This window comes from Musca autumnalis, unplaced genomic scaffold, assembly GCF_047663935.1.
Source record: "Musca autumnalis isolate F117 unplaced genomic scaffold, ASM4766393v1 scaffold_5, whole genome shotgun sequence".
In the NCBI taxonomy this organism is placed as follows: Eukaryota; Metazoa; Arthropoda; class Insecta; order Diptera; family Muscidae; genus Musca; species Musca autumnalis.
Window position 1 is genome coordinate 83,384,434 of NW_027412088.1, and position 288,358 is coordinate 83,672,791.

Consider the following 288,358-nt stretch of genomic DNA (forward strand, 5'->3'; position numbering starts at 1 on the left):
GAAAATTTGTGCGCACGATAACTCTTGAAGGGAGTAACCGATTTGGTCCATAATTTGCCCATCGTGAAATGTGTACCAGACTTAGATAAGGTTTCCATATGGACTCAATCGGTCCACTCCTTCGGGTACCTTCCACACAACATTTCGGAAAATTTCAGTTTAGGGTCATCTCTCGAATCGCTTTGATTTTTGTTTTATCGACATGTATTCACTGCCCTCCATACGACGGTACAAGTTTCATCAGGGGCAAGTCCATACTTCCTGAGAAAATAGCCTGAAAGTTGCAAAAAACCCCTATGACACCGTGTGAGGTGGTTGGAGCGCAAGATAACTCTCGAACGGATCTGCCGATTCGGTCCAAAATTTGGCCTTAGTAATATTTTGTCCAAACATAGTTTAAGTTTGAAGATAAGCCATATCGGTCCGCTCCTTCAGGTACCTCCCCCATAAAAGTTCAAAAATGTTCGTACGATAACTCTTGAAGGGAGTGGCAGAATTGGTCTATACTTTACACATCCTAATGTATCTACCAGATATAGATCAGGTTGAAATATAGACATTCAGCCTTATCATGGATTTTCACTAGTGAAAAGTTTCGCAAGTGAAACAATTTTCCCTTTCACTTTTTCGCCTTATCGCGGTCCATGCGGGAGATGGAAAAAAGGCGAAAAAGAGATAAACAAAAAAGATAAAACCTTAGATAACTTTTAGTGTTGCCATGCTGTAGTTTTCTGTGGGCTGTTTGGGGATGTTCGTGGGACATACATATTTTTTGCTTTCCCATAAAAAAATTAAGCGATAACAACAAATTTGGCAACTCTACACAGTAAATCTGTGGTGGTGCTTTCATGCAATAAATGACTGTGTGTGCGCATTTTTTGTTTACTTTGCATTCGAGCCTATTTATGTGGAAATAAAAATTGAGTTTTATAGAAAAATACCTATTTTATCAATAATTAAATGAATTAAAATTTTAGCATTGTATCTTAGAAACGTGTTTAAGGGGTCGATCATCGATAACAATTATCGTTGAGTGGCGTTGCCAGTTGTCAAAATTGATCCACGTATGGCAACTCTCAACTGAAGTTGCGAATCTCAGTTGACGAAGCGGCTGTTTTTCAGCAACCACCAATTTTCAGTTGCAGTGAACATTTTCGAAGAAACAAGAAGCAAAATAGAAGGAAAAATAAACATTTTGTTAACAATTATTGATTCTTTGCATCATTAATTAATTTTGTGTATCAATATGGTGAAAATAGCGACAAAGCAGCAGTTCGAAATATTAATTTATAAACTGAGTGAAAATCCAAACTTAGCCCGAGTAGTTCGGGAGTTTTGGTGAAACCAAAGCCACAGCGGATGAAGCGTGGAGGTCCATTTCGGACAGTTTAAACAGCCATGAGCCTCCAACACGAACACCTGAAGAGTGGCAGAGTCTGGATTCACTTTAAAGCAAAGTTGAAAAAGAAAATGCCTCAAAACAGTAGGTTCAGTTTTACAGATCTTTCCACATGATAATCAGCTTACAGTGCAGATGGCAATTCCAATGGATTCGACTTGTCCCTCAAACTTTTTCTAATAGATGCAATATCCTGTACATTTTCTTCATCATCAAAAAATAATTTCACCGAACTTATCATTTTTTGGGACAGCAAATAAAACTTGACGATCCGAAAATTCAATGGGCAGATTATATATTTCAATCTTGGGTTGTTTTCCAAATTTGCTCGAAAACTCAGCCAAAATATTAAAATAAATTGTCCAGAATACACAAAAGAGTTATCCAAAGCGCAATTATTTTTAAAATGTTTTTTTTTTTTTTGCGAATAGAGGTCACAAGTTTGAAAAAACACTGATCGATAACATGTTTATCGACCACCCAATTGAGTTGACATTAATGGTACAACATTTCGTCTCAGTCGCGCAGACAACTGACAACGCAACTCAAGTTTAGTGGCAATACAAGATAGACCCATAAAGTCATTTTTGTTTAAATATTGCAAAATATAATGTTTTTATTAATATTTTTGCCCAATTCCCCATCAATTTATTTGCGAATTTTTTCACAAACATTTTTCCCTTTAGATTGTGATAGCTATTTTTCACACTTGGCGGATTTTTTCCCCTTCCGACCTTCTTCAAGATAAGCCGAAGGGGGAAAGGGAAAAAATTCACGGGGAATTGCTGTTCATGATAAGGCTGAATATTTGTCCACTCCATCCGGTACCTCCTACACAAAATTTCGGATAAGTTCACTTTAAGACCTGATATCGAATCACTTTGATGAAGCAACATGTATTCGCTGCCTCAATTACGATGGTAAAAGTTTTTTTAGGGGCAAGTCCATACTTCTTGAGCAAACAGCCCGAAGAGTGTAAAAACCCCCTATGGCACCTTACGTTGTGGCTGAAGATCCAGTTCCATAACGGTCAAAGTCTATACATTCCTTTTAGTATCTCCTCCGCAAAACTGTTGATATTTAATCCTAATCAACATTTTTGTCGTTTTTAAAATCCCCTAAATACATACGTATTTTGGGCAAAAATTCTTTCAATATGTACAGTAGGGTTATGACTTTTTTACAACCCTGTACCCTTTTTTATCCCTGTATCATAGCGTGATGATTTTTGGCATAAGATTACATAAAATCTTAATTATAAGGTGATTCGGTGAAAAAACCTCACACACAAAATGATTTTAAAATTTGAATTTATCAAAATTATAGACAATTTTTTGAAGTCACTGAAAACAGATATATAATTGAAAATAAAATTTAGAGCCACATGATATAATTAAAATGACATAAAATTTATTTCTCACTATTTTTCTTCAATTCTGAGAATCGTAAAAATGTCGTAAACGCTTTTATTCAAAAATATAATTTTTTAACAAAAAATTGAAAAATTTTTCAAAGTGACTTTTTTGCGACTTTTTTAATATTTGAATGAAATAAACGTTATTATAGTTATTAGTATGCTTATATTTATTCATTCGTGCATCAAAAAATATTTTGTGAATTTTTTTTTTCATTTCATATATTTTTTCAAAAAATTATTTTTTTAAAATCGATTTGTGCGTGAACTTTTTTATATTTCAATGGAATAAACGATAGCATAATGATTATTAGGCAAAAGTTCATTCATCCCTGCTACAGGAAATTATGAGGCTGAGGGTATATCTCTGTCGGCAAAGCCGACTGATACTTTTTTACTTGTTATTATTTAGTTTCTCTATAAAAAATGATATGAATATTTTACTCTCGTGCGGTCTCTCTTATTTCGTGCGTTCTACTTTATTCTTTGCCATTGATCTTCTGAATTATCGGGGCAATGTGTAAATTGGCCGAAATGCGCTTCTGATATCTGTACCCAGAAAAAATTGCAAGTAGTGCAATGTAGACTAGTTCTTTCACGGCATGTTTCGATGCAGTTCAAACGGAGTCGTGAAAGAGGCACTCCTTTCCTTACATTTTAACCGTATTTGGATGCGATCCAATGAATGACATCCTTTCTTCACATTTTAACAGCATCTGGATATCTGGATGCAGTTCAATCGGAGTCGTGAAAAAGGCACTCCAATTCTTTACATTTTAACAGCATTTGGATGCAATCCAACGATTTGCATCCATTTCTCACATTTAAATTGCATCCGGATGCAGTTCAAGGGAGTCGTGAAAAAGGCACTCCGTTCGATACATTTTACAACCAGTTGCTTAGTGATCCCTAGCAAGCAAGCCAACTTGAAGACACCTACAACTACAGAATTTTTTCAAAGATAGAAAAAGTGTGCAACAATTTCTAAATCTGGTCCATTACAGAACATTTGTTCCATAGACCGAACTAAGAAAAGGGGCCTAATTACGTGATTCGATTCGAGCGAGTATTTGCTCGTGAAAAAGATTTCGACACGATAAAAAAGCGGCATGACGAGATTCGATCGAAATCGTTGATCGAATGTTTCGAGAGTAACCGGTAATCGAACTATGAAAACCTATGTGTACTATAGGGAATATTACGAAGGTAGATGTAAAAAAGGTGTTTTTTGAAAGCAAGAACAAAAAAAAAACAAAATTATGAATGAACAAGTAAGAACAGACTATAGTCGGACGGGGCCGACCATGTGATACCCTATACCACTATCCCTGTGCACTAGCTTTCCGGGCTAGCTGTTATAAGATGTGCATTAGAAATTTTACCAATTTTCACACAAAAGTTTTGATCAATTTAACCCGCTAAATATTATCCGATCATACCGTTGACTTGCACGCTACTTCTTCATCTCAAACCAAAACTACGTTTAAAATTTCGCGCCGATCGGACTATTATTGCGACCTACAGAGCGGCTACAAAATCGAGCAAAAATTTTGTTTTTGGTCCATTTCATCCCTTTAACATTTCACGATCATCGCCAAAAACTAATCAGTTCTATTCTGGTCCAAACCCGACCTCCATACTAAATTTCGTGACAATCGGTCCATAATTGCGGCCTCTAGCTTGATTACAATTTTTAATGGACGGACAGACGGACGGACGGACACACATCGCTAAATCGCTTTATCTCGTCGAGATATGAAGTTTGGTATACCACATGAGGGGTCTACGACGAATATTTCGCGGCGTTACATGAATTTTTGGGAAAACAAACTTATTATACCCTTTTCCACATTGTGGTATAGGGTATAAAAATGTAAATATTTGTGGAATTTGTTGAACAATACATTCAATAATAATTTCGGAATGAAGTTGTGCTATGAAAATAAGAAAATTATTAATTCTTGCAAAATCTTTTTGACATTGTTGTAACGGATTGCTGATACATCTACCTTAATAATCCTCTCTCAAAATAAATGAGAGAGAGTTTGGTGGATGTTTTGCATTAGCCTCTCTGAGAGAATATTTACTTTGGTAAACAACGGGGGATGAAATGTTTAAAATGTACTTCCCTTATACAATAAAGGCTATTAATATTAAATTTTTTTTTCTTTTTTCCAGAAATGCTTATTTTTCAACTTATTTTTTAACGACTGCAAAAGTAATTTTTGGTTAATGATTGCTTGCATTTTAATTCTAAATTTATCACAATTTCTCAAAACGACTGCAAAGGACTTTTCCCAATTTCTCTTGTTATATTGTCTAAAAAATGCTGCCAATTATTTACTAACATCGTTTTTTCTTCTATAAAACGACAACAAACAACAATTTTTACATTTTAAACAAAAAGACAATAAGGAAATCTTTCATTTTATTTGTTTACGATAGGTAATTTGGCCTCGAGAAATTACTCGCAAATTTATGCTCAATTACTCGATAACGAGTGTTGTCATCCCAACTTTGAGTACTCAGGTCGAAACAACTCGATATCGAATCACATAATTAGGTCCAAGATCTCCAATTCTCTCTGTTTTTCGCTTTGCTTTCTGGAATACCGCGCCTTGCCATCTCTTCATCCACTTGTTTGTGCCATCTATTCTTTGGCCTGCCAATTCTGCGTGCACCGCCATGTGGCAGTATTCATACGCCTTTTTAGCGAGTTCATCATCGCTCATTCTTATGATATGGCCTAGCCAACGCAATCGTTGCATCTCCATACGTTTAACTATATTCATGTCTTTGTATAGCTGATATAGCTCGTGGTACATACGACGTCGATATGCACCGTCAACGCAAATCGGCCCGTACATCTTTCGAAGAATTTTCCTCTCAAACACACAAAGCACTGCCTCATCTGCTTGCGCAAGTACCCATGCTTCGGAGCCATACATTAGCACGGTAAAATTTTAATATAAAATAAAAACAAGTGAGCAAAGGCTATAGTCGGGACGGGACCGACCATGTGATACCCTACACCACTACCCCTGTGCATAAGCTTTTCACTGGTAAACATTTCTTTTAGGGACCCTCATAAGCACCCAAAATTTCGTGACCATCCGATCAAAATTACGACCTGTAGCTTGATTGCAAAAAATGGAAGAATTGGATGCATTACCGATTATTGTGGTATCTCCCTTGTTTGACCACCTTCGCTAACCTGCTTCACACCAATGTAAAGGTAATATTTTCTTCTTCCATTGACATGCTTTGCCGTTGGAATACCCCTAGAAGCCGATATATTCCCAAATAATAAAATTTTGAATTTGTCTCCAAATGAGTTTTTCGCCATTCCGACCCCTAAATATTATCCGACCATCACCAAAATCAATAGGCTTCTTCCCCTCCGGGACTCCCATCAACATCCAAAATATCGTGACGATCCGATCAAAATTGCGGCCTGCAGCGTGATTACAAGGTTTAGATGGACAGACGGACGGACACACATAGCCAGATCGACTCAGCTCGTCGAGACATTCATTTTGGTATATATAAGTATGGGTCTACGGCCATTATTTCGATGCGTTACAAACTTTTTGGCCAAAACCAACTTATAATACCCTCCCCACATAGTGGTGTAGGGTATAAATACAAGCAAAAGTTGGGAACACTTTTACGGTAACTCACGTGAAGAAAATTTCGTAAGGAAATGCTGTTGGAGTACTTGTCGAAATCTCAACTGGTGATGGGAAGACAATATAAGAACCCCTTTAGCATATGAAACAAATGGGCCGATTCCGTACAGCGAGGCGAGTCATGTCGCGTCGTCTATCGTCTCTGTGACAAAATTTAAAAAATGCACTACGTACAGCGATAGAAAATAATCGTCGATAACAAGTTATTTTTATTTTTTTTTATTTTATTTTTATTCGTTAGTAAAAATGAACGGCGACAGCTAATTTGTTGTCGCCGGAAAATGAACATTACGGCGACAAAATTTGACGTCGTCGAGCGACTTTTGCCATACGTAATGGAAAAATTGCAACTGGCAACGCGACACGACTCGCCTCGCTGTACGGAATCGGCCCAAAAAACATTTCAGCTTGGATTAACTGGAGAGCGGACGAAACAAACTCAGTTGCGATTGAATTTAATGAAGAAATTCCATAATCTGTGTTAATGTAATAAAGTTCTTATTATTCTTGTTTTACACAAACAATAAATTCTTTTTATCATTTTGGGAAAGCTTGGAATGGCTTGCATTTTTATTGCATCTTTGAACTGCATCAAAACACGTGCTTTGGATGCAAATTGTATGCATCATATTCTACCTTAAAGGATTAGTTAAAATGCAGTGCTAATGGAGTGCATCTTTCAGTAGTCACGCTCTTGTAAAAATCATGATGCACTTCCAGATTTAACTGCATCTTTGGAGGCAAACATTTTGCTGGGTAGTCTTTGCAGCCTTTCAATGTCCCGATATTGATCAAGTTTGAAGATATTTTATATTGGTCCACTCCTTCGTGTAGGTCAATCAATTTTAGTTCACAAATTATACCTAAGTACTAGAATTAGGACATTGTCAACAATTTTAGAAATTTGTCTACCAGCTTCGATGGAGCTTTGTGATTTTGTTCCTCCACCATAATTAATTTCTCTCAACATAAATTTCCCGTGAGTTTTTCTCTCTGTCGTTTCAACGTAAAGGGGAAAGTGTAAAAAGTCACCTGGAGTTTACGTTCGGGATTAGGCTGATTGTTAAATTAAAGTTGATTCCACAAATATTGGGGGTTATCATGAACGGCAATTCCCCGTGAATTTTTTCACTTTCTCCCTTAAGTTACAACGGCGGAAAAACAAAACTCACGGGGGAAGTTTCATTCATGATAACCCCCATTATTGTGTATATTCTTCATGTAATCGCCATTATACAAGTCACTATTACATTTGAAAGCTTAGCAAGCTAAGGCTCATCCAAAATTCGACCATTATTGTCAGATAGTGGGAAGTCAATAGTTCCATTTACTTTCTATTTTCGCATTACAATTTAGTTGATAATACATATTATTTTTTTTTTTTTGTTTGTGAATTATTTTAAAATGAGAAATAAAAACAAACAAAAAAGAACAAACTCGCGAATGAATCTTAACCACAATAATAAACAATATTTTAAATTATTAAAAATAAATTATATGAATACCGTATATAAAAATACAGACCCCAGGATTATGTGGTTGCAAAATAATATTAATAACGAAAGTAATAATTATAAAAAATGTATATTCCTTTTTTATTAAAAATGTAAAGTAAGTTTTGTGGAAATTCATTGCAAAAAATAAAAAAAGAAACTAATGTGTATTTATATAATTATTACTAATACGGCTACTTTATATAAAATTCAAATCATCCTTAATGGTTTTCTTTACAAACGAATTTATCGCCATCAATCATTTCGATATAATACAACATCCGCATATATATATACATCCGTATAAAAAAATCCATAGACTACAACATGACAATTTTCCAATGCAACTAAATTTCTTCATAATAACAAAAATACATACATATTTGGGGTTATTCTGAACGAAAATTCCCCGTGAGTTTTTTTTCACTTTCTCCCTTAAATTGAAACGGCGGAAACACAAAAGCTCACGGGGAATTTTCGTTCAGAATAACCGCCATTCATAAATAAAAACAAACATCATTTCATCTAGAATATAAAAAGAGATAATTGAAAAACTATAATGTGAAGAAAAAAAAAAATTAATTTTGTTATACTCAATAAAACTGAAAATATCTAAATATACCCAGCAAAATTTATTTGAAGTTGTTCCTTGTGAAGTAGTGATTGAATAGCTTTTTTTGAAGCAGTCCACGCAGAGTCATGAAAAATGCAGTCCGTTCTTCACATTTTGACAATGTCCGATTTGAATCCATTTCATAAATTTTTCACATTTTAGAAATTTCAAAATTTTGCAAAAAAAAACTTAAAAAGACAAAGAACTTAATTTGTTTCTTGTTAATTATAATAACAGCAATATGTTTGCATCCATAAAAAGTAATTTGTATACAAAAAATAATGAAAGTGATTTCGAACTACATCTTTGTTTGTAGCAAAAGAAGTAGTTGAATCATATGTTGTTGTGATTTATTCACTACAAAGAACTAATGCAAAATGTGTGCTTAAGAAGTAAATTAGACAGTATCCTTACTGCACCATGCCCTTGTAAAAATCATGACTTCTTTCACGTAAAAAGATGTAGTCCGGAATCACTTGCCCTCATGATGTAACTACTTCTTTGGCTACAAACATTTTGCTGGGTATGAACATATGGTTTTAATTTATTCTAATATGATTGTTTTTAAGTCTCTTAACTTCATCATTACTTTCTGTTACAGAGAGTAATGTTTTTCAAAGCGAACTGACAGCGTTGCAAAATTTTACTGATCGCTACCAATATCATGATTTCATCCCGGCGAAGGGAATTATCAATTGGCTTTTGAGCTTTTTGAAATTATGCCTTTTTTAGCGAAACCCCGAATGCTTTAAGTGTTTAGTATTCTCAAATAAATGAGAATCACAATCACTTTTTATCTTTCCCAAAAAAACATCAGAACAAAATTTTGCAAACAACTATCATTCTTATATTTTATATCGGAACAGGTTCCAGTCGCAAATCGTGTTGAGCGGCTTAAACGCCGTGTTAACCGTCTTTATAATCTATGGCACAATAACGAGGTGCTGCATCAAAAGCAACTGATCATCATTCCAGTTGTCAAGATCCAACATACAAAAGGTGAACAAACAATACACGGTAATGCATTATTGAGACAAAATTTGTGCCATGTTCTAATCGATATGTTTAGAAATTTTTGTGTATAATGCTTGGTTTACATTTACGAAATCCACCCGATTTCAACTGTATATATATGTATACATACACATAGCCCAGAAAGTCTGCGTTCACCTTACTACTTTTCAAAAACGATGCTAAAACTTTAATAAATAGGTAAATGAGATCAGTTTTTCTTTCATAAATATGTTATTGGCACTCTTTTCTACCAGAATAAAAAGAAAAATTCCAGAAAATATATTATTATTACGAAGATAACGGTAAAAAAGTGTAACAACTGCTAAATTAGAGCCCCAAAAAGTCTGCGTTCACTTTGTATGTTGCAATAGTACCGTTAGTTTTTTTGAATTTTTTTGAAGTTTTCTGCCATTTTTAATCAATATTGTCACAACTGGTCATTCTTTGAGGTCGTTTGCACACTTAACTTGAAGAAGTAAAGTATTTCAAGAATGGAAAACAAGGGCAAAGAAATTGGATTCGATAAAACTAAAATTCTAGGTAAATAATGGAAAAAGCTATCGAAATATTGGCGAAACTGTAAGTAGAACATATTAGTCTATACATAGAGTGATAATTAACTATAAACAAATCGGAATTTTGAAGTCAAAGCCCAGATCTGGACGGTCAAAGCTCAGTTTTGGACGGTCAAAAATATTATCAGAACGGGAGGAGCGTAACATAACTAATATAGTTAAAAGAAACAGTCAGGTAATTACTTCGAAAATTGTTGAAAATGTGAAAATGGCATCCAAAAAAAGTATTTGTGCACAAACCGCCAGAAAAATACTGCATAAAGCTGGATATCACGGTATAGTCGCACGGCGAAAGCCGTACATATCACTAGTGAAGAGGCAGAAGCATATTGAATTTGCTAATGAATACATAAACAAGCCTCCAGTGTTCTGGAATCAAGTCATATTTTCGGACGAAAGCATGTTCTATATGTTTGCAATGAAAGGACTTCAAACTGTTTGGAGAAAGCTCGAACAGCGCTTGAAAAACAAAATCTTGCTTTACACTGTAAAAAATGCCGAGGGTGCTGTTTTTGTTTGGGGGTGTGTAGCAGCTTCTGGAGTGGACCAACTTGTATTTATTGAATCGACAATGGTTACCTAAACATCATGAAGCTCAATTTGAACCAAAAATGCAGAAGAACTTGGTTTAGGTACGAAATTTTGGTTGCAACAACGTAACGTTTCAAAGCATACTGCTGAGATTGTAAGGTTTTGGCTCCTATATAATGCCCAGATCAAGGTTTTGACGTAAAAATTCCGGTTTGTTTATAGTTAATTATCACTCTATGTATAGACTAATATGTTCTACCTACAGTTTCGCCAATATTTCGATAGCTTTTTCCATAATTTACTTAGAATTTTCCTTTTATCGATGCCAATTTCATTGCACTTGTTTTCCATTCTTAAAATACTTTACTTTTTTAAGTTAAGTGTGCAAACGACCTCACAGAATGACCAGCTGTGACAATATTGATTAAAAATGGGAGAAAACTTCAAAAAATTCAAAAAAACTAGCAGTATTTTTGCAACATTCAAAATGAACGCAGACTTTTTGGGGCTCTAATTTAGCAGTTGTAACACTTTTTTACCGTTATCTTCGCAAAAATAATGTATTTTCTGGAATTTTTCTTTTTATTCTGGTACTAAAGAGTGCCAATAACATATTTATGAAAGAACAACTGATCTCATTTACCTATTTATTAAAGTTTTAGCATCATTTTTGAAAAGTAGTAAGGTGAACGCAGACTTTCTGGGCTATGTGTATACACTCCGGTTCATCGGAATTGTAAATTATTGGTATGTTCCTTTACTTTTGAAAATGGTAAAACCGGCAAAAGTAGTAAAAGTTGTAAACTGCTCACATATGAATTGTATGGTGTCAGAAGTAAAGGAACGCTTTTCGAGTAAAAAGTGGCAAAACTTGAAGATTCTTGCACGTAAAGGAACAGAGCTTATGTATATTTTTGTGGGCATGTAGTAGAGCAGGCAAAAAATCGATGGCACTATCGATAATATCGATTATTATTTAAAAATTCAATATCGATAGATAGTTTTGCCTATCGATATTATCGGAATAAAAACCCCTAACCTGAAATCCACTGAAATAAATAGAAATTTCGCTGCTGCTCGGTTATGTGTGTGTCAAGGCCTGCGTACATAAGCTGCTCTGCCTGATTGCCTTGCTTACCTGCTTCATTTCTGACGTAATAAAAATAATAGAATAAAGACGAAATTTCGAACTGGGTTGCCATCAGTTGGAAATTGGGTCGGCCTTCTTTGTTCTTTTATTTTTTATTGAAGCAGCAAAGCAAGGCAATCAGGCAAAGCAGCTTATGTACGCAGGCCTTAAGAAAGTAAGTCCGTAGTCACACGTACACATTTTTCGGTAAAATAAAATGTATTTTTTAAATTTTTTACAATAAAAGCAGTTGTTTATTCTCCTTTACATTTTTGTGAACTACTTTTGCATAATTTCAAGAAAATTATTGACATTTCTGCCATTTTCATTTCCAAATTAAAGGCGATGACAACTTAACGATAACAATTAAAGCGTTATATCGAAAATATCTAATGTTGGGAATATCGATGGTTTGCCAGCTCTAGCATGTAGAGTATATAGTAGCCGATATTTCCAATACCTAACATGTTTCACATATGCGTTATAACGGTATATTTACCCGCTCTATCACCAGATAGAACCACCCTAATGGGTACTTTACACGATATATTTTTTACATATGGTTTGTCACTTTTTAAATACAATCTGTATATGCAAAGTGACAGCACATATGTAAAATAACATATCGTGTAAAGTACCCATAAAGGCCTGGGTACATAAGCTACTTTACCTGGTTGCCTTGCTTTCCTGCTTAATTTTTGACATAATAAAAATAAAAGAATAAAGGAGGCCGAGCAAATATCTAACTGGGTTGCCCTTTTCATTTTTATTCTTTTATCAGAAGCCAGCAAGGCAACCAGGCGAGGCAGCTTATGTACGTAGGCCTTAAAGGCCTGCGTACATAAGCAGCTCTGCCTGATTGCCTTGCTTTCCTGCTTCATTTTTGACATAATAAAAATAAAAGAATAAAGAAGGCCGAGGAAATTTCGAACTGGGTTGCCCTTTTCTTTTTTATTCTTTTATCAGAAGTAAGCAAGGTAAGCAGGCAAGGCAGCTTATGTACGCAGGCCTTAAGAATTTACACAAATCCTTTGTCAGAAGTGGTAAACTTTAACAAAAAATTATTTATAATTATAAATAAAGGCCGTAAGTGTTAACTGCCAACAAATATTGTGCAAAATATTTGTATTAGGGTCTTGGAATTTGATGAAAATCGATGCTTAGTGATACAAAAATATTCATATGAAGAATCGGTAGAAACAATTAACAAAGTCAAAATGTTATACTGAATTATGTTCAAAATTTTCAAGACTACAATAAACTTACAAAAAAGTCACATTTGATAGGTTTGTGAGTCCGAAACAATTTGTACAAATTTTGAGTAAACGAACACACATTAGGTGTGTTTTTTTACGTGATATTTTGTAATAATTATTACGAAATGTTACTAAATGCTGTCTTTTTACACAAAAGTTCAGTAAAAGAGAGCGAAGTGAGAGAACAAGTTTGACAGTTGTTTGCTGAGAAATTGCTAAAAGTTGCTGAAAGAATTTTTCCCAGCAACCTTTATCAAGTTCGATCAGCTGTTTTTTAATCATCTGTAAATGGTCAGCTGCTCAATGTTTATCTTATTTTTTGTGGAAAAATACTATAAATATTACGACTCAGGTTTATTTATTGATTATTTTATTAATATATTAATTATTTTCTATTTATTTTGCTTAAAAATGAAGAAAGCAATGTAAAGCTTTGGAGTTATTTTTTCGTTCATGCATTGGCGCCAATGTTTTTGTTTTGGTTATCAACTGTTATCTTGCTAAAGTTTACTAAATGCCGTCTTTTTACTTTTTTCTCTATTTTCCTATCAAAGATTAAAATCTCTCTTGCTCTCTGAAAAGAAGTTACTGAATAATTATTACTGAAAAAGTAAAAAGACACAACTATTATGATTTAATACTACCAACCCTGGATTGACGTTTTTTTCCGCCGCTCACATTTAGTTGAACAGCACTCAAACAATCAGCTGATGAACTGAAGGAACGCTTTTTAATTCATTCGGTTAGCACTTCAACAGCTGATCAATTTTTTTGATGGGGCGAGGAAAAAGTGGAAAAGCGGAAAAACAAAACAAAAACACCTGAAGACTGTATGGAGGAGCAACTAAAAGATTGCAACATAAAGAAAATATTAAGGAAAAATAAAGAAGAAAAGAGATGTCAACAAATTAAAGTCTGTTTTAGATAAAGTCAAAAGTGGCAGCATTTTTCAAGTGATAACCAATAGAAAACCCCACTATTATATGTTTTTGAATGCATTAATTAAATTAATAAGAAAATGCGACATCGCAGTGGTTATAGCTCCGACGAATTTAGTAGCAGTGGCAGTGATGAAGATACCCAGTTGAAGAAAGTCCAAGCCCGTATGTGTGGCGTTGGACATCAAAGAAACACGGATATAGTACCGAGGTAAGGATATGTCTTAAAAACTACAGTTGAACTTTGACATTTAAGGATTTTATTTTTCCTTATTATATCCCAATACGACGTGTCTCATTTCTATAAGCTCATAGATCGGAACAAATACAAGTTGTTTCCTGGAAATAATTGGTATTGATAAACTGATAAGAGATAGCGTGAAACGACGAGTCATATATTGTCATATATTTGAACAAAGTTCATTAGAGGCGGGTATTTTTAAAATCTTTATATAGTTAATATACGTAATGCTCTTTAATTGGTGTGATAAGGGACCTATAGCAAACAACTGTGTGAATAAAATGATTGGTATTTTATGATAATGTTTAAAACATAATATAATCGTTGGACAAACATTATATTAACGAAATCTCCAGTTTATGCCCAAATGCCTATGAATCTTTGTTGTTCCTTAAAATACCAATACCAAGTTCTCCTATGAAAACGATAAATGTCATGAGTTAAGGCGTTGAGTTAATAACACACCTATGTTAATTATACTTCTACTACTACACACCTAATGTTGTCAATCCTCGCTATAATTTCAATGTCCATTATCTGCGACCCTGCATCTTGAATGTCCCAAGGGCAATTTTAATGTCAAGTTGACGCCAACTGTCGGATAACTTAAGCCTTCACAGTGAAATATCCCACTACGGAATGAGGTCCACAAAAACATGGACGTCAGCAGCAGGAACATACGCATTGAATAGAAAAAGTACCTATGTGTGAAAAAAAATCAAGGAGTACAAAAGTCAGATTCAATGTCGGAAATTCCACAAAATACTGAAAAAGGCAAATCCTACTGTAGATGTTATCTGGTCTGGTCAGGAAATGGACAACTCCTTTTCTAGTTCTTGGTATCCAGCAGTGGCGATGAAGTTGAAGTTGTTGCACCATTCCTTGAAGATAGTTTTGAATATGTACCGTCGAGCCAAAACGAGTTCAATATAGCAAAAAGTCGGACAAAGAATAAAAATGCAGAAGAAGCCGATGAGTCTCGATGAGTCTTAGGTTGCCACAAGCATCCACGAAGGGTCAAGGGAGACATCTCTCATATCAATGAGTGCACCCGTCTCAAATCAGCTCAATGATGTGGGCCAACATTTTATAGCCAAGTCCAGTCCATGTTATCGTTCACAAACATCCACCCGTATCTTAAATATTATTATTATTTATTATTATTATTATTTAGTATCTTAAATATATTAAATTTATGATTTCTTTAATATGACGTAATATTTTTACACAATTAAGCCACTTCCCCTCTCTTTTCCAGACCCGGTGCCTCACCTGGCTATTGGTTGTGCTGTCTACTACCCCTATCATTGGTTGTCACTTATTGGAAAGATTTACATGAACCACAAAGATGCTCCGACGTGCCACAACAATATAAACTAATCACATTAACCGCTCTAACAATTTGTATACAAAATATAAGTTTTTTCCTTTATCTTTTACTACAAGCCAAACTTTATAAATGGCTTATCATGTTTATACCCTTTGTGGGTGGAACATGCCTATTCCGATTTGGTCTCGGTATGAATTGGTGGTTGGCATTCGTATGGACTTTATTCATCGATGTCATCTTTCAGAGATGCTACATACAAGTGATGCGTGATTTACCAAAAAGTTTTACCTACGGTGAGGCATCAATTTTGACACAGGGTATATTTTTGTTTGTTATGAATACCCTAATAATGGGCTATCAATTGGTGGTGGAGAATACAGCTAAAGAAAACTTGAACGAAATGCAAACTTTGGCAACAATTATGATGGTAAGTTAGGAAGAGGGTAGTGTGGCGTCAAGAGATTAATTGTTGATATATGAATTTACTTATTTTACAGTTTGCCTTACTTTGGCTTTTGCTGGTGTGTACCTCCCTGTTGGCCTGTCAATTTCTGCGCAAACCTTTTACATTTTATCCCATTATGATGACATTTGTGGCTGCAGCCACTTTGGCGCCAGTCACAAAACCCCTACCTGTTATTGCTGTTTTTGAATTTATTTTCAAAGATAAACTGAGGGTAAATTTCAGAACTTATTTTCCATGTACATAATGTTACTAATTTGCTATTCCTATCCTTTGTAGCTCTATATTATTTTGTTTTATGTGGCCCTTGTTGTTGCCACCGTAGCAGTAGTTTGTTGGCAGTTGCGTAATGCCCAACATGCAACGACCAGCGTTCGAAAACTTTTCCACATTTTTATGGTACTTGTCTATATACCTGGTTTATTATATGAATGCGCATTTTTATACATTGCTTCGGGAGTAGCATTGGCATTGATAACCATATTTGATTTATTACGCATACTGCGTATGCCTCCATTGGGAGAAATTTTGGAAAAGGCATTCCACTCGTTTGCCGATGAAAAGGATGCTGGTATTATAGCCTTTACACCAATGTGTCTATTAATTGGCTGCTCTCTACCCATATGGATTATGCCTTGTCCTTGCCATACAAATGAGCAGGGCTTGAATGTAAAACTCTTACCTTTACTGTCGGGCGTTTTGACAATTGGTTTTGGTGATACAGCAGCCAGTGTTATTGGTTCGAAATATGGACGTAATAAATGGAATAGTAAGTACAATTTTTATAGCAAAAAATTACTTGTTTTTAAAGAGAATTTTTCTTCCAGATAGCTCCCGTTCGATAGAGGGTTCAGTAGCCTTTGTCTTTTATGTATTATTACCCATTATTATTTTCAATTTAATGGAATTTGTACACTTGGATACACTGCAGTGGCTTGTCATTGTTACGGCCACATTTATTTCGGCTCTTGTAGAAGCCCGTACTGATCAAATAGATAATTTAGTATTACCCTTAGTCTTCTATATAATTATTAGTCTGCGTTAATGTTTAATTAAGTTTTGTTTTCTAAGAAGAAGATGAAATTGTAACATTCCTTCCAAGAGGCGACAAATATGTATGTAGCTACTAGCTCTTTTAGAATAAGTTATTGCTTAAGCACCTATTTTATTGACATTATTAAAATACATATTGTTTTATGTAAAATCGATCTTACATACACATATATGTACGATCTTACATATACATTTGTAAAATGAAGTATTTTGTTTATTAATAGTGGGGGATAGGAAATATCAAAGGTATGGTTCTGATTAAACCATTACAAAGTGCATGTTTCTTCATTCACACATGTGCCGCGCAACAAGCTCAACTCATTATGTTACCTAACTACTAACTATTGAGTTGTTGGACGCTTATTATTTACACACCAATTCAGAGTCCACTATATTGAGTAATCTTCTCTAGGATGTGTTGTTTATTTGGCATGGAACGTTATCGGTCTTTGTTCCATCATCAGTGTCTAGGTCTATTGGCTTCGGCCGATGGACGGTCGTTCTGTGTGACCACTTAGGCCCCTACAGTTAAGCGCCATGCTTCCTTACAAAATGACCCGAACGCTCTAAAATATCTATGTATATACAGTTAGCCAACTTAATTGACTTTTAGAGTATATGGAGATGTAATCTCTTGACGTGCCATTTTTTGATTGTCCTTCTTGAAACAAAGGAAAAAGATAATATTTTCCAGAGAGTAGTGTCAACATGCATAAATGTAATATAATTTAATTCTTTTCTTTTGTCCCGATGGCTTGAATTAATGTAAAGCTGTTTATGAAATAAATAAAATAAAATAAATAGTTCCCTCCCTCTGGAGTACTGGAATGACGTTATAAAATGATGTAACCAACAGCGTCAAGACCTAAAAAACAAATTGCAATATATGTAAATACTACCAAGAAAACGACCCTAAATATATACATAGCTTATTTATGTAGGACTTTGTTGTTATACAACTGCACCAGAGTCATCGACAACACAGCCCAAAGTCCAGATATTAACCCCACCGAAAATGTATGGGTACACCGGTAGTGCGATTCTCTAACTCATGTTTTGAATTACCGACAATAATCGGTAAAATTAAAACGCAAAATTATGAATGAAAAATTCAAATAAAAGTTGGCAACACTCTTGCTATCGGTAGAACTTTACGACTCCTTTTTATTTGTCGCTAACTTACTGAAAAACATCGTTAATTACCGAAATTATAAGCATTTTAATGTTTATTTTATTTATTTACTCAAAAAATGAGTTAGAGAATCGCACTACTGAAGACAAAAGTCGGGAATAGATCGGCCAACAATAGAAACGGCTTAATAACCATTAATAATAAAGAAGCATAACAACTGGAATATGACACTCCGAAAATTATTTATTCAAATCCGAGAGGTTTACAAGCTGTTTACCTATTCCAGAACCTGCAAGAAGCTACTATTTTTTGGTCTGTTACAGAACTGCAATAATCTACTAATTTTTACAATTTTTTTCGATAACAAAGGAAAAAATGTTATCGTAGTATAAAAAATAGTAGCTTCTTGCAGGTTCTGTAGTGCGATTCTCTAATGTCATGTTCACACGAGCGTTTCAATTACGTTGTTCGCCTGTCGAACTACGTACACGAATTAACCCGTTTCCACGACACCATTCGTAATTAACAGAAACATAAACAAAATTTCCTTCATTTTTGTTTCCTCGTTTTCACGAAAATTTGAACCGAAAACACATAAAATATACAATAAATGAATAGGAAAAGCAATAGACTTTCCTTCAAAAGTATCTTTTATATTTAACTACACACATTTCATTCATTTTTTCCATAAATTCTGAATAATTTTGTATCTTCAATATATTTTTATATGTTTCTATTTTCAAAATTAAAGAGAGAGAGACATGTCAAAACAATGTTTGTGTATACAGACTTTCAGTTATTTGTTTCCTTTTTGTTTCTTAATTCTTACACGATTTTGAACTGGTGGACAAGAAATGTGTGTGAAATTAAGAAGGACACACAACCATCTTCCTTCTGCATCTATATAAAATGTTTAGTTCATTAATTTTCATTCATCTTTTTCCTTTTTTCTAAAAATTTTTGTGTTTTCAACAAATTTTTCAATTTTGAATTTAGACATGTTATAATTAATTTTTTCGATAAATTCTCTCATTTGTTAGGGATGGGACTTTTTTATTCGTCGTTCAGAGAGTATTTCTAATCGAACAACGTAGAAAAATCGTCGTTCGTCCATAGAATTTTGTGTGGGGAAATAAGTAATTTATTCGTAGTTATGGGTCAAACAACGAATAGAGAACGAACGACGTACCGTGGAAACGGGCTATTACGCATTTTTGGAGTTACCGACAAAAATCGGTAAAATTAAAATGCTCATAATTTCGGTAATTAACGATATTATTCGGTAAGTTAGCGACAAATAGAAAGTAGTCGCAAAGTTCTACCGATAGCAAGAGTGCTGTCAACTTTTATTTGAACATTTCATTCATAATTTTGCGTTTTAATGTTAGCGTTTTTTGTCGGTAACTCAAAAAATGAGTTAGAGAATCGCACTACTGGAACAGAGCATTTACTACGATAACAATTGTTCCTTTATGATATCGAACAAAATAGTACATTATTGCAGTACTGGAACAGATCATGTATGTCAGCGACTTTTAAAGGACGACTTCAAAAGAACTACATTTTGTATTTTCCAGAACCTGAAAGAAGCTACGATTTTTACTACGATAACATTTTTTCCATTATGTTATCGGAAAACATAGTAAAAATTAGTACATTCTTGCAGTTCTGGAACAGACTAATTATTTTAATGTAAAAGAAATCACAGAGCAAAACTCGTGAAAAAGAACTTTGTACTAATGTTACGTACGTGTCCACTAATTATCAAGTAAGAAGAAAAGATGATGCCAAATTTTAAATTAAATACAGCCAAGTATTGCCAGCGATTCGTTATGAAATTCAAAAATGATTCAGAGAAATTTGAAAACAATTCAAGAAAAACTGGAGAAATAAATGTTTTTAAAAGTTCTGCTCTGAACGAAAATCTACGTCCCATTAACTACAAGGGACGATCATTTTGAACGGTTTTGAACCACAACAAATTAGTCGAAAATTTTACGTTTGGATATAGCTTTATTCAAATGTAGGCGATGGTGATTTGGTGTTCGTAGGTAATTGGATTTCGGTGCTCGCGTTGTAGACGATTGGGTTCCCAGTAAAATGTTCGATGACAAATCATGAGTTGAATCATTTAGGTGAATCGCCGATGACATTTACAAGGGAATGACACACGCTTTCATCGGAATCAGGAATAACATTTGCAGTCCGATTATGTAATTTTTTAACTAAGTCCAGGTCCACACTAGAGTGATTTCGTTAAAAAAATTCATGAAATTATGCGTTTCAAGATCGACTTGCATAGTAGAGTAAAATCATGAAATTATTGATCTAAGAACGCCTAATTTCATGAATTCTTTTTTAATGAAATTCACTCTAGTGTGGACCGGGACTAATATAAATACATTGCACAGATGATTTCTATCACCAGATATTAGGTGTGTCTTTTTACGGGACAATTTGTAACAATTATTACTAAATGCTGTCTATCATCAGATGCAAGGCACATTTATAGAAGGTAGAAGTGACAATATATGGTCTGTTTCAGTACTGCAAGAATCTACTATATTTTACTGTTTTTTCCGATAACATAAAGGAAAAAATGTTATCGTAGTAATAAATAGTAGCTTCTTGCAGGTTCTGGAACAGAGCAATATTTATATTTTAATTCAAATTTTTTCTCTTTTAGATGATTTTCAAAATGTATTTATGTTTTTCCTGAAAAACATTTTGGAATGACCCTAATATTCAATATTTATCTTTGAAATTAATTTTCAATAACAACAATGTTGTTTTTGTAAATTTGTTAGTTGTTATAATTCATGCGTATACTTTATATGAATTTGCTTGATCAGTAGTGGGATTCTGAAACTCATTTTTGCTGTTATCGACAAAAATCGATAAAATTAAATCGCAAAATTATGACTAAAAACATAAAGAGAAGTTGGCGTCACTGTTTGTGTCGGTAGAGCCTAGCGACTACTTTTTATTCATCGTTAACTTACCGAAAAATTTCGTTAATTTGTTGCAGGCCACACATACCAACGGCGGACAACAACAACAACAATAATGGGCCGGCCTCATGCTTGGCAGCGCTAATGGGGGTGGGGGTGAAATTTTTGTGAGAATATTGTTTAATTTCCACTGCTTTCCGTCCTTCTCGTATAGCTTATAATTTGTTCAGTCAAATTATAATAAAAAATGGAATGAGGATGTCAACAAAACCCGAAGATTTCGAGTTTTGCAATATTGCTGTCAATTATTGTGTGAGTTCTAGTTGGTGGTGGGTTTGGAAATGAGGGATCGCTACGTTGAAAAATGACCACTAGCAGGGTTGTATAAAAGGTAGTAGGAAGCATGATAAATTTACTATGCAGTAGGAATGATAAGCGTTCCACTTGATTAAGGGTGGTGTAAATGCACTATGACAGTAGGAAAAATCAAATGCCCGTGTAAATGGTTGAAAATATTCTTCCAGATACGATAAAATGTGTAGAAACAAGTAAATAAAATAAAAGTAGCCAGGGTAGGTGATGAAGAGTAGTGCGATGTAATATTCACATGAGTTTGAGAGCAAAATTCTCCGTATTGGGGTATAATATTTGAATGTTGGACAGCTAGTTGAGTTGTCGTTACATATTAATATTGAATTGGTTACCAGCTGATAATACAGTCACAATAGGGAGTCATCAACTCCGAGTGAATAGATGGAAAATTGACGGATAATTACAACAAAAGAAGAAAATAGAAAATGGTCAAGAAAAATGGTGTTTCATGGAAAATTAGCATCTGGCGGGATTTGCTGAGTGGAGGGCTATATAAGGCCGTGCGCCAAGGAAAACCCATAGTTTGGTTAAAGACGTTACCGTGGTGATTTTAAAGCCCAGAGAGCAGTTAAAAAAAAAAAGTTATAATCTTGAGTTCGTTACTTTTATTGTGAACTATTGTGAGTAGAAGTAGTGGTGATGTAGTGACAAATATGGTAAATTGGTATATGTCTGTGTTTAATAGATATTTTCCGGCTGTATATTGGTTGTCCAAGAAGTGACTGCAGGCTGGACGTATTTGTTATACACAACGGCAAGAAGTCAACTTTTCCTCGGTGTGCGATTGGCAGAAGATAAAGCGGCGGTGCTGGTACAAGAATTCCTGTAGTTGTGGAAATAATTTGGTGGATGAAACGGCTACTTTCCTTGGACGTGAGGTCAAATACATTACTGGTTATAGAGCCGGACTGGGCTGGTCATCATCCATAATCTGGTACGTCTCCGTTTCATCCCAAACCGCTGCTGTTGCTCTTAATTCAAGACACCCATCTTTATGATAATTGTGGCGTTTAAAATTTCGCCTGTTAAACACGTATGGTGTGATCTGTAAGAAACAAGATAATAAGCCAATCAATTGTTTGAACGTAAAATACCAGGTAAAAGGTGTCTTACCGTTGTGTTGTCTTTATGTGTTTTGTATGCATTTTTGTATGTGCCTTATTTTGAGCATTTGGTTAAGTTTCAACGTAACGTCTGCAAAAGAAGTTAACACGCAGTAGAGGCTACTGAGATCTGAAAAGAAAGTGAAGAGGAACTTAGTTAATCAGAGAGTCCTAAAATCATAAAATTCGATATAGTTTTTATATAAATTACATTTTTTCTCTATCTATATAAATTTGCCTAGCTTTGCAAGTAAATTGTCACATTGTAAGGGAAAAATACCCGGAGTTTTTGACAAAAGGCTAAGTGTTTTCAATAGGATTATCTAGTGTCCTTGTTAATTTGGTTTTTGGTGCCCACAGGTTTTGGCGGTAAAATACCCAGTTAAGAGAGCTCTTTTAGGTGGTTGAGTAAAGGTCAAAAGGGCGCGACATTGAGCGCGAAAAGACAAGGTAAATAGATTAATGCTGTTGTCCACTGACGATTGAAGCCATTAATGTTAGTAAGTGAACCCAGGTATTATTCTTGAATTTCAATTATTGTCATTTTTATAATTGTATAAGTTGTCAAGTTTTAAGGGATTCATCCGTATAAATAATTAATTATAATTCAATAAATTAACATGTTTTAATGTTCGTGTGATCATAATTAATATGTTGTGTTGATTTTTGTAACCTGGGGGGAATTTGCAATGAAGTAAGTGTGTGAGACAAATGTGTGGTGCACGGGGGTCCAGAGAAAAGTAAGTTATGGAGGTACTGGATCCAGGAAGGGTGGGCAAGTACGGGATCCTTTCACCAAGATCCCTGTATGACGTTTCCCTTTGCTGTGTTGTTGAAATATAGTGAAATTAGGCAATAGAATACACCCTCAATTCAATGTTAGTGTGTTGGGTTCGATTGGCGGGTTGAGTACCCTAGCCCTGGGAGTCTCTATGGTCGGGAGGACAGCCTAATCGAAAACCGAGGTCGCACACATAACAGAGATGGCGCCCAAACGAAAATAAAGCGTAATTTTTCCGAGTACCGCTTAACAAAATGGCGATTTTATATGGCCTTTGTAAAATGTGATATTCGGATAGTAACTCTGTGCAATAAGATCGACGCACATAGCCATAGAATGCTAGTAGTTTAAAATAGAGCAAAGAAAATGATTTTAATCTTTAAATATCAGTGATATGGCATTGCATCTGAACTTAGCGATTAGGTTATAAAGTGCAGTAATATATCTAAAAAATTAAAGTAATTATTTTCTACATTTTCAAGCATGATTAAATCAGTAGCTCGTAATTCCGTGCTGGAATAAAACGATTTTGTATTGAAAATCTTTTTAGAATTCAGAAAATTTTAATAATAGTTCGAAAGCGAGGGCGTGCATATGCCAGTATAACTTCCAGGTAAAGCCAGTAGCGACGTCAGATAATTAGAGTCAGTAGAAATCAGAATATTGGAAATATGCCATGAGCTTTTAACCATAAAAAAATGGATAAACATGTCATGGACACGGAAGTAGTATGCGCTATCGTGAAATGTAAGAATAAATATGTTTTGGGAAACTTTCATACATCTCATTAGGGAGTACTATATAATGAAAATAAATATAAAATACCACACACACGCTGCTTCTGAAAAAGCAATATCCCCCAAAATTTTATGTTGTAATTGTCTAATTTAGATATTTGTGTTTAGAAGTCGTATAAATTGGTACATTAAAATCGTATTTAAATCTTTAACCCTGATTGATAAAGCGAATTTCAATATATATCTTTTGGGAAATACAATCTGTTCTGGTTTATTCGCCTGGTAACGAAATAGGCTACGATTCACTGTACATGTCATGAGTTACTACAACACACGCCATAGTAAAAATAAGAAAAGAAGTAGACCCGAAAATTTTGATTTGAACCAATCGACTTATTTTCCTGGGTATCATAAACAGAGAAGAATGGCTGAAAATAATAATATGAATTCATTTCAATTTACTGATCTATCCGATTCGATAACGAGAAGAGATAACTTTAGTCAAATACATGCAAATGGAGTTAATCAAAATAATAACGAACCAACAGGTTCAATAACATCTGATTTGCATGGACTGGTTCAAGATGAAGCCGCCTCTGTCCAAAAGTCTTTAGAAGATAAAGTTAGGAAAATGGTCGAAACTGAAATATCTGATGTTAAAAAAATGATCGAGTCGTTGGCAAAGGGAATGAAAGAACTATCCACTGTAGTTCATGCCTCAACGGCAGCGCAACAGTCCAAAAATAATACTTCAAATTGTAATTCCAACAATGTTGTTAATGATATATCCGCTAACAACGATAATTTGATGCGAAATGTAAACACACAGCCCTATAGACAAATTCCTAGTGCCGATCAAACACCACCATATAGCCATGGAAATTTCCCAATGCCAACTGCCAATTATGAACCATTAAGAATACGCGTTGATAAGTTAGGTTTAAACTTTAGCGGTGACCCAAGGGAACTGAGAGTCAACGATTTCATCAAACGATTGGAGATAATGCGAGCCCAGTATAATATTCCGTGGGCTGAGGTTTTGAGAGATTTCTCTTTTCTTGTGTCAGGTCCGGCTAGAGAATGGTACTGGCTGTATAGACAAAATGCAATATATACTGATTGGGAAGGGTTAAAGGACGCCCAGTATCAGTATCAGTATCAGCCAGTATCAGTCCCCTCAGTCTAAGTTCGATATACTTAGGGATTTGTTGGAACGAAAACAGCGGTATAATGAGAGTGTTAATGCCTATTTTCTTGAGATGGGGATCTTGCGCTCTAGATTGTTACAACCGATTTATGAGCATGAGATGGTAAAGATCTTGAGAGGGAATATTCGTGAAGACATCAAAAGGCATGTGTATCAAATGTCGATTTCGACAGTTGAACAATTGCGTATTGAATGTATAGAAGCGGAGCGTAATTTTCCCAGGCGTGAAAATAGGCCGATGCCCGTTCCACAAAGACCCATAAGACAAGTAAATGAGATCTACGAGGAACTGTATGAAGATCCTACCGAGGTAACAGAGGGAGATGTCGAAGAAAATGTGTCGGCTGTTAGAATGCAGAACCAGTCAAGAAATCCAATAATCTGTTGGAACTGCCGTGAAAAGGGACATGTATTCATGGACTGTCCGGCCGAATTTAGGAAACTATTCTGCTATAGGTGTGGCAAAGCAGACACCGTAACTCCAAAATGTCCTGTATGTCAGCAGGGAAACTCGAGGAGGGGTGTGGAAAAGACAGGGGAGACACGCCCTGCGGAAAACCCTGTGAATCAGAAATTTTAAATCCCAAGAGAGTTCAAATTAAGAGTAGCAGCAAAGAGAAATTAGTTAAGGATAGTGTTAAGGTTGATATTCAAAATTTTACAGCAGCTCAGAGGCACCATGTTCCACTGGAGCAAAGGCAACTTAACTATGAAAAAGTAAAGGAAAGAATCTTCAATTCAGAGATTGGCGTAATACCCCAGAAAATTATGAAGTTAAGACAGAAAACGAAATTATGGCGTCAAGAAAAACGATATTTGATAGATTCTATTTCGAAGGTAACTAAAGCTACAACCGATCCGAGAGTTTTCGCGGAAGTCAGTATTCAGGGGAAGGCCTTACATGGACTCCTAGACACCGGTGCATCAGTAAGTATGTTGGGTAAAAATGGTAGAGAGTTTGTTGAAGAACTAGGTATTCCAGTAATGTCCATGTACAGCAGGGTTACCACCGCAGGAGGTACACGATACTGTGTTCTGGGTAAAATAAAGACCTCCATAAAGTACCAGGACCAGGAAAAGGAGATAACCTTGTTTCTATGTCCCCAATTGGAACAGGAACTTTATCTGGGGATAGATTTTTGGAGACTATTCCAACTGGCACCTGAAGTACTAGGTGTGGCCGAAATTGATATGGAAAAAGTTGTAAAGGACATGACTGATTCCGTTTCAGATTACAAACTTAACCCCCATATATTATCAGCGAATGAGGAATAGCGATTGAAAGAAGTCGTAGATAAGTTCATGACCTTCGAAAGTCATGGTTTAGGTTGTACTAGCGTGGAAAAACATTCAATAAAACTCATCGAAGGGGCTGTACCAGTCAAAGATCGACATTACCCCATGTCTCCAGCTGTTCAAGCTATTACCTACCAGGAAGTTGACCACATGTTAGCTCTTAATGTCATAGAAGAGAGTGAGAGCCCGTGGAGCAATAGGACCACGATTGTGAGGAAGCCCGGGAAAAACCGCTTCTGCTTGGATGCCCGAAAGTTAAATAAGCTCACGGTAAAGGACGCGTACCCGCTGCAAAATATTGAAGGAATACTAAGTCGCATAGACGAAACCTTTTATATTAGCAGCGTGGATCTTAAGTACGCGTTCTGGCAGATCGAGTTAGATGAGGATAGCAAGTCGTATACAGCTTTTACAATCCCAGGCCGTCCGTTGTATCAATTCCGCGTGATGCCGTTTGGATTGTGCAATGCTGCACAAAGATTATGCCGACTGATGGACAAAGTCATTCCCCAACGACTAAAGGAGAATGTCTTTGTGTACCTGGACGACCTGTTGATTGTATCAAGCGACTTCGACGAGCATCTTCGTTTACTAACCGAGGTAGCCGAATGCCTTAAGCGAGCGAATTTAACTATCGGGTTGACAAAGTCGAAGTTCTGTTTCCAACAGTTAAAATACTTGGGGTTTATCATAGGTGGAGGCGTACTGCGCACCGACCCCGAGAAGGTCGAAGCAATTAAAAAGATTAAAGTTCCTAAAAATGCCAGAGAAGTCAGGAGTTTTCTTGGTACGGTAGGGTGGTACCGAAGATTTATTAAGGACTTCGCGTCTCTGTCGGCTCCACTCACCGACACGCTAAAGAAATCGCCAAAGTTTCAAATTTCGGAAAAAGCGAAGGAGGCTTTTGAAGACCTGAAGAAAGCCTTGACCTCCGCCCCAGTTTTACGTCACGCTGATTTCTCTAAACCCTTTTATATCCAATGTGATGCATCGGAGTATGGCGTCGGAGCGGTTCTGTTCCAGCTCAATAGCGAAGGACATGAACACCCGATTGCGTTCTATTCCAAGAAATTGAATAAGTGTCAGAGAAATTACAGCGTGACGGAGAAGGAGTGTCTCGCCGCGGTGATGGCTATCCAAAGGTTCCGCCCCTATGTGGAACTCATGCAATTTACGGTGATCACTGATCACGCGAGTTTGCAATGGCTAATGAACCTAAAGGACCTTAGTGGTCGTTTAGCTCGTTGGTCATTGCAACTCCAGGGATACAATTTCACTATTGAGCACCGCAAGGGGAAGGACAACGTGGTTGCCGATATGCTATCCCGCCTACCCACGGTCGATGAAATCGATGTGGATCAGGTCCTAGAGTTTGAAACTACCGAATTTGATAGCGATTCTTACAATGAACTTAGAGATACAGTGGCCAAAAATATCGAGAATCTCCCTGACTTGAAGATTATCGACAACATGGTGTTTAAAAAGTGCCACACATCGTATGACCCGGACACCCAGGAGTTCCAGTGGAAATTGTGGGTCCCGGAGACATTAACCCATGTTTTGATTGAACAAGCTCACGATAGGACCACGTCAGCTCATGGTGGTATTTCTAAAACCCTACACCGGCTAAGGGAAAAGTATTACTGGCCACAGATGGCATCACAGGTCAGAAAATATGTTTCTAATTGCACCGTGTGCAAAGAAACAAAGCCTACCAATGAGCAGACTCAACCCACGATAGGAAGTGAAGTGGTGACACTACTCCCCTTCCAAAAACTCTACATTGATTTCCTGGGAAAATATCCACGCTCGAAAAGTGGCAACTCATTCATTTTCATAGTTGTTGACCACTTCAGCAAATTTACCTTCTTGAAGGCAATGCGCGAGGCAACCGCTTCAAATGTGGTTAAATTTATGGTTGAGGATATTTTCCGGAAGTTTGGTGTACCCGAGACGATACATTCTGACAACGGGGCACAATTCATATCGAAGACCTTCAAAGATATGATTAAAACATATGGGATAAATCATATCCAAACCGCTCCATATGCCCCTCAGTCAAATGCATCCGAACGGGTCAACCAGTCCGTGCTGTCAGCCATTAGGGCATATCTAGAGAATGACCACAGGGACTGGGATCTATATCTAACAGATATTGAATGTGCATTGCGAACATCCATACACAGTGCGACTGGAGTAACTCCATTTTTCGCCTTATTTGGTCACAGTATGTATACCCATGGGGCAGATTATAAGTTAGCCAGGAAACTGCTGTCCATGACAGACCATGAAATTAGGCAGGTGGAGCGAAACGACAGAATGGAACTGATTCGTAACAAAATCCGGCAGAATATGCACCAGGCATATGAACAAAGCGCAAAAAGATATAACGCTCGAGCCCGCATGATTACATTCTCTCCCGGTCAAGAGGTATACAAAAGGAACCATGTCCTCAGTGACTTTGGGAAGAATTTTAATGCAAAATTCGCTCGCAAATTTACAAAATGCCGTATCTTGAAGCCAGTAGGAAATAATATGTACTCCCTTGAAGATTTAAATGGAAAGCCAATGGGGGTATGCCATGCCAAAGACCTCAAAAGATGAAAGCTCGTCGCGAGGAAACTAGACCGTTGCGAGGGAGTAAAACTTTCTACGTTTGTGTAAAACCACCATGTCGTAAGAATCAAGAATAACTATTTCCCATCATACCGCGACTATGTTCATTCAAAGGATATATTCATGAAGTGACGCAACTATTCATTAAGTGATCGTCAAATATTTCATGGGGCGAAAGGATATTATTCATCCCTCTTTGGTTCAAAATGATTTCAGTCAGCTAAGAGTTTTGATAGGGCAAATTGAAACATTTTCGTAAAATCCTTTTTATAATGCATTTAACAGAATTAATGATAAGTGAATAGTATTATCAGTGGTTTTTTGAAATAAACGTTTTGGCGAAGACGGCCACATTATCAAGGGGACATCGAATTAGCACACCCTACGATTTTTAATTTAACTAAATCCCTTCGAAGATTTTCGTAAAAAAATGCAAATTTTTTCACTTTATCCTGCTTTTAAGATAAGAATTGGAACCCGAATTTACTTTACTGTCATTTTTCTTCCAAAAGGTAAAATAACCCAAGTGGTTCCATATGGAACCACCGCAGTGATGGGGCTGATTCAATTAATTTGCAACAATTAATTTATATTAAAGTTAATTCATATTCAAAACGTATTGAACAAACCATTTTTTTTGAAAGAAAAAAAAAAAAAATTTATCAATTCGGAATCTCTAAATATATCCCAATAGCGGACCATTTTTCGTAATGTACACTTAAACCTCAGAAAGTCGCCAAAATTTCAAAAACGAATGTACAATTGGATCTGAAATTATTGGAATTGTTAACTGATTACCGAAATTTAAATATAAAGTGCAAAGACTTTTCAAAAAGTGTTTACGGTCGATGATTCATTCAAGAAAATATTCGACTTGGAAGGGGTTTATAGAAAGAAGATCAATACAATGCACCTTATTTGAGGAAGATAAACTTATAATACTATTTGTTATTCAAAATTATACGTCTGAATAACACCAAAGACCTACCAGTACAAAACTGTCAACAAAGCATTAGGTGAACACGTAGCACATGAGTATGGTTAAAAGTATAACCCCTTTCTAACAATAAAGGTTTTTGAGGTTTGCTGAAATTGGTTAATATCCATGAAAGTAGGCATATACTATTCAAGATAAATGTTTTCTGGATTATTGAGTTTAAATTTAATCGTTTTTAAGCTCCGGGAAACATATTATCTTGCGGTTTCACTAGACTATCTCCCATTTGCCATATGTTTAGAAAATTATTGAAGTTGGCGTAGGTCCCATAGAGATGAACATAGGTTTATCGTTGCATACTTCACGACTTATCGGTAAAATTCAGTCCAGATGGATAAAATTTTATAAAATCAATAGCTCAACGCATCATATTACAGTTTGTAATGAAAATGTTTGTGGCAAACGGACTTTACAGAGGCACACTGCTGGTGGGTACATCCCACTATTCGCAAATTTACAAAGATGAACAAGAATATGATGTTTCTATGAACTACTTGCCTCCATGAATTTGTGTACATAAAAAAAAAAAAAAATCGATAAAAACTAGAATTCCCATCAGTCCTTGGGACCCATGGTGTACCCCATATAATACCCTTCTGACACTGAAATTTCGGGACTTGTGGAGAGTATAACTAGCAGACTGGAACTTATTCCCAAACGAAAGGGATTTAAAACTGAATATGGACGAAAATATTGAAACTATTCACAATATTAGGATTCTTTTAAGGTGTGCTAATTATGTGACCAACACTGTACATCAGCAACCATTAGGTCAGTAGATTGTTTCCCTTTAATCCAAAAACCATTTAAATCAGTGGATGTTGAAACCAATGCGCATTTATTTAAACTTGGTTTTCGAAATGTAATAGGGTCTAATCATAAAATGTGAAACTTCGAAATTTGCTATCACAAAATACTTCTTTTCATCCTGAACGTGTAATAAAAATGACCTACGACAGTTCTGAATGTTTTATAATTACACTTGGATTCAAATTTGTTATATTTTAAAGGAGTTCCAAAAATGTTTTTAGGTTTTCCTGAGGACATTGTAGAACGACACATATTATTCGATATTTTCTTGACATTTAAATTTTGATAACAATTATGTTGTCTTTGTAAATTTGTTAGGGGTTGCAATAATGCATCTACCTTATATAAATATGCATGGGTTGAGACCGACCGCAAGGGTTGACCTGCCTTGAATGAAATCTTATTTTCATATGGCACAATGCCATAAATATCAAGAGACAATAAGAGTCTTTTTACACATGCAATGTTCTCCACACATTCCTTTAATGTCATATTTTGCACTGTCAGGATGGGCCATTAAGAGTGATTACTAATGCGAACAATTCATGAGCAATATAGAATTCACATTCACGAGAGTCGCTGACGCCTATAGTGATTACATTTGCCCTAAAGAAGGTGCAACACCAATCATAATCACAATTTCCATTTGTTTATGTCGTCACTGATAACATACGCCAATGTAAACACACACACACATATTTAATACTGACACCACGGCTACTGATTGTGTGTACCTGTCCATAATACCGACATATGCTGCATACAGCACGTCTGCTTTTGTCATCACAACTCCATAAAAAGGGGTAGTTAAATGGACCATAAATAACACTTATGATTCTATATCAGGCCATCCAAAGCATCACGACAGCAATCCGATCAGAAATATATGTACACCCCACCTGCGAAAAAGAAGATTTAATCAGGCAATATAAAAAAGGAACGAAAACATTATGCTTACCCTACCATTTTCCGCAAATACATACCATATGCCCGGCATGAGACAATCAGGGAGTGGGAGTTCCCCACGTGCAAAGACCTACACGGCCATGCACATCAACTTCGTCTCGTTTTCCTTGCCGAATTTGAAGTTTTGTTGCAGGCCACACATACCAACGGCGGACAACAACAACAACAATAATGGGCCGGCCTCATGCTTGGCAGCGCTAATGGGGGTGGGGGTGAAATTTTTGTGAGAATATTGTTTAATTTCCACTGCTTTCCGTCCTTCTCGTATAGCTTATAATTTGTTCAGTCAAATTATAATAAAAAATGGAATGAGGATGTCAACAAAACCCGAAGATTTCGAGTTTTGCAATATTGCTGTCAATTATTGTGTGAGTTCTAGTTGGTGGTGGGTTTGGAAATGTGGATATGGTGAAATAGGGATCGCTACGTTGAAAAATGACCACTAGCAGGGTTGTATAAAAGGTAGTAGGAAGCATGATAAATTTACTATGCAGTAGGAATGATAAGCGTTCCACTTGATTAAGGGTGGTGTAAATGCACTATGACAGTAGGAAAAATCAAATGCCCGTGTAAATGGTTGAAAATATTCTTCCAGATACGATAAAATGTGTAGAAACAAGTAAATAAAATAAAAGTAGCCAGGGTAGGTGATGAAGAGTAGTGCGATGTAATATTCACATGAGTTTGAGAGCAAAATTCTCCGTATTGGGGTATAATATTTGAATGTTGGACAGCTAGTTGAGTTGTCGTTACATATTAATATTGAATTGGTTACCAGCTGATAATACAGTCACAATAGGGAGTCATCAACTCCGAGTGAATAGATGGAAAATTGACGGATAATTACAACAAAAGAAGAAAATAGAAAATGGTCAAGAAAAATGGTGTTTCATGGAAAATTAGCATCTGGCGGGATTTGCTGAGTGGAGGGCTATATAAGGCCGTGCGCCAAGGAAAACCCATAGTTTGGTTAAAGACGTTACCGTGGTGATTTTAAAGCCCAGAGAGCAGTTAAAAAAAAAAAAGTTATAATCTTGAGTTCGTTACTTTTATTGTGAACTATTGTGAGTAGAAGTAGTGGTGATGTAGTGACAAATATGGTAAATTGGTATATGTCTGTGTTTAATAGATATTTTCCGGCTGTATATTGGTTGTCCAAGAAGTGACTGCAGGCTGGACGTATTTGTTATACACAACGGCAAGAAGTCAACTTTTCCTCGGTGTGCGATTGGCAGAAGATAAAGCGGCGGTGCTGGTACAAGAATTCCTGTAGTTGTGGAAATAATTTGGTGGATGAAACGGCTACTTTCCTTGGACGTGAGGTCAAATACATTACTGGTTATAGAGCCGGACTGGGCTGGTCATCATCCATAATCTGGTACGTCTCCGTTTCATCCCAAACCGCTGCTGTTGCTCTTAATTCAAGACACCCATCTTTATGATAATTGTGGCGTTTAAAATTTCGCCTGTTAAACACGTATGGTGTGATCTGTAAGAAACAAGATAATAACCCAGCAAAATGTTCGATGACAGATCATGAGTTGAATCATAGGTGCAAGTGACTTGTCATAGGTGCAAATTTAGGTGAATCACCGATGAAATTTACAAGGGAGTGACACCTGATTTCACCTGTTCATTGTCATGGCATTTTGCACCAGTTCATTGTCATGACATTTTGCACCAGTTCATTGTCATGACATTTTGCACCAGTTCATTGTCATGGCATTTTGCACCAGTTCATTGTCACGGCATCTTGCACCAGTTCATTGTCATAGCATCTTGCACCGGTTCATTGTCATGGCTTCTTGCACCAGTTCATTGTCATGGCTTCTTGCACCAGTTCATCGTCATGGCTTCTTGCACCAATGCTTTGGATCCGGATTTTTGCCAATCAGAAATAAAATTCGCAATACAATTATGTAATTTGTTGAATTAATAAGAATACAATGCGCAGATGATTTGTATCGCCAGATGTTATTTTTCTTTATTTTGTATGTAATTTTCAAAATTATATATTATATTAATCTGCAATATCATATTTATCTCTTCCGATGGCTGCAAGATACTTCTTTCAACTTGGGGGTTCCGTTTTTCCAATATTCGATAAATTATGTGTCAATCTCTGAACCAAGCTCATCGTTTGGGAAATCTAGTATAAATTTGAATTCTGTTATTTTATTTCAAAAGAAAAAGCTTATCCTGTAATAGTTACCACGTTATGGTCTCTTTTATACTTATTTTACCGATCTCCTACTTTGCTTCTCTCACTTTGCATGCCATGCTTGTGATATCGTGATCTTTCCATTGGAGTTTTGTTCCCTCGGGTCGCATAACGTCAAATGGCTCGTATTCATATGCCGGTGGCATCTTTATCCATCCTGTTAACATGGCCCAACCAACTCAATAATTGCAGCTCGATATGTTTTACTATATCGGTGTTGGTCGGCTGGGGAAGCTCGTGGTTTATAGACCGGGTCTTTTTCATACTTCTTTTTAATATCCACAAAACGAAACAGGTTTCAAAATACAAAATATATTTTTCTTTTGTTTTATATCAATTTACATTGTATTTTTAATTAAAATATATAAATTTTGCCACTATCGACCACTTTCATCTGACTTTTATTTTCATTTTAACAATTACTTTTGCAAGTACACAATTATTCGGGTATATGAGTATTTGATAATTTATTGTGCGGTTACTTAGCAATTTATTTGAACTCATGATAATATTGTGACAAAGATCGGATCTTTCACGACTTCAATTGCACTCATGAAAATTCGATGAAAAAGATCGGATCTTTCATGACTTCGATTGCACTCATGAAAATTCGATGAAAAAGATCGGACCTTTCACGACTTCAATTGCACTCATGAAAATTCGATGAAAAAGATGGGATCTTTCACGACTCCTTTCGCACTGATGCAAAAGAACCAGTGAAATCATGATTTCACATGGAATCACTTCCATTTAATTTTGCTGGGAAGCCAATCAATTGTTTGAACGTAAAATACCAGGTAAAAGGTGTCTTACCGTTGTGTTGTCTTTATGTGTTTTGTATGCATTTTTGTATGTGCCTTATTTTGAGCATTTGGTTAAGTTTCAACGTAACGTCTGCAAAAGAAGTTAACACGCAGTAGAGGCTACTGAGATCTGAAAAGAAAGTGAAGAGGAACTTAGTTAATCAGAGAGTCCTAAAATCATAAAATTCGATATAGTTTTTATATAAATTACATTTTTTCTCTATCTATATAAATTTGCCTAGCTTTGCAAGTAAATTGTCACATTGTAAGGGAAAAATACCCGGAGTTTTTGACAAAAGGCTAAGTGTTTTCAATAGGATTATCTAGTGTCCTTGTTAATTTGGTTTTTGGTGCCCACAGGTTTTGGCGGTAAAATACCCAGTTAAGAGAGCTCTTTTAGGTGGTTGAGTAAAGGTCAAAAGGGCGCGACATTGAGCGCGAAAAGACAAGGTAAATAGATTAATGCTGTTGTCCACTGACGATTGAAGCCATTAATGTTAGTAAGTGAACCCAGGTATTATTCTTGAATTTCAATTATTGTCATTTTTATAATTGTATAAGTTGTCAAGTTTTAAGGGATTCATCCGTATAAATAATTAATTATAATTCAATAAATTAACATGTTTTAATGTTCGTGTGATCATAATTAATATGTTGTGTTGATTTTTGTAACCTGGGGGGAATTTGCAATGAAGTAAGTGTGTGAGACAAATGTGTGGTGCACGGGGGTCCAGAGAAAAGTAAGTTATGGAGGTACTGGATCCAGGAAGGGTGGGCAAGTACGGGATCCTTTCACCAAGATCCCTGTATGACGTTTCCCTTTGCTGTGTTGTTGAAATATAGTGAAATTAGGCAATAGAATACACCCTCAATTCAATGTTAGTGTGTTGGGTTCGATTGGCGGGTTGAGTACCCTAGCCCTGGGAGTCTCTATGGTCGGGAGGACAGCCTAATCGAAAACCGAGGTCGCACACATAACAAATTATCGAAATTATAAGCATTTTAATTTTACCGACAATTATCGATAACAGCAAAAATGAGTTACAGAATCCCACTACAGATGTTATTATACCCTCAGCATTTATGCTAACGAGGGTATATTCACTTTCATACGGGCAAAATGTGCCTCATCGAAATAATGGTTTTAGACCCCAAGTATGTTTGGACGAAATGTGTTTTAGAAAATTTGAAGTCGATTGAGCAATGTCCGTCCGTCTGTCTTTCTGTCTGGCTGGAGCGCACCATAACTCTCGAACGGATAAACCGATTCGGTTTAAATTTTGGTTTTCGTAATATTTTACCCAAACTTAGTTTAAGTTCGAAGATGGGCTACCGGAGGGAGTGGACCGACTCCCTCCGGTAGGGAGTGGACCGACTCCCTCCGGTAGGGAGTGGACCGACTCCCTCCGGTACGTCCGCCACAAAAGTACGAAAATGTTCGGAAAATTTGTGCGCACGATAACTCTTGAAGGGAGTAACCGATTTAGTCCATACTTTGTCCATCGTTAAAATTTGTACCAGACTTAGATAAGGTTTCAATATGGACTCAATCGGTCCACTCCTTCGGTGCAAACTTAGTTTAAGCACGAAGATTAGCCATATCGGTCCACTCCTTTAGGTATTTCCCCCACAAAAGTTCAAAAATGTTCGGAAAAATTGTGCGCACGATAACTCTTGATGGGAGTAACCGATTTGGTCCATACTTTGCACATCGTGAAATTTCTACAATATATAGATCAGGTTCGAATATGGACTATATTTGCCCACTCCTTCGGGTACCTCCCACACAAAATTTTGGATAAATTCACTTTAAGACCTGCTCTCGAATCACTTTGATTTTTGTTGAAGCAACTTGCATTCGCTGCCTCAATTACGACAGTAAAAGTTTCTGCACGGGCAAGTACATACTTCTTGAGAAAACAGCCCGAAAGTTGTAAAAAACCCCTATGTCACCATATGTAGCGGCTGGAGAGCTCGAACCGAATACTGCGTTCGTCTACACTTGGATATTGTAATATTTCTTCGAATATTAGTTGAAATTCGAAGGTGGTGCTTATAGGTCCACTCCTTTCGGTACCTCCCCCGCAAAAGTTCGAAAATATTCGCTAAAATGGTCTCTGCGATTTCTTATAGACGTATCAACCGATTTGGTCCAAGCTTTGGATCTCTAAATATTGTCGAAACTTAGTTTATGTTAAAGTTTTGGCCCTATTTGTCCAATCCTTGTGGTACCACCCACACAAACATTTCAACATTTTTGTGTGGTTAAGGGTCTGTTTCAGGATCGTTTGGACATTTTTACCGAATGTTTTCTTAGTAGCCCTGTTTACAGCGATATTATGTTTTTCGTAGGCTTTTGTGATAAAAAAAGGCTGAGGGTATATCTCTGTCGGCAAAGTCGACTGATACTTTTTTACTTGTTTTTCTTTATTTTTTAAGCAATTTTCATAATTATCCATCCTGTTGACCCACCCAATGAAATCGTTGCAGCTCGATAGGTTTTACAATATGGGTTACGGTCGGCTGGTACAGCTCGTGGTTTAAAGACCGGTTCTCTTTCATACTTCTCTTTAATTAATATCCACAAAACAAAACAGGTTTCCAAACACAAAATATATTTTTTTTATTACAGTGTTTTTATTATTATTACAGTGTTTTATTTAACTTGCCTTGGTGTGTGTTTAGTTCAAATCTGGTAACTCATTTTAAACACGGTTGCAGTTTCCCAATCGAACTAAAACTTTGCACACTTCTCAGATTTGGATGACAATACACGAATATGAAATCAAAACCAATATTGGTCCATTTTTACACTGTTTTACAGTGTTTTACCTAATTTGCTTTTCAAATCTGGTAACTCATTTTTCACATAGTTGCAGTTTACCAATCGAACTTAAAATTTGCACACTTTTTAGATTTGGATGACAATACATGAATATGAAATCAAAACTAATATTGGTCCATTCTTACAGTGTTTTTACGGTGTCTAACTTGACCCCCTTTTCAAATCTGGTAACTGATTTTTAACACGGTTGCAGTTGACCAATCGAACTAAAACTTTGCACACTTTTCAGATTTAGATGACAATACATGAATATGAAACCAAAACAAATATGGGTCTATTGTTTCCTATAGCCCCCATATAACGGTACCACCCGATTTCCGGTATTTTGCTTTTCAAATCTGGTAACTCGTTTTTCACGCAGTTGCAGGTGACCAATCGTACTTAAACTTTGCACACTTTTCAGATTTGGATGACAATACATGAATATGAAATCAAAACTAATATTGTTCCATTCTTACAGTGTTTTTACGGTGTCTAACTTGACCCCGTTTTAAAATCTGGTAACTGATTTTTAGCACGGTTGCAGTTGACCAATCGAACTAAAACTTTGCACACTTTTCAGATTTAGATGACAATACATGAATATGAAACCAAAACCAATATGGGTCCATTTTTCCTATAGCCTCCATATGACGGTACCACCCGACTTCTGGTATTTTGAGGATTTTGTCTTCATTTTTAGCCCGAATTTGCTGTAACTTGGCATTTGGAGTTCTCAATATTCCAGGAATTTCCCCACTAAAAATTGTGGACGTAGGTCAAGGTTTAATATAGCATCCATATAACTGTACCACCCAATTTCAAGCATTTTAATCTACATTTTCTGCTCAAATGGACTGTAATTCGGCATTTGGGGATCTCAGTGTTCAAAAAATGTATTTACTAAAAGGTTTAAAATAAAAAATAATTTAAAAAAATTAAGTTTCAGTGTTTTATTTAGAAATGCACTTAAAACTAAAAAATAATTTGTCGCTTAGCCTCAATATATATATTCTTTCTCATGATAGAATCTCTCAAATAAAACGCTTGCCGTTTAATTTTGCCACCATTCATAATTTAAATGCAAGCGTTTTATTTGAGAGATTCTATCATGAGAAAGAATATATATATTGAGGCTAAGCGACAAATTATTTTTTAGTTTTAAGTGCATTTCTAAATAAAACACTGAAACTTAATTTTTTTAAATTATTTTTTATTCTTTTTTATAACAATTTACAATAGTCTTTTTAACTAAAAAAGTCAATTTTGCCAATATCGATCACTTTCATCTGACTTTTTTTAAAAAATAACTTTTGAAAGTAAACAATCGGGTACATGATTATTTGATCATTTATTACGTGTATGGGTACTTATCAATTTATTTGAACTCATGACAATATTTTGACAAAGATCGGATCTTTCACCACTTTAATTGCACTCATGATATGTCAATGAAAAAGATGGAATCTTTCACGATTCCATTCGAACTCTTGCAAAAGAACCAGTGAAATCTTTATTTCATTTGGAACCACTACTATTTAATTTTGCTGGGTTACGGCGATGTTAGTGCTAATGCTACAAAATAGTCTGTAACATAAGCTCCTGGCAACAACACCCGAAATAGGAGTGTAAATTTATAAGCCACCACAACTCAGTCTATGGACAGATCAAATACCGACCATGGTTCAATTATTACAACAAAAACCATAGTGACACAACAGTGACATTTTGTAGATGCATGGCTGTATAGTAGGCCATTATATGTTACTTTACGTTATAAGTCTCCATAAAAGGGTATGCCAGAGTTTGTGTTCGGACGGCTCAAAGCACAGACATAAAATACTATAGAATTCACGCCGAAGGGCTTAAAACAAATTGACAAAATGGCGGTATTAAGTTTTCGCTTGGCATCCCACGTGTTTTAAATATCAAGGATTTATTCCTAAATATACGATTTCTTCGCAGCTCCAATTGCTATAAAGCCGACCTTTTAATTAAAGTTTTTATAAATTTACTAAACGCAGCAATCGCGAAATTTCTGAAATATCGTTTTTTGGAAAATACGTAGACTAAGTCTACATACTTATGACCTCAAGGCAGTTTCCAATTTAGTTGCCTTGAAAGAGCGCTTTACGAGATTCCGGACGGAAATACGTGAGTCATTAATTCTTAAATTGGAAAAAAGGGTATGCCAGCTGTAGTAGCCCAACGACCCAACGTGCTTAGAAGTCTACTCTTCGCTCTTCATTCTGTTTCAATTAATGGTGATATGCCCTTTTGTCGCTGAGCGCCTCAAATATGGTGTAATTAAATAAAAAATTGTTTTATTTTATTTGTTTTTCTTTACCATATCCATTAAAGATTTCACAATTTTAAACAATGTGGGCTTTATAAATGCTCTTTATTTTATTTAGTTACTTATAAACTTATTTAATAATTAAATGCATTTAAATGATATTGAACTTATATAAGTAAACAAATGCCTTTTATGAGTATGTGTAACACACATAAGTATGAAGAAATATGCATGTATATATAAAATATATGTATTTTCTGTATTGTTTTCTTTTTTATATGAAAACTTAAAACAAATAAATGCTGGGTATATATTTTTGCTTTACATCTATAATGAGGGGTGACGACTTATAAACAAATTATCCAATAAATATACATATACATACATAGGTTAGGACAATACAATTGTTACATAGTAAATTATACATAAATATTAAGAGTTACATTTCTAATTAATTGTATATAAATAAATATTTAGGTACTATTATGAAGAAAACTATGTGGTTTCTGCATATCCAGATATTTGTTGCTGTAAAGAAAAGCTTTTATGAAAATTTCCATTAAATATTGGAAACCGGAGGTTTTGTTAATCAAACCATAAAGAAAATATTTTATGAAAACTTCCACTAAATGTGGGAAAAGGGTCTTTGTTAACCAAATTATTATTCCATTGCCGATAGTCAAAGTTATCATTGGAGTCAGGCACATAGAATGTCCTTGTTTTTAAGCACTCTTTCCTAAAATACGTGTTTTTATTTATACAAAACTTTTCCAAATTTAACTAAAAAATATTGTTACATTAGACAAAAATATTTTGCTATTTATTTCTTTTTTTTCTTGGTAAATATGATTTAACCAAATAATTTCCACAAGACTTTGACTATCAACAATAACTTGTTGATCTTAATATTATCAGCTAAACATTACACAAAAACAAATTACATAAATACGTACATACATAAAGAAATTATATAGTATTTTTTAAAAAATGAACACTTTTTGTTTTATTTTTAGTTTTTGTTACATATAACAAAATTTGAAATGCATTAAGGAATTGTATTGTTAGATGGTAGTGTTTCGCTTACATTGTGTACCACATTCATTCATTTTCTACTCTCTAAGGCAGCATAATTCTAAAACTAGATTATTAAATAATATTTGAACTTAATTAAAACAAAATCATAAGATAAACAAATAAGGGGGAAAAAAGATAAACAAAAATAATGAATAAATACATTTTACAGAGGCTCCTGCTGGAAATATTCATGCTCTAGACAGGCCAATGCTGAGGGTCGTAAACGTAAATCATACGACAGCATTTGCTGAAATTAGAAAAAAAGCGGAAAAATAAATTATTATAAAGAAAACAAAATATATACATGGAAAACAAATTAGAAAGCATCAGTCAGGTTTGCCGACAGAGATATACTCTCAGCCGCACGATCCGAAAAGTGGAAACTGGATTAAAGTGCAACAGTGTGCCTTAAACGCCAGTTAGACTATACACGTATAACATGTTTAAGTGCATTATCTCGATTTATTTGACATATACTGCATGAAAGTGAGAACTTAAATCGACTGGATTTGCTAAATCCACCATAGTCAAAACGTACTATTATTTTCGAAACGTCAGTTGCTATGTTGTCATGCAACAAATCTCATGAAATTAGGGGTTCTTAAATCAAGTTCTATACTAGAGCAATTTTATGAAATTGCAGTAGTGGGGAACTTGATTGAAGAACGCCTAGTTTCATGATAACAAAGCAACTGACGTTTCGGAAGTCAGCCTATTGTAATTTTGCGGATGAGGTACCTGCAGGAATGTACCAACATAGTCCATCTTGGAATTGGATATAATTTTGGGCATCATTTCGATAGTTATCGTGCCAACCAGTTATTTTAGTTGGTCACAGTGGGATTTTTTGAGGGACTTGCCGTTGTAATCAGAATCACAAGGACTACATTCAAAGGAATCCTCGAAAAGCCCTTTAACAACACTTAAGCGAATGTTTGTAATTTTTGTCAGGGAGGTACTCAAGGGGTGTTGCCCGATGTTAAAGTTTCCTCCAAATGATTGTTCTTGTAACAGCATTATATGTTTGTAATTTCATTTTTCTGCTTAATCTGGCTCTGGGTCTATTCCCAGTTCTAGGAATGTGTCTGCGTAGTTGAGCTAGAACTAACTATCCGTGTGAATGCTATTTAAATCTGTTTGATAGGCTTGTTGATCTAGGAGTTCTCTCTTGTTACGTGGGTTTTCTCTTTCTACATCATGATGATCCCTCTTGACATGTAATTAGGATGGCAACGAAAGGATGTCATTGTATTGCTGTACTGAAAGAATCTTTGGCCCCTCATGTAAATGGTCCACAGAAGACATGATGAGACACCATGTTGCAGTTTTCAGGGCGGCATTTTGACAGGTTTGAATATTTTTTCATTGCGTTGCAGCAAAACGGCACCGCATAGCTTACCACAGACCGACCTATGACGTTATATGTGGCTGATGGCTAGGATCATTAGGAACTTGTTCCTATATCTCAGCTTGTCACTGATAGCTGTGGCATGTGCGGACGACGTGAATATACTGTCGAATGTGACCCCAAGAATAATGGAATAGTTAGTGGTCGGAATTCTGCTAGAATCAACATATGACATTCAACTCATTTCTCACCTGTGTCGACCATGTAGTGAACAGAGTGGCCGTAGATTTAGTGGCGGATATTTGCATATTCCTCGCTCCGAAAAAGGTGGTAATATTGGTCAAATAGGAGTTCAGCCTTCAAAATGACATCAGGGAAGGTACCTGACACCAAGATAGTAAAATCGGTCGCATACTTTTCGATCACAATGCCGTCTGGAGGGGGCGGAATACAGGAGAGGTAGAGATTAACGAGTTCCGAAGATATCACCTCACCTTGGAGAACTCTCTACGGGGTTGGACCTAACCTAACCAATATAGTAAAATCGTCCGCATACTTTTCGAGCACAATGCCGTCTGGAGGGGGCGGAGTACAGGAGAGGTAGAGATTAACGAGTTCTGAAGATATCACCTCACCTTGGGGAACTCTCTATGGGGTTTGACCTAACCTAACCAAGATAAACTAACCATTCATCAAGGGTTGTCTGCTCGAAGTCCTTAAATAGCATCCACCACCGTCAACACTCTTCTATCGCACGGCATAGGCATACTCTGGTTGATAATAATAGCATGACCACACTGCCCATTTTCCAGACTTCGGGAACCATTTGGGTGGCTAGCGACAGGTTGAGAACATTGGTGAGATACACGACTCCCGGATCATCCAGCTGTTTTAGCATTACCACGGAGAATCCATCAGGGCCCAAGGCTATGGATTATTTAGCGTTCCTGATGGCATCTGAAACATTAGTAGTACTCTTCTATTCGTCCTGTGCTTGAACAACTGTCAATTAAAATAACCTGCGGACCTCTTCGGATCATTCAGCGTAACGTCGCCAAACGTGACCGAGGTCCTATCTTCCTTTTCCCGTCTTCTTTCTAGTGCTCGAGAGTCACTTAACCACTTATTATATACCAGCAGGTATATGGCGAGCGGCTGCAGCAGTGATGATGCCTGGGAACGTTCTTTCTGCTACCCGAACATCAGAAGGGTTCGGTAGATCTCTGCAACGTTGATTAGTGAACTTTCTAAAACTAGCCCAATTAGCTTTCCCATGATTGATGAAAGTGCGTCGTTCAGTGATGATGAAATCGGACAGTCTATTGATTGAGACACCTTCTGACCTCCCAAAAGCGTGCTAATGTTTGGCCTATAACCTGGAGTACAGCAACTATTTATCACCGGCATGTGTATGTTAAACAATGTACGGGTCATTAGTGCCATGCTCTAGCGAGACAGTTCTGTATTGTACAGACTGGTGCAATAGGAACGCTAATCCCCCAACTCCACTTCTGCTGCGATCCTTCCTCAGTACGTTATAACCATCACAACGCTGTAAGTTGCAGTTGCTGTTGAGCTTGGTTTCCTAGACCACCGCGACCTTGATATTCTTCCTACTTATAAAATCCACAATTTCCTCGATCTTACCGGGGAGTCCATTGCAATTAAATTGCAAAACGGATGCATTTTTGGAGTTACCGACAATAATCGGTAAAATTAAAATTCTTATAATTTCGGTAATTAACGATATTATTCTGTAAGTTAACGACCATTAAAAAGTAGTCGTAAAGTTCTACCGATAGCAACAGTGTTGTCAATCGCTGTGAACTTTTCATTCATAATTTTGCGTTTGTCGGTAACTCAAAAAACCAGATAGAGAATCGCACTACTGGTGTTCTTGCCATTTGTTTCTTTTATGATCGTCTACCAACCTATTGATCTCGAGCGTCCGTTCTATGGTTCTTGGATCACCTGGGTTGGTACAGCGGAGATCATCTCGATCCAAGGCGATTTCTGCAGCCTCTGCTGGAAGTTAAATCTAACCTCGGGTATTATACCAGCTGCAGGGTTGATATTGTTTCTGATGTTGTTTTTAGCGAATCGGGCATAACCGGAGATAAACAGTTCCCTAAGCGATTAGCAATCTTAAAAATTATGAAAGTGTCGGTTTCAAAGGATATTAAGTCAACTTTAATCTAGCGGCTGCCAGAAGGTAATCGTTTTTGTGATAATATTTAAGAAATACTTACTGCCAGCAGATCATTTGCATATTCACACAGGTTTGGACACAAATCCCTTGGTTGTTTAGGATGCCGCGCGGGAAAATGTTCTCGGGATAATGAAATGGTTCTGGGCCACTGTTGTGCGGTTGGGCGACCAGTTAATCTGAAAATATAAAAAAATGATATCTCAAACCATGTTATTCAAAATTGGAGAGAAAAAGCAAATAAACGATGAGTTTGGAAATCTACTCTTGGTTCAGCTTATGGAACAAACGTTTCGTATAAAGACATTTTAGTAAGTAAAATATATTAAGAAAAAGATAAATGGGCTATACCCTTCGCATAGTGATTCAATAGTAAACATTATGAAACTAAGATCAAAAAATTGTATCAAAATGTCTGTACTCCTTCAAATGTTACAGACTTTGGACCATTAGAAACGACAGCGGGTTCTTTTTTTACCGGGTTGACCTGGCAACCAACATAGCATTAAACCTATACAACAACAACATTGTATCACTGCGTCCCATAAATGAAAGCTCCATAAATAGAATATCTGCTTACTCCATGGAAGGACATTCAAGGTACATGTACGATTATATATCTTCTATAAGAAGTACGTAAACCAGGGTCAGGCACCATACTTTTCTATTGCATACTTTACGGGGCTTCCTTGTGTGAGGGCATGCTTTTTCAATGGGTTGAATTGTGTGTGTGGAGAGAGCAACGTTAAATGAGCGCACACGGGCGCCTAATTGCCTGACCTGGACGTAAACCATTCCTATGCGTTTCCAATAGTTTACGTACTTCCTATAGAATATAGATAATCGGGCATATGCCTTGAATGTCCTTCTATGGAGGAAAAATATATACTTTTTATAGAGCTTCCCACCTCATTTGGTTATTTTTACTCACTCAAATATCCGATCCAATTGATTTGCTTCTGATGTGCCTGGGAATAGAGCTTTACGTGAAAACATTTCCGCTATAATGCATGCAGAACTCCATATATCAACGGAGCTGTTATATGTTTGGGCCAATAGAACTTCGGGGGCGCGATACCACAGTGTAACAACAACAGATGTTAATTTCATTTCAAAATCATAAGTTTTTGCTAAACCAAAATCGGCAATTTTCAAATGTCCCTGTGAGGAAATTAGAAGATTTTGTGGTTTTAAATCACGATGGATGATGCGATGTGAATGGAGGAAATCAACACCGGTTAAAAGTTCGCGGGAAAGGCGCTGAAAGGAAAAAAAAACAGATGTGAATGACAAATTCTCCAATTTTGTAATAATCAAATTGTTTATTTACCTGTATTGTTGTGGGTGGCATACCAGATTTAGGTAAACGTTCTATTAAATCGGAAAGATCTTGTTCCAAATGTTCAAATACCAGCAGAACCATTAGTTGACCTTCGCGTTCAAGAAACTGACATACTTCAAAGAGCCTGAAAAGAGAATATAAGAAATTTAGTGTAAGTGTAGTTGGTTGAGGTATGCGAAGCGTGACCCAGAGATGGGAGAAAATGGGAATATATGCGTTTTTGGTCCACAAGGAATGAATGAGCCTTAATTGGACTACAATTTTAGTTATTTGGTTCTCTGTATCCAATCTAAACAGAAACTTGCATCCTGAAGTTGTTATGTCCATAATGGATCTATTATGGACGGAAAAAGTGGGTTTAGATAGACGGTAAAAAAATAAAGAGTATCGTGCTATTAATTAGTAGCCATTACGAACTGATTCGTTGGCCTACTTGGGGATACTTTTGACATGATTATTATCATTACCATTAAGACCCTCGTTACAACGAAATATATGCTTCGTTGCGGAAATCCATACTTCCCAAGATACGGGTCTTCAAAGTTAAAACGCATTTCTTTAAATGGCAGGACATTATGTGAGTTCTGGGACTTTGGTCGGATATTTACGACTTTCACCTATAGATTGAGGCCAACACGGGATATCCGATCTACTGTTTTAAGATGTTGGCCTTGGGCGGGATTTTATGACATTCACCTATGGACATGTTCCAACACCGGATTCTCCTTTTACTACCCCTGAGAAAGATATGGTTTTTATCAGAACTTCAAAATTTTTAAAATGATAACACTTTATCTTGGATGCCATTCAAAATAATGATATAAAATCAGAAGTATCTACGTAACTTTGGCCTATATCTCCGGGAAGTTTGGACTTCAGCAACAACAAATGTATACAGTTGAAAAACAGGGTCCTAAGAAATGCTTCTAATAAACCTCTCAAACATATTGGCAAGGGAGGTCCCAAAGTGCAATTTATCCCATACGAGTTGCTGTTTGATATGTTTATCAAATTCATTGAAATAAGCCCTGTTCCTTTACGTTCAAGAATCTTCAAGTTTTACAACTTTTTACTCGAAAAGCGTTCCTTTACTTCAGACACAATACAATTCATATGGGAGCAGTTTTCAACTTTTACTACTTTTGCCGGTTTTACCATTTTCAGAAGTAAAGGAACAGACCAATAATAAATTTTAATTCAACAAATACCAAACGAAAAAAATGTTGCCAAATCTCAGTTTTTTGGCTAGCGCCATTTTTGCCAATGTGTCAAATTGCAACACTACATATTAAAGAGACACGTTGATTGAGTGCAAACAAAATAAATACTCAAATATTAATGATCAGAGAAAACAAAGATCCAGAGAACAACGACCAAGAGAGTATGCTTTAAAATATATTAAGAGAATGACATAAAGGGGCAAACTTGGTTTCGCTCAGAGAGAAATTGTTTCCATGGCCTTCATTTTTACGATGGGTGGGGAAAAATAAAAAAGTAAACAACACAATGAATCTCTTGGCATGACATTGTGTGCTGTGTGAGGGAGAGTGTGCAAGAATAAACAATATTCGTCTTGTTATGTGTATGTGGCCAATCAATTGTTTTGTTTTATAGGCGACGAAGCGTCACAAGAAGGGGCAACAAGTGTTGGAGGAGCAAATATTATAAATTACCAACCAATACATAAACCAATCTAGACAAGAACAAAAACAGCTGATTGTTTTCATATGATTTGCACTAAGCAGTAAGCAGACAGATAGACATTCATTTACTTGTTGCTGCCCAGCAAGCATTTTTTATCGCCCATTACCCGAAGCAGTCACTCCCAGGCGATAGAAATGCACATCCGCGATCTCGCATTCTTATTTAAGTAGACACACCGTTCGGGAAGAAATGAACCACGTCCACGACACCACTTGTAAATGCCGCTTTCGAGACTTCCTAGAAGTACTTTTAGCGATAAAATTGGTTGTGACGAAAAAAAAAATTATTTATTTTGTTTTTTATATTACTTTTTTTTCTTTTTACTTTTTTATTATCCGAATTATTTTTCCAAAGTACCCAAGGTTTTAAAGAACTATTCTTAGTTGAAATTGTCGTCTACATAAATGTTGTAATTTTAAAAATGTGATATTGCCTGGCCTGGGAATCAAACCCATGACGTTAAGAATGCAAAGCAAACATCCTAACCACTGCACCACCGCACCATATAAACATCGGATAGACTAACTTCTAATATTAATTCAAGGTTGTACACGCCTCAAATGAACGTAAACAATCAAAGTGTCTGCATTGGCCAGAAAATGTGTCTGCCCACGCGATAGTCGTAAGTAGTGGCATTGTTAGTGTAAAAAAGCAATAATAGAATTTCGATCTCCTTTTTTGACACTAGGTAGTTATTCAAAAAGTTCAAAAAGGGACAGCAATGCAATTGTTATTGTAAAATGATATAGGATCGCTATTTTCTAGAATAGAAGTTCAGAATGCGATTATTTCTGATAGAGGAAGTGAGAAACTCACTTCCAAATGCTGGCAGGGTGCTGTCATTGGATGAGGATGGGTATGCTTGCTTGTGTGGAGATTATATTTTTTTTAGTTGTTAAATAATAAACAACATACATTGTTGCTGATTTTGTTTACTACAAAGTATTATTTGCAAATACGCGTTTTTGCTGATAACAAACTGTTGTGGCCAAGACGAGTTATAACATCATGGGGTAAGAGGAGTAGTTTACCTAGTACATACAAAATGGGGATAGGTACATTGAGTTTGTTTCCGCATAAATGCCAACTTTATAGTAACAGGTTAAATTACAACATAACCCATGGACAAAAGTAGCTATGATATAATTGTAAAAAAATTGTCAATATTCTCTATAATTATAAAGAAATTATAAAACTTATTTTTGTTTGTCCTAGGTCAAAACAAAACAGAAATTGTCCCACCATTGCATCTTTCACCACCAATCCAATCAATCTCAAAGGTCGGTTGGTGTTGAGTATGGTTAGTGGAGGTGTGCCTTAAAATCAAATGTTTATTTTTCTTTAATTTACAGGTGAAGATAGATTTATGTACCTCCTTTGGGGTTTTTTTCTCGTCTTATACACCACTGCCAACAAATTTGGACAATTCTCCTATCGAAAATTGAAAAGCATTTTACACTAATCCCCACACCTCACACACAGACAATATACATAGTTCGCAAAAGCACTCTTTTTCAAGAGGCAAAATAAAAATCAGCAAACCCCCCAAAAAACGAGGAACTTCTAATTGCAAAATCACAGTACCGACAACGATTGCTGCCTAAGAACATGATTTTGTGAATTGTTCTGAGTTGCTCTCGTCACTCTCTACGAGTGGGTTTTTTTGCTTTGCAAATTCTATTCCCCCCCAATTCAGCCGCGACGTTAGCAAATCGATGCATTCTTTGGCTCCACACAAAAGTACAGGGAGGGAGCTGCTCCAACAGTAGCGACTGCTTGTGAACACACAGCAGTATGTGAGTGAAGGAAGACGACAAAGAAAAACCGCTGCAGCGTGACTTATCAGCATTTACGGCGCCGTTGTGCCGTCTACTTTGGATTTGTAGACACAAGGGTTATAAGCAAACAAATATAAGAAAAAGAACAGCTAGCAATAACTTGGGAAATGCCTATGTGGGAGCAGCCAGTAACAATTTAACATCTCCAACAACAACATGTGCCGGCTAAACTAAATTCTCGTTCGTGTAAACATGAAGAAAAAACAGAAGTTACATTGCTCAAGCCTTCTTCCAGCACTGCATTTTTAACGGTTGTTGATGACGCATGGCCATACTGCGTCATCAACAGCCGTTAAAGTTGCAATTGAAACGAAAACTTCATAGTCATCATTACCCACATGCAACAACAACAATATCAGTTACATACTTGTGGTAATACAAGGGACTTGCAAATGTTATCCATTCGGTAGCTGGCCGGTCTGCTTGGCTCTCTTGTGCGAATGACGAATCAACAGTACTTGCGAAGTTTTCTTAGAATGCCTTCCATAATTACGGAACTCTCTTTTTCCATTATTCTTGGCCCCACCACATCTGTTGTTTACCTCATTCTCACAGAGTTTATACCTACTTATGTTCATGAGTATGAGTGTCAGTAATGCAACACCGCTAATTGCAATGATTTGCAGTTTAAAACAAAAGGGGACCTGCAGCATGAATTGAAAAATTGTGCGCATGCGTTTTTTCACATTTTGTTTTGATGCTATAATTTAGTAATATGTATAAACCGAGTAGATATAATAAACTTCAATTTTCATTATTGTTTTAATTACATGTTTATAAGAAAGAACGAAAAATAATTGCGTTTATTTAGAGAGGAGAAAGTGTTCTCCAAGGGAGGAGTACAATGACTCTTTAACACAGTTTTTGTGTTTTATATGAAAACAAAATGGAGGATGGGACATTAGGGTAAAAAACTCTTCCGCAGGTTAGACGGTTTTTAATAACTTCTGCCCCACTTTGATGCGGTAAAAATGTGTCCTATCGAAATAATGGTTTTAAACCCCAAATACACACGTATGTAGGATAAAATCCGTTTCAGATAATCAATGGGTAGGTTCCTCCCCAAATTTAAAAACAATCGATTAAATGTAGTTAAAGATCTGTTCGAGGATCGTTTCTAAATTTGTACCCCGAAGTTCTTGTGGCCCTAATTACAAAGGTATTTTTATTTTATTGTGAAAGTTCATATTTTCTGAAATAATGGCCCAAAATCTCTAAACAACATGCAATAAAAGTGAGTAACGCGAGAACACGAGCGGAGTAACCAGTTTGGTCGAAACTATGTACACCGTAATATTGATTCTAAACGACAACCTCCCCTTTAAAATGTTTAAAAATGTTCGCATAATTGCTGTTTTTATGGCTGACCGAGGATTACTACGAAATTTTTAATGAATGTTCTTGTGAGCCGAATTACCCGAGAATTTGAAGGAATGGGTAGTTCTCTAAAGCGCGATTGGTAAATTCTATGAACCATTTTCAATCACCTTTTCCATGGTTCAAAAAAGTACGGTTGTCAGAGGTTATGAAGTAGGGTGGTGTGCTAACGGAGACAATTATAGAAAGGGGGTCTACGCCCAGCTAAATTATATGACTATAATGGTGATCTCTGGCAAACTGTTGCAATCCGTATGGGTCTTGTATGGAATTGAAGGCTTCCGTAGGGGTATTCTATGGAATTTAAGGCCTCCGTAGGGGTCTTCTATGGAATACCTTTGTAGGGGTCTTCTATAAAATAGACGACCTCCGTAGGAGTCTTTCAAAGAAGACCTGCGTAGATGTCTTATATAGAATAGAAACGCTCCATAGGAGTTTTCTATCGAATATAAGGAAGACTTAGGGATTTTCTCTAGAATAGAAGACGTCCGTAGGAAACTTCTATTGAATAGAAGATCTCCGTGGGGATCTTCACTAGAATAGAAGACCTCCGTAGTGGTCTTCTCTAGAACAAAAGACCACCGTAGCGGTCTTCCATAGAATATAACACTCCGTGGATGTCTTCTATAGAATAGAACACCTTAGTAGGGGTCTTCTATAGAATTGAAAACTTACGTAGGAGTCTTCATTAGAATCGAGGACCTTTGTAAGGGTCTTCTATAGAAGGGTATTATCTAGAATAGAAGACCTACCTAGAATGCTTCTTTAGAATAACAGACCGGCGTAGGGGTCTTCAATAGAATAGAAGACTTCTGTAGCCGCCCAAGAACTCTAACGAGGAAGGCGTTCTTTTCTAAAAAGACCCCTACCGAGGCCTACTTTTATATAGATCTCCGTAGGTGTCTTATATAAAATACTAGCAAAGTGCCCGCTACTTCGTATGCGTTAAATATACAAAACAAATAAACAATATATAATATAGAATGGTGGAAACATTTTGTGTACTAATACGTACCAATTTAGTTCGATTTTCATCACGCCTACACATCAAGAGCAATCCACATTTTTGAGCAATCCACATTTTAATTCCAAACTTCAAGATTCCAGCTCTAGCCGTTCGCAAAAATCCAAATTATACCAAATTTAGCACTTTTCGTACTCATAAGTACGAATTTCAAAAACTACTTCCATATCTCAATCCTACACTCCAACAGTAATCTTAATTCCAAATTTCTTGATTCCAACTCTATCCGTTCGCTCAAATCCAAATTGTACCAAATTTAGTACTTTTTAGTGCATTTCCTACCCATAACTAAAAATTTCCAAAATTTTATCAATCCTACAATTCAACAGGGATTTTAATTCCAAACTTGAGGATGGCAGCTATATCAGATCACCGAAATTCAAATTGTACCATATTTAGTACTTTTCGTACACATAAGTACAAATTTTCAAAACTACCTCAGTGCTATGTTCAAACAATAAGCTTAATTCCGAATTTCAGGATTCCAGATATATCCGATAACTCAAATCCAAATTTGGTACCATTTAGGACTATTCGTATCCAAAGTACGAATTTCCCAACCTACCTCTATCAACACTCCAACAGCAATTTTAATTCCGAATTTCACGATTCCAAATGTATCCCATCATTGAAATCTAAATAGTACCAAATTAAGTACTATTTAGTACTTTTCCTACCCATAACTAAAAATTGCCAAAACTTTATCAATCCTACACTCCAACAGTACTCCTTATTCTAAATCTCGGAATTTCAGCTATATCCATTCACCCAAATCCAAATTGTACCAAATTTGGTACTATTTAGTACTATTCCTACCCAAAAGTACGAATATCCACAACTACCTCAATCCTACACGCCAACAGTAATCTTAATTCCAAATTTCAGAATTACAGCTGCATCAGATTACCGTATTCCAAATTGTACCAAATTTAGTACCATTTAGTACTTTTTGTTCCCATAGGTCCGAATTTCCAAACCTACCTCTATCCAGCACTCCAAAATTAATCTTAATTTCGAATTTCAGGATTCCAAATGTATCTGATCACCCAAATCCAAATTGTACCAAATTTGGTACCATTTAGTACTTTTCGTTGCCATAAGTACGAATTTCCAAAAGTATCCCAATCTTACACTCCAATAGTAATCTTAATTCCAAATTTCACTATTCCAGTTCTATCCGATCACTTAAATTCATATTGTACCAAATTTGGTACCATTTAGTACTTTTCGTACCCAACAGTACGAATTTCCAAAATACTTCTTTCCTACACCCCGACTGTAATCCTAATTCTTAATTTCAGGATTCCAGCTCCAACCGTTCCCCCAAATCCAAATTGTACCTTATTTGGTACTATTTAGTACCTTTCGTACCCATATGTACGAATTTCGAAAACTACCACCATATCTCAAACCCACGCTCCAACAGTAATAGTAATTCCAAATTTTAGAATTCCAACTTTATCGGTTCGCCCAAATTCAAATTGTACCAAATTTAGTACCATTAAGTACTATTCGTACACATGAGTACACATTTTCAAAACCACCTCCTTATATCAACTCATCTTCTAAACCTTGATTTTCATTCCAAATTTCAAGATTTTAGCTCTATCCGTTCACGTAATACCAAATAGTACTAAATTTAGTAACTTTTAGTACTTTTCGTACACTTATAGTTCGAATTTTCAAAAACCAATTGGTACACCTTTCTAACTCTCCATCAATGAACCTAATTCCAAATTTCAGAATTCTAGCTCTTCGCGTTTGCCTAATACAAAGGGTACCATATTTAGTACCTTTTAGTACTTTTAGTACAGTTCTAGTTCGAATTTCCAAAAATCCAGCCTTATCTGACACCTTCGGACCAAGAGTGACCCTCACCCAAAATTTCAAGATTCTAGCTTTAGCCGTTTTGTCTGGGCGTTGATTATCAGTCAGTCAGTCAGTGAATCAGTGAGTCATCATTACTGAACTCTTTTATAAGTATAGATAAAATCTCCGTAGGGGTCTTCTATAGAATAAATGTGTGTATCTCTATATAGAAAATGATCTCCGTGGGGGTCTCCATTAGAATAGGTTATTTCCTCCGTAGGGGTCTTCTATAAAATATAAACCCTCAGTAGGGGTCTTCAATACAATAGAAGACGTTGTATGGGCCTTCTATAAAATAGACGAGCTCCTTAGGGGTCTTCTATGGAATAGAATATGTCCGGAGGGCTTTTCTATAAAATAGAAGACCGTCGTAGGGGTTTTCTATTGAATAGAGGACTTCTTTTCCAAAATAGAAGACCTCCCTATGGGTCTTCTATAGAATATTAGACCTACGTAGGGGTATTCTGTAGAATATTAGACGTTCCTATGTAAGGGACAGAAGATCTCTAGAATTTAATACCTCCTTAAGGGTATTATCTAGAATAGAAGGCTTCCCTAGAATGCTTATTTAGAATAATAGACATCAGTATGGGGTCTTCAATAGAATAGAAGACCTCCGTAGCTGTCTTCAATAGAATAGAGTATCTATACGAAGGTGTTCCATTCTAAAGAAAACCCCTACGCAGGCCTTTTATTATATAGATCTCTGTAGGGGTCCTCTATAGAATATAAGATTTTCGTAGGGGTTTCCCATAGAAAGGGAGATCTTCTATAAAATATAAGACTTCAGTAGGGGTATTCAATACAATAGAAGACCTCAGTAGGAGTCTTCAAAAAAATAGAAGAGCTCTGTATGGGCCTTCCATAAAATAGACGACCTTCTTAGAGGAATAGATTATGTCCGTGGACGTCTTCTATCGAATAGAAAGAAGACTTAGGGGTCTTCTCTAGAACAGAAGACATCAGTGAGGAACTTCACCAGAATAGAAGACCTCCGTAGTGGTCTTCTCTAGATAGAAGACCACCGTAGCGGTCTTCCATAGAATATAACACTCCGTGGGTGTCTTCTATAGAATAGAAAATCTCCGTAGGTGTCTTCTATAGAGTAGAAGATCTCCGTAGGGCTCTTCTATAAAACAGAAGTACCTTTGTAGGGGTTTTCTCTAGAATAGAAGACTTCCGTAGGGGTCTTCTATAGAATATTGGACCTCCCTAGGTGTTTTCTATAGAAAATATCACTTCTGCAGTGGTAAGGCTTTCGTAGAGGTCTCCTATAGTATGTATAAGGCCTCCGTAAGGGGTTTGTATATAGAATAAAAGGCTTTCGTAGGGGTCTTCCATAGAATAGAAGGCATCCGTAAAGGTCTTCCATAGAATAGAAGGCTTCCGAAGGATCCGTCCATAGAATAGAGGCCTCCGTAGGGGTCATCTATAGAATAAAAGGCTTTCGTACGGCTGTTCTATAGAAGAAGACCTCGGTAGTGGTATTACATGAGGCTTTTATAGAAAGAAGAGCTCTGTAGTGGTCTTCAACAGAATGGAGGACATCCGCAGGGGTCTTAAATAGAATAGAAGGCAACTGTAGAAGGCTTCCGTAGGGTTTTTCCATAGAAAAGAAGGCCTCCGCAAGGGTCTTCCGCAGAATAAAAGGTCTCCGTTTTTGTTTTCTATAGAATAGAATGTCTCAGTAGGGGTCTTCTTTAGAATAGAAGGCCTCCGTAAGGGTCTTCTATACAAAAAGGGTCTCCAAAGAATAGAAGGTAGGTGTCATCCATGAGGCTTCTATAGAAGACCACCGTGGGATTCTACTATTGAAAGAATAACTCCTTAGGAGGCTTCTATAGAATAGAAGACCTCGGTAGGATGCTTTTTAAATTTGACAATTTGCTCGCAGATGGATTGAAGGTAAGCAAATCCTTAAAGCTTCTACTACTGATACACTTTACCCTGTTTTCTGTTCTTCCTGTTCTAAAGCATTCCAAACTATGTATGTGGGTATGTTTTTATTCATACTACCTACACATTTACATATAAATATCACAATCAGAAATTCTAATGAATGAATTGACGTGACAGTCGTCAAATCCAAAAGATCCGTAGTCGTCGGTCATTCAACAAAACCGTTTTGTCAAGTCAGCAAAATATAAAGTGTGTTACTATGAAAGATTGCAATTGAAGATTTTTTCCGTACAAATAAATCTCAGCATCCGGTCGTCATTCAAAATGATTATGACATTAATATTTACAAAGTAGTATTCATTCTTCTTATGAATTAAGTTTCAGCATTCAATAGAAGATTATTTTTCGTTTAATTAAAAAATGTAATTTTTATTAATTTTACTTACTTGACAATGTTTGGATGATCCGAGGCATTTAATTGTTTAAGTAGAGCAATTTCACGCAATGTTGACATTGGCACTCCATTATCTGTCAATGGTATACGAACTTTTTTGATAGCCACAATACGACCAGTTAAATTATCTCTTGCTCTATAAACTGTGCCATAGGCGCCTGATTTGATTGGTTGTTGTGAGATATTGATAGTCAATGGCGGCGTAACAGGTGGTAGTGGTGGTAGTATTGATATTATTGTTATGGTTATGGAATCCCATCATCACCCACAAGTTATAAACAAATATCCATAATATAAACAAATGAAACCCGGGGGGATGGCGCCATGGTCAAAGCGTTTATCCATTATTATGTTGAGGTATGGCAGTAATTGAAGATGGAACCAACCAGCAGCAGCAAGCGGTCAAGGTGGTGTTAACATAAACAATGAACAAAGGAGGAAGAAAAAATAAGAGAAAAATAAAAATTAAATTAAATATACAAAAAATCCACAACAAACAACAACAAAACATAATAATAAGAAAAAAATAAAAACAGAACGTAAAAAAATAAATAATAGCAATATTAAAAGAGGTCAATGTCACAAACAATTGCATACATATTTTAACGCTGCCAACAAGACGTCAGCAGCGACAACAGCAGCAAAGGCAATACCTTATGTGATTCTCAACAACAACAATGAAGACCATATACCAAACTGCTGAATGCCTATGTATGTATGTTGACAATGCAGTTTTTTCTTTCATTTGAGGCAAAAGAAAACTAAAAAGCAAAATGAAAAACCTACTGATAACTAAAAAAATAAATAAAACATATGTATTTGTATGCGGATGTTGTAGGCACTAAAGCGTAGACAGAATTGGATTATAGTAAAAATCAGGTCTAAATCGTTTGATTTGAAGAGTTAACCTCCGTAGGGGTCTTCTATAGAATAGAAGACCTCCGTAGGGGTCTTCTACAGAATACAAGACCTCCGTAGGGGTCTTCTATAGAATAGAAGGCCTCCGTAGGGGTCTTCTATAGAATAGAAGACCTCCGTAGGGGTCTTCTATAGAATAGAAGACCTCCGTAGGTGTCTTTTATAGAATAGAAGACCTCCGTAGGGGTCTTTTATAGAATTGAAGACCTCCGTAGGGGTCTTCTATAGAATAGAAGACCTCCGTAGGGGTCCTCCGACCTCCGTAAGGGTATTATATACAATAGAAGACCTCAGTAGGGGTTTTCTATAGTATAGTAGACCCCCGTAGGGGTCAGAAGACATGTTTTGGAAATTTGCGTCATTTATATGACAGATATTCAATGGAATTGACAACTTGGATAAAGTGATTTGCTAAAACCTGTTTGATGTAAATGCGCTCTTATAGCCCACTTGACTTACCAAAGTTCATTTGCATTCTACAACACAAAGCTCAAAGAAATGTTGCGTTCATATCATAAAGTAAAATTCTAGATAGATACATTTATTTACGAACGATATATTCAACTTGTAAATAAATGCTAATGCATAATCGATCATTGAAACACTTGATGATCAGTGGCAGGGTTCCACTAAAATGTGTTGTCTCTGTTTTTATTGATGGTTATTTACATTTTCTACTCATGAATGAATGATGAAGCAAAACTCAGCAAGCACCCATCGTTGAAATGCTGTATTATATGCGATGAAGATGCGCACTGACGACTATGCTCGTTTTGCTAATTAATATTCACATAAATGTCTAAACAAAACAAAACACCGATCGGAAGAAAGACAGATGCACAGACTAACTGAGTCACTACGTCATAAGAGATACAGCGTGTGTTTTTGTGTGGCTACTATTGGGATAGGTCAAGGGGATGTCAAACACAAATGAAATCTCCATAATTTCATGTTAAACGTGTGCAAATCATCTTAATTGAAGATTAATGCGACTCAAGTGGATTAGGAAGATCATTAATGTCAATATTTTACTCACTGGGACGTGGAATATTTATATTGGGTAAATATGGCATGAGATGCTTGAATATATAGACTACCTTTACTCGATTTACCGGAATAGCCGGAGACGACGTATGAATCTTAAAACATAAAAAAATATTTATATATTTGTATACAGTTAATTTCGAATTAACGAAGCTTATTTTTATACCCTGCACCAAACAATGGAGGGTATATAAGAACGCATTGAAATAATCATTTGCGATTTACAATAGAGGACTACAAGTATTTACATACTTGCAAGCTCTTTAAATCAATTCTAATAAATGACGGATCTCCCATTCCACAATTGTTAAATAAAATTAAAAACACAAACATTTTTAAGACAACAGACTCCGTCTTAAACCGCATAGTCTATCTATGCGATGATTGGAATATCCCATACAACAAAAAAACAAATAAAAATTTCCAGTCACATATAAATTTTCACCCACGTCTTATTGATACCTCTCTGAGAAGATATAACAAAGATAATACAATCAGTGAAGTATATCAACATGAATTCCAAATGATTCAGGAAAATTTAAAAGGTTATACCTCCCTATACACAGACGGTTCCAAACACGGAGATAAAGTGACATTTAGTGTAATTGAAAACCAACATATACTCAAAATTTCAAATTTACCGGAATACACTTCAACTTTTTCGTCTGAAGTTATTGCAATACATGAAGCTCTTCAATATGCAAAAAGATGCAACAAGAAGTACGTTATTTTCAGTGACTCTTTGTCTGCCTTGGACGCAATATCAAACCTAAATAATACTGATTTCTACATATCTTCTATAAGAAACATATTAATTCAACAAAATCCAAAGTGTAAGCTTGTCTGGGTTCCAGGACACAAAAACATAACAGGTAATGAGTTGGCTGATAAAGCTGCAAAATCTGCTATTAACAGACCTTTGATTGTCACAGAAAATCTTACAGTAAAAGATATTAATAAATTTTTTAAATCAACATTCCTCATGAAAAGAAATGAAATCTGGGATAGGACCTCTTCATGGTACAAGTACCTAAACTTCAATAAAAGCTGCATTTCTGATTACCTTAGAAAAGATAACACATTTACAAGAAAGGATGAAATTGTCGCCATTCGTCTCAGGCTTGGTTACACTAAGCTTACTCATGATCACATTATCGACAAACAGAAAGACAAACTATGTTGTCTTTGTAAACAAACTACTTCCAACATACAACACTTTGTATCATGCCCAATTTTAAAAACCCTTGAAACAAAGCATATCCCTCAAACAAATATGATTGATATACTAAAAAACTTAAACAACGTTAATAAAAAATATCTCGTTAGCTTTCTGAAGAATTGTGACCTTTATTATTCCATTTAAGAACACTTCTAAATAAATACCTAATTTATGCCCAAATTGTTATTATCATAATTATGTTTATATAATTTAATAATTAATATTTACCTGTGTAAGCCTAAGACCTCTGCAGTCATGGCTTCACTTCCTTTATACTTGTAATTTAGTTATAAGTATAAATATGAAATAAATAAATAAATAAAATAATCATTTGCGATCCCATAAAGTACACATATTCTTGATCAGGGTAAAAGTCTGAGTCGATCTATGCATGTATATTAGGGTTATAACTTTTTGCACTTTTTTGCAAATATCAAAAATACCACCACATAGCCGTGTAGAGCATGGAAAACTATTATGAAATACGGCGTCAATTTTTTTCTATCGCGAAAAAAGTTTCCGCACCAAATGCATTGAAGTTCAGTAATGCATTTTTTAATTTTAGCTGTTATGACAACATATTTGCTTTTAATTAAAATTTTTATTTTTTTGTAATCTAATTTAAAATCATTATCAAAGCGTTCTGGACCAATTTGTTCTCAAATCGCGCCATTTCGGAGCATTTTAGGAATTTTTGACACTATTGCAATTTTTGTTTTTTCTTTATAAACTCGCGAATTTTATGTTTATATTTATTGTACCTATTGGACAAGAGAATATGGTGTCATTTGCAACAAATTCGCTAAAGTTATAGACAGTTTTTAATGACTTTGCCTGTGAGAAATGTATTTTTGTCTATAAATATTTATTCAAACAAAGCAAATTTAAAATTATAAGTAGAAAAAATACCAAAAGGGTTTTAGTAATTACAGTCGGCGCGGAAACATTTTTCACCGAATCAATCTTAGAAACGCGTTTTCATGATTAGGACAAAATTCCCCACGTGGTACTGGTGTTGTATTTTTGTAAAAAACATATACGATTCTCACAGGCAAAGTCAACAAAAACAGCCTGTAATTTTCGCGACTTCGTTGCAAATGACCCCATATTCTTTTGTGCGGTAGGTACAAAAAATATAAACATAAAACTCACGAGTTTATAAAGAAAAAGCAAAAATTGCAATAGTGTCAAAAATTCCTAAAATGCTCCGAAATGGCGCGATTTGAGAACAGATTGGTCCAGAACGCTTTGATAATGATTTTAAATTAGATTACAAAAAAATAAAAATTTTAATTAAAAGCAAATATGTTGTCATAACAGCTATAATTAAAAAATGCATTACTGAACTTCAATGCATTTGGTGCGGAAACTTTTTTCGCGATAGAGAAAAATTGACGCCGTATTTCATAATAGTTTTCCATGCTCTACACGGCTATGTGGTGGTATTTTTTTGGTTATAGCCCTAATGTATATACGTCCGTCCGGCACTTACAAAAATGGAGATAGGACGCTGAAATTTTGATAAGATGCGTCTTTTGTTTGCAGGCAGGTCAAGTACGATGACGGGCTATATGGGTCCACGTTTTGGTATATTCCTCACATAACGGTACCGCCCGATTTCGGGAATTACGATGTTTATAGTCCCATTTACAGACCGAAATAACTATAATTTTACACCTAAAAACTTATATTCTCAAAATTAGGGACAAAGATCCGCACGCGGAAAAATATACATATGTTAGAAATATGTTTGGATCGAACCAAATATTTGTTTGGGACTGACTGCAAACAAATATATGTTTGGATCCAAACATAATTTGTTTGTGTCCAAACAAATATATGTTTGCAACATTATGTAACATATCTCAATTTTATATGTTTGGGTACCAACATAGTTTTTATGGGTGGAGAGGATTTTTGCCAAAGAGATTAACAACAGGGCTCTCGCAGCTGCGGAATGCTGGTTTATTATAAAGAGCTGTGTGCATGGTTGTTCTTAACCAACGTAGCAAGCGAAGAGGAAAAGGACAAATGGTATTGCGTTGTTCTTTTTTCTTCAGTTTTCTAAATGCAATCGTTGAATAAAGACGGGAAAGTGAGTGAATAAATCAGTGTTTTGTCTTTTCTTAAAGAAATGGAGCTTTTTAGTAAATTAAATGCCCAATACATTTTATAATTGAATCAAAAAGGTGAATGGAAATATTTTATTGGACAAGGAAGAAATAGCATTTAATATTGGTAATTACATCTACACATTTTTCATATACATACATATGTATATTTGAAATATGGATGTACCTATTTGGGTGACGTAGGGAATGAGAGATATCAAGGAACGGTCCTGACCGGCTTTAACATGGCAAAGTCCAGGATTTATCTTGCTCCCTCTTTCATCTCAAGTGGATACTGAACACCCCGTGGTGTCACCTGGGGAGCTGCCTTTAACACCCGTTAAAGGTAGTGAGCTAACATGTGCCGCGCGTTCACCCATAAGAACGTTAAAAACTTGGGTTTGGGCGCCGGGTTAGTAACCCTCCCCTAGAAAAAGCAACCTACTACGAAAAAACAAAAGAAAAGAAAATCAAATCCCTCTAAAGTTGACGATCCCCGCAAAAGTTTTAAGGACCATGATCTGCAAATCTGCACCTGGAATGTTCGCACACTTTATAGAAAAGGTGCAGTTTACGCATTGGCGGATGTACTTGAAAAGTACAAGGCCGATATTACTGTCATACAGGAAATACTATGGAACGGGAAAGGCGTCACAACAACACCTGAAGGTGACGCACTGTATTATAGCTGACATGACATAAAGCATGAGTTTGGTTGCGGATTTGTAGTTGGTCGGAGGTTAAAACACCTGGTCTCCAGCTTCACACCCGTGAATGAAAGACTTGCTACAATTCGAATAAAAGCAAAATTCTTCAACATCAGTTTTATTTGTGCTCATGCTCCCACTGAAAACAAGGACGAACAGGCCAAAGATATATTTTATGAGCGCTTAGAAGAAATATATGACCGTTGTCCTGCCCATGACAATAAAATTATTCTAGGCGATTTTAATGCCAAAATTGGAAAGGAAAATATCTTTGGCCCAACAGTCGGAAAATTCAGTCTCCACAATGAAACATCTGACAATGACATGAGGCTGATAGACTTCGTAGCGGCAAAAAACATGGTAGTTAGCAGCACCAGATTTAAACATCTCGACATCCATAAGGTCACCTCTCTGTCTCCAGATCAGAAAACAAGAAATTAATCACGTTGTGATAGATGGAAGACATTCATCGAGCGTGTTGGATGTGCGCTCGTTCCGAGGAGCAAACATAGACTCGGACCACTGCCTAGTTGCAGCAAAGGTACGCACCCGGTTAAACGTAGCAAACAAAGTACGAACACACACAACATGAAAGTTAAGTACAGTACACATTGTCAGTTTTGAATGACGATTTTTGCAATTATCGATAACTGTCCAACCGTCCAGCAATAACAAAAAATGTGTTTTATTTCACAACTAAGAGAAGCGTTTTTTTAAAGTTCGACTTTTTATAAATTATTTCATTCAGTTTTTCTTTTATTAAATTATTATTAGGCTAAAAACTATCAAACTTTCCAAAAAAATCAAATTCAGATAGTTTTTGTGCATCCCTCGTACTGCAGACTCTGTGAGGATGAGGAAGAGACGGAGACGATTGAACATCTCCTATGTCGCAGCATTTCCCGTAGACGGGATAGGTTAATGGGGTTCACTTTCCACCACCGACGTAGAAAGGGGGGAGTTCCGGGGGGCCTGGGCCCCTCCCAAATTGTATTTTTTAGACATTTTTGTATATTTTACTCGGAAAACATTAAATTTTGTCCGTTGTCAAATTTTGCTACGTTTACACTAGCTTTAATTATACAGATAAAATAAATTGTCGGAATTTATTATATGAAAATCTATAAAAATGTGTAAAAAATAATCCCGGCCTAAATGAGATCTCGATTATCGTGAAAAGTGATCACAGAATTCTTGCTAAATATTTTATTAGTCTGCTGCCTCACTGCCCAAATGATTGTCAAAGAATGCAAATAAAATATTATTCAAGATTTGTTAAAAAAATGTGTTTAACACAGTCATTTGAATACAAGCAGCGTTAGAGAGGGGTTATTAGGGGGTCGGCTAAAGTAATGAAAAGAGGTTTATTCTTCTTTTCGGCAGGTATAATGTTTATTTAACTTTATTATTAAATGTTTATCTTTTAAGTGCGGTTTTTATTTTCAATTGAATATTGCACCTCATATAGCTTTGGAATGTTGCTATGGTAAATTTCAATTGACGTGGGAATTCTAACTAAAAAAGTTACTTTTTTTCATTAGTAGAATATTTTATCCAAAGAAATGATGTCAGCTTTTGAGTATAGAAGGCCGTAAAAGTAGATTAAAGGCAAAGATTGCTATTGAAAGTGTAGTTAAACGCCTTCGATTTATAGCAACCAAAACAGTCAACTGTCAAAACTGAGTTCCGCATACAAACTTAGTCTGTGGAAATCGTCCCATGGATTGCCCATGAAATGCATTCGGTAAAACAATATTCCATACATATGTATTTTCTATTTTGGGCAATGCGCGCTTTTTAGTACTCTACGAACGCTATATATTTTATGAATTGTTAGATAATGAGCACGGTCCGTCAACTCAATAATATGTTTGTATTCGTGTATCTTTTTACCATGGGAGCGTAATTTGTCCGGGTATGCCTGCTCTGGCCTTAGTCGGACCCAGGATTACTGCGATAAGTATGTTGCTTGTTGCGCCAGAACATCTTCCAGTAAGTCTCCAACTTCGTCGTCATCGGAATATGAGACACCCCTGAAGTCTCCCCGATAACAGCAATTCTTGCAATTCAATTGCAACTGTCTCCGCCTTGCCTTCCTTGTACACCAGTCAGTCCAGTACAGACCTACATACATCTCTTAAGCTTGATTATAGTGACCCATATATGGAATGTATGGGAGTAGCCGTGAAGTGTGGGACTGCCGAGGTAGAGCTGCTCAATGTGTGCATACCGTCGATAAATAGCTGTGCTTCGCGTTATATACCCAATTTAAGTTCGCTTTTGAAAGGCAATAAACGTCTGGTGCCAGGGTCTTTAATGCTCATCATGAACTTTAGCATTCATACGCCTTTTTAGCGGGTTCATCATCGCTCATTCTTATGATATGGCCTAGCCAACGCAATCGCTGCATCTCGATACGTTTAACTATATTGATGTCGTTGTATAGCAGATACAGCTCGTGGTTCATGCGACGTCGATATTCACCGTCCACGCAGATTGGTCCGTAGATCTTTCGAAGAATTTTTTCTCTCAAACACACCAAGCACTGCCATGTCTGCTTGCGCAAATACCCAGGCTTCGGAACCATACATCAGCAAGGCTAGTATAAGTGTTTTGTAGAGCGTTATTTTTGTTTGACGAGATGTGGTTTTGTTTTTAAACTGCTTACTTAAACCAAAGTAGCATCTGTTACTTACTTACTTACTTAGCTGGCCCATTACAGAACATTTGTTCTATAGGCCGAACTAAGAAGAGATCTCCATTCCTCTCTATTTGTTGCTTTGCACACTGGAATACCGCGCCTTGTCATCTCATCATCCACTTGTTTGCGCCATCTATTCCTTGGCCTGCCAATTCTGCGTGCACCGCCATGTGGCATGTATTCATACGCCTTTTTAGCGGGTTCATCATCGCTCATTCTTATGATATGGCCTAGCCAACGCAATCGCTGCATCTCGATACGTTTAACTATATTCATGTCGTTGTATAGCAGATACAGCTCGTGGTTCATGCGACGTCGATATTCACCGTCAACGCAGATTGGTCCGTAGATCTTTCGAAGAATTTTTCTCTCAAACACACCAAGCACTGCCATGTCTGCTTGCGCAAGTACCCAGGCTTCGGAGCCATACATCAGCACGGGTAGTATCAGTGTTTTGTAGAGCGTTATTTTTGTTTGACGAGATGTGGCTTTGTTTTTAAACTGCTTACTTAATCCAAAGTAGCATCTGTTGGCCAATACAAATCTTCTTTTTATTTCACAACTGATGTCGTTTGTTGTGTTGACGGAGGTGCCGAGGTAGACGAAGTCTTTTACTACCTCAATATTATAGGAACCAACTTCCACAGTCGGTCCGAGCTCAATGGACGCATTGCGCGTCGACACCATCAACTTGGTCTTCTCACCGTTTACCGCCAGACCCACTTTAGCAGATTCTCCTTCGACCTTTATAAAGGTATCAGTTACTTCTTTTACTGATCGACCCATGATGTCTATATCATCAGCATAAGCAAGTAACATGTGACTGTTGGTGTAGATTGTGCCACTTCTTTTGACGTTTGCCTCTCGTATAACTTTTTCTAGCAGGATGTTGAAGAGGTCACACGAAAGGCTGTCTCCTTGTCTGAAACCTCTTTTGGTACCAAACTCTTCGGAGAGGTTCTTTCCTATTTTAACTGAGGACCTCGTGTCAGTTAAAGTCATTTTACAAAGCCGGATGAGCTTTGCGGGAATACCAAATTCAGACATGGCTTGGAATACCTTTGAGCGCAGCGGACTGTCGAAGGCTGCTTTATAATCGACAAAAAGGTGGTAGGTGTCGATCTGCATCTCTTGGGTCTTCTCCAGGATTTGCCGCAGGGTAAATATCTGGTCAATGGTGGACTTGCCAGGTCTAAAGCCGGATTGGTATGGTCCAATTATCTCGTTGACCATTGGCTTTAGTCGTTCGCACAATATCCCTGACACGATCTTGTAGGCAATAGGGAGTAGACTTATGCCCCTATAGTTAGAGCATACAGTCTTATCTCCCTTCTTGTGGACGGGGCACAGGATACTCAGGTTCCAATCGTCGGGTACTCGTTCTTCCTGCCAGATGGTGCTAACTAGCTGATGAATACACCTTATCAGCGTGTCGCCTCCGGTTTTGAACAGCTCGGCTGGTAAGCCATCGGCCCCTGCTGCCTTATTATTCTTCAGCCGATTTATTGCTGTCTTTACCTCATCTTGGCTGGGCGGTATACATTCAATACCATCTTCTGGGATTGGGACTGTGGTATCTTCGTCGTCTTCGCTGCTATTGGATACCAACAGATTTGAAAAATGTTCTTTCCATATCCTGAGTACACTATCTGTATCAGTTACCAAATTACCTTGCTGGTCTCTACAGGAGGATGTGCCTGTACCAAAGCCATCAGTTTGATGCTTGACTCTTTGGTAGAATTTTCGGACTTCATTCTGGCTCCTGTACATCTCGATTTTTTCACACTCCCGCTTTTCCATCTCTCTCTTTTTCCTGCGGAAAAGACGTTTCTCCTCTCTCCTTTTCTCCCTGTATCTCTCTCGTGCGCTACGCGTTGCTACGGATTGTAAAGTAGCCTTATATGCCGCATTTTTCTCTTCGGTGGCAGCACGACACTCCTCATCATACCATGGATTCCTTGGTGGAGGTCTCTGGTATCCAAGTATGGATTTTGCGGCTGTTTGCATGGAGTGGGCAATGCTTTGCCATTGCGCTGATATGTTATCGGGATGAGGAGGGCTTTGATTAAGCAATTGGGCTAGTTGAGTGGAATATGCTGTGGCTATCTGTTGTGATTGCAGCTTACCGATGTCTAACTTTCGTGTTGTGTCTGTTCGTACTTTGTTTGCTACGTTTAAGCGGGTGCGTACCTTTGCTGCAACAAGGTAGTGGTCCGAATCAATGTTTGCGCCTCGGAACGATCGTACATCCAACACGCTCGATGAATGTCTTCCATCTATCACAACATGATCAATTTGGTTTCTTGTTTTCTGATCTGGAGACAGCCAGGTGCCCTTATGAATATCGAGATGATTAAATCTGGTACTGCTAACTACCATGTTTTTTGCAGCTGCAAAGTCTATCAGTCTCATACCATTGTCAGATGTTTCACTGTGGAGACTGAATTTCCCGACTGTTGGGCCAAAGATATTCTCCTTTCCAATTTTGGCATTAAAATCGCCTAGAATGATTTTAATGTCATGGGCAGGGCAACGGTCATATGTTTCTTCTAAGCGCTCGTAAAATATATCTTTGGTCTGTTCATCCTTTTCTTCAGTGGGAGCATGAGCGCAGATAAAGCTGATGTTGAAGAATTTAGCTTTTATTCGAATTGCAGCAAGTCTTTCATTCACTGGAGTGAAGCTGGATACAAGATGTTTTAGTTTCCGACTAACTACGAATCCACAACCAAACTCATGCTTTACGTCATGGCAGCTATAATACAGTGCGTCACCTTTAGGTGTTGTTGTGACGCCTTTCCCAATCCATCGTATTTCCTGTATGGCAGTAATATCGGTCTTGTACTTTTCAAGTACGTCTGTCAGTGCGAAGACTGCACCTTCTCTATAAAGAGTGCGAACATTCCAGGTGCAGATTCGCAGATCATGGTCCTTAAAACGTTTGCGGGGTTCGTCAACTTTAGAGGGGTTTGTTTTTCTTTTCTTTCGTTTTTTCATAGTAGGCTGTTTTTTCTAGGGGAGGGTTACTAACCCGACGCCCAAACCCATGTTTTTAACGTTCTTAACGCGCGGCACATGTTAGCTCACTACCTTTAACGGGTGTTAAAGGCAGTTCCCCAGGTGACACCACGGGGAGGTCAGTGTCCACTTGGGATGAAAGAGGGACCAAGATAAATCCTGGGCTTTGCCATGTTAAAACCGGTCAGGACCGTTCCTTGGTATCTTCCATCCCCTACGTCACCCATCTGTTGTACGTAGCATCTGTTGGCCAATACAATTCTTCTTTTTATTTTACAACTGATGTCGTTTGTTGTGTTTACGGAGGTGCCGAGGTAGACGAAGTCGTTTACTACCTCAATATTATAGGAACCAACATCCACAGTCGGTCCGAGCTCAATGGATGCATTGCGCGTCGACACCATCAACTTGGTCTTCTCACCGTTTACCGCCAGACCCACTTTAGCAGATTCTCCTTCGACCTTTATAAAGGTATCAGTTACTTCTTTTACTGATCGTCCCATGATGTCTATATCATCAGCATAAGCAAGTAACATGTGGCTATTGGTGTAGATTGTACCACTTCATTTGACGTTTGCCTCTCATATAACCTTTTCTAGCAGGATGTTGAAGAGGTCGCACGAAAGGCTGTCTCCTTGTCTGAAACCTCTTTTGGTACCAAACTCTTCGGAGAGGTTCTTTCCTATTTTAACTGAGGACCTCGTGTCAGTTAAAGTCATTTTACAAAGCCGGATGATCTTTGCGGGAATACCAAATTCAGACATGGCTTGGAATACCTTTGAACGCAGCGGGCTGTCGAAGACTGCTTTATAATCTACAAAAAGGTGGTAGGTGTCGATCTGCATCTCTTGGGTCTTCTCCAGGATTTGCCGCAGGGTAAATATCTGGTCAATGGTGGACTTGCCAGGTCTAAAGCCGGATTGGTATGGTCCAATTATCTCGTTGACCATAGGCTTTAGTCGTTCGCACAATATCCCTGACACGATCTTGTAGGCAATAGGGAGTAGACTTATGCCCCTATAGTTAGAGCATACAGTCGTATCTCCCTTCTTGTGGACGGGGCACAGGATACCCAGGTTCCAATCGTCGGGTACTCGTTCTTCCTGCCAGATGGTGCTAACTAGCTGATGAATACACCTTATCAGCGTGTCGCCTCCGGTTTTGAACAGCTCGGCTGGTAAGCCATCGGCCCCTGCTGCCTTATTATTCTTCAGCCGATATATTGCTGTCTTTACCTCATCTTCGCTGGGCGGTATACATTCAATACCATCTTCTGGGATTGGGACTGTGGTATCTTCGTCGTCTTCGCTTCCGTCTTCGGATACCAACAGATTTGAAAAATGTTCTTTCCATATCCTGAGTACACTATCTGTATCAGTTACCAAATTACCTTGCTGGTCTCTACAGGAGGATGTGCCTGTACCAAAGCCATCAGTTTGATGCTTGACTCTTTGGTAGAATTTTCGGACTTCATTCTGGCTCCTGTACATCTCGTTTTTTTCACACTCCCGCTTTTCCATCTCTCTCTTTTTCCTACGGAAAAGACGTTTCTCCTCTCTTCTTTTTTCCTTGTATCTCTCTCGTGCGCTACGCGTTGCTACGGATTGTAAAGTAGCCCTATATGCCGCATTTTTCTCTTCGGTGGCAGCACGACACTCCTGATCATACCATGGATTCCTTGGTGGAGGCCTCTGGTATCCAAGTATGGATTTTGCGGCTGTTTGCATGGAGTGGGCAATGCTTTGCCATTGCGCTGATATGTTATCGGGATGAGGAGTGCTTTGATTAAGCAATTGGGCTAGTTGAGTGGAATATGCTGTGGCTATCTGTTGTGATTGCAGCTTACCGATGTCTAACTTTCGTGTTGTGTCTGTCCGTACTTTGTTTGCTACGTTTAACCGGGTGTGTACCTTTGCTGCAACAAGGTGGTGGTCCGAATCAATGTTTGCTCCTCGGAACGATCGTACATCCAACACGCTCGATGAATGTCTTCCATCTATCACAACATGATCAATTTGATTTCTTGTTTTCTGATCTGGAGACAGCCAGGTGCCCTTATGAATATCGAGATGATTAAATCTGGTACTGCTAACTACCATGTTTTTTGCAGCTGCAAAGTCTATCAGCCTCATACCATTGTCAGATGTTTCACTGTGAAGGCTGATTTTCCCGACTGTTGGGCCAAAGATATTCTCCTTTCCAATTTTGGCATTAAAATCGCCTAGAATGATTTTAATGTCATGGGCAGGGCAACTGTCACATGTTTCTTCTAAGCGCTCGTAAAATATATCTTTGGTCTGTTCGTCCTTTTCTTCAGTGGGAGCATGAGCGCAAATAAAGCTGATGTTGAAGAATTTAGCTTTTATTCGAATTGCAGCAAGTCTTTCATTCACTGGGGTGAAGCTGGATACCAGATGTTTTAGTCTCCGACTAACTACGAATCCACAACCAAACTCATGCTTTACGTCATGGCAGCTATAATACAGTGCGTCACCTTTAGGTGTTGTTGTGACGCCTTTCCCAATCCATCGTATTTCCTGTATGGCAGTAATATCGGTCTTGTACTTTTCAAGTACGTGTGCCAATGCGAAGACTGCACCTTCTCTATAAAGAGTGCGAACATTCCAGGTGCAGATTCGCAGATCATGGTCCTTAAAACATTTGCGGGGTTCGTCAACTTTAGAGGGGTTTGTTTTTCTTTTCTTTCGTTTTTAGGCTGTTTTTTCTAGGGGAGGGTTACTAACCCGACGCCCAAACCCAAGTTTTTAACGTTCTTATGGGTGAACACGCGGCACATGTTAGCTCACTACCTTTGACGGGTGTTAAAGGCAGTTCCCCAGGTGACACCACGGGGAGGTCAGTGTCCACTTGGGATGAAAGAGGGACCAAGATAAATCCTGGGCTTTGCCATGTTAAAACCGGTCAGGACCGTTGCTTGGTATCTTCCATCCCCTACGTCACCCTCCCCAATACCATACTTCTTTAAAAATGCTATATCTATATAAATAAAAATCAAATGTCGTTCTTTGGTAATGGCATCAGTTGAGAACGGCTGGATCGATTTGGATAATTCTTTTTATGAAATGTTCGCCATAACTCGACTTAGGTTTATATGCAAAGAAAATTTGACCACGCCCACATTTTTCAATTATTATCTTTTCTACAAAAACTGAACCGATTTTTCTGAAATTGTCAGGGAATGTACAGGGATGGGCCCTCGGTTAAAATGGGCTACAAACTTTGTCGAATTTCGGAGGGGGCGGGGTATTTCCCCAATACCATACTTCTTTAAAAATGCTATATCTATATAAATAAAAATCAAATGTCGTTCGTTGGTAATGGCATCAATTAAAAACGGCTGGACCGATTTGGATAATTTTTTTTGTGAAATGTAACCGTAACCCAACTTAGGTTTTTATGCAAAGAAAATCTGACCACACCCACTTTTTTCAATTCTAAATATTAATTTTTTCCATGGTCTTGATCTGTGAGAAGATTCTAATTTTGTATAATCCGATCCGATTTTGTATAAAAATTCAAAATAAAGACCTAGGGGCAATACATCTCCTATTGTTGCTTGTGATATTGCTTTACGAGTACATTGCTTTAACATTTCTTTGCATTACTTACCGGTTCCAATGACATTGAGCTCTTCATAATTGAATGGATCACCATCATTAAATGCCTGCTGTTGTTGTGTTGCTGATTGATGTTGCGGCTGATGTGCCTTTATATGATGATGTTTAGAGGTCATTTTTTTAATTTTAATTTCCGCTTGGGATAGGTGGATGTGATTTTAAATTAATTTTAGAGGTGTGTTGGCGTAATGCAGACAGGCTTGGCCAATGAAGAATTTCGATTTTGGTATTTTATGTTTCTTTATATATTTTCTTTTTCACTATTCACTTCACTTTAGACTGTTGTTGGCCGATGATTTTTCACACTTTTTCCACTCAATTTACAAGAAGACATTAGACATGGTGACATTTGTTGAATGAATTACAAAGTGACAAGTTTTGTTAGAATGTGCTTTATGCTGTAATATTTTATATTTATTTTTGTATAATTTTAATATATATTTTTGGTATAATTTAATTTTAAAACTTCACTGTTAATAATAGAGTATCAATATGTGGTGTATGTATTTGTTTTTTCATCACTAAACAAAACAAAAATTGTTTAAACATTATTTTCAATGTTATTAATCAGTTGTTAGTCGACTTTAGTGTGTGTATGAAGAAGAATGCCCGAATGAATGGGAGGAAGTAACCAACGAAAATCATAAAAAATTCAACAACAAAAAGAAACTAATATTAACATTTTGCTTTAGTTTGTTTTTTTTCTATTTCATCAGTTCTAATGTTAATGTTTAGGCTGTTAACAAATAACGACGAAGATGAAGAGACAAAGGAGAGTGGGAGAGGGGAGGAAATGTTGCTTTAGTTAAGTACAAAACAAAATAGTAAAGATAAGTACATATAACTACAATTGTAGAGTAACAGTCATTTCGTTCATAGAGAGAAATTGGGGCATTTTTCATACCCGAAAACTAGCTGCCATGGACTGTAAGCAGATATGTACTGATGGTATGTACTTGTCGGTAGGTATGCATGTGTCATAGGCATGATAGGTATGTTGTTTGGCTGGTTAGACGTTAATTTTACATTGGACTTATAAATATCAAAAACAAATTAAACAAGTAAATTGAAACACTTTTTTCAAAATGTTGGGCGACGACAACAATGTGGATTAGGATTTATGTTCAAAAATGTGTTATGGAAGTGATAGATATCACACCCAGTGGGTCATCGTATAACTTTCGGACCAGTATACGGAAGCATGGATATGTCCACGGAAAATATAATATCGCTGTAAACAGGACGAACATCGGTATACATTTCTTCGAACAGTCCCCAAACTGAACTTAGACATAAATGTTGAACTTTTGTGGTGGAGGTACCCTAAGGAGAGGACCGATATGGATCATTTTAGAAGTTAAACTAAACTTGGACAAAATATTAGGAGATCCAAATTGGTTGCACCGTTCAAGAGATATAGTACATACCATTTTAGTGATATGTTTTTAATTATTGGGGGGAGTGACCGGAAATTGTGGACCGGTATTGCCCATCTTCAAGCTGAAACTAAGTTTGGACAAAATAAAACGAAGGTTTTTTACACCTTTTTTTACAACTTTTACCGTCGTAATTGGGGCAGTGAGTACAGATTGTTACAACAAAAATCAAAGCGATTCGAGAGTGAACTTTTCCGAAATTTTGTGTGGGAGTTACCCGAAGAAGTGGACCGATAGAGTCCATATTGGAACCTCATCTAAGTCTGGTAGAAATATTACGATGTACAAAGTATTGACCAAATCGGTTACTCCCTTCAAGAGTTATCGTGCGCACAAATTTTCCGAATATTTTCGAACTTTTGTGGGGGAAGTACCGGAAGGAGTGGACTAATATTACCCATCTTCGAACTTAAACTAGGTTTGGAGAAGATATTACGAAAGCCAAATTTTGCTCCGAATAGGTTGATCCGTTCGAGAGTTATTGTGCACTCCAGTCAGACAGACAGACGGACATAGCTAAATCAACTCCAAATTGTCTGAAACGGATTTCGTCCAAACATATTTGGGGTCTAAAACCATTACTTCGATGAGGCACATTTTGCCCGTATGAAAGTGTATATACCCATGTTAGTATAAATGATGAGGGTATAAAAACAATCAGGCAAGGGCCATAATCGGATATTGATTTAAAGCTCAGACGGTCTGCTGTCAATAACATGTTTTTCCTTTCGAATAGGTTCAACAGAAGCTGAGTTATCCGCCTTGGAAATAAAATTCCACAAATAGGAAATTGGGATAGCTGAGCGTCTTTTTCTATATCTTTAGACCAGTGATGGCCACCAACACCATCTTTCCTATGCCCGCGGGCATACGACACACACGTACACTATAAACTTTTGGTCATCACTGCTTTAGACCATGGCACTATTTATGTTGTTGGGGAAATTACAACAAACATAACTTTTTATAAAGGGATTTGACATTTCATATTCGAACAGCTGGAGTGATACCACTACCTTGGTATTTGTACCATGCTCTAGACCAAGTTAAAACTCAAAAAGTCTGCTTTATTATTTGTTGTTGTTGTAGCAACAACGCCAAAATGTTCGTTATCTGATTCTGGTTACTCTCAACCTGGACTGGATGTGTCCTTAAAGAATCAGGAGACAGGTAAGTGGGGTTAGCTGAGCAGCTAAACAAATGCAGGGTGTCGTGTGGTCGCAATCCACATGCAGGAAATGTGTTGGGTATCGTTGCATCAATTCGGGTCCAATATGAATTGAGGGGGCAGCATAGTCCCGATTTTAACTGGGCTAAAACCACCTATGTTTGCCTTGGCAGCTGGCCTTCTTCTGCTGCGATGGGTGGCCTCCAATTACGGCATTCATATGACATCTCCGTACAGTCTGAATAATATCCAAGTCTATCGGATAGGCTCGTAGATCTCGTTTATACCTTTGGACCTCTCTCTCTCCAGATCATGAAGATCTAGCCTGACGTGTCTGGATGGGAGGGCCTGTCCACTAAATCAGGAATGCTCACTACGAAATACCCAAGCAGGTACTGCATCGATAACATCTTCTTGTGTTGATGTACCGGTAAAAACATGTCTCCACATGAAGATGACCCTGTTGCAGTTCTCAGTTCGGCATTCTGGCAGGTTTGCATATTCTTCCACTGTGTAGCTCTAACATTTGCATACCACGCGGGCTTCACATAGTTTACCACAGACCCGCCTATTGCTTTAAAATATCTCAACCAGGTTTCTTTGTCAGCACCTCAAGAGTGCTGCCGTCCAGCGACTGGGGGCCTTGTTAAACATTCTGTCAACTTCGGATCTCTCACTGTCACACCTTTGAAAGTAACAGTCGTTTTATCATCCTTCTTTCCCGGATTCGATAGCGATTTAACCTTTGCCCACAATTTACTTAATCCAGTACCGATGTTGTATTGCTTCAGGTGATCTAGCCACTTTTTGACTTATGCCTGTAGGCTTCAAGAGTAAGTCCTTAACTCTTGGGTTTTCAGGATTTAATCTAGTTCCTTGTACTAGTTATAAAATGAATGAAATATAACGTGTGACATTAAGTATACGCAGATTGTTCAAAGAAAAAATGTGGTTGATTTTGGGTATTCGACCAGCATGTATGTAGCGAGCGGCTGCTGCAGGGATGATCCGCTGGAAATTGTTAACAGCTTGACGAGTATCTGAAGGTAAAGGTCAGCTTTTTGAAGTCATGATTGGCAAATCCTCTGATCCCCAGCCAATTCAGAAAAGTCCGGCGATCAGATGTTATGAAGTCTGGATGAGACAAGGGAAATAACGGGTTGCCTGGCCAGCGCTGTACACCTTTGATCATTGCCTAGGAGGGAATACCAATGCTCATGCCCCTCGCACCCTACGGTTATTGTCCTGCAAAAGCGAACTAATGTTGGGCATATAACACAAGTAATTCTAGTTGAAGGCGCAGGTATTCTAAGAGCTTTCTGGTATTTATCTCTGGTAATATGGATATGCCCACGAAAAGATTATAGCACTGTAATCAGGACCACAAAGACTACCTTGAAAAGCCCCTAACTGCACCTCGAGCTTAATCAAAGTTTCGTACAAAGAGAATCGAAACGGATTTAACACATGTGACAGTCTACTATTTACATAAGACCCCCTTAAGGAAACCCCTTTATGACGTCTACTATATACATATAATAGACGCCTTCAGGGAGCCCTTTAGAAAGTCTACTGTTTATGGAATACCCCTTTGGGAAGTCTACTAATTATAAACCCTTTAGGGAGCCTACAATTTAAGGAGGTACTAATTATAGAATATCCCTGTAGAAGATCTGCAATTTATGGAAGACCACTTGAAGATGTCTAAAAGTTATAGAAGACTCCTTTGGAAAGTCTATAATTGTTCCACAAACATCCCAGGAGGGTCAAGGGAGACTTCTCTCATATCAATGAGTGCACCCCGATTCATATTTAGCTCAATGATATGGGACCTACTATTTATCGCCGAGTCCGAACGGCGTGTCTAAGACACCACTTGTAGAGAAGTTTTACAAGGCTGAAATACTCAGAAAATGTCGCCAACATTACTGAGGGGCATTTTGCCACCGTTGAAAAGTGTTTGATGTCGACTGGCCGGGGAATCGAACCCACGAACTTCTGCGTGCAAGGCGGATGTGCATACCATTGCACCACGGTGGCACCCCATTTGGAGGGTCTACTGTACTATAGACCCCTTTAGGAGGTTTACTATTTATAGAAGACTCCTTTAGAAAGTTTCCTAATTATTAATTGCCGCTTTCGGAGGTCTAGTATTTATATAAGGCGTCTTCCTGAGGTCTACTAATTACATAAGATCCATTTAAGAGGTCTACTTTTTTTAGAAGTACCCTTTACTAGGTCTTCTTATTTGTTATAGAATACCATTTTAGGAGGTCTGCTCTTTTGGAGGCCTACTATTTACAGAAGACATCCTAAGGATGTCTCTTATTAATAATAAACCCTTTCAGCAGGTTTACTAATTACAGAATGCCCCTTTAGGCGGTCTCCTGTTCATAATCTACCCCTTGAAGAGGTCTACTATTTACAGAAGACTCCTTTAGGAGGTCACCTAATTATAATAATTGCAGAATATCCCTTTAGGAGGTCTACTATTTATAGAAGACACCCAAGGATGTCTCTCAATTATAGAAAACCAATTTAGGAGGTCTATTATTTATAATAGACCCCTTCGCGAGATTTACTAATTACGAAATGCCCCTTTAGGAGGTTAACTTATTATTGAAGACCCCTTTAGGATACTATTTATAGAAGACACATTTAAGAAGTCTATCAATTATAAAATACCCCTTGGGAAGTCTACTAATTATAGAATACCATTTTAGGAGGTCTGCTGTTCATGATTGACCCCTTAAAGAGGTTTACCATTCATAGAAAACAACTGTTTAATAGTCTCCTTTAGGAGGTTTACTATTTATAGAAGACTCCATTAGGAGGTGTCCTAATTATTTAATACCCTTTTAGGAGGTATACTATTTATTTAAGACATCTTCCGGTGGTGTAACAATTGCAGAAGATCTTTAAAAATTTAGAAGTTCTGATAACAACTTTAGGACTTTAGGAGGTTTACTAATTATAGAATTACACTTTAGGAGGGTAAATTATTATTAAATACTCATTTAGGGTGTCTACTATTTAAGAAGTCTATCAAATATTGAATACCCCTTTGCGAGGTCTATTAATTATAGATATTGTATAATTAATTAATTGTAGAAAACCCCTTTAGGAGGACTACTATTTATAGAAGTCCTCCTCTGATTAAATAAAATCAATTTAGAATGTATACTATTTATTATAAATCGCTTCAGGAGGTCTACTAATTATAGAAGATCTCTTTAGAAGTTCTGATAACTGCTTTAGGACTTTAGGAGGTTTACTAATTATAGAATTACACTTTAGGAGGGTAACTTATTATTAAAAACTCCTTTAGGATGTCTACTATTTAAAGAAGACACATTTAAGAAGTCTATCAAATATAGAATACCCCTTTGCGAGGTCTATTAATTACACTGTACAACACAAAAAATAATTACAAGACAATTCGGCCAGATTATGAAACAGGACCGAAAAAAAGAAGACACCGGCGTTTCGAAAGTTTACGTCGAGAAGTAACCTAAATAGGCGTGGCAAGTTCCGCCCATTTCTACAGGTTTTGAAATATTCGACATCAGATTCCTTGGAATCCTTGCATTTTAGGTATAAAGTGTCTTTGGCAATATTACTGATAACAATGCGAGGTATCTTTTTGGTCCATTTCAGTCAATTTTATCAGAGCAGGAGTAGCTGCCATCCTTATAATATTTAGGACCATGCCAAAATCATGAATGTTAGGACTCGTATGTTAGATATATTCACTGGAGAATAGCCGTAGACTATCCCCGCATTTTCACATACAATATCAGGGACCTATGACTTATTCTGATGACGTTATTTTAGTTTATAGCACTAAAATACGTAATTTTTCAAAGTCCGGTCTGGGTTATCAATATTTTCCCTATATATATTCACCATAGAGATTTAAAAAACAGTTTGGATCGAGCACACATAATCTTCTGAAAGAATTTATTATGAAAAAACATCAATAAAATATATTTTGTGACCGCAGATAACGAAAATGTGAATAAAAACTGTACAATATGGTCCTAAATCATAAATGAAAAGCGGAAGCTTCTGGAGATGTTAAATATTATAGCTACTAATTTCTTTTGTTCAGAGACTCATAATGAAATTTGATTTGGAACATTTCTTCTTTTGACACAATCCCTAAAAAGTGAAGTATTTTAGGATATTTTGACTAAGTATGGAATAAATTTCAATTAAGAGTCTAAAAGTTTAACAAATAATTTCTACCTATAATATCTAATTTTGTAACGTCATTTTCTTAACAAAGTATTTTACTTAGATATCTAGCTTGTTCTGGGACTTACAGTGAAATTTTGTGTAAAATATTTCTTCTTTTAACACCTTTCGTCTAAAAATAAATTTCATGTTACTTTCATGCAACAATTCGAAAAAAGAATAAAACAAATTTATTCAAAAAATATTAGGGTATTTTGTTGGCAAAATTGATGTTAATATTTTCTTGATATATATTATAAATACATATTTCATTTATTTGGCGACTTATATTAAAATTTGGAGAATATTTTTGTCTTTGACGTCTTCTATCTAGAATGAAGTTTTGTGGGACAAAACGTAATAAACTCAGATAAAGTACAACATTAACCCTAAAACGTGATTTTTTTTACTTTTGGCAGATTCCTGGCGTTTAGGTACGATTTAGAGTTTTTGTGTATTCGGGGACCTATAGTAGAATATATTGATCTGATACGATCTCATTTTAAAGGAGTTTTTAAACTTTTTTGAAAAAAAGGACCAAAAAGACCTCTTTAGTGACTCGCATGAGGGTTAATTTTTTTTACAAAAAGATACCCCGCATTGTTGTCAGTAATATTGCCAAAGACACTTTATACCTAAAATGCAAGGATTCCAAGGAATCTGATGTCAAATATTTCAAAACCTGTAGAAATGGGCGGAACTTGCTACGCCTATTTAGGTTACTTCTCGACGTAATCTTTCAAAACGCCGGTACACGTATCTTCTTCTTTTCGGTCCTCATTCATAATCTGTGCGGGGTTTCTTGTAATATTAAAAAAAGTTCAATTTTGTTGTACAGTGTTATAGATATTTTATAATTAACTAGGGGACCCGGCGAACTTCGTCTCGCAGTTTGTTAGGTACAGAACACAACTGTAAATCGGGACTTATATTTTTAAGCAAATAACACGTTTTGCAATGTAAATAAAAAATATTTGGTAGCACAGTTGAAGCAAAATAATATCATAACGCCCCTTTTCGTTTCATAATCGATGGTTTTCTGCAATTCTTGTTTTCACCACTGAACACGATATTTCACTAAAGCAATTGGATGCGAAAGAAGGAATGCGATCGTAGGAATTTGATTAAATTTGCGTTTGAATCAATTAACCTATTTTGAGCAGAGGTAACCACCTTCGTCTACTTTTTTTCTGACTTCTCTGTTTAACGTGATCTCCCGAATTCTGCTTGCATTGTAAATTAGACGCAATGGATCTGGTAACACGGACAAATACGGTAATTTAATTTTGACTGGGACTGTACAATCCAGTACTTGGTACATTGACCCTTGTTAGCCGAGCTATTCTATTAGTTGCCGTTCTTTGCGTGTTTCGGATGCTTGAAGTCTTGTTACCCTAACACGTGACTGTTGTCGACTACTTGGTCACCCCATATTTAATCTCGACTTAAATAACATAGTAAAATTAATATCACAAACTAATTAACGTTTAATAAGTATTTACCTACTTATGTCGCCCGATAAAGAATACATATATGTCAGTACTTCCAGTACCTCCGATTTCTTGTTTTTCTTTTTTTTCAATTTTGAATATCATCCTTTTTCGATGTACATACTTACAGTGTATCAACAGTATCAGTGTTTATATGTATGTATTTGGCCATTTGTAATTATCTTCCAGCTCTGCGGGAACTAAACTGATTGAATTTATACTCCTTTTCAGTAAGGACATCATTTTTTAGTATCATGACATAGCTTAAATTTTATACCACATAAATTGGAAGTTGATCTTTCGAAGATGTTTTTACTTACGGTTTAAAAGTATACATATATGTATGCCACAACTTTACTTACAATGAAATTACCTCCGAGCTCCACCAATTTTGTGGATTTGTACCTTTTTCCTCAAAACTGTGGAAACCACTTTCGGCGTTATCATCTTCATATTTTCAATCGGAATCTGAAACCGCCACTAATCTTTACAAACTATGAACTAATAGTACGTTTAGCAAACCCACTGGGTTTCAAATGTCAATTCCTTTGCAAATACGTCAAATAAATCCCCATTGAGAAGGTCAACCCTGCAAAAGGCTATAATATAAGCATGGTCTAAGCCCTCTCCTTTTAAACATTTTTCGCTGCTAATTCCCAAAAAAGACGCTTGAAAATAAATGAAAATCGATTTGATTGTGAATAAAAAATTCTATACAACTTTCAAAAATTTACAAAACAGGCATTTTTAGTCAAAAACTGTCCAAATAGGTGTCAAGATATACTCCAAACGCGAAGCTCAATAGAAATTTGTGAAAAAATTGACTTTCTTGAAAAAATATTTTTGCAATTTTATTTCGCAAAGTTTCGCGATTTTTTAGGTTTTATCCATTTCTGCCATGGGATCATTCCGAATTGGCGCGAATTGTCAAAATCTGTTTAGCCGTTCTTGAGTTATAAGCGTAGTAACTAACATCATCCTTTTTATATACATAAGATATATAGATATGTATGTATATAGATCTCGTAAATTTATTTCAAGACCAGATTCAGTCACACATTCCAAATTTGATTGACATTGTGGATACATTGCGTATTTGGTGAAATGGATAAATTCGGCCGAATATATATGTATATGAAAGCTATACCCATGTTCCTAATTTCATGAAAATATGCCCAAAAAAATATATTTGGAATCTATATCCAGTAGTGCGATTCTGTAACTTTTTTAATAACGAACCGACATCGGTAGTTAACGAAAATATTCGGATGAGTTAACGAATGTGCTATTCTGTAACTTTATGTTAACGATTGTAGAAATCGTTAACTCATACCGACGAAAATCGATAGGAAAGAAATGTCAAATATTATATTTTAATATTTATTAAAATATATTTTGAAGCTGAAAACATTATTTCGCCGCGAGTACAAAACATAAAGCGTTTAAGAAGGAAACAATTCAGATTTTTGAAGGAATTTGGCTCAAATGTGTGTCTTTTGGATGAATACGGATGCCAGTAAAGAAGGATTTCTTAAGATGTTTTTATTGTGTGTGTGATTTAAAAGTAATAAAAGTGATAAAACCATAATTAATCTTTTTTAAAAGCGCAGTTGTTTTTTTAATTAAAAGTTGGGATCATATTTTGGGTTGTGGCGCTCTGTATGGAAATTCAGCTTTGATATTTGACATGAGTTAAGCCCCTTCAGTGATCGTGGATCCACGTTACCGTCATTTGAGTTTATATATTCACATATTCAATTCACGCCCACATTAAATGAAATTTCTCATAGCGGAGAGTATGAAAAGTTCGAAAATCCAAGCTTATACGCCATTTTTAGCATTCTGATTGTTAGTGATGCTGAGTTAAAATCTATAAGATTATCACAGAACAAAGTAGGTTATAGTAATACTATTCACGTGTTGACCTCAATGCTAAATTAAAGCCAACGAAAGCCTCCTAGAAAGATAGTGTTACGGACATTGGTATAGGTCTTACATAGCAGTACCACACTTGAGTTCTTTTGAAGCATTAGCTAACGTTTTTCCTCTTTAGTATGTAAAACAAAGGTTAGCGTAGTCTTCATATGTAGGATAGCATGAGGCAGCTTCGCCACTGTTGCGCCTTCGCCAGCGCCGATTTAATTGATGCTACATGAAGGTGGTCTAAAGGAAATTTATGAGTTAATCGAAGATCAAAGAGAACTTTGATGATCTTTATGCAGCTTCAATAAAATTGGCGCTGGCGAAAGCACAACAGTGGCGAAGCTGAACCATGTTATCATACATAGTTAACCCTTATGCAAACGCTTTAAGAAGATTTTTCTCAATAAGGCAGAATTTACCTTGTGTACACTCCTCAATAACATAACATATGCCCATATAAAATCGCCGTTTTTAAAAGAAATCAACAAAATATTGCAATAACGTACTGTCGTTAAGACTTAACAACAACTTTTTTTGGTTGTTAACTTTAATTTTCGGTAATTAACGACAAAATTTACCGACAAAAATTGTTAAAATTGGTATACAGAATAGCACTTACCGACAACTATCGTTAACTACCGACATTCGTCGTTAAGGAGTTACGGAATCGCACTACAGATATAAACAGATTTCAACATAATTTTGCAAATTTATTTATAGACAAAATTCCGCCACATATTTAAATTTAATTGAAATTGGGCATAAACAGTATATTTGGTGCATAAAATCGGCCATATATATTCGGCCGATAGGAGCTATATCCAGATGAGAAGAGATTTTAATATAATTTCGCAAATAAATTTCTGGGTCAAATTGCAGCACACATTCTAAATTTGAGACTATATCTGTTACCATTTTAAAGATATTCACTGCTGTAATATATATGTATGCTGTATGTTACTCTTAAAATTTCAGCTAAATTCGTTCAGTGTTTTTTGAGTGCATAAGGTACGAACTACTAAACAAACATTTTTCTGCTTTATATAGCGGATTCTTGCAAGTTTTAAAACCGAACTAACGATGGCTTTTAAAACAAAAAATGATATGCCTTATTATAACAACAGGGAATTAATACCTTAAATGTAGGGTTGAATCCATTTTCTTCAATGATTTCGGTACCAATCGAAGTCATTTGCAAACGTGCATTGTATTGCTGCGTGTTGGAAAGAAAATGACGCGATTCCGATGTTCCACCACGTAGCAAGGAATACAATGGCTCTGGGGGTATGGACAATTGTGGTATTTTTACCTTACCACCGAAGCAGCATAATCCATTTGTTTCTCCAGAGAACTTCAAAGCACCACAATGGATGCATACAATAATCATCGGCCCAATTTGAATAGATGGATGTGAGCTGTAGTCTATGGAACAATCGTAATGAAACGCTACGCGATTCAAATCCGCACTAACAGCATTTCTTCTTGCACTTTGATTCAAATTTTGGCGTGTTTAAGCTCGAAGATTTCTCATCGCAATGTTGGTAATTTCATTGTTTGCTTGTCTTTGGTCTTGGGTTTGGGATTCACGAAGCCTGGCCATACTTGCGCGGCGCTGTTCCCGTGCAGTTTCTTGATCAGCCCTATTTAATTCATATGCGATATTCCTAACCCGAGTTGCATTTCGAGTCCGACGTGAACCATTTAATCTTCTGGTTCGCGGCATTGTGATTAACACTGGTAAATGAACAAAAGTATCCAGCAGCCTCACAATAAAACATATGTATGTATGTGTGGTTACTTACGATCAAAGATGGAATTCTAATTCAGCAAATTAAGCAATCACAATAAAATGAACAGCAAATAAGTCGTTTTCGCGAATATGTAAGTTTTCTACCAAATAAATTATTCAAATTGAAACGAACCACGAAAATGTCTTGACCAAACTTACAAATCGCACTACAAAAAAACACGAAGAAACCTTGACCAAACTTATAAATCACACTGCAATGAACCGGGAATAAGACTTAAGTTTTCCACCAAATGAAACTCTCAGAATGACAGGAAGCTCGGTTAAATCTTGATTTTCCACCAAATTCATTAATAGCACTGAAATAAATAATGAATAATTCCTGATTTTTCTCCAAATCACAATCAAATAAACAACACATACATATACATCCATACATATGTATGCACCAGAGTACGGTTTGAATGGCGATTTCATTGCCTTTGAATGCATTCACAGAAACCATTGCCTATTGTCGACAGTTCACATCACTTTAAAACAACAGCACACTACACCATTCATCACAAGAGTGTAAGACGAAAACAGTGCACTGCATTGCTTGCCTTCTCTCAATCACACCTAACACACCTAAAAGGCAGCGAATGGTGTGAATGGTCAACATTGTTGATTGAAAGAAACATAGGAGACTTTCTTATCGATTATTTTATTACAGGTTTTTCTTGTATTGCATAATATGGGGACTGATATGTAATTCAATATTATTTAAGAAAAAATAGTATTAATACATATAATAAAAACGTTAAACCATATCGCTCATTTACTCAAAAAGTGGTATAACTAAAAAATGCGGTTTCTGAGTTAACAATTTCTATTTTTTTTTTTTGTAAGACTTTACTTTACAAATTTCCATGCCTATATCTCTAAAACTCAACGAGATACAGCTCATTTACTACGAATTTTGCATAATTCAACAAACATTGTTTTGAGTTTATGAAGCACTAAAAGACTTCAAATCATGGTCGATCTTGCACTGAAATTTAGATCTGATATCTGGCAGGATGCTTGCAAAATATGGTGCAAGTAGTTATTTTATTTTTTGTGTAATAGTCTTCTTAAATTGGGAAGCCAAATTTCAATCGGCGTTTTTTTCGAAACTCAATTTTTGAGATGTGTCACTCTTTGAGTAAATGAACGATATTCTGTTTAATAGAATGAATTTACTTAACATGTTACAAAAAAATAACTGATGTAACTAGGATATAGCTTTTTTTAGATATAGTATAAGACAAAAATTTACGATTTAATGACCAGTTTATCTAAGACATTGTTGCTCGCGCCTTTACGCTGCCGTAAATGCAAGATTATTTTAAGTGTTGTTAATACAGCTACACACCGAAGTTTGTTGTAATCTTTGAATTCATTTATCTTAGAAAATTTTTAGAATTACTATTATTTACAAAAAAATATAAAATATCTAACGTAAACTCATGCAAGACGAAAATATAGATTTCTCTTAAATACAGTTGTGAGCAAGGATATTTCAATTTTTTTCCTTTTGATGAAATGATTCATATTTTTTCAAAAACCAGAAATTTGGTAGTAATTCGAACGAATTTAAATTCCAATGGCATCAGTGAAACAGGCCACTTAAAAAATACTTGTATTCGAAACCAAAAACTGATAGATAAAAACTATTGTCAGATTTAATAAGTGAAAATGGCGTCAAGTTTGGTCGGACCGAACTTTGTATACCCTCCACCATAAATAATGTTGGAAAAGGTTTCCGCAGAATATATTGTTATTTGAGAGATCCCATCATGAAGAAGAATATAGTTATTGAGTCTAAGAGAAAAAATATTTTCAAGTTTTTATTGCATTTAATTAACTTAATTATTTAAATTATTTGTTTATTTCTAAATATTTAGTAAATAGATATTACTATTTCGAACAACCTCCTCCGAACATTTGAACAACCCCTCCGAACTTCCGAACAACCTACCCCGAACTTCAGAACATCCTCCATCAAATTTCCGAACAACATCCACCGAACCTCCGAAAAACAATTTCCGAATTTCCTAACATCCTCTTCCGAACTTCCCCCTATCAACTTGCCCTTTTCAACTTCAACGGAACCCCATAACCTTATTACAGCCAATTTAGATCGAAAATGTAAATAAAAACTTTAAAATAAATGAAATCTGCTGGTACTGTTATATGGGGGCTATACACAAACGTGGACCTATATACACCGATTTTTTATGAAAATGTTTTCTTAGCTCTTAATAAACACAAAATACCAAATTTCAAATAAATTTCGGGGCATATGGGGCTAATACCTTCAAATTTCATTAAAGCGTCGACGCGTGTCTTTGTGAGGGAACTATACGAAAACGTTGATCTTTATAGCCCTGTTTCAATACAAAAAGTTCTGCAGACATACCTACAATAGATTTCAATAAAAATTGTATCCATCTAAAGTGATTAACACAGACGGGCGGACGTAGAATTGTTCGCTGATCAAAAATATATATACTTTGTTGGAACCAAAATGATTATTTCGAGGAGTATATAGTATAGAGGAGGGTATAAAATTACTCGCCAATTTGTGTTAGAAACACTATAAAATCATATGAAAGACAATTTGTGTTGACCAGTCTATTAATTAGATACGCACATTGCACTATAGTGCAATAAAAAGGCAACGAAAGCATAGCGAATACAGTGAATGATTTGTTATATGTACTGCAATTTAGTTGCTTGACATGTAACGGCACTAGAAAAATAGTGTCGAAAGAAGGCAATCATCAAAAATAATGAATGCACGTTAAGCAATAACATCAGTTGATATTTGCGAATGAATGCATGTCAATAGCAACGAAAGAATGAATGCATACAAAAGACGAATCATCTCAATCTGATCTCTGGTATGCACGTCTTTATTCTGTATATTGCTATGCACAATTTTCGAATTAATTTTCATCGCGCTTTTAAGAATCGGGTTTTTCTTTTTAATTGGTTTTTGTTTTGTACAAACAATCAATTCAAAAAAAATATTTTATATAAACGTTAGAAATTGACAAAAAAAGAAACACACAAACAAACAAAATTACAAAATATCTTCATGTTTTTTTCGCGTTTTTCACAATTTTTTTAGGTTTTATCCTTTTTTGTCATGAGACGATTCCGAATTGGCGCAAATTGTCAAAATCTGTTCAGCCGTTCTTGAGTTATAAGCGTAGTAACTAACATCATCCTTTTTATATATATAGATTATAGAAAACCCCTATAGGAGGTCTACTATTTACAGAAGACACCTTAAGGATGTATCTTAATTATAGAAAAGCTCTTTAGGGGATCTACTAATTATAGAATACTCCTTTCGGATGTTTCCTAATTATTGTGAACCATTTTAGGTTGGGATCAAGAATTAAGTTGTTCTTATTAGGCTGATGGACGGATAAGAAATAAGATGTCTCAATTTTGAACACCCCATAGAAACGATAAAGGAAGGGTTAATGATTATGATCATTATTAACCCTCCGTTCTGGCCAGGCCTTTTTCATGTTATTTTGTATATTAAACTGGGTTACGATTATGCTATGGATCTGAGATTTATGGTAGATTAATGAAATTTTCTTGGCTTTCCAATGAAGAAAACACGAAATCGTTTACTGTTAAAAGAACCACAATATTTTTGAAAGAAAAAATATAATTTTTTGTTAGAAAAAAATATTATTTTTGTTGTGTATTTCAAATAGTTTTATTCCATCTTCTTCCGCAAAAATAAAATAACTAACTTCCCTAGTTGTTATTATTGTTTATATTAATTGTTTGTTTTTTGGCAAAAATATAATAAATAGTTCAAAAAATTGGAGGAAAGATTCACGCCTCAAATGATATGAAACGTCATGATTGTCTGCTGCTTTAGTCACGTTACGGCAGGGACGAGCTTCTTTGCTTAGATCGTATAGTGAGGGCGCCCACTGAGTTGTTTTTGCATTTGCTTCTCTCTCTCACGTACAGTGTAAATGAATGAAAACAAACAAAAACATAATGTGGTTGTTGCTTTTTTCACTCATACGTTCATACATGTCTTCGCTTTGGTTGTATTTCTGCGGTCGTCGCTGCGTTACGGCGACGACACGACGCTACATTTGCTGCATGCAGCATTTGACATTTGCTGTGTGCAAAAAAAAAAGACAATTGTTGTTATTGTTAAACATGGTTTCGGAACACAACAGCCCCACTTTGGTAAACAAGTTTTGTAGGGGAGACCAAAGAGAAATACAAAGAGCCAAGGAGAGAAAGAGCATAATTGTGTTGGAGAACAATGTGAGAATAGGAGAAACAAAAAATATTAAAATACTGATAACCGACCGAGTGTGGTGTACGAATGAAACACGTTTTACCGTTTTTTTGGGTTCTTCAATTGCTAGAGGTTTGCTTTACTTAATTGTTGTTTGATAACCATGAAGAAGTATGGAGATGGAGACTAAAACATGGAATTATTGGTGTGGTGGGCCCAACGATCATCAATGCTGGGATATAAACATAATTATTGTTGTTTACCTCTATTTGATTTTTATTACAACAACCTGTTGCCGCAAACAATAGGGAAGCCGGAAGGTCAAAAAGGCAAAGCAATTAGGCAATTGGTAATCCCTCTTGAGAATTATTTATTTTTAAAATAAATGCTAAAAATACTATAGAAATAAGTTAAGGTGTTTTTGTTTTTGTTGTTGATTTTTGGTTTTTCTTGAGGCACTCATATCCACACACACATTTAAGTATTTTTATGTACATAAAGCCATAAAGCAAGCGACGCCAACCCCAACACTGAAGATACAATAATAAAATAAATTCTACTAAAAAAATATAATAATAAAAACAACAAAGTGCCGACAACAACAATACCACTTTTAGTCTTCTATATTTTCGCTTGTTCTCGACGATTATGTATTCCACATTTTTATTTTGTGTTACTTTGGCCACGGCAACGACTAACAAAAAAATATTCACAATTTTTGTCAAATTTCTTGGTTGTTTTTTGTTTCAACAAAACCACACACACGGTCACACACTCACACTCCAGCGTTTAATATTATTTGCATTTTTTTAATAAATTATTTCCATAAACATTTGGCCACAAAAAAGAATTATAATAAAATAAATAAACTAAACAGTCAGTATAAGACGACGAGGCTCGAAGACACTGAAGAAAATGCCAGATGCCAGAAATAACTCAACTGTCACAAAAAACAACAACATCAACAAACATCAAACAGCAAAGCTCACTCCGCTGAGACTCTCTCAATGTCTCTCTTTCAGATTGTATTTCACTCATACAAAACCAACAAAACAAACAAAAGAAAAACACGATACTTTGCAAAGGCAGACACAAAAGCAAAACAAAGTAAAAAGAAAACAATGACCCACACCGCAACATAGAACCGCACCACCATAACAAAATAAGTTGAATGAACATCAGACAAATTCCCCTGATGGGGAACAGCAAAAATTCACCAGTTTGATCACACATCTTTATTCATGTGTTTTGTTCCCCATTAGAGGTGATAAAATCACTAAGGAAATTTACCCCCACTTAACATTGAAAATTAAAACCGTTCTCTTTAACCGCACTCTCAATTACACCACTTTCCCAACCATAATAAAGAGGGGCAAATTATGTTATGTGCACGCCACACAGACAATGTGGGGTGACAGAAATCCAACACTTTTAGAAGGAGAAAATATGGGAAAATGTTAACACACACACACCATTTCAAATCAATTGAACAGAAATAGGGGTACGTGTCAATGCTAACCCCGGTTGGATGGATATGTGGGCACAAATCAAACCACTAAAAATATTTCCTCAATAAATTACCACTATATTTAAAATAAAACACCCCATTATATTTAGTTTTTTTTTTTGCAATTTTAATAGGTTGGCAACCAGGCTAAGACAAATGAGACAGTTCCAACACGAGGGAAATTTCAAATTTATCCCATCTTTTATTTATATCAAACACATTACCCCATTTCAAACCAACGAAAAATCCCCTTTCATTTTGTGGGTTGTTTCATTGGAAAGAAATGTTGCCCCTGCAGTTTTTGCTAATTCTAAATCATGGGTTTTAAACCACACTAAATTTTAAATAGCTTTAAATTTCCCAAATGGAAATAAATATCCATTTGTAGAAATTCAACGTACATATGTATGTATGTAGGTATGTTTTGCTTAGCAGTCTTTCAGAGATGTATATTGAGGTGTAACGTAAGAATTCATCATATGGTCGAACGAAGATTTATGTATGTATGTATATTGCAGGGTATATTTAACAAGGTAGATGCATCAGTAATCGACTACAACAAAACTCGTGGTAGAACATTGAAATGTCAAGAATATTTTGTAAAAGTACAAGTAATTTTTTTATCTGAATAAATACTAAGGGAAATTTTTGCGGATTCTGACACTACAATGTTCATAGATGATAAAGATCAGAAAAAAAAAAACGGGGATTTTTAAATAAATCGAGGTCAAATGTCACATTTTTAGGGGTTTCTTAGGTTTTCATGATTTTGCTTGAAAACGGCAAGTTCTATCGAAATGGATCCAAAGAAAATGTTATAGCTGTGAAAATTCTCTACAAAATTGACTTTTATGAAGTTTTATAGACTTGATCGCCTGCTTCCATAAAATGCTACACGGTGTGCCTTAACCGAATTTAAATGGAAGGAGCTTACACTTGGGAAGCTTTTGCGGATTCTGAAACTGTAATGTTCATAGATGAGAAAAATCAAAAAACTAAAAAAATCGCCGGAGGAATTTTTAAATAAATCGCGGTCAAAGTTCACACTTTTAGGGGTTTTTTAGGCTTTCACGATTTTACTTGAAACCCGCAAGTGTTGTGGAAACGGGACTAAAGAAAATGTTTTAGCTGTGAAAATTCTGTCCCAATTTTACCTTTATGATATTTTCGTAGGTTTTACCGTTTTTGAGATGTAGAAGCTCAAATTTGGCTGTATCGCCTCCTTATAAAACAATATCATCACTGTCCGCCTTAACTAACATTAAATGAAAACTGCTTATACCTAGGAATTTTTTGCGGATTCTGAAACAGCTATGTTTGTAGATGACAAAAATCCAAAAACAAGAAAAAATCGTTGGAGGGATTTTTAAATAAATCACGGTCAAAGTTCACATTTTTAGGGTTTTTTAAGTTTTCATCATTTTGCTTGAAAACGGCAAGTCCTATCGAAATAGGTCTAAAGCTGTAGAGATGCACTTGCCATCAAATTTTGTAGATTTTTTCCGGAAACTAATTTGAAAGTTAAGTAGGGAAATTGCAGGCAGCGCCATCTACATTTGATTTTTGTCCCAGTTAATCGATTAACGCTTTAAGTTAGTATCATCCTTAGCTCTGCATTTTTGTTTTTATAACACGAATTGACTGGAAACTCGCTGGTTTTCATCAGCGAGAGATGGGTTTCGAGTCTTCATGACTTCTTAGCCTCTGCCATTTTGCTACTTACTTCATACCGGTAAAGTTTCACTTCAATGGTTTGTTTAACCTAATTTCTGTTCTGAGGAAATCAATATTCAAAAGTTGTTCGACATTTTTTTTGCTAAGTTTTATTGCGTATCAAGCTGGTGAGTTAGCAGGTGTAAAATTTCTTAATGTTTTAATGCAAACATCGATACACCGTTTAGATTCAGTGCGAAACATTGCAAAACCTTGTGATTGGAGAAGGCCTATTCGAATGATCTTTATGACTAATTGGGAATTATGTTGTAATCATCCTCTTTTGTCGTCACTAACTTTAATTATTAATTGAAGTGCCATCTCGTTTAATCGGTGAGTGTTTGATTCGGTTGTGTAACAGGGATTTTAGGAATTACAGCATTGTGTCTTTGCTCTTATTAGGATTGGCACCCAGCTTTAAATCAAATGTCATGTCGATGTGTGTGCACAACAACCAAAAGGGGCCATAAAAATACTGTTTTTTTGTTCACCGAAATCGAGCCAGTGAGACCAGCCAGCCTATCGATCATTTAGTTTGCCTATAGAACTGCGAAAACAGACAGCACATGTGTTTAAAAGTGGAATGCGAAAGAATATAAAACGGTAAAGAAGACCTGGAAATTTTAAGTTGTCCCCCAAACCGTGGTGATACAAAAGTTGCAGTCATATCAACAATTATTTTTATGATAAGTTGCAGATTGATGCATAAATAACAAAATCGTCGCTGAAACTCTCTTCGCCGCAAAAAAATTGATAATCATCTTGTGAGCATAATTGAAATGTACATATTTGTAAGTTAGTTTGGCATGGACGGGAAAAAAAACTAAGTAATTGCTTTTTACCGGCGCGTCTAGTGAACTTTCTAACTCTTAATCGTGGTGCGGAGGCACTTAAAACTATTCAAATTTGTTGAGCATTACAAGATTGTTTGTAGCCCATCGACCGGCCTCAATCGATTTCCGACCGTGTCGAATGTTAGTGATCATGCGATTAATTCTACGTCATATTTGAGTTATATTATAAATGCGCTTAACTCCTTCTACTTCAGCTAATGAATGCGGTCATATTCCACGAGTGCAGACAAAATTTACGCAGGAATCTAGAAATTTTGTAAATTAATTATTTTTTTTTTAGTTCTAAATTTTTGAGAACTAGAATTTTCTCGAGTAATTTATCTTTGCTTGTTTAACTACGCAATTATTTAAGTTCCATGTGATTCATCATAATCTGAACTAAGGTCTAAAATATTAAGAATTTAAATCTGAATAGTTTTAAGCACCACTGAAAGGAAATCTCTTGGTACCTTATTCTTTATTGTGCCTTTGCCTCAACCCATTAACAGATAGAGAATCTGACAAACGCACATTCATACCGGGGTATCAGTTTCATACATAATTAATAAAGAAGGAGGAATAAAACATAAAGTACAGATTTTGTTGTTATGGGCTATCCCCCCACTTTTCTGGTATGTGCATTTTGTCATATTCTGCTGCTGCTAACAGAGCTGAGAGATCAGTACAAGCACTCTGTAATCATTGTCACATTTCAGATTTGTCTAGCTCAGCGAAATCAAATCTAAAGGAAAAGTAAATCAATTTTTTTTGTAATTTGTGTATGGCGATCTCCTAACATCATCTTCAACTACAGAAAGGCCTTTCATCGTTGGAGCTGCGTGCCGGAGTTATAATGAGTAAGTGAGTACATATTTTTACTCTCTTTTTACCTCTTTTCCGTTATTTGTATCTTTACATTGAATTTTTGCCCCGATGGCAGATTAATCTGTTTGCTAAGCGAGGAAAAACATTAGAGTGGGTACCACAGGTTTTCTACATTGTAATATAATAATAATTTTAGGTGACTTTTGTTGAGTCATAGCTAGTTGTTTTCTTTAGTGTGTAATATCATTTGCTAAGAATTAATACAGTAAGAGTATAGCACATTTAATGCAGATGCAGGTTCTTAAGTATATTATTAAGCGAATTTTTATTGTAAAACTTACAATTAAGGCATCATGAATTTTGAAATAAATCACAACAAATCTAATATGGATTCTGAATAAGCTCTTTATATGTCCTGTTTGATTTTCCGATAATCTAGATAGAGGAGTCACCCTCGTTTTAGGGGTCATGGGGTCAATTTGTGTTTTTTTAGGTGACAGTGACTATGACCAGGCTGGGTGGGCAGCATGGACTAACACCACCTCAAAGTCCATGAATAAATAAGCCAATTACTTGCATACCTTTCTTCTTTCCCCTTCAATGATTGATCTTTAGCACGTATAACTAAAATGATTTTTTTTGTAGCAAGAACATAGCTAGTATGACATCGAACCTACCCCTCCGACGAGCTAGTAGGCCGGAACCATATACGTGCGCTAGCCTTTAGTATACTATTCCTCAGAAATGTTGGTTGCATGCTACAAAGCTAAATTTCATGTTACTTTCATGCATCAACTCGAAAAAAGAACGAAACTAATTTATTCAAAAACAAGTAAGAACAGACTATAGTCGGACGGGGCCGACCATGTGATACCCTATACCACTATCCCTGTGCACTAGCTTTCCGGGCTAGCTGTTATAAGATGTGCATTAGAAATTTTACCAATTTTCACACAAAAGTTTTGATCAATTTAACCCGCTAAATATTATCCGATCATACCGTTGACTTGCACGCTACTTCTTCATCTCAAACCAAAACTACGTTTAAAATTTCGCGCCGATCGGACTATTATTGCGACCTACAGAGCGGCTACAAAATCGAGCAAAAATTTTGTTTTTGGTCCATTTCATCCCTTTAACATTTCACGATCATCGCCAAAAACTAATCAGTTCTATTCTGGTCCAAACCCGACCTCCATACTAAATTTCGTGACAATCGGTCCATAATTGCGGCCTCTAGCTTGATTACAATTTTTAATGGACGGACAGACGGACGGACGGACGGACGGACACACATCGCTAAATCGCTTTATCTCGTCGAGATATGAAGTTTGGTATACCACATGAGGGGTCTACGACGAATATTTCGCGGCGTTACATGAATTTTTGGGAAAACAAACTTATTATACCCTTTTCCACATTGTGGTATAGGGTATAAATATTTGGGTGTTTTGTTGGCAAAATTGATGTATATATTTTATATACATATATGATGATGTATATATTTTCTTGATATGGGTGACGTAGGGGATGGAAGATACCAAGGAACGGTCCTGACCGGTTTTAACATGTCAAAGCCCAGAATTTATCTTGGTCCCTCTTTCATCTCAAGTGGACACTGACCTCCCTGTGGTGTCACCTGGGGAACTGGCTTTAACACCCGTTAAAGGTAGTGAGCTAACATGTGCCGCGCGTTCACCCATAAGAACGTTAAAAACTTGGGTTTGGGCGTCGGGCTAGTAACCCTCCCCTAGAAAAAACAGCCTACTATGAAAAAACGAAAGAAAAGAAAAACAAACCCCTCTAAAGTTGACGAACCCCGCAAACGTTTTAAGGACCATGATCTGCGAATCTGCACCTGAAATGTTCGCACTCTTTATAGAGAAGGTGCAATCTTCGCATTGGCAGACGTACTTGAAAAGTACAAGGCCGATATTAATGCCATACAGGAAATATGATGGATTGGGAAAGGCGTCACAACAACACCTAAAGGTGACGCACTGTATTATAGCTGCCATGACGTAAAGCATGATTTTGGTTGCGGATTCGTAGTTAGTCGGAGACTAAAACATCTGGTATCCAGCTTCACCCCAGTGAATGAAAGACTTGCTGCAATTTGAATAAAAGCTAAATTCTTCAACATCAGCTTTATTTGAAGAAAAGGACGAACAGACCAAAGATATATTTTACGAGCGCTTAGAAGAAACATATGACCGTTGCCGTGCCCATGACATTAAAATCATTCTAGGCGATTTTAATGCCAAAATTGGAAAGGAGAATATCTTTGGCCCAACAGTCGGGAAATTCAGTTTTCACAGTGAAACATCTGACAATGGTATGAGGCTGATAGACTTTGCAGCTGCAAAAAACATGGTAGTTAGCAGTACCAGATTTAATCATCTCGATATTCATAAGGGCACCTGGCTGTCTCCAGATCAAAGAACAAGTAATCAAATTGATCATGTTGTGATAGATTGAAGACATTCATCCAGCGTGTTGGATGTACGATCGTTCCGAGCCGCAAACATTGATTCAGACCACTACCTTGTTGCAGCAAAGGTACGTATCCGTCTAAACGTTGCAAATAAAGCACGAACAGACACAACGCGGAAGTTGGACGTCGATAGGCTGCAAACACAACAGATAGCCACAGCATATTCCACTCAACTAACCCAATTGCTTAACGCGAGCACTCCTTGTCCCGATAACATAACAACACAACGGCAAAATATTGCCCACTCCATGACCTCCATTCCAGAGACCTCCACAAAGGAATTCATGGTATGACCAGGAGTGTCGTGCTGCTACCGAAGAGAAAAATGCGGCATATAGAGCTACTTTACAGTTAGTAGCAACGCGTATCGCACGAGAGAGATATCGGGAGAAAAGGAGAGAAGAGAAACGTCTTTTCCGCAAGAAAAAGAGAGAAATGGAAAAGCGGGAGTGTGAAAAAATCGAGATGTACAGGAGCCAGAATGAAGTCCGAAAATTCTAAAAATGAGTGAAACATCAAACAGATGGGTTTGGTACAGGCACATCCTCCTGTAGAGACCAGCAAGGTAATCTGGTAACAGATAGCGTGCTGAGGATATGGAAGGAACATTTCTCCAATCTGCTGGTATCCAATAGTAGCGAAGACGATGATACCACAGATCCAATCCCAGAAGATGGTATAGAATGTATACCGCCCGGCCAAGATGAGGTAAAAACAGCAATCAATCGGCTAAAGAATAATAAAGCAGCAGAAGCCGATGGCTTACCAGCCGAGCTGTTTAAAACCGGAGGCGACGCGCTGATAAGGTGTATGCATCAGCTAGTTAGCACCATCTGGCAGGAAGAACGCGTACCCGACGATTGGAACCTGAGCATCCTATGTCCCGTCCACAAGAAGGGAGATAAGACTGTATGCTCTAACTATAGGGGCATAAGTCTACTCCCTATTGCCTACAAGATCGTGTCAGGGATATTGTGCGAACGACTAAAGCCAATGGTCAACGAAATAATTGGACCATATCAATGTGGCTTTATACCTGGCAAGTCCACCATTGACCAGATATTTACCCTGCGGCAAATCATAGAGAAGACCCAAGAGATGCAGATCGACACATATCACCTTTTTGTCGATTATAAAGCAGCATTCGACAGTGCCCTCCGATCAAAGGTATTCCATGCAATGTCTGAATTTGGTATCCTTGCAAAGCTCATCCGGCTTTGTAAGATGACTTTAACTGATACTAGGTCCTCAGTTAAAATTGGAAAGAACCTCTCCGAAGAATTTTGTACCGAAAGAGGTTTCAGACAAGGAGACAGCCTTTCGTGTGACCTATTCAACATTTTTCTGGAAAAGGTAATACGAGATGCAAATGTCAAAAGAAATGGCACAATTTACACCAATAGCCACATGTTACTTGCTTATGCTGATGACATAGACATCATGGGACGATCAGTAAAGGAAGTAACTGATACCTTTAGGAAGGTCGAAGCACAATCTGCGAAAGTGGGTCTGGCGTTAAACGGCGAAAAGACCAAATTGATGGTGTCGACGCGCAAAGCGTCCATAGAGCTCGGACCAACTGTGGAAGTTGGTACCTAAAATTTTGAGGTAGTTAAAGACTTCGTCTACCTCGGCACTGCCATAAACACAACAAACAACATCAGTTGTGAAATAAGAAGAATAATTGTATTGGCCAACTATGGTTTAAGTAAGCAATTTAAAAACAAAGCCACATCTCGTCAAACAAAAATAACACTATACAAAACGCTGATACTACCCGTGCTAATGCATGGCTCCGAAGCATGGGTACTTGCGCAAGCAGATAAGGCAGTGCTTGGTGTGTTTGAGAGGAAACTTCTTCGAAAGATCTATAGGCCGATATGTGTTGACGGTGAATATCGACGTCGTATGAACCACGAGCTATATCAGCTATACAAAGGCATGAATATAGTTAAACGTATCGAGATGCAACGATTGCGTTGGCTAGGCCATGTCATGAGAATGAGTGATGATGAACCCGCTAAAAAGGCGTATGAATACATGCCACATGGCGGTGCACGCAGAATCGGCAGGCGTAAGCTTCGATGGAGCATACAAGTGGATGAAGAAATGAAAAGGCGCGGTATTCCAAAAAGTCAAGCGAAAAACAGAGAGGAATGGAGATCTTTTCTTAGTTCGGTCTATGGAACAAATGTTTTGTAATGGCCCAACTATGTAAGTAAGTAATATTTTCTTGATATATATATTGTAAATACATATTTCATTTATCTGGCGACTTATAGTGAAATTTGATGGAGAATATTTTTATCTTTGGCGTCTTCTATCTAGAATGAAGTTTTGTGGGACAAAACTTAATAAACTCAGATAAAGTACAACATTAACCCTAAAACGTGATTTTACTTTTGGCAGATTCCTGGCGTTTAGGTACGATTTAGAGTTTTGGTGTATTCAGGAACCTACAGTAAAATTTTATTACAAATAATTTTGTAGAATATTTTGATCTGATACGATCACATTTTAAAGGAGTTTTTAAACGTTTTTGAAAAAAGGGACCAAAAAGACCCGTTTAGTGACTCGCATGAGGGTTAATTTTTTCATAAAAAGATATCCCGCATTGTTTTCAGTAATATTGTCAAAGACATTTTAAACCTAAAATGCAAGGATTCCAAGGAATCTGATGTCGAATATTTCAAAACCTGCAGAAATGGGCACAATTTGCCACGCCTATTTACGTTACTTCCCGGCGTAAACTTTCAAAACGCCGATACCCGCGTCTTCTGCGTAATTTTAAAAGGTTCAATTTTGTTGTACAGTGTAATTGTTGTGCGTGCAGTTAAGATGCTTAGAGCATCAAAATATTATATGGTCGAGGAATTAATGCCTTATAGATGTGCTTTTTTATTCGATCCTTACATAAAAGTCTAATGGAAACTGGCTAAACCTTGGTTCCAGGATCAAAATTCATTTATGGGGTACCAATCATTATGTAAAGGTTTTGTTTATAAAATCCATCGAATTTCCCAATAAATGCTCAAATTATGGGAAAAATAGCTGCAAGAACTATATCCTGCTTGTGGCCACATCCAAAGACCTTTTTTGTTTTTAAGCAACCTTCAAATCTATTGGATTCACTACTAACAACTAAACTATTGACATTTTTGGTCCTAAACTCAAATAAAAATATTTTTATTGTCCTTTTTCTTCCACACTCCTATTTTTTGAACAAACAATTTGAAGACGTTTTATAAAGTTGGTGTAAACAGTAAATAATTTAAAACAAATTACCACATTTCTTATAATGAATGAACAGTTGGGATGTTAAAAATGTTAAACAAATACAAAATAGGCCAAAATGGAGAAGTGTAACCATGTTTATTTGACCATTCCCTCGGTGTGTATTGGCACTCTTATTATTTTGAACACAGCTGTACATAGTATGTGCGATATGTGTTACATACCATACCAGCAGCTGCCCAAAAATGTTAAAAAGCGCTATAGCTCCAAATAGCTCCTATAGTCCAAACTTTGAACTTTGTAATATTTCTTCAAACTCATTTTCAAGTTACAACACTATATAGACGGTGTATTCCTAAGAGTAGCTCCCCAAAAAAGGTATAAAATTCTCACTTATGTGTAATTTATTAAGTGCTGTTCGAAGATATAATATTTCTCACAAACTTAGATAAAGTTGCAAGATGAACTATATCGGATAGCTCTTTCGGGTATCCCCCTCAAAAGTTCACAATGTTTGCTTATGTGCAGTTTATGAGCTGTTCGAGAATCACCTTTAATTTTTTTACCGAAGATAGTTGTTGTGATCGCTGTCATAAGGATGTACATTTTTGTGGACAAACTAATATTATCTAAAATTACACGACCGCACGAGTGACTGACATTGGTTCATACTCTGTCGATCCTAATATTTCTCCCAAACAGACATAGGGTAACTCCCCCATTAATAACACTATGCAACACTGCAAATGCAAACAACTTCTAGTATGCATTTTTTGAATGTACATATTTAGACTACAGCAAGTGAGCCAAGGCTATAGTCGGGTCGGGGCCGACTATGTAATGCCCTACACCACTACCCCTGTTCATAAGCTTTTGACTAATAAAATTCAAAATATTAAAATAGGGATAGCTTAGCGCCTTTGCTCTGAATGTCTTCATTAACATAGGTCAATTTTTTTGAAACGCATTTAAGTGTATCGACAGTACAACCCAAAATGGAAAAGTGGGATGTATGCCAACCATCAATAGGCTTCTTTCTCTGTTAGACCCCCATCAACCCCCAAAATTCCGTGAGGATCCGATCAAAATTTCGTAGTGTGATTGCACAAAAATGGAAAAGGGATGCATTACCGACTATTGCGATATCTCTGTTGTGTGACCACCTATGACAACCTACTGCACATCGTTGTAAAGGTGATATTTTCTACTTTCCTTGCCAGGTTTTGCTTTCGATATACCTGCTACAGAAGGGAGATATTAACTTTGCCAGGTTTTGCTTTCGATATACCTCCTACAGAAGGGAGATATTAACTTTGAAATAAAACGTTGGTCTGTTTTTCCAAATATTTTTTTGTCACATTCCGACCCCTGAATAATATCCGACCATTATCAAAAATCAAAAGGTTTTTTCCTCTGTGGGACCCCCAATAACACCCAAAATTTCGTGACGATCCAATTAAAATTGAGACCTGTAGCGTGATTTCCAAAAAAGTGGAAAAATGGGATGTATTACCGATTATTGCGATATCTCCGTTATTTGGATACCTACGCCAACCTGCTTTACATCATTGTAATGATGGGATTTTTTACTTTCATTGCCAGACTTTGCTTTTGGAAGGTCCCTAACCAAAGCTGTGATATTCGTCGTTATTATTAAAATCGCAAAAATGAAAGCTGGGTTCTATTAGCGGCTATTGCGATATCTTCGTTGTTTGACCACCTACGACAACCTACGTAACATCGTTGCAAGGGTGATATTTTCTACTTTCATTAGCAGGTTTTGCTTTTGATATGCCCCTATCAGAAGCGGAGATATTCGCTTTGAAATAAAACGTTGACTTTTTCTCCAAATAAGTTTTTTGCCCATTCCGATCCCTGAATATTATCCGACCATCACCAAAATCAATCTGTAGGATCCCTATTAGCCCCCAAAATTTCGTGACGATCCGATTAAAATTGCGACCTGTAGCGTGATTACAAAAAAATGAAAAAATGGGATGTATTGCCGACTATTGTGATATCTCCGTTATGTGGCCACCTACGCCAACCTACTTTGCATCACTGTAAAGATGGGATTTTCTACTTTCATAGTCGGACTTTGTTTATGGAAGATCCCCAACCGAAGCTGTGATATTCGTCATTGTTATTAAAATCGCAAAAATAAAAAGTTGGGTTGTATTAGCGGCTATTGCGATATATTCGTTGTTTGATCACCTACGAGAACCTACTTTACATCATTAGAAAGGCGATATTTTCTACTTTCATGGCCAGGTTCTGCTTTTGGTATGTCCCATATTTAAGCTGAGATATTCGCTTAGGAAAAAAAGTTGTATTTTTCTCCAAATAAGATTTTTGCCCAATACGACCCCTAAATATTATCCGACCATCACCAAAATAAATAGGCTTCTTCATCTGTGTGACCCCCATTAACCCTCAAAATTTCGTGACGATCCGATCAAAATTGAGACCTGTAGCGTGATTTCCAAAAAAGTGGAAAAATGGGATGTATTACCGACTATTGCGATATCTCCGTTATTTGGTCACCTACGCCGACCTAGTTTACATCATTGTAAAGATGGGATCTTCTACTTTCATGCCAGGCTTTGCTTTTGGAAAGTCCCCAACCAAAGCTGTTATATTCTTCATCATAATTAAAATCGCAAAAATGAAAATTTGGGTTTTATTTGCGACTATGATATATCGACTATTGTGAACCTTTACATCATTAGAAACGTGATATTTTCTACTTTTATTGTCAGGTTTTGCTTTTGGTATAGAAGCTGAGATATTCGCTTTGGAAAAAAACGTTGTCTTTTTATCCACATAAGTTTTTTGCCCATTCCGACCCCTAAATATTATCCGACCATCACCAAAATCAATAGGCTTCTTCCCCTCCGGGACCCCCATCAACATCCAAAATTTCGTGACGATCCGATCAAAATTGCGACCTGTAGCGTGATTACAAGGTTTAGATGGACAGACGGACAGACGGACGGACGGACGGACGGACGGACGGACTGACGGACGGACACACATAGCCAGATCGACTCAGCTCGTCGAGACATTCATTTTGGTATATATAAGTATGGGTCTACGACCATTATTTCGATGCGTTACAAACTTTTTGGCCAAAACCAAATTATAATACCCTCCCCACATAGTGGTGTAGGGTATAAAACCCCTTGTAGGGGTTTGTCCTGTCAGATCCAGTTCGGATTTTATGGCCTCATCTACACCGGGCTAAATCTACACTTTTGTTTTTATCTCAGAAACGAATAGCAATTTGGCCTTGCTGTCTTTTGCAATATTGTAGCCCTAAACTAGTTGAACTTATCTTTAAAAAAAACCACCTAAGAAAAACTCCATCTAGGGCATCAAAATCTATAAAATATAGAAAATTTTACAAAATTGCTGAAATTCTGCTCAGTATCGGCTAAACTATTGGGAGTTGAACCAAGTAACCTTTTGCAAAATCTTCCAAATAAAGTTCTCAATTCTTTAGCACATTTTGAAACTCTAAAATGCTTACTTCATGTTGTTTCAGCGGTATTTTGCATCATATCTTTTACAACACGTATGTATTTCAAACACAGTTCACACCAACAGTTTTTTCTCGCATTTCGGATTTCACTACATTATTGACATTTTTATTAAATCGTCGTTGAAAAATGTACTGAAAACAATGGCATAGAGGCATTTTACAACAATGACATGTTCTGAAGAGTTGTGTATTACACTCCAAGGAATAGAAAGAAAATATTCAGAAAAAATTAACGGTTTTGTAGATACGGTGCGAAATGCATAAAAAGTGTGGAATTTTTGCATATATTTTGAAATTTGAGGCAATAAATGTAGTTTTTCGAGTTCATTATTTCTCCAAATATTTTATTCTCGTCCTTATCTACAAATTTGCTTTAGACGTCAGAAGAAGATCCGCATTGATTTCAGAGATATAGCCCCGAATTTCTTTTAAAACTCAATATTTAACCTTGTTGTAACCATAAAATCCGAGCTGGATATGACTCAACAAAACCCAACTAGGGTTTCTTGTCGTTTGGGTCTGCACTTTCAAAAAATCCTCAGTTCGAATTGTTTGCACAAGATCACCTTAAAAATGTTGCACAGTGTAATTCAACAATTTTGGTCTAATATTCATGTTAAGGCCACATCTCAACCTTGTCGTTTTTATACCCTCCACCATAGTATGGAGGGTATATTAAGTTTGTTTTTCCGTTTGTAACGCATTGAAATACTCATTTGCGACCCTATAAAGTATATATATTCTTGATCAGGGTAAAATTCTAAGTCGATCTGAGCACGTCCGTCCGTCCGTCCGTCCGTCCGTCCGTCCGTCCGTCTGTGGTAATCACTCTAGCATCCACAAAAATGGAGATAGGACGCTGAAATTTTGGGAAAATGCGTCTTTTGTTTGCAGGCAGGTCAAGTTCGATGATGGGCTATATCGGTCCACGTTTTGGTGTAGCCCCCATATAACGGTACCCCCCGATTTACGGTATTTTGTCGTTTTTAGCTACATGTTCAGACCGATTTGGCTATAATTTGACATTTGGGGTTCTTAAGTGTCAATAAACATATATAACAAAACTTGTGGACATAGGTCCACGTTTTGGTATAGCCCCCATATAACGGTACCCCCCGATTTGCGGTATTTTGACGTTTTTAGCTACATTTTTAGATCGATTTAGCTATAATTTGACATTTAGGGTTCTTAAGTATCAATAAACTTATATAACAAAAGTTGTGGACATAGGTCCACGTTTTGGTATAACCCCCATATAACGGTACCTCCCGATATACGGTATTTTGACGTTTTTAGCTACATTATCAGACCGATGTAGCTATAATTTGACATTTAGGGTTCCTAAGTGTTAATAAACTTATATATTAGAAGTTGTGGACATAGGTCCACGTTTTGGTATAGCCCCCATATAACGGTACCCCCCGATTTGCGGTATTTTGACGTGTTTAGCTACATTTTCAGACCGATGTAGCTATAATTTGACATTTAGGGTTCTGAAATGTCAATAAACTTATATAACAAAAGTTGTGGACATAGGTCCACGTTTTGGTATAGCCCCCATATAACGGTACACCCCGATTTACGGTATTTTGACGGTTTTAGCTACATTTTCAGACCGACTTAGCTATACTTTGACATTTAGGGTTTTTAAGTGTCATTAAACTTATTTAACAAAAGTTGTGGACATAGGGCCACGTTTTGGTATAGCCCCCATATAACGGTAGCCCCGATTTACGGTATGTTGACGTTTTCAGTTACATTTTTAGACCGATGTAGCTATAATTTGACATTTAGGGTTCTTAAATGACAATAAACTTATATAACAAAAGTTGTGGACATGGGTCCACGTTTTGGTATAGCCCCCATATAAAGGTACCCCCCGATTTACGGTATTTTGAAGTTTTTAGCTACATTTTCAGACCGATATAGCTATAATTTGACATTTAGGGTTCTTAAGTGTAACTAAACTAATACAACAAAAGTTGTGGACCTAGGTCCACGTTTTGGTATAGCCCCCATATAACGGTACCCCCGATTTACGGCATTTTGACGTTTTTATCTACATTTTCAGACCGATTTAGCTATCAATTGACATTTCGGGTTCTTAAATGTCAATAAACTAGTGGTCATAGGTCCATGTTTTGGAATAGCCCGCATATAACGTTACCGCCCGATTTCAGGTATTTTGAGAATTTTACCAACAAGTTTTAACTGAATTATCTGTAATTTGAACATTTGAAATTCTTAGTGGTCACCACACCTCTCCACCAAAAATTGTCAAGAAAGCCCCCATATAACGGTACCTCCGGATTTTCAGTAATTTGATGATTTTAGCTACAATATTAAACCGAACTAGCAGTAATTTGACATTTGAAGTTCTTAGTGGTCAACACATCTCCATCAAAAATTTTCAACATAGGTCCATGTTCGGATATAGCTCCCATGTAACGGTACCTCCCAATTTTCAGTAATTTGGCAATTTTAGCTACAATTTTTAACAGAACTAACTGTAATTTGACATTTGAAGGTTGTAGTGGTCACCACACATCTGCATGAACAATTTTCAACATAGCCCCAATATAACGATACTTCCCGATTTTCGGCACTTTGAAGATTTTACTTAAAATGTTTAACCGAACGTAGGTCCATGTTTTTGTATAGCCCCAAAACAAACCTCCCGGTTTTCCGTACCTTAGCTTTATTTTTTGGACGAACTTTCTGTAATTTGAAATTTAAAAGTCAACAAAAATTGTTCATTTAAGTTCATATTTTCGTATAGCCCAGATACCTCCGAACGAGCTGTTAATGACATTTGAAGTTCCCACGTTATGTACCGCTTTTCGATATTTTGAGGATTCTAGCTAAATTTTTTAACCGAATTAGGAGTTATTTGACATTAAAGGCTCCCATCAAAAACTGTCAACATAGGCCCATGTTTTATTATAACCCCTATTGAACAGTACCTCCCAATTTCTAGCCCACCAAAAATTGTCAACAGTTAGATATAGGCACCATAAAAAAAGGCCTCCCGAATGAAGCATTTTATGTACATAATCTGACATTTTAACGTACTCACTTAAAGTTGGGGACAGGAATGAATATTTTATGGTGGAGGGTATGAAAAGTTCGGCCCGGCCGAACTTAATGCTTTTTTACTTGTTATTTAATTAATTTTGTTTATATTTGGCAAAATAATCTTAACGATAAGTTTTTCCATATGGTTTTTTGGGTTTTTGCTCCAGTACACAACCGGTGTTCAGGTACCTTTGATTATACTCCATTTCCGTTTTCTTCTTTTGGTATTTTTCTTTGGCACAATGTTCCAGGTATAATTTATACCATTCGTTATTGCGTACCTTTTGAGAGGGGGGAAAAGAAAATGAAAGGCCACTTAGTAGATAATAAATCGCGTTCTGTAAACTTACCTTTTGTCTATGTGACTCATCCAATTCTTGACAGATTTGTTGATCTTCCTGATTTCGAAATATGAAATCCTCTTGGAAATTCTGTTGTTCTTGGGAAATTGCACTTTGTTGATTGCTTGCAATTTGTGACTGAAAAGAGAAAAGAAAAGTTTATCACTATATCTACACATAAAAAAGATATTTGTACAAATTCACCTTTAACCATTGCTGTTGCTGCATTTTCTTGTATAACTCTTCCAGTTTTTGTTGCGTTTTACATTTCCCATCCAAGTCCACAGCACGCATATTGCTAAAAACATCCGTTTAAGTTTTGTATATTTTTGGTTAAATTAAAAATATAGTTCTGCAACATACTCTTCTATATAGAATTTTTTCATATTCTCATTTTCATCGCGCTCACATTTCTTCCTAGCTTTCTGCATTTCCAAATTCTTTTGTTGTGTTAGACCTTCAATAACACGGCGCAATTTAATTTCATAGATTTCTTGAAATTCTTTTTCTTGTCGTAAATTTTCCATAACCTTTAGCCAGTTTTGTTCGATCTCTTGTTCTTTGGCCCGGCGAGATTTCTTTTCTGCGATTTGTTGCATTTGCGCTTCTTTGGTTTCCAACAGCAGCTGTTGACTTTGGCGATGACGCCATTCTTCACAGTTTTCTCTGAAGAAATATTTTTAACAAATAAATTTGTCCTGAGGAATAAAGGGGAACTTCATTCTATATCTTACAATTGCCTTTGCAAGTTCTTCAATTTGAGCAGTTCTTCCTCAGCCTGTTGCCGTTCCATTCGTTTAGTATTAATCCATTCCAATCGTTTACGTTTTGCCGACTCAACACGTTCTTTGACCAAATGGAAAAGCTCTTCATTTTGTTGCATTGCTTCAAATTCCAAAATGTTTCGAAGTCTAGAAAAAAAATAGTCAAAACAAGTAAAAATCGTTAAGTTCGGACGTTCCGAACTTTTTATACCCTCCACCATAAAATATTCTGAACTAAAGTAGAAAAAATAATTTTTCTTCTTGTCCACAATTTTAGTTGGAGATATTTTATGACAACAAATGCTCTATACACCTAAATTAGATCAGAAAATATATCTTAAAATGTCTTCAATCTGTCGGCACCTTTATATGGGGCCTATATCAAAGTGTGGACTATGTTCATAATTACATATGGACCCATTTTGACAATTTTTTGGAGAAGTTTTGTGACCACTGGGAACATCAAATGTCATATTAAAGTTGTTCTGGTAAATTGAAGGAAATATCCTCAAACTATCGAAAATCGGGAGGTACCGTTATATGGGGGCTATACGAAAAGATGAACCCACGATGAAAATTTTTGTTGGAGCAATTTTGTGACCACGGGAAAACTCAAATATCAAATTTCAGCCAGTTCGGCTAAAAATTGTAGCTAAAATCCTCAAACTTCCGGAAATTGGGAGCACCCCTTGTATGGGGACTATACAAAATCATAGACCTACGTATGTCGACAATTTTTGGTGGAGAAGTTTTGTGATTACTACGAACCTCAAATGTCGAATTACCTAAAATCGGGAGGTATTGTTATATGGGGGCTTTAGCAAAATACAGACCTATGTTGAAAATTTTTGGTGGAGGCGTTTTGTGACCATTGAGAAAATTAAGTGTCAAATTACAGCAAGTTCGAACAAAAATGCATCTAAAAGAAGTTTGTGACCACTGGGAAGCTGAAATGTCAAATTACAGATAGTTGGGTCAATCAATGTGGATAAAATCCTTTAAATGCGTAAAATCGGGAGGTACCTTTATTTGGGGGGGCTATACCAAAACATGGACCTATGTTGACAGTTTTTGGTGGAGAAATTTTGTGACCACTGTGAACCTGAAATATAAAATTACAGCTAGTTCGGTTAAAAATTGTAGCTAAAATCCTCAAAATACCGAAAATCGTAGGTACTATTATATGGGGGCTATACCAAAACATGGACCTACATATGTTGACAATTTTTGGTGGAGAAGTTTTGTGACCACTGGGAACATTAAATGTCGACTTACAGCTCGTTAAAAACTGTAGTTAAAATCTTCGAAATACCGAAAATCGGAGTTACCGTTATATGGGGGCTATACCAAAACATAAACCTATGTTGACAATTTTTGGTGAATAAGTTTTGTGACAGCAAGTTAATTTAAAAATTGCAGTTAAAATCTTCAAGATACTGAAAATCGGATGTTCCATTGTATGGGGGCTATACCAAAACATGAACCTATGGTGGAGAAGTTTTATGACCACTAGGAACCTGAAATGTCAAATTACACCTAATTCGGTTCAAAACTGTAGCTGAAATCCTCGAAATACCAAAAATCGGCAGGTACTGTTATATGGGGGCAATTCCAAAAGATGGACCTATGTTTACAATTTTTGTTGGAGACGTTTTGTGACCAAAGGTAATCTATATATGGGGATTTCTGAGTGAAATCGGACACTTTTTCAAGATGAGGTTTTTGATTTCCTTTATTTTTTGCTGCGGTGAAGCTGTTCATTAGCAAAACATTTTACTATATTTTCAGATTTTTTTGGACTAACGGTTCCAGAGATATCGCCCCTTGAAAAAGTCAAATTCTCTGATCGACCCCTTCGATTTTCTTTAAATTTTTTTTGTATTAAACTACGTTCAATTACAAAAATTTTAAGTCCTATGTGGTAATGGGATTCGGACGATTACTATTTTTTCTGAATTTTTTAAAATTTTTCAATACAATTTTTCCTTTTTATCTTTGTCCAAAATTAGTATTTCCTGCATATTTGATGCAAAGAGTACATATTTATCATTATATATTATATATTTATTATAAAAAATAGAAAAAAATGCACTGTGGGCTTTAATGGAATTTTCGCTGATGCATTTTCAAAATCGAAAAATTACGCAGTTTTTAAGATGTTTAAGATAAATTCATAAATATAAAATCAAAACAAATATTTATAAATGAAAGTTTTAATTTTTTTAATAAATTAATAAATGTTGCACAAAGTTATAAAGGAAAAGTTGAGTTGACAAATTTTAAAAAATTCAGAAAAAATAGTAATCGTCCGAATCCCATTACCACATAGGACTTAAAATTTTTTGGTGGGCAGCTGCCTAGGTCCTTCAAATAGTTTTGAAAAGTTATACTGTTATACAAAAGTAAAAAATTGCAGATGTTCTGATGTACTACTTTTTATTTTATAACGGCAAATGAGTGACTAATATTTTTCGATTTTTTTTAAGTGGTTAACCGAACCATTTGTTAACCACTTTAAAAAAAAATATAGCTTATGGTTATATAGTTATGATATATAGTTATGGTGATTGAAGTGTAAAAACGCAAAAAAATCCTACAAAAAATTTTTAAAATCGGGTCAGATTTTAATATTAGCTATATAAAGGGTCCATGGAAACTTTGAGGCCCCAGTGGCACGTGTTTGATTCCGATTGAGCTCAAACTTTGGCAATCTAAATTTTTAACAAAACTAAACATTTTAGGAGGATGCCGCATAAAAAAATCGGACATCGATTTTTTAAAACCACTCTAGTATACATATTTTTGATCAGAATAAAATTCGGAGTCGATATAGTCATGTCAGTCAGTCTGTCGAAATTAAAATCGGTCCAAATTATTATATCGGTCCAAACTTAGTTTAACATCGAAGAGGACCATATCGGTCCACCTTTTAATTATTTGTGATGTCAAAATGTGTTACATAGATATTTTTGTTTAAACATTGAAAACGGGTTTATTTAAGAAAGCATAGATGAAATTCTTTAAAGTATGTTTAGACGATCAATGTCTCGTATCGTATTATGATGTGTGAATTATGGACCAGAGCGGTCGGGCAAGCCATTTTAGCGAAAAGTTTCGAATGGCTCATCTTCGAACTTAAACTATGTTTGGATAAAATATTACAAAGGCCAAATTTTGGACCGAATCGGTTGATCTGTTCGAGAGTTATTGTGCGTCCTGAAAGCCAGACGAAAAGAGATAGCTAAAACGACTCCAAATTGTCTGAAACAGATTTCGTCCAAACATAATTGAGGCGCTCAGCGCCAAAACGGCCTAACCCACATGTCCACTAAAATCAAACAGATCTATCTAACCAGAATCTTTTGAAATAACTATTAAAACAATTCCATATTGCATTGATTAACACTAGGTAATACTACCTTCTAAAATAATACAATATGACATTTTTTAGAATTTGTTTCAAAAGGTTTCAGTTAAATCTTTCAGTCTGTTTAATTTTTTGGGCACGTTGCTTAGGCCGTTTTGGCGCTGAGCGCCTCAATTGGGGTCTAAAATAATTAAGTCGATACGACACATTTTGGTCGTATAAAAGTGTATATAACCTCGTTAGCCTCAAGGCTGAGGGAATAAAAATACCATACCAAAACGTGGACCTATGTTCGCAATTTTGAGGGGGATATTGTCTTTTCGGTGGATAAATTGTTTGATCACCTTGAACTTAGAAAGCCAAATTTCAGCCAATTTAATAACTTCCAAATACCTAAAATCTAAATTCAAAATTAAAGCAAATATATTTATAGATAAAACTAGCCGACCCCGGTCCGCGTTGCTGGCCCGTCGTAATGAGTTTTAATGACAACTTTCTATCGACTTATGCTTGACAATTCAAAAATAGGTATTTTCTACCTCACTTCTTCGGTCCATTGTCAAACCGAGAAGGATTTTAAATTTATCAACAGATTTTGTCTGTAACCTTTCTTTTCTGTTACGGACAATTTGTGCCTTTTAGGATTTAATATCGTCCATGTCCCTGTCTTTATCCTAAAGCGATCCAATTATAAAAGTTAAAAAAAATGGTTAAATCGAATTCTCCCGCTTATTTAGATTTATTTGTTTTAGCTGTTTGTGGCTGATGGACCGTTGAACCTCCCCATTTAAGTACATATATAGTTGTTCTTTATCGGGGGCGCAACCACTGTTGTCTCGAAAACTAATTTGCAACCTGATGCACTAATAACTAAAATAATAGGCCCCGAAATTCGTCTACAAATATATAACAATTTGGACCACGGGACATTCCTGAACATTTTCTGAAAATTAGGTTCAGTAGTTTTGGAAAAATAATGTTTTGAAAAGAGTCGGCGTGGTCATCATCGGCGTGGTCATCAGATATAACATATTAAAAAATTGGGCCTGGTCCGGCATTTTGGCTCCAAATATGTACCTAGGGTGCACACAACTTCATTGCCTACCAAAATGTATGCTGAAACCGATATAATCATGAGTGTGGCTTATACATATAGCTTTTAACAGAAAGGCATGGGGAAGGTACCCCAATTCTTCCGAAATTCATAAAATATACATAACAACGACAAACATTGAGCTTTTGCTACAAATTTTATGGAAATCCCTTCAGTAGTATTGGAGTTATGACATATTAAAAAAACAGTCGGGCCTATAGGCCCGATACATACATCAGTTTTGTAAATATAACGTTTTTTTAAATATCGCATAAGAGAGGTACCCCGCCCCCTAGGGAATTCAATAAAATATGTAACCTGTTTTCGGGGGCGTGGTAAACTTTTCTTTCCAAAAAACCTAAGTTGGGTTATGACAGCATTTGATTTTTATTCATAAAGGTAGGGCGTTTTTTTAAATATGCCTCTTCAAAATTCAAGAAAATATGCCTGTAGATTCCCTGACATTTTCAGGAAAATCGGTTCAGTAGTTTTGTAGATGTAACATATTTTAAAAAGTGGGTATGGTCAAGCCTTTGGTTCCTAAAAAAGTAGGCAAGGTCGGAGACACAACCACAATTGTCTCGATTTCCAAATAGAAACATTCGTAATTATTGTAAATATAACATTTTTAAAAAAGTAGGGTATAGGGGAAGTACCCCGCCCTTTCCGAAATTCAACTGAATTTGTAGCCTGTTTTAAGCGGGGGTCATCTCTGTACATTCCCTGGCAATTTCAGTTCTTGTTGAAATTATAAAAATTTAAAACTGAAAAAAGTGGGCGTAAAAGTGGGCATGGTCAAATTTTCTTTGCATAAAACCCCAAGTCGAAAATAGGTCCAGCCATTCTCAACTGATGTCATTACCAACAAACGATAGTTGATTTTTATTTATAAAGATTTAAAAGTTTAGACAAATCGCGATTTTCGTGAAAATCCCTTCGGTAGTTTTGTAGATATAACCTAATTAGAAAGTGAGCGTGGTCGGATCTTAAGTCCCAAAATAAGTACGTAAGGTTTGAGACACAATCGCCATTGACTCTAAAATAAATTCCCAAACCGATACATTCGTATTTGTTGCAAATATTCCATTTTTACAAAAATAGAGCATAGGGGAGGTACCCGCGCGATCCGAAAGTCAAAAAATATGTAGCCTATTTTTATCGGGGACCAACCCTGTACATTCGCTGAAAGTTTCAGGAAAATCGATTCAGTAGTTTCGTAGATATAACATATTTAAAAAAGTGGGCGTTGTCCAGTCTTAATGCCCCAAATAAGCACGTAAGGTCGGAAACACAACCGCCATTGACTCGGAAATTAATTTTCAAAGCGATACATTTGTAATTGTTGCAAATATTGCATTTTTACAAAAATAGGGCATAGGGGAGGTACCCCGTCCGATCCGAAATTCAACCAAATATGTAGCCTATTTCAACCGGGGACCATCACTCTACGTTCCCTGAAAATTTCAGGAAAATCTATTGAGTAGTTTCGTAGATATAACATATTAATAAAAGTGGGCGGAAAAGAGGGCGTGGCCAATTTTTCTTTGCATAAAAACCTAAACTGGACTATGACTAACATTTCCACCAAAAATTATCCAAATCGCTCCAGCCGTTTTCAACTGATTCAATTACCAACAAACGACAATTGAGTTTTATATATAAAGATAAATGAAATCGGGCAGTACAGTTATATGGGGGCTATACCTATGTCCATAAATTGGTGCAGATTTGATCACCCTAAATGCCAAATAATAGCTTTCCAAAACTTTATCTCAATTTTTGTGGATTATCAATCTTACCATAGTAAAATGGAAATTGGTGTTCGAAATTGGGGCGAACACTATATTTGTAGAAGTAAAGAAATTGATTTATATGCTATTTTATTGATTTATTTTATCGCTTTTGAATGAAAAAATGGCGTACAGAAATATGGCCCCATGAAATAACACCTGAACTTTACAATAATTCTAAGCCATCAGATCAATTAAAATGAATTACATTATATTATATATTTGTCTTCACAACAAGTAAATCGATAATTTGAAAATCATATCGGGGTCTAAATAATATTGGTTGGGAGTTTTGTCTGTGAAGCAAAGCGGACATAACTAAAAAGAAGTCGGACTCCCAACGATTTTGTTCTAATTTCAAAGTTTTTTTTTTGCTTTTCTAAAATTTTCATTATTTTCATTGATCAAAGAACTGTTATAAATTTTAGAGAAGATGTTAGAATATAAACGGAATTGTACAATTGGGAAAGTTTAAGTGCCAAACAATAGGGAGGTTTCCACAAAATCTTCTAGAATTCATAATATTATTTAAAAATGATATTATATCTGAATTTGTCAGTAGCAGTTCGATGAAACTTTAGCCGACTACGGTATTCGACGAAGACACAGTCGTATATTCGAGTATATTAATTACTTAATTTGAAAAAATTTTAAGTGAAAAAAATTTAAGTATTTGCATTTCTTTACAAAAACTCTGTATTTTTTCAATAGTAAAAATATTTTTGAAAAAAGCGCAAGATTTTTTCAAAATTATTTTCGCCTGCGGCGCTCTTCGGTTTTATAGGAGTATTTGCAATTTTTTAGAAAAACTTTGTAATTGTGAAAATAGTTTTTCAAAAATATTTTGTTCGCGGCGCTTTTCGTTTTTATAAAAGTATTTGGAATTTGTTAGAAAAACTTTGTATTTTTCTAAAAATCGCGCGATTTTTTCCAAAAATATTTTCACTATTTTAGAAAAAATGTTTTCGCCTGCGGCGCTTTTCGGGGTTTTAAAAGTATTTGCAATTGTTTAGAACAACTTTGTATTCTCTAAAACTGTAAACGTATTTTTGTAAAAATCACGCCTGCGGCTCTTTTCGTTTTTAAGAAGAATTGCGTATGTTCCCAAAAACTTTGTACATCCTAGCAGCTATACCTAACTCTCAGCGCGACGTAAAAAATTTATTCACCAAATGGCCAAACAAATTCGCCTGAAAATGTGGGCAATGGTACTTTCGTAACGGAAAGAAAACTATCTATTCCATATTAGTTCAGAGTACTTCATTTTTACTTGTTTTTCATTAGGTAAGTACCTAAATAAAGGTTTTAAAATTTTGTATGTAAAAACTATACACATCACCCAAAAAAAAAAAAAAAGAAACAAGAAGTTGCCCCCCCCCCCCTAGATTTGATCCTGGCTACGCCCTTGCAAATATCTTTAGAACTATTACAGATACAATCTCCAAATTTTGTATGTGTGACGGAATTTGATGTAGAAATAAATTTACGAAATTATATTCAAATCGGTTCAGATTTGGATATAGCTCCCACATACATATATTTTTAGCCGATTTCCTTATTTTATGTACCAAACATGCTATATATGTCCAATTTCAATGAAATTTGGAATGTGTGACGGAACTTGGTCTGGAAATAAACGTGCCAAATTATATCAAAATCGGTTCAGATTTGGATATAGCTCCCATACACATATATTTTCGGCCGACTTTCTTATTTTATGCACCAAACACGCTATATATGTCCAATTTAGAATGTGTGATGGATATTGGCCTAGAAATATATGTGGTAATTTATATCGAAATCGGTTCAGATTTGGATATAGCTCCTATATATATTTTCTGCCGATTTCATGGATTGGAGGCACCAAACACGCTATTTATTTCAAATTTCAATAAAATTTGGAGCGTGTGACTGAACTTGGTCTAGAAATACATGTGCCAAATTTTATCGAAATCGCTTCAGATTTGGATGTAGCTTCCATATATGTTTTCCGCCGATTTTCCGCATTTGACGCACCAAACACGCTATATATGTCCAAATTCGCTGAAATTAGGAATGTGTAACGGAATTTGGTCTAGACATAAATGTGCCGAATTATATCGAAATCGGTTCAAATTTGGATATAGCTCCAATATATATTTTCGGCCGATTTTCCACATTAGATGTACCAAACACGCTATATATGTCCAATTTCGCTGAAATTTAGAGGGTCCGACGGAATTTGTTCTAGAAATAAATGTGCTAAATTATATCGAGATCGGTTCAGATTTGAATATAGCTCCCATATATATTTTCGGCCGATTTCCTGTTTTTTATGCAGCAAGCACGCTATATATGTTCAATTTCGCTGAAATTTGGAATGTGTTACCGAACTTGGTCTAGGAATACATGTGCCAACTTATATCGAAATCGGTTCAGATTTGGATATAGCTCCCATACACATATGTATATTTTCGGCCGACTTTCTTATTTTATGCACCAAACATGCTATATATGTCCAAATTCGCTAAAATTTGGAATGTAGTACAGAACTTGGTCTAGAAATAAATGTGCAAAATTATATCGCAATCGGTTCAGATTCAGATATAGTCCCCATATATATTTTCGGCCGATTTTCCGCATTTGATGCACCAAACTCGATATATACGTCCAATTTCGCTGAAATTTGGAATGTGTAACGGAATTTGGTCTAGACATAAATGTGCCGAATTATATCGAAATCGGTTCAGATTTGGATATAGCTGCAATATATATTTTCGGCCGATTTTCCACATTTGATGCACCAAACACGCTATATATTTCCAATTTCGCTGAAATTTTGAGGGTCTGACGGATTTTTTTCTAGAAATAAATGTGCTAAATTATATCGAGATCGGTTCAGATTTGAATATAGCTCCCATATATAGTTTCGGCCGATTTCATGTTTTTTATGCACCAAGCACGCTATATATGTCCAATTTCGCTGAAATTTGGAATGTGTTACAGAACTTGGTCTAGAAATAAATGTGCCAACTTATATCGAAATCGGTTCAGATTTGGATATTGCTCCTATATATATATTCGGACGATTTTGTGTATTTGATGCATCAAACAAGCTATATGTGCCCAATATCGCTGAAATTTGGCATGTCTGACGGAATTTGTTCCAAAAATAAATGTGCCAAATTATATCGAGACCGGTGCAGATTTGGACACACTATATATATCCAATTTCACTGAAACTTGGAAAGCGTGGCGGAATTCGTTCTAGACATAAATGGGACAAATTATATCGAAATCGGTTCAGATTTGAATATAGCTCCCATACATATTTTCGGCTGATTTTCTGTATTTAATGCACAAAATACGCTATGTACGAGTATGTTCAATTTCAATGAAATTTGGAATGTGAGACGGGATTTGGTCTAAAAATAAATTTGACAAATTATATCGAGATCGGTTCATATAGGAATATAGCTCCCATATATATTTTCGGTCGATTTCATGTTTTTGTTAGATATATTCAATTTCAATGAAATTTTGAAGACTTAGCAGTCAGTAGAAGTCATCATTATTAACACAAGTACTTATAGTTGGGAAGGAATTGACCAAGGCTACAGCTATTAAGTATCATATCTTAAGAAGGATTTATGTTTTATTATGATATACATATCTAAAACATTAGGAATACTTATTGAAGACCAAAGACTTAATAGAAGACCAAAAGTCTTCTTATAGAAGATAAAAGGCCTTTTTATAGAAAACCAAAGGTCTTCTTATAGAGGACCAAATGTCTTCTTATAGAATACCAAAAGACTTCTTATAGAATCGGGATAGGTAAGTCGACTTTCGATTAATCGATTAGTCGAGTTTTTGTAATCAAAAGGCTAAAAATCGTAGTCGACTTTTGTCTGGAGGGAAAATCGCATAATCGATTATAGGTGTGTCTTTTTACTTACTAAATGTTGCTGAAACCTTTTTTTCAGCAACTTTTCCTTTATACAGCTGTCAAAATTTGCAACATTAGTAATAACTATTACTAATTATCACGTAAAAAGACACAAGTTATCTTGTGATAGATTTTTGCTTTCTATTACCTATCCCTATTATAGAATACCAAACGTATTCTTATAGAAGACAAAAGATCTTCTTATAGAAGACAAAATTTCTTTTTATGGAAGATGGAATGCCTTCTTATAGAAGGCCAAAAGTCTCCTTATAGAATACCAAGGGTATTCTTATAGAAAACCAAAGGTCTTTTTATAGAAGGCAAAACGTTTTCTAATAGAAGACCAAAGATTGACTTATATGATATAAAAGACCGTAATATAGAAGAAAAAGGTCGAAGACGAAAGGTCTTTTTAGAATAGAATACCAATTGAAGACCAAAGGTCATCTAACGGAAGACCAAAGGTTGTCTAACAGAAGACCAAAGGTCATCTAATAGAAAAACAAATGTATTCCTATAGAAAACCAGAGGTTTTCGTGTAGAAGACGAAAAGAACAAATAATAGAATACCAAAAGTCGAAAATACTTCATGTTTTCACCTAGAGGCTTTCTTATAGGAGAACAACATACCTTCAATTAAATGAACAAAAGTCTTTCTTAAAAAAATCAAAACCATTCTTTTTTTATAATACTCACCTGCTTTGCCTTTCTTGCCGATCCAATTCATAATCCTTGAGCTTTTGTTTTACCTTTTAATTAATAACAAAAAAAGAGAATGTAATGAAATAAATTTCGATTGAAATTCTCTCCTTTCGAAATACCTTAAATCCAATGAAATTCTTCAAATTTTTTTGATCCGTTCTTTGTAGGAATTCAATAACTTCCATGATTGAAAAATTCTTGGTGAGGTGTGTTCGGTTGTTAGAAATGTTACAAACAAAGCGTTTTGTAGGCCCAAACAAAGTGCTGGGCGGTGTTGCTTGGCTTTAGTTGGTAACAGGTGGTCATGGCAACAATGGTTGGCAATGTTTTCCAGGGGAATGTTCAAACAACATTTCAACGTTATTTAATATAATGAAAATAAACTTAAAATTAGAATTAATATACTAATCGGAATTTGTAATACAATTTTGTATTATTGAAACAATGCTTTAATGTAAAACAATAGACTTAAGACACAAACATATTAAGAAATATATATTTCCCAGCCATTTTTTCTAAGCTTTCCTTAAAGTCCAATTCTCAAGTTTATGATATCCTTTAAAATACAGCCCCTCTGGTAATGCAAATTCGCTCACCAGCACTGCCAGGCAGAGTCACTACAACCATAACAAACTAGACCAGATTATTCATTCATTCATCGATGTGGGCCTACATCTGTTTTTCGCTCTCCTCTGAACTTGCTTAATTTTCATAAAACATGATTCGCCCATGTTACGGAGTCATGCAATACAAGCTAAAAGATTACATTTAGCCCGCGGTTTAAAATATGAATATTGAAAATTAGTCTGTTGCCGCCTGTGGCATATGTTTTGTCACTAGTGAGCGACAGCGCAGTACATCTAGAAAACGTGGTGAACAGAAAATAAAACGTAGTTGATGCTTTAATTAGTGAAAATTATGAATTTATGATGACAGGGAGGAGTGGCAAAGCCTTTTCAAATGAAGCATGATTATAAATGGGATAATATACAACAACTACTTCTTTTTCTTCTTTCGAGAGTATTTAACTGGAAGGAGATTTATTACTCTATCTAGATGTATTCCGTAGGAAGTAAGAAAGGCAGGAGATCCTCCGAAAAGGAATGAATTAAATCTTAAGAACTGAAATAAGACCCTACCCAAGAATTAAATGGAGATGACACCCTAGACTTATGAATTATAGGGACATCACGGGACAATCCGTGCTGACGTTGAATATCGACGATTAAGACGATTACACCATCGGCATAGTTTAAAGTATCAAGATACAACGATTGCGTTGATACGCCTACTATGGTGATACACGCAGAACGAAAAGCCAAGTGGTAAGCCAGGGTGATCAGTATAACAAGTTTTACGATTTCGACCTCAAAAAATCAATCTCAAAGTAGCCATAAAAAAAACTAAACAAGTTAAAATATATCAGTCGGATTTGCCGACAGAGATATACCCTCAGTAGGCTGGAGCGATTTGAAAACCTTAATGAGCCCTTCGCGTTTCTGATTCCTGGGATTGAACTGAGCAGAAAAGTCCACTGGACCCTATATCTACCGTGAAAATCGAGCCTCCCGAGTTAAGTTTTTTACTGACGTTTTTTGAATATTTTGGCATATAACAGCCAAACCATTGAGATTTTCGATTCAACACAAAGACAAAAATTGTAGCCAAGACAGTAATTGAAAACTCTCTAATACATCGCAAACGCATTGGAACGCTCCTTCAGGCAGTTTTGGACCAGTATGCCAGGAAGCATGGACTTGTCTACGGAAAACATAATATGGCTGTAGACAGGACCACAACGAACAGCATCATTTCCAAAGGATATTCGATCAGACCTTAAATTGCACTTAGACACAAATGTTGAACTTTTGTAGGGGAGGTCCCATAAGGAGAAGGTCGATATCTGTCATTTGGAAGTTAAACTAAATTTGGACAAAATATTAGGGGATCTAAATATTGAAACAAATTTGTTGTGCCGTTCAAGAGATATCGTGCATACCAAATTAGTGTAATTTTTTAAATATTAAATGTCATCATCATAGGTGTTTTTTGCAACTTTCAGGCTATTATCTCAGGAAGTATAGACTTGTCCCTGATGAAACTTGTACCGTCGTATGTCGGGCAGTGAATACAAGTTGTTATAAAAAAATCAAAGCGATTCGAGAGCTGTTCCTAAACTGAACTTTTATTAAATTTTGTGTGGAAAGTACCCAAAGGGCTGGATCGATTGAGTTTATGTCGTAACCTCATCTAAGTCTGGCTGAGGTTTCACGATGTGCTATGTATGGACAAAATCGGTTACTCCCTTCAAGAGTTATCGGTTATTTTCGAATTTTTGTGGGGGAGGTTCCGGAAGGAGGGGACGGATATAACCCATCTTCGAACATAAACTATGTTTGGAGAAAATATTACGAAAGCCAAATTTTGGACCGAATCGGTTGATCCCTTCGATCAACCGATCCAGCCAGCCAGACAGACGGACATGGCTAATCAATCAACTCCAAATTGTCTGATACCATTATTTCGATGAGGCACATTTTGCCCGTATGGAAGTGTATATACCTTCGTTACCATAAATGATGAGGGTATAATGAATAACTCGACGCACAGAGGAGGAACTCTTATTGATATGCTGGAAGGTGCATGCATATACGAAACAGATAATCTATCGATTTCCGTACGAACGCAGAATTCTGAGATAGTCAGTGTTGACGAACACGACATGTTTTTATACACTCCACCATAATTTGGAGGGGATAATTAAATTTGTCATTCCGTTTGTAACACATCGAAGTATTCATGGGAGACCCTATAAAGAATATATCGTCTGCTCCGTCGGAAAAGGTCGTAAGTCCACTTTTTTTGGAAATCGCGTTTTTGTTACAGGATGATAGTACAAGTCAAAATACGTCGTATGATACAAAGAAAATGTTAGTATGTCGAGTTTTTCTATACGTTTTGTCCTTGTCGGAAAAGGTCGTAAGTCCACAAAACGTACACATTTGAGTACGAAAAGGTCGTAAGTCCACAGGAAAATGTATACTTTAAAAGAATACTACAGCTAATGTAGTTCAGATATAATGTTAAGCGTCATCCATGGTTGGGGTACAATGTGAGGAACTAGCCTACACCTTTGGATGATAATCGGATAAAATTTGGCGGAGCCTGTGGACCATACTTTTGAAGAAAAATGTGAAAATTTCTATATTGCAACGAAAATTTACATTTGAAATCTATTTTCCCCTATAAGCGAACTGATTATGAAAGAGGGACTTCTGGCCTTTTCATTGATACAAATTGGGATGCTGTATGTGTTCAAATACCTTATGTATTGAAAAATTTGTAAAAAGATCAAAATTTTTACTGTTTTTTCTGTCGTATATCTTACTTAACTTTATCAACTGGTAATTTGTGGTTTCTCTAGGGACATTTATTCACATTAGGTTGTATTCTGAATTTAATAAAGTAATCCCTTCTAACGGACGGGTAAATGCAATGTTTATATTATTAAATGATTCTAAAATAATAATTGATTGAAATGTTATTAAACTAAGAAGACATCATGGTTTCTGCTAACAAAGAGCAGTATGAATTTGGAATGGAATTAGACGATGGTGTCGTGGGTCTAGTTCCCTATGGTTAACACGGTGATTCTGAAAGCTCTGATGTTAAACTTCCTACACGCAGGGAGACATTCCATACTGAAGATTCTACATGGTTTGCAGACAAAAACAAAATATGCAGTAAGTTGAGCCAGAAATACTTGGGAATACAAAAAAGGGGACGATTTGGGATTACAATGTAGCTAAGAAACCACGTACATTAACGGGAATAATCATGAAATTTAACTGATCGAAAAGGTCGTAAGACAAAAATACAAGGTCGTAAGTACAACGTGTCATGTTTTATATTAAATATTAGCCCAACCGGTCCACGTTGCTGGCCCTTGAAACAGTTTATGTTACCTTTTCTTATGTCAATTATATTTTTTTGCATCGCACATTAGTTGGAATAAGCAAGTGACTATTAATAACAAGTAAGAACGTCGTTAAATTCGGCCAGGCCGAACTTGTTATACCCTCCACCATGAGTTGTATTGAATTTTACTTCAATTAGTTTCCTTTCGTTTATGAAGAAGACTTAATACCAAATTTCAGCAATTTCGGTAAAACAATGTGGCTAACTTTCAAAATACCGAAATTCGGGAGGCACCGTTCTATGGGGCTATATGAAAGCATCAATACCAAACATCCTAGAAGTAATACAAAACTTCCATACCGAATCACGAAGATCTATCTTAAAAATTGCGAGCTGTATCTTAATTTCAAAATACGGACAGACGGTCATGGTTATACCGACTTAGAATTTTACTCTGGTCGGGTCTTATTGCTAAAATATGTACCCAGGATTGGGGAAACGGAATCGTTCATAAGTTTTATATATAGCGCATTTAAAAATAAAGGCACAGGTGTAACCCGCTCCTCCGAAATTCAACAAAATATATAGTCTACTTCCACCCAGGGACATCCCTGTGCATAATCTGAAAATTACATGGAATAAGTACATAGGGTCGGAGATTCAACAACAGTTGCCTCGCAAATTAATTTCCTGACCGATATTTTCATAACTTTAGCAAAAAAGCGTTTTTTAAACAATAGGGAATGTGGGTTTGGTCCATTTCACACCTTTCGATCATAACTAACATCTAATGGGGTCACTTCTGGTCGGAACCCGACCTCTCCACAAAATTTCGTGATGATCGGTCCAAAATTGAGGGTTAGAGTTTTATTACAATTGTTAATGGATGGACGGACACACATAGCTAGATCGCTTTATCTCGTCAAGATATGAAAAAATGGCAAGGGGAGGGGGTCTACGACGAATACTTCGCGATGTTACACGAATATTGAACAAAACAAACTTATAATACCCTTTCCACGTTGTTTTGTAAAGTATAAATATTTTATTTTAAAAACGTCCGTAAATTGTAGGAAAAGGTCGTAAGTCCGTACAAAATACAAAACTGTACTAGGAAAAGGTCGTAAGTCCAAAGACATCCAATTATCTCCCAAACGATACGGAATTTTATCAAACAATGTATAGATATTGAAGCGGAATAAATAAAAGAAAAATGCTGTCTTTACCACCATAATAAAATCTTTAATACAGAAAGCGCTGGAATATTTTTTCTTCCTCCTGAAAAATTTATTGAGAGGGACTTACGACCTTTTCCGACGGAGCAGACGATATATTCTTGATCAGGATAAAATTCTAAGTCGATAGAACTTTATCCGTCCTTCCGTCTGTTGAAATCTGTTGGGGGGAGGTAAGCTTGGCAGCTAAACAAATGCAGCGTGTCGTGTAGTACCAATTCACATGCCGGGAATGTGTTGGGTATTATGGCATCAATTTGGATCCGATACGAATTGAGGAGGTTGCATCGTCCGCATTTTAACTGGACTAAAATCCTTCGTGTTTGCCTTGGCAGCTGGTGTTCTTCTGCTGCGATGGATGGGGGTGATCCCCAAGTACGGCATTCACACTGTATCTCTGTACTGTCTGGGCGACTGCATCAGTGCGAATGCCATCAAAGCCTGGCTGATAGACTCGTTGATCTAGAGATTCTAGTTTGTACCTTAAGACCTCTCTCTCTCTCTTTAGATCATGAAGATCTCTCCTAACGTATGGGGGTGGGGAAGCCTTTCCATTAAACCGTGACAGGGAGCTCACGGCGATGATACCCAAACAAGTACTACATCGACAACATCCTTTTGTGCTGATGCACCGGAAAAACCCTTCGTCTGCTTATGAAGATGGTCCACTGGTGCCATGAGGATGTACCTTGTTCCAGTCCTCTGGGCGACATTCTGGCAGGTTTGATTATTCTTCTACTGTGTAACGCTAATATTTGCATACCACGCTGGCGCTACAGACCGGCCTATTGCCTTGTAAGAGGTCAACAAGAGTTCTTTGTCAGCACCCAAAGTGCTACCGGTCAACGGCGAGAGAACCTTGTTCCTTATCGCAAATAGCTGGGGATTGCGCGGACGACTTAAACATGCTATCGAACGTTACACCCAATATTTTGGGAAAGTTAGTGGTCTGAATCAGGACAATAATATGTGTTCACTAGGAGCCTCGTTTTAGTCGTCCAGATGGTGAACAGTGAGGTAATGGATTTAGCGACGGATATTTGTATATTCCTCAGATGAAAGAACTGCATAAAGTCTGCTATGTCATCTACTTATATGAGTGGATTTGGTATGGAATGCTGTTGTAGTACTATGCATTTTTCGGAATCCTTGTTAATGTTGGCTTTTCATCGTGGGGAGGAGATGTGCCTCCTGAATCTTTGCTACTCGCTACAGGAGAGAATCGGCCTCGTGATCAGAATCGAATCAGAAAAAGCAAGTAATCAAGTCCAAGTGTAAATGGATCTGTAAGAATTATTTTTTCTTCTTTTATACTAAATTAAAGTTATTCAATTGTAATAATGTAATATTAGTATATAACGGGTACGTGCGTGCATGCATACGTTCGCGAAACATAAACTAAAAAGACTAAAACGTGTCGCTTGTAAAAGAAGTGCAGGGGGGGGGGGGGGTAATCCTTAAAACAATTATCCCCAAAAAAAAAATGACAAACTGTAAATGAATTGAATAAATGGGTATGTACGTACGTTCGCGTAACTAAAAAACGTGTCGCTTGTAAAAGAAGTGCAGGGGGTAATTCTTAAAAGAATTACCCCCCAAAAAAGAATTTTTAACAAACAAAAACACAAAACTATGAAGTATTCTTAAAAGAACAAATAAAAAACACAAAACCTGTAAAAAAAACAAGTAAAAAAGCATTAAGTTCGGCCAGGCCGAACTTTTCATACCCTCCACCACAAAATATTCTGAACTAAAATGGAATAATTACTTTTCATTCCTGTCCCCAACTTTAAGTGGGTACGTTAAAATATCAGATAATGTTTATGTACATTTATGCTTCATTCGGGAGGCCCTTTTTTATGGTGCCTATATCTAACTATGTATGTTGACAATTTTTGGTGGGCTAGAAATTGGGAGGTACTGTTATATAGAAGTTATAATAAAACATGGACCTATGTTGACAGTTTTTGATGGGAGCCTTTAATGTCAGATAACTCCTAATTCGGTTAAAAAATTTAGCTAGAATCTTCAAAATATCGAAAATCGGTACATAACGTGGGAACTTCAAATGTCATTAACAGCTAGTTCGGAGGTATCTGGGCTATACGAAAATATGAACTTAAATGAACCGTTATATGGGGGCTATACCAAAACGTGGACCTATGTCCACAAGTTTTGTCATATAAGTTTATTGACATTTAAGAACTTTAAATGTCAAATTGTAGCTACATCGGTCTGAAAATGTAGCTACAAACGTCAAAACACCGCAAATCGGGGGTACCGTTATGTGGGGGCTATACCAAAACGTGGACCTATGTCCACAAGTTTGGTTATATAAGTTTATTGACACTTAAGAACCCTAAGTGTCAAAATATAGCTAAATCGGTCTGAAAATGTAGCTAAAACTGTCAAAATACCGCAAATCGGAGGGTACCGTTATATGGGGGCTATACCAAAACGTGGACCTATGTCCACAACTTTTGTTATATAAGTTTATTGACACTTAAGAACCCTAAATGTCAAATTATAGCTATATCGGTCTGAAAATGTAGCTAAAAACATCAAAACACCGTAAATGGGGGGCACCGTTATATGGGGCTATACCAAAACGGGGACCTATGTCCACAACTTTTGTTATATAAGTTTATTGACATTTAAGAACCTTAAATGTTAAATTATAGCTACATCGGTCTGAAAATGTAGCTAAAAACGTCAAAATACCGTAAATTGGGGGGTACCGTTATATGGGGGCTATACCAAAACGTGGACCTATGTCCACAACTTTTGTTATATAAGTTTATTGATACTTAAGAACCCTAAATGTCAAGTTATAGCTAAATCGGTCTGAAAATGTAGCTTAAAACGTCAAAATACCGCAAATCGGGGGTACCGTTATATGGGGGCTATACCAAAACGTGGACCGATATATCCCATCTTCGAACTTGATCTTCCGACGGCTAAAAAAATGGTATTCCCCAATTTTCAGCGAAATCGGTCAACAAATGCGACCTGTATGTTGCGAACGGACGGACAGACGGACGGACGGACATGCATAAATCGACTCAGAAAGTGATTCTATGTATATCCCTAGAAGGAACTATGGGTCTATCTCGCTTCCTTTTGTATGTTACATACAAATGCACTAACACATAATACCCCTTACCACATAGTGGTGTAGCGCATTATCCGGCAAAAAGGGGCACACGTGCCCTTGATGAGAATAACAACAGAACAACCACCACTCAGTCTTCGTTCAGAAGTCAAAAAAGAAGGTTCTGTTGTCGGTTGTTTCAATGATTTTTAATTTTAGCAATGCATTGACGCACACGCTGTTTGTGGAGAGAGCGAGAGAGAGTCGTATGCGTGAGACCACAAACAATGCGTTTGTATTAGTGCCGGATACTGGTGTAGGGTATAATAATTGTTGTGGGTAAAATTCTTCGTAAAACACACCAATCCACACACACCAAATCATTAATTGACCCAAAAACACATAATACACAATACACATACACCACACCATGATCTGGTGAATGAATGAGAGGAGGAAAGGAGCGGCAACAGGTAATGTGAAACATTAAAAAAATGCATGTGCATGTTATGTATAGCGAATAACACGTGACTTGACTTGAGTAGAGGCAAATAAAATTCACCGAATTTTGGCTATTTCGATTGCTATATATAAGAAACAGTTTTCAAAAGACATTATTTTATTAATTATTTTAGTGGAAAAAATTATTTGTATTTTAATGTGTACTATCAATTGTTTTGATTTACAAAACTAGCAAATGAGTGCTTCATTTTATGTTTGTTTGCTATGTTTCGATTGGTGTCGCATTCATAAAGAAAAAAAATATGTATAACATGTATACATCTGTCTGCCTCTTCTCTGAGTCAATTTGCAATTCGCCTAGCAACTAACAACCTAATAACAAAATCTTCTCCTTTTTCTTGTATATTTGTCCTTGTCTTTCCTCTTCGCTCTGTCGTTGCTCGGGCGTAAAGGAGGAAAATGTATAACAAGAAAACAAGATAACAAGAAAAAAGAAAAGAAGGAAGGAGGGGGAACGCACTTGATTTTTGTTTTTCTTTTCTTGTAGGGAGCTAACAAATTTGTGAAAGCAAAGCAAACTAAAAAACTCCCAAAAATATTGTTGGGTAAAATGGACAAGAATGAATGTAATAAATACTTCTTTAAAAATGTAATATACACAATACCCTCCAATCCAATTTTTTATAAAAACCAAATTGAAAACGTATACGTTTTCTTACGAATGTTTTGTTTGAAAAATATTTTTTTTACAAAAACAGGCTGTTAGACGTGCAATATTGATTGATTAACATTAGCGTGTTACAAGTTGATTCTTCTTCACATAGGGTGAATATTTAGTGATATCCTTTCCATAATGACCATCCAGATCGATAATTTCCTTTAATAAATTCACGACCTCGATAAATTCGTCAAAAGTTTCTTCACATCTCTCTGTGCCCTATTTATAGTCTTTATTTGTTATTTGGTCTACACGTGTCATTCAGTCTTGTGCTCTGGTGAAGTGAACACCTCAACTGTGAAGTGAAAGTGTAAAATCAGTGGTTAAAAAATACCAAGTGACTTTCATCCCATAAGAGTTTGAAACAAAATTTATCTCTACGCCAAAGCGTAAATTGTGTCGATTTGTATGCGGTTAGCTGCAAACAGTGAGAACCGCATAGTAGTCAGTAATACATTATTTCTGGCTGGCTGGGCACAAACCCTGTGACGATTGGTGGTTGATTCAAACAACCAATAGCCGACGCTGGCGGGACACATCAACCCCGCTAGCAGTACAAAGCCAATGTCCTTACATTCTGACGGCGGCAAAAATGGTGAAGATTGCGTCGCTAACGTAAATGGCGCTTTGAATGCTGATATATCAACTTTCTCAAAAATAAAGTTGGTGGGCGAAAATCGACGAATTGTATCTACCAAATCTAAAATGGCAGAAAAAATTACAAACGTTGAAGACAACAGTGCCGCTGAAATGGAAAGCGACGCCGATGAATCAGTCGATAATGTTAACTCGTTGACGCAAATGTCCAACGACAGCAGTGGCCTTCAGACAGTTTTATCTGACGGCCAACGTAAACGAAAACGAGGTGACCAAGCTTATAAGATTATGCAGTTGGAGTCATTAATTATTCAACTGCAAAAAGATTTAAAAAAATCACAAGAAGACAACAGAGCCTTGATGGAAAAATTCAACGCCGTTATCAAGGTTCAAGAAGAAACTGCTCAAAAGCTCTCATTGGCTTTTGGCCGTGAAAATGCATGTCAGCGGGTAATATATGACTTGGAAAGAAAAATTGCCATTAAGTCGGGTGTTCCACCACCAAACACACCCAAACCGCTGTTTGGTGTAAACTTTGCGGAGAATTCTGCTGTCACATTGCCAGTGCAGCAAGCGGTAAGACAACCGCAAGGTGACGATTGGGCTGCCGATGTAGCCGGAGACATCGGTATGGCGGATAATGTCGCAAAGCCAGCGACTACGGCAGAGAAGAAGAAGGTGGCTAAAGGTACTAAGCCGGGAAATAAACAAAATCCCTTTGTTACTGAGCTGAAGAAGATTGCTGAAGCTAAGGACGCTGCTGATGCTGAGATGGTTACTGCTCCTGAGACCTCAACTGTGCTCAATCTGCAAGTGTGAAGGCGCCATCCACTAAAAAGACTGCAGCAGGCAAATCCATGCCTGCTTTTACCGTTTATGATATAGGAGTCCGTGAATTGTCAGGGATCCTCAACCAGAGTTTTCGCCAAGGTGAGTTCTCAATTACTTACTTACGTCAAGGTGTTTTGTCTCTTAAGGTTCAGGGACTCTCAATTTACAATGAGGTTAGAAAGTTGTTATTAGAGCGTGAGTATAAATTTCACACGCACACGCCCAGATCGTTGTTGCCCTATATGCTTATAATTAATAGGCTTCCCAAAGAGTACCCCCAGGCAGAGGTTAAGGACTATCTCGAAAATAAGCTTCCGTTTAAAGTGGAAGTAGTGGGTCTAGTCAATGTTTCTAATGACAAGTGGGTCCTTAGAGTTTCCAAAAATTCAGACATTGAAAGTCTTTATAAACTTAAAAACTATTACGACTTAAATATCTTTATTACAAAAGATAAAGGTAGAGAAATAATACAGTGCTTCAACTGCCAACGTTTTGGGCACGTTTTAAAAAATTGCACAATGCCTTGTCGCTGTGTCAAATGTGGTCAGAACCACGAATCGAAAGATTGTCCTATTCCTTCCAAGGACAAAGAACAGGTGGTGGTTTCAGTAGAGCCTTCAGGTGAAACTGTTACCAAACCGGCTCCACCCTGTAGCTGTGCCAATTGTGGCTTAAGTCACGCAGCCTGTGCCCGTGACTGTCCCCGACGTTTAGCTATTTTGGCTAGAAAAACAAAAAATAAAGCTGAAAAGCAGGCCAGATCTGATACTCGTTCCCAGCGACTGTCCGATATTCGTGCAGGATTCTCCTATTCGTCAGCCACGAAACATAATAATGTTAATAACAGGTCAGGGGGTAGGTTAAACAATAACACTACCTCTCATCAGCAGGTTCGACCTCCAACTGCTCCTCCAAGAGCTGATCCTATGAATATGAATAATATTGTCCAATTTTTCGGTTCAAACTTTAACGCCAAATGCGAAAAAGCCAAAAACTTTGGTCCAATATTTAATGAAATCCAGGCCAAGGCCGGGTTAGAGGCCGCCATGTCCGCATGGCTTTTGTTCATCGCTGGCGATGTCCAGTTTTAAAGTTACCTTTATAAATGTCAATTCGTTGATCTCCTTGTCAAAGAGACACTTTCTAACAAATTTTGTTAAAGAAAGAAAACCTGACGTCATACTAATTGCAGAGCATAAACTAAGACCTAGCCACAACTTTAGCCTAGATGGTTTTAGCAGTTTTATACAATATAGAGAGGGTGGAAATGGGGGTGGGACCGCGGTGTTAATTAGAGATAAATTTCGCTGCGATCGCATCGCCATTTCCACAGGTCAGATAGAGTCTTGTGTCGTCAAAGTTGCAAAAGATGACGGCTCATCAGTATTTTTTGCTTCAACTTACTGTCGACCTACTAACGATTTTGTCCCATCGGATTTACAACCCATATTTGACTTATATATGAACGGCGAAGTCCTAATAGGGGGTGACTTAAATGCCAAGCACCCTTCATGGGGTGGTGTGGAAACTGATACTAGGGGTAGAGCCTTGGCTTTATACCTAGCAAACTGTCCTAACTTCCAAGTATTAACTTCAGATGTACCCACGAGGCCCAACGACTCGGGGGGTTCTTTTATTGACATTTTTCTACGAACCCCAGGCTTACCACTGGTTGGTTCTAATGGTACTGTATCTACCTTTGATTTCGAATCCGATCACAGGTCAATTGAGGTGGTACTTCACATGGGGGGATTCACCACAAAAGATGTGAGGACCTTTCTGAACTTCGAAAAAATGAATATTAATCGTTTTAGGTCAATCATAGGAAATGGTTTGGAAGAAATTTCTTTACCATTTGACAGGAACGTCTCTGTTGATGAAATCGACAGGGCTGTAGACAACTTGGAAAGTGTCTTTAAAAATGCTATTGATGTTTCGGTGCCAAAAGAAAGATCTAGAAACATGTCTCTTGGAAACCTGCCGCCAAGGATACGTGGTTTTATCCGAGAGCGAAGGAGAATATGCAGGACACTTCGAAGATCAAATGATCCCTCCCGATTTCCGGCTCTAAGAGCCGACATTCGAAACTTGGACCGTATTATCGATGATTCGATACGAATTTTTGAAGAAGAACGCTATCAAGGTTTCTTACAGGGAATCCAGATAAACAATCGAACTTTTAGTCAGGTTAAAGTGGCTGCTGGACTTGCATCCAGAGACCCAGTCAGTGATCTGACGAGTCCAAACGGCGAATACCTCTACTCCGATGCGTCGAAGGCAGAAGTTCTGGCGGACCATCTGCAGGGTGTCCTGAGTCCTTCTGATGATCTGGTTGGACATTCCTTCAACAGTTCAGTTAATCGGGCTGTTGAAGGCTTGAACGACCGATCACCAATGGATACATTTAGCGGCACATTTACTGCAGATGGATCCTTAATTGACAGTGTAGACAGATGGGATGAAGCGGGTTTTATTCGTCCCACCAGCATAGGCGAGGCTCTGGCCTGTAGACCATCAAAAAAATCGAGTGGTTTAGACAGAATTCCTGACACGGCTTTGAAAAAAGCCGGCAGCGTCATTTTCGCATTTCTGTCAGTACTCTTCAACCACTGTCTGAATATAGGGTACTTCCCAAGGGCTTGGAAGAAGGCCATGGTAGTGCCCATTTTAAAGAGAGGTTCCGCTCCGGACAGGTGCGAAAGCTATAGGCCAATTTCAATGCTCTCGGCTTTCGGGAAACTTTATGAATCATTTATCCTCAAACGTTTGAGAACAATAGTTGAGGATAAAAGAATTTTAAAAAACTGCCAATTCGGATTCCGAACCGGACATTCAACGTCGCATGCTCTTACAGTGTTCTCTACCTATGTGATAAGAGGATTTGAGCGCCGACGTGGTACCATCGCCATTGGACTTGACTTTGCCAGAGCATTTGACTCGGTCTGGCACAATGGTATTCTATTCAAGATGATACAACTTGGGTTTGATCATCATACCTGTAGGATTGTGGCCAGCTTTCTCACGGATAGGAGATTCAGGCTTAAGGTAGGGGAAAGTCTTTCTGCAGAAAGACCGGTGTTAGCAGGGGTCCCTCAGGGCTCTCTTCTGGGTCCCATGCTATACAATATATTTGTAAGCGATATGCCTGAACCCCCTACAGGAGGTCTACAACTGCTTTACGCTGATGATGTAATTATTGCTATGTCTGGGCCCAAAGCCAGCTCTCTGACATCTAGCCTTAACATTCACCTTGAGGAACTACATAGATATTTCTCTATGTGGGGCCTCAAGTTGAATGTGGCTAAATGTACAGCAGTGGTATTCAAGGGAAAATCCAAAGTAGTTTACCCCAATTTTACATCTTACCGTCCGAAGTTAAAATTTGGCGGCGAGGACATAGTCTTAGCCGACAAAATAAGGTACCTAGGAGTAATCTTTGATGAAAAATTTGAATTTATTCGCCATATCGATTTTGTATTAGAAAGAGCCAAGAAAGTTTATTTTGGTTACCATGGCGTTTTACGTCATAGCGGTGGTTTGTCAAATCAAATTAAACTCCTGATTTACAAACAAATAATTTGACCTATTATTGCGTACGCGTTCCCTGTCTGGTTCTTAATTTCTTCAAGCCAAATGGATAGACTGAGGAGGTGGGAACGGTCCATTTTAACCTACTGCCTGGGGTTGAGACCAACAGTCAGAAGCGACGGGTCTATAAAAAGACCATCATGTAGGGTAATCTACGATACTGCTGACTTAGAAAGAGTAGATCGATTCTTAATGCGAGGGGCCCTGAACTTTGTGGAGGCAGCACAGAACGTGGAAAACGAACTTATCCAGGAATCCCTGACATATTCATATGACGTAAGCTATCTACGCAATAGGAAGCACTTAGCACCTAATGCTCTTAAGCAATTATTCGATGAAGGTTACCTTTATAACCATGAAGAAAAATTAGTATTTTACCACAGAAGGTATAATACAATGGACGTCAATAACACTGTGTACATCACTACACAGTGATTGTTGACACTTTGTAAATATTTGTAAATAGTAGTATTAGTTTACCCTAGTTTTTAGTCTATATTTTTAGAAAGCACCTGATATCGCCCTTTTTTAAATTGTACTTTTTTGGGCTGATTTAATATTAATATAAATGTTAACAAATGTATATATTTGAGTTGCTGCTTGTGGACAATCCACAGCATTTAAATGTAATGAATAAGAAGGTAGCGAATAGCCACATGTATATTTATATAGATTAGCAATATGTCATTTTGTATAGTTATACGATTTTTTTCAATAAATAATGGCTATAGCCAAAAAAAAAAAAAAAAAAAATTTGGTCTACATACACTACTTACTTATTTCACCAAACGATATAAGCAAATATGTTCCTTTTTTCCTCTACACCGACTAATGTATCTGATTGCAAAATTCTCAATACCAAATTTTAAGCAACTTACATGTCTAATATTCACTCAATTTTAAACAATTTTTCAACTGATACATTCAGGTGTATCTGTGAGTAGTGGAGATTAAAAAGTAAAGCGGAACTATGCCCAAACGGAAGACATTTTAAAGTAATATTCAAATCACTGATTTCTTCAAGGGGTGCAATTATTGTGCAGTGATTGGATTGTACGACATTCCTAACATTTTTTATTACAATTAGTCACAAAATTGGTCCCCAATTTATCAATTACTTCGATCCTTGGAAAAATGCAATTAGTGACGACATTGTAGGATTATCGCATTATTTTACATTGCGTGTTTGAAGGTCACTTCGGTATCTACCTCAATGGTCTAACTGTCCTAGGTCCGCGATGGCATAGTTCCGACCTGCAACCTATAATGGACAGCCATTTATGAGGATAGATCGTAACTACATGAGATCCTTTGGGTCGTAGGACTGTTGACCACTCATAACACCCATTTGTAAAGTTTGCCATTATACCCCTAAATTATGAAAAAAAGTCCACATAATTCAATTATTTAAACATAAGTTTTATATTTATTTTAAACTGTAGATATTCATCTATATTCCGCCCAGTACAAATGACTGTTAATTTCCCCCGTATTTTCAATGCAGGCATCCGCTCTAAATTTTGCATACCGCATAGTTCTGGGGGTTGGCGTGCCTTCCGTTCTTTTTCTTACTTCGAAGAAAAACCTTTCTATGTTATTGTGTGAAGTTAGCTTCTCCATTATATTTATGTCGCCATAAGTGTTCAACATAATTCTCATAGCACAAATAGTGCCTATGTATTCCCTGATATTCGGGCAAATTACATGTTCCATGAATACTTCTAATTTTCTCAGCATCCTTCGTTTTTCATCAAAAGTTAGGTCATGCTGGAATTCAATGAAGTGGCAAAACATTGCCATTTTTTTCAAAAAAGCTGCGGTTGTTCGAATATCCGCGTTTCTGTTTATTTCCACGTTCCTTGTTATTGCGTTTGCAATATTCCGGGAAAAGATTTCTTTGAAATGTTCAATATCGAACAAGTCAAAAAAATATCCATTACTTAGTTGTCCTTCGTGGTTGCATTCTCTTTCGACATAGGTGAAATTGGGCGTTTCACCATAGTAGAATAATGTACCATTTATGAAACCCACTGTCATCCGGCACAAGATATGGGGTAAATCAATACCCCAATATATTCTTCGTGCACGATCTAGGTACACGCTACCTGCACGGAGCGGGGCAATGTGTTGTATGTGGGGCGCAGCCGCATCACACACAGTAAATACTAAGTGTGCCCCAACACTCCTGGCAAGATTGAAAACCGCGGGTAGGTGGATATCCCTTATATCATCTTCGGGATACGTAGAGTTAATAAAAACTCCTACCAGCACCTTCCAACTTCCAAACAGGGACACGAGTTGGTATGTATAAACCGTACGGACTTCCTCGTCACTTACTCGTATGGCGTCGAAGTTGAGCACACATACCCGGTGCCTCTGCGGCATCTCCGCCAGTAGCTCCCTCACTACACCTGTGGTAGAGGAGAAAATAAAATAGAAACGATAATTTCTTATAAATCAAAGCATGCTCCTTATCATACATACCGATTGTGGCTTCCCGCATCCCCACCTCCACCTGTGGATACATCGCCTCCACTGTACTTATATATGGAGTGTGACATTCCAGATATTGTTGGTCCATTTGGTACGATGTCCGGGATCCCAATGCTCTTAAAATCAGCACTTGCTGTCTCCTTGGAGAATAGGGTGGTCTACCTCCATCTACCGTAGTCAGCTGATATAGAATGAAGTTCCTTGGCAGGTTGTTCTGGTTATTATTGTTGTTTTCCATTTTTTTTATTAAAAAAATTAAATGTAGCAGGATTTGGAACACGCGCTTTTTTTGTTTGCTTTACTTTTGTTAGAGGTGGGAGAAAAGCAATAGCAATACACAAATTTAATATCGATATGTTTACATGTCATCGGATTCAAAAATCTAAGAACTGGGTCACACTAGAGTAATTTCACGAAAATCTGCATCTTCATTCAAAATATAAACTATATATTTGTCACAACCAATATAATTTGTTTTTTTTAGAAAATCAGCATTTCGCTTTGTATTGGACTTTCAAATCCCCAATGGGTATGAAGGACGTGGTCCTGGAGGCCACGTTCCTGGTGCTTTTTATTATGGTTATGGACCTTATGGAGAACAGTACGGTGGTGGTGGAGGAGTTGGAGGCCAGTTTGGAGGAGTTGGAGGGCAGTTTGGCGGTGCTGGAGGGCAGTTTGGCGGTGCTGGAGGGCAGTCTGGAGGCCAGTTTGGAGGAGTTCGCGGTGCTGGAAGCCAGTTTGGAGGGCAGTTTGGAGGAGTTGGAGGCCAGTTTGGCGGTGCTGGAGGGCAGTTTGGCGGTGCTGGAGGGCAGTTTGGAGGAGTTGGCGGAGCTGGAAGCCAGTTTGGAGGGCAGTTTGGAGGAGTTGGAGGGCAGTTTGGAGGAGTTGGAGGGGAGTTTGGAGGAGTTGGCGGTGCTGGAAGCCAGTTTGGAGGGCAGTTTGGAGGAGTTGGAGGGCAGTTTGGCGGTGCTGAAGGGCAGTTTGGCGGTGCTGGAGGGCAGTTTGGTGGTGCTGGAAGCCAGGTTGGTGGTGCTGGTGCTGGAGCATATGCAGGTAATGGTGCCAGATGGGGAACAAAGTATTATTACGGTGCCCATACTGCTGCTCCACAAAATCAAAATGTTGCCCATACTGCTGCTCCACAAAATCAAAATGTTGCCCACGAGAATATTGCTCCACAAAATCAAAATCAAAATTTTGCCCACGAGAATATTGCTCCACAAAATCAAAATGTTGCCCATACTGCTGCTCCACAAAATCAAGATGTTGCCCATACTGCTGCTCCACAAAATCGAGATGTTGCCCATACTGCTGCTCCACAAAATCAAAATTTTGCCCACAAGAATATTGCTCCACAAAATCAAGATGTTGCCCATACTGCTGCTCCACAAAATCAAGATGTTGCCCATACTGCTGCTCCACACAATCAAAATTTTGCCCATACTGCTGCTCCACAAAATCAAAATTTTGCCCACGAAAATACTGCTCCACAAAATCATTATCAAGATGATCCACATCCACATGGGGAAGATGCTGCTTTAAATGTGCCTGTTGTTCTTGCTCTTAATTATGATGTTGATGCCGCTCCTCTTGTCGTTCGTGATGATGATGTTGTTGATGGTGGTCATGGTCTTGATGGTGTTCATAATGACGACGAATTACACACTTACGACTTTGAAATGAAGCAAGCGATTCAACAGTGTGTCGTTGGTGGGAGCTCGGCGGAACAATCATCACGAATGTTCAATGTCCCGCAGGAGCAACTTGAACGTTGTATACAACACCACATTATCAATCATCCCGAAGATGTTGCCGAAGATGACGATACCAACGACACCGCAAGTCGTATCAACATGTACCGCGTAAGAAATGAAACATCACACGAATTGGTGACCAGACAAATAAACGATATCGACTTCAGTTTGAAAAAAATTAACAAAAATGATTTAATAGCAGCAGTTGTCCATATTATTAATACTGGGTCTACATATTGCGACGCCGCAAAAATATATCACATAAAACCAAGGACCTTCAGCACCTACTGTTCGAAAATACCTGCTTTAATAGAAATACAACAAAAAAGAAAAGAACACATCCAACAACTGCGAAATAGTAAGAGGAAGAACAAACCCATGCCGCAACAACCCACCGCAACCACCGCCACCGCAACCGTCGCCGCAACCCCGCAACAACCCCACAACCCAGTGCCACCACAACAAACCGAGTAATTTTGCCTCAAGTACGCTCATGATGGTGCTGAGGAAGCACCAGTTCCTAAATGTAATTGAAACTTTGGGTCATACTTTGAGTAATATAACTAACTTTATTTTTCTTTTTTTCAGTAGCAACAACAGTACCAGCCGATGTATTTACGTGACGTGATACGTTGAATTCAAGAACAAGCTGAAGATGCAAAATACCCCCAGTCCATAATCAAGTAGAGAAGATTGTCGTTCACCATTAATCATTTGTAATTCAATTTTACTCACACAGCACAATCCACAACAAAATCCATATCAAACACATGCTGTTCCAATCAACTCAACGGTGAAATACTCAATCTCTTTCGTCCCAGTCAAAGAGTGGGTTATTTGGTACTTTGTGACGATCACAAGAGGAGATTACAGACCCACAACTCCTGTGCGGAATGTGGTATCTTTTGTACACAGGTAAGACATGCTTTTGAATGGTAATGTGTTCCAATGTATTTTAATTAATTTATTTCCTCTTTTTCTTTCCTAGGGTGAATTTGTCTTGTGTAAAAATCATCACTTTTTCTATGCGGTGGAATGCATAATCGTCGAGAACAAGCGAAAATATAGAAGACTAAAAGTGGTATTGTTGTTGTCGGCACTTTGTTGTTTTTATTATTATATTTTTTTAGTAGAATTTATTTTATTATTGTATCTTCAGTGTTGGGGTTGGCGTCGTTTGCTTGCTTTATGTACATAAAAAAATACTTAAATGTGTGTGGATATGAGTGCCTCAATAAAAACCAAAAATCAACAACAACAAGTAACATATTGAACAACAAGTGTATATTGAAACAATTTTTTTTCCAAAAAACGCATGTATTTAGGGAGTTTTAAAAATTTTGGGCGTTTGAAGTGACAAAAATGTTGATTAGGATTTAATATCAAAAGTTTTGCGGAGGAGATACTAAAAAGAATGGATCTCCAGCCACTACATATGGTACCATAGGGGTTTTTTAGAACTTCAGGGATGTTTGCTCAAGAAGTATGAACTTGCCCCTGAAACAACTTTTACCATCGCAATTGAGGCAGCAATGCAAGTTGCTTCAACAAAAATCAAAGTGATTCGAAAGCAGGTCTTAAAGTGAACATGTATCCGAAATTTTGAGTGGGAGGTACCGGATGGAGTGGACAAATATAGACCATATTTGAACCTGATCTATATCTGGTAGATATATTAGGATGTGTAAAGTATGGACCAATTCGGCCACTCTCTTCAAGAGTTATCGTACGCACAATTTTTCCGAACATTTTTGAACTTTTGTGGGGGAGGTACCTGAAGGAGTGGACCGATATGGCTTATCTTCGAACTTAAACTATGTTTGGACAAAATATTACTAAGGCCAAAATTTGGACCGAATCGGCAGACCTGTTCGAGAGTTATTTTGCCCTCCAACCTCCTCACACGGTGTCATAGGGGTTTTTTTGCAACTTTCAGGCTATTTTCTCAGGAAGTATGGACTTGCCCCTGATGAAACTTATACCGTCGTATGGAGGGCAGTGAATACAAGTTGCTAAAGCAAAAATCAAAGCGATTCGAGAGATGTTCCTAATCTGAACTTTTCCAAAATTTTGTGTGGGAGGTACCCGACGGAGTGGACCGATTGAGGCCATATTAAAACCTGATCTAAGTCTGGTACACGCTCCACGATGGGCAAAGTATGGACCAAATCGGTTACACCCTTCAAGAGTTATCGTGCGTACAAATTTTCCGAACATTTTCGAACTTTTGTGGGGGAGGTACCGGAAGGAGTGGACCGATATAGCTCATCTTCGAACTTAAACTAAGTTTGTACAAAATATTACGAAAGCCAAATTGTATGAAACACATTTCGTCCAAACATACTTGGGGTCTAAAACCATTATTTCGATGAGGCACATTTTGCCCGTATGAAAGTGTATATACCCTTCATAGCCTAAAGGCTGAGGGTATAAAAACACCTTAACTTATTTCTATAGTATTTTTAGCATTTATTTTAAAAATAAATAATTTTTTAGATTTTGACTGCAAAAAGTCGATTAATCGATTAACCGATAGTCGACTTACCTATCCCTAGAACAGAAGACCGCCTAATACCCTAGACAGACGGCAGCGTACATTTGCATTAAGATGTGCATTTAATTTTAGCGTGACAGACGACATGGTATTGCCATATTGAAATACCTAAATGCCTTTTAAAGTCAGTTTGATTTTGTGCATTAAGAATGTTGATAATGCACGAATTAATTTGAATTAAGGCAATTAATGCAAATTAACGCTGCCGTCTGTCTAGGGTATAAAGGGGCATTCTGTAATTAGTAAACCTGCTGAAGTGGTTTATTATTAATAAGAGGCATCCTTAGGATGTCTTCTGTAAATAGTAGGCCTCCTAAAGAGCAGACCTCCTAAAATGGTATTCTATAATTAGTAGATCTCCTATAGGGATATTCTATAATAAGTTACCTCATGAAGACGCCTTATACAAATACTAGACCTACGAATGCGGCAATTAATAATTAGGAAACCTTCCAAAAGAGTCTTCTATAACTTATAGACACCTTCAATTGGTCTTCCATAAATTGCAAATCTTCTACTGGGATATTCTATAATTAGGACTAAGAACCCAAGGACCCGGAAGGACAGTTCTGCCATAGGTCAAACTTCTGAGTTCAAATGTCGTTAGGTTTTTTGTCATGTAGGCATGTATAGTTTATAAAGAAAGAATTAATTTCGCAAAATGAATAGAAGATCACAATGAGTTCTTATGGACCACCACAAGGTCTTCTTATAGAAGACCACTGGACAGTGTTTGAATTTGCTACCAGCATAGCACTGAAATCACTAAAAATATGCTATTGCTATGCTGTGCTGTTTTCAAAAACAAAATCGAAAACTGTTGCTGTGCTATGCTGCGAACATAAAAGTAGCACAGCACATGGTCTATGCTGTGCTTCTGAAATCTTCACAGCACATAGCATAGCATAGTCATCAAAATCAAAAACGAATGCTGTTGCTATGCTGTGCTGCGAACATAAAAGTAGCATAGCACATGGTCTATGCTGTGCTTCTGAAATCTTCACAGCACATAGCATAGCATAGTCATCAAAATCAAAAACGAATGCTGTTGCTATGCTGTGCTGCGAACATAAAAGTAGCACAGCACATGGTCTATGCTGTGCTTCTGAAATCTTCACAGCACATAGCATAGCATAGTCATCAAAATCAAAAACGAATGCTGTTGCTATGCTGTGCTGCGAACATAAAAGTAGCATAGCACATGGTCTATGCTGTGCTTCTGAAATCTTCACAGCACATAGCATAGCATAGTCATCAAAATCAAAAACGAATGTTGTTGCTATGCTGTGCTGCAGACATTTTAACAGCATAGTAAACAGCCGCAGTCAAGAAAACAAAAACGAAAACTATTGCTGTACTGTGCTATGAACAAAGTCAACAGCATAGCATCAAACATAACCCAGAAAAATGTTTGATGGCAAAGAAGTATGTATGTATTTTAAATGTAACAGAATTTGCTATTGACCTGTGAAACCATGACTAAATGCACATTTCGATATTTTTAACACACTACTATGTCTGTTAATTGACAAAACAGTAATATATAATTTTTTAAAGTACCAAAAAAATCTCTTATGTCAAATTGTTACGAATCTCTTTACCTGAATGAAAAATTTGAGAAATAAGGAAAGAAACCCCATGACTATTTGCTGATTATTATTATTGGTCTACTGTAAAAAGCCCAAACATTCCTGTATGTTCTGCAACTAAATAATTGTTGTTATAGATAACAAAATTTCAAAGAAAATATTGAATAAATGATCGTTCTAAAACTATTCTTAGGACAAATATAAAAACAATTCGATAGACCGCTAAAATATAACAAATTTGACACAAAATATTATAAAACAAGTAAAAAAGTATCAGTCGGCCTTGCCGACAGAGATATACCCTCATCCTGTATGGATAGACATACCTTTTTTTCCCAAAAAAAAAAAAAAAAAACTTATGTATTTAAGGGGGTTTCAAAATGTTGGCCGTATGCACCGACAAAAGTATTAATAGGATTATCACACTAGCCAGCGAAAAACATAATATAGCTATATTCGGTTCGAGCCTTCCATATGGTGCCATAGAGGTTTTTTACAACTTACGGGCTCTTTTCTCAAGAAGTATGGACTTGCCCCTGAAAAAACTTTTACTGTCGTTATTGAAACAGCTAATGCAAGTTGTTTCAACAAAAATCAAAGTGTTTATTTATTATTGTCTTTTAATTGTCTTTTAATTAAAAATCAAAGTGATTCGAGAGCAGGTCTTAAAGTGAATTTTTCCAAAATTTTGTGTGGGAGGTACACGAATGGGTGGACAAATATAGTCCATATTCGAACCTGATCTATATCTGGTAGATATTTTAGGATGTGTAAAGTATGAACCAAATCGGTCACTCCCATCAAGAGTTATCGTGTGCACAATTTTTCCGAACATTTTTTAAATTTTGTGGGGGAGGTACATGAAGGAGTGAAACGATATGACTTATCTTCGAACTTAAACTAAGTTTGCACAAAATATTACAAAGACCAAATTGTGGACTTTTCTCAGGAAGTATGGACTTGGCCCTGATGAAGATTATACCGTTATATGAGGGGCAGTGGATGCAAGTTGCTACAACAAAAATCAAAGCGATTCTTGAACAGGCCCTAAACTGAACTTTACCGAAATTTTGTGTGGGAAGTACCCGAAGGAGTGGACCGATTGAGTCTCAACATTGTCAGTGAACTATAAGTATTTATGCCAAAATTCATCTGACAACGCCAACTCCTTTTATATTTGGCCACCGTTTATTCGAACTCGCGACATAGTGCAGCGTTTTTTGAGGTTATGCGCCAAAAATTTCGTAACGATTCGTGAGGTGTCACTAAACTGCACTTATTTCAAATTTTGTGTGGGGGGTACCTGAAGGAGTGGCCAGATATAATCCATATTTGAACCTGATGTATGCCTACAGGTAGTATTACCATATGCAAAATTTGGTTCAATTCGGTTACTCCCTTCGAGAGTTATCGTGCGCACAAATTTTGCGACAATTTTTGAACATTTGTGGGGGAGGTACCTGAAGGAGTGGACCTATATGGCCCATCTTCGAACTTAAATCAAATCTGGACAAAATATTTTGATACCCAAAATTTAAAACGAATCGATTGATCCGTTCGAGACTTATCGTGCGCACCAGCCAGCCAGACAGACAGACGGACGGACATTGCTAGATCTACTCAAAATTGTCTGAAACGGATATCATACAAACATACTTGGGGTCTAAAACCATTATTTCGATGAGGCACATTTTGGTCGTATCAAAGTGTAAATACCCTCTTTAGCCTAAAGGCTGGGGGTATAAATATAGTAACAATAGTTTCTTGAAACTAATTTATTTAGTCGGTAACCACACTAGCATGAATTTCATCAAACAACTTAATAACATTTTGTGTTTCTAGATCAAGTTCCACAGTAGAGTAAAATCGTGAAATTGATGTAGTGGAGAATTCGATCTAAGAACGCCTAATTTCATGAAATTTAATAAAATTCTCGCTATTGGCGTCTATGGCTTATGGAAGCGAACTTCGAGTTTCTAAATGCATGTTATTGCCACTTGTACCTGTTTTAATATATGTACTAGAGTGGTTTTAAAAATCGATGTCCAATTTTTATGCGGCAACCTCCTAAAACGTTTAGTTTTGTTAAAAATTAAGATTGACAGAGTTTGAGCTCAATCGGAGTATGTTAACACGTGCCACTGGTGCCTCAAAGTTTCCATGGGCCCTTTATATAGCCAAAATTAAAATCTGACCCGATTTTCAAAAATTTTTGTGGGATTACTTGTTTAGCAGCTAGTAAACTGTTTTCATCGATTGAACAATAAATGTGATCTGTAAAGTGAAAATTCGCCAATACAAATTAAAATTAAAATTTTATGGGGCCAATGGCGAATTTTCAGAAAATCACTCTATAGACCACATTTATTATCCAATCGATCAAAAAAGTACCATCTATGTACCTTGTAAGCAATAAACAGCACTGAACAACTCATAGGGCCATTATTATAAGTTTTCTTTTACTATTGGATGTATTTGAAAACGCAAAATAAACGAATTTGAAGACATTAAAAATATAATTTTCACATTTTAATATTATTTTAACCGGAACGCTAAAAAATTTGATCGAAAAATCCAAACTATAACCAAAGAAAGCTTATTTATAATAATGGGGGTTAGTGAGTTTGCTGGGTTAACATTAATTATGCTATGCTATGTAGAAATGTTTACAGCACAGCAGAGCACAGCAATCGTTTTTCGATTTCATGACTATGCTATGTGCTATGCTACTTTTATGTTCGTAGCATAGCACAGCAACAGTTTTCGTTTTTGTTTTTGAAAACAGCACAGCATAGCAATAGCATTCGTTTTTGATTTTGATGACTATGCTATGCTATGTGCTGTGAAGATTTCAGAAGCACAGCATAGACCTTGTGCTATGCTACGTTTATGTTCGCAGCATAGCACAGCAACAGTTTTCGATTTTGTTTTTGAAAACAGCACAGCATAGCAATAGCACTCGTTTTTATTTTTGATGCTGTGACTATGTGCTATGCTGCGTCACTTTCACAGCGCCAGCATAGACCTTGTGCTGTGCTGTGAAAAACTAGCAGCAAATTCAAACACTGCCACTGGATCTTCTTATAGACTACAGCAAGGTCTACTTAGAGAAGACCTCATGGTCTTCTTATAGAAGACCTCATGGTTTTCTTATAGAAGACATCATGCTCTTCTTATAGAAGACCTCGTGGTCTTCTTATAGAAGACCTCATGGTATTCTTATAGAAGACCTCAGTGTCTTCTTATAGAAGACCTCATGGTCTTCTTATAGAAGACCTCATGGTCTTCTTATAGAAGAGTTCATGGTCTTCTTATAGAAGAGTTCATGGTCTTCTTATAGAAGACTTCATGCTCTTCTTATAGAAGACCACAGGGTCTTCTTATAGAAGTCCTCATGGTCTTCTTATAGCAGACCTCATGGTCTTCTTATAGCAGACCTCATGGTCTTCTTATAGCAGACCTCATGGTCTTCTTATAGAAGACCTTATGGTCTTCTTATAGGAGACTTTAGGATCTTTTTATAGAAGACACAGGGTCTTCTTATGGAAGACAACAAGGTCTTCTTAAAGAATAGAACAAAGTCTTCTCGTAGAAGACCATAAATTCTACTTATGGAAGACCACAAGGTCTCCTTATGGAAGACCACAGGGTCTGCTTATGGAAGACCACAGGGTCTTCTTAGAGAAGACCGCACGGTCTTCTTAGAGAAGACCGCACGGTCTTCTTATAAACAATGTATTCTTTTAGAAGACCACAGAGTCTACTTATAGAATACAACAAGGTCTTGTTATGAAAGAACACATGGTCTTCTTATAGGAGAACACAAGGTTTTCTACTGGAATACAACAAGGTCCTTTTATGGAAGACCACAAGGTATTTTTATGGAAGACCACGAGGACTTCTTATCGAATATCACAAGATTTTCTTATGGAAGACCACAAAGTCTTTTTACGGAAGACCACAAAGTCTTCTTATAGAATACAGCAAAATCTTCTTATGGAAGACCACAGAGTCGTCTAATGAAAGATAACAAGGTTTCTTATAGGAGACCACAGGGTCTTCTTATAGAAGAACACAGGGTCTACTTATAGAAAACCACAAGGTTTTCTTAAAGAAGACCACATAGTCTTCTTAAAGAATAGAACAAGGTCTTCTTATAAAAGACCATAAAGTCTTCTTATGGAAGACCACAATGTCTACTTATGGAAGACCACAGGATCTGCTTATGGAAGACCACAGGGTCTTCTTATAAAAGACAATCATGTAGAGCATTTTTCATAGTAACAACATTTTCTTTAGTCTCATTTCGATAGGACTTGCGGTTTCCAAGCAAAATCGTGAAAATCTAAAAAACCCTAAAAATGTCATCTTTAGTCGAGATTTATTTAAAAAGCGCTCCGGCGATTTTTTTGTTTCTTTGATTTTCTCATTAATGAACATTGTAGTTTCAGAATCCGCAAAAACTTCCCAATTGTAAGCACCTTCCATTTAAAGTTGCTTCGAGAGCACCGTGTTCTTATAGAAGACCACAAAGTCTTCTTGTAAAAGTCTTGTTATAGAAGATCACAAAGGCTTCTTATAGAAGAATACAAAGTCTTTTTATAGAAGACCACAAGGTTTGCATATAAAATTCAACCGTTCTTGTTATAGAAGGTCTTCTTATAAAGACCGGAAGGTCTTCTTATTGAAGACCACAAAGTCTTTTTATAGAATACCAAAATGTTTGCTTATAGAATTCCAAAAGGTGTTCTTATAGAAGTTACACAAGTTCTTCTTACAAAGACCAGAAGGTCTTCTTATAAGAACCAGCCCTGTTTTTAAACTGCTTACTTTAGCCAAAGTTGCGTCTGTTGGCCAATACAATTCTTCTTTTTATTTCACAACTGATGTCGTTTGTTGTGTTTACGGCGGTGCCGAGGTAGACGAAGTCTTTTACTACCTCAAAATTATAAGAGCCAACTTCAACAGTTGGTCCGAGCTCTATGAACGCATTGTGAGTCGACACCATCATCTTGGTCTTCTCGCCGTTTACCGCCAGACCCACTTTAGCAGATTCTCCTTCGACCTTTATAATACTTTACTGATCGACCCATGATGTCTATATCATCAGCATAAGCAAGTAACATGTGGCTATTGGTGCAGATTGTGCCATTTCTTTTAACGTTTGCCTCTCGTATAACCTTTTCCAGCAGGATGTTGAATAAATCACACGAAAGGCTGTCTCCTTGCCTGAAACCTCTTTTGGTACAAAACTCTTCGGAGAGTTTCTTTCCTATTTTAACTGAGGATCGAGTGTCAGTTAAAGTCATTTTAAGAAGCCGAATGAGCTTTGTTGGGATACCAAATTCAGACATGGCTTGGAATACCTTTGAACGTAGAGGGCTGTCGAAGGCTGTTTTATAATAGACCAAAAGGTGGTAGGTATCGATTTGCATCTCATGGGTCCTCTCAAGGATTTGCCGCAGGGTAAATATCTGGTCAATGATGGACTTGCCAGGTTTAAAGCCGCATTGGTATGGTGCAATTATTTCGTTGACCATAGGCTTTAGTCGTTCGCATAATATCCCTGACACTATCTTGTAGGCAATAGGGAGAAGACTTAGGCTCCTGTAGTTGGAGCATACAGTCTTATCTCCTTTCTTGTGGACGGGACACAGGATGCTCAGGTTCCAATCTTCTGGTACGCGTTCTTCCTGCGAGATGGTGCTAACTAGCTGATGTATACACCTTATCAGCGTGTCGCCTCCGGTTTTGGACAGCTCGGCTGGGAGGCCATCGGCTCATGCTGCCTTATTATTCTTCAGCCGGTTTATTGCTGTCATTACCTCACAAATTTTTGTAGGTTTCATTTTTTGATCCTCCAAAAATGAACTGGTAAAGTTTTTCATGGATTGAAAAATAATTGTGACGTGTAGAGTGATTTCCTGAAAATTCGCCTTTGGCGATCGTACAAAGTACTATGAAAATAAAGTTCGGTCAGGGGGCACGGGTTATCGTTAATCGATCATCATAATTTTTGGTAGAAATTACTGTGGAAACAAAGAGCCCTCTGGTGGCACGAGTTAACGTTAACCGATCGCCATAAAATTTCATATATAAGGTTTTTAGATCAAATGGAAAAAAAGTTGGGGGTTAGGCGTTTCAAAAAATTAATTTTGTCATTTTTTGGGTCGCCCTACTCTACATTCCCTGACAATTTCAGGAAAATTAATTCAGTAGTTTTTGTAAAAAAAGTTGAATTTGAAAATTGAAAAAAGTGGGCGTGGTTAATTTTTTCCATAAAAACTTAAGTTGGTTTATGACGAACATTTCAAAAAAAAGAATTATCCAAATCCCAAGCCATTCTCAACTGATGCAATTTGCAACGAACGACATTTGATTTTTATTTGAAAAGTTTTTTTTTTTTAATTTTTTTCTTTCGATCGTTGTTCGGCTTTAGGTCTTTGTAATAAAACAAACATTTATTTTGTTTTATAATTGCATTTATCTCCGATGTTTCGATTGTCTTCTTCAGGGAGATTTTTATTGTTACAAGTCAATAGATGACCACTCCAATCATCTTTCTTAACAACTGGCTTCTGATATTTTACAATAAAAGTATATTTTTAAAATAAAAATTATAATTATTTTATTCTTATTTTGTTGAATGTGAAAATTTATTTGGGAATTAGAGACATTTCGACAAATTTTAATGCATAGTAAAAACCACCAAACGTTTGCCAATAAATCCTCTCCATTAAATCGTCCGATTTAGCTTCTAAATATTTGCCATTAAGATTGCTGAAAATAGAAAATTAAAAAAAAAAAATTTTTAATTATGAATTCCCAAACTACATAGATTCAGATGTATGTGTGTAATTAACCTGTGTGAACAACTCCAATACCACCAACCACCTTTGTGCAAAAGGGCGCAGTTTTTTGTACCATATGTATCATTATCTTGATCTTTGGTTGTAAATTTTGTACCCAAATTATAACTCAATGAATCTCCAGCTGTACCGGTGTATTGGCCCAATTTTATCAGTTGATATTTTTCTGTTTCATTGGCCACCACAAAATGTTCATATTTGGCATAACGACAATCATCTTTAAAATCTTCCATAACAATTACTAGTTCATATTGGCGACCAGTGGTGAGTTTGTGTAATTGCTCAAGACCAATGAAAAATTCACCACCTCTTTTGCCAAATCCTTGCTTGTAATCATTCCAAGGACGATCAAAATTCTCCGTTCCATCCATACGACGTTGTATAATTATGCGATCAGAGGGATGTTGATAACACTTGTTCTTCATTTCTATTTTAGTTATCAGATGTTCCATTTTAGACATCCTCTTGTCCACGTTATCTAGTTTTGTCTCTAAGCGTTCTAATATGTCTTTGATTTCGGTTTCCACATGTTCCATTTTAGTTTGTAGTTGATATAAGATATCCTTAAATGATGTTTCTTGTCTTTGCAGTTTATCATTTAATTCCATAAGTCGATCTGTGGTGTTTCTATTTGCCTTGGCAGAAATATAGACTTCTCTATACCATTGCATCCATCCAGAATCCAAATCGTCATCTGTGTCACAGTAATCAGTGGAAATCTAGGAAAAAAGTATTGTATTGAAAACAAATAAATAAGGGCGCTTATTACGGTGGTGATGAAAATGTAAAACTTTGAAAATATATTGAAAATTTTTGAGGTATACAGCAAGTGCATCAATAAATATTGTTAGGAATATAAATAACTGGTGGACACGGCGATGGTAACATAGCGGATGAAAGATACCATGCAACGGCACTGACCTGCTTTAATACCAAAAACCCAGGGCTTGTCTTGGTCCCTCTCTCATCTCAATTGAACACTGACCTCCCCATGGTGTCACCTGGGGAGCTGTCTTTAATACCCGTTAAAGCCTTTAACACCCGGAACCCCTAAGGAGAAGACCGATCCACGTTCGAAGTTAAACTAAATTTAGACAAAATATTAGGAGTTCCAAAGTTTGGTTATAGCGCGTACCATTGTAATGACATTTTTTTAATTTTTGGGGGGATGTACCGGAAGGTGTGGACCGATATTGCCCATCTTCGAACTTTTTTGGACCGATTCAGCTGATCCGTTTGAGAGTTATCGTGCGCTTCAACCACAACACATGGTGCCATAGGGGGTTTTCTACACCTTTCGGGCTATTTTCTCCGGAAGTATGTACTTGCCCCTGATAAAACTTGTACCGTCGTAATGGCGGCAGCAAATACAAGTTGTTACAAAAAAATCAAATCGATTTGAGAGCAGGTCCTAAACTGAACTTATCCGAAATTTTCATCATCATCGCTCATTCTTATTATATGGCCTAACCAACGCAATCGCTGAATCTCGATACGTTTAACTATATTGATGTCGTTGTATAGCAGATACAGCTCGTGATTCATACGACGTAGATATTCACCGTCGACGCAGATTGGTCAGTAGATCTTTCGAAGACTTTTCTCTCAAACACGCCAAGCACTGCCTTATCTGCTTGCGCAAGTACCTTTCGAAGAATTTTCTCTCAAACAGGCCAAGCACTGCCTTATTTGCTTGCGCAAGTACCCAGGCTTTGGTACCATACATCAGCACGGGTAGTATCAGTGTTTTGTAAGGCGTTATTTTTGTTTGACTAGTTGTGGCTTTGTTTTTAAAGTGCTTACTTAAGCCAAAATAGCATCTGTTGGCCAATACAATTCTTCCTTTTATTTCACAACTGATGTCGTTTATTGTGTTTAGGGCGGTGCCGAGGTATACGAAGTCTGTTACTACCTCAAAATTGTAGGTACCAACTCCCACAGTCGGTCCGAGCTCAATGGACGCATTGCGCGTCGACACCATCAGCTTGCCCTTTCCTCCGTTTACCGCCAAACCCACTTTAGCAGATTCTCCTTCGAGCTTCATAAAGGCATCGGTTACTTCTTTTACTGATCGTCCCATGATGTCTATATCATCAGCATAAGCAAGTAACATGTGGCTATTGGTGTAGATTGTGCCACTTCTTTTGACGTTTGCCTCTCGTATAACCTTTTCTAGCAGGATGTTGAAGAGGTCACACGAAAGGCTGTCTCCTTGTCTGAAACCTCTTTTGGTACAAAACTCTTCGGAGAGGTTCTTTCCTATTTTAACTGAAGATCTTGTGTCAGTTAGAGTCATTTTACAAAGCCGAATGAGCTTTGCGGTGATACCAAATTCAGACCTTGCTTGAAACACTTTCGAACGTAGCGGGCTGTCGAAGGCTGCTTTATAATCGACAAAAAGGTGGTAGGTGTCGATCTGCATCTCTTGGGTCTTCTCCAGGATTTGCCGCAGGGTAAATATCTGGTCAATGGTGGACTTGCCAGGTCTAAAGCCGCATTGGCTTTAATCGTTCGCACAATATCCCTGACACTACCTTGTAGGCGATAGGGAGAAGACTTATGCCATTATAGTTGGAGCACAAAGTCTTATCTCCTTTCTTATGGACGGGACACAGAATTCTCAGTTTCCAATCGTCGGGTACGCGTTCTTCCTGCCAGATGGAGCTAACTAGCTGATGCATACACCTTATCAGCGTGTCGCCTCCGGTTTTAAACAGCTTTGCTGGTAGGCCATCAGCTCCTGTTGCCTTATTATTCTTCAGCCTGTGTATTGCTCTCTTTACCTCATCTTGGCCGGGTGTTATACATTCAATACCATCTTCTGGGATTGGATCTGTGGTATCTTCGTCGACTTCGCTACTATTGGATACCAACAGTTTCAATAATGCTCTTTCCATAACCTTAGCACATCATCTGTATCAGTTACCAGATTACCTTGCTGGTCTCTACAGGAGGATGTGCCAGTTCCAAAGCCATCTGTTTGATGTTTCACTCTTTGATAGAATTTTCGGACTTCATTCTGTCTCCTGTACATCTCGATTTGTTCACACTCCCGCTTTTCCATCTCTCTCTTTTTCCTGCGGAAAAGACGTTTCTCCTCTCTCTTTTTCTCCCGATACCTCTCTCATGCGCTACGCGTTGCTACTGATTGTAAAGTACCCAGTGGGAAAATGGAAGCAATGGTAAACGAGGAGGTAATGCATAAACACTATGATTTATTGATTCCAGAATACATTATTGTTAACACGGTGCATGTCCTAGGAAAATAATGCATTCCTTTTGTTTGCCTAAGTGATTCATAATATAATGCATTCAATATAATACATGTTTGGACACTATTTCAAGAATACATTATATAATTGATTATTGATTTAATTTATTCCCCCATAATAGATTAAAAATATATATTTTTTATTTAAAAATATATATTTTAATTCAATTTTTTATTATTTTATTATTTTTTTATTAGTAATAAACATAGTTTAATATATATATGCACCTATTCCTAGAATACAAAAACAAAATCGAGTGGATTTCAACTGATAATTCCTTTGCGTATACGTCAAATGAAAACTCATCCGAAATCCATTGGCTTTCACTTGACGTTTGAGCAATGGAATTGACAATTGAAATCGAGCGGATTTCTTAAAAGTAAACCAACTATTAAACTGTCTTAATTTAGTCAGATGGAATGTCTTTCTAATCTCCTTTATGTATTCTTTCTCGTCATATCCTTCGCACTTTGACACTTCTGTAAAAAATAATTTATATTAATATTTATGTTATAAAAGAGCTTAGTTTACAAATGTTGAACAATTTTACTTGGTTTCATTTGATGTATGTACTTGCAATGTACTCCAATGTCACTTTGAATACATTTAAAAAACGTACATCTTTACCGTCACACGAATGAAACAAAACTAAACAAATTTACAAAGTTAACAATGACGCGACATGAAGTGTCGAAAATAACGGGACACAAAATCAAGAAAAAAAAAGTATGAAACTACACATTCCATCATATACAGATTCTGGAATATAGACGGTAATCAATCTGTAAATTTCGTCAAATGAAATTACCATTTCGCTTCAATTGGGATGAATAATATAATGCATCCTATAACAACAATGTTATAATTAATTTTTGCTCAAATTGCATTCTTTTCTCGATTATTTTTTACAAATTCTATAATGTAAATCATATAATGCTATAAATTATTTATTATCAAAGTAATATATTCTCCATTTTCCCACTGGGTAGCTCTATATGCCGCATTGTTCTCTTCGGTAGCAGCGCGACACTTCTAATCGTACTATGGATGTCTCTGGTATCCAAGTACTGATTTTGCGTCTGTTTGCATGTAGTGGGCAATGTTTTGCCGTTGTCCTGATATGTTATCGGGACGAGGAGTGTTTTTTAAGCAGTTGGACCAGTTGTGTGGAATATGCTGTGGCTATCTGTTGTGATCGCAGCTTACCGATGTCCAACCTCATCTATGCCTGGTAGAAATTTCACGATTTGCAAAATATAAGCGAAATCGGTAACTCCCTTCAAAAGTTATCGTGGGCACAATTATTCCGAACATATTCGAACTTTTGTGGGGAAGTTACCTGAAGAAGTGGAGCGATATGGCTCATCTTCAAAGTTAAACTAAGATTGGACAAAATATTACTAAGACCAAATTTTGGACCAAATCGGTTCATTCGTTCGAGAGTTATTGACCGCTCCAGCCAGACAGACGGACGGACAATGCTGAATCGACACCAAATTGTGTGGAAAAAATTTCATCCAAACATGCTTGAGACCTAAAATTATTATTTCGATGAGGCACATTTTACCCGTATGAAAGTGTATATATCATCGTTAGCATAAATGCTGAGGGTATAAAAAACAGGTAAAAAACCATTAAGTTCGACAGAGCCGAACTTTTTTTACCCTCCATCATGAAATGATCTGAACTACAATTGAATAATTAGTTTTCTTTTCTGTCCACAATTTTAGGTGGAGAAGTTATTCGACCTCGGATACCCCAAATACCTAAATTAAGTCAGAAAATGTACCTAAAATTTTCTTCAATCTACCGGTACCTTCATATGGGGGCTACATAAAAGTGTGGATCTATGTTGGTGGAGAAGGAAGTTTTGTGAAGCGTTTAAAATTGAAGCAAAAATCCTCAAAATACCGGAAATCGGGAATTACGGTTATATGGGGCTACACCAAAACATGGACCTATGTTGACAATTTTTGATGGAAAAGGGAATCTAAAATGTCAAATTGGTTCGAGTGATTACAACAGACGTACATGGCTTTATCGACTCAGAATTTTATTTATGTTTGATGCAGCAAATACGGGAAATCGGCCGAAAATATATATGAGAGCTATATCCAAATCTGAACCGATTTCGATATAATTTGGTACATTTATTTTTATACCGAATTCAATCAAACATTCCAAATGTCATCGAAATCGGACATATATATATCGTGTTTGGTGCAGTAAATACGTGGAATCGGGCGAAAATATATATGGGAGATATATCCAAATCTGAACCGATTTCGATATAATTTGGCACATTTATTTTTATACCGAATTCAGTCATACATTTCATCGGACATATATAGCTGTTTGGTGCAACAAATACGTGAAATCGGCCGAAAAAGTAAAAGCTGTAATTAAAAAAAAAAAAACAAGTAAGAAAAGGCTATAGTCGGACGGGGCTGACCATGTGATTCCCTACACCTTTACCCCTGGGAATTATCAAAATTTCTTTATGGAACAAATAAACTTATTGTAAGATGTAACTTTGTGGATTCTGGTACCGTATTGCACCAAGCTTAAATAATAATATAATAATTGTTTCACAAACATCCTAGGAGGGACAAGAGAGACTTCTCTCATATCAATGAATGAGTGTACCCCGATTCATATTCGCTCAATGATATGGGACCCACAGCTTTTCTCCGAGTCCGAACGGCGTGTCCTAAGACACCACTTGTAGAGAAGTTTTACATGGCTGAAATACTCAGAAAATGTCGCATACCTTACTGAAGGATATTTTGCCACCGTTGAAAATTTGATTTTGCCTGGCTGGGGAACCGTTTTGAAAAAGGTGGCAAAGCGACCCATGGGAATGGAATGGGCAAATGTGGTTCTCTACGCAAAAACCATTATATATTAAGCAGTAGGTCCGTTATCTAGCAGACACGTTATTGCTATTTGCATCAGGGCACACTGCGAGATATGAGCACTTTAGTGGAACTTTAAGGAAATTTGGAAGTACATAAAATTCATTATATTTGTATTGCAATCGTTAACTAAGTATCCCATCGTAAATATTCCATACTCAGTTTGGCGATTTAGTTAGCGAAACGGTTTCGAAATGCACTTAAAAGTTGCACTTTTGTTTCATTTTTTTGTTTTCAAGAAATAGATTTTCGATTTATTAAAGATAATGGAGTGGTGCGGACAAACGTTATGTCAGTATGCCAAGGTTTCTTTTCCTTAACATTTTGCAAAACAACTAAGAGATTTTACTCTTCAAGAAATGCAAAAAAAACTCTTATTGGTTTTGCGCAGTTTTAATCGGAAAAAAGTGATTTTTGAAGTTTTTAAAATATTTTTTTCTTTTCCGTGGTTAATTTATATTTAATCTGAAATATTGGATCCTCATCTGTTCGGAAAGCTATAAAACTGATACGGGAACGGCCGTTTTTCGAGATATTCAAGTTCTTTCAAAATGTCTTCGGAAATTTCATTTAATTGCATTTTCCAAAACTGGAAATAAGAACCGAAAATTAATAAAATTTTATACTATTTCTTTGGAAAAATGGGCTCGCCAGCACTAACAAATGATGAACTACGTACTATAAGGTCAACTATTACTAATTTGCTCAACTCGAAAGAGAATTAATTAAATATTACTAATTCGTTTTTTTTTTTGTTTTGCCTTATTAAGGCGAAGGTCATTTTTAATTTGGTTTATAAAATAAAGATACGGTAACATCAATTTTCGCGAAACTTAAAGAAATTTCGCAGGAAGAATTCTAGTTGGCTTAAACACAAGGTTCCGTTTTCGAAGACGGTTGATAATGTATCGAATGCAACCAGACGCAAACAGGAATTTAAGGATTGCCATCCAAAAGTGCAAATGAGAAAAGTTCTTAACCTTGTAAAATCTTGAACTTTAGAGGAGTTAGGGAATGTCACTTCAACTAAACTATACCAATCTGGAAAAAGAAGTTCGGCAGCGATCGTCAAGGAACTGGCGCTCGGTTCTCCGGAAAGGGGTAATAAAATGAAAAAGGCTCTAATTTCCTCTTCAAAAAGTTCAGCAAAATTGATGCGAACTGTGAACGATGAACATTAAAAAAATAATTCATTAACAATAGTATTAAAAAAAACAAATATTGTTTATTTAAAAATGTAAATAAAATATATATGTAATAGAGTGGGGCGATTTGAACACCACCACGGGCGCCTGCAGTTTCTGATTCTTGGGATTGTATTGAGCAAAAAAGTCAACTAGACCATATGTCTACGGTGAAAATCGAGCCCCCGGATTTTGACTTGAAGTTTTTTTCAAGGACGTTTGGATACTTTGACATATATCAACCAAACCACTGAGATTTTCTATCCAACACAAAGACAACAATTGTAGCCAAGACAATAATAAAGAACTCTCTAGTACATCGCAAAAGCATTGGAACGCTCCTTCAGGCAGTTATGGCCTCGAGAAAGTGCACATTTTTCGGAAAATATCGATAAATGACACTGTGCTACAAAATGGGACTCAAATTCAGTGGGTGGAAAATCCCTTTTGAAGATGAAAGCCCTCGGTGAGTGTACTAAGAACCCAAAAGGAAATTTTCACCATAGATCAAATTCACGAGATATTGCGTGATTAATGGTTTAATTTTGGCCCCTTAATTTGTGAGAAAATAGCTTTATATCTCACTAAAGTGTTATTGTAGCTTCATTTTGATACTACATGTCTTCAGTCAAATCGAATGGTGAATCTTCGGAACCAACAAAGTTGTAATCAGATACTTGCTGTCATTTGATTGACCATTTTATTAGCTTTCTAACGATATACATATACGGTTAATCGGTTACTTAAAATCGGTTCCAAAATCGGTTTTGATATCAGAATAACCGTTTCAAAAATTGAGATAACCGGATCTATCCTTCAATGAAATTTGTTATTAACGTGTTCATCCTTACAAGAGCTATTTATGGTAAGTATTTCAAAAGCACCACATACCAATAACGAATATACATAAAAACAAAACATAGTTTTCTGAACAAAAACCGGGTAAATGTCAAAAAGGACCATGAAAACGGGGAAATATCGATTGGTACACAATGAGAACCATACCTAAAATCTTCTGAACAACATTTTTGTAGAATATTTGGATGCTGTAAAATCTCGTCTTCTGGTACTTTTACTACGGTTCAAAAAATAAAGGACGAAAAGGACATGAAAGGAATAGAGTTAGAGGGATGAAATATTCTACAAAAAGATTCACCATTCGATTTGACTGAAGACATGTAGTATCAAAATGAAGCTACAATAACACTTTAGTGAGATATAAAGCTATTTTCTCACAAATTAAGGGGCCAAAATTAAACCATTAATCACGCAATATCTCGTGAACTTGATCTATGGTGAAAATTTCCTTTTGGGTTCTTAGCACACTCACCGAGGGCTTTCATCTTCAAAAGGGATTTTCCACCCACTGAATTTGAGTCCCATTTTGTAGCACAGTGTCATTTATCGATATTTTCCGAAAAATGTGCACTTTATCGAGGCCATAACTGCCTGGAGGAGCGTTCCAATGCTTTTGCGATGTACTAGAGAGTTCTTTATTATTGTCTTTGCTACAATTGTTGTCTTTGTGTTGGATAGAAAATCTCAGTGGTTTGGTTGATATATGCCAAAGTATCCAAAAATCCTTAAAAAAAACTTCAAGTCAAAATCCGGGGGCTCGATTTTCACCGTAGACATATGGTCTAGTTGACTTTTTTTCTCAGTACAATCCCAAGAATCAGAAACTCCAGGCGCCCGATAACACTTGTTTCCTTCCATACAAATCGCCCCGGCCTAATATGTATACATGTTATTTGGGCCACACCATATCATGTTTTTTTGTTTTGGAGAAGGCTTTTTATACACTCAGCACTAAAAATGTGACAGTACAGAAAAAAAAAACTACTAAGTAAACTACTAAATACCTAATACTAATACCTTTGACCTCCACTGTGGGGGCTATATCGCACCGTGGACCTACCTGAATAATATTTCACATAGAGGTACTCTATATACTAAGAGCATAAAAGAGGAATGTATAATCAAATAGCTTGGAAACTGTTGTGGTCACACAAAAGTTGTGGTCCATTGAATCTAAATTAATTAATTAAACCCTAAATATTATCTAATCGCCATCTCAAATTGCAAGCTTCTTCATATTGTCTTACCTTATTTAAAATTTCGAGGCGATCGGACTATTATTGCGACCTACAGAGAAGCTACAAATCGGATAAAAATTATGTTTTTGGTCCATTTCACCCGCTAAATATTTCACGATCATCACCAATTAAAATAGCGATCTATTCTGATGTGAAACCGACCTCCACACCAAATTTCGTGACGATCGGTCCATAATTGCGGCCTGGAGTTTGATTACAATTTATAATGGACAGACGGACACACGGACGGACGGACACACATCTCAAAATCGCTTTATCTCGCCACGAATATTTCGCGGTGTTACATGAATTTTTACCAAAACAAACTTATAATACCCTTTCCACATAGTGGTGTAGGGTATAATTAAAAACTTTGATTCTTCTTGTGGATTATTGACTCTTCCAGCGAAAACAGCACACCATACAGTGACTTTGAGCGGGTGTAATGGCTCTTCATGGGTTACACGCGGATTTTCAGTGCCCCAGAATCGTGAATTTTGCTTATTTACGTACCCGCTAAGATGGAAATGCGCCTCATCACTCATGATTATTGTTCTGGAGCAGTGTAGCGTAATACCTCATTTAGACTAGTCATAAATCCTCGACTGGATTTAATAAATCCAGTACAAATCTCATTGCATTTAGATATACATTTTGGAGGATTTAAATGGCGGCAGCTGATTTTTGTTCATAGCACAATTACTAAGGTAGATGCATCAGTCCATCTGATCGAATTTGAAACGTCAAAAGAATTTTTTGTAAATTGAATTCGCCTCAAAAAACATACGTCAAATTATTTATTTATTGTTTAATACTGAAAATGTTAGCACATTATGCTACTAATGCTAACTAAAGAGCAAATAAAGAATTATTTTATCGCAGTTTGCCCATCTAAGGCCGCCATCAGACCATCTGCTTTTTCACATGTATGGCATCAGCTGTTCTGTATATTAGTATACCCAAAGTGACAACATACATGTGAAAAAGCAGATGGCCAGATGACCGCCTAAAATAAATAAACGAATTATTTTATCTAATTAATTCTCTTTCGAGTTGAGCTGTTAGGCCTTTAGAGATACATTGACAAATTAGGAGTCTACCGAAGTCCCACGCATCCAACCATTACACTACGTTTCACGGGTGGTAAAGCCGATCTTCAGGTGTATTAGGATGTTGTTTTTGTGGCAGACGAGACAAAGCTTGGAAACTAGTATATATATATCGCACTTCATTAGATAAATGTATATGCGAAATTATGTCAGTTAATTGAAACTCCAAACTTTTCCTATAGTCCTGCTTGGTAATCCCATTTTTCAATGTTCACAAATACTATGGTAAGTTTTATTCCTACATCATTAGTAATTGCTCTTCTATATCAGAAGATTTTATTTTTGATTTGATCATCAATTATTGTCTACTAAAGTTTTGACAAGTTGATGGTGGCTTAGAACGCTAAGACGCCGGCAACCTTGACACTCAGTTGTCGGAGACCCAGGTTCGAATCCCAGCCTGGCTCATGCTGAATTTATTTTTAATTTTTGCCTTATTAATCAAAAATAAAATCTTCTGATATAGAAGAGCAATTACTAATGATGTAGGAATAAAACTTACCATAGTATTTGTGAACATTGAAAAATGGGATAAGCAGGACTATAGGAAAAGTTTGGAGTTTCAATTAACTGACATAATTTCGCATATACATTTATCTAATGAAGTGCGATATATATACTAGTTTCCAAGCTTTGTCTCGTCTGCCACAAAAACAACATCCTAATACACCTGAAGATCGGCTTTACCACCCGTGAAACGTAGTGTAATGGTTGGATGCGTGGGACTTCGGTAGACTCCTAATTTTTCAATGTATCTCTAAAGGCCTAACAGCTCAACTCGAGAGAGAATTAATTAAATATCACTATAAATGGCATTCGCCTTAATAAGGCAAAAATAAAGAATTATTTTATCGTTTAGACATCATTAAATTAAAATCAACTTTGTGCATCAAAACAAATTTAACTTTTCAGCCTTGTTTACAAATGTTTAAATTTTAAATTATTTTTAGTGTAGCAATTCACCGATGCATCTACCTTGTTTCTTGTGCCAGCTTGTAACTTTTTCTATTTTCTAGCAACATGTTGCAAAAAAACAGAGTTGTATACGAGGATTTATGCCAGATTTAAAACAAATCCACTCAATAGGAGGATTTTTTTTTGTATGGGAAATCTGGTAGATTTTGGTTGGATTTAGCAAATAAAACCTGATAATGCGCTAAATCCGGCTAATGAAGTCATATCTAAATGGGCTATAACATTGTTTATTAACGTATATTTCGCATGTGTTTACTACACAAATGTTAAAACAGAACTGACATTAAAAAAATCTTATTATATAAAAGAGCTTAGTGATAAGTGAGTAAGTGACAGATCATCGCCCACACGAAACGGCTGAAGCTAGAAGCTTAGAATTTTGGGTGTGGGTTGCTGTTGGTGTGTAGGGGTAAGATAAGGCTGGGTTTTTGGATATTCGAACTGGAAGGGTACGAAAACTACTAAAAGGTACTAATGGGGGCACTAATGGAGAGTTAGAATGATGTACCAAAGGGTTTTTGGAAATTCGAACTACAAGTGTACGAAATGTACTAAAAGTTACCAAATTTTGAATCAATTGTGTATTTTTAACGGATATAGCTAAAATCTTGATATTTGGTATGGGAATCAAGGTTTGGAAGTGGTACTGATATAAAAAAATGGTTTTGGAAATTCGTACTTATGTGTACGAAAAGTACTAAATGGTACCAAATTTAGTACAAGATGGATTTGGGTGAACGCATAGAGCTGGAAACCAGAAATTTGGAGTTAAGATTATTGTTGGAGAGTAGGATTCAGGTATGGAGGTCGTTTTGGAAATTTGTACTCATGTATCGAAAAGTATTAAATGGTACTAAATTTAGTACAACTTGGATTTGGGTGAACGGATAGAGCTGGAATCCTGAAATTTGGAATTAAGATTGCTATTAGGGTGTAGGATTGAGGTAGTTTTGGAAATTCGTACTTCTCGGTACGAAAAGTACTAAGTGGTACTAAATTTGGTATAGTTTGGATATGGGTGAACGGATTTAGCTCGAATCGCGAAATTTTAAACTAATATAACTGTGTGAGTGTAGGATTGAGGATATTATGGTAATTCGTACTTATGGGTACAAAGGGTACTAAATGGTACTAAATTTTGGTACCATATGGATTTGAGTGAACGGATCGAGCTAGAATTCTGAAATTTAGAATTAAGACTGCCGTTGGACTGTTGGATTGAGGAAGTTTTAGAAATTCGTACTTATGGGTACGGAAAGCACTAAATGGTACTAAATTTGGTACAATTCGGATTTGAGCTGGAACCCTGAAATTTGGAACTATGATTGGGGTGTAGGATTGAGGTAGCTTTTAAAATTCGTACTTATGTGTACGAAAAGTACTAAATGGTACTAAATTTAGTAGACTTGGATTTGGGTAAACTGATAGAACTAGAATCCTAAAATATGAAATTAAGATTAATGTTGGAGTAAAGGATTGAAGTAGTTTTGGAAATTCGTACTTATGGAAACGGAAAGTACTAAATGGTACCATGTTTGGATTTGAGCCAAGGGATAGAACTGGAATCCTGAAATTTGGAATTAAAATTACTTTTGGACTGTAGGATTGAGGTAGTTTGGAAATTTGTACTTATGGGTAGGGAAAGTACTAAATTTGGTACAATTTGGATTTGGGTGTACGGATAGAGCTGGAATCCTGAAATTTCGAAGGATTGAGGTAGTTTTGGAAATAAATATTACTGTGGGAGTGTAGGATTGAGGGTGTTTTGGAAATTCGTACTAATGGGTACAATGCGTACTACATTGTACTAAATTTGGTACATTTTGAATTTGATCGAACGGATAGAGCTGAAATCCTGAAATCTGGAATTAAAATTACTGTTGGACTGTAGGATTTAGGAAGTTTTGAAAATACGTACTTATGGGAACGGAACGTACTGAATGGTACGAAATTTGGTACAATTTGGATTTGGTTGAACCGATAAAGCTGGAACTGTGAAATTTGGAACTAAGATTACTGTTGGAGTGTAGGATTGACGAAGTTTTGGAAATTGGTACCTATGGTACGAAATATGCTAAATTTGTTACAAATTTGATTTGGGTGAACGGATAGAGCTGCAATCCTTGAATTAAGAATTAAGATTAGTGTTGGAGTGTAGGACTGAGGATGTTTTGGAAATTCGTACTTATTTGGATTTGGTACAATTTGGATTTGGGTGAACTAATAAAGCCGGAATCCTGAAATTTGGAATAAAGATTGCGGTTAGAGAATGAGATTGAGGTATTCTTACTTATAGATACAGAATGTACTAAATTTGGATCTGAGCGAACGAATAGAGTTGGAATCCTGTAATTTGGAATAAAGATTACTGTTAAAGTGGAGGATTGAAGTAGTTTTGGAAGATCGTACTTAAGGGAACGAAGGGTACTAAATGGTTCTATGTTTGGTACAATTTGGTATTAGATGAGTGCACACAGCTGAAATCCTGAGATTTGGAATTAAGATTACTGTTATTATTTTGTATTATTGACTTTGTAGGGTTGAGATATGTGGTACCATAATTATACGAAAATTATTAAATGACACTCAATTTGCTGTTATTGTGTGGAGGGGATAAAAGGAATTTTCGAAATTTTAGAGGGAAGATTCGGAAAGCCATACTTGTGTATTTATATGTATGTAAATTCCTATTATTGGGTTTGAAAAAACTAAGAGAGTTGGAAATGAGATTCATGGTATAAGAAGGTAATTTTTTTAAGGTTATACCTAGGATTTTTTGAAATGCTTACAAATTCTGAAATTTGGTATGCAGGTCGCTGATGGCTGAAATGGTATTTTAAATACTTACTATAAGCTACAAAAAGTATTATAATATAACAATTGTTCCACAAACATCCCAGAAGGGAAACGGTAGACTTCTCTCATATCAATGACTGCACCCCGATTCATATCAGCTCAATGATATGGGACCTACAGTTTATCGCCGAGTCTGAACGGCATGACTTAAGACACCACTTGTAGAGAAGTTTTACATGGCTGAAATACTCAGGAAATATCGCCAACATTACTGAGGGGTATTTTGCCACCGTTGAAATTTTTTTATGTTACCTGGCCGGGGAATCGAACCCACGACCTTCAGCAGAAAGTCCTTAATAAAAATGCCAAAAAATGTAGGTCGTTGTTGATGTGTAAGGGTGATTTAAGGGAGTTTTTTTTTTTCTTGAAAATCCAACTAAAGTGGCACGAACAGTAGTTAAATAAAATTTAATATTGATTAAAATTGGTATTAATGCAAAAAATTTTCAGTGTTCGCCATTTCAATATAAAAAAAATATTGTTTATTTTTTTATATTCTTTCCGTATACGAAGTAGGGGGCACTTTGCTAGTATATGTATATGGAGCTATAACCAAATCTGAACCGATTTTCACCAAAAGTAGTAGCGTTCTTTCTATGGCTAAAAAATGATATTCCCCAAACGAACAATAAATGCAACCTGTACGTTGCGAACAAAAATACAAGGACAGACGGACGGTCGGACATGCACAAATCGACTCAGAAAGTAATTCTACCGTGTAGGGTATAAAAAGGGATGGATTGACGAATTAAATTAAATTAAATCGTACATATTGTACCCTTCCAATATTGTGCTGTTAATTATAAAAACGATTTTAATTGATTTACGCACAAAAATCTTAATATCGATAGGATTATTTCTAAAAATAATTTATACTTACACCGATTGAATAACATTTCGGAAAAATTATGCTCAATATTATAAAAATGCAACAAATAAAAAATAAGTTTTCAATTATTTTATTATTCATAATTGCACACGTCAATAGCTACGAACATGCGACTTTTATTTTCTAAATTGTAAAGCAAACTGATAACATGAAATGGAAGACGAATACTATAAGAAACTTGGGAGCAGACAAGTAAATACTCGTATATGACATCTGTATGTACATTAGGGCTACGAAAAAAATGCACACCAATACCGTGTGGGGAGGGAATATTGTCCTGATAACGAAAACGCGTTTTTAAGGTCGTTTCGATTAAAAATATACCCGCACCGACAACGATTTCTAAAGGAATTTTGAAAATGTTTTCTTTGTAAAAGATTTGATTTTGATGTTTTTAACAAACATTTTTGTGTAGATATGGGGATTTCTGAGTTAAATCAGACACTTGTTCAAACTGAGGTTTTTGATTTCCTGTGGTGATGCTGCTCATCAGCAAAACATTTCAGTATATTTTCAGAAAAAGTCGAATTATGTAAAACTATATGCAACGAAATACTCATAACTTCTCTAACATTGGTCCAATTTGAAAAAAATATTTTTTGTATAAATAAAATAGAAAACAATTTCCACAGTGGGCTTGGATGCAATTTTCGCGATTTTCTATTTAAAATCAAATTTTAACAATGATTGACCCCCTAGATTTTCTTGAAATAACTTTTGTATTTAACTACGATCAATTACAAAAATGTTAAGTCCTTCTTGGTAGTGGGATTCGAACGATTATTATTTTTTTAATTTTTTAAAATTAGTCAACAACATTTTTTCTTTATACCCATGCACGGTGCGCCTTAACTAACTTTAAATGAAAGGTGCTTACACCTGGGAAGTTTTTGCTGATTTTCAAACTACAATGTTCATAGATGAGAAAAATCAAAAAACAATAAAAATCGCCGGAGGGATTTTCAAATAAATCGCGGTCAATTTTTATGACTTTTTGGATTTTCACGATTTTGCTTGGAAACCGTAAGTCCTAGCGGAATGGGATTAGAGAAAATATTGTAGTTATGAAAATCTTCCACAAGATTGACCTTAATGGTATTTTCGTAGGTTTTGCCATTTTTGAGATAAAGAAGTTCAATTGGGACAATGCTTTGACTGTATCACCTTTTTTAAAACCATGTCATGTGCGGAGCCCTTTACTAATTTTAAATGAAAATCGCTTACACCTGGAAGTTCTTTGCGGATTCAGAAACAGCAATGTTCATAGATAGGAAAAATTCAAAAACAAGAAAAAAACGCTGAAGGGATTTTTTAAATAAATCGCGGCCAAAGTTCACATTTTTAGGTTTATTTTAGGTTTTCAGGATTTTGCTTGGAAACGGCAAGTCCTATCGAAATGAAGCTAAAGAAAATGTTGTAGAAAATTGCTTCATTGCTACAACATTTTCTCTAATCCCATTTAGATAGGACTTGCGGTTTCCAAGCAAAATGGTAAAAATCCAAAAAAGCCATAAAAATGTGAACTTTTACCGCGATTTATTTGAAAATCCCTCCGGCGATTATTTGGTTTTTAGATTTTTCTCATCTATGAATGTTATAGTTTCAAAATCCGCAAAAACTTTCCAGGTGTAAGCAGCTTTCATTTAAAGTTAGTTAAGGCGCACTGTGAATGTGAAACATTTTTTATTTAACCCTTCGTTGGACACCGATTTGTTTGTTACATTCGTAACACATGAGTCTGGCCAGACCCATATAATTATTTATATTTTTTAGTAAACTTAATTAACATTATCGTATAAAAAGTTTTAGAATATGTTTAAAGGATCCTAATCTTACATAAATAACCTTTATTCGAGTATAACCTTCATATAACTTCATATACGAGTATTCAGTTCGAAAAAAATTTTTCGGCCCAAAAAGTTCCTAAAAACGGCCCATAACGACCTAAAACGGCCCAACATTAAAAATTTAAACTAAAAAAATATATATTTATCATAGTTACCTTTTATTACTTTTAGAAAAATCGAAAAAATATTGTCTATTTTTATGTAAAGATAGTATGTCGCAAAAACTTGTCTGAGATATAATGATTGGAAGGCAACAATTTATTGTGATTTGAATGTAGCATATAAACTTTAAGTGCGTGTTTCTCGAAACGGCGTTTTTGAAGTCGGTGCCAACGATAGCTTTAAAACGAATTGACCGATCTTCATAGGTATGATCTTATTGTATTATTCATTTGAGCTTATTAAATACATAAAACGATTGCCTTTAAGCGAGACAGATTAAACAAATTATTTTGCCCAACAGTCGATTTTTTTTCGTTAAAATCGAAATTTTGACTTTGACAGCTCAATTTTTTTTAAATATTTTTTTAACTCTGTTTTTTTAGGTTCCTAAAACGAGTACAAAAATATACTATGACCGCCCATCCGTTTTCGAGCTATCGTTGGCACCGCAAACGCTTTTACAAAAAGATGGTTTCGCAGATAGCCATTTACCTCAACAACAAAAATTCCAATGGTATTATAAGATGTGTTCTTTGAGATGAAAGAAAGTATAGTTTCACCGAGCCTTAGCAAATTCAAATCTGTTACTATTAAATGGGGGTCACATGCTACAAGTCTGGGAAAATGTAATACCTGGTTCATAATAGGCAAAACTTCGTTTGAGGTTACCTTATATGGAGTTATTGCATTTAGTAGTTTAAGGTCCTCCTTCAATTTTAATCATTACTTTCAACTTTAAGTTAGCCGAAACGCTATAAATCTGTACGCAACAAACTATAACAAAAGAAGAGTTGTAATAAAGGGGGGTACTTGGATCACTTTTATAGTCTGTTATCTTATTACTTTGATCTAGTAATTTAATATAAAACTCCAAAACAGCAAATTTTATTTCAAACTTTTCTGTTAAGTAAGATTGCATAAATGTAATTGTCTGCTTTTGTGCCTACAAATATTTATGAAGTTTCGATCTGGTACCATTTATTTTTGTTGTCAATGTCAATATATTATTGCTCTTTTTTATTTATTTTTTTATAAAAAAAGAAAATTTGAGTTTAATTGGGATGAATAATATAATGCATCCTATAACAACAGTGTTATAATTAATTTTTGCTCAAATTGCATTCTTTTCTCGATTATTTTTGACAAATTCTATAATGTAAATCATATAATGCTATAAATTATTTATTATCAATGTAATATATTCTCCATTTTCCCACTGGGTTGTTTTTTTCTTGATTTTGTGTCCCGTTATTTTCGACACTTCATGTCGCGTCATTGTTAACTTTGTAAATTTGTTTAGTTTTGTTTCATTCGTGTGACAGTAAAGATGTACATTGCAAGTACATACATCAAATGAAACCAAGTAAAATTGTTCAACATTTGCAAATTAAATACTTTTATAACATAAATATTAATATAAATTATTTTTTACAGAAGTGTCAAAGTGCGAAGGATATGACGAGAAAGAATATATAAAGGAGATTAGAAAGACATTCCATCTGACTAAATTAAGACAGTTTAATAGTTGGTTTACTTTTATGAAATCCGTTCGCTTTCAATTGTCAATTCCATTGCTCAAACGTTAAGTGAAAGCCAATGGATTTCGGATGAGTTTTCATTTTTGCGTATACGCAAAGGAATTATCAGTTGAAATCCATTCGATTTTGTTTTTGTATTCTAGGAATAGGTGCATATATTTATAAAACTATGTTTATTACTAATAAAAAAACAATAAAAAATTGAATTAAAATATATATTTTTTAAATAAAAAATATATATTTTTAATCTATTATGGGGGAATAAATTAAATAAATAATCAATTATATAATGTATTCTTGAAATAGTGTCCATACATGTATTATATTTAATGCATTATATTATGAATCACTTAGGCAAACAAAAGGAATGCATTATTTTCCTAGGACATGCACCGTGTTGACAATAATGAATTCTGGAATCAATAAATCATAGTGTTTATGCATTACCTCCTCGTTTACCATTGCTTCCATTTTCCCACTGGGAAAGTATGAAACTACACATTCCATCATATACAGATTCTGGAATATAGACGGTAATCAATCTGTAAATTTCGTCAAATGAAATTACCATTTCACTTCAATTGGGATGAATAATATAATGCATCCTATAACAGCAGTGTTATAATTAATTTTTGCTCAAATTGCATTCTTTTCTCGATTATTTTTGACAAATTCCATAATGTAAATCATATAATACTATAAATTATTTATTATCAATGTAATATATTCTCCATTTTCCCACTGGGTGGTTATATTTAACTTCTCTCTCTGAATCTCTCTCTCTCTCTAATATAATCATTTTCTCCTACTCCCAATTTACTCCAACTTTCACTCCTGAATTCTTATAACCGATAATATTGTTATATTCATTATTGTTATATTTTTCCATCAACATAAAATAAGATTTATTATTTTTAAAGAGTTAGTTCTGAAGTAGATCTTAAATCGTATTGTTGTCAAATTATTTATCGGTTAAATTTTAAGTCTTTAACCGAAATAATGAATTTTAAATAAAATATTAAAATGGCAACATTAATGTGTTTTATTATGAAAGCATAAAACATAACTCTATGAAGTAAAAATTCGTATTTTTATTGTCTCTATGCTCGAAAATCCTATTTATATATAATTTTGACGCACTATATTTTATTTTGGGGTATTATTCAGAATGAATAGTGTCTATTTCATAACTTTACAGCTTATTGCAGTGCAATAAAGTAATATCAATAGGTAAATGAAGGCCTATATCCTAAGGATTTTCTTCTAATTCATATGGAGAATCCTATATTTGAACCATTCCACCCCACAAAAAGAGCATAAAGGCAATATAATGGGTTTTATTTGTCAAGTTATGTGTATAATTGTCTAAAATAAATCCGTAACACTATTTGCAAGTGATTTTCTTTAGGTTGTGGTGCATTCACTGATTTCAAACCCATCTCCTACTATTGCGACCTTTTTATGTGCAATTTTGAATACATGGTAGGGTGAAATGCGACAAATTTAATAAAAAGGTACTAATTTTGTCAAATAATGTAGAAAAAGATCCAATTTTAAGAAAAATTTCTGAATTTTTTCAATAAAAAAATAGGCGGGGTCTGGCCAGACTCATGTGTTACGAATGTGATATGTATGTCAAAAAAATCCTTGTAGCTCCTTTTCTGGTGATCCTTTTGACTTCACGTTTCTTTCGTTGGAAAGGTAAGAACATTTCATGAAGCTACCTGCAATCTCAGGTCCATAGCTTTATTGTAACCCAGTTTAAAATGAAAAATAAAATGAAAAGGCCGGGCCAGACTCAGGTGTCCACAGGAGGGTTAACCAAGAAATTTAAAAATTATTTTTCTATCATTCGTTTTGAAAATGGATTAGCAATAAGTATACCAGCCGGACAATAAACTAAATAAATTGATAACCAAATAACCGCGGTTTGGGAATTATATGAATGGGCATACGAGCCAAATAATCTACCAATTACACTATACAACACAAAAAATAATTACAAGACAATTCGGCGTTTTGAAAGTTTACATCAAGAAGTAACCTAAATAGGCGTGGCAAGTTCCGCCCATTTCTACAGGTTTTGAAATATTCGACATCAGATTCCTTGGAATCCTTGCATTTTAGGTATAAAGTGTCTTGGCAATATTACTGACAACAATGCGAGGTATCTTTTTATGAAAAAAATTAACCCTCATACGAGTCACTAAAGTGGTCTTTTTGGTCCATTTTTTCAAAAACGTTTAAAAACTCCTTTAAAATGAGATCGTATCAGATCAAAATATTATACAAAATTATTTGTCATACAATTTTACTATAGGTCCCTGAATACACCAAAACTCTAAATCGTACCTAAACGCCAGGAATCTGCCAAAAGTAAAATCACGTTTTAGGGTTAATGTTGTACTTTATCTGAGTTTATTAAGTTTTGTCCCACAAAACTTCATTCTAGATAGAAGACGTCAAAGACAAAAATATTCTCTATTAAATTTCAATATAAGTTTCCGAATAAATGAAATATGTATTTACAATATATATCAAGAAAATATATACATCAAGTTTGCCAACAAAACACCCAAATATTTTTTGTATAAATTAGTTTTGTTCTTTCAAGGTTTAATTCAGTCAATTTTGTCAGAGCAGGAGTAGCTGCCATCATTAGAGTATTAAGGACCAGATATATATGCACTGGACAATAGCCGCAGACTATCCCCGAATTTTCACATACAATATCAGGAACCTACGACTTATTCTGATGACTTTATTTTAGTTTATAGTACTAAAATACGTAATTTTACAAAGTCCGATCTGAGTTATCAATATTTTCCTTATATATATATTCACCATAAATATTCCAAAAACAGTTTGGATCGAGCACACATAATCTTCTGAAAGAATTAATTATGAAAAACAATCAATAAAATTTATTTTGTGACAGAAGATAACGAAAATTTGAATAAAAACGGTAGAATATGGTCCTAAATCATATATAAAAGCAAAAGCTTCGGGATGTGTTAAATATTATAGCTACAAATTTCATTTGTTCAGAGACTCAAAATGAAATTGGATTTGAAATATTTCTTCTTTTCACACAATCCCCAAAAAGTGAAGTATTTTAGGAGATTTTGACTCAGTATGGAATAAGTTTTAATTAATAGTCTAAAAGTTTAACAAATAATTTCTACCTATAATATCTAATTTTGTAACGTCATTTTCTTAACAAAGTGTTTTACTTAGATATATAGTTTGTTCTAGGACTTATAGTGAAATTTTGTGTAGAATATTTCTATTTTTAACAACTTTCGTCTGAAACTAAATTTCATGTTACTTTCATGCATCAACCCGAAAAAAGAACCAAACTAATTTATACAAAAAATATTTTTTGTTGGCAAACTTGATGTATATATTTTCTTGATATATATTGTAAATATATATGTCATTTATTCGGCAACTTATATTGAAATTTTATGGAGAATATTTTTGTCTTTGACGCCTTCTATCTAGAATGAAGTTTTGTGGGACAAAACTTAATAAACTCAGATAAAGTACAACATTAACCCTAAAACGTGATTTTACTTTTGCAGATTCCTGGCGTTTAAGTACGATTTAGAGTTTTGAGTATTCGGGGACCTATAGTAAAATTTTATGACAAATAATTTTGTAGAATATTTTGATCTGATACGATCTCATTTTAAAGGAGTTTTTAAACGTTTTTTGAAAAAATGGACCAAAAAGACCACTTTAGTGACTCGCATGAGGGTTAATTTTTTTCATAAAAAGATACCTCGCACTGTTGTCAGTAATATTGCCAAAGACACTTTATACCTAAAATGCAAGCATTCCAAGGAATCTGATGTCGATTATTTCAAAACCTGTAGAAATGGGCGAAACTTGCCACGCCTATTTAGGTTACCTTTGAACGTAAACTTTAAAAAAGCGCCGATACACGTGTCTTCTTTTTTTCGGTCCTCTTTCATAATCTGTGCGGGGTTTCTTGTAATTTTAAAAATAGTTCAATTTTGTTGTACAGTGTTATTAAAGTGAGATTTTCTCGAGAAGATGATTATTACGAAAGAGGAGTTGAATTTGAAATATGAAGTGGCAAAACCTATCTCGGGCAAAAAACAACGCCATTCAGTAGTATCCACTAATGCTGGTACACTAATTGCTAAATCGCAAAATGAAGAAGTTTAAGATAAATTCCTAAATAAAATAACAAAACATAGGTTAAAAAATGGAATGTTGCATTTTTTTGATAAAGTAACAAATGTTTCACACTGGTATATAGGAAAAACGTTATTGACAAATTAAAAAAAAAAATTAGAAAAACATAGTAGTTATTCGAATCCCACTACCAAATAGGACTTACAAATTTTTAATTAATCGAAGTTTTATGCAACAATATTTTAAGAAAATTTAAGAGTACAATCATTGATAAAAATTGATTTTAAATATTAAACCGCGAAAATTGCATCCAGGCCTACTGTGTAATGTTTTTTTTTCTATTTTTAAAAAATAAAAAAAATACAAAAATATTTTTTCTATTTGGACCAATGATAAAGAAGTTATGAGTATTTCTTTGCATATGGTTTTTACAGAATTCTACTTTTTGAAGGCGCGACATCTCTGGAACCTTTAGTAAAAAAAATCTGAAAATATACTGAAATGTTTTGCTGATGAGCAGCATAACCACAGCAAAAAAATAAGGAAATTAAAAACCTCATTTTGAAAAAGTGTCCGATTTCACTCAAAAATTCCCATATCCCCATTTATTTAAGTTCAATTAAAAGCTAAAACCAGTAAGGAAAGGATCAAAGTCGGGCGGGGCCGACTATATGATACCCTACACCACTGTGAATATGTAAATTATAAATCGGAGCTATATCCAGATCTTAACCGATTTTGATATAATTTGGCACATTTATTTCCAGACCGAATTCAGTCACACATTCCAAATATCATTGAAATCGGACTTATATATCGTGTTTGGAGCAGAAAATACACGAAATCGGCCGAAAATATATATGGGTGCTATATCCAAATCTGAACCGATTTCGATATAATTTGGCACATTTATTTCTAGACTGAATTCAGTCACACATTCCAAATTTCATCGAAATCGGAAATATATAGCGTGTTTGGTACAGAAAATACGTGAAATCGGCCGAAAATATACATATATGGGAGCTATATCCAAATCTGAATCGATTTTTTCTATGGCTAAAAAATGATATTCCCCAATCGAACAATAAATGCGACCTGAACGTTGTACGAACAAAAATACAAGGGCAGACGGACGGGCGGACATGCATAAATCGACTCAGAAAGTAATTATTTCGTGTAGGGTATAAAAAGGGATGGATTGACGAATATTGCGACATCTCCATTGTTTGGCCATTTGTTTTGGAGTACCCCAAATTAAATCGTATATATGTTGTACCCTTCCAATATTGTGCTGTTAACTATAAAAACGATTTTAATTAATTTATGCGCAAAAATCTTACTTTTGATAGGATTATTTCTAAAAAAATTTATACTTACACCGATTGAATAACATTTCGGAAAAATTATGCCCAATATTATAAAAATGCAACAAATAAAAAATAAGTTTTCAATTATTTTATTATTCATAATTGCACACGTCAATAGCTACGAACATGCGACTTTTATTTTCTAAATTTTAAAGCAAACTGATAACATGAAATGGAAGACGAATACTATAAGAAACTTGGGAGCAGACAAGTAAATACTCGTATATGACATCTGTATGTTCATTAGGGCTACGAAAAAAATACACACCAATACCGTGTGGGGAGGGAATATTGTCCTGATAACGAAAACGCGTTTTTAAGGTTGTTTCGATTAAAAATATACCCGCACCGACAACGATTTCTAAAGGAATTTTCAAAATGTTTTCTTTGTAAAAGATTTGATTTTGATGTTTTTAACAAACATTTTTGTGTAGATATGGGGATTTCTGAGTTAAATCAGACACTTGTTCAAACTGAGGTTTTTGATTTCCTTTATTTTTTGCTGTGGTGATGCTGCTCATCAGCAAAACATTTCAGTATATTTTCAGAAAAAGTCGAATTATGTAAAACTATATGCAACGAAATACTCATAACTTCTCTAACATTGGTCCAATTTGAAAAAAAAAACTTTTTTGTATAAATAAAATAGAAAACAATTTGCACAGTGGGCTTGGATGCAATTTTCGCGATTTTATATTTAAAATCAAATTTTAACAATGATTGACCTCCTAGATTTTCTTGAAATAACTTTTGTATTTAACTACGATCAATTACAAAAATGTTAAGTCCTTCTTGGTAGTGGGATTCGAATGATTATTATTTTTTTAATTTTTTAAAATTAGTCAACAACATTTTTTCTTTATACCCATGCACGGTGCGCCTTAACTAACTTTAAATGAAAGGTGCTTACACCTGGGAAGTTTTTGCTGATTTTCAAACTACAATGTTCATAGATGAGAAAAATCAAAAAACAATAAAAATCGCCGGAGGGATTTTCAAATAAATCGCGGTCAATTTTTATGACTTTTTGGATTTTCACGATTTTGCTTGGAAACCGTAAGTCCTATCGGAATGGGATTAGAGAAAATATTGTAGTTATGAAAATCTTCCACAAGATTGACCTTAGTGGTATTTTCGTAGGTTTTACCATTTTTGAGATAAAGAAGTTCAAATTGGGACAATGCATTGACTCTATCGCCTTTTTAAAAACAATGTCATGTACGGTGGCCTTAACTAACTTTGAATGAAAATGGCTTACACCTGGGAAGTTGTTTGCGGATTCTGAAACAGCAATGTTGATAGATAGGAAAAATCCAAAAACAAAAAAATCGCTGATGGAATTCTTTAAATAAATCTCGGCCAAAGTTCACATTTATAGGTTTATTTTTGGTTTTCAGGATTTTGCTTGGAAACGGCACGTCCTATCGAAATGGAAAGAAAATGTTGTAGAAAATGTTCACTGCTACGACATTTTCTCTAATCCCATTTCGATAGGACTTGCGGTTTCCAAGCAAAATTATTACTGACAACAATGCGGGATATCCCTCATGCGAGTCACTAAAGGTGTCATTTTGGTCCCTTTTTTCAAAAACGTTTAAAAACTCCTTTAAAATGTGACTGTATCAGTTCAAAATAATCTACAAAATTATTTGTCATAAAATTTTTCTATAGGTCCCCGAATACACCAAAACACTAAATCGTACCTAAACGCAAGGAATCTGCCAAAAGTAAAATCACGTTTTAGGGTTAATGTTGTACTTTATATGAGTTTCTTAAGTTTTGTCCAACAAAACTTCATTCTACATAGAATACGTCTAGGACAAAAATAATCTCCATCAAATTTCAATATAAGACGCTAAATATATGAAGTATGTATTTGCAATATATATCAAGAAAATATATCAAGTTTGCCAACAAAACACCCAAATATTTTTTTTAATAAATTTGTTTTGTTATTTTTTCGAGTTGATGCATCACGGTGTGCCTTAACAATATTTAAATGGAAGGTGCTTACACCTGGGAAGTTTTTGCAGATTCTAAAACTACATTGCTCATAGAAGAGAAATATCAAGAAACAAAAAAAAAATCGCCGGAGGGATTTTCAAATAAATCGCGATTTAAATTCACATTTTTAGGGGTTCTTTAGGTTTTCACGATTTTGCTTGGAAACCGCGAGTCTTATGTAAATGGGCCTAAAGAAAATGTTGTAGCTGTGAAAATTCTCCACAAGATTAACCTTTGTGATATTTTCGTAGATTTTACCGTTTTTGAGATATAGAAGTTCAACTTGAGACAATGCACTGACTGTATCGCCTGCTTATAAAACAATATCATGCTCAGTGCGTCTCAACTAACTTTTGATAAAAACCGCTTATACATGGGAAGATTTCGCGGATTCTGAAACAGCAATGTTCATAGATAAGCAAAATAAAAAAAAAACAGAAAATATCGCAGGAGGGATTTTTAAATAAATCGCGATCAAAATTCACAATTTTAGGGGGTTTTTAGGTTTTCACGTTTTTGCTTGGAAACCGCAATTCGTATCGAAATGAGTCTAAACAAAATGTTGTAGCTGTGAAAATTTTCTACAAGACTGACCTTAAGGTTTTTTCGTAAGTTTTACCATTTTTGAGATATAGATGTTCAGTTCAAATTTTTAGGTTTTTATCTTAAGTCTTCAAGATTTTACTTGGAAACCGCAAGTCATATTTAAGTGGGACTAAAGAAAATGTTGAAGCTGTGAAAATACTCTACAAGATTGGATGATTTATTTTTTCCTAGGTTTTACCATTTTTCAGATATATAAAATTATTTTGGGAAATTGCAGTAATGACATTGTTTTATAAGGAGGCGATACAGTCAGTGCATTGTCTCAATTTGAACTTCTATATCTCAAAAACGGTAAAACCTACGAAAGTATAGTAAAGGTCAATCATGTGGAGAATTTTCACAGCTACAACATTTTTCTTAGGGCCATTTACATAGAACTCGCGGTTTCCAAGCAAAATCATGAAAACATAAATAACACCTAAAAATGTGAACTTAAATCGCGATTTATTTCGAAATCCCTCCGGCGATTTTTTCTGTTCCTTGATATTTCTTATCTATGAGCATTGTAGTTTCAGAATCTGCAAAAACTTCCCAGGTGTAAGCACCTTCCATTTAAAATTAGTTAAGGCGCACCGTGGCATGAAAGTAACATTAAATATAGTTCGAGACAAAAGTTTAACACCTTTTGTTTGCTATAGTTAATTACGTAAATGCCACCAAAGTAGGAGTGAGTCCCATCATTGTAGTTTTTTGACCACACCAAATTGTACATGTGAGGGCCCATATGACACCTATATTTTCACTGGACCATAGCCGTAGACCTCTAATGTATTTTCACATACAATATAAGCAACCAATGGCTTATCCTAAATACGTAATTTAAGTTAAAAGTATTAAAAATACGCAATTTTGGCAAGTCCGATCTGGGTTTTCTACATTTTTCAAATATATATTCACCACAAATGTTTTTAAAGCTATTTAAATTGAACACATAACATCTTCTGTATGAATTTATAACGAAAAACCATCAATAAGATATTTATATTTTTTAATCACAACGACAATCTGGTTAAAAATTGTAAAATACGGCCCTAAACCCTACATCAAAAACAAGGGCTGCTAAGAATGTTATATGTTATGGTTACAGATTTCTTTTATTAGAGACTCACAATGAAATTTCTTTTGGAACATTTCTTTCCTTAACAATATTCCCAAAAAGTAAAGGATTTTGCTAGATTTTGATCCAGTATGGAATTATGTAAAATTAACAGTCCAAAATTAAAACATATAATTTCATCCTAATATATATATATATATATAAATTTATAATCTAATTTTTTAAGGAAACAGTATACAAAGACATATGGTTTATTTTGAAATTCATAGTGAAATTTTGTGTTTTCATCTTTTGACACTTTTCAGCTATAACCAAGTTTTATATTACTTCCATATCTCAACTCGAAAAAAGAAGGAACATTTTTTCATCAAAAAAAATTGGGAAATATTTCCATGTTTTTTTCAGCAAAATTGATACTGATATTTTCATGCTATTAAAGGTAAATAGACATTTCATTTCTTTGGTGACCCATAGTGAAATTTGATTTAGAATGTTTTTGTCTCTGACATCATCTCTCTAAAATTATGTTTTGTTGGACAATTTTGAATAAACTCAGATGAAGTCCGACTTTAACCCTAAAACGTGTTTTTCATTTTTAGAGATTCCTGGCGATTAGACAAGAGTTACTGATCTGGTGTATTCTGAGACCTATAGTAACATTTTATGGCGAACAATTTTGTAGAATATTTAGATTTGATACGATCACATGTTTAAGGAGTTTTTGAAAGATTTTCAAAAAAGGACAAAAAAGACCCCTTTGATGAACCGCATGAGGGTTAAAATTTTTATCAAAAATATTCCCCACACCCTCCCGAGTAAAGTTGCCAAAGACAATATATACCTGAAATTCAAGGATTCCAAGATTCGAATATTTCGAAGAAATTAAAAATGGACTGAACTTGCCCCGCCTATTTTGGTTACTTTCCGACGTAAACTTTAAAAACGCCGATACACTTGTCTCATATTTTTATTTTCACAATCTGTGCGGGGTTTCTTGTAATTTAAAAAAAAGTTCAATTTTGTTGTACAGTGTTATTAAAGTGAGATCTTCTCGAGAAGATGATTATTTAAATACGAAAGAGGAGTTGAATTTGAAATATAAAGTGGCTAAACCTATCGCGGGCAAAAAAACAACGTCATTCAGTAATACCCACTAAAGCTGGTACACTAATTGCTAAACCATTCTTAAAATCGCAAAATGAAGAAGTTTAATTTTTCTATTGCGACCAATGATAAAGAAGTTATGAGTATTTCTTTGCATATGGTTTTTACAGAATTCGACTTTTTGAAGGCGCGACATCTCTGGAACCTTTAGTCAAAAAAATTCTGAAAATATACTGAAATGTTTTGCTGATGAGCAGCATAACCACAGCAAAAAATAAAGAAAATCAAAAACCTCATTTTGAATAAGTGTCCGATTTCACTCAAAAAACCCCATATCCCCATTTATTGAAGTTCAAATAAAAGCGATTTTGCGGAAAGTGGTTTATGTATAATGATCCGATATTGAAGATTATATCCAATTTTAGTACAAAATAGCTTATTTCAGAACGATTTCCTGTCCTTACAAAACAAATAAAATTCAGCCATTTCGGTGGATTAATGTGGACACAACCTTCAAAATACCGAAAATCTGAAGGTACCGTTCTATGGGGGCTATATGATAGCGTAGGGCCTATAGCTAAAAATTTCTGGGGGAAAGTTCTATACCCCCAACGAAGACTAAATACCAAATTTCAGCCATCTCGGTGTGATAATGAGGCCAAAACCTTCAAAATACCGAAAATCGGGAGATATCGTCCCATGGGGGCTATATCAAAACGTGGACATATATAAACATTTACCTACCATTTATGGTAGAAATATTTCTTGGCCTCTGGAAACACAAAATACAAAGTTACAACCGATTCTGTTGTCAAATGGGACTAATACATTCAAAATTATGGGGGCTATACCAAAACGTGGACCTATATAAACCAACTTTGGTAGGAATGTTTTTTGGCCTCTGGAGACACAAAATACCAAATTACAACCAATTCGGTGGTAAAATGGGACAAATATCTTAAAAATTCCTTAAAACGACGACGCGTCACGCGTCATTTTGTTTGGGGGCTATACGAAAGCGTGGACCTACATACCAAATACCAAAACTCCTACGTACAAATAATAGATTTTCCCAAAATTTCATCCGCCTACGTCAATCCGTTCGGACGCTAGAGTGATTTCCACAGACGGACAAACGGACGGGCATGGCTATATCGATGTAGAATTGCACGCTGATCAAGAATATAGTTGGTGGGGTCTGCAATGATTATTTCGAGTAGTTACAAACGGAATGACAAACTTAATATACCCCCATTCTATGGTGGAGGGTACAATAACTGCAATGGAAAACTTAAAGGCAAGCGGCGCGCGAACTTTTTACGGTAGGGGAAAATTGAGAATGCATTTCTTAATATTTTTCCATGTTTTATACGGCTATGTGGTGGTATTTTTGATATTTGCAAAAAAAAGTAATGACCCTAATGTAAATGTAGCTTCTGCATGTATAATATCCCTGCAAACATTTTTTTTTAAATTTTTAATCGCTTAACGATAATCTGGAATTCGCCGGGAAGATCAATTCAATCGCGGAAGAGCGCAAGATCTTCTGCGAATCCCCAACATAAAATAACTGTGTTTAGGAAGCGAATCCCGAGGAAGAAGCGCAGAATAATCATCTGGAAGATCTTTAGAAGATTAAAATATGAAGTAAAAAGTAAACACAAAAAATAGAATTATTCATTGGGTTTTTTTTTTTTAATTTGTTGTCTTTGAGTTTTATTACGCACTTTTGTTTTCTTTTCTGACTTGTTATCATTTTTCATTATTCCATATTTTGTTGGTGGGTAGTTTACTTCTTCCTCATTCCCTTTGTTGTCTTTCTAGTTAAACTCGGCAAAACCTGGGCATGCGTTGTGTTTGTCTATTCTCATAATATTATGCGTGACATTTATATCAAAGTTCTGTCGAAAGTGTATATGAGAATTGTATACAACCAAATCAAAAATGTCAGTGACAATCATCTGTTGCTCTTCCAGAAGAGTATTCTGTTATTCTCTAGGGCGATCATTTGAAAATCCAAAAAAAATGTCCAATGATCGCCGTTGGGAAACACAGAAGATTAGATTAATTAGAAGATTAATCTGTGCGAACAATCTTCCACAATTGTGAGAAATGTTTGCAGGGATACGAGTTCATTCATACAAAAATTTGTATGTATGTATTCTAGTCGAAACAAATAATCGATTTTCATCATCAGACTAATCATAATTAAACAAGAGCACAGATATGGTCCGTAACAGCTCATTTAGACTAGACATAAATCCACAACTGGATTTAATAATTCCAGTACAAATCTCATTGCATTTACATCAGCATTCGGCACACAACAACAACAATTTGACACTGTTGTCAGTACATGGTTTTTCAATTAGTAAGTTGAGAGAGAAGCTCTCTTTGCTTGCTCGCGACTAAAGAGGTGCCGCATTCTGATTTAGATATACCTTTGGAGGATTTAAATGGCAGTCAGCTGATTTTGTTCACAGCACATTTACCAAGGTAGATGCATCAGCCCATCAAAAGAAGTTGTGGTAAATTGAATTCGTCTCAAAAAAACATACGGCACTTTACAAATTTATTGTTTAATATTAGGTGTGTTCGCTTACTCGATAATTTGTACAAGTCCACTAACTTCTTGTAAACGACAAAGGTCTTTTGCATTGTAAACGAACAACATCCAGTAACATTTTGTACAAATTTTGAGTAAACCAACACACATATTAGGTGTGTTCGTTTACGTGATAATTTGTACAAATTTGCACAAATTTTTACGAGATGTTGTTTGTTTACACAATTATCCAGCAAAAGAGAGCGAATTGAGAGAGCACTTTTGACAGTTATGTGACTGAGAACTTACAAATTCTTGCTGGGAAAATTTGTCCAGTAAAAATTCGTAAGTTCGATCAGCTGTTGAATAATCAGTTGATTTGAGTTGTTTTGTTGTAAACAAATAGAAACAAGAGTTGTTAAAATACAAATTTACATTTGATTTTTTTGCCAATTGGAATATTTATGGACGGAAAAAAGGTAAGTAAAAATAAATAACTTAAGACTTTCGCTGAACTTTTATTTTAGGTGGCAAAACAAAGTGGAGTGACTGAAACATCTTTGAATATGTCCAACCGGTTGTCAATTGAAGATTCTGAAGGAACAGGTATTTGTTGCAAATTGATTTGTAATGTTTACATTTTAGGACAGGCTGTGGTCGTGCTTATTGTATGTATTTATTTACCCTCAGCCCCCCGAGGCTACATCGAAATAACGGCTTTGGACCCCAAGTATTTTTGGAAGAACATCTCTTGGAGCATTTATGTGTACCTCCACATAATCTTATAAGTGTAATTAAATAACTTTCGGAACATCTTGGGGTTATCTCCCACACAAAAATAGAAAGGTGCAAGAGTGATTGGATTTTATCGAGGCATCCAAGAGTCTTCAAACATTTGTGGCTTTGTTTAGAATAGAAGGTAGCACATCCGTCTTGCACACTGAATGTCCTGGTACGATTCTTGGAGCTTTTATACTATGGAAATGTACCCCATTGAAATAATAGTTTGACCTCAAGTATGTTTGAACAAAATCCCTTTCGGACTTTTTGGAGTCGATTAAACCATACCCGCCAATCTGTCTGTCCGACTGGCTGGAACGCAGGATAACTCTTGATTTGTTCCAAATTTGGTTGTTGTAATATTTTGTCCAAACTTAGACCAAGTTGAAACCAAGTTGATCAAGTCCGGAACTTTGGAATAATAAAATTTCTTCCAAACGTACATCGAGTTCCAAGAGTGTTTTCCTTGGAAACATCTGTCCTGTTTACAGTGATGTAATGTGTTTCGTGGACAAGTCCATGCTTTCTTAATCCAAACTTTTGCGCACCGTAATATTTGTTTCACGCTTAAATCAGCTTGGTGTAAAATTTGAAATTTTTATTCCCTACACCACCTTGTGGTAAGGGGTATTATGTCTTTGTGCATTAGTTTGTAACATGCAAAAGGAAACGAGATAGACCCATAGTTCCTTTTAGGGATATACATAGAATCACTTTCTGAGTCGATTTACGCATGTCCGTCCGCCCATGTATTTTTGTAAACAAAGTACAGGTCGCATTTATTGTCCGATTCGCACGAAAATTGGGGAAGATAGTTTTTTTTGGCCGAAGGACGAACGCTATTTATTTTGGTAAAAAACGGTTCAGATTTGGATATAGCCCCTATATATATCTTCGCCCGATTTAAGGCATTTGGTGCACGAAACACGCTATATATGTCCGATTTCAATGAAATTTGGAATGTGCGACGGAATTTAGTCTAGGAATAAGTGTTCCAAATTATATAGAAATCGGTTCAGATTTGGATATAGCCCCCATATATATTTTAGCCCGATTTAAGGCATTTGGTGCACGAAACACGCTATATATGTCCAATTTTTATGAAATTTGGACTATGTGACGGAATTTGGTCTACAAATAAATGTGAAAAATTATATCGGAATCTGTTCTGATTTGGATTTAGCTCCCATATATATTTTACATATTCACAGTGGTGTAGGGTATTATATAGTCGGCCCCGCCCGACTTTGATCCTTTCCTTACAGGTTTCGCGAATGTGTTTTGGTAACAGTGTATTTATTATCCAGTTGACGCAGTTCACCTGCGGTAGATTGTGGATGTTCTCCAAGGACCGCACTCACGCAAAGTTGTTATTTAAACATGATTGATAGTCATGTCGATCTATGGGTTACCTCTAGTAATTAAAGTATTTATTTTTAGATCGTGAATATCTCTTCTGACATTCCTTCTAATACACCATACTGTGATTACGATGGATCTCATGGTAACTAGAGCATGCCATCGTTGTATACTGGAAGAATCAATCAGGGCCCGTTGACCTAGTGGCGCATATCTGCAAATTTCTCTCGTACAAAAAGGTGGTATGATCAGTCAAATAGGAGTTCAGTAATTCACAAATGACATCAAGGGTGGTACAAGACGCCAAGATCGTTCAATAATTCGCATACGTTACAATCTCAATGCCGTCTTGAGGGGGCGGAATACAGGAGATCGTCATTTGGTTAGCTTTTTGCTAAGAAAAGCTAAATCGTTGACGTTGGTTCGCTGACGCAAGGAAACAAAGTCCGAGACCCAATATGTGAATTCATACAAACCCAAATGAGGACAAAAAAGTTAAAATATATACTATATGCAAATTTACGTTAATTTTCTCTAATAAAAATATATGAAATTCAAAAACAAATAATTAAAGATTGTAGTAATTCATTTTCGGTGGAATACATATGACAAAAAATACATAGAATTTGTCGACTAATTTATTGCAAAATCCGAAATTGTAACAAATTGCATATTAATTGTTCATTTATGGCAAAGTAAGTCAACTTAGTATATTTTGACGGAATATTGTTATGAAACCAATAGCATTGAAAATCTAATATGCAATTTGCTACAACGTATTTGCAATTCATTAGTTGACAAAGGCTGATAAAAAAGCTTAGACATAAAATAACTTAAATTAGGAAATAACGTTTCGTTAGCATTTAACCTTTTAAAACAAATGAAACACACTCCATTCACTTCAACCTATTGTCGGTTGATGTTCATGTCTGTAAGGCTGACTTCCGTATTGTCAGTTGCTTTGTATTCGTGCATGAAACTAGAGGTTCTTAAATCGAGTTCCATACTAGAGTAATTTTATGAAATTGTAGTAGTGGGGAAATCGATTTAAGAACCCCTACTTTCATGAACGAATACAAAGCAACTGACAATACGGAAGTCAGCCCAGCTTGTTTTGGTTACTGACAACAAATTGGTACATCTCAAATACTTCTAATTCCCGTAGTTTTCGATCAGGTAGTTCATTCGTAATTCTGCGATTTTGCCAATTTTGCCAACCAATCAAAATATAGATAAAAATGCCTCCACTGATTCACAACAAAATTATTTCTTTAACAACTCAATTAGATTTTTTAGCAGTTCTATTTTCTGGTCTCTCTCCTGGCCCCTCTTTCTCTTCTCTCTCTCTTATAGATGTTTCCATCAATTCTCGCCATACTAAGTCACTCTCTTCCTTCTTTTTGCTATACTCCTCAACCTTGTCAAGATATTCTTGAAATGAAGTTTTCCTCTTTTTGGAAGTTGAAGGTCCCATTTCTTGTTTTTCTACAAAAAAGAAGCCATCAATATTTTATCCATATATACATATAGCTATGCATAGTAACTTACCTGTAGGTGATGTATTTAGCATATCAGTATTGGAAATGTCCTCACTTGTAACTTCCGCGTCGCTGTCAAGGACGTACTCCGGGTGTATAGACTTTTTTTCCTCCAGCAGATCATCGAGTTCGCTACAAAAAGGACAAAAGTCATGCTTTAAAATCGAATCGTCACAAATTGGAACATATTTTGAATATACAGTCGCTCCAAGCGAAAGTCGTACACCTAATGAAACTTTTTTAATTTACTTATATCTCCGACACAAAAAGGGATATGAAGAAAGTATTTACGCAGCTTTATAGTGCATTTAGTCGACAATTTAGAAACACGATATAATAAAATAATCAACCCGTTTACATTGTTATAAAATTAAAATATCTAAAATACTAAGAATTTTAGCACCAAGCGAAAGTCGTACAGCAATTATAAAGAGAAAATATTTTATAATATAAATAATCCTTTCCCATATTTCTGGTTTCAGTTGAATTCTGCAATCGATTTAGAATAGTTTTGATCAGTTCTGTACAACTGTAGTGTAAAATATGTCACCGCTTGTTTTGAAAATCTCTCCTATAAGGATGTCTGGAAGAATAAGTCGTCTGGAGACATTTTCCATTTATAGAACCACTATAGACGATTTATTGTTCAAGCTTGGACTACAGTCTAGACAACCCATGTTATTGAAGCAATTATTTAATACCAGTGGTCGCAAATAATAAGCTTTTATGCTTGAAGTCAGAGTTTTTGCAGAAAGAACAACGCTTACCTTGGCCAATACATTATTCGCCAGGTAGTAAGAACTCATTTTAATTATAAAATCTCATAGTTCGATTCCCAATGACTTCAAAAAAATTATAAAACAACGACTCAAATCTGAAAGATAAGCCCCACACACTCGCAGATACACTGATTCGTTATGTTCTATTATTCGTGTATTAGACATGAAGCAATTTGTGGGATTTTTCACAATGTAACGTCAGGTTTCGCACAGAACTTGTTGCATCTATCAAAATTACACTCTTTTAAGAAAATTTAAGCATTTATCGCTATCGCTATTGCTTTCTAAACATCGTTCTTGGACAAATTTATGTATAGCATTTTTACGCCTTTTTTATCACCAATTGACAAGGTATTTATGTTGTAAAAATTTTACTGCACATTGGAAAAATAAGCTTCCAAATATTTTTCTCAATCGATTAGAGTGTTGGGACACTCAAAATCAACTCATTTTGCACTTCGTGTATAAATATGTGTATATTTTAAATATTTCATATGTGTTTTTTTCTTATTAGTAGACATCAAAGTATTGAATAGCTTTGCAGTTTTAATTTTCGATACCTGCTGAATCGAAAAAAAAAGTTTTTGTAAAGTTGAATAAATCATTTTCTCATGTGGTTTCATAAAAACTATTTTTATTTCATTTTTACGCCTCTTTCCTATTTAATCTGATACAAGTTTCCAGAATTGACCCTCTTAATTGTAAAGAAGCACTGATGTTACACTAAATCGATCGTAGGATTTAACAAAAAAACAGGAACATGTAGTAGAATTAATTATATTAACAAATACCTTGCCTTTATAATTGCTGTACGACTTTCGCTTGGTGCTAAAATTCTTAGCTTTTTAACTAATTTAATTTTTCAACAATGTAAACGGGTTGATTACTTAATTATATCGTGTTTCTAATTTGTCGACTAAATGCACTAAAAGACTGCGTAAATACTTTCTTCATATACCTTTCTGTGTCGGAGATATAAGTCAATAAAAAAAATTTCATTAGGTGTACGACTTTCGCTTGGAGCCACTGTAAATATGTATGTACATTAGGGGTGGTTTTGTTAGGAAATAAATATTCGTTTTTTTGGTCACCCTAATGTACATATGTATTTTCAAAATATCAGCAGGAAGTACATAATTGCTTCGAACACTTGGTGAGTGTACATTTTGGATACAATCAGGAAACACTAAATGGTTTTGATTAATAATACCTATGTAAACATTTGATATTGCATGATCACCTGGCCGCAAACATGAGTTTTTCTCATTAGATTCAGCAAATTTGAAATATCGCTCAAAAAAGCTCTTGTGGATTGCTGCAAGGAATTGTGAATAAAAACTATTGCGGTGCTTCAAACGACGTTTATAGGATCTTTATAGACGATTCTTGGAATACATGCTTTGAAGCCCGAAAGAAAAGTGGAATCGACCGTTTGGAACTTTGAAAGCGAGCCAAAATCCAACGAAAGTTGTTCATGTAATAAACTCTTCAATGCAAATGGTCCCTGTTTCTCAGCAAACTGATCGAGTGGCGACTATACGGCTTCAAAAATATAGGACGGTTAATTGATTGATTGGTGATGATGATTTACTTACCTTTGGTATGGACACGACTGCCTATTGCGGCCAGTTTTGGAAATATTTCCCTTCCACTTGACTTGCGTTATATGTGTGCCCCTTCTCAGCCAATCCTCTGCTATTTTTGTCCACATTTGTTTTTTTATTTTTAAGTGAGGCTGTTTTTCCCACTAAAGGGCGCAGCTCTTTCAGTTTTGCCAATAACAATTTTACGGCCGAATCCAGCCATATGCTCTTTTTTGTGTCACCATCAGAACTAAGATGTCCCTCTGTTTCATCCTGAGATGGTGCTAAACCCAAGCTATATTCAGCTACATCTTCTGGATTTGGTGTGAACACAATTTCATCAAAATCTTCGTTCCCAGCCATTTGGGACACAATTGTGTTCATGTAATCCGGATCTTTAAGAGAAAAAGTGACATTCAAACAAAAATAGTTTTTATAAATTATAATACTTACCAGTTGCTACCCTCTTATATGTGCCTGGGGAGCACACCAAATCCAGTTTCCTTTTATTATTCATTTTTTATTGTTCAATTCTTTTTATTATTTTTCAGCGCTCGAAATTGCGATTTTATTTATTTGCGTCAATCTCTTTGTTTTTATTGATCAGCTGTTATCTTAGAAATGTTTTGTAATGTGCTGTTCGTTTACTTTTTGTATTTTTTTCTCTTGTGAGAGTCAAATTGCTCTTTTTTTATCAGTCACTTCTTGCTGAGTAAATGTTACGGGAAAAGTAAACGAACACACCTATTGAAAATGTAAGCACACTATGCTAACTAATGAGCAAATAATGAATTGTTTGATCGTTTAGACATAGTAAATATTAGTCTTAGTTGATTAAAATAAACTTTGTATATCAAAGCAAATTTAATTTTTTCGCCTTGTTTACAAATTGTTACATTTTTAATTATTTTTGTATTTTCTAGCAACATGTTGCAAAAAACAGAGTTGTATACGAGGATTTATGCCGGATTCAAAACAAATCCACTCAATACGAGGATTTATTTTTGTATGGGAAATCTGGTAGATTATCCTGATAATGCGCTAAATCCGGCTAATTAGGTCATATCTAAATGGCCTATAAAATGACACAACTAATTTAGTTAATTTTATTCAAAAAACAAGAAGAAGCATGCTCTTGTTCGTCACATTTTTCCTTCTCTTTCTTAATTAACTAGATCGATTCTTGATAAGTATATATCATTAGGGTGGGGAGAGACGTTCCTTTTACCATTACAGAAGGCAAAAATATTAGGGCGCCCGTTCCTTCACGATCTCGCTGAGCCCAACAAACTAGGTGTGGGAAATATTCTGAGGTGTGAAGCCGTAAGCGCTCTGAATTTACGTCAATCCGTTCTCCTGGGATTCTTGTAAGAACTCTGCTTGACTCCAATAATATAGATTTGGAGGAGTATCATTCTGTGATCCGAGAAGGAACATTTTTATACCCTTAGCATTTATGCTAACGAGGGTATATGAGGAAAAGTCAAAATTTTTTAGTTTCCATGAAGCCAAGGTTTGCACTATTATAATACGCGAACTATTGTAGTTTACCAGTAACTATGACTATTGCTGGATTATTTTAGATGTTTTTGTACAAAGCTCAAAATTTTAGCAAAAAAATTTAATTTACGTGGTAGTTACGACCGCGTAAAGGAAAAAACATAGGTAAAAACACGTTGAAGCTAAACAGGTTTTTTACATTGCTATTCGATTTCTGATTAAACCATTCAAATGACGGACATCTGTCCAAAGTAAAAGTAGGAGAATACAAAATGAAGATTACACTTCTAATGTCTCACTTTCCAAAATTTCCACTGCATCCACCTTTTATGGATGCTGACATTTTGAAGCCGGATTTCAGGTGTTTTTTGTATTTTTTATGTAACTGGGACGCGCATTCGGATATTTCGAAAAACCAATTATAGGATTAAAGAACTCGCGATTTCGCATAATCTGATATGTATATTGAGTATGTAGCCCACACAGCAGCAGAGTAATCTACTGCCAAAGGCCAAAATTTAGTGTGATATTTTTTCAAAAAAACCTATTTTTTGGGTACAGTATTTACAATATCGTTTTGAGTGTGCTGGTACCCCGCGATATTTTAGTTTTTCGACGATCCGGATCATATGAATCACAGATCATAAAAATCCATCTACTAGAACGGCGGAAATGGCTACTGCAAAAATTGAAAAATTTGCGAAAAATGTTTTTCAAAATATCGCTGACTAATTCGCGTTTTATGTGAATCGTTTCCATTTCAATGAAGAAAGTGAATCATCACTCGCGTTTGTGCGAAAACAGCGGTTTGAAAAATTTAGTGGCGTGGGAGCTGTATCCGATTTATCCAAAAAATACTGTGTGATGCTACATCCACGGTTCTTGATGGATTTTATTGAAATATGTTTAGATCGATGTATTTTTTCACGGTTGATAGTGAAATCGGATGCGCATAAAAAGTGTATGCACTTTGTGCAAAATATAAGCGTAATACAGTTTGTTGCACACTAAACTGCAGACGATGCTACATCTTAGCGGCCAAAGTAAATCCTGGCAAATGTGTACAAATTAAAAGAGAAGAATTCGTTGTATTGGTAAACCGCATGCGCATCAAGTGATTTTGAGGATTTCGCGATTTACACGCATTTCAAAATGAACATTACCCGATACAATTTTATTTCAAGATTATACCCCATTTAAGGGAACCCAACATTTATTTGAAAGATATCCATATCTTCTGCTAGATGTTAGCGTGTTTTCGAGAAGTGATTAGAATAAAAAATGTCATTTATTGCGTGAAATTTAACTAAAAAAGAAGAAAAACTCCGACCTATTTTTCTTACATTTTGTTCAACTAACTCACAAAATAAATTTTAATAAATATTTTCTCTTACAAAAATTTTATAAATTTCCTCAATATATTTTTTTGTTTTCGCTATAATATGAAAACCACTAAACGGATTTGTATAGTTTTGGTTTCATTTGAATCTTCGCGATGTATAGATTACGTACATATTTTTTATATATTTTTCAGAGGCATAAGCAGGTTGAATTTTATTAAAGCAAGTTGCAAACTACCAATTGTTTGGAATTCTTTCCTAATTTCCGCGAAAATGCACAACTTTTTCACTAAAGTTATGGGACCTCAGTAAACATATAGTATGTAGGGAGACCCTAATTTAGAGAGTTTCTCAATATAATGATTAGAGTCTTTTAAAGATTTTTTTCTTTTTATCAGAATTGAAACCGACATAACTTTTGCGCGCAACAACCAAAATTAGTATCACGAACAGATTTAAGAATGGCATTTTTTCCCAATCTATGTACCAAAAATCTTTCATGTAGCTTAAAAAAAAAATTTTAATTTTTTTTTTATGGAAAACTAAAAAATTTTGTCTTTTCTTCATATACACTTTCATACGGGCAAAATGTGCCTCATCGAAATAATGGTTTTAGATCCCAAGTATGTTTGGACGAAATGTGTTTCAGACAATTTGGAGTCGATTGAGCAATGTCCGTCCGTCTGTCTGTCTGCCTGTCTGGCTGGCTGGAGCGCACGATAACTTTCGAACGGATCAACCGATTCGGTCAAAAATTTGGTCTTAGTAATATTTTTTCCAAACATAGTTTAAGTTCGAAGATAAGCCATATCGGTGCACTCCTTCAGGTACCACCCCCACAAAATTTCAAAAATGTTCCGAAAAATTTTTCGTACGGTAACTTTTGAAGGGTGTGGTCGAATTGGTCCATACTTTACACATCCTAATATATCTACCAGATATAGATCAGGTTCAAATATGGACTATATTTGTCCACTTCATCCAGTACCTCCCAAGCAAAATTTCGGATAAGTTCAGTTTAAGACCTGCTATCGAATCACTTTGATTTTTGTTGAAGCAACTTGCATTCGCTGCCTCAATTACGATGGTAATAGTTTTTTCAGGGGCAAATCCACACTTCTTAAGCAAACAGCCCGAAGGGTGTAAAAACCCCCTATGGCACCATATGTAGTGGCTGGAGATCTACTTCCATAATGGTCAATGTCAATCCATTCCTTTAAGTATTTCCTCCGCAAAACTCTTGCTCTTTAATCCTAATCAACATTTTTGTCGTTTCATACGCCCAACATTTTTTGGGAAAAAATTGTTTCAATATACACAGGCTGAGGGTATATCTCTGTCGGCCAAACCGACTGATACTTTTTTACTTGTTCAGATACCCCCAACTATTTATCGTAGAGTGGTAAATTTTGGTGTAGGCGATATCAATTGGAAGTGGTGAGTGGATTGCCAGGTTTGTGCACCCAGCTAGTCTAACAGTTCATGCATGATATTGGACAATATAATGGACCCGGTCGTATCATAGTGATTGCGTCATCCTGGGCATTTGGCATAATCATTATTATAGGAGAAGACTCCACTTCCTTACCCTCCCGTTTAAGGCCTTTAACGCTTTTCTTACTGATAAGTATATAAAAACACTTTCCGGTATTTTTATAATTTATTTTATCTTTTAAAAATGTTGTAGAAAGCTTTACTTCAAGCGTATTGTCATTTCAGCAAATTTAAGTGATGTTTGATTGCCCCTAAAAGCATGCCATTGTACAATTTGGCCAAGTTCATTGTCTGGTACTCTTCCTTTTTTGTACGGACCATTGAGATTGCTGCAAAGTAGAAAGAAAAAAATTGGGTTGGATTTAATAGTAAATATTTGCCTATAAGGATGGAATTCTGATTACGGAAGAAGCGAGAACAAGGTTTTTTGAACAGTTACAGAAATAATGGCAGTTCGTAACTAATGTGGACGGCGGATTAGTAAAATATATACATACATACATATGTTCCCACAACATCCCCGGGATTTCACTTACCACTTATAACACGCTGTATGCCACCATGCCCCACGATAAAGTACAGCACAATTTTCACTTGGATGCAAATCATTGTCAAGATCTTTGGTTGTAAACTTCTGACCTAAATTATAGGTGAAATCATCACCAGCTGTTCCACTGTATTTACCCAAACTGTGAAGTTTATATCTTTCTCGTTCAGCTCCCACCACAAAATTGTCATATTTGGCATAACGACGTTCATCGTCCCAATCCTCAAGAACAATCAGCAGCTCACAGGGACCGCTATTTGTAATCTTGTGTATCACATCAAGTCCGAGGAAAAATTCTCCTGACTTATTTCCAAATCCATGTTTAAATTCTTGCCAACTTCGATCAAAATCCACTGAACCATCTTGACGTCGTAGTATAACAATTTCCGGATCTTTAATTAAATCTTCAAGTTTTTGTAGTTTTTGTATTGCAATGCTTTGCTGTTGTTTTTGTTGTTGTTCCAATTTTATTTGCCGCTCTTCAAGAATTTCCAGTTTTGCAAAAAATTCCATTTGGCTGGTCATCAAGTGTTTAAAATTTTCATTCAGCTCATTTAGGCTGTGGCTGAGGTTTGAATTTTCGCCAAGGCACTGATGAGGTGTTTCTGTACTGGGTACTGCTTTGGGGGTAAACTTTTCGTGAAAATTCAAAAAAATAACGTATTTATTTACATATATTTTTATAATTTTTTATTTTTACCTCTCCCATTGTGATATTGAAAAATATGCCCAAAATTGAAACCAATTTGAAATAGTATTTAAAATGAATTATTTTGTATGATAATCTCATGTTGAACCGGATGACTAGACTGAGAATATATTTTTGATAGCAAAAATGGGAATGTTGTGTTTTTATAATAAAAAACCATATATATGTATAACATTAGAGTGTCCCAAAGTCCCATTCATGGCTAAGTGATATCGGTAGGACTTAAAGGCTACTACATTTTGCTTGCTATCTTACTGACCAATTAATTACGGGAACACCCGTGGTGAAAATAAGCTATATATTTTATTGAATTTTGGAGGGGGTGGGGTAGCTCCTCCATGTCCTATTTTTTAAAAGCGCAATTTCAGCACGCCGGCCAAATCTACTGAACCGATTTTCCTGAAATTTTAGAGACTGTACAGGGAGGACCCTTGGTGGAAATAGGCTATATATTTTGTTGAATTTCGGAGGGGCCGGGGCATCTCCCCTAGGCCCTATTTTTTAAAAATGCTATTTTCTCAAAACTTACTGACGTATCGGTTAGAAAATTAATTTGCGAGGAACGGTGGTTAAATCTCGGGCCCTAGGTACCCATTTAGGGCCTAAAGACCCGACCACGCCCACTTTTTTAAATATGTTATATATCCAAAACTACTAAAACGATTTACTTGACTATTTCAGAGTGTATAGGGATGCCTCTGGTGAAAATAGGCTATATATTTTGTTGAATTTCGGAGGGGACGGGGTACATCCCTAGGCCCTATTTTTTAAAAACGCTATTTTTGAAAAACTTAAGAATGTATCGGTTAGAAAATTAATTAGTTCTATTTGAGCCCATTTTCTTAAAAATTTCAGAGAATGTACCGGGATGACCCCTGGTGAAAATAGGCTACTTATTTTGGCGGTTACCACCCCTAGGCCATATTTCTTAAAAAATCTATGTTTGCAAAACTTACGAACGTATCGGTTAGACAATGAATTTGCCTAGGTACTTATTTAGGGCCTAAAGATTCAGCCATGCCTTTTTATACACTCCACCATAATATGGAGGGTATAATTAAATTTGTCATTCCGTTTGTAACACATCGAAATATTCATCGGAGACCCTATAAAGTATATATATTCTTGATCAGGGTAAAATTCTATGTCGATATAACTCTGTCCGTCTGTTGAAGTCAAGATATAGCACGCAATTTTTAAGATAGAGCTTTGTAATTTGGTATAGAAGTTTCTATTACTCCTAGAATGTTTGGTATTGTAAATGGGCTACATCGGTCTACGTTATGATATAGCCCCCATAAAAGGGACCGCCAGATTTTTGGTATTTTGAAGGTTTTAGCTTATTATCTTCGTTGGGGGGTATACAACTTTCCCCCAGAAATTTGTCGGTTTAGCCCCCATAGAACGGTACCTCACGATTTTCGGTATTTTGAAGGTTGGAAGGCTGAAATTTGGCATTTGGTCTTCATTTAGGGTATTAAATGTTCCATATGAAATTTGTCGGAATAGTTCCACGCCTTAGTATAGCCCCCATAGAACGGTACCTCACGATTTTCGGTATTTTGAAGGTTATGACCACAATAATCCACCGAAATTGCTGAAATTTCGTATTTATTTGGGGTATTAAACGTTCCATATGAAATTCATCGGTATAGCCTCCATAGAACGTACCTCCCGATTTTCGGTGTTTTGAAGGTTGTGACCTCAATATTCCTCAGAAATGGCTGACGTTTGGTATTTAGTCTTCGTTGATGCTATAAAACTTTCCCCCAGAATCTTGTCGGTAAACGCCTCGTCGGTCAGTAAAGCTCCCATAGAACGGTACCTCCTATTACCGGTATTTTGTAGATTGTTGCCACAATAATCCACCGAAATATCTGAAATTTGGTACGTGGTCTTCATTTGGGGTACTGAACGTTCCATATGAAATTTGTCTGTCCACGCCTTAGTATAGCACCATAGAACGCTACCTCCCGATTTACGGTATTTTGTAGATTGTTGCCACAATAATCCACCGAAATAGCTGAAATTTGGTCTTCATTTGACGTATTAGACGTTCCATATGAAATTTGTCGGTATAGGCCCACACCTTCAAATAACCCCCATAGAACGTACCTCCCGATTTTCGGTGTTTTGAAGGTTGTGGCCTCAAAAATGACTGAAATTTGGTATTTAGTCTTCGTTGGCTGTATAAAACTTTCTCTCAGAAATTTGTCGGTATAGGTCCACGCCTTCATATGACACCCATAGAACGGTACCTCCCGATTTTCGGTATTTTGATGGTTGTGGCCACAGCAACCCACCGAAATTGCTGAAATTTGGTATTTAGTCTTTGTTGGAGGTAAGAGCCTTTCTGACTGCAATTCGTCGTTATAGGTCCACGTTTCCATATAGCCCCCATAGAACGGTACCTCCCGATTTTCGTAGTTCTGAAGTTTGTGACGTCAATATTCCACCGAAAGACTGACATTTGTTATTTACTCTTCGATGTGGTTATAAAATATTCCAGAAGAGAATTATCAGTATAGGTCCCCGGGTTCCTATATCCCCCCTAAAAGCGTACCTCTTGATTTTTCGTATTTTGATGGTTTTACCGAAATATGGTATTTAGTCTTGTTTGAGTCTAAAAACTTTCGGACTGGAATTTGTAGGTATAGATCGACATTTTGATACAGCCCCCATGGAACGGTACCACCGAAATTCGGTATTTTGAAGGTTAGCCACATTGTTTTACCGAACTTGCTGAAATTTGGTATTTACCCCCTGTTTTTGTAAAAAATATTCATTTTACACGAATTGACAAATTTTGCAGATTGATTTTCTTGCCTTAGCGCAAATGTAGAATGCTGGTTTTTAAATGAGCAATTTTTACCTACATGTATGTAAAACGCGTCTACGAAGAATTAGGTCTATATGTCGTCTAGGGGCTGAGCTATGGATGCCTAAATTATTACGAATATAGATGAACGAACAAAAATTGGTTACAAAAACTGAGGGTTAGTCTTCTTAATAAACGAAAGGAAACTAATTGTTTCATTTTACTTCAGTACAACTCGTGGTGGAGGGTATAACAAGCTCAACTTGGCCGAACTTATCGCCGTTCTTACTTGCTTAAATATGTTTAATCTCCAAAACTTCTGGACCGATTTTCATGTTTTTATTCAGATGATGTACAGGGATGTCCCCTGGCGAAAATAATCTATATATTTGATTGAATTTCGGAGGAACGGGGTTTGAAAATTAATTCAATAGACAATGGTGGTTATATTTCTGACCGAGGCACTCATTTGTGACCTTAAAACCCAACCACGCGCACTTTTTTAAATATGTTATATCTCCAAAACTTCTGAACTGATTTCTATGTTCCCTTCAGATGATGTAGAGGGATGGACTTTGACACAGTCGGCCCTTAAGTTGCCACTGGATATTCATTTGAATGAAGGGCACACATGCAACATTTAATAGAAGCTTTAGATCGATTCCTGTTTCAATTCAGGTTTAGATTTAGATTTGCTTTTATTGGGACACCCTAATCTACATATATGTTTGTATTGATTTGCTGGCATGATAATGTGTGAATTGAAGAACTCCAAATGAAAATTATAGTTAAACAATGATTATATTGGAAACTAAATACAGGCGAACTTTGATATGTTACATCTGATCAGAACTTTTTTCTGATATCCATTTCATATTGAAGAAGAAATATTCCTTATAAAATACGATTATTCCCTTGCTTTTTATTCTGCAATATTTTTTAGTTATTTCATTGATCAACTAAACTTTTCATTCCACCCTCCTTTTACCCAGGGGGATTTTTGTTGGCAAATTGTCTTCTTTATTTTTGCGAAATGATTGATAAGAATTTTTTGTTTGTATATAAGTGAATTAATAATCGAACAAGATTTCATTTCAGCAGAATTATTTCAAATCTCGGCAGCGGATTTTGAATTGGGAACAACAAAGCAAGAAATAAAACAAAGACAATGCTAACAAGTAAAAAAGCATTAAGTTCGGCCGGGCCGAACTTTTCATACCCTCCACCATAAAATATTCATTCCTGTCCCCAACTTTAAGTGAGTACGTTAAAATGTCAGATAATGTACATAAAATGCTTCATTCGGGAGGACTTTTTTATGGTGCCTATAACTAACTGTTGACAATTTTTGGTGGGCTAGAAATTGGGAGGTACTGTTATATAGGGGTTATAATAAAACATGGGTCTATGTTGAGAGTTTTTGATGGGAGCCTTTAATGTCAAATAACTCCTAATTCGGTTAAAAAATTTAGCTAGAATCCTCAATATATCGAAAATCGGTACATAACGTGGGAACTTCAAATGTCATAAACAGGTAGTTCGGAGGTATCTGGGCTATACGAAAATATGAACTTAAATGAACAATTTTTGTTGCAGAATTTTTGTTGACTTTTAAATTTCAAATTACAGAAAGTTCGTCCAAAAATAAAGCTAAGGTACGGAAAATCGGGAGGTTTGTTATGGGGCTATACAAAAACATGGACCTACGTTCGGTTAAACATTTTAAGTAAAATCCTCAAAGTACCGAAAATCGGGAAGTATCGTTATATTGGGGCTATGTTGAAAATTGTTGATGCAGATGCGTGGTGACCACTACAACCTTCAAATGTCAAATTACAGTTAGTTCTGTTAAAAATTGTAGCTAAAATGGCCAAATTACTGAAAATTGGGAGGTACCGTTACATGGGAGCTATATCCGAACATGGACCTATGTTGACAATTTTTGATGGAGAGGTGTTGTTACCACTAAGAACTTCAAATGTCAAATTACTGCTAGTTCGGTTTAATATTTTAGCTAAAATCTTGACAGTTTTTGGTGGAGAGGTGTGGTGACCACTAAGAATTTCAAATGTCAAATGTTCAAATTACAGATAATTCGTTTAAAACTTGTTGGTAAAATTCTCAAAATACCTGAAATCGGGCGGTAACGTTATATTTGGGCTATTCCAAAACATGGACCTATGTCCACTAGTTATATAAGTTTATTGACATTTAAGAACCCTAAGTGTCAATTGATAGCTAAATCGGTCTGAAAATGTAGATAAAAACGTAAAAATGTCGTAATGATGGCTATACCAACACGTGGACCTAGGTCCACAACTTTTGTTATATAAATTTAGTTACACTTAAGAACCCTAAATGTCAAATTATAGCTATATCGGTCTGAAAATGTAGCTAAAAACGTCAAAATACCGTAAATCGGGGGGTACCGTTATATGGGGGCTATACCAAAACGTGGACCTATGTCCACAAGTTTTGTCACATAAGTTTATTGACACTTAAGAACAATAAATGTCAAATTATAGCTAAATCGGTCTGAAAATGTAGCTACAAACGTCAAAATACCGCAAATCGGGGGGTACCGTTATATGGGGGCTATACCAAAACTTGGACCTATGTCCACAACTTTTGTTATATAAGTTTATTGACATTTAAGAACCCTAAATGTCAAATTATAGCTACATCGGTCTGAAAATGTAGCTAAAAACGTCAAAATACCGCAAATCGGGGGGTACCGTTATATGGGGCTATACCAAAACGTGGACATATGTCCACAACTTTTATTATATAAGTTTATTAACACTTAAGAACCATAAATGTCAAATTATAGCTACATCGGTCTGATAATGTAGCTAAAAACGTCAAAATACCGTATATCGGGGGGTACCGTTATATGGGAGCTATACCAAACCGTGGACTTATGTCCACAACTTTTGTCATATATGTTTATTGATACTTAAGAACCCTAAATGTCAAATTATAGCTAAATCGGTCTAAAAATGTTGCTAAAAACGTCAAAATACCGCAACTCGGGGGGTACCGTTATATGGGGGATATACCAAAACGTGGACCTATGTCCAAAAGTTTTGTTATATAAGTTTATTGACACTTAAGAACCCTAAATGTCAAATTATAGCTACATCGGTCTGAAAATGTAGCTAAAAACGTCAAAATACCGCAAATCGGGGAGTACCGTTATATGGGGGCTATACCAAAACGTGGACCTATGTCCACAACTTCTAATATATAAGTTTATTAACACTTAAGAACCCTAAATGTCAAATTATAGCTACATCGGTCTGATAATGTAGCTAAAAACGTCAAAATACCGTATATCTGGGGGTACCGTTATATGGGGGCTATACCAAAACGTGGACCTATGTCCACAACTTTTGTTATATAAGTTTATTGATACTTAAGAACCCTAAATGTTAAATTATAGCTAAATCGGTCTAAAAATGTAGCTAAAAACGTCAAAATACCGCAAATCGGGGGGTACCGTTATATGGGGGCTATACCAAAACGTGGACCTATGTCCACAAGTTTTGTTATATATGTTTATTGATACTGAAGAACCCTAAATGTCAAATTATAGCCAAATCGGTCTGAAAATGTAGCTAAAAACGTCAAAATACCGTAAATCGGGGGGTACCGTTATATGGGGGCTATACCAAAACGTGGACCGATATAGCCCATCATCGAACTTGACCTGCCTGCAAACAAAAGACGCATTTTCCCAAAATTTTAGCGTCCTATCTCCATTTTTGTGGATGCTAGAGTGATTACCACAGACGGACGGACGGACGGACGGACGGACGTGCTCAGATCGACTTAGAATTTTACCCTGATCAAGAATATATATACTTTATAGGGTCGCAAATGAGTATTTCAATGCGTTACAAACGGAAAAACAAACTTAATATACCCTCCATACTATGGTGGAGGGTATAAAAACAGTGTTGCTACTTATTTTCATTATTACCATAAACTTTATAACAGCTCAGTCCGAGGTAAGTTAAAAATACAATTTGTAACAAAAGAAATTTTAACAAATTTAAATAAAATTGGTAAGGTCGAGCCTATAGGAGTTCGTGCTTTGACAAATGACTTAAGGGAAGGTATCCGACGTCGAGAAGATCATTTGAACACGTAATGACATCAATGTCGTCTGAAGTCGGTGGAATGCAGGAAAGGCAGAGGTTAAATAGTTCCTGAGATATGATCCCACCTTGGGCAAATCCCTGTTTCATTCTACGGGCGTAGACTTCTTGTTCATGTATGTCAGTGTGTTAGATGTCCGATCGATTCGATCATTACTTTGTGGCACCCGAGATACGAACTTGTCTTAATGTGACGACAAAAGTGAAATTTAACACAGGACGGAAGCTGGATTTCGATAAACTGCAAACACAAAAGTTGAAGACACTCCTTGCCTGCGAAAATGTGAAAGAGCAGTGAATAAGAATAGCCTACTCTCTTCAAACTGCTGCAAAATGTATTATTGGTTACCTAAAACTACCATAAAAATCAATGGTATGATCAGGAGTGTCGTAAGCCTACCGAAGAGAACACGACACGAAGCGCCAATTATGAAAGATCATAAAATATGAAAGAACAGGAAGACCGTGAGCGTGAGAAACTCGAAATGTTCAGAAGCCAGAATGAAGTCCGGTATCATCTTCTTTTTTATTTGCCAATCCGTATTCGGATGTTAGCGATCATACAATTACAATTTATGTTATTTCAATTAACTTAATAAATTGTTAATATTATTATACAATTAAATGACATTTTTTATTCATTTATCCAAAGGTTTCGGTTTCTGGCGGCGTTCAAGAGACGTTGCTCTTCATGTAGACCCGTCCATTCTTTAATGTTGTTAATCCATGTTGTTTCTTTTCTTCCTCTGGGTCTTCTTCCTTCGATATGGCTTTGAATAATGGCTTGGAGGAGCCTATATTTTTCATTTCTCATTATATGACTCATTATATGTGAGAAGTCTCCCTTGTGCCATCTGGGGTGTTTGTGGAACAATTATTATTATTATCATTATATGGCCCAAATAAGATGTTTTCCTGGTTTTTATGGTACGTGTTATTTGTGGTTCCACATTCATGCGTCTAAGCACTTCCTCATTTGAGACGCGTTCAGTCCAACGAATTTTTAAAATGCGTCAATATATCCACATCTCAAACAAGTCTTTTTTGATCTGCCACTTTCAGTGTCCAGGTTTCGGCTGAGTATAATAATACTGACCATATGTAACATTTGACGAAGCGCATTTTTGTTGATAGACTAATGTCGTGACTAGTAAGGGTTTTTTTTTGTATTTAGAAAATGAATTTCGTGCTTCTTCAATTCGACATTTTATTTCTTTTGACATATCCCACTGATCGTTGATCTGGACTCCTAAATATTTAAATGTATTCACTCTATCTATTTCGGTATTATTTATTAACATAGGTACAGTTGCTTCCACATTTTTTCTGCTCACTATCATATATTTGGTTAATGTGTAATCCATATATCTCGCTTGTTTTAGTGAGTGCATCCATTAATCTTTGTAGCCCTTCAAAACAGCTTGCTAATAACGTAGTATCGTCAGCATAAAGAATGTTATTTATTAGCGTATTACTTATGCTAAGTCCAATGTTCTTTTTGGCTACGGATTCTAGGAATATTTGTTCTGAATAAATGTTGAATAAAAGGGAAGACAAAACAAATCCTTGTCTTACACCCCACGATGGTGCCGACACTCTGAATCACTAAAAATAAAAAATAAATCAATCTGGTAACATCACATAGCGACATACTGATCTGGCAATGGTGACATATTTTCATATGCATCGTTTTCCGACATTCATTATAAATAAGTAGTGAAAGCATTTTATGTGCCAAAAGGAAGATTTCAACGTTTTTATATATTTTAAACATGGAAAGCTCTTTAATTGGTATTTAAAATAAGATGGTGTTAACAAATAATAAAAATGTTATGTGTGGTAAATTTTTTTTTGAGGTAAGATGTGATGTCTTTTTTGGAGTATTTTGCTTTGTTATCAATATGTGCTCTGGAGCATGGCAGAACTACCAGGTAGTGGTATCACACCAGCTGATCGAATATGAAAAGTCAAATCCCTTTATAAAAAAATTATTTTTGTTGTAATTTCACCAACAACATAAAGAAAGTTTTGACATAACATATTCAAAATTTTACGATGCCACTACCTGGGTAATTGTGCCATGCTCTGGAGTATAACTTTTGTGGTGAAACGTATTAATGTGTACTATCATTTTGTGAAAAAATTAGCTGCGCCCATCTGCGCCTTTTCATAAAAATCTGATTTCAGATGTCATAATACTTAAAAATATGGACATTTTTATGTTTTGGTTGGAGAATAATCGTAAACTCATTAATGTTATCAATTGGACTTCGGAAAAATTTAATGGACGTATATAATAATATACTTACTTACTTAGCTGGCCCATTACAGAACGTTTGTTCTATAGGCCGAACTAAGAAGAGATCTCCATTCCTCTCTATTTGTTGCTTCGCACTATGGAATACCGCGCCTTTTCATCTCATCATCCACTTGTTTGCGCCATCTATTCCTTGGCCTGCCAATTCTGCGTGCACCGCCAAGCGGTCCGTAATTATACGCCTTTATAGCGAGTTCATCATCGCTCATTCTTATGATATGGCCTAGCCAACGCAATCGCTGCATCTCGATACGTTTAACAATATTGATGTCGTTGTATAGCAGATACAGCTCGTGGTTCATGGTTCATAATAATATATAATTTCAAAAATATCGCAGACAAACTTTGGCTTTTGTGGCGGAATCTTAGCCGATTTTTACCTCATGGAACCTCATTTTATTAACTTATAACAAACCACAGACAAAACCATGAAATTTTAACATATGTATATAGGGGAGCTATATCTATATCTGAAGCGATTTCAATATAACTTGACAAACTTATTTGTATCCGAATTCCGTAACATTTTCCAAATTTTATTGTAATTTGATGGAATTTGCATGCTTGGTCATTTAAATCGGGCGAACATATATATGGGAGCTATATTCAATTCTGAACCGATTTCAATATGATTTGTCAAAAATGTTTCTAGACCAAAATCCGTCGCACATTTCAAATTTCATCAAGATTGGACATACATAGCGGGATTGGTGCACCAAATACCTAAAATCGGGCGAAAATATATATGGGAGCAATATCAAAATCTGAACCGATTTCAATATAACTTGGCAAACTTATTTGTAGTCCTAATTCCGTGGTATTTTCCAAATCGCATAAAAATTGGGCAGAATTTGTGTGTTTGGTCCATCAATTGCTTGAAATCGGGCGAACATATATACGGGAGCTATATGTATATATGAACCGCTATGAACCAAATTTGGTATATTAGTTTCTAAGTCCATTATAAGCATCTGTACAAAATTTGGAAGGTCTAGCTTACCCCAGTGATTTGTTGCCTCGAAAACCTGTCATTGCACCCTTTGAATTTAGAACATTGTTAGTCAATTCATCGTCCGCTTTTATATTTCATACCTGGTTCCAATATAGATTTTTGATGCATCTTATGTCACATTCATCTAGCCCAATAGAAGTTAAGATATGCATCAGTTTGTCATGTTTCACCGTAACAAATGCTTTCTCATAACCCACGAAGCAAAGATATACGTCTCTTTGAACTTCACGACACTTTTGTATAAGTACATTGAATCCAAGTAATGCTTCACGAGTTCCCTTGCCTTCATTGAATCCAAATTGCGTCTGACCCATATGTGCCTCACATAATGGGTATATTCTCCTGTGTATTATTTTTTTTAAAAATATTTTCAGGGCATGCCTCATTAAACTAATTAACCTGAAGTCATCGCAATTTGCAATATTTTTCTTAGGTATATGTATAAATGTGGATTGGAGCCAATCTTTAGGATATTCCCCTGCTATAAAAATTTGGTTAAACAACCTCAGTAGTAGTTGTTTATTGTTTCCTTCTATAAGTTTGAGCACTTCGGCAGGTATATCATCAGGTCCGTTGCATTTGTATCTTTCATTAATTTTATAACGGATTCCAATTCTTCCTCATTAATTAACCTTTCTGGAAAGTCGAGTTGGTGAATATTGCTTTGAAACTGCGTTCGACTATCGTCTGTAAATAAAGTTCTGATATATCTCTCGCATAGTTTTTTCTAATCCTTGCGTTCGCGGTGGGCTACATTATTATCATCAAAAATAAATGTGGACGTTCTTTTTGAGTATACACTGGATGCTTCTTTAATTTTCTTGTGGAGATTGAAATCGTTGTGGAGAAGTTGTAATCTTTCAATCTCCTGGCATTCCTTGTTTATTTGTGCATTTTTTGCTGCTCGGGTTGCGATTTTAATTTCTTGATTCAATTCCCAGTATTTTTCAAAGTCGGTATTCTTAAATTGGCTTCGTTCTTCACGTAGTGCACGTATTTCTTCCGTTATCCAGTTGTTCTTTTTCCGTCTAGTTGTCGCTGTACCTAATACAACATTCGTTACGTTGTTGATGGATTCTATTAAACTGTTCCATTGCTGTTCAATGTTATTTCCAACGATGTTTAGATTGACGTTTATTTGATTTTTCATTGTCAGCCTTGTAGAAGGGTCGCTAAGCCTTTCAAAATTAATTTTCTTCTGGTGATTCCTTTTGCGTGTTATAGCCAGTTTTAAACGTATTTTACAAATTAGGAGTATGTGGTCTGAGGGAACGTCAGCTCCGAGATATGTGGAACATCTACTCACACAGGAAGAATAACGTTTATTTATTAAAATGTAGTCAATTTGGTTTCTGACTCGTCTCGGATGGAGACTAAACATAGTGTTACTAATTTTAAACTTGTGTTCCTGACAAAATTGGATTCAACCTTTCTTCTCTTTCATTGCGTTGGCCTAACCCAAATTTACCTGTAACATAAGTTGTTTCTTCCTTTCCAACTTTCGCATTAAAATCCCCCCGTATAACTGTGATATCATGGGGTTTCGTTATTCTCAATACTTTTTCCACATCCTTGTAGAATTGCTCCACCTCTTCATTGTCGCCACCACATGTACATAAACTTGTATTACGTTCAAGTTACCCGGTTTCCCGGATATTTTGATCATCATAACTCTATCCGAAATCGGGAAGTATCCGGTCACACTGGGTGCAATATTATGTTTAACTATGATAGCAACGCCCTTTCAGTGGATTCCGTCAACATTGCCTGAGTGATAAATAAACCTTTGTATTCTCAGAGAAGAACTCTGAGCTGTCAGTCCACCATGTCTCACTTATACCCAATATATCTATTTGTAGCCGTTTCATCTCGCTTCAAACATTCCATGTTCCGATGTTAAGTTTTGTTTTACCTCCGGGGATTCTTAGCACCCTCGTTTGGCCGGAGACTGAGGGCCGGTTGTTATTTTGTGTTTCCATTTTCATTGTATTATTTTCATGGGATTTACTTTAGTGGTTTCCCGTTGCCTTCTAAAGGGTTTAGAGTTTTCGTCTCCGTATTCAGGTGCTCCACTGGAGTACATACACTGTTTGCAATCGCCCAATATGGGAACAGACACTGCCATTTCACTTTTTTTTGTTTTGGTTCGCCCCGATTATTTTATTTCTGCGGTATCCACCATACTGATGAGCGTTCCCCTATCCACCACCTGGGGAAGCGTCCGATGGGAGAAAAAAAGTTGAGCAAAAAACAACTCCGTACGGAACTGAAAGGTTTGGCAAAGGTATATTCTGCTGAAAGAAAGGGAATCTGATAACTGATACATATAGGGCACTGAGGATATGGAAGGAGCATTTTGTTAAACTTTTGCTATAAAACATAGGCGGCAGGCAATGAAGATACCCAGCACAACTTCCAAAGTGAAGTCATTCTATCAATTAATCTGAAGAACAGTAAGGCAGCGTAGTTGATGAGCTGCCTGCAAAACGGTTCATGACCGGTGACGATATACTGAAAACGAGTATGTATTAGGTGATTAGCAAAATTTTGTTGGATGAATGTATACCCAACCCCTGTCTGCTATTTCCCGTGCACATGAAAGGATAAAGATGCCAACTACAGAGACATAAGACACATTGCATAAAAAGTGATGTTAATGGAATAATAATCGGATCATATCAAAGCGGTTTTATACCTGGCAAATCCATAATATACGGGTCGATCACAAGAGCGCCTGCGACAATGCAATGACGTAAAATATGTTATAAAGTACAAAATAACACAAATTGATCACGTTGTGATAGATGGAAGACATTCATCGAGCATGTTGGATGTACGATCGTTCCGAGGAGCAAACATAGACTCGGACCACCACCGTGTGGCAGCAAAGGAAAATATCCCAATAAATCTAGGAAATAGAGTACGAACAGATACAACACGAAAGTTGGACATCGGTAAGCTGCTATCACAACAGCTAGCCACAGCATATTCCACTCAACTGGCCCAGTTGCTTATTCGAAGCACTCCTCGTCCCATTAACATATCAGCACAGTGACAATGTATTCCCACTCCATGCAAACAGCCCCAAAACCCATACTTGGATACCAGAGACCTCAACCAAGAAATCCATGGTATGACAAGGAGTTAGAGCTGGCAAACTATCTATAGTCTGAATATCGTTTTAATTGCTGTTTTAAAACAGAGCGAATTATTTAAAACATAATTGCTTTAGAAATCGATATGAAGAAAGTTTTACGACGGCGATCAAAACGATCGTTAGGCTATCGATAGTTTGCCAGTTCTAGCAGGAGTGTTATTTTGCTATCGCACGAGACAGGTATCGGGAGAAAAGGAGAGAGGAGAAACGTATTTTTTCGTAGAAAAAATAGATGAATGGAAAGCGGGAGTGTGGGAAAACAGTCGAAATGTACAAGAGTCAAAATGAAGTCCGAAAATTCTACTAGACAGTGAAACATCAAGCTGATGGCTTTGGTACAGGCACATCCTCCTATAGAGACGAGCAAGTTCATTTGGTAACTGATCATATAGTGTGCTCAGGATATTGAAGGAGCATTTTTTCAAACTGTTGGTATCCAATCCCAGCAAAAAGTTTGCCTCCAAAGAGGCAGGTAAATGATATGTACAAGTGATATGGATTTTCACTCATGATTTTTACAAGAGCGTGACTACTGAAAGAGGCACTCCATTGCACTGAATTTTAACTGACGCTCTGACACTGCATTTTAACTGACCCTTTGGCATTGCATTTTAACTAACCCTTTGGATAGGATAGAATAGGAGGCAGTCCAAAGCACGTGCTTTTAATACAGGCATTCTGCGGAAATTGTGCAAACCATTACAAAATATGCCAGAACAAATAAAATGCATTTATTATTTGTGTAAAACAAAAATATGAACAACTTTATTACATTAACACAAATTATGAAAATTCTCCATTGAATTCAATCGCAAACATGCGTGTTACCTCCGCTTGCATTTGTTCCAAGCTGAACTGTTTTTGCTTCATTTGCTAAATGGGTTGTCTTCCCATCATCAGTTAAGATTTCGACATGTACTCCAACAAAACTCCATTCGGAAATTTTCTTCTCGTGAGTTGCCGGAAAAATGTTCACAAATTAAATATTATTTAAATAACGAATAAGGAAAGTGATTGTCGACTTATTTAAATATTAAATATTATTTAGTTTGTATTAACAAATGTTTGGAAATGTTAACACGCTTATCTCTTTTTGGAAAATGTATGCCGCTGCCTGTAGACATGTACAATCTGATTTATGTACATGTAGGGATCTCTAACAACTGCTAATAAAATGTAGCGAACGGAGTGCCTTTTTCACGACTCCGTTTGGACTGCAGCCGGATGCTGTTAAATTGTGAGGAATTGGAGTGCCTTTTTCACGAATCCGTTGAACTGCATACGGATGTTGTTAAAATGTGACAAGTGGATGTGATTCTTTGGATTGCATCCAAATGCGGTTAAAATGTGAGGACCGGAGTGCCTTTTTCACGACTCCGGTTGAACTGCATCAAAACATGCCGTGACAGAACTAGTCGACATTGCACTACTACCAATTTATTTTGCTGGGATACTAGCGAAGACGATGAAGATTATATTGAATGTATACCGCCAGGCCAAGATGATGTAAAGACAGTAATAAGCCTGCTGAACAATAATATGGCAGCAGGGGACGATAGAATAGACTGTGCGACAACAACAAAAAAATTACAAAGAAAACTGTTTGTACGGCATTGAAATATATATTTCCGATCCTATGATCAGGATAAAATTCTGAGTCGATATAGCCATGCCCGTCTGTTGTAATCATTCTAGCGTCCATAACAGAGCTAGAGTGCTGCATTTTTGCACCCGAGTGTATTTTCTCCATAGGGAGGTTCTCAGTGGTCACGAAACTTCTCCACCAAAAATCGTCAATATAGGTCCATGTTTTGGTATAGCCCCCATACAACGGTACCTTCCGAATTTCGGTATTTTGAGAATTTTAGCTACAATTTTTAACCGAACTAGCAGTAATTTGGCATTTGAGGTTCTCTGTGGCCATGAAACTTAGCACCAAAAATCGAACCTGCTGTAATTTGACATTTGAATTTTCAGTGGTCACGAAACTTCTTCACTAAAAATAGTCAACATAGGTGCATGTTTTGGTATAGCTCCAATATGACGGTACCTCCCGATTTTCGGTATTTTGAGGGTCTTAGCGACATTGTTTGACGAAACTACCCGTAATTTGACTTTTTAGGTTCCCTGCTGTTATAAAACTTTTCCACAAAAAATCGTAAAGATATTTTGACACTTTGATATAGCCCCATAGGCGGTACCTTTCACCTGGCTGAACAAATTTTTTAGATTAGATTAGATTAGATAATTTAGGCATTTGGGGTATCCACGGTGGAAAAATGGTTCCACCTAAAATTGTGAAAGGAAATTCCATTTTTATTAGGAGTATTTTATGGTGAAGGGTAAAAAAGTTCGGTTTTTTACTTGTTAAAGTTTACATAAACGCAGAAAAATTTATGTTAGAAATATGTTTCGATCCAAACAATTGTATGTTTGGGACCGGTTGCAAACAAATATATGTTTGCAACATTTTGTAACATATCTCAATTTGATATGTTTGGGTAAAACATAGTTTTTATGTTAGAACATCTTGTTCATGGATGGAGAAAGGATGTTTGTCAACGAGAGTAATAATAGTGCTCTCGCGGCTGCTGAATGCTGTTTTATAATAAAGAGTTGTGTGTATTGTATAATAGAAGACGTAGAAGCGAAGAAGGGGGCTTTGGTGCTTTGATGGCGTGTATGCGTTAAACTTGTGTGTTTCTTGTTTTGTTGTTAAACAACGTAGCAGGCGAAGAGGATAAGAAGAAATGTTATGAATTATTTTGTTTTTTTCTTTCTTCAGTGTTTTAGTTGTCAGCGTAGCGTCAATACGGTAAAGTGAGTGAATAAATCAGTGTTTTGTGTTTTCTTAAATTGTGTTTTTAGTAAATTTAATGCCCAATACATTTTATAATTGTACTGAAAAGTTGAATGGAATTATTTTATTGGACAAGGAAGAAATAGCATTTAATATTGGTAATTACATACATACATATCGACGCCTCCAAATAATAGTATGCTAAGTCGACCTAGCATGTTTTCAAGTTCTTTACATTTTTATATTTAACGTCCTTTAACTTAAATTCTGTCAAATTTTGGTAATGATCGGACAATCCGAACAGAAGTTATAAACAAATATTTACTTAGCATAGTACTGAAGGTCAAAGAAATTTCCAAACTTTTAGAGCTTGTCCTGCAAAACTCGCCTTTCAGAATTAGCAAACTATTATTTGGAGGTGTCGAACGTCCTTTAACTTAAATTCTGTCTAATTTTGGTAATGATCGGTCAAGCCGAACAGAAGTTATAAACAAATATTGACTTAGCATAGTACTGAAGTTCAAAAAAATTTACAAACTTTGAGAGCTTCTCCTGCAAAACTCACTTTTTAGACTTAGCATACTATTATTTGGAGGTGTCGATATGTATATTTGAAATATGGTATATCCATATTTATTTATTACATAATCATTTGATTCCAGATGCCGATTCCCCACTGATGATGTCAACTTTGAGTAAAATTTGTTTTATTTCACAACTAAGGAGAAGCGTTCAACTACGTTTCTATATATTTTTCTTTTTAAAAGTGTGACTATTTACAAATTATTTCAATCAGTTTTTCACAACTAAGGAGAAGCGTTCAACTACGTTTCTATATATTTTTCTTTTTAAAAGTGTGACTATTTACAAATTATTTCAATCAGTTTTTCTTTTTTTAAAGTGTGTTATGTATTTCTTTGGAATTTTGTATGTACCTATGTGTCTGTTGTTGTTGTGCCTTTCAATAAACAAAAACACTACCATTTGTGTGTATATTATAGAGATATCAAGTGAGCTCTTACTGAGAGCAAGAGAGCATACATTTCAAAGTGTTTTACATTGAAATTTACGCTCCCTTGCTCTCAGTAATCGCCCACTGGTACATGTGTTTGCTTTTTTTGTGGCTTTTGGGTTTGTATTAGTTTGCACCCGAACATTTAAATTGTTTGCACCCAAACATTTAAATTGTTTGCACCCAAACATAAATTTGTTTGCACCCAAACATATCATTTGTTTGGGACATATGTTAGAGAGGCCGTTTTTTGGATTTAGAACATTTCTTTTTTTTAACAATCTCCCCAAAAAGTGAAAGATTTTGTTAGATTTTGATCCAGTATGGAATTATGTTAAATTAGGTGTCCAAAATAGAAACAAATAATGTCATCCTAATTCGAGTATATATACATTTTAAGAAAATAGTATACCTAGATTAGGCCGGGGCGATTTGTGTGGAAGGAACAAACCTTAATGGGCCCTTCGCGTTTCTGATTCCTGGGATTGAACTGAGCAAAAAAGTCCACTGGACCATATGTATACGGTGAAAATCGAGCCTCCCGATTTTGACTTGAACTTAGCCATTTATTTACCGATTTAAACAAATAATAGCTTATTTGAAGGATATTATTTACCACTTTAAAAGGAAAATGGATCAATAGAATGCCGTTGTGAAAAAATAAGATATGCCCGCTTAAATTAGAAAATGTAAGAAACAAAGATTTTCACTACTTTTACTGTTAGAAAACGAAGTGACTCAAACGAACTAAACAACATGATAGAATTTTGCAACAGAACGCTTGAATATTTTTCTGATCAACTTTTGTAGCACATTTGCGGAAAAATTTGCGCAGTCTCAAGGACAAAACTGTCTGAATTACCATTCCAATACTTTTGCGATGTACTAAAGAGTGCTTAATTATTGTCTTGGCTACAATTTTGGTTTTTGTGTTGGAGCGCCAATCTCAATAAAAAACGTCAATAAAAAAACTTCCATTCAAAATGACATATGGTCCAGTGGACTATTTTGTTCAGTTCAATCTCAGGAAGCAGAAATGCGAAGGGCCCTTTAAGGTTTTCAAATCACCCGACACACAGTGGTGGGTGGCACTTACATGGGAAGGTGTGACAAAAATACTTTAGATGATATATCGAACTAAAATTTTTATCAATTGGTCCTCGGGGGCTAAAAACACTCTAACAAAAATATTGGAGTCCTATGTCCAAAATTTCGCGTGGTTCCCATGTCTTTTACTGTTGCCAACATATTGTCTAACCGAATTCGCTGTAATCCGGTACTAGGAGTTGTTATTGCATAGTAAACCTCCCCCCTAGAAACTGTCAATATTGGTCCATGATTTGCTATACACCCATATATGTTTTCTATCTCGATTTAATGTATTCTACAGATATTTAACAAATTCTAAACGGATTAGGCTTTAATAGTGAACTCGGACTTTAGAACAGGATTTTATAAATAAATATCAATCAATATCACGGTCCGCTTTTGGCCACAGCCTCGATAGGGTTACCATATATTATTCTGTACTTTATAAGATTTAATCACAAGTTTTCTGCAGAATAAAGTATTTTTCGTTCTCAGGGAAAATTTCCACGTTTTGAAGTTTTGCAACATTAGGGTGTCCCAAACAAGAAAAAATATGTGTTGAAGTGTATACCCCCAAAACCTTTTATTTTTCAATCGCGAGTTTTCAGTGCGGCTCCATGTTACCATGATAAAAGAAATCACTAATAGCACAAAAAATGGAAAAAATAAGTTGAGTTTCAAAAAATTTGGAATGTTTTGAAGCGATTTGCATTTTTAAATTTTTAAAATGAAAAAGAGGGGAAAACGTTTCATAAAAAATGGGAAATATTTTCATGTTTTTTTTAGCAAAATTGATACTGATATTTTCATGAAATAAAATGTAAAGAGATATTTTACGTCTTTGATGGCCCATAGTGAAATTTGACGACGAATTTTGAATAAACTCAGATGAAGTCCGACTTTAACCCTAAAACGTGTTTTTCATTTTTAGAGATTCCTGGTGATTACATAAGATTTACAGAATTGGTGTCGTCTGAGACCTATAGTAACATTTTATAACGAACAATTTTGTAGAATATTTGGATTTGATACGTTCACATTCTAAAGGAGTTTTTGAAAGATTTTCCAAAAAAGGACAAAAAAGACCTGTTTGATGAACCGCATGAGGGCTAAAATTTAAAAAAAAAAATATATTCCCCATATCCTCCTCAGTAAAGTGGCTAAAAACACTATATACTTAAAATGCAAGGATTCCAAAATATCTTAACTTGATTATTTCGAAAAAAATAGAAATGGACGGAATTTGCTTCGCTACTGTGGTTACTTTCCTATATAAATTTTAAAATCGCTTAACTTTCATAATACCTTCGGTATTTCCCATCATTTTGAAAAAAATTGAATTTTGTTGCACATAAATAATTATTTTTATAAATAACTAGCTGAACCCGGTGCGCTTCGCTACCCCTTTAGATTGATCTGCATTCGAAATTTTACGGATTTTTTGAAATCAGAAAGAAATCAAATTCAAAAATTTAAAGTAAAGTATTTATTGTAATGCTTTAGGATATACAATGTTTTTTGTTTTTCCTTCAGGAGCGAAAACAAACAAATCGGCCGGTCTACCAACACATGAACATGCAACGTGGAGCTGACCATGAGAATAGCAAGAACATGCTAAATTTAGGCCGCATACACGAAGAGTCTGTCCTTGGGATTTATTTATAGTCATTGCAAATGCCAAACGTACAGGAAACTGCAATCTTTTAAAATTGAAGGGCGTTTCTGTTGCTATTAGAGGGATTCGAGGTAATAATCGTTGCATCAATTAAATAGTTATGTAGTTTTTTTACTGTTAACCTTGTACCATTGCAAAGGCGAGGTGGGTCTATGTTTCTTAATAAAATAATAGCAACACCAACTTTTAGCACTAAATTATGTGGTGGAAAGCCTGAAGATCCAACCAACTTAGGAATTCAACTGGATAGTTAACCGCGTCGTCTTCAGTTGCCACAGTATCAATGGATTTATACGTTCGTGCATTTCATGAAATTCTATTGACTGAAATTCTTCCAATATAATTTACCAATTTGTTTTGTAGACCAATTCCCGCCACATATTCCCAATTTCATTGAACTTGGGTTTTCATAGCGTGTTTGGTGCATCAAATACATGAAATCGGCCGAAAATATATATGGAAGCTATATGTAAATCTGAACCGATTTCAATATAATTTGACAAATTTTTTTGTAGATCAATTTCCGCCACATATTTCAAATTTCATTGAAATTGAAACATAAGGTGTTTATTGCATAAAATACATGAAATCGGCCAAAAATATATATTGGAGGTATATCCAAACCTGATCCGATTTCAATATAATTTGGCAAACTAATTTCTAGGATCAATTCCGTCAAAGATTCCAAATTTCGTTAAAATTGAACATACATGGCGTGTTTGGTGTAGAAAATTCATGAAATCGGCCGAAAATATATATGGGAGTTTGGAACATTTATTACTGCAATAAATTCCGTCACACATTCCAAATTTCATTGGAATTGGGCATACAAAACGTGTTTTATGCATCAAATGCATTAAATCGGCCGAAAATATATATCCAAATCTGAGCCGATTTCAAATTACTTTGGCAAATTTATTTTTAGACCAAATTCCGTCACACATACCAAATTTGAAGACTGTATCGATAATTGTTCGTTAGATATCAGCATACAAAGTCTACAGTTTTTGGAGGTACTTCCGATCCTGAGGCTAAATCTCCAGATCGGGGCGGATTTTTTAATCTTTATATAGCCTGTGACACTTCCAGGCCATGTGGTAATATACTCTGAAAGTTTCAGGAAGATCGGTTCAGCGGTTTTTGAGTCCATAAACTTCAAAGAAACAAACGTACAAACATTTTCCTCCGTTATAGATATACTCGTAGATACCGCACAAATTTCATTGAAATAAATATGGGAGCTATCGATTTCAATACTTATTTCTACACCAAATTTAGTTACACATTGGACATACATAGCGTGTTTGGGGCATCAAATTCATGAAATCGGCCGAAAATATATATAGGAGCTATATCCAAATCTGAACCGATTTCAATATAATTTTGCATACTCATTTCTAAAACAAATTTAGTTACACATTCCAAATTTCATTGAAATTGGACATACATAGCGTGTTTGGGGCATCAAATTCATGAAATCGGCCGAAAATATATATAGGAGCTATATCCAAATCTGAACCGATTTCAATATAATTTTGCATACTCATTTCTAAAACAAATTTAGTTACACATTCCAAATTTCATTGAAATTGGACATACATAGTGGGTTGGGTGCATCAAATACATGAAATCGGCCGAAAATATATATAGGAGCTATATCCAAATCTGAACCGATTTCAATATAATTCGGCATACTCATTTCTGCAACAAATTTAGTCATACATTCCAAATTTCATTGAAATCGGACATATGTAGCGTGTTTGGTATATCAAATACATGAAATCGGACGAAAATATATATGGGATCTTTATCCAAATCTGAACCGATTTCGATATAGTTTGGCACATTTTGTTATAAGCCACGTTCCGTCACGCATTCCAAATTTCATGGAAATCGGACATATATAGCGTGTTTGGTACATCAAATACTTGAAATCGGACGAAAATATATATGGGAGCTATATCCAAATCTGGACCGATATCGATATATTTTGGCACATTTATTTTTAGGCTAAAATCCATCACACATTTCAAATTTGGAGTCTGTATCTGTAACCGTTCTATAGATATTTGCATACAAAGTTTAAATTTTTGGAGGTACCTCCGATTCTGATGCTATATCTCCGGATCAGAGCGGAATTTCGAAACTTTTTATAGCCTATGTTACTTTCAGGCGATGTAGTAAAATACCCTGAAAATTTCAGCAAGATCGGTTCAGCGGTTTTTGAGTCTATAAATTTCAAACAAACAAACAAACAAACATACAAACATTTTTCTATTTTATATATATAGATTATTTATTATAATGTGGAAGACCGGGGCGTTTGGTAATCTCTTCTTAATTCGGCTTATAAAACGAAACGTTCTGTTTCGAATATAAAGCCGTCTAAGTGAGTGTGCATTTCTATAAAATATTGCTTTTATTGGGACACCCTAATCTACATATATGTTTGTATTGATTTGCTGGCATGATAATTTGTGAATTGAAGAACTCCAAATGAAAATGATAGTTAAACAATGATTATATTGAAAACTAAATACAGGCGAACTTTGATATGTTACATCTGATCAGAACTTTTCTCTGATATCCATTTCATATTCAAGAAGAAATATTCCTTAAAAAATACGAGTATTCCCTTGCTTTGTATTCTGCAATATTTTTTAGCCATTTCTTTGATTAACTAAACTTTTTATTCCACCCTCCTTTTACCCAGGGGGATTTTTGTTGGCAAATTGTCTTCTTTATTTTTGCGAAATGATTGATAAGAATTTTTTGTTTGTATATAAGTGAATTATAAACGAACAAGATTTCATTTCAGCATAATTATTTCAAATCTCGGCAGCGGATTTTGGATTGGGAACAACAAAGCAAAAAATAAAACAAAGACAATGCTAAAAACAGTGTTGCTACTTATTTTCATTATTAGCATAAACTTTATAACAGCTCAGTCTGAGGTAGGTTAAAAATAAAATTTGCAACAAAAGAAATTATAACAAATTTAAATACGAATATTTTTAAGGCCCCCCGTGAAAAGGAAAATATTAGCCCATCCATAGTTGAATTGAATGAGCAAATCTATCAATTGAAAAAATCAAATCGAACAACTGAACAAGGTAATACAACGAAAGTTTCAAAAGATAGATGAATATCTCTCCGAACACGCCAATATTGTCATACAGCGAAGAATGGATGGTACGGTGAACTTCTTTCGCCCATGGTCAGATTATAAGAACGGGTTTGGCAACAGTTCAGGAGAATTTTTCATTGGTTTGGAACGTTTACATCTTCTAACGAACTCACGACCCTATGAACTGTTGATTGTTATGTTGGGTCAAAAATTTTCAACATATGATCAGGACAATGATGAGTATGAAAAAGCTTGTGCCAATGAATTTACTGGTGCCTGGTGGTATAAGGCATGTCATCATAGGTAGCTAAAATAAAGAAAGATTGTATTGGAATTTCAATAATTCAATTTCGTTTTCTAATTGACAGTAATTTAAATGGTCGTTATTTGAAGGGTACAACCGTGGAATACGCCCAGGCTGTGAATTGGTATCAATTTAAAGGTCACAACTATTCCTTGAAATTTGTGGAAATGACAATAAGACCTCGTTGAATAAAATTAATTATTTATGGAGGCGGTCCATTAATACGATGTGACGAACGTAACAATCGAATCATTCATTGAGATTTAAATTTGTGTTGTATTAATGAGTTTAATAAAGTAATTAATGTAGAACAATGATGAAATATCTTGCAGCTTGGAGGTATTTCTATCACAATAGTGATGTTTTTATACCTTTTAAATTAAACCGTAGTAATGCCCATATAAAGATAATAATAAAGATAATTTTATTAAATTTTAAATTGTTCTGGTGTTTTTTTGGGAAAGCCGAAAAGTGAGCATCATTCTCATTAACATGAGAATACTCGATGCTTAAAGAGTTCAGGTTTTCACTAAAAAATCATCATTTCAAAAACTGAAAAGCCAATTGATAATTCCCTTCGCCGGAATGAAATCATGATTTTGGTAGCGATCAGTAAATTTTGCAATCTGCCAGTGCGTTTTGTAAACATTTTTCTCTGCAAAGAGGAAAGTGATGAAGTTAAGCCAATGGGGGAAACTCCAGACTTAAACAATCAAATAAAGATAATTTTAATAATAATATCTTTCAATGCCAAAGTTCTGTGGCTAGGCCAAAAAAAGTGGCTCATTAACATTAGAGTATGACATTAAAATCATAATTTTCACATACGACATGTTGTACAGTCCCACACAAATGCACTACGCTATGTCCGTCTGCCATTAAATTTACAACTATTTGCAGCCATAAAAAGCGAATCGTGTAAAACCATTTTGTACATTTAATCCTCGTATCTGCCGTTTTTGTAATGAAATATAACCAGAGATAGAGCATTAAAAGTACACATATAGAAAAGTCGTGATATATCCAAAACTAGAAAAGATAGAGCATTAAAAGTACACCTATATAAAGTCGTGATATCTCCGAAGATATAGAGGTTAAAAAGTACACTTATAGAAAAGTCGTAATATCTCCGAAACTAGAAGAGATAGAGCATTAAAAGTACACCTATAAAAAAAAATCGTGATATCTCCGAAACTAGAAGAGATAGAGCATTAAAAGTACAATATAAAACAGTCGTGATATCTCCGAAACTAGAAGAGATAGAGCATTAGAAGTACACTTATAGAAAAGTCGTGATATCTCCGAAACTAGAAGAGATAGAGCATTAAAAGTACACTTATAGAAAAGTCGTGATATCTCCGACACTAGAAGAGATAGAGCATTAAAAGTACACTTATAGGAAAGTCGTGATATCTCCGAAACTAGAAGAGATAGAGCATTAAAAGTATACTTATAGAAAAGTCGTGATATCTCCGACACTAGAAGAGATAGAGCATTAAAAGTACACTTATAGAAAAGTCGTGATATCTCCGAAACTAGAAGAGATAGAGCATTAAAAGTACACTTAGAGAAAAGTCGTGATATCTCCGAAACTAGAAGAGATAAAGCATTAAAAGTACACCTATAAAAAAGGTGTGATATCTCCGAAACTAGAAGAGATAGAGCACTAAAAGTACACTTATAGAAAAGTCGTGATATCTCCGAAACTAGAAGAGATAGAGCATTAAAAGTACACCTATAAAAAGTCGTGATATCTCCGAAACTAGAAGAGATAATGCATTAAAAGTACGTTTATAGAAACAAGAAGAGATAGATCATTAAAAGTACACCTATAAAAAAAGGTGATATCTCCGAAACTAGAAGAGATAGAGCATTAAAAGTATACTTATAGAAAAGTCGTGATATCTCCGAAACTAGGCGAGATAGGGCATTAAAAGGACAGCTATAAAAACGTCGTGATATCTCCGAAACTAGAAGAGATAGAGCATTAAAAGCACACTTATAGAAAAGTCGTGATATCTCCGAAACTAGGCGAGATAGGACATTAAAAGGACAGCTATAAAAACGTCGTGATATCTCCGAAACTAGAAGAGATAGAGCATTAAAAGTACTCTTATAAAAAGTCGTGATATCTCCGAAACTAAAAGAGATAGAGCATTAAAAGTACACTTATAGAAAAGTCGTAATATCTCCGAAACTAGGCGAGATAGGACACCTATAAAAAGTCGTGATATCTCCGATACTAGAAGAGATAGAGCAGTAAAAGTACACTTATAGAAAAGTCGTGATATCTCCGAAACTAAAATAGATAAAGCATTAAAGGTACACTTATAGAAAAGTCGTGATATATCCGATCTAGAAGAGATAGAGCATTAAAAGTACACCTATAAAAAAGGTGTGATATCTCCGAAACTAGAAGAGATAGAGCATTAAAAGTACACTTATAGAAAAGTCGTGATATCTCCGAAACTAGACGTGATAGGGCATTAAAAGAACACCTATAAAAACGTCGTGATATCTCCGAAACTAAAAGAGGTAGAGCATTAAAAGTACACCTTTAGAAAAGTCGTGATATCTCGGAAGGTAAAAGAGATAGAGCATTAAAAGTACACCTATAAAAAAGTCGTGATATCTCCGAAACTAGAAGAGATATAGCATTAAAAGTACACTTATAGAAAAGTCGTGATATCTCCGAAACTAAAAGAGATAAAGCATTAAAAGTACACTTATAGAAAAGTCGTTATATCTCCGAAACTAAAAGAGATAGAGCATTAAAAGTACACCTATAAAAAAAGTCATGATATCTCCGAAACTAAAAGAGATAGAGGATTAAGAGTATGCTTATAGATAAGCCGTGATATCTCCGAAACTAGAAGAGATAGGGCATTAAAAGTACACTTATAGAAAAGTCGTTATATCTCCGAAACTAAAAGAGATAGAGCATTAAAAGTACACCTATAAAAAAAAGTCATGATATCTCCGAAACTAAAAGAGATAGAGGATTAAGAGTATGCTTATAGATAAGCCGTGATATCTCCGAAACTAGAAGAGATAGGGCATTAAAAGTACACTATAGAAAAGTAGTGATATCTCCGAAACTAAAAGAAATAGAGCATTAAAAGTACACCTATAAAAAAGTCGTGATATCTCCGAAACTAGAAGAGATAGAACATTAAAAGTACACCTATAAAACAAAAAAAGTCGTGATATCTCCGAAACTAGAAGAGATAAAACATTAAAAGTACACCTATAAAAAAGTCGTGATGTCTCCGATACTAGAAGAGATAGAGCATTAAAAGTACACTTATAGAAAAGTCGTGATATCTCCGATACTAGAAGAGATAGAGCATTAAAAGTACACTTATAGAAAAGTCGTGATATCTCCGAAACTAGAAGAGATAAATCATTAAAAGTACACTTATAGAAAAGTCGTGATATCTCCGATACTAGAAGAGATAAAACATTAAAAGTACACCTATAAAAAAGTCGTGATGTCTCCGATACTAGAAGAGATAGAGCATTAAAAGTACACTTATAGAAAAGTCGTGATATCTCCGATACTAGAAGAGATAGAGCATTAAAAGTACACTTATAGAAAAGTCGTGATATCTCCGAAACTAGAAGAGATAAATCATTAAAAGTACACCTATAAAAAAGTCGTGATGTCTTCGATACTAGAAGAGATAGAGCATTAAAAGTACACTTATAGAAAAGTCGTGATATCTCCGATACTAGAAGAGATAGAGCATTAAAAGTACACTTATAGAAAAGTCGTGATATCTCCGAAACTAGAAGAGATAGAGCATTAAAAGTAAACTAGAAGAGATAGAGCATTAAAAGTACACCTATAAAAAAGTTGTGATATCTCCGAGTACAATTATAGAAAAGTCGTGATATCTCCGAAACTAGAAGAGATAGAGCATTAAAAGTACACTTATAGAAAAGTCGTGATATCTCCGATACTAGAAGAGATAGTGCATTAAAAGTACACTTATAGAAAAGTCGTGATATCTCCGAAACTAGACGTGATAGGGCATTAAAAGAACACCTATAAAAACGTCGTGATATCTCCGAAACTAAAAGAGGTAGAACATTAAAAGTACACCTTTAGAAAAGTCGTGATATCTCGGAAGGTAAAAGAGATAGAGCATTAAAAGTACACCTATAAAAAAGTCGTGATATCTCCGAAACTAGAAGAGATATAGCATTAAAAGTACACTTATAGAAAAGTCGTGATATCTATGAAACTAAAAGAGATAAAGCATTAAAAGTACACTTATAGAAAAGTCGTTATATCTCCGAAACTAAAAGAGATAGAGCATTAAAAGTACACCTATAAAAAAATTCATGATATCTCCGAAACTAAAAGAGATAAAGGATTAAGAGTATGCTTATAGATAAGCCGTGATATCTCCGAAACTAGAAGAGATAGGGCATTAAAAGTACACTATAGAAAAGTAGTGATATCTCCGAAACTAAAAGAAATAGAGCATTAAAAGTACACCTATAAAAAAGTCGTGATATCTCCGAAACTAGAAGAGATAGAACATTAAAAGTACACCTATAAAACAAAAAAAGTCGTGATATCTCCGAAACTAGAAGAGATAGAGCATTAAAAGTACACTTATAGAAAAGTCGTGATATCTCCGATACTAGAAGAGATAAAACATTAAAAGTACACCTATAAAAAAGTCGTGATGTCTCCGATACTAGAAGAGATAGAGCATTAAAAGTACACTTATAGAAAAGTCGTGATATCTCCGATACTAGAAGAGATAGAGCATTAAAAGTACACTTATAGAAAAGTCGTGATATCTCCGAAACTAGAAGAGATAAAACATTAAAAGTACACCTATAAAAAAGTCGTGATGTCTCCGATACTAGAAGAGATAGAGCATTAAAAGTACACTTATAGAAAAGTCGTGATATCTCCGATACTAGAAGAGATAGAGCATTAAAAGTACACTTATAGAAAAGTCGTGATATCTCCGAAACTAGAAGAGATAGAGCATTAAAAGTAAACTAGAAGAGATAGAGCATTAAAAGTACACCTATAAAAAAGTTGTGATATCTCCGAGTACAATTATAGAAAAGTCGTGATATCTCCGAAACTAGAAGAGATAGAGCATTATAGAAAAGTCGTGATATCTCCGATACTAGAAGAGATAGTGCATTAAAAGTACACTTATAGAAAAGTCGTGATATCTCCGAAACTAGACGTGATAGGGCATTAAAAGAACACCTATAAAAACATCGTGATATCTCCGAAACTAAAAGAGGTAGAGCGTTAAAAGTACACCTTTAGAAAAGTCGTGATATCTCGGAAGGTAAAAGAGATAGAGCATTAAAAGTACACCTATAAAAAAGTCGTGATATCTCCGAAACTAGAAGAGATATAGCATTAAAAGTACACTTATAGAAAAGTCGTGATATCTCCGAAACTAAAAGAGATAAAACATTAAAAGTACACTTATAGAAAAGTCGTTATATCTCCGAAACTAAAAGAGATAGAGCATTAAAAGTACACCTATAAAAAAAGTCATGATATCTCCGAAACTAAAAGAGATAGAGGATTAAGAGTATGCTTATAGATAAGCCGTGATATCTCCGAAACTAGAAGAGATAGGGCATTAAAAGTACACTATAGAAAAGTAGTGATATCTCCGAAACTAAAAGAAATAGAGCATTAAAAGTACACCTATAAAAAAGTCGTGATATCTCCGAAACTAGAAGAGATAGAACATTAAAAGTACACCTATAAAACAAAAAAAAGTCGTGATATCTCCGAAACTAGAAGAGATAGAGCATTAAAAGTACACTTATAGAAAAGTCGTGATATCTCCGATACTAGAAGAGATAAAACATTAAAAGTACACCTATAAAAAGTCGTGATGTCTCCGATACTAGAAGAGATAGAGCATTAAAAGTACACTTATAGAAAAGTCGTGATATCTCCGATACTAGAAGAGATAGAGCATTAAAAGTACACTTATAGAAAAGTCGTGATATCTCCGAAACTAGAAGAGATAAATCATTAAAAGTACACCTATAAAAAAGTCGTGATGTCTCCGATACTAGAAGAGATAGAGCATTAAAAGTACACTTATAGAAAAGTCGTGATATCTCCGATACTAGAAGAGATAAAACATTAAAAGTACACCTATAAAAAGTCGTGATGTCTCCGATACTAGAAGAGATAGAGCATTAAAAGTACACTTATAGAAAAGTCGTGATATCTCCGATACTAGAAGAGATAGAGCATTAAAAGTACACTTATAGAAAAGTCGTGATATCTCCGAAACTAGAAGAGATAGAGCATTAAAAGTAAACTGGAAGAGATAGAGCATTAAAAGTACACCTATAAAAAAGTTGTGATATCTCCGAGTACAATTATAGAAAAGTCGTGATATCTCCGAAACTAGAAGAGATAGAGCATTAAAAGTACACTTATAGAAAAGTCGTGATATCTCCGATACTAGAAGAGATAGTGCATTAAAAGTACACTTATAGAAAAGTCGTGATATCTCCGAAACTAAAAGAGGTAGAGCATTAAAAGTACACCTTTAGAAAAGTCGTGATATCTCGGAAGGTAAAAGAGATAGGGCATTAAAAGTACACCTATAAAAAAGTCGTGATATCTCCGAAACTAGAACAGATATAGCATTAAAAGTACACTTATAGAAAAGTCGTGATATCTCCGAAACTAAAAGAGATAAAGCATTAAAAGTACACTTATAGAAAAGTCGTTATATCTCCGAAACTAAAAGAGATAGAGCATTACAAGTACACCTATAAAAAAAGTCATGATATCTCCGAAACTAAAAGAGATAGAGGATTAAGAGTATGCTTATAGATAAGCCGTGATATCTCCGAAACTAGAAGAGATAGAGCATTAAAAGTACACCTATAAAAAAGTCGTGATATCTCCGAAACTAGAAGAGATAGAGCATTAAAAGTACACCTATAAAAAAGTCGTGATATCTCCGAAACTAGAAGAGATAGAACATTAAAAGTACACCTATAAAACAAAAAAAGTCGTGATATCTCCGAAACTAGAAGAGATAGAGCATTAAAAGTACACTTATAGAAAAGTCGTGATATCTCCGATACTAGAAGAGATAGTGCATTAAAAGTACACTTATAGAAAAGTCGTGATATCTCCGAAACTAGAAGAGATAGAGCATTAAAAGTACACTTATAGAAAAGTCGTGATATCTCCGAAACTAGAAGAGATAAAACATTAAAAGTACACCTATAAAAAAGTCGTGATGTCTCCGATACTAGAAGAGATAGAGCATTAAAAGTACACTTATAGAAAAGTCGTGATATCTCCGATACTAGAAGAGATAGAGCATTAAAAGTACACTTATAGAAAAGTCGTGATATCTCCGAAACTAGAAGAGATAGAGCATTAAAAGTACACCTATAAAAAAGTTGTGATATCTCCGAGTACAATTATAGAAAAGTCGTGATATCTCCGAAACTAGAAGAGATAGAGCATTAAAAGTACACTTATAGAAAAGTCGTGATATCTCCGATACTAGAAGAGATAGTGCATTAAAAGTACACTTATAGAAAAGTCGTGATATCTCCGAAACTAGAAGAGATAGAGCATTAAAAGTACACTTATAGAAAAGTCGTGATATCTCCGAAACTAGAAGAGATAAAACATTAAAAGTACACCTATAAAAAAGTCGTGATGTCTCCGATACTAGAAGAGATAGAGCATTAAAAGTACACTTATAGAAAAGTCGTGATATCTCCGATACTAGAAGAGATAGAGCATTAAAAGTACACTTATAGAAACGTCGTGATATCTCCGAAACTAGAAGAGATAGAGCATTAAAAGTAAACTAGAAGAGATAGAGCATTAAAAGTACACTTATAGAAAAGTCGTGATATCTCCGAAACTAGAAGAGATAGAGCATTAAAAGTAAACTAGAAGAGATAGAGCATTAAAAGTACACCTATAAAAAGTCGTGATGTCTCCGATACTAGAAGAGATAGAGCATTAAAAGTACACTTATAGAAAAGTCGTGATATCTCCGAAACTAGAAGAGATAGAACATTAAAAGTACACCTATAAAAAAGTCGTGATGTCTCCGATACTAGAAGAGATAGAGCATTAAAAGTACACTTATAGAAAAGTCGTGATATCTACGAAACTAGAAGAGATAGAGCATTAAAAGTACACTTATAGAAAAGTCGTGATATCTCCGATACTAGAAGCGATAGAGCATTAAAAGTATACCTATAAATAAGTAGTGATATCTCCGAAAGTAGAAGAGATAGAGCATTAAAAGTACACCTATAAAAAATTGGTGATATTTCCAAAACTAGAAGAGATAGAGTATTAAAAGTACACCTATAAAAAAGTCGTGATATCTCCGAAACTAAAAGAGATAGAGGATTAAGAGTATGCTTATAGATAAGTCGTGATATCTCCGAAACTAGAAGAGATAGAGCATTAAAAGTACACCTATAAAAAAGTCGTGATATCTCCGAAACTAGAAGAGATAGAGCATTAAAAGTACACCTATAAAAAAGTCGTGATATCTCCGAAACTAGAAGAGATAGAGCATTAAAAGTACACCTATAAAAAAGTTGTGATATCTCCGAGTACAATTATAGAAAAGTCGTGATATCTCCGAAACTAGAAGAGATAGAGCATTAAAAGTACACTTATAGAAAAGTCGTGATATCTCCGAAACTAGAAGAGATAGAGCATTAAAAGTATACTTATAGAAAAGTCGTGATATCTCCGATACTAGAAGAGATAGAGCATTAAAAGTATACTTATAAATAAGTAGTGATATCTCCGAAAGTAGAAGAGATAGAGCATTAAAAGTACACCTATAAAAAAGTGGTGATATCTCCAAAACTAGAGGAGATAGAGTATTAAAAGTACACCTATAAAATAGTCGTGATGTCTCCGATACTAGAAGATATAGAGCATTAAAAGTACACTTATAGAAAAGTCGTGATATCTGCGAAACTAGAAGAGATAGAGCATTAAAAGTATACTTATAAATAAGTAGTGATATCTCCAAAACTAGAGGAGATAGAGTATTAAAAGTACACCTATAAAAAAGTCATGATATCTCCGAAAATAAAAGAGATAGAGGATTAAGAGTATGCTTATAGATAAGTCGTGATATCTCCGAAACTAGAAGAGATAGAGCATTAAAAGTACACTTATAGAAAAGTCGTGATATCTCCGATACTAGAAGAGATAGTGCATTAAAAGTACACTTATAGAAAAGTCGTGATATCTCCGAAACTAGAAGAGATAAAACAATAAAAGCACACCTATAAAAAGTCGTGATGTCTCCGATACTAGAAGAGATAGAGCGTTAAAAGTACACTTATAGAAAAGTCGTGATATCTCCGATACTAGAAGAGATGGAGCATTAAAAGTACACTTATAGAAAAGTCGTGATATCTCCGAAACTAGATGAGATAGAGCATTAAAAGTACACTTATAGAAAAGTCGTGATATCTTCGAAACTAGAAGAGATAGAGCATTAAAATACACTTATAGAAAAGTCGTGATATCTCCGAAACTAGAAGAGATAGAGCATTAAAAGTACACTTATAGAAAAGTCGTGATATCTCCGAAACTAAAAGAAATAGAGCATTAGAAGTACACTTATAGAAAAGTCGTGATATCTCCGAAACTAGAAGAGATAGAGCATTAAAAGTACACTTAAAAGTCGTGATATCTCCGAAACTAGAAGATATAGAGCATTAAAAGTACACTTATGGACAAGTCGTAATATCTCCGAAACTAGAAGAGATAGAGCATTAAAAGTACACTTATAGAAAAGTCGTGATATCTCCGAAACTAGAAGAGATAGAGCATTAAAAGTACACTTATAGAAATGTCGTGATATCTCCGAAACTAGAAGAGATAGAGCATTAAAAGTACACTTATAGAAAAGTCGTGATATCTCCGAAACTAGAAGAGATAGAGCATTAAAAGTACACTTATAGAAAAGTCGTGATATCTCCGACACTAGAAGAGATAGAGCATTAAAAGTACACTTATAGAAAAGTTGTGATATCTCCGAAACTAGAAGAGATAGAGCAATAAAATACACTTATAGAAAAGTCGTGATATCTCCGAAACTAGAAGAGATAGAGCGTTAAAAGTACACTTATAGAAAAGTCGTGATATCTCCGAAACTAAAAGAGATAGAGCATTAGAAGTACACTTATAGAAAAGTCGTGATATCTCCGAAACTAGAAGAGATAGAGCATTAAAAGTACACTTATAGAAAAGTCGTGATATCTCCGACACTAGAAGAGATAGAGCATTAAAAGTACACTTATAGGAAAGTCGTGATATCTCCGAAACTAGAAGAGATAGAGCATTAAAAGTATACTTATAGAAAAGTCGTGATATCTCCGACACTAGAAGAGATAGAGCATTAAAAGTACACTTATAGGAAAGTCGTGATATCTCCGACACTAGAAGAGATAGAGCATTAAAAGTACACTTATAGGAAAGTCGTGATATCTCCGAAACTAGAAGAGATAGAGCATTAAAAGTACACTTATAGAAAAGTCGTGATATCTCCGAAACTAGAAGAGATAGAGCATTAAAAGTACACTTATAGAAAAGTCGTGATATCTCCGACACTAGAAGAGATAGAGCATTAAAAGTACACTTATAGGAAAGTCGTGATATCTCCGAAACTAGAAGAGATAGAGCATTAAAAGTACACTTATAGAAAAGTCGTGATATCTCCGAAACTAAAAGAGATAGAGCATTAGAAGTACACTTATAGAAAAGTCGTGATATCTCCGAAACTAGAAGAGATAGAGCATTAAAAGTACACTTAAAAGTCGTGATATCTCCGAAACTAGAAGATATAGAGCATTAGAAGTACACTTATAGAAAAGTCGTGATATCTCCGAAACTAGAAGAGATAGAGCATTAAAAGTACACTTATAGAAAAGTCGTGATATCTCCGAAACTAGAAGATATAGAGCATTAGAAGTACACTTATAGAAAAGTCGTGATATCTCCGAAACTAGAAGAGATAGAGCATTAAAAGTACACTTATAGAAAAGTCGTGATATCTCCGACACTAGAAGAGATAGAGCATTAAAAGTACACTTATAGGAAAGTCGTGATATCTCCGAAACTAGAAGAGATAGAGCATTAAAAGTATACTTATAGAAAAGTCGTGATATCTCCGAAACTAGAAGAGATAGAGCATTAAAAGTACACTTATAGAAAAGTCGTGATATCTCCGAAACTAGAAGATATAGAGCATTAAAAGTACACTTATGGAAAAGTCGTGATATCTCCGAAACTAGATGAGATAGAGCATTAAAAGTACACTTATAGAAAAGTCGTGATATCTCCGAAACTAGAAGAGATAGAGCATTAAAAGTACACTTATAGAAAAGTCGTGATATCTCCGAAACTAGAAGATATAGAGCATTAAAAGTACACTTATGGAAAAGTCGTGATATCTCCGAAACTAGAAGAGATAGAGCATTAAAAGTACACTTATAGAAAAGTCGTGATATCTCCGAAACTAGAAGAGATAGAGCATTAAAAGTACACTTATAGAAAAGTCGTGATATCTCTGAAACTAGAAGAGATAGAGCATTAGAAGTACACTTATAGAAAAGTCGTGTTATCTCCGAAACTAGATGAGATACAGCATTAAAAGTACACCTATAGAAAAGTCGTGATATCTCCGAAACTAGAAGAGATAGAGCATTAAAATACACTTATAGAAAAGTCGTGATATCTTCGAAACTAGAAGAGATAGAGCATTACAAGTACACTTATAGAAAAGTCGTGATATCTCCGAAACTAGAAGAGATAGAGCATTAAAAGTACACTTATAGAAAAGTCGTGATATCTCCGAAACTAGAAGAGATAGAGCATTAAAAGTACACTTATAAAAAAGGTGTGATATCTTCGAAACTAGAAGAGATAGAGCATTAAAAGTACACTTATAGAAAAGTCGTGTTATCTCCGAAACTAGAAGAGATAGAGCATTAAAAGTACACCTATAAAAAAGGTGTGATATCTTCGAAACTAGAAGAGATAGAGCATTAAAAGTACAATTAGCGAAAAGTCGTGTTATCTCCGAAACTAGAAGAGATAGAGCATTAAAAGTACACTTATAGAAAAGTCGTGATATCTCTGAAACTAGAGGAGATAGAGCATTAAAAGTGCACCTTTTTAAAAAGTGGTGATATCTCCGAAACTAGAAGAGATATAAAAAGTCGTGATATCTCCGAAACTAGAAGAGATATAAAAAGTCGTGATATCTCCGAAACTAAAAGAGACAGAGCATTAAAAGTACACTTATAGAATAGTCGTAATATCTCTGAAACTAGAAGAGACAGAGCATTAAAAGTACACCTATAAAAAAGTGGTGATATCTCCGAAACTAGAAGAGATAGAGTATCAAAAGTGCACCTATAAAAAAGTCGTGATATCTCCGAAACTAGAAGAGATAGAGCATTGGTATTCTGGGATATTTGTGTTGCTCTCCAGATTTTGTTTAGGCGGCCAAATGCTGACCCGGCTTTTTTCAGCCGGTTGTCAATATCGCCGTCAACAAAACAAACTCGATAGGATGGTTTGAGATCGTGAAGCTGTAGTCGGACGAGTTGTTTATTCGCATTGCAAAAGTTTTACCAAGATTAATATCCAGCCCTGCTTGTGCCATTGCAGCTAAGTCGTTTAATTTTTGTTGCATATCAGAAAATTTGTGAGATAATAAGCAAATGTCATCTGCATATGCTAGGTATTCTAGGTGTTTATGCATGCCCCATATTATTCCCCTGTTCCTGTGGGACAGCTTCAACATGATATCATCTAGTACTACGGCGAATGTTGGGTGTAAATGCGGTCACTTATGGTTACGTTGTGTAGTACGTGCAGGGCGGTGTTGTCGTACATTGCTTTTATTAAGCGGATTAGCTTCATCGGTGTTCCTTTGTTTTTCAAAGCTTTCCATATAGCCCCTCTTTTTGTGGAATCAAAAGCTTTTTTAAAGTCAATAAAGACGAGGTAAAGTGGTGATAGCCATTCAATGGACTGTTCGATTACAATGCGGAGAGTGTTGGTCTAGTCTAAACAGTTTCTATGTGGTCTGAAGCCTGCTTGCTCTTCTTGTAGTTATTGCTCAATACACTGCAACCTATTATTGATTATTATGGCCATTTTCTTGTATATTGTGTTTAGAAGTGTTAGACCTCTCCAGTTATTGCAGTCCTTGAGGTCGTTTTTCTTTGGGAGTTTTACTATGGTCTCTCTTGTCCACGCTTCTGGTAGTTGTTCTAATAACCATGCTTTTTGTATATGCGGCGCTAGTATTTCTGCCGATGCTTAAGACTTTGTTTGTAAGAGTTCGGGTGTAATGCCGTCTTCTCCAGGAGCTTTGTTTGCTTTTGCTATTTCAGTTATGCTGTGCTCTTCAACGTTTATGTTGTGGTTTATTGATTCGTTTCCGTGGCTGTTCGTAGCTATGTGTTCAATATGGTTTATGTTTCTTATCGCTTCGAATTGTTGTCTCCACCTGCGGGTCTGCTCTTCTCTTGTTGTTAACAGTCCCCCTGTTCGTCTTTGATAATCTGGTTTTGTTATATATTTTGGTTTGCTATTTGACCAATTATTTTGTCTCCGCCCGTTTGCCAAGTTACATAGATACCTTCTTTTATCAGCTCTTGCTGAGCTCTTTACAGCTTTCGCAGTCTCTTTGTATTGGGATCTGAAGTCTTTAAACGGTTCCTTTTTAATATTAGGTCCCATGTTGTATATTGTTTTCTCCTTTCATATTGCCTGTATCCAATTGTATTGTTTCTTTCTCCTGTAGCATGTTGCATGTATGCTCCCACGTGTCGTCGGTCACTGGTAGACAATAAAGTGTTTCCTATTTCTTCTTTTACTTCTTCGCATTTTAACCTAGTTGTATTGAAGCGTTTATTAATTTTTGCTATGTTTTTATATTTTATATTTTTTAATTTGATTTTTATTGAGGCGACAACTAGCTCATGTTCGCTATCTATGTCAGCTCCTCGTTTTAAGCGAACGCCTTGCAATGAGCTTCTCCATTTTCGGCCAAAGCATATATGGTCTATTTGGTTCCTGGTTGTGCGATTTGGCGATGCCCATGTATATTTGTGTATGTTTTTATGGGGAAACAATGAGTCACCGATGACCAACCAAATCGAAGGTTTGACAGACTTCAATAAAGCGTTCACCGTTGATGTTTTGACCCCATTGCATGTTTGCCCATTATATAGCTCAAACCGTCATTGTTGCTACCTATTTTGGCATTTAAGTCCCCCATAAGGATAGGTATATCTCTCTTCGGAATACTATGTAGTGTTGCCGTAAGTTGATTGTAGAACTTGTCTTTGACTATATCGTCAGCGTCGCCGGTTGGTGAGCAGCATTCTTCTATTGTGACGATTTTTATACCCTCCACCATATGGAGGGTATAATTAAATTTGTCATTCCGTTTGTAACACATCGAAATATTCGTCGGAGACCCTATAAAGTATATATATTATTGATCAGCATAAAATTCTATGTCGATTTGACCATGTCCGTCTGTCCGTCCGTCCGTCCGTCCGTCCGTCCGTCAGTCCGTCCGTCTGTCTGTTGAAATCAAGATACAGCTCGCAATTTTAAAGATAGAAAGTCAAGAAGTTTTTATTACTTGCAGGATGGTTGGTATTGAAAATGGGATATATCGGTCCACGTTTTGATATAGCCCCCATAGAACGGTACCTCCAGATTTTCGGTATTTTTAAGGTTTTAGCTTCATTATCGTACCAAAATGGCTGAAATTTGGTACGTAGTCTTCTTTAGGAGTATAAAACTTTCCCCAAGAATTTTGTTGGTATCGGTCCACACCTTCATATAGCCCCCACAGAACGGTACCTCCCAATTTTCGGTATTTTTAAGGTTTAACTTCATTATCCTACCAAAATGGCTGAAATTTGGTACGTAGTCTTCTTTAGGGGTATAACACTTTCCCCCAGAATTTTGTCGGTATCGGTCCACACCTTCATATAGTCCCCATAGAACGGTACCTCCCGATTTTCGGTATTTTAAGGTTTTATCTTCATTATCCTACCAAAATGGCTGAAATTTGATACATAGTCTTCTTTACGGGTATACAACTTTACCCCAGAATTTTGCCGGTATCGGTCCACACCTTCATATAGCCCCCATAGAACGGTACCTCCCGATTTTCGGTATTTTAAGGTTTTATCTTCATTATCCTACCAAAATGGCTGAAATTTGATACATAGTCTTCTTTACGGGTATACAACTTTACCCCAGAATTTTGCCGGTATCGGTCCACACCTTCATATAGCCCCCATAGAACGGTACCTCCCGATTTTCGGTATTTTGAAGGTTTTAGATTCATTATCACACCGAAATGGCTGAAATTTGGTACTTAGTTTACGTTGGTGGTATAAAACTTCCCCCCAGAACTTTGTCGGTATCGGTCTATGCCTTCATATAACCCCCATAGAACGGTACTTCCCGATTTTCGGTATTTTGAACGTTGTGGCCTCAATATTCCACCGAAATGGCTGAAATTTGGTATTTAGACTTCGTTGGGGGTACTCAAACTTCCCCTTTAAATTTGTCGGTATAGGTTCACGCCTTCATATAGCCCCCATGGAAAGGTACCTCCCGATTTTGCGTATTTTGAAGGTTGTGTCTTCAATATTCCACCAAAATGGCTAATATTTGGTATTTAGTGTTCAATGTGATATAAAACTGTTCGCCAGAAATATGTCTGCACAGGTCAACCCTTTCATATTGTCCCATTTCTGACTAAAATTCGTCGGTATAGGTCCACGTTTCGATATAGCCCCCATAGAACGGTACCTCCCGATTTTCGTAATACTGAAGATTGTGACGTCAATATACAACCGAAATGGCTGAAATTCGTTATTTCGTCTTCCAAGAATAATAAAATATTCCACGTTCTTCCATCCCCGTAGAAGCGTACTTCTTGATTTTCGTTATTTTTTAAGTTTTAGCCACATTCTCTTACCGAAATATAGGAAATTTGGTATTTAGTCTTCTTTGAGCCTAAAAACTTTCCGTCAGAAATTTGTCGGTATAGATCGACGTTTTGAAATAGCCCCCATAGCCCAAATAGCCCCCACATTGTTTTACCGAAATTGCTGAAATTTAGTATTAAGTCTTCTTCATACACGAAAGGAAACTAATTATTCCATTTTACTTCAATACAACTTGTGGTGGAGGGTATAACAAGTTCGGCCCGGCCGAACTTAACGCCGTTCTTACTTGTTTTTATTGTTGTGTGAAAACGAGCGGTTTTGAGGAGTCAATGATTTAAGCGAATTTGCCACCTTTACCACCTTCACTGCGATTCTCCTTGCCGCTATGTAAAATAGTATTATCCTTTGAGGATGTTGTCTTATTACTATTTCACCATCTCATGGTTATATTAAACCATTCTATTTGAGATTCAAGTTGTGCCAGGCGCGTTGTCTCTCTAAGCGTTCTTCCATTCCATTGTCCAATTCTAATCCGATTTCGTGTGCCAATAGTCGTCAACGTGGGGATATTGTTGTAATTTTCATTTCTTGTAGATGTTTCGTTAATCGGTTGTGGTTTCGGATAAGCAAGTGATTGGCCTGATGTATCCTATGATGGTGCTGGGGCTGCCAGCTTTTAGACGCCATCCCGTCTAGGTTTAAAGATACGTTTGTATAGCGAACCGTTTACTACAAGACCGTCATCCGCTCTCCGCTGTTCAGACGCCGTTTTCAATTTCTGTCATGCCGACCGATCTCCAGTGGTGGTCATACCAGGTGATACAGCTTCTGCCCGCCAAAGGAACTAAATGACCAGCTGTCATCCTTTAGGCTAGTTTTTGATCACCCCCGAGTATTTTATTTCCTCGGTACCCGCCTTATCACTGAGATAAGATGGGTTTCCCCAAGTCTCTAGATGGGAGGGTCCCGATGGAGGAACTGCAATCCCCACACGGCATTAAGGTATCAAGTCCAATATGAAATACCGATGTAATAATATCGTTTTCTATGGCTATATGAAGGGAACCTTATCGGCAAATTTGTACTCCTCTCCAGGAATAACGAAACTAAATTCCCCGTCGTTTCACCTTAAGGGAGAAAGTGGAAAAACTCACGGGGAATGTTCGTTCAGAATAAACCCAATTATAATTACGATCTTTAAAACAAATATTTTCATATGAAATTCCTTTCAGATTTTTCTGCCGCCTGGATATGGATCGTAACGTTATGTAAAAGATTACAAACCAATCCTTCGTAAATTAGTGGCTTTACTTTTCAGCAATGCTAGGGCATGTGCTTAAAATATTATGTAAAGTTTTACAGAAATATATATCTATTTTAGCCACACCAATGAACTTTTAAAGTTTTTCATCGATTGGACCATAAATACGGCCTTTGGTCCTATAGAAATTTCTATGGAACCTCGGGTGGCATGGTTAACGTTAACCGATCGCCATTAAATTTCCCTAAATATTTTCAATTTGATCCAAAAACCAAAAAAAAAAAGATCTACGAACCAATTTGCGTTGACGGTGAATGTCGACGTCATATGCACAACGAGCTGTATCTGCTATAAAACGACATCAGTATAGTTGAACAAATCGAAACACAACGATTGCGTTGGCTAGGCTATGCCATAAGAAAGAGTGATGATGAACCCGCTACAAAGGCGTATAAATACGGGCCGCATGGCGGCTCACGCTGAACTGGAAGACCAAGGCTGCGATGGAACGAACAAATGAAATACGACATCAGAAAACGCCATATCCCTGATTGGGAAAATACAGCAATAAACAGAGAGGTTTTTGGGTCAAATAGAAAATATTTAGGGGGTATGCGTTTTAAAAAACAAATTTGTCGTTTTTTGTGCCGCCCTAATGTATATCCGTCCCTCCATCTGTTCATATATAGCTTGAAATCACGTTACAGTTAGCAATTTTGATCGGATGGTCTCGAAATTATTCATGGACATGGGGGTGCCACCCTCCTCATTTTGTGGATGGTTGAATGATATTTAGGGGAAAGAATTATAAAGGGATTTAGCATCTATTTAGATCTTTATGACCTCTTCATCGTAAGGACGGGAGTTTAAAGATTTCTGTTTAAATTCATACACAAAACTGCTCTTACCAACCAAATCCCTTTAGACATAAAAAATAAATCAGAGGATTTTTTTTTGTGTTTTTTGTTATTGTCTTAAAAATTCAAAATTTTTTATTAAAACGAATATCCAGTGTCTCTGTAAAGTGATTTTGCTCTTTTAACAATATAAGCCAATCTATTTAAGCAAATATCCTTGTAAATCTCTTCAGAATCTTTTTTCGATTTGTTCTTGCATTCTTTTCATAATGCCCAATTATGCCTTTTAGCCATTACACAGAAATGTTCTGCTTAAAGGTTTAAACATTCAGTGACATTGAATATTTAAAATTTATAAAAACGACAATGCCTTCTCGTGCTTGCGAAGGATGGGTTCAGTAACACGCATGAGGTTAAATGTATCAATGAACATACATACGAGTACGTATGTGTGTATGTATTTTTGTTAAAATTTTGAAAGGGTAGACACTGGCAAGAAGAGCCACATACACATTTTACATGTGCACCCATACATACCTTGTTGTCGATCGCAAGAAACGTCCTTCCAACGACTGCCGCTGCTGCTGATGATGATATTGTCATTAGAATTTTATGGCTTTTGTGTACAACACAGGGAATCTGTGGTATGGTTGACTGAATTGTTGTCATCCAACACTGCATAGATGCGCTTCATAGCATTAACCGAAACGTTTCTGACATTCAAATGCGTGGGGTGGTAGATGGGTTGAAACAATTCGTCAAATTCTTGTTCTACCCAAAAATATTTTCAAAATAGGAAACCTAACGAAGCGTGAGCCATCAATGTTTCTATACAAAAAGGTTAATGGTCCACATACATATGTACGTAGGTGGAAGATATAACGAGAATGTTCGTGTAAAGGGTGTATGTCCACAAAAAATGTGTATTTGAACTGACAACAGCAAAAATATTTTTTTGCTAACTTTTTAGAAGGAGACAGGACGTGTAGGTTTTTTTTGTAAAAGATTTAAATTTTATTGATTTTCATTAAGCGACCCAATTTCTTCGTTGGGCTGTGTTTCACATGAAATTGAAGTTTGTTATTCAAATTGCCAGCTTAAGTGAAAAATTCTGTGAAATACTTTAAGACAAGAAAGTACAGATTTGATTATGTAATAACTTAATAAAATACCGCTAGACATACAGTTGCTATGTTAGGGAGGTTATCACTTTAGGGCAATGCATTTGGATAGGCAGAACCATTCAACACTGATGCCAAATACCACTGCAGCGGGTTTTCTCGTACCGGATTGACCCGGAACCCCACAACATGGGTGTTCCGACCAGCGGCTGCCACCTTAGTGTACCAATCTCACGGCGGCCGGTTCTATGCACCGGATTGACTCGGAGGAATCTTCTACCAGGGGCCGTCAACTCAACAAATATGTGTTTGTGTTCGTGTATTTTTTCACTATGGAAGCGGCAATTTATCCCGGAATGCCTGCTCCGAACTATTCTGGTCCGTGCCGGGATAGCGATGAACCCCGGGCCAGTTTGGATCTGTTCCGTTTGCCAGATCCGCATCCACCACATGTCAGCAATGGTGAGATGTAATGGATGTATGGAATGGGTGCATTTTCGTGGGTGTTCTGGCCATAGTCGCACCCGGGATTACAGCCATAGGTATGTTGCTTCCTGCTGCGTCAAAACATCGCCCAGTGCCACTTCGACTTCGTCGTCTGACTCTACGTCGTCGTCGGAATGCGAGACGCCCCCGCAGTCTTCCCAACAACAAAAAATGCAGCATCTAACACCACAAGTTGTTGTTCAACAAAGCTCACCGCCACCTTTAGTTTGCGTTGTGGTGGTTACAACATTTTGCGGAAAGATCGCACAAGAAGTGGAGGAGGATGATTGCCCTTACTTATACACCCGTCTGTCCAGTACAGACCTATCTCGATTGATCTTGTCTCTAGTGATCCATACAGTAAAGTATGGTACTGCTCAGGTAGAGCTGCTTAATGTGTAAATACCGCCGATGAATAGCTGTGCCCGGCGTTATATGCCCGATATTAGTTCGCTTTTAGAGGGCAATAACCGTATGGTGCTAGCGGACTTCAATGCTCATCACGAGCTTTGGCACGTTTTGCACGGTGAATGAAGACGCTCCTACGAGGATTAGAGGAGACTGCCACAGCTCGTCAGATATCACCATTGTGGCACCAGGTCTAATAAATGACATATCCTGGCAATCCGTCATTTCCCTTAGCTCAGACCACCTACCTATCATCGTCTCCGTAAACAGGTCACCCGATTTCATAACCTCTGAACGACGTATTTTCCAGAACCATGGGAAATCTGATTGGCAAGGGTTCAGAGAATTTACCAATCACCGCTTCAGAGAATTGCCCACTCCCTCAGATCCTCGGGTAGCTGAGAAAATATCATCACTGCAGCAGCCCCTCGATACATACCTGCTGGTCGAATACCCGAAATGAGACCAAATTTCCCAGCAGAGGCGACGGGACTAGCAAATGAGCGTGATGAGCTTCGTCGTACGAATCCTGAGGACTCAAGAGTTAGAGAGCTTACTCTTGAAGTCAATATGTTAGTAGGCGAACATAAACGGAAAAAGTGGCTAGACCACCTGAAGCAATGCAACATTAGTGCAGGATTAAGTAAATTGTGGGCAACGGTTAAATCACTCTCGAATCCGGAAAAGAACGGCTGTTACTTTTAACGGCGTGACAGTACCTGACCCAAAGAGGTGCGCGTGTTATTTAAACCGGCAGTTCATAGAGCACTCCGAGAGTGAAAGGGCGAAGAGAAGTGTGCTACGCCGTATAAGAAGAGCCCTTCCAGCCGGGGAGGTACCACCACAATTTACGATGAGCGATGTTGCAGATCCCATCCGAAACTCGAAATCATCTAAAGCGTTGGGCCCACACCGAATATCGATGTTATAGCTTAAGCAACTGGATGAATCTGGAGTTGAGTATTTAACAAGGGTCCTCAACCTATCGTTAGCCACCCATATCATACCAGAAGCCTGGAAAGTTGGCAGTGTGGTCCCGTTACTGAAGCCTGGCAAGGATGCCAGCAGACGTGAATCGTACTGGCCGATTTCGCTCCTGTCGCAAGTAGCAAAGATCCTGGAGGCACTACTCCTCCCCACGATGAGAAGGTGTTTTCCAGTTGCCCAACATCAACATGAATTTCGAAAAATTTAGTACTACAGCATTGATTCCTTATGGACGCAACCAGTCCACAGTCCGTGAACACAGCCCCTAGTGAGTCGTCGTCTGATTACGAAATTCTCTCGTCGTCAGGTTAGGAAACTCCCCTGCAGTCCCCTCAACAGCAACCGCGCACGCAGCATTTAATACCAGCCGTTGCGGTTCCAATCCCATCCTTTTTGCAATTTGATTGTAATAGATTCCGAGGTAAAATCGAGGAAATAGTGCAGTTGTTTCATTAGCTGACCACCCGATTTCATCACCTCTGAAAGGACTCACATTCGTCAATCATAAGAAAGCTGATAGGCCGAATTTCATAGAGTTCAGTAATCACTGCTTCAGATAACTGCCCAATCCTTTTGATGTTCGGGTTGCGGAAAGGACGTTCCGAGAGATCACTAATGACGCAGCCGCTTGTCATATACCCTCTGGTCGAATACCCGAAGTAAGACCAAACTTCCCCAAAGACCCCAGAGTCGGGGAGCTGGCACTGGAAGTGGAACAAGTGGTTAAATCATCTGAAGAGTTGAAACATTGATGCTGGTATAAGTAATTTTGTGGGCAACGGTTAAGTCACTCTCGAACCCTAGAAGGAGGGAAGATAGGACCTCTGTCACGTTTAGCGACGTTACGTTGACGGACCGGAATAGGTGCGAAAGTTATTTCAATCGGCAGTTTGTCGAGCACGCTGGGTTGACAGAGCGAAGAGTATTACGTCGTATCTTCCTGTCGATGATAAGCCACCACAGTTTATAATGGATGATGTTGCGATGCCGTCAAGAACGCAAACTCATATAAAGCGTTGGACCCTAATGGAATCTCCATGGTAATGCTGAACCAGCTGGATGAGCCGGGATTGGAGTATCTCACCAAAGTTCTCAACGATATCCCCCCCCTCATTGTTTTACGAAGTCTGGAAAATGAGCAGGGTGGTCCCGCTACTGAAGCCAGCCAAGGATGCCAGCAAAAGCTAATCGTACAGGCCGATTTCGCTTTTAATGCCTGTAGCAAAGACCCTTGAGGCCTTAGTCATCCTCAGCATCAGAAATAGTTATCCAGATGCCGATCATCAGCATGGATCCCGTAAGAAGCACACCACGACAACAGCGCTGCACGCCATCTCCACACATATTTGTCGAGGACTTTACCAGAGACCGCCCTGTACTAGAACAGTGACGGTGACGCTTGAAACCTCCGGGCAAGCTTGAAACGTCGGATAATCAATTATATGTGTTGACGCTAGTCGTACGGGGAAATCACAAATAAGAAGTCCAAACCCCGTAGAGAGAGAGACAGGTAGTTCCCCAAGGTGGAGTTATATCTCTGGAACCGTTTAACCTCTACCTCTACAGTATTCCGCCCCTCCAGACGACATCGAGATCGTAAGATATGCGTCGTATTAGAAGAAGGATATCCACTAGGGTTAAGACTTTTTGACATTTTTTCTCAAATATAATTTCCTGCAGTGGACGTTTGCCTATTAATTAATTAATTTTGCCATTCCACTTTATTATATAAAAAGGTTCCGTACAAACCACTTCGAAAAAAAAATTAAAAAATTTTATGAAATGAAAAAGATTTTTTTCAAAAAACTATTTCCTGTTGCATATTAATGACTAAAATAACTTTTATTCCACTTAAATTTTAAAAAAGGTCCCACACAAACCACTTTTAATTTTTATGATATATGAAATAAAGTTATATATAATATAAAATGATATATATGGCATAACATGTCATTTTAGTTATGTATGCACCTATACCTTGTTTCCGGAAAATATCTGCTTATAGTGACTTCAAAAATTGTTCAAAAGTTCTGAACAATAAAAACTTTAAACCTTTATGTGCGGAAGTTTTTTTATCGAATCACTTTATAATTAAGATTTTATGTAATCATAGGTAAAAACTCATCCAAATATCATACATGGATATGAGGTTGCAAAAATAGCATTCACACGGACGTAGTTCCTAAGGCCATAATCAAATATAGTGTGAATAAAGTCCTCGGAGTCCATCCCCCATTTATCGCAGCTGAGGAGCGTCAGCTGCCACGACAAAGCAGAGTAGTTTTGGCTCAACTATGCTCAGGGTATTGCAGTCGCTTAAGCTGCTATTGGGCAAGTATCGATAGCACCGTGCAAAACATCTGCATAGTTTACGGAATGGGTTCGCACGACACACTGCACCTTTTCAACTGCCCGGCCAAACCTACTCATCTAACTCCAGTGGATCTGTGGTTCCAACTGGAACTGGAGATAGAACCAGAGCCAGATTGAGCAGAAGAACAAACACGCAAACACAATAATAAACACTGTTACAACAACAATATACCACACAAGCGACCACAATGATCACAATATTCGTACAAGTGATCACATGCTTCAAAATGGATTGTTGCCACTTACAGTCAATCATGCTTGTGATCGATGTGGCCAAGCCAATACAAGCCATCATACAATGACTTACATAAACGAGTTCATATCTGTGATTTGAATGATTCGGCTTAGTTTGTGCAAATGTCTTAAATGAATCAATAATGTCTTTGTCTTGAAAAATGCGAGTTCATGTAAGACGACAATTGCAGTACTTTAGTTCGAATATGAACTTTGCCACCAACAAAGCACCATATATACCTAAATGACGGAATAAATTAAAAATTTGTTTTGTTATTTTTAAATCTTTCTTCGTTAGTAATTCCCATGTACGAATATGAACTTTGCATACTGTATGTCCATAAGAATTGCGTCTGTTTACATTACAACAACTGTTCGACGTATAAATAAATCTTTACGCTACAACAATTGGTCTGTTCCTTTACTTTTAAAAATGGTAACAGTGGCAAAAAATGGTAAAAGTGGTGAACTGGTCTCATATAAATTGTATGCTTTTTAAAGTAAAGGAACACTTTGCAGGTTAAAAATGGTAAGAAATGGTAACCTCAGGCACGTAAAGGAACAAAGCTAATAATTATGAGAACAGAAATGCTGATGAAGTACGAAGTGTGTGTTTGAAGATGAATGACAAAAACTATCAAACAAATAATATTTGTTTGAGAATGCCGTTGTCAGGTTAAGTTGTTGAGTATTTGTTTAAGGAATTTTGTTTATTTAGTCAGGTGTTGTTTGTAAGGGAGATTTATTCTGTTACTTGCATATTCACATGTGATATGTACATACACATAGCCCAGAAAGTCTGCGTTCACCTTACTACTTTTCAAAAACGATGCTAAAGCTTTAATAAATAGGTAAATGAGATCAGTTTTTCTTTCATAAATATGTTATTGGCACTCTTTACTACCAGAATAAAAAGAAAAATTCCTGAAAATATATTATTATTACGAAGATAACGGTAAAAAAGTGTTACAACTGCTAAATTAGAGCCCCAAAAAGTCTGCGTTCACTTTGTATGTTGCAATAACACCGTTAATTTTTTTGAATTTTTTTGCAGTTTTCTCCCATTTTTAATCAATATTGTCACAACTGGTCATTCTGTGAGGTCGTTTACACACTTAACTTAAAAAAGTAAAATATTTCAAGAATGGAAAACAAGGACAAAGAAATTGGCATCGATAAAAGGAAAAAAAATTGGAATTTAGAAGTCAATGCCCAGATCTGGACGGTCAAAGCTCAGTTTTGGACGGTCAAAAATATTATCAGAACGGGAGGAGCGTAACATAACTAATATAGTTAAAACAAACAGTCCGATAATTACTTCAAAAATTGTTGAAAATGTGAAAATGGCATCCAAAAAAAGTATTTGTGCACAAACCGCCAGAAAAATACTGCATAAAGCTGGATATCATGGTATAGTCGCACGGCGAAAGCCGTACATATCACTAGTGAACAGGCAGAAGCATATTGAATTTGCTAATGAATACATAAACAAGCCTCGAACTATTCCGGAATCAAGTCATATTTTCGGCCGAAAGCATGTTCTATATGTTTGCAATGAAAGGACTTCAAACTGTTCGGAGAAAGCTCGAACAGCGCTTAAAAAAACAAAATCTTGTTTTACACTGTAAAAACTGGCGAGGGTGCTGTTTTGGTTTGGGGTGTGTAGCAGCTTCTGGAGTGGGCCAACTTGTATTTATTGAATCGACAATGGACAAGTATGGTTACCTAAACATCATGAAGCGCAATTTGAACCAAAATGCAGAAGAACTACGAAATTTTGGTTGCAACAACATAACGTTTCAAAGCATACTGCTGAGACTGTAAGCTTTTGGCTCCTATATAATGCCCAGATCTGGGTTTTGACGTAAAAATTCTGGTTTGTTTATAGTTAATTATCACTCTATGTATGGACTAATATGTTCTACCTACAGTTTCGCCAATATTTCGATATCTTTTTCCATAATTTATCTAGAATTTTCCTTTTATCGATGCCAATTTCTTTGCCCTTGTTTTCCATTCTTGAAATAACTTACTTTTTTAAGTTAAGTATGCAAGCGACCTCACAGAATGACCAGTTGTGACAATATTGATTAAAAATGGGAGAAAACTTCAAAAAAAAATCAAAAAAGCTAACGGTATTATTGCAACATACAAAGTGAACGCAGACTTTTTGGGGGCTTTAATTTAGCAGTTGTAACACTTTTCTACCGTTATCTTCGCAATACTAATATATTTTCTGGAATTTTTCTTTTTATTCTGGTAGTAAAGTGTGCCAATAACATATTTATGAAAGAAAAACTGATCTCATTTACCTATTTATTAAAGTTTTAGCATCATTTTTGAAAAGTAGTAAGGTGAACGCAGACTTCTGGGCTATGTGTATGTACGTATAATTGTATTACAACAAATCAAAAACATTTTTATACCCTCAGCCTTTAGGCTAGAAATGGTATATGGTAAAAACCAAAATTCCTTTGCAATTCCATATGAAAAAATTTTAAATTGTTTTTGCAAGCACATCTAAGAAAAAATTCTGGTTTCAAATCTGTTCGTGTTCACAGAATTGGACGATGCGCGCAAAAGTTATAGCGGTTTTTATTCTCATATAAAGAAAAACTATTTAAAAATATCATATATGTTGTTATGAGAAAATTTTTGAATAAATCGTTAACAGCATTCCATATCTATTCGCAGATGATTAAATATTTATTGAACTTGTTATTTTTTCATGGAAAATCAACAAATAATAAAAAAATGAAGTAAATCCAAATTATCCTGTCCGTACAAATCCGCAAAAAATAAATTAAAAAGTATATGCATAATCTAGACAATGCATAGAAAAATATGAAACCAAGCTTATAGAGATATGGTCCATAAATTGTATATTATTGCAACAACGAAAGGGGAAAACTTATTTTAGAACATTTTGTTGCAAATATATTTTTTGGTTTGATTCGAAAAATTATAAAAAAAATATTTGGGAGTTCTCCAATTATTTCGCTAAAATCCCATACAATAATGTGTTGTGCTAAAACTTCATCAAGAAATATGGTTTACCATCGTGGATGCTTTCTGTGATAACTTATAAAGATAGGAAATTAAGAATAATATTCAAATTACAATCATTAAAAAAATGTGAAAATTAAAAAGCCTATTATTCACGAATGAGTTAAAATCATTTGATGTGCGTCCGATTTTTGATGCATATTTCGATGTTCCACTCAGCGGCCAAAGTGAGCCGTTAGATGCATCACACAATGCAAGAAACCTTAAAGTAAGTAAAAGTCGCGCAATGTGCATACGATTTTGATGCGCATCCGGTTTCAGTAGCACCCACCTATTTCAAATAGACAAATATTCAAATATTTTGCGTAAAAACCCATATTACTCTCGTATCTCTGTAATTTATGACATGCGTTTTCGCAAATTTTATAATCGTAATTGACGTAAAAATTTTTAAAGAAAATCGCGGTTTAGTACGCGGCTTTCTCAAAATATATTTTTGCTGATTTTCCCATTTTCAATGTATCCACAGTATAGTCTCGATAATCCGGACACCACATGTTTCGGCGATGTCCGGATTATCGAATTGTCCGGATTACCGAGTAGTTACAAAAGCACATAATTTTGTAAGTTAAAATCATTAATAGCGGACGATTATTAGCTAATAATCTGACATCTAAGGTCAACAAATTCATATTAAGCAAAAATCATCGGTTGCGGTCATTTTAGGACTTTGCTGGCCACAAAACTTACTTCTTAATATGTATATTTAACCATTGTTTTTTTTTTGTTAAGGATATAAACTTCCTACACATATTGATTTTCAGTGTCCATGGAACATGAGATATAACTTAAGAATTCAAATGCACTTATCTCATTATGGTGAAAATATGTATTTTAGGCATTTTTATGAACATCAGCAACTGACTTTATCTCGCCGTCGAAACCAAACAAGTATTGTTTTATATCGACGCCTCCAAACAATAGTATGCTAAGTCGACTTAGCATGTTTTCAAGTTCTTTACATTTTTACATTTTACGTCCTTTAACTTAAATTCTGTCAAATTTTGGTAATGATCGGTCAATCCGAACAGAAGTTATAAACAAATGTTTACTCAGAATGGTAGTGAAGGTCAAAGAAAACTGTAAACTTTGAGAGCTTCTCCTGCAAAACTCACTTTTCAGACTTAGCATACTATTATTTGGAGGTGTCGATATAATTAGACAATATTGCTCTGTTCCAGAACCTGCAAGAAGCTACTACTTTTTACTACGATAACATATTTTCCTTTATGTTATCGGGAAAAATAGTAAAAATTAGTAGATTCTTGTAGTGCTGGAACAAACCATTGGCCTGTTCCCGTACTTTATAAAGTAGTAAAAGTCGTAAAAGTTGTAAAAGTCTTAAACGATTTTCATATAAATTTTGTGTACGGGAACGCAAAATGTGTAAAAGTGGTAAAAATTGTAAAAACTTTTTAGTTCTGGAACAGAGCTCATATAAAATTCAAATAAAAGTAGTCATACGATTTTTCTAATAACACTGTGCAACAAAACGGAGGTGAAAGTCTGGGGCACGGAAAATTCCTCTTGGGGAAGAAAGGCCTTGGTGAGTATATTAAGAACCCCGAAGGACAGATCCGCAGTGAGTCGAACTTCCGCGTTATGGCGTGATAAAGTTTTTGTTAGAGACCCTGTAAGCCATCAGGAATTAGCGTTTTATCTTTGTTCACTGCTGATTTAGCTTATTTTTGAGATGAAATGTCTTCAGTCAAATCGCATGAGTATTATTTTCGTAGAGCACTTCGACCTTCTAACTAGCTTCCTTCAATGTCATTGTCGTCCTTTATTTAAAGAGCCGCTATAAAAGTACCACAAGATGACGTTTTTCAGCTTCGAAATGTTATGCAAAAGTGTCGCTCAGAAATATTTAGGTACGGATCTCATTGACAACTAATCGATTTTGTCTCCTTTCCATAGTCATTTTTGACATTTACCCCTGTTTGCTCAGAAAAAAACTGTTGCTCTGTTCCAGAACCTGCAAGAAGCTACTACTTTTTACTACCATGGTATAAGTAAAGAGGTAGATTTAAATGAAAAAAATCTATAGAACCCTTGTTTTTACTGAATTCCTAAAACTTCAAAATTAAGCAACAAGTGGGTTTGTTTACAACACCAATTTTGAGCATTTTATAAAAATCGCGAAAAATGAATGAAGGACCAATGTTTCTCCGCATAATTAAGTTGTGGATATGATAAAATGTTTGTTTCAATGATAACCTGACGAATTATTTCCATACAAATGTGCCAAAAATAATTTTAAAAATCATTGAATTCGATTGTTTTTAAAATTGTTTGGCATTTTATTCAAACACCACACACACATACACAGTTTGTGTTTATTGTTTTGAAGTTTTAGGAATACTCGAATGAAAAAATTTAAATTGACATAAAGCTTTGGCTAACCTTTCTTATTAAACCATGTTTACTACGATAACATTTTTTCCTTTATGTTATCGAAAAAAATAGTACAAATTAGTATATTCTTGCAGTACTGGAACAGACCATGTATTTTGCAAGGTAAATTTATATAAGGTAAATGCATGAATTACAACAACTAACAAATTTACAAAAACAACATTGTTGTTATTGAAAATTAATTGTCAAAGAAAATATTGAATAATATGGTCTTTCCAAAAAAAAATTTAGGAAAAACATAAATACATTTTGAAAATCCTCTAAAATAGAACAAATTTGAATCAAAATTTAAATGTAAAGCATTCAGAACTCTCGTAGGTAATTTTTATTATAGATTAAAGAGGAAAGTCAGTATTTTATGGTAACAAATTTGAAGTTTCAAATTCCATGAGTAGACCCTATTACACTTTGAAAACTAAATTTACAAAAAAGTAAGAATTCAACTGATTGTCACTTTTACCTTGTATAAATATGCCTTGGTATTTTGTGTTTTTGTATGTTCTGTAAGTCCCAATTTACATTAGGCGAGTTTACTTGCGGAATTGTCAGTTTGTAGGTGAGAGAGGGTGCTGAGAGGCAAAGGGTTACCATATGCCTCACCTCTCTCTCCTACAAAATGACAATTGCCGCAAGTAAACTCGCCCAATGTAAATTGGGACCAAAGCTGGGTACACATTGTCAGTTTTGAATGTCGATATTTCACAATTATCGATAACTGTCAAACCGTCTAGCAACCACAAAACATTTTGTGGTTGCATGATGAATGACAAGAATGAACGGCCACACTAGCAAGCAACAACAAAGCTATCATTCAAAACTGACAATGTGTACCCAGCTTAACGAATATACAAAAACAAAATATAGTCTTTTCCTGAACAAAACAGGGTAAATGCACAAAACGACCACGAAAACGCGACATAATCGATTAGTTGTCAATAAGAACCGTATCTAAAATTTTCTGAGCGACATTTTTGCAGAACATTTTGAAGTAGGGATAGGTAGTGGAAAGCAATAATCGATTTTTCGATGTTGGTCTAAAACTAAAAATGCGATTTTTCGGTCTTGCGATTATTTCAGTTGTCTTAGAAATCGACTATCGACCTTTTCATAACCGCAGAAAATCGATTAAAATCGACTATTTGTCGATTTTCGAGTTTTCTTTTGAAACTGTAAAACCGCCAAAAGTGTAAAACCGCCAAGTCAAAAATCGACGGACAAACTCGATAATCGACAACAAGATAATCGATTATGCGATTTTCCCTCCAAACAAAAGTCGACTACGTTTTTTAGATGTTTGACTGCAAAAAGTCGATTAATCGATTAACCGAAAGTTGACTTACCTATCCCTATTTTGAAGCTGAAAAACGTCATCTTGTGGTACTTTTATAGCGGCTCTTAAAATAAAAGACGAAAAGGACATTGAAGGAATCGAGTTAGAAGGTCGAAGTGCTCTACGAAAATAATCCTCATTCGATTTCACTGAAGACATGTCATCTCAAAAATCAACAGTGAACAAAGATATAACGCTAATTCCTGATGGCTTACATGGTCTCTAGCAAAATCTTCATCACGCCATAACGCGGAAGTTCGACTCACGGCGGATCTGTCCTTCGGGGTTCTTAATATACTCGCCAAGGGCTTTCATCTCCAAAAGGAATTATCTCTGAAAACCGAAAACGTCAATGAAATAAGAATCTAATGCCCAATATAAGAAAAAAACATTGATGTCCGGATTTTAGTGGATTGATTCGATCGCAGAAGGGGTCGCTGCGTAAAAAAAAACTAAATTCACACGGTGTTCAAAGGTAATTGAATGACACTTTTATATTTTATTCGCAAAAATAGGTTTTTAAAGAAAATTCACGTATCTAATTTTGGTTTTAGACTCAAATTACTAGGATACTCTAAGGAGCTAACTCATGAGTAGACATCGGATTTTTGCATATTTTTGAAATTTCAACCAATTGTAACTAGGTTGTTATACAGAATTATATCGTTTCAATGATAGAAATACGATGTCATATTGAAAATAATCAATAATATGTACGAAGCTCCAGCTTCTATTGTTTTATAAACGAATTATTTTCATTATAATTTTCAAAAGTATGCAAAAATCCGATGTCTACTCATGAGATATACATTAAACAACGTAAAATCACGAGTTCTATAATTATTTCTATAGTTCTATATTAAAAAAATTTAAAAACCCCCGAAATTCTGGCGTCAAAATGTCAGCATCAATTTTAGGTGGATGCAGTGGAAATATCGCATAGGTATATATAATGTTTGGTTAAGCCAGAAATCGGAAGGGAACATAAAAAACTTGTTGGCTTCAATCCATTTTTACCCATTTTTCTACATTGATGCCAACAATCCCTCCTAAAAAACTTAATTTTAAAGAATTTCAGTCATACTATATACAATATGTTAACAGTACCCGAATTCTGAATGGGTGAAATTCGGATTCATCGATTGTAAAACATTTTTGGTTTTTACCATATATAAAATAGAAAAATTTTTGTACGCATGGTAGAACAAATATATGCTCTGTTCCAGAACCTGCAAGAAGCTACTATTTTTTACTACGATAGCATTTTTTCCTTTATGTTATCGAAAAAAATAGTAAAAATTAGTAGATTCTTGCAGTGCTGGAACAGACCAATAAGGTAAAGTTAATACTACAACAAATACAACTCGAACAACAACCACAAAGGAATTTGTTTTTGTTTGTAACGTTACTGCCAGTTGTATTCGTAAACAAAACAAGGAAATGTCTATAAATTATTGGAATTTAAAAAACTAATAATTTTTCACATTTGGTTGAATATTTTGGAAAACATAAATGAAAATTCGTTACATTTTCAATTTTTATGGTTCCACATCATTCCACTACATGCATAAATTCTCGCAGAAAGTAGAATTCTTGCAGAAAAGTTTGGGGTCGCTGGAAATTCATAGAAAAAGGAGAAGCTGTTTCAATGTTTTGTTTTAGAAATCAAAGAAGCACATGTTTATTAGGGCTTTATTTTTTTAAATTTTAACAAAATACCTCACATATTAACAAACGTTGTATCGCCTCTACAAGCGGTGATTTACTGCGCGGCTTATCGTTCGAACTTGGAGCAGGTTATATATCATTGATATGAAGAAGTCTTTCAGGGAAATGTTTTTTTCCGAATGATATATTTTTTTTTCTCAAAAAATATATGTCCCTAAAGTACATCGAAATAGAAATAAATGTATAAAATGTCATATGAAATTTGACACTATCACTACAACCCAGATCAGTCAGCTGGGTATTGCTGCTACCTTTTCTTGTTTATTTATTGGCGTTTGACCATCTTTAATATATAAGAAGATATAAAAACACAAAAGCACTGATATTTTGATGAAAAATAGTAAAAAAAATCAAAAGTTTAACTTTGACATTGAATTCCTCTGCAGCTGCCAGACCGCTTGTAATTCACCGGAAAGCTGATTGTGTTGGCTGTCTAACAAAAGAAGAATTCTGAAAATATCTCTATCCGTTCAAAAGTTACAGAATTTTGACCAGGAAAAAAACGACTCTGAACCACTGTGCTACGTGGGAATACTTATAGTCGAAAATGCTTTAGGAGGAGTGTTATATCCTGAAACATACAAAAATACCGTAGTAGCTACACAACAGCCCTGAATAGGTAGAGAACGCCTTCATATCTCCTATATTTATACGTTAAAATATTAAAAAAATTTAATATAATTATAGCATTCCATTATATTTTCAGCTAGTTATTATATAAAATCAATAGAGAGTTCACAATATTTAAGATACAATTTTGAAATACGGATTACAGTTTTCAAAATGCTTTTAGTCAGACAAATCTTTGACCACCATACATTACATATTAACATCGTATTCACCTTTTAATGGTATTTGATATACTGTAATCCTTGACGTATTTTAAACTATTTTTCGCCAAAACGACGAATAACTCTCATCCGCGAGTGCATATTGTGCTTGTATGAAATAATTCCAATCGAAAAGTGTCAAATGGTATTGTGTCGATAACCTAAAAAAATAAAACGCAAAAACTTTACTTCTTTAACCGAAGTGATTGAGTTCGCGCAATCAACCTAAAAAAGCATATTAATAAGGCGTTTTTACCCCGAGTCGGGCAATACAGACTACGACTTATAGACGCCAAATCCAATTGGGTTTGCCTATAGCTATAGGTCGAAAAAACTCCAAGATTTTTGCTCCGACTGCATTCTCTATAGTTAATATAATGTTGCAGAAGAAGCGTTATTTATTTGTGGTACGAGAAGTTTTTAAACTCGATGATATTAAAAACTTTTCTGGATAATGTCTTATTTATTGGAACTAATATGTCCAATTTTCTAAAAAATAACACGATGCTCTTGAACCAACTTTCAATGAAAGGGATTTTGCGGATTTTAAAACTACAAAGTTCACATTTTTAAGGGTTTTTTTAGGTTTTCACGATTTTGCTTGGAAACCGCAGTCTTATAGAAATGGACAAGAATGTCGTTTATGACATTTTAGTAGGTTTTACCATTTTGGAGATATGGAAGTTCATATTGGGACAATCACTTACGGCATCCATATAAAACAACACGGAGCGTCTTAACTAACTTTAACTTCTGACACAGTAATGTTCATAGATGAGAACATTTTAAAATAATACCCTCCACCATACTATGGAGGGTATAATTAAATTTGTCATTCCGTTTGGAACTCATCGAAATATTCATCGGACACCCCATAAGGTATGTATATTCTTGATCAGGATGAAATTCTAAGTCGAAATAACCATGTCCGTCTGTTGAAATTAAGATACAGATCATTGTACCGATCTCTGCTTTTAACGACATCTACATTTGAGGTTCTAATCTTGTCACCAGCTTATTTATCAGTTTGTGGGTACCATTACTACCATTTTCATTAGTTTTCTTTTTTCTGGACAAAACTGGTCATAAAGGTCTGTTGAATGTCAGCTGCCTATAGCTCGGCCATTTTGCCGCCACCGTCCACATTTTCAGTTCTTAGAAGCAGAGTTTCCAAATTAAACAAACAAATTGCATTAAGTCTGATTGCTAAAATCCTTTCATGTCGCATAACTAACCCCCATTATTATAAGTCTTCTTTTGTTATGTTTTGGATTTACCGAACAGCTTTCCGGTTAACTTAAAGTTAAAAGTGATGATTGAATTTCAAGGAGGAACTTCTTGGCGTTAACTTTCAATGTAAAAATTATATTTTGAATGCCTCCAAATTGGTTTATTTTGCGTTTTCAAATCCATGAGATAGTAAAAGAACACATATAATAATGGCCCTAAGTGTTGTTAATTTTGAATCGAAACTGGTAAGCTTGTTCGAGAAGTTAAATACATTATTGTTCTTGTGATTGATTATGTCACACATTTTAGATTGTTTCAATCAACATTTGATCATCAACCAAATGGTTTTATTAAGAGGCAAAAATCTGTCAGAGATATTCAATACCATTAACCCTATACGGAAAGAAATTTTATAATTTGAAGTGTTGTTGTGTGCCATTTCGCACAAAGCGGTAAGGAATATTTTTTTTCATTGATCTCATTTTAATAACCAACTACCGTTGGTACAAAACTTACAAAGAATACCGGTTTTCTTAAACCGTTTCCCTGCCCACCCTCTACAGATTAATCACGAACAGTCTCATTTGGTTATAGTGCAAGCATAGAACGAAACGTGCTAAAGAAGAAACAATTTGCAAACCACGGGAATATTTATATTTCGTAAACAGACAAGTACTATTAATCGGCCAGCCTATATCAAATTGTGAAAAAATCAAATGTGAAGATTTCTACCATATCCAAATCTCATAAGTGGTCCGAAATCTCAGTTTAGCGCACACACACATCACACATCCGCCAACAAAAAGGTTTATTCCAGTGTAAAGAACAACGAGAAGCTTGTGTCAAAATAATATTAGAAAACAAGTAAGAACAGACTATAGTCGGACGGGGCCGACCATGTGATACCCTATACCACTAAATATTATCCGATCATACCGTTGCACGCTACTTCTTCATCTCAAACCAAAACTACGTTTAAAATTTCGCGCCGATCGGACTATTATTGCGACCTACAGAGCGGCTACAAAATCGAGCAAAAATTTTGTTTTTGGTCCATTTCATCCCTTTAACATTTCACGATCATCGCCAAAAACTAATCAGTTCTATTCTGGTCCAAACCCGACCTCCATACTAAATTTCGTGACAATCGGTCCATAATTGCGGCCTCTAGCTTGATTACAATTTTTAATGGACGGACAGACGGACGGACGGACGGACACACATCGCTAAATCGCTTTATCTCGTCGAGATATGAAGTTTGGTATACCACATGAGGGGTCTACGACGAATATTTCGCGGCGTTACATGAATTTTTGGGAAAACAAACTTATTATACCCTTTTCCACATTGTGGTATAGGGTATAATGAATTTTTGGGAAAACAAACTTATTATACCCTTTTCCACATTGTGGTATAGGGTATAAAAATCGTATACAGATTATGTGAAGAAATCATTAAGTATAAGTATTGTACTTTATACGTGGAGGCAGGTAAAAGGGCCAAAAGTATATGAATTGAAAGAAAAAACTAAATGTTCTATCTATCTAGCTTTGTTAAGTTTGTAATTTTTGGGGTCGATTTTGCATTACCACTAAATTTGAGTTGCGTTGTCAAATACAAATACAAAAGGGTTGTCGATAAACGTGTTATCGATCACTGTTTTTTCAAACTTGTGAACTCTAAAATCCAAAACGCACAATTCGCCAAAAAAAACTTTAAAATGATAAGTTCAGTTGAATTATTTTTTGATGGCGAAGAAAATGTACAGGACATGGCATCTATTAAAAGAAATTTGAGGGACAAGTCGAATCCATTGAAATTGTCATCTGCACTGTAAGTTGAAGGTCATGTTGGATGCCGTAGTTTACATTGTGGAAACGTTAAAGGATGACTTCAAAGTAAGTTACACATCAACAGCAATACCCCCACTGCGCTGCGTTGAGATTTTTTGAGGAGGGAAGTTTCCAAAAGTCCCATGGCAATGATTACAACAATTGCATGGCTCAGTCTACATTGTCGAACGTATTGAAAGAAGTTGTCCACTGGATAGAGGATAAATTGTGCCTAAATTGGATCGTTTCGAAGTTGACGGAGGAGAAAAAAAGCAAAACAAAAATCATTTTTATTCAAAAACGAAATTCCCTGCTGTAGTCGGCTGTATAGATGGAACACATGTGCACATTGGAGGTCCATGGCTGTTTAAACTGTACGAAATGGACCTCCACGCCTCATCTGCTGTGGCTTTGATTTCACCAAAAACCAAACCTCCTCGTGCTAAAATTGGATTTGCACTCAATTTATCAATTAATATTTCAAACTGTTGCTTTGTCGTTATTTTCACCGTATTTTGATACACAAAATTAATTAATCATGCAAAGAATCAACAATTGTTGAGAAAATGTATTTTTCTTTTTAATTTTACATCTTGTTTCTTCGAAAATATTTACTGCAACTGAAAATAACTGGTTGCTGAAAAATAGCCGGTTCGTCAACTGAGTTTCGCAACTTCAGTTGAAGGTTGCCATACAAAAAGTAATTTTGACAACTGGCAACTCCACGCAACGATAATTGCTGTCGATAATCGACCCCTTTAAGCGTGTTGCGAATGTAATGTTGCCAGCCGTCTGTCAACATTTCTGGTGAGCGAGCACACAACCAGGTATTGTAATTGCACCCAGCTAACAATTTTTGCCGAGATCGTACCGAATTCGGATGTATTTTCTGCACAAGTTTCCATTTCTGATGCCGTAATCGCATGCAAAAGATGTCCGAATTTGTGTGAAGCGGTTCGCAGAATTCGGAACGTTTTGTCGAGGGAATTCGAAAAGAACATTCTAGTTTCTATACGAATTCGTTTAGAATTCAAAAGATTTTCTGATAAAACTCAGAAGAAATATTCCAAAATCTGAAGAAAAAGAATTCTTTTCGGAGATTTGTTTCGAGATTCTGAAAATTTTCGGAACAAATTCTAGATATTTTATCCGTAAATCGGAAACTATTCTGATGTTTTATTAGATATTCTGAATATTTTCTCCCAAAATTCTCAATGTTTATTAGGATACGATTCGAATTTCTCATTGATTAATTTGGAACTTTATTTAAAATTTCTGAACTTTTTATTATTACAATGTTGATGAAATAGTATTCGTCGCTGCTGCCCACTGAATTGGACATTTATAAAATCATAAAGGACAGTCCTTGCGAACAAATTTTCCATTTGATTTATCTAAAAAAGAAATAACAATATTATAAACAACGTTTTAGAAAATGTGTATACAATCTTACACATTCATTTATTGTAAAACATGTGCCAATTTCATCACAAAATAACTTGTTCCGTTACGTCTTATTCACTTAACAGCTGCAAAAAACTAAAAAACAAGCAATATCGTGAAGACACAAAAAATCTCTCCCTTTTCTTTAAATCAACTCTCGACGAATGTTCGGCAATTTTGTTCCCGAGAGAGAGAGAGAGAGAGAAACGAATCAAAATTTCCCATTAGAGTATGTGCAGATAACTCGCAACATTTTCGAAAACAAGCGCACGAAAGTGTGCCGAAATTCTTAGACGAAATCTTGCTGAAGATCACTTCAATTTCTGAGGGAAATTTTGAGAATTCAGTACATTTCTGAACAAGCTTTGGAAAACCTCTTAAAAGAATCTAATATCAGAGCGCTCGGCAACAATTGTTTACTGGGCGATTCTCTCCATCACATACACTTTCAAAACAGCTGTCCTCAACGAAAGATCTTTCAGCGTGGGAGCAACAACCCAGTGGGAAAATTGGGAACATATTACATTGAAAATATATTTATTAACGCATTATAAGCAATACGTTCCAAAACGTATCCGTAGGAATCGAGAAAAGAATATAATTGGACAAAAAGTGAAATTATTAAATATATTATAGAAGATACGTTATAAAATATACCGTAAAGAATCGAACGAGTAATTCCACTTGACAAAAAATTCATATTAATTACCTCTTACATTACCACTGGATACGACAAGGGAATGCAATATTTCTTTTTGTATTTTTTTGTAATCCCGTTATCTGCCGACGCCTTCAAGTCGCAGCATAAATTTGCCAGTTTTGTTTGTGTCGTGTAACAATAAAGACGTAATTTTGTAAAATTTAATGTTATGTTTGGTAAGTATAATATGTCAAAATTCCATATTCCTTTTTCTTATAATTTATACTTTTAAATTGTAGAAGTAATAAAATGTGAGGGATATGACAAAAAGGAGTGCGAAAGAGACATAAGAAAGGCGATACACCTCATAAAAGTGCGTCAATTTAAAAAGGCGCATTTGTCCAAAAAACAACGCAATAATTAATTTAAACAAATTGTTTCAATTTCTGTTTTTAATGAATGAAAATTTTTTGTATTCTATGAATACTTTTTAAGTACATAAAATCCTTATATTTCTAAATATAAATAAAAAATTAATTAAAATTAATGGTTTTCTATTTAAAGCCAATAAATTGCTTAAGGCATACCGGGGGAATAAATTATTTATAAAAAGAGAATACATACATAATACGATGCATTCCAGTATATGAATTCCTTTATGTATTACTAAAGAACTATAAAAGAATATACCCATAGATTACACGATGCTTTCTATGGATACTATAAAGGAATATATTATTTTCCTAGGACATGCACCGTGTTACGAATAATGTATTCGGTAATCAATAAAACATAGTGGCTCCGTATTACCCGTTCGATTCCCATCGATTACATTTTCCCACTGGGAAGCAAAACAACAACAATTGCTGAGTAAGTGAGAACTTGTTATCTTCTCTTGATTCATAATCCCTTTAATTAAAACAAAAAAAAAAGTGAGAATCTTAGATTGTTTCTTTTGTTTTTGTATGATTCTTCTTTTGGTTGTTCTCGGTCAACATCTTAATTTTTATCTGCTGCAGGCACTGTATATTAAAGTGGGTTACATGTTTTTCTCTTTGCATACTTAATGCAACCACTATAGATAAGTTTTTTCCCTCCCAGTTTAGTTTTAAGTGCTAGGTTTATGCTATATCTATAGAAATAAGGCGAACTCAGTTTATAAACACACATGATTCATTATCCCATTTAGTGCAGGTTAAAGCACTTCATGGTTATTCAACCAAATCAAAATGAAATTGATACTACATTCAATTCTATGAATAAGATTTAAGAATTATATGAATAAATACAAGATGTATCCTTTTGAGTAAAGGGTTTATTGTTTGATTCTATGGTGAAATAAGGTAGATTGGTTACAATGAAGTTTGGGAATCACGAGCTTTGCCCTATTTATGAGGAAGGTAAAATATGTGATTAGGAAGGGCGGGTAAACAGGACGCAAACCACCTAGTCGTCTTGTCATTATTAATAGCCGCAATGGGTCTATCTATCAATCTATTAACAATCTATTCTTTGATGTCTTTCATAAATTAATAAGCACGTAAATGAAAGTAGTCTGGTGTAGCGGAAAGGGAAAGCCTGAAGTATTGAACCTACCCCATTACGATGAGCAATAAGGCCGGTCACTGACGTGCTCTCATCTCTGATTTAGGCCCTACGGCCACCTTCTAATATATGCTACAATAGCTCCCATAGAACGGTACCACCCGATTTTCGGTATTTTGAAGGTTTAAGCCTCGTTCTCACACCTAAATGGCTGAAATTTGGTACTTAGTCTTCGTTTTTCGGTATAGGTCCACGCCTTCATATAGCCGCCATAGAACGGTACCTCCCAATTTTCGGTATTTTGAAGGTTGTGACCTCAATGTGATGTCAATATCCCACCGAAATGACTAAAATTTGTTATTTAGTGTTCCATGGGGTTATACAATATTCCAGGAAAGAATAATCAGTATAGGTCCACGGCTTCCTATATCCCCCATAGAATCGTACTTCTTGATTTTTGGTAATTTTTAGGTTTTGCCACATTACCTTAGCGATATATCGGAAATTTGGTATTTAGTCATTTTTGAATCTAAAAAATTTCCGCCACAAATTTGTCGGGATAGATCGACGTTTTGATACAGCCCACATAGAACTGACCTCCTGAATATCGGTATTTTGAAGGCTAGCCACATTCTTCATAAACGAAAAGAAACTAATTGTTCCAGTTTACTTCAATACAACTCGTGGTGGAGGTTATAACAAGTTCGGCCCTGCCTATGAACACCTTTCATTTAAAGTTGGTTCAAGAGCATCGCGATAAGTTGATTTTGTCTGTGAAGCCGATTTTCGATCTGTGAAGTCGATTTTCTTGGTTAGATATACTTGTAATCAAGAAAATCGGCTTCACAGATCGAAAATCGGCTTCACAGAACATATGAACTTACATTTTGATACAGGACACCGTAAACCTCGAATATTATATAGAAAATACGAATTATATTCGATGCGGAACTCCGAGTTCGATTATTTTTTGATACCGGAACGATATGACATAAAGAAAATTCTCTGCCACAACCCACAACCTCCCCCCCAACCTGCGTACTTCACTGAATGGTCTCGTCGTCTCACCATCTCATTGACAATGAATCAACAAACCACAACACAACCACCACCAGCGTGACCGCTGAGGAAATTTTCCTGAGGAAATTTTTAGAACGAACCCATTATTCATATTTTCTTTGACATTACATTTTCCATAGCAACAAAGTTGTTTTTGTAAATTTGTTTGTTGTTGTAATTCATTCATTTACCTATATAAATTTGCCTTGTTCCACAAACATCCCAGGAGGGACAAGGGAGACTTCTTTCATATCAATGGGTGCACCGCGATTCATATTAGCTCAATGAAATGGGACCTACTGTTTATCGCCGAACGGCATGTCTTAAGTAACTACTTGTAGAGAAGTTTCACATGGCTGAAATACTCCGGAAATTTCGCCTACATTACTAATAGGTATTTTGCCACCGTTGAAAATTTGATGTTGCCTGGCCAGGGAATCGAACCCACGACCTTCTGCGTGCAAGGCGGGTGTGCATACCATTGCATCTCGTTGGTGATGGTATTATACAATATATTAAGAAATCACATTTTCTTTGAATTTCTAAGAAATTAAAAATAATATTGAATGACAATTACAATGTGCGATACGAAAATTATTAACCATATTCTGACACCGCAGCGTGATAGAAGACCAAAAATAAGAAGACGAGTATCCCGGCGTTTTTCCCTATCACTACAACTTTCGCGGTTATGGGCCCCAAAAAACCTGAGACTTTGATGTCAAAAGTGATTATTTTGTCAGGCACATATCTTCTAAACCGCTAAGAATTTGGGTTTACTTGTGGAAGAAAAGTTGTAGCTCTTATAATAAAGAATAATAATTATGAACACATGAAATCCATTAAAACTCACCTTCAAGGCCAAAATCGTCAAGGTCAAATTTCCCTTTTAAATATTTTTCGGATTTTAGCCTACAGATATCAAACCGATCAAAATTGAAGCAAACAACCAACTAGAAAAATGTACCTTAGATCTTGGTAGACAACTTTCGAGAACATACGAACTCTGTAGAAACGGTTCTTAATGGTCAAAATAGCAAATCAAGTGCGCTTTTTATCCTTTTTTCTCGGTTCCTGCTTCGTAGATACTAAACCGATCAAAATTCAAGAAAACAATGGACCACAATAATGTAGCAAAGATATCAGCAAACAACTTTCATACGCATTCATACGAAATGCCTATGACTGGTTTTTAAAGGTGAAAATAGCCAAAAACTCTTGAAAATCTTCGATTTTTATACTCTTTTTTCCGATTCCTGTCCACAGATACCGAACCGCCCAAAAATTAAGGATACAGCCAACTACAAAAATGTACCTTAGATTTCAATAAACAATTTTCTAGAACATCAAAAGATTCTATTTTGACCATAAAGAACCGTTTCTATTTTGACCATAAAGAACAGTTTCTACAGAGTTCGTATGTTCTAGAAAGTTGTTTACCAAGATCTAAGGTAAATTTTTCTAGTTGGTTGTTTGTTTCAATTTTGATCGGTTTGATATCTGTAGACTAAAATCCGAGAAATAATTAAAAGGGAATTTTGACCTTAAAGGTGAGGTTGAATGGATTTCATGTGTTCACAATTATTATTCTTTAAGATGAGAGCTACAACTTTTCTTCCACGAGTAAACCCAAATTCTAAGCGGTTTAGAAGATATGTGCCAGACAAAATGATCCCTTTTGACATCAAGGCCTCATATCTTTGGTGGTCCATAACCGCGAAAGTTGAAGTGATAGGGAAAAACGCCGAGACACGTGTCTTCTTATTTTTGGTCTTCTATCACGCTGCGGTGTCAGAATATGGTTAATAAACCATTACTCAAAAAATTACACACAGTGTTATTTATTAAATAATTAGTTTCAACATGTTGGGTATTTTCCTTCTAATAAGGAAGCAACACAACTATTTTTTTCAACTACATATCGAGCCCTTCCCGCGAAAAAGATGTAAGCGACATTTTTTCGATTTTCGTTTTTTTACGGAAATCTATGAGGAATATTCCAACACACCATCTCCCAAATTTTTAGAACTCAGCCATCTACCGTTAGGAAATTAGAGCAAAAACAATTTTGATGTAAGCGCCATTTTTGCTTTTTGTGTACATTTGTTTGTGACAGCGAATTGTCGCTTACATCAAACTGCACATTTACATACCATGTCGTTATTCAACTATATTACAAGAAATACGTTTTAATCTTATAATTCTTCGAATAAATACTTGCTATAAAATTAGTGTGCTTTGTTTTTAAATTGTAGATAAGAATTACTCTAAAAATTATTTGTTTCAAATAATTTTTTTTGATGTAACCGCCACTTCTCAAAGTAAAAGCCTGATTGCGTGACAGCGAAAAAGATGTAAGCGACACAAACTACCGTTATATTGAAGATAATCCACAATTTTTTTATTTTTTCAGTAAATAGGATTTAATAACAGAACTATACCAAATTTGAATAAACAATTTTGGTTATATCAAAAGTTATTCAATAAAAACCGTCTCCTGTAAAATTAGCTTTTTGTCGCTTACATCTTTTTCGCGGGAAGGGCTCGATATATTGAGTGCATTATTTATAGAAATTCCCCTCAAAATTCTTCCACGGAAATTTATGTCGTTCTAATGTAGACAGGATGACATTGCCAATATTAGAAAGAGTCTTGAGTGTAGCCATTATGCGGATCAAACTGTCTGGCTACCTTTGTCAAACCTTTGAGCTCATTCCATGGCACAATTACCCAGGTAGTGGCATCGTAAAATTTTGAATATGTTATGTCAAAACTTTCTTTATGTTGTTGGGGAAATCACAACAAAAATAATTTTTTTATAAAGGGATTTGACTTTTCATATTCGATCAGCTGGTGTGATACCACTACCTGGTAGTTCTGCCATGGCTCATTCCTACAAACAGAAAAAACGTACACAGAAAAAAAATATTTCAAGAATTATTACATATTTTCGTTCGTGATGTAGCTTTTTCATACTGTACAGGTACCTCACATAAGATACATGTGCAGTTTGTAATGAACACAACATAGATAAGTTGCAGATGCAATTTTGTAATTAAAATATGTTTAAAGGCATCCTTGAAACTGAGTTGAGTTAGGACTACGGGAGCCATTGATATGCTAACTGCAGTCGGTTAAAAAAGGGGGGTTCGGTCCTTCTCACTTCAGCTCATGTTTACATTACATTATTATGAAGACTCCCTATTTATTAAATTATTTCTATATAACAAAATGGCAGACAGGAATTTAGAGTCGAAAAAAATTTCCCCTATAATATGCGTGGAAAGCTAAATGTTGTTGTTCAATTAGTCTAGAAGTATATATGGTATCTCTGGTGTTGACGAGAACCATGACCTCAAAACCCTCACCAACCTTATGGTCCCATTGGTCAATGTATGTATAAGGACCCCCAAAACATATCACTCCAAAGTTACGTCCCTATACCTTTCAAAGAAACATCTAAAAATTGTTTACACACTCATTCTGAGTTCAAGTTAACAGATTTATTCAGATCATAACGATGAATTTTGAACATTTAATTTTAAATAATTAATGTACTAGATTTCGAATATGAGAGAATTGTGTGTACTTTAAAAATACTTATAGCCCTTATTGTTCAAATTAATCTATAAACAGTAGTATTATTTCATTGAAATGCGAACTATTTATATTCAATAACATTACATTCAAATAGCTTTCGATTATACAAATTCATAATGAGGATAATTGTATGGTCTAGGACCATACTTATTGCGAACACTGTAGCGTTGTTTTGATGAATTTTTGGCTAGCGGTCCGCAGTATTTACATTTGTACATATATAACACATACATATAACCCGCGGTCGCTAGCTATTAACATATTGCTCTCTTTTCCAATAAATCCTGGAAGTTGTCTACTTTAAAAGCAGTGCAAAGGACAGCAATCAATTATTCCGTCAGTGATCATTAAAGCGTGCGATTCCCCACACCAGTGAAAGTTACAAGTTGAAACATCAAAACGATATAATTCTATTAAACGTTAAGAACAACAAGTTAAAAACACTAAAGTTACATTTTGTTACGTTTACAACACCAAAAGTTAAACTTAAACACAAAAAATTGTTACTAAATACAACAGAGAATTACACAAAAAACAAGTACAAATAAAATAAATTAAATAAATAATTAAACATTTGCTACTTAAAATTAAAATTGCACTAATTTTTTTCTAATATTGCACTTTGTGAAATTTGTCTAAAATTAAAAACTAATTAAAACTTACCTTTTGTTTGAAACAAAATCTAAAAACAACATACATTGTACATACACACATTCACATACATTGAATTATCACGCAAAATAAAACCAAACACTTGAAATTAGAAAACATAAAATACCTACTTATTATTTACAAATAAAAAAGGCAAAAGGTTTGTAAATAAACAATAATATTTAAAGACAAAAGTATATTAATATTAAGTTTTATAGGCCCTTAATGGGTTAATATTTTCTGATTGGTTTCTTTCGACGAGCAGTAATTCGTAAACATAAAATAAAAAGTGGAGATACAAGTTTACTATCAGTGATCAGTAACAAAAGATAAAGTAACAAAATAGAGAATTGTGCTCATAGAGAAATTATAAAAACTGGAGACAAAATGTCACTCAAAATTTTATGAATGAATTTATAACAGTTGGAACACTGATCTCTTTTGCTCGTTGTACTTGCAAATTCATTAATACAACATTTTAGGAATGGTATTTACATATAAACATTGAAGGAGAGTGATCTTAGAGAGCGAGAAAAAAAATAATAATCTCTCAAATGTTGTATTATTTAATTTCGGACAGTTTGTATTCTGATCTACTCTTTGTAGTTATATCAGTTTCAATCGGTCAATGCAAGATGTGTGTATGAAATTTATACATAACAAGTAAGAACAGACTATAGTCGGACGGGGCCGACCATGTGATACCCTATACCACTATCCCTGTGCACTAGCTTTCCGGGCTAGCTGTTATAAGATGTGCATTAGAAATTTTACCAATTTTCACACAAAAGTTTTGATCAATTTAACCCGCTAAATATTATCCGATCATACCGTTGACTTGCACGCTACTTCTTCATCTCAAACCAAAACTACGTTTAAAATTTCGCGCCGATCGGACTATTATTGCGACCTACAGAGCGGCTACAAAATCGAGCAAAAATTTTGTTTTTGGTCCATTTCATCCCTTTAACATTTCACGATCATCGCCAAAAACTAATCAGTTCTATTCTGGTCCAAACCCGACCTCCATACTAAATTTCGTGACAATCGGTCCATAATTGCGGCCTCTAGCTTGATTACAATTTTTAATGGACGGACAGACGGACGGACGGACGGACGGACACACATCGCTAAATCGCTTTATCTCGTCGAGATATGAAGTTTGGTATACCACATGAGGGGTCTACGACGAATATTTCGCGGCGTTACATGAATTTTTGGGAAAACAAACTTATTATACCCTTTTCCACATTGTGGTATAGGGTATAAAAATAAAAACAACACTTACCCCCATACTCCACGGTCGATGAAGGCCTTCCTCAACTTTGATGGTGATGGTTGGGTTCTCTAGGAATGGATTAACAAATTCATTTCTTGCATTGAACGTACGAACAATTATTAATGTTGATACTAACGGGGTTGCGTAAAATATTCAATATTTGGTGCGCTACAGATACAATTTTAAATTTTGGTTCTTTATGTCATACGGTTATTTTTTTCTGAGCAAATTCAGAAAGTTTTGGAGACAAGATTTTTGATTATTTTAAATTAATATGGTTCATAATAACACCATTCTATCTAGAACGCACTAAAATTGATATTTACTTACAACCTTATGTACTTGTTGTTCAATAAATTTAATTATCTTAAATGGATGTATGTACGACGTTTATGATGATTTCAGCCTTTAAAGTAGATTTGAAAGGCCTTCGATGATAGCGTACACTGTAGAGGTCTAATTTAACAATTTATCTTCAGCGCAGTCCAGTGGTTGTTTTGTAAAAATATTCTGGATAAGTATTTAGCAAATCTGTTGGGTAATTACGTATGCTCCTCGAATACAATGATAGGCCTCTACAAATATACGTAGCTGGTTGTTGCGGAATACTGTGACAAACTTATACTGGATTCCGGTCGTCAGGTCCAATTTTAGCTAATTGTGATAGATGGTTTGGGTGTTAACAGAAAGTACCTCCATACGTTGTGTAACAAGTCTCAAACTTAAAAGCGTATGTTGATTGATGTCTCTATTCTCTAAAGACAACACAAGACAAAAGTAGTTGAGGCTTAGCGTGTTCTAATGCACTAGGGCGGCCGAACTACAGGTTTGTTTCATAGAGTTGGCAAAGTATTAAGAACTTGCTGCAGGCCAGGGAAGCTCCTGTGCTAAAGTTTTAGTTCCAAACAAAGGACTCTTCTTTAGGTACAATTCATTAGAAACAATAGATGTGTTCAAATTACACTGCACGAGCTTGTTGTTTTCGCCACAGTTGGTAGTGACAGAATTAAGTCTCGCACGTTGAAAAGCATACGCCGGATTTGTGCTGGGGAAACATATATTGGTTAGTGTTCCCGTATCTACCCTGTGGGTAGAATACCAAATCCACGTTTTCCACTTTTATTGCACTTTGCACTTCAAACAGCTTGCCAATCCCGTATGACCAATATGAAAATTCTGATAATATCTCGTAGTGATATAATGGAGATTTATATTGTTGGGCCGCTCAGGCCAATTTCAATATATTCACTAGAAATATTTTTACTATTATTGTTTTGCAATTATTTCACAGCGTTTGATAGCGCTTACCTTTAATAGTATGGTATTTTATATTAAGATTTTAATAATATTTCGGCACTTTCGTAAATTTGTATTTATCATATATGATTGACTTGATTTTTTTAAATTGTTTCCTGAGTATAATTTTTTAAAGAAGTGTTCTTCTAAAATGCTCGTACAGAAAGAAAGAACTTTTCGCCATTTACGGAAGTTTAGACCCTTGTGCTGGTTTAAGAAATGAGATCGAAAGCGAAATGTCAAAATGACTGACCTTTCATGAAAACCGCTTCTTATTGCCAATCGATAAATATCGAAATGCTGGCTTTAGTTTAGTTTTGCAAATTTTTTGGATTTCATAGATATTAATTTCTGTGCTCATCAGAAGCAAACAAATATTTATTATGAAGGTATACATAGAATATATATATTTGAAAACAGCATAAATCGAGTTTAATTTGTCACTATGTATAAATTCCACGAATTTTGCAACTAAGGTTGTATGTACAGTACCAGTATTGAGTTCCGCAAAAATCCGCTAATAAGCAATACTGATCGCCGGATTAATTCATCACTAATCTCAATTAATAAGAGAGACGAACGTCTGATCAAAACAAACAATTATAAAAGAAATTAATCAGAGTTAGATCAACGTGTGGAATTTTTAGCCTTTAATTTGGAAGAAAAAGAAATATATTTTTTTGAAACACTCATCGGGGTAAGATTTTGTAGATCGTCATAAATTGACGAAGCATATAGTGGTAAAGCCAAACTTTTAATTTCTTTCCAGGCTATCTATTAAATTTTGTAATATCAAGAAAGAATTATTCCTCGATTATATGGGTGAAAAACATATGACTGTTTGTTGTAGCAGACGACACCTATGTTGATAAAATAAAAAGTGCAAAGATAAATAATTGCCTGAGCCCCACATCATAGACCAGTGAATGCTGACTCCACCACTAAGAGTGCCATATGGAAATTCCTGATGTTCATAATGTCCAAGTAAAGTGTCGAACATACATTAGCAATAATTATATGAAGTTCCATAGGGAGGAGATGTTCAGTACAGATTGCCAACATTACGCTGAGGACTGAAACAATCGCTGGAACTACATGCAATATGAACATGCTGTAAGCCGACAGCTAAAAGTGTTTGTTAACCAATCCGCTTATAAGTGAAAGAAATAAAAATACGAGTTGTGAATTTTCAGTAAAGAAATTTTTCTGTTGCCTTTTTAGTTCCTGGTCTTATGGTGTCCAATACAAGTTCCTTATATCCACCCGAAAGCCACTATTTTTTCAAAACTATGTAAGATTTTCATTTGATGCAAAATCACTTTCCTATATTTCCTCTCTTATTTGGTAGTTTCGTTTGCTTCTCGTTTTCTTTTGAATATGAGACCATTCACAATGTCACAATAACATTGACACTGTAACAAGAAAACACAACCCCCACCACCATCCCATTGAGACCCCAGCAAACCAAATGTCGGATGTCCGACACGTCTGAACAATCTCGGAAGCAACGTCGTTCAGATTTCGTTCCGATTTCTAAACGATTTTTCGGATGGGAAATAGTTCAGATTTTGTACCGATTTCGGAACGAATGTCGGAATGAAATTTCCTTTCCGAACTTCTCAAGGATTTTCTGCAGATTTCGTTACGAAATCGGACCGAAATCGATACGATGTCGCTCCGACATTTCGTTCCGAATTTATGTCAACCACTTCATACAACTTTCGTTAAGATATCTTTACGATTTCGGATCGGACATCGGACGTATCGACCGCTGTCGCAACAATTGTTGTTAGTTAACTGACAAACCGACAAACCAAACAACTACAGTGCCTTTGTTGCCGAAAAAAAAAACAAAGTTCGTATAGCCAAATAAATCGCATCTACAATTTTGTAATTTCTTTAATATAAAGGCAACATCTAATATCTCAACCTAGTGCTGATAGACTCAAAATGTATGTACATATGGTTCATATTGTTCTGCAATGCTCAGAAGACGATAATAACTACAGTGAAAAATCATAAGAAGAAATGGTTTAAAATTAGAACATGACAATGTTTTATAAGGAGACGATACAGTCAGTGCATTGTCTCAATTTGAACTTCTATACCTCAAAAATGGTAAAACCTACAAAAATATAATTAAGGTCAATCTAGTAGAAAATTTTCACTGCTACAACATTTGGTCTAACTCCATTTCAATACGGCTTGCGGTTTCCGAGCAAAATCGTGAAAACATAATAAAGCCTCAAAAATTTTAGCTTTGACCGCTATTTATTTGAAAATCCCTCCCGCGATTTTTTTCGTTTTTTGATTTTTCTCATCTATGGACATTGTAGTTTCAGAATCCGCAAAAACTTCCCAGGTGTAAATACCTTTCATTTAAAGTTAGTTAAGGCGCACCGTGGGTCAACTGTTCTAATAAAAAACAATTTAAACAAGTAAAAAAGCATTAAGTTCGGCCGGGCCGAACTTTTCATACCCTCCACCATAAAATATTCATTCCTGTCCCCAACTTTAAGTGAGTACGTTAAAATGTCAGATAATGTACATAAAATGCTTCATTCGGGAGGCCCTTTTTTATGGTGCCTATATCTAACTGTTGACAATTTTTGGTGGGCTGGAAATTGGGAGGTACTGTTATATAGGGGTTATAATAAAACATGGGCCTATGTTGACAGTTTTTGATGGGAGCCTTTAATGTCAAATAACTCCTAATTCGGTTAAAAAATTAGCTAGAATCCTCAAAATATCGAAAATCGGTACATAACGTGGGAACTTCAAATGTCATTAACAGCTAGTTCGGAGGTATCTGCGCTATACGAAAATATGATCTTAAATAAACAATTTTTGTTGACTTTTAAATTTCAAATTACAGAAAGTTCGCCCAAACAATAAAGCTAAGGTACGGAAAATCGGGAGGTTTGTTTTGGGGCTATACAAAAACATGGACCTACGTTCGGTTAAACATTTTAAGTAAAATCCTCAAAGTACCGAAAATCGGGAAGTATCGTTATATTGGGGCTATGTTGAAAATTGTTGATGCAGATGTGTGGTGACCACAACAACCTTCCAATGTCAAAATACTGTTAGTTCGGTTTAATATTGTAGCTAAAATTGCCAAATTACTGAAAATCGGGAGGTACCGTTATATGGGAGCTATATCCAAACATGGACCTATGTTGACAATTTTTGATGGAGAGGTGTTGTGACCACTAAGAACTTCAAATGTCAAATTACTGCTAGTTCGGTTTAATATTGTAGCCAAAATCATCAAATTACTGAAAATCGGGAGGTACCGTTATATGGGGGCTTTCTTGACAATTTTTGGTGGAGAGGTGTGGTGACCACTAAGAATTTCAAATGTCAAATGTTCAAATTACAGATAATTCGGTTAAAACTTGTTGGTAAAATTCTCAAAATACCTGAAATCGGGCGGTAACGTTATATGGGGGCTATTCCAAAACATGGACCTATGTCCACTAGTTATATAAGTTTATTGACATTTAAGAACCCTAAATGTCAATTGATAGCTAAATCGGTCTGAAAATGTAGATAAATGGGGGCTATACCAAAACGTGGACCTAGGTCCACAACTTCTGTTATATAAGTTTAGTTACACTTAAGAACCCTAAATGTCAAATTATAGCTATATCGGTCTGAAAATGTAGCTAAAAGCGTCAAAATACCGTAAATCGGGGGGTACCGTTATATGGGGGCTATACCAAAACGTGGACCTATGTCCACAACTTTTGTTATGTAAGTTTATTGATACTTAAGAACCCTAAATGTCAAATTATAGCTAAATCGGTCTGAAAATGTAGCTAAAACCGTCAAAATACCGTAAATCGGGGGGTACCGTTATACGGGGGCTGTACCAAACCGTGGACCTATGTCCACAAGTTTTGTCACATACGTTTATTGACATTTAAGAACTTCAAATGTCAAATTATAGCTAAATCGGTCTAAAAATGTAGCTAAAAACGTCAAAATACCGCAAATCGGGGGGTACCGTTATATGGGGGCTATACCAAAACGTGGACCTATGTCCACAAGTTTTGTTATATATGTTTATTAACACTTAAGAACCCTAAATGTCAAATTATAGCCAAATCGGTCTGAAAATGTAGCTAAAACCGTCAAAATACCGCAAATCGGGGGGTACCGTTATATGGGGGCTATACCAAAACGTGGACCTATGTCCACAACTTTTGTTATATAAGTTTATTGACATTTAAGAACACTAAATGTCAAATTATAGCCATATCGGTCTGAAAATGTAGCTAAAAACGTCAAAATACCGCAAATCGGGGGGTACCGTTATATGGGGGCTATACCAAAACGTGGACCTATGTCCACAACTTTTGTTATATAAGTTTATTGACATTTAAGAACACTAAATGTCAAATTATAGCTACATCGGTCTGAAAATGTAGCTAAAAACGTCAAAATACCGAAAATCGGGGGGTACCGTTATATGGGGGCTATACCAAAACGTGGACCTATGTCCACAACTTCTAATATATAAGTTTATTAACACTTAAGAACCCTAAATGTCAAATTATAGCTACATCGGTCTGATAATGTAGCTAAAAACGTCAAAATACCCTATATCGGGAGGTACCGTTATATGGGGGCTATACCAAAACGTGGACCTATGTCCACAACTTTTGTTATATAAGTTTATTGATACTTAAGAACCCTAAATGTCCAATAATAGCTAAATCGGTCAAAAATGTAGCTAAAAACGTCAAAATACAGCAAATCGGGGGGTACCGTTATATGGGGGCTATACCAAAACGTGGACCTATGTCCACAAGTTTTGTTATATATGTTTACTGACACTTAAGAACCCTAAATGTCAAATTATAGCCAAATCGGTCTGAAAATGTAGCTAAAAACGTCAAAATACCGTAAATCGGGGGTACCGTTATATGGGGGCTATACCAAAACGTGGACCGATATAGCCCATCATCGAACTTGACCTGCCTGCAAACAAAAGACGCATTTTCCCAAAATTTCAGCGTCCTATCTCCATTTTTGTGGATGCTAGAGTGATTACCACAGACGGACGGACGGACGGACGGACGTGCTCAGATCGACTTAGAATTTTACCCTGATCAAGAATATATATACTTTATAGGGTCGCAAATGAGTATTTCAATGCGTTACAAACGAAAAAACAAACTTAATATACCCTCCATACTATGGTGGAGGGTATAAAAATTATGTTTCAGTGTTTTATTTAGAAATGCACTTAAAACTAGAAAATAATTTTTCGCTTAGCCTTAATAAATATATTCTTTCTCATGATGGAATCTCTCAAATAAAACGCTTGCCGTTTAATTCTGCCACCATTTATAATTTAAATGCAAACGTTTTATTTGAGAGATTCCATCATGATATTCTTTCTCATGATTGAGAATTGAGGCTAAGCGACAAATTATTTTCTAGTTTGAAGTGCATTTCTAAATAAAACACTGAAACTTAATTTTTTTAAATTATATTTTTATTTTTAACTTTTTAGTAAATTCATTTTTTTACCACAGAGTAAAATTATAGTCAATTTAGGCCTAAAATTTAGATAAAAACTTTAAAATGCCTGAAATCGTGTAGTACCGTTATATAAAGGCTATACCAAAACCTGGACTTATGGCCATAACTTTTGTTGTGGAAGTTTATGTACCATTGGGAAGTCCAAATGCCAAGTTACAGCCAATTCTGGCTAAAATGAAGATAAAATCCTTAAAACACTTGAAATCGGGTGGTACCATTATATGGGGGCTATACCAAAACCTGGACCTATGTCAACAATTTTTGGTGGGCAAGGTTATTTACCATTGGGAACCCCAAATACAAAATTACAGCCTATTCGGGTTAAAAATGAAGATAAAATCCTTAAAACACTTGATATCAGGTGGTACCGCTATATGGGGGCTATACCAAAACCTGTACCTATGTCCATCATTTTTAGTGAGGAAGTTTCTGTAACAATGGGAGCTCCAATTGCCAAGTTACAGTTAATTCGGCCTAAAAATTAAGGTAAAATCCTCATAATACTTGAAATGGGGTGGTCCCGCTATAAGGGGGCTGTACCAAAACCTGGACCTTTGTTCACAATTCTTGGTGGGGAAATGTCTGTATCATTGGAAATGCCAAATGACAGCTAATTCGGGCAAAAATTAAGAAAAAATGCTCAACATACCTGAAATCGGGTGGTACTGCTTTATGGGGGCTGTAGGAAAAAATGGGTCCAAACTCATGTATTGCCATCCAAATCTGCAAAGTTTCAGTTCGATTGGTCAACTGCAACTGCGTTAAAAATGAGTTACTAGGTTTGAACTAAATCGGGTGTTACCGCTATATGGGGCTATAGGAAAAAATAGACCCATATTGGATTTGGTTACATATTCATGTATTGTCATCCAAATCTGAAAAGTGTGCAAAGTGTCAGTTCGATTGGCCAACTGCAACTCTATCAAAAATGAGTTACCAGATTTGAAAAGCAAGTTAAATAAAACACTGTAAAATGGACCAATCTTTGTCTTAATTTCATATTCATGTATTGTCATCCAAATCTAAAAAGTGTGCAAAGTTTTAGTCCGATTGGTCAACTGCAACTGTGTCAAAATTGAGTTACCAGATTTAAAATGCAATTTAAATAAAACACCGTTAAAACACTATAAAAATGGACCAATATTGGTTTTGATTCCATATTCATATATTGCCATCCAAATCTAAAAAGTGTGCAAAGTTTCAGTTCGATTGGTCAACTGCAACTGTTTTCAAAATGAGTTAGCAGATTTGAACTAAACGGACACCGAAGCAAGTTAAATAAAACACTGTAATAAAAATATATTTTTTAGCTTAGTTTTCAACTTCTGGTGGCCATATAACAATTAGTAATTCATTACGAAATGCCCTTTGTTAAAATAATGGGTTAGTAGGGAGGTTTTGTAAGTAGTTACGACTACCAAAAAGTACTATAAAAACTCATTATTTACCAAGGATTTTTTGTTTGTCCAAAGCGAATCGCTACCAAGAGTCGCAGAATCATACGGAAGATCTTTAGAAAAAGAAAATATAGCGAAGAGATTAAGGAAATTTCTTTTTAATCCTTTTTTGTTTTTTCAGCTGTTGTCATTGAGTTTTACCTATTTTGTTTTCTTTTTTTTTGACTGATGACTTCCAAATTGGACTATGTCGATCGGTTCATATCTTCGTCCTTCGTATTTAATCATTTCTGCAGTTGGGTAACGTAGGATTTGCAGTTTCGGGAAAATTCGAGTTATTTATATTTAACTTTTGTAGATAGATATGTAAAAAAGCTGTATTATAGAGTTGGGCAATCGAACGACCTAGTTCAAAAGCGTATGATTAACGTCATACAAATTAATGTGTGATATTGCGTATACGCAGTTTGTTCATACAAACGACCGGTGTCCATTGAACTAGATAGTGAAATATGTCGTTCAATATAGGCCAATTGGCACAACACAATTGCATTTCTTTTTCGCATTTTTAAATTTGTTTTGTGTGTTTTGTATGGCAACACTGTTTTCCTCCCTCTCCTACATCAACGTATATAATAGAGTTCTCTTAAACATTATCTTAAATATTCTCTTAAATATTAATATAAGTAAATAATTCTTTATAAACTCTTATTGTTAACAAAGAGATGTGCTCCCTTATCTAGGAACAGTTTTTATTTGTCTTTGTTGCTCTTTGTTTATTCATCACTTCATTGTTAATGTTAGTCACTTCGTCATGTTAGTTTAAGCGTCAATAAAGTGAATATTGTGTAAATAAATTAAAATCTTTGACCCATGGCTATGTGATGGATAGAACTGAAGGTGTTCGATATTTGATATGAGTATTGATGGCCAACGGCACAAATCTTTAAATCTTAAAGATGAGTTGTCAACAAGGTTTCTTTGGCAACTCCCCAAGTGCTGCCGGTTTGAGGACGTGGTTCCGACTTCTGATCTTATTGCAAATAGCTGTGGCTTGCGCGGATGACTTAAACACCCGATATTTTGGGGTAGTTAGTAGCCGGAATCAGTACACCATCGACCAATATGTTCAGTGGGAGTCTCATTTCAGCCGTCCAAGTGGTGAATAGTGTGGCAGTAGATTTAGCGGCGGATATTTTCATATTCCTCAGATGGAGGAATGTCACCGACGATAGGACCCGACGCCAAGATCATCCGCATATATTACGATCTCTTATCAATACCACGGCAGCGGGTTCTTTCGTACCGGCTTGACCCGGAACTACACAACATCATGGTTCCGGCCAGCGGCTGCCACCTCTGTGTGCATATGTTTGTATTTGTTTCGTTTTTCTGTGTTGGGAGCAGCATATCCCGGAATGCCTGCTCCGAATTATTTTGGTCCGTGCCGGGACGGAGGAAACCCCAGCACCAATATATTTGTGCTCGGTTTGTCACATCCGGTGAGATGCAATAAATGTCAGGAGTGGGTGCATATAAGGGGTTGCTCTGGACTTGTCCACGTGAGGGACTACGACAGGGACTATGTTGCTGCATGCTGAGCGAACACAGTCCCCAGTGAGTCGTCATCGGATTACGAAACTCCCTCGTCGTCTGATTATGAGACTCCCCCGCAGTCCCCTCGACAACAACCGCACATGCAGCCGTTAACACCAGCTGTTGTTGTCCCAATCCCGAAAAATGCATCCTTTTTGCAATTGACTCCGAGGTAAGATCGAGGAAATAGTAGATTTCATTAGTCGGAGGAATATCAAGGTCGCTGCGGTGCAAGAAACCAAGCTCAACAACAACTGTAGCTTACAACGTTGTGATGGTTACAACGTGCTAAGGAAGGATCGCACCAGAAGTGGTGGTGGGGGATTAGATTTCCTATTGCACCAGTCTGGAAAATGGGCAGGGTGGTCCCACTACGGAAGCCCGTCAAGGATGCCAACAAAGGTGAATCGTACAGGCCGTAGCAAAAACCCTTGAGGCCTTAGTGGGATAAGCAGTGGGATAAGATTCAAATTTGTCAGAACGCCTCCCTGAGAACAGCAACAGTGTGCCTCTTCAAATCTACAGTGGACCATCTACATGAGGAGGCAAAGATTCTTCCAGTACGGCAACATAATGAGACGCTTTCGTTGCAGTACTTGCTTGGGTGTTACCGTGAGAGCCATCCCAATCACCATCTGCTGGCTAGGCCCGACTTTCAGGCACATCCTGAAGGATATTCATGCTCTAGAGAGGGAGGTCCAGCAATATAGGCGAGAACCCTTGGATCAACAGGCATATTAAGCAGGTTTAAATAGTATTCATACGGATGCAGTTGCTAAGACCTTAAGCAAATATAGTGTGAATAAAGTCCTCGAAATACATCCCCCATCTATCGTAGCTGAGGACCGTCAGCTGCCACGACAAACTAGAGTAGTTTTGGCTCAACTACGCTCGGGATATTGCATTCGCCTAAATTCTTATTGGGCGGAAATCGACCGCGCCGTTCAAGACATCTGCCCAGTATGCGGCATGTGCCCGCACGACACAAAACACTTTTTCAACTGCCCAGGCAAACCTACTCATCTAACTCCAGTGGATCTGTGGTTACATCCCATCGAAACAGCCACTTTCCCGGAACTGGAGATAGACCCAGAGCCAGATTGAACAGAATAACGAACATACACACATAATAATAAACACTGTTTCAACAACAACAATGATCTCTAATCCGTCTAGAGGGTGTGGCATTTCAGAAAGGTAGAGGTTAAACAGTTCCGGCGATAACACCACTCCTGGCATCCGCACATATAGTTGATTACCCAACGTTTTAAATACGACTGGAGAGTAGTCTTATCTACATATATCCTCGAACAGCTTGGCATTTATAACAGTATCGAAGGTCTTCGATAGGTCAAGAGCCACAATGATTGTTCGCTCCTACGGCCTAATCTGGTTTAGTTCTCTACTGATGTGTGTGGATATGGCATCTAATGCTGTTGAAGTACTATGCATTTTCCGAAATCCATATTGATATTGGGCAACTGGGTTTTGCTACTGGCGACAGGAGTGACATCGGCCAGCAGATGTGGCATCGTTGCCAGTCTCCTCGGCTTTTTTTATACGGCGTAGCACACTCCTCTTTACTCTCGGGGTGCTCTCTGAACCGCAGGTTAATATAACATGCGCACTTATTCGGGTCAGTTACGGTCACGCCGTTGAAAGTAACATCCGTTCTGTCATCCTTCTTTTCCGGATTCGAGAGGGATTTAAACGTAGTCCACAATTACCTTAATCAGGTGGTCTAGCCACTAGCCTCTTGACCTAAAGAGAATTTCTCCAACTCTTGGATCTTCAGGATTCGTACGACGAAGTTCATCACGCTCATTTACCAGTCCCATCGTCTCTACTGGGAAATTTGGTCTTATGGTCTTTCCCATACCTTCCATGCATGGGTCACTAGAGTCAAGCTCATGAGAGATATTTAGGTCTGTACAGGACAGACTGGACTCGGCAAAGCGTTGCAACCATCACAAAGTTGCAAGATCAGCTTATGTACTACTTATGAGAAGCAAGAATAACATCTAGTAGTAGTAGTAGTAGTAGTTTGTAGTTGCTTACAATAGTAGGATTAAATATATTTTACAGATTAATCACAACAGGACAAGTTATAAAATCACAATGACAAATGTAAAAAAAGTTTGTCCTCAGAACCCAAACCGCCTTTGGACTTTTGATCTACTGACCGAATGTGAATCACCCCCTCTTGAAACTTCTCACACCCCAGTCCGTCACTCATCATTACTCAACTCTTTTATAATATAGATAATATTTTGTAAAATTATTCTACAAAAATAGATGGTAAATATCTTTTTTAAGTCTATTAACAAATTACTTATAATTACAATGAAGTAATTTTGTGAAATATGTATCTTTGTCAATGTAAACCAAAATCCTTTCCAAAGAAAATTTCCATTTCCGTAAAATGTTAAGCTCTATGCCACTTGAAGGCTTAATTAAGTGTGTGAGTGTGATACAGTTTTGCATAAAATCTATTATTGCAAAATAAGAAATTCCATGGCCTTTCTCAGATTTTTCCGCACTCATCAAAATGAACATTTTTCACCCTAGGTAATCTATTTCGCATTAAAACTACGTGCAAGTGTGTCAATTGAAGGGGATTTTTCCACGTGCGTGCCCTTCAATCTGTATTTTTATTTGTGCTGGGCGTTGTGTGGTGTGAATTTCCAAGCCCCTTTTGGTTGATATTGTAACTGGTCATTAACCCGACATAACGTAGGTGGTGGTGAAATAAGCATTGAAATCTTCGATAATGTTACGGATACAGAAAATGGCACACACCGCGAGAGAGATTACGTTACAAAATGCGAATTGATTTTGTAATAAAAAAGTTTTATGGATTAATTTGATGTAGAAAAGTTAATTTTCTTTTCGTAAAAAACGTTAAGAAATTGTTTTATGCTATGGAAATTTTTTTCGTAATATCTGTTACGTGTTGAGATAAAAATTTACAAAATTTTTGTTTGTTGACAGTTCCGGAGTAAAGATGGGCAGTTGTCGTGTTCGTGGCAGTAGAAAACAGTAAACAACAACCAACGTGTTGTTGTTTAGTGTTTTCTGGTGCCACGAATACGACAATCGCCTATCTCTATTCCGGAGGAATATGATAGCAATTTGTGCACGGCTCAATATACATAAAAAGGAAAAAAATATAATTTTATTGTTCTACTGTAAGTGGGGTGGAAAGGAATCCACTTAAAGAATTAGTTATTGAGGAATAATTCCTTCGACAAAAATGTATTTTCATACCATATTAAGTTAATATTAACAACTTGCAGACCCCGGTCCGCGTTCCTGGCCCGTCGTAATGAGTTTTAATGTCAACTTTTTATGACTTAATGGCGGACAATTCAAAAATTGGTACTTTCTACCTCACTTCTTCGGTCCATTGTCAAACCGAGCAGGATTTTAAATGTACCTACAACATATCTGCAATCTTTCTATTCTCATACGGACTTTGTCGAATTTTTCCGCCCATTGATGCTGTTTAGGATTTATTATCGTCCATGTCATCTTTTTTTACTAAAGCGATCTAATTATAAAAGTTAAGAAATGGTTAAGTCGACTTACATATATGTTTTAGTTTTTCATGGCTGATGGACCGTTGAACTTCACCATTTAAGGAAATTTGTAAATATATCGCTTTTCTTGGTCGGAGGCGCAAACACCGTTGTCTCGAAAATTAATTGGCAAGTCCATGTACTCATAAGTTTAGCTAATATAGCGATTATAAAGCAATAAGCCCCGGAAATTCTTCTATAAAAAAGGACATTTTAGACCACGGGACATTCCTGAACATTTTCTGAAAATTGCATGAAATTAGGTTTAGTAGTTTTTAAAAAATAATGTATTGAAAAAAGTGGGCGTGGTTATTAATTTTCACTATATCACATATTTAACAAGTGAGCCAAGGCTATAGTCGGTTCGGGGCCGACTATGTGATACCCTACACCACTACCCCTGTGCATAAGCTTTTGACTGGTAAAATTCAAAATATTAAAATTGGGATAACTTAGCGCCTTTGTTCTGAATGTCTTCATTAATACAGGTTAATTTTGCTGAAACGCATTTAGAACAACTCGTCAGAACAACTCAAATAAAAAATGGAAAAGTTGGCTTACATCCCAACCATCAATAGGCTTCTTTCTCTGTGAGACCCCCATCAACCCCCAAATTTCGTGAGGATCCGATCAAAATTCCGGCCTGTAGTGTGATTGCACAAAAAAAATGGAAAAAGGGATGCATGACTATTGCGATATCTCTGTTATTTGACCACCTATGACAATCTACTTTACATCGTTGTAAAGGTGATATTTTCTACTTTCCTTGTCAGGTTTTGTTTTCGATATACAGTATGGTCTCGATAATCCGGACACCACATGTTTCGGCGATGTCCGGACTATCGAATTGTCCGGATTACCGAGTAGTCACAAAAACACATAATTTTGCAAGTTAAAATCATCAATATCGGAGGTTTACTAGATAATAAACTGGCATATAAGGTAACCGAATTCATATTAAGCAAACATCACGGGTTGCGACCATTTTAAGCACCTTTCTTGGCTACCAAATGTACTTCTTAATTTTACTCCTCCAGCGTAATTTAGCTGACATTTCCTGTGTACTTTTGTAGTCTAAAACTTCTTTACAATTGGTGCATATTTATATCTATTATATATTTGAGTTTGGTGATAAGTGACTGACTGACTGACTCATCATCAGCGCCCAGCTAAAACGACTAAAGCTAGGAGCTTGAAATTTTACTAGTAGGTCTCTGTTGGTGCAAATGTGCCAGATAAGGCCGGGTTTTGCAAAATTCGTCCTGGAACCACAAAAAATAACAATAACAAAAATCCTTATTATTCACTGTTATTACTTACTTATGTACTTAGTTGGCAACACATTTGTCAAATTAAATGCTATAATTTCTTAATACCGTAAAATATCACAAATAATTTCAAATTTTGTAGTTTACTTCTAGGCGCATTTATTTTATCGTAAACCAATTTATATTGGAAAGACAATGAAGGTTGTTATTATCCATTGCAACAGATGTCGCAGTTGGTGATAATGGTATAAACTTCATTCTGATTAACGAATGATTTACGTCTCTTTAATAATATTGTTTTCACATAACAGGTGTCGCACAAAAGATTTTCTTTCTTTAAAATCCAGTTAGACAAAAAATGATTACAAACGATGAATTTGTAAAAATTTTGATTTTCAATTTCAAATTAAAACAAAAATTCTTTCAATAATGTTTGGTTTGTTGAACATATGAGATGCTGTTGAAGACAAGATTATGGTATTAAATTCAGATATCGGCCAGAAATAACAAAAATAATTTCTATTAAACAAAATAGTTTTAATGTTGATATTTTCTTTATAATTGTGTCACTTCCGCTAACGAAGTAGCGGGCACATGCTAGTAAGGATATAAACTTCGTAGCCCATGTACACATATTGATTTTCAGTGTCCATGGGACATGAGTCTCTTACGACTTGAGATATAACTTCAGAATTCAAATGCACTCATCTCATTATGGTGAAACCAAAAAAGTTATTGTTTTATATAAATGTTGGAATAAGACAATGGTATTTAAATCTATTGGTTGTATAACTACGAGAATGCAATACAACAATTCGTAGTTGCCGGTGATTTTGTATATCAAAGAATGAAAATAAAAGGAGTCATGCGCTGTTACCCACAAAAATCGGTAAAATTGAAACGCGAAATTATGAAAATATCAGTCGGCTTTGCTGACAGAGATATACCTTCAGTCTATGCAAAATTGAACTTTCATTAACGGACAGATCGAATACTGACTACAAAACCAAAATCCATTTTCCCATAATAAAATATGTATTTAGGGCGTTTTCAGAATTGTGTGGCAATTTTGGGAAATTTTAACTTGCGATCTTTTGGACCACTATGTGAGGAAGCATGGACTTGCACACGAAAAACATAATATCGCTGTAAACAAGACAAATCGGTTGACCAGTTCAAGTGCTATAATGTGCTCCAGCCACTGCACATGGTTTCTCTAGAAGTATGGACTTGTCCTTGAAAAAACTTGTACAATCGTAAGAGGGGCAGCGAATACAAGTTGTTACAACAAAAATCACTGCGATTCGAGAGGAGGTCTTAAACTGAACTTATCCGAAATTTTGTGTGGAAGGTCCAGAGTTCATATTGAAACCTTATCTATGTCTGGTAGAATTTTCACGACGTTGAAAGTATCCACCAAATCGGTTACTCCTTTCAAGAGTATTGGGTGCACAAATTTTCCTAACATCTTCGAACTTAAACTAAGTTTGTACAAAATATTACGAAAGTCAAATTTTGGACCGAATCGGTTGAATCGTTAGAGAGTTATCGTACGCTCCAGCCATCCAGACAGATAGACGGACGGACATGACTAAATCAACTCCAAATTGTCTGAAACGGATTTCGTTCAAACATACTTGGGGTCTAAAACCATTATTTCGATGAGGCACATTTTGTATGAAAGTGTATATGGGAAATGTTGCCAATTATTTCATATTCCATTTCCAAAAAATTGATTTTTTTCTATTCGAGCTACATTAACGATTTTTGGTACATAGGTTAAGAAAAAATCCCCAAGTACAAATCCGCTCGCGAGCAAATTTTTGGTTGTTGCGGACAAATGTTATCGCGGTTTTATTTCTGCTTTTAAGAAAAAATTATTTTAAAAACGCATATTATTTTATTGAGCACAATTGTCACTAAAAATTTATCACGAAGTGACGTCATTAAGTAGATTGCACAATATTTATAAAATGTTACTCAGAATTCGCGGAATTTACAAAAAATTTACAAAATCTTAAATGTAATCCGAATTTTTTGAAAATATAGGTCCATTTACCCGTCAAAAAATACAAAAAATAACAGTTTTAAATAAAGACTCCACGGGGAATCAAATGCGACCAAACTTATAATCATCGGGATAGTAGTTAGGATATTATAGCCAAAATAAACACATATTTGTGTTACAAAAAACAAATTTTGGTTAGGAATAATAGTTTTCACATGCATTCTAGAGTTGAAAATATTGGAAAAATTCTAAAGGAGTACTTCTTTTATTTTTCTTGAAACTCCCAATAAAATGGGCGTATTTTTCTTTATCTACATTCACATAGAAGGTTTCCCATTGAGGAAAGTTATCGGGTTGTTGAAATAAATCAATAGACTTCTTAAACGGAAATAGAGTTTAAATAAACTGCTTTAACTTATATGCATTATTAAAATATGTGTAAATCGCGTAATTATCAAAATCGTTTTGTCCGCATGTGATTTTCATGTACAGCAAGACCATATCATTTAATTTGTATATATTTTTCGAAATATAATTTGGACGCTAAGATGTAGCATCGGCTGCATCTTAGCATTAAAAAACCTATAAAACATCGCTAATTTACGCAACGTTTATACAATTTCGTTCCGCAACCGGTTTTAGTGTCACCATGAAAATCTGCATCGATATATACCTATTTCAAGGCAATCAGTCAAGAACCGTGGATGTAGCATCACACACTATTTTTGGGATAAAATGAAGATGGTGCACTAGTTTTTTCATAGTAGTGCAAGCGGCCGACAGAATACGCGATAAAATGCGCGATATTTTCAAAAACGATATTAGGTGATTTTCCTACCTTGGAATTTCTCCTATCTCGGGTTTAGTAGATGGGTTTTAACGAATAATGATTTATTAGATCCGCAACGTAAAAATCCAAAATTTGCAATCATGCACGAGTAAATCGAATGCCAATTGTACAAATTAGACCCGAAGTATATGATTTTTAGAAATTTGTTCGCACAAAATTTTCGTATTTGGATACAGATTTCTCGGAAGCTGTGTAGGCTACATTCACGACACATATATCAAATAAATCAGAATCGTGAGTTCTTCATTCCTATATATGATTTTTTGAAAAACCTGTTTGCGGAACGAAATTATAAGAAAATTTCAAAAAACACTTAAAATCTGGCTTCAAAATGTCAGCATCATTTAATGGTAGACGCAGATCAAATTTTGAAAAGTTATACATTGGTGCGATAATCCTTATTTAGTTGGCTTCTACTTTCACTTTGACAGGAAAATCGGGAAAAATGTGGTTTAATCACAAATCGAGAGAAAACAAAAAAAGTCATGTTGGCTTCAACCCATTTTTACCCATTTTTTAACATAAATGTAGGTACAGCTTCCACGCAAATCAACTTTGAAGGCCAATATTTTTTGCCAAGTCTAAAAACATTTCATTTTATCCAAAAGCATTTAAATTGTACAATATACAACCACTATTCGCGACTTATAAAGGGGTAAACCTTGGCTTCAACGATGTTAAATTTTCAATAATATTGCCCATATATACCTCGCACAGTGGATCAACCCATTGGCCAAAAATAAAAAAATGTATGTCAAAATTTTGGTGCAACATCTGGCAACTCTGACAGCTATGACATGGACCTTTATAAAAAATATAAGTTTTTGTTTCATTCGATCGCGATCTTCTTAAGAATAGCTTCAAAAGTCGGAACATTTGACTAATATTTTTTCTTGTTAGTACAACCTATATTTTAAGAGCAAGTAAATATACTCAAAATATCGCGAAACTAATACTTATAGCAAAATATTATAGTGGATTTTGAAGGAGGAGGTAATTGTTGAATTTTCATTAAAAAATAGTGTTTTAGCGTGTTGTGGAATTCTAGTTAGCTGCATATTTTCTTAGTGTATTTTGTAATACCAATTCGATCATATACTTAAATTTGACCTAAGGTTTTAGTCATGATGCCCACCAGTGCCCACCTTGGAAATAATTTTCCAAAGTAGGTCATGGGCTTAAGATTATTCAGTATTAAAATCAGCTGCCATCTAATGCCAGACTATAAATGGTGGGTCGCTGACTAAAGCTGTCCTAGAATAGGGTCTCTATGGTTATATTAGCGTATAACTCTGTTATCTGACCACGTACATTAAGATAATTGGCATCAGTGGCAAGATGAAGAAATCTTCATCGAAATTTGTCTTACGTTGGCAGTACGTGCCTTCCAGGAAGAACGTTATAAGATCTATATTAAAAATTTTACCAATTTTCAGACAAAAAGGTTGATTTCTTTAATCCGCTAAATTGGTTGGAGATTGTTTTGTTTCCCCAATCGTATTTTTGCATCATAAGATAAACGGGACCTTTGTTCATGTTATTTTGTGTTAACAGCATAAAACAATTCTTACCGTATACCCCCTCCAAAGGGGAAAGGGGGAGAATGTTACGCTCGTGGTTTCTTAAAACGCTCTTCGCAGCAGCACAAAGCTGTAAATAAAATTTAACAAACTTGTGTGTGGTTTCAATATTCCACCGAAATGGCTAAAATTTGGTACTTAATCTTCATTTGAGGTATAAAACTTTCCATATGAAATTTGTCGGTATAGTTACACGCCTTCATATAGGCCCCATAGAACTTACATCCCGATTTTCGGTATTTTGAAGGTTGTGGCCTCAATATTCCACCAAAATGGCTGAAATTTGGTATTTCGTATTCATTTGAGGTATAAAACTTTCCATATGAATTTTTTCGGTATAGGTCCACGCATTCATAGAGCCCTCATAAAACGGTACCTCCCGATTTTTGGTATTTTGAAGGTTGTGGCCACAATATTCATCCGAAATGGCTGAAATTTGGTATTTAATCCTTATTTGAGGTATAAAACTTTCCATACCAAATTTTTCGGCATAGTTACACGCCTTCATATAGCCCACATAGAACGGTACCTCCCGAGTTTCGGTATTTTAAAGGTTGTGGTTTCAATATTCCACCGAAATGGCTAAAATTTGGTACTTAATCTTCATTTGAGGTATAAAACTTTCCATATGAAATTTGTCGGTATAGGTATACGCCTTCATATAGCCCCATATAATGGTACCTCCAGATTTTCGGTATTTTTTAGGTTGTGGCCTCAATATTTCACCGAAATGGCAGAAATTTGGTATTTAGTCTTCATGGTAATATAAAACTTTCCCCCCGAAATTTTTCCGTACAGGTCCACGCCTTCATATAACGGTACCTCGCGAATTTCGGTATGTTGAAAGTTAGCCACATTATTTTATCGAAATTGCTGGAATGTGGTATTTAGTCTTCTTCATAAACGAAATGAAACTATTTGTTTAGTTTTACTTCAATACAACTCGTGCTGGAGAGTATACAAAGTTCAGCCGGGCCCTACTTAATGCTGTTCTTGCTTGTTAATATTAAATCACACAAGGTTTTATAATTTTAAAAGCGTTATTAAACGTTCCGAGCTTTATCATACCCAAGAAATATAGATGAAAAGATAAACGCTTCGAGAAATGTAAAATTCTTAAATTAATTACACTCGTTGTTCCTGTTCCCACAATTACCGCAATTTCTAATATAAATTTTCCCCGAAAATCACATTCTTGACTTTATTTGCCTGTGTCCTCCCCTAACTACCTCTTTCGCCATGTACAACGCCGCAATAAAAATACCACAAAAATGTATTTCGAAAAAACCATATTATAGCCGATAACAGTGATGCTTATCGCTGCTATCATCAATCTCAACGAACACACCCTCCAGCCCCAGCACCTTATTGGTGAGATAATATCGTCTGTAAAGGGGTCTACCTCAGCAGCAGATAAAAACCGATTGTGTACGAAAATTAATTCATTTACACATCCATACAAACGAAAGAATTGATTAGAAAGCGCAATGAGTAAAAGTGAAAATCCTAAAACGCGTAATATCTGGATTACGGAATTGCGTTTTAGTTTCACTCGAGGAAGTGGCCAATTGAAGTGACAGCAATGTCATTAGTTAGCTATTATAATTAATATATATTTTTTGGGAAAATTTTGTTGGCATTTTTTGTTTACTGTGTGAAATCTGATACTCTAGGTGAAATGTTTATGCGAATAGAATGGTTGTTGCAAATATAATGCAATAGAAGTACAAGTACAAGATAATGAAGATAATGACGTACTACATAGGCATTGTGATACTGATTGCGAAATAGGGATATCAAATTTGTAGGTTCTATGCTCACTCAAGGTTATGAGTTTAATCTACTACAAATTCTGATCCATTACTTTGTCTTTCCTATATTGAATACCACATTTTATATATTTATAGAGACAGTTTACGCACTGGCATATGCACTTGAAAAATGTTGGAAATACGATGGATTGGTAAGACGTCGCAACAACACGCACTGTATAGGAGGTTAAACATTTGGTCTCCAGCTTCGATCCAGTGAATGAAAGACTGACTACAGTACGGATAAAAGCAAAGTTCTTCAACATACGACAATAAAATTATTCTACGCGATTTTAGTGCCAAAATTCGAAAGGTGAAAATCTTTGGCCCAAATCAAATTGATCAAGTTGTGATGGTAACCTGCAATCACAGCAGATAGCAGCAACACTCAACTTGTCCAATTGCTTAATCAAAGCACTCTTCGTCCCGATAACAAAGCAGCACAATGACAGACAGCCGCCAAATCCATACTTGGATACCAGAGAACTCCATCAAGGGACCCATAGCATGACCAGGAGTATCGTGCTGCTACCGAAGAGAAAAATGCGGCATATTGGGATACTCTACAATCACTAGCAACTTGTAGCGCACGGGAGAGATATCACGAGAAAAGGATAGAAGAGAAACATCTTTTTCTCAAGGAAAAAATGGGGAAATGGAAAAGCGGGAGCGTGAAGAAATCGAGATGTACAGGAGCCAGAATGAAGTCCGAAAATTCTACCAAGGAGTAAAACATCAGGTTAGGTTAAAGGACGCTGTCAAATAGACAGCCACTCCACTCGGAGACCTTCATCCATTGTGTTCATCCTGTTAGAAGTATTGAAAGATTAAGTTGCAGAGAGAACAAGTAAAAAAGTGTCAGTCGGCTTTGCCGACAGATATATACCCTCAGCCAATGTGAAGTGAAACTTTCACCTAAGGACAGATCGAATGTATTTAGGGTCTCTTCTGAATTTTGTGGCCCTTTTTGGACATCTGAACTTGCCGACAAATATGTGGATTAGAAACTAATTGCACTAAGACAAATGTTGAACTCTTGTGGGGGAGGTACCCTTAGGGAGGACCGATATGGGCCATTTTAGAAGTTAAACTAAATTTTGACAAAATATTAGGAGGTCCAAAGTTTGAACCATATTGGTTGCCCCATTCAAGTGATATCGTCCTAGCATTTTAGTGACATTTTTTAAATATTGGGGAGAAGTTTGGACATAATATGACGAAGACCAAATGTTGGACCAAACCGGTTAAACAGTTCGATAGTTATCGTTCTCTCCGACAGCCACATATGGTTACATAGGGGGTTTTTACACCCTTCGGACTGTTTTACCGTCTAATGGAGGTAGCGAATGCAAATCGCTTCAACACAAATCAAAGTGATTCGAGAGCAGGTCTTAAAGTGAACGTATCCGAAATTTTGTGTGAGAGGTACCAGAAGGAGGAGACAAATATAGTCCATATTCGAACCTGATCTATATCTGGTAGATATATTAGGATGTGCAAAGTATGGATTACATCGGTCACTCTCTTCAAGAGTTATTGTGCGCACAATTTTTCCGAACATTATTGAACTTTTGTGGGGGAGGTACCTGAAGGAGTGAACCGATATGGCTTATCTTCGAATTTAAACTATGTTTGGACAAAATATTGCGAAGGTCTAATTTTGGAGCGAATTGGCAGATCCGTTCGAGAGTTATCTTGCGCTCCAACCACTACACACGGTGTCATAGGGGCTTTTTGTACCTTTCAGGCTATTTCCTCAGGAAGTATGGACTTGCCCCTGATGAAACTTGTACCGTCGTATGGGGGGCAGTGAATACAAGTTGTTGCAACAAAAATCAAAGCGATTCGAGAGCAGGTCCTAAACTGAACTTTTCCGAAATTTTGTGTGGGAGGTACCCGAAGGAGTGGACCGATTGGGTCCATATTAGAACCTCATCTAAGTTTGGTAGAAATATCACGATGTGCTAAGTATGGACCAAGTCGGTTATTCCCTTCAAGAGTTATCGTGCGCACAAATTTTCCAAACATTTTCGAACTTTTGTGGGGGAGGTACCGGAAGGAGTGGACCGATATAGCTCATCTTCGAACTTAAACTAAGTTTGGACAAAATATTACGAAAGCCAAAATTTGAACCGAATCGGTTCATCCCTTCGAGAGTTATCGTGCGCACCAGCCAGACAGAAGGACGGACATTGCTAAATCGACTCCAAATTATCTGAAAAAGATTTCGTCCAAACATACTTGGGGTCTAAAACCATTATTTCGATGAGGCACATTTTGCCCGTATGGAAGTGTATATACCCTCGTTAGCATAAATGCTGAGGGTATAAAAATTGTCTTAAGTGGAAGAAGAGAGATATAGAAAGATTATATATGATTTAGGTTTGAAGAAGAGTTAGTGATTTTGCCATGTTATGGTGGATTAGATCCATCTCGTTGAAGCCATCCAAGTCCTATGGCGAGTAGAAGCAGGTTTGTTGGCTGGGTTTGGCCGAAGGTTGTCAGAGATCGGATCGTGTGTTCCCCCATAATTTTCATTCTTCGGGTCACGATCATTGGGCATCGGCATAATAAGTGTTCGGTCGCCTCCATCTCCTCCTTATCCTGCAGTAGTCAACATCATCATCTCCTACCGATTTGCAGGACATTGCCCTTATTCTGCAGTGATCCGTGATGACTCCAACAGTTAGTTTCAGGTCGGATTTCCCCATGGAAAGTAGAGATGTGGTTCTTCGCTTGAAGGGTGTGGGCTAGATTTCTTGGGACTCCCTACAGCCGGGTTCGTTGTGCCAAATCCTGGTATCTTTGTGGGATCTAAGTGATTTAAGGGCCGCTTGACTATCCACATAGATAGTCACCGGTCCAGCTATGTCCTCTTCCATGTTTCTTATCAACTCTGCTGCTTTTATGACCGCAAAGATTTCGGCTTGGAAGACACTACAATTTTCGTTTAGCTTGTACGAGAGCCGTATATGGAGGGTATCGGCAAAGACGCCCGCTCCTGTTGGTTATCCGAACTTCAATTTCGTCGAAGTGTAATTGTGGTGATATATAATCACTGGTTACCTCCGGTCCCAATGATAGACCAGATCGTCTTAAAATAGCAGCGTGGCCATATTCGGAGCTGCACCATGAATTTATCTCCTTGAGTGGGAGAGGCAGCAAAGAGTGCCAACTCTTGTAACGTGACCGTTTCATACAGTTCTCACATCTCATTCGACCCGCATTGATATCCAACCCACCTTAATATTTCCATTATACCGTCAGTACCAAACATACATACAAACTTACCCCAAACTCAATAGTGGCCTATCATCCATCATATAGCATATGTTGGGTTCAGTGCAGTCAACAACAATCCCATTCAATTAGAATTCTCATTCACTTTGTGCAACCACCCGAATATGTATTCTGGGTTTATTCACCCAGGTCGTCGATCACCAGCCGAACAAAGTACGAACAGACGTGTGGCTCGTCCGCAGTCTACCATACTAGTTAGCTACGATTCGACCCAGCTCATAGCAACCTCTCAGCTCTTAGCAAGCTCCCAGCTCATAGCAAGCTCTCAGCGCTTAGCACGCTCCCAGCTCTTAGCAAGCTCACAGCTCTTAGCAAGCTTCCAGCTCATAGCAAGCTCTCAGCGCTTACACGGTCCCAGCTCTTAGCAAGCTCACAGCTCTTAGCAAGCTCCCAGCTCATAGCAAGCTCCCAGCTCATAGCAAGCTCCCAGCTCATAGCAAGCTCCCAGCTCTTGCAAGCTCACAGTCAGCTCAAGCTCATAGCCAGCTCCATGCTCTTAGCCAGCTCCCATTAACCGATCTCTTCCCCCAGCAACCCGAGCCGAGTCACACACCCGACGACTGCCGACAGCAACCCGAATACGACAGAGCCAAGCCACATACCCGAGGATTGCCAGCGAGCCGACAACAACCCGAATACCGCTGAGCCGAGCCACATACCCAAAGATTGCCAGCAAGCCGACGACAATCCGAACACTACCAAGCCGAGTCACACACCCGACGATTGCCAACGAGCCGACAGCAACCCGCACACCACAGCCTACAACTGCCGAGCCGAAAGCCACCCGGTTGCCCCGGGCCGAGAGTAGTGTGGAGCCGAGCCGTAACAGACGACTGCAGAACCTACAACTACCGCAACACAGACGAACCCAACTATTTACTCATACCACATTCATTTTCCTCACATATATTATTCGTCTATCAAACACCAAGAGTTTTATTATAAACATTGAAATTGTAAACACTCGTGTTTTACTTAAGGTTTGTGGGTCCTTAGGTCTACCCTAAGGAGCCGACAGCAACCCGAATGCCACAGAGCCGAGCCACATACCCAAAGATTGCCAGCAAGCCGACGACAATCCGAACTCTACCAAGCAGAGTCACACACACGACGATTGCCAACGAGCCGACAGCAACCCGAACACCACAGCCTACAACTGCCGAGCAGAAAGCCACCCGGTTGCCCCGGGCCGAGAGTAGTGTGGAGCCGAGCCGTAACAGACGACTGCAGAACCTACAACTACCGCAACATAGACGAACCCAACTATTTACTCATACCACATTCATTTTCCTCACATATATTATTCGTCTATCAAACACCAAGAGTTTTATAATAAACATTGAAATTGTAAACACTCGTGTTTTACTTAAGGTTTGTGGGTCCTTAGGTCGACCCTGGCAGCGACTGAGCTTACCTCAGCTCTAGACGAAATCACTCGTTATACTCTTGCACCACGAGATTCAACGGATGACGATCCAGTAGTACATTAAGGGTAGCCAGTGAAGTGCTTTTCATGGCACCGGTAATTCAAATTGATGCTGCTCTTTTAAGGTATTTATTTTCTGGAGGAGGGATGTCTTACTCAATGCATTCCACCATACCAAAGAACCATAAGTAAGAATAGGACGAATTATGGTCGTAAAAATCCAATGGATGACCTGTGGTTTCAATCCCCAACTTCTTGAATAAATAGAGCGCTATAAGACCTCTCATGGCACGTTCTTCGACATTCCTTTTCCACGTTAGTTGATGATCCAGGATGATGCCGAGGTACTTGGCCTCTAGAAAGAGCTTCAGGGTTACTCCACACAGCGTCGGTAGCAGACCCATGATCTGCGTTTAGCCTTCTTTATGAAACATCAAACTGAGGACTTTGGTACAGGTACATCCTCCTGTAGAGACCAGCAAGGTAATTTGGTAACTGATACAGATAGTGTGCTCGGGATATGGAAAGAGCATTTTTCCAAACTGCTGGTATCCAATACTAACGAAGACAAAGAAAATACCACAGATCCAATCCCAGAATATGATATTCAAAATATAACGACCGACCAAGATGATGCAAAGATAGCAATAAACCACTGGCTGAAGAATAATAAGGCAGCAGGAGGCCATGACATACCAACGGAGCTGTTCAAACCCGGAGGCGACACGCTGATAAAGGGTAGGCATCATCTAATTAGCACCATCTGACAGGAAGAACGCGTACCCGACGCTTGGAAACTGAGCATTCTATGTCCCGTCCACAAGAAGGCAAAAGTCTGCTTCATATTGTTTATGACATTGTGAGAACGACTAAGGCCTATGGTCAACGAAATAATTGCATCAAAGAAATTCGACTTTAGACCCAGAAAATCCACCATTGACCAGATATTTACCCTGCGACAAATACGGGAAAAGTTCCAAGAGATGCTGGTCGACTCCTATCATCTTTTTGTTGATTATAAAGCAGCCTTCGACAGCGGCATACGTTCAAAGGGATACCCGCAAAGCTCATTCGGCTTTGTAAGATGACATTAACTGATACCAGATCCTCAGTTTAAATACGCACGGTGCTCTTGAACCAACTTTAAATGAAAGGAACTTACACCTCGGAAGTTTTTGCGGATTCTGAAACTACAATGTTCATAGATAAGAAAAATCAACGAGGGTATATACACTTTCATACAGCCAAAATGTGACTCATCGAAATAATGATTTGAGACACCAAGTATGTTTGGACGAAGTCCGTTTCAGACATTTTGGAGTAGATTTAGCAATGTCCGTCCGTCTGTCAGTCTGTCTATTTGGAGCGCACGAAAACTCTCGAACGGATGAGGCGAATCGGCCCAAAATTTGGCCTTAATTATATGTTGTCTAAACTTAATTTAAGTTCAAAGATGAGCCATATCGGTCTACTCCTTCAGCTACCTCCCCCACAAAAGTTAAAATTTTGTCGAAAAATTATGCGCACGATAACTCTCGAACGGACTTACCGAGTTGGTCCATACTTTGCACATCGTGAAATTTCTGTCTGACATAGATGAGGTTCCAATATGGACTCACTCCTTCGGGTACCTCCCATACGTAAAAGTTCAGCTTAGGATCTGCACTCAAATCGCTTTGATTTTTGTTGTAACAATTTGTATTCGCTGCCCCCATTACGACGGTACACGTTCTATCATGGGCATGTCCATACTTCCTGAGAAAATAGCCCGAAAGCTATAAAAAACCCCTATGACACCATGTGTACGATAACTCTCGAACGGACCCAGCAAAAATCCTCATTACAAACCTCCTTTCCCACCCATTGTTTTAACAAGGGCATGTCGCGCGAAATATCTGGTTATTTTGTAACCACTGAAATAAGTAGTCAGAAACAATATTGGTCCATTTTCACAATTTTACAGTGTTTTATTTAACTTGCTTTTTAAATCTGGTAACTCATTTTCCACACAGTTGCAGTTGACCAACCGAGCTGAAACTTTGCACACTTTTCAGATTTGGATGACAATACATGAATATGGGCCTATTTTTTCCTACAGCCCCCCTATAGTCGTACCACCCGATTTGAGGTATTTTGAGGATTTTATCTTCCATTTTGCCCGAATTAGCTGTCATTTGGCATTTGGGATTTCCAATGATGCAGACATTTCCTCACCAAAAATTGTGAACATAGGTTCAGGTTTTGGTAAAGCCCACTAATAGCGGTACCACCAGATTTCAAGTATTATGAGGATTTTATCATTATTTTTAAGCAGTATTGGCTGTAACTTAGCATTTGGAGTTCCCAATGGTACAGAAACTTTCGCACAAAAAATTATGGACATAAGTCCAGGTTTTGGTATAGCCTTAATATAACGGTACTACACGATTTTAGGAATTTTAAAGTTTTTATCTAAATTTTCGGCCTAAATTGACTATAATTCTGCGTGGTCAAAAAAAATTTATTTACTAAAAAGTTAAAAATAAAAAATAATGTGTGTTTTGTTTTTGGT

General features: G+C 36.0%; 8 protein-coding genes and 4 long non-coding RNA genes across 18 annotated transcripts; 6 read left to right on the forward strand and 6 right to left on the reverse strand.

The window, feature by feature from the left end:
- Positions 1 to 13,861: 13,861 nt before the first annotated feature.
- Dolk (Dolichol kinase) lies at positions 13,862 to 17,343 on the forward strand. The gene is made up of 5 exons (XM_073956525.1): positions 13,862 to 14,262; positions 15,551 to 16,049; positions 16,120 to 16,299; positions 16,365 to 16,854; positions 16,913 to 17,343. The coding sequence occupies exons 1-5, from the start codon at positions 14,132 to 14,134 to the stop codon at positions 17,128 to 17,130; spliced, it is 1,518 nt and encodes a 505-aa protein (XP_073812626.1). The 5' UTR covers positions 13,862 to 14,131; the 3' UTR covers positions 17,131 to 17,343.
- A 4,633-nt stretch (positions 17,344 to 21,976) lies between these two features.
- LOC141387415 (uncharacterized) lies at positions 21,977 to 23,342 on the forward strand. The gene is made up of 2 exons (XR_012408560.1): positions 21,977 to 22,213; positions 22,279 to 23,342. It is a non-coding gene; the product is annotated as an uncharacterized lncRNA (long non-coding RNA).
- LOC141387414 (uncharacterized) lies at positions 22,179 to 32,505 on the reverse strand. Its single transcript, XR_012408559.1, has 4 exons — positions 32,099 to 32,505; positions 31,875 to 32,039; positions 22,707 to 22,826; positions 22,179 to 22,638 (listed from the first exon to the last, which is right to left on the reverse strand). It is a non-coding gene; the product is annotated as an uncharacterized lncRNA (long non-coding RNA).
- Positions 32,506 to 32,891: 386 nt separating this feature from the next.
- On the forward strand, positions 32,892 to 35,776 carry LOC141387416 (uncharacterized). Its single transcript, XR_012408561.1, has 2 exons — positions 32,892 to 33,170; positions 33,236 to 35,776. It is a non-coding gene; the product is annotated as an uncharacterized lncRNA (long non-coding RNA).
- A 4,560-nt stretch (positions 35,777 to 40,336) lies between these two features.
- On the reverse strand, positions 40,337 to 88,963 carry Cdk4 (Cyclin-dependent kinase 4). 6 transcript variants are annotated; one of them, XM_073990209.1, is made up of 7 exons: positions 88,656 to 88,963; positions 71,734 to 72,139; positions 56,378 to 56,543; positions 46,209 to 46,344; positions 45,810 to 46,138; positions 44,922 to 45,057; positions 40,337 to 41,571 (listed from the first exon to the last, which is right to left on the reverse strand). In XM_073990209.1, the coding sequence occupies exons 2-7, from the start codon at positions 71,855 to 71,857 to the stop codon at positions 41,488 to 41,490; spliced, it is 975 nt and encodes a 324-aa protein (XP_073846310.1). In that variant the 5' UTR covers positions 71,858 to 72,139; positions 88,656 to 88,963; the 3' UTR covers positions 40,337 to 41,487. The 6 variants fall into 6 exon arrangements, with proteins under 6 accessions (XP_073846310.1, XP_073846314.1, XP_073846315.1 ...); XM_073990213.1 differs by having other exon boundaries at positions 88,827 to 88,955; XM_073990214.1 differs by having other exon boundaries at positions 71,734 to 72,046; positions 88,656 to 88,955.
- A 2,100-nt stretch (positions 88,964 to 91,063) lies between these two features.
- LOC141405636 (uncharacterized) lies at positions 91,064 to 92,499 on the forward strand. The gene is made up of 3 exons (XR_012413244.1): positions 91,064 to 91,395; positions 91,456 to 91,600; positions 91,670 to 92,499. It is a non-coding gene; the product is annotated as an uncharacterized lncRNA (long non-coding RNA).
- A 235-nt stretch (positions 92,500 to 92,734) lies between these two features.
- On the forward strand, positions 92,735 to 137,079 carry LOC141386676 (uncharacterized). Its single transcript, XM_073955595.1, has 5 exons — positions 92,735 to 92,853; positions 92,919 to 92,957; positions 134,672 to 136,467; positions 136,530 to 136,856; positions 136,930 to 137,079. The coding sequence occupies exons 1-3, from the start codon at positions 92,735 to 92,737 to the stop codon at positions 136,413 to 136,415; spliced, it is 1,902 nt and encodes a 633-aa protein (XP_073811696.1). The 3' UTR covers positions 136,416 to 136,467; positions 136,530 to 136,856; positions 136,930 to 137,079.
- On the reverse strand, positions 105,357 to 117,439 carry LOC141405998 (uncharacterized). Its single transcript, XM_073990966.1, has 7 exons — positions 117,374 to 117,439; positions 117,249 to 117,301; positions 106,345 to 106,521; positions 105,974 to 106,276; positions 105,815 to 105,908; positions 105,620 to 105,748; positions 105,357 to 105,550 (listed from the first exon to the last, which is right to left on the reverse strand). The coding sequence occupies exons 1-7, from the start codon at positions 117,437 to 117,439 to the stop codon at positions 105,392 to 105,394; spliced, it is 981 nt and encodes a 326-aa protein (XP_073847067.1). The 3' UTR covers positions 105,357 to 105,391.
- A 9,499-nt stretch (positions 137,080 to 146,578) lies between the features above and the next one.
- On the reverse strand, positions 146,579 to 171,464 carry LOC141406050 (microfibril-associated glycoprotein 4-like). 2 transcript variants are annotated; one of them, XM_073991063.1, is made up of 3 exons: positions 171,338 to 171,464; positions 146,948 to 147,672; positions 146,579 to 146,864 (listed from the first exon to the last, which is right to left on the reverse strand). In XM_073991063.1, exons 1-3 carry the CDS (start codon positions 171,425 to 171,427, stop codon positions 146,741 to 146,743), a joined length of 939 nt encoding a protein of 312 aa, XP_073847164.1. In that variant the 5' UTR covers positions 171,428 to 171,464; the 3' UTR covers positions 146,579 to 146,740. The 2 variants fall into 2 exon arrangements, with proteins under 2 accessions (XP_073847164.1, XP_073847163.1); XM_073991062.1 differs by lacking the exon at positions 171,338 to 171,464 and adding an exon at positions 162,241 to 162,393.
- A 10,248-nt stretch (positions 171,465 to 181,712) lies between these two features.
- LOC141406570 (uncharacterized) lies at positions 181,713 to 185,204 on the reverse strand. Its single transcript, XM_073992300.1, has 4 exons — positions 185,136 to 185,204; positions 184,695 to 185,077; positions 182,331 to 182,452; positions 181,713 to 182,267 (listed from the first exon to the last, which is right to left on the reverse strand). The coding sequence occupies exons 2-4, from the start codon at positions 184,808 to 184,810 to the stop codon at positions 182,062 to 182,064; spliced, it is 444 nt and encodes a 147-aa protein (XP_073848401.1). The 5' UTR covers positions 184,811 to 185,077; positions 185,136 to 185,204; the 3' UTR covers positions 181,713 to 182,061.
- Positions 185,205 to 189,170: 3,966 nt separating this feature from the next.
- LOC141406213 (ryncolin-1-like) lies at positions 189,171 to 190,372 on the reverse strand. Its single transcript, XM_073991411.1, has 3 exons — positions 190,264 to 190,372; positions 189,553 to 190,196; positions 189,171 to 189,345 (listed from the first exon to the last, which is right to left on the reverse strand). The coding sequence occupies exons 1-3, from the start codon at positions 190,351 to 190,353 to the stop codon at positions 189,216 to 189,218; spliced, it is 864 nt and encodes a 287-aa protein (XP_073847512.1). The 5' UTR covers positions 190,354 to 190,372; the 3' UTR covers positions 189,171 to 189,215.
- A 22,740-nt stretch (positions 190,373 to 213,112) lies between these two features.
- Positions 213,113 to 214,170, forward strand: LOC141406596 (techylectin-5B-like). Its single transcript, XM_073992335.1, has 3 exons — positions 213,113 to 213,266; positions 213,332 to 213,742; positions 213,808 to 214,170. The coding sequence occupies exons 2-3, from the start codon at positions 213,498 to 213,500 to the stop codon at positions 213,929 to 213,931; spliced, it is 369 nt and encodes a 122-aa protein (XP_073848436.1). The 5' UTR covers positions 213,113 to 213,266; positions 213,332 to 213,497; the 3' UTR covers positions 213,932 to 214,170.
- Positions 214,171 to 288,358: the final 74,188 nt, after the last annotated feature.

Coding starts and splice junctions, on each gene's coding strand:
- Dolk (XM_073956525.1), top strand. CDS start 14,132: ATGCGACATCGCAGTGGTTATAGCTCCGACGAATTTAGTAGCAGTGGC. Junction 14,263..15,550: donor AACACGGATATAGTACCGAG/GTAAGGATATGT, acceptor TCTCTTTTCCAG/ACCCGGTGCCTCACCTGGCT. Junction 16,300..16,364: donor TTTTCAAAGATAAACTGAGG/GTAAATTTCAGA, acceptor TATCCTTTGTAG/CTCTATATTATTTTGTTTTA.
- Cdk4 (XM_073990209.1), bottom strand. CDS start 71,857: ATGACCTCTAAACATCATCATATAAAGGCACATCAGCCGCAACATCAA. Junction 46,345..56,377: donor GATCATCCAAACATTGTCAA/GTAAGTAAAATT, acceptor TTCTCTTTTCAG/GCTCTTTGAAGTATGTCAGT. Junction 41,572..44,921: donor ATGCAAATGATCTGCTGGCA/GTAAGTATTTCT, acceptor TTCTAATTTCAG/CAAATGCTGTCGTATGATTT.
- LOC141386676 (XM_073955595.1), top strand. CDS start 92,735: ATGTGCATTTTGTCATATTCTGCTGCTGCTAACAGAGCTGAGAGATCA. Junction 92,854..92,918: donor AAATCAAATCTAAAGGAAAA/GTAAATCAATTT, acceptor AACTACAGAAAG/GCCTTTCATCGTTGGAGCTG. Junction 92,958..134,671: donor GCGTGCCGGAGTTATAATGA/GTAAGTGAGTAC, acceptor TGTTTTTTTTAG/AAAATCAGCATTTCGCTTTG.
- LOC141405998 (XM_073990966.1), bottom strand. CDS start 117,439: ATGGAAGTTATTGAATTCCTACAAAGAACGGATCAAAAAAATTTGAAG. Junction 106,522..117,248: donor CGGCAAGAAAGGCAAAGCAG/GTGAGTATTATA, acceptor TTTTTTTTCTAG/ACTTCGAAACATTTTGGAAT. Junction 106,277..106,344: donor AAGAACTTGCAAAGGCAATT/GTAAGATATAGA, acceptor ATATTTCTTCAG/AGAAAACTGTGAAGAATGGC.
- LOC141406050 (XM_073991063.1), bottom strand. CDS start 171,427: ATGAATAATAAAATAATTGAAAACTTATTTTTTATTTGTTGCATTTTT. Junction 147,673..171,337: donor CGAAATGTTATTCAATCGGT/GTAAGTATAAAT, acceptor CTTTTTTCCTAG/ATTTCCACTGATTACTGTGA. Junction 146,865..146,947: donor TATTGGAGTTGTTCACACAG/GTTAATTACACA, acceptor TTCTATTTTCAG/CAATCTTAATGGCAAATATT.
- LOC141406570 (XM_073992300.1), bottom strand. CDS start 184,810: ATGTGGACAAAAATAGCAGAGGATTGGCTGAGAAGGGGCACACATATA. Junction 182,453..184,694: donor CAGTCGTGTCCATACCAAAG/GTAAGTAAATCA, acceptor TCCTTTTTGTAG/CGAACTCGATGATCTGCTGG. Junction 182,268..182,330: donor GCTAAATACATCACCTACAG/GTAAGTTACTAT, acceptor TCTTTTTTGTAG/AAAAACAAGAAATGGGACCT.
- LOC141406213 (XM_073991411.1), bottom strand. CDS start 190,353: ATGAGATTATCATACAAAATAATTCATTTTAAATACTATTTCAAATTG. Junction 190,197..190,263: donor TCAATATCACAATGGGAGAG/GTAAAAATAAAA, acceptor TTTCACGAAAAG/TTTACCCCCAAAGCAGTACC. Junction 189,346..189,552: donor CATACAGCGTGTTATAAGTG/GTAAGTGAAATC, acceptor TCTACTTTGCAG/CAATCTCAATGGTCCGTACA.
- LOC141406596 (XM_073992335.1), top strand. CDS start 213,498: ATGGATGGTACGGTGAACTTCTTTCGCCCATGGTCAGATTATAAGAAC. Junction 213,743..213,807: donor TATAAGGCATGTCATCATAG/GTAGCTAAAATA, acceptor TCTAATTGACAG/TAATTTAAATGGTCGTTATT.